Source organism: Schistocerca cancellata, chromosome 1 (assembly GCF_023864275.1).
Source record: "Schistocerca cancellata isolate TAMUIC-IGC-003103 chromosome 1, iqSchCanc2.1, whole genome shotgun sequence".
Lineage (NCBI taxonomy): Eukaryota > Metazoa > Arthropoda > Insecta > Orthoptera > Acrididae > Schistocerca > Schistocerca cancellata.
Genome location: NC_064626.1, coordinates 1037117504 through 1037405861, shown reverse-complemented (window position 1 = coordinate 1037405861; position 288358 = coordinate 1037117504). Strand labels below are relative to the sequence as shown.

The 288358-nt window shown below is 42.3% G+C and overlaps 1 protein-coding gene across 1 annotated transcript; it reads left to right on the top strand.

The window, feature by feature from the left end:
- The first annotated feature begins 110619 nt into the window (after nt 1-110619).
- Nucleotides 110620-272490, top strand: LOC126089962 (solute carrier organic anion transporter family member 74D). The gene is made up of 13 exons (XM_049906950.1): nt 110620-110782; nt 231851-232057; nt 237393-237626; nt 239780-239980; nt 248387-248527; nt 251590-251895; nt 256474-256638; nt 258396-258579; nt 258726-258855; nt 258937-259100; nt 259256-259359; nt 267787-267888; nt 271400-272490. The coding sequence occupies exons 2-13, from the start codon at nt 231856-231858 to the stop codon at nt 271513-271515; spliced, it is 2049 nt and encodes a 682-aa protein (XP_049762907.1). The 5' UTR covers nt 110620-110782; nt 231851-231855; the 3' UTR covers nt 271516-272490.
- The last annotated feature ends 15868 nt before the right edge of the window (nt 272491-288358 follow it).

Below are 288358 nucleotides of genomic sequence, written 5' to 3'. Positions count from 1 at the left end.
TTATCTTTAATTTGCCGTTTTTTCCTACAGAAAGTCTGTATTCCTTCGTGAAACGTCACGACTAATGTCAACAACTCAAAATTCCACTACGCCATTTTTACAGTCTGTATGAAAGCCGCTATCTCTTTAAGCTCATAGAGCGACATGGTTAGGACTGCCAAACCTAATAAATATTTTATGCCAGATCTACGTTTAGAAAATGCCAAAAATACGCTAAAGTTTACGGTAAATACTTAAAATGACAAAACAATTACCTTAATTACAAAAAAATAACTATACAATAAACAAATCTACCAAATATGTAATTGCTACCTACATTATCTACCATAAACATGTCTACAACTATTACACTTTACCAGTCGCAAGTCTACCATTAACAGGTGCACCAAATCGTAAACCTATCAAAATGAAACTTTTCCAGGGTCATTCTACACCAATAAGAATCTTCATTTAAAAAAAAAAAAAAAAAAAAAAAAAAAAAAAAAAAAAAAAAAAAAAAAAAACACTACTCTGAGGTAACTCTAGCATTTGCTAACACAACCGAAACTAAATTTTACCACAATTAAACCCTACCAGTAAAACTAAACGGTTTTATCGCGCAACTGTGTACCTTGCGTGAATTGAGCAGAAAACATCAATTAACTTGAGTCATTAGGAGAAATATTGTGATATCTTGAAAATTATCTGAAACAAAACTTAAAAATATTTTCTAGTTAAAAATAAGAATCAATAACATGTGTTTAATGGTTTGTAAAAAGTGAGTTATTTAAAATTAATTAAAAATAAAGAGAAACCGCACATGCTTAATGTCTTTAAGAGTTATTATATTTCTTTTGGTACAACTGGTTTATTGATTCTGAAATTTTTACTCTGCAGCGGAGTGTGCGCTGATGTGAAACTTCCTGGCAGATTAAAACTAAGTGACAGACCGAGACTCGAACTCGGGGTCTTTGCCTCACGCGGGAAAGTGCTCTACCGACTTCTTTTCCTTCGTTATTGTTCACTGCGGATGTCCCATAACATTCGTAGAAATTCATTGTTGATCCATTCACTCACCTTTTTTTATTGCAGAGGACAGCTAACTCTCTGTCCGAACACACTGAGCTACCGTCCCAGCACCGACTGAGCTACCCAAGGACCACTCAGGGCCCGTCCTCAGCTTTAATACCGTCAATGCCTCGTCTCCCACCTTCGAAACTTCACAGGAGCTCTCCTGCGAACGGGATTATTATTTATTACTGTTTTTGGATGTATACTTTCCTTTATTCCGTATTTCTCTTGTACGCATCATTTAGACAGTTGTGGAATATTGTACAACAGTACAGTTCTAATCCTTCAGCATATGTCTGTAAATAAAATTATTAGGTGACTCACAGCCTGACTTCATGTCTGGCTTGTCAACAGTACAAGCAGTTCCATTTATACCGTCATCGTTTGACTCTAGATTATCTGTTAATACTATGCTTATGGATCTCAGCAAGCTATTTTAATCTGTCAGTTACAGAATTCTACTATAAAAGCTCTACCGCTATGTTTTATAGCCTTAGAACGATGAGGGGCAGCCTAATGAAAATGAAACTGGAGGAGAAAAGTAAATAAACTGTATATAATTTCGAAAGTAATCGTCATAAGTGTTAAATGTATTAACCTAATGTGAGACAGTACGGCCAGAGTCTTGATGGAAAAAATGTTTTCAGTTGCCTACGGAAACTTGATTGTACTCAGGTGTGCACCTCTTCATTTAAAGCAAATTGATAGCCACGAATGCCTTTCTTCAGGGTTCCGAAACATGAAAATTGCATGGGGAGGGATAGCGACTGTATGGAGGTCGTGCAAGGGCTTCCTAGGGTAACTTCTACATTGTAGTCGAAACAGCCTCCCAACAAAATGCCCATCCAAGTTTTGCCAAGGTTATGTCGAGTACGTTGTGGAATCTTCGCTGCGAACCCCCTGCACATCCTCCAGATAGTCCGAATCCCTTCCTACGCGATTTTCATATTTTTGGAGCCCTGAAGAAAGACATTCGGGCTGTCGATTTGCCTCGGACAGAGAGATGCTTGCTTGGGTACAATCATGGTTCCGTAGGCAAAACCGAACATTTTTCTATCAAGGCACTGACTGTCTTATCTCACAGTGTGATAACTGATTAACAGTTATGGAGATTACTTGTCAAATAATAAACAATTTACTTACTTATTTCAGTCTTATATCTCTGATCAGATACTACATGAGTGGCAGAATACAAACTGTGCAGTTCAACAGCATCAGGTCGTCTTGGATACCGTGGAGGGTCTGCCACAGGGTCTGTCTTTCAATATTTTCTCTTCGTGATACACCGTCTAGTCATATTAATGTTACCATTTGTCAAAAACCTGAATAACCACCTTTAGCAGCGCGGATCACAGCGAGACGTTCAGGAAGATAGTCATTGAGGTTCTGGAAGGCATCGACAGGGATGTGGCGCCATGCCGACACCAGTACCTTGGCCAGCTGCTCTGGGTTTCCTGGTTGAGGACTATAGTAATAACAGTCCAGTCGAGGTGGTCCCAATAATCCTCAGCTGGATTTAAATTCTGGGAATTAGGTGGCCAGGGGAATACGGTAAACTGAGCCAGCTGCTCTTCAAGCTGTGTGGCGAGTTTCACTGTCTTGTTGGTAGATACCATCGTGCTGACGAGAAGATGTTGTCGGGGTGGAAATGGTTCCAAAGGATAGAAATATATTTTTGTTGATCCAGTGTGCCTTCAAGAATGACGAGATCACCCAGGGAATGCCACGAAAACATCTGCAGACCATTATGCTCCCTCCTCCGGCCTAGACTCCTTCCGACGATTGTTGCAGCGTGTTTGCTTTCAGACATTTCCTGCCGCTGGAGTATAAAACGTGATTCATTTTAAAAGCCCACCTGTCGCCATTCAGCGGACGTCCAGTTGCGGTACTGGCGTGCAAGCTCCAGCCATCGTCGTCGACGAACAACAGTCGTCAGCACGGTGCATGAACCAGGTGCCTGCTGCAGATGCCCAAAGGCAGCAACGGTCGTTGAGAAGACACTGTTGGCAGCCCTTCGTTTCATCTAGGTGGTCAGTTGCTCAACAGTTGAACATCTAACTTGCCCGTATAGGTTTCTGCAGCCACCAAAAAATTAAAATGGCTCTGAGCACTATGGGACTTAACATCTATGGTCATCAGTCCCCTAGAACTTAGAACTACTTAAACCTAACTAACCTAAGGACATCACACAACACCCAGTCATCACGAGGCAGAGAAAATCCCTGACCCCGCCGGGAATCGAACCCGGGAACCCGGGCGCGGAAAGCGAGAACGCTACCGCACGACCACGAGCTGCGGACCTGCAGCCCATCGTTCACCCCTGTCATCTATCGCCCGTGTTGCGCCACAGTTGCCTCGGTGCCACTTTTGGACAGCGCCATTTTTCCATGCACTGTATACTATAACCACGACAATTTGCAAACAATCTGCAAACTTTCGGAAATGCTGCCACTCTAGGCTCGAAAGCCAGTGATCATACCCTCCTGGACGCCAGATAAATCGCTCCGTCTTTTAGCATTACGACAACGACTAAACTTTTTTCCGCGTCCCGCACGACACGCTTTATAAACCATCCAGTGCTAATGCTACGACCAGCAGTCTGTGGGTACCAACTGCAGGTTGACGGCGAACAAAGTCGTTGGTCACATTAATGTGATTGGACCGTAAATATGTAGATGACTTCCCCAGTATTATGTTGCGTAAATCCACATTCTACGAAGAAGGTACCGCTTTTGTAACATCTGGGAAAGACGTAGTATGGTTCAAATGGCTCTGAGCACTGTGGGACTTAACATTTGAGATCATCAGTCCCCCAGAACTTAGAACTACTTAAACCTAACTAACCTAAGGACATCACACACATCCATGCCCGAGGCAGAATTCGAACCTGCGACCGTAGCGGTAGCGCGGTTCCGGACCGAAGCGCCTAGAACCGCTCGGCCACAACGGCCGCCACCTAAAAGTAGTAAAGCAGGGAAGTAGGGATCAGATGACCAACTTTCATCAGCGTAGGAGCGATATTTCGTTTCCTCAACCGCAGTTTCATGCGTTCCGTAATTTTTCTTTCACCTCCTCCATGTACATTTTATGTTCTTTTTTATCCTAAGCAATAGCAAAAAGTTATGAAGTTAGAGAAGGCATATCCGATGAGTAGGGAGGGTGGGGGGTATGTTCGAAAATGTGATATTGTTTATGGCCAAACACTGCCTGACACTCAACGGTGTGTGAAAGACAGAGTCGACACAGTGGAATAACCACAATGCGTAACTTATCTTTCCGCTGAGTCTCACGCAGCTAGTTTAACACTTGAATGTAGTAATGCTGCTGAAATGTGATGCCATAGGAAACACATTTACAGTGAACTGTTTCCTTCATGTCGAAACCACAGACTAATATTGCTTTGTTTGCTTTTCACCTGTTTTTCTTTCTTCAGTCATAGTTATGATGAAGTCATCCATTGGCTCGATTTCATACTTTTAACATCTTGGGTTATAATCTCTCCGATTTTCGACAGCATATTCATGCTCAAAGTTATTTTGTTATGTCTGTAACAGTACGATCTTCGAACACTTGGAACAACGCATCGTTAACCACGCCTCAGCGAGCAGGAAAAGATTACTGGTTACTTTACGTACCTACTCGTTTCTCTCCAATAACAGACTCAAAAGACATTAACTTAATACATTACTACATGTAATTTTCCAACGAGATGTTGTTGTTGACTTCGTAGAGATCTTGTTCTTGTTGATGATGTTTTGGTTCAAATAGCTCTGAGCACCATGGGACTTAACTGCTGAGGTCATCAGTCCCCAAGAACCTAGAACTACTTCAACCTAACGAGCCTAAGGAGATCACACACATCAATGCCCGAGGCAGGATTCGAACCTGCGACCGTAGCATTCACTCGATTCCAGACTGTAGCGCCTAGAACCGCACGGCCACTCCTTTCTTCTTACTACTCGACTTCTTTTGCAATACTTGGTTAGTGATGGTTGTATTTTTCTTTGTTTGAGCAAATCTCTTTGTTAAGTTTTTCCTAGCTTGTCCCATTTGCTTCATTTCTTTTTCTCTTTTTAAATTTACTTCTGCTTGTAAATCATTTTTGTAGGGTGATTCAGTCAAAACTGCTGGTTTACCATGCTTTCGGCTCTTCTTTTCTGAATGGAGGCCACTGCAAGAGGGAACCGGTACAATGTCTTCTGGTGTTGGACATTTTGGAATGGTTACAGCCTTTCTAGCAGTTGTAGTAACATTAATTTGACTTGAAACAGGCTTAATATTTTCAAATGGAGCAGCAACTTCAAGTATTTCATATGCAGCATCAGCCTGGAGAATATCGGAGGGAACAGCTGGAGTTGGCATATCCGATTTAGCAGCAGGCTGATGTGGGCTGGGGACACCAGAAAGTTGAGGTAGGCTTTAATAGGCGGAAGCAGCAGGCTGAGGTGAGTTGAAAGCAGCAGAAAGCTGTTTGGTGTTTGTAGCTACGTGGGTTGAGAGTTCATTATCTGGTGGCATCTGGCCTAGGCTTATCTGTATTCTCAGATGGGGCATAATCATGGTCACTGAAAACGCTTTGGTTGGTAGGCCAGAGTCCACTTTTGGGAAATCCATTAATTGCTGTGGACATAGTTGTTACCTATACAAAAGCCCTTCCATATGGCTTAGATATTTCGAACAAAGAGGCAACACGTCCTGGATTCGACCTGAACCAGCATGAAACTTCCTGGTCATAAAAAACACTCAAACGCTTCATGAAGCTTACATCGAGAGGCTGTAAGCGATGAGCGCAATGTGGTGGGAAGCGCAACAATATTACGCCATTTTCCCTTGCAAAGCCAATAACATCCATGTTTTCGGTGTGGGTAAAATGTCCATCGAGAATGAGGAGAACTGGCCTCTCCTTAGTAGCTCGGCTGCAGTCAACAAATTTCTTAAACCATTGAAACAAAATATTGGATTGCATCCAACCACTTGCGTGATATGCTGCCCAGGCTCCAGGAGGGCAGTCATTCATTAACTGATCGTTAGCTCGAACCCTTGGAAAAATAAAAGGAAGAGGCATGCATATATGAACCAGCTGCATTGCAACATACTTCTATTGTTACAGTGTTGCCTCTTTCAGCAGAAGATAACACACCAACTAGTTTTCTACCTTTTAGAGACAGAATTTTTGACCTATGCTTTGGTACTACAGTTAATCCAGTCTCATCACAATTATAGATTCTGTCAGAGATAAATTGATGTGTATCAATAAGTCGAGTTAACAAACCAAAAAATTTAGTTACGTTCGGTTTGTTGAATGCTGCAGCTCGTGCTGCACTTGTGTACTCTGGTTTTCTGAGAGTTATCTGAGGATGCCTGCGTTTGAAACCAATGAACCAATCTTTGCCAGCTACTTATTCTTCTTGATAGAATGTGTGCTTTTCACACAACTTCTCTGCCCATTGAAAGGCAAGTTTTCTGAGGTCATATGCTGTCAGACCAAATAACCTTTCCTCCATTTTTAGTACGTATTACACCAACATATACTCTTCCTCTGGAGTAAAATCTGTTTTAATTGGCCCTAGACTCTTGACCAAAATTGGAGTTGTTTTATTTGAATACACACGTCCACTTGATGACGCAGTAAACATATTTTCCGATTTTTTCTGTCTGATCACGAGGTACTTTAGCTCTCCTTTCTAAGAGTTGTTTGCGGAACACAAAAAGTGTCAGCTGCTCTTTTATAGCCCATTTCACCTGTGATAACAGCTTCAATAGCTAATTTCATTGCTTCTGGAGACCATCCACCTCGATCAGTCTTCCTCATGTATGTCCTTACCATCTTAGAAACCATGTACAAACAAAAGACGAAATTGTAAAATCTGTGGAGTAAGATGGGGTAGTTCCCCATGATGCCCCATAGAAAAAATCCCATCTTGCCCCACTGATTTTTTTTTCTTTATTGTAATTTTTATCACCTTACACAAGGCGGGCTGTCAGCAGCTGAGTACGCCACTCTTCAGCCTTGAGATTTACAATAAGTAAGAAATACAGGGGACACAGAGAATACAATCAAAAATGGTGGGCAAAACAATGTAGACACCAAAAAACAAAAAAAAACAAAAAACACGGAGCCATTCACGCCTGACGAGAAAACAGCACTGACACTAGTGGACACGGCGCACAAAACAGGGATGATGGCGATGGTACACGTGAACAGTGGCGGCGTTTCGGCGAACAAACACTAAACACAAACGAAGGCACACACACACGAGACACTAATGGCGATGACCTCCGGCGCGCGAATGTTCACTGAATGTGTGCGAGTCCGGGGACCTGCCAAGAGAGGAGGAGGAGGAAGGGGAGTAGGAGAGGGAGAGGGGAGAGCAGATATGCCATGGGCAGGGGAGAGTGGGGGAGGGAGGAAGGGGGAGGGGAAGCACGGGGGAAGAGGGGTGGAGGACGGGGGATGGGGGAAAAAGGAAAGAGAAGGGAGGGAGGGTGCCTAAAGGAAAGGAAACAGGGAGTGGGGGGGAGGATCAAAGTTGATAGGAGGGGTAAATGGAAGGGAGGAGGACATCATCAGGGAGGGGGAGCTGGCGGAAGCCACCTCGGGAGAGGGTAAGGAGGATGGAGAGATGGAGACCGGGTGGGACGTGGGAATACAGGCGCGGCAGCGGGCGGGGGTGGGAGAGGAGTGGGGAGACGAGTGGGTGAGGAGGATCGAGTTTGCGGGAGGTGTACAGGATCCGCATCCTTTCAAGGAAGAGGAGAAGGTGGGGGAAGGGGATGAGATCGTAGAGGATCCGCGTGGGGGAGGGGAGACGGATATGATAGGCGAGGCGGAGAGCATGGCGTTCAAGGATTTGGAGGGATTTGTAAAAGGTAGGGGGGGCGGAGATCCAAGCCGGATGGGCATAACAAAGGATAGGTGTGGAGGATGGTGGAGGGGTCCAGACCCCACGTACGGCCGGAGAGGAGCTTGAGGAGACTGAGGTGGGAGCGTGCCTTGGCTTGGATTGTCCGGAGATGGGGAGTCCAGGAGAGGCGACGGTCGAGGGTGATTGCCCCACTGATACATTGTGGAGTATTTATCGCTAGTTTTAGGTTAGGTTTAGACTAAAAGTATTTATAATATACGTAACATAACGTCCAAAAATAACAGTTTCCACCAATATATACAGTGCTTCAGTTAATGAATGTATTTTACCTGTATTCAGCATCAAACTTCAACTTCACTAACAAGGGAACCTCCCCATCGCACCCCCCTCAGATTTAGTTATAAGTTGGCACAGTGGATAGGCCTTGATAAACTGAACACGGATCAATTGAGAAAACAGGAGGAAGTTGTGTGGAACTGTGAAAAAATAAGCAAAATATACAAACTGAGTAGTTCATGGGCGACATAGGCAACATCATGGAGACTGTAATCTCAGGAGCGCCGTGGTCTCGTGGTAACGTGAGCAGCTGCAGAGGGAGAGGTCTTTGGTTCAAATCTTCCCTCAAGTGAAAATTTTACTTTCTTTATTTTTGCATAGTTACTATCTGTCCGTTCGTTCATTGACGTCTCTGTTCACTGTAATAAGTTTAGTGTGTGTTTTGCGACCGCATCGCAAAACCGTGCGATTAGCAGACGAAAGGACGTGCCTCTCCAATGGGAACCGACAAGATTTGATCGCAAGGTCATAGGTCAACCGATTCCTCCACAGGCAAACACATCTGATATATTCTATACGACACTGGTGACGGCATGTGCGTCACACGACAGGAATATGTTGTCGACCCACGTAACTTCTACACTTGGCGAATGGGTAAAATGATTCTTCTACCTTGCCCGATTTAGGTTTTCTTGTGAATGTGATAATCACTCCCAAAAAGTAATGAAAACATAAGAGTTTGTCACATAAACTGAAAATAAAAAATCAAACTTTTCACTCGATGGAAGATTTGAACCAAGGACCTTTCGTTCCGCAGCTGCTCACGTTACCACGAGACCACGGCGCTCCTGCGTTTTCGGTGTCCTTGATGTTGTCTATCTTCCCATGAACTACTCAGTTTGTATATTTTGCTTATTTTTTCATAGTTCCACACAACTTCTTCCTGTTTTCTCAATTGATCTGTGTTCAGTTTTTCAAGGCCTATCCACTGTGCCAACTTGTAACTAAATCTGAGGGGGGTGCGATGGGGAGGTTCCCTTGTAAGAAACTTTCCAGCAAAAATCGCGCCAGTCGAGGGAAACGGACTTACACAAGGCAGACTAACAGTTCAGAATGGCTGCCGCTCACACGCATTCTTTTCCTCCATCCCTGCTAGCAGTATGAACGTTTTCCGCTAGATTGCAGTACTAACTGAGCCGTAAAACCAAGTACCCCTTCTTACCCCGCTACTCCGTCTTACCCCACTTTCCGCTACCTTGTGCAAGCCTTTACACTTCTGCTTAACTATTGCACCATTCATCCATCTGAAACTGAATATTGTAGTCAAGCCTTGGGGTTGCTGTACTGCTCCTATCCCCTTCCCCCCACATTTTCTTTCATCACCAAACTGATTGTATCCTGATGCCTCTGTTGTGTCCCGTCACCCAATCCCTTCCTTTAGTCAAGTTGTGTCATAAATTTATTTTCTCCCCAGCAAGATTAAGTACCTCCTCACTAGTCATCCGATCAATCCATCTAATCCGCAGCATTCTTATTTAGCATAAAATTTCAAAAACATCTATTCCCTTATTGTTTAACCTGTTCATCGCACACCTTTCACTTCTGTACAGCGCTACGCTCAGATAAATGACTCCACAAAAAACTTGTTAACATTTAAATCTATTTTTAATGTTGATAAGTTTTTGTTTTTCGGAAATGCTTGTCTTGCCGTTGGCAGTCTGCATTTTATATTCTTTCTTCTTCGGTCGTCGACAGTTGTTTTGCTACCCAAACTCATGTGCTACTTTTGACATCTCGCTTCCTCATCTAATTTCCGCAGTAACACCTGATTTAATTCGATCACATCCCGTCACCCTTATTTGTTTACGTTAATATTCGTCTTATAGCCTCTTTTCATGATTAGCGTTCCGTACAACTGCTCTTCCAAGTCCTTTGCCCTCTCTGAGAGGATTACAGTGTCACCGGCAAACCTCAAACTTTTTATTGTTTTTTTATGAACTTTAATTGCCTTTCCGGATTTTTCTTTGGTTTCCTTCACATCTTGCACAACGTAAAGATGTAACAAATGAAATAATTTTGACTGCAGAGTAACATATCTCTACGCACACAAAGCAGTCAAGTTGAAAAAAACTCTTAATTTTTTCCCGGTGAAATGAATTCAGGTTCTTTCCTTTATTCACAAACGAAGTTGGAACAAAGAACAATTTAAATTAAACGAGCGTTTATGAAAGTAGCAGTTACAAAACGACAGGAAAAAAATCGCCTCTCTTATCAGTTCAGATTAATTTGATTACTTTTAAAAGCTTCTGATAGCGTTATAAAGTACACCATATTCTGAAGTATATACGACTTCAAACAGCGTAGCATTCAATTAAGTGATAACCTAATGTAACATTGTGCACAGACAGTTGGCTAATTGTCAGGTGGAGATTATGCAATTACGAAATTGCTCTCGAACAACAGTTAGAAATGGAATGCCAAAATATAACTGATATTATAAAACAGTGCCAAATGAGTTTTTCATGTAAACTGGAGCAGAACAAATTCATTTTTGAAAGCTTTTTTGCGTATTGTAAGCCTGCAGTGTAATAATGTAGATATAAACTGTTGTGAAAGGGCATTGTTAAAAATAATTAAGCCAAGAGCATTATAGATGTAGTCGCTAAAAGGTTGTAGAATAAAAGAGGAATATAAATTTACATATTTCTTTCGATCCCTCCATAACAGAAGTCACTTAGAATAAATAGCCAACAACTGTTGTGTATTCTGACAAAATAGCACGAGCTTTACGCTACAGCTAAATTAGTTTATAACGTTAGATATTGCTTGGAAAAGAAGGAAAGAAGGTGTTTAGTATTTCGTCGACTGCACGGTCATTAGAGATGGAGTACAAGTTCGGATTACGAAACAATGAGGAAGGAAATCGGCCAAGCCATTTTGAAGGGAATCAGACCTGCATTTTCAAGGAGTGAATTAGGAAAATCACGGAAAATCCAGATCTGCATGCCTGGACGGAGATTTGAACGGCCATCCTCCCGAATGTGAGACCAGTGTGCCACCTCGTTCCGCATACAGCCTGCAGAAATTCCCGGAATAGAAAATGCCCGAAATAGCTTTATTTAGAGACAGGTACCGACATCAGTCGCAAATGGGCACTGAAATAATTCAGTGGCGAAAGTTGAAAATTAGTGCCGGACTGGAACTCGAAACAGGATTTCCCGCTTTACACGACTGCTCGCCGTAGCCGCTTCGGCTATCCGAGAACGCTCTCTGTCCGATCGAAATTCTCAACTTATCGCGCACTACTACGTAACGTCCCTGACTATTTTCCTCATTTCTTCTCAGCGTTTCTTGTATTTTCTCAAGAGGTTCGGACCTTATTCTGCATCCACCCTCAAGATATGATTCGGGGTCAGTGGAATCCCCTTAGAGGGCGTCTGGCTCGGAGCTGTCCTTGCAATAGCCGATTTGTAACAGTTCTTTGTGTCACTGTGGTGCCAACTGCTGCTCAGACTGTTGCTGCAGATAGCCTTCCCTCCCGATAGTGCCAGTGGTCATCCGGAACAAGTTCTTCTAGCGACTGTAAATTCTCGTGACCACCGCTGACAGCATTCATGTTCAATGGCTAGATTCCTGCCAAGTCTTTCTGCAGTATCGCAGAAGTAACATCCATCTTCCTGTAGCTCTATTACCCGAACACGTTCAAACACAATGAGATGCCGATAATGCCGTCTTTGTCGCCTTAAAGGCATTCTTGACTAACATCAACTCACGACGTCCAATATCAAAGGTAACTAACACTCGTGACCATTGCAGCGCGTAGTTAAAGCAAACCTGATTTGCATCCTCATAGTGGCTCTACTATCGCCACTCTTATGCAACTTGCGTGAAATTTGAATAGACATCATTTTTCAGACTGAGAAACCGCCTACCACCTTTCGGTCATGTCGTTCAACTCCTTTTGCGATTTTTTTTCGTCAGTGCATATGCGGTGTCTGTTCTGTCGGACATGTCCGACAGAATAGACGCCAAAGTTTTTGACACAGCGGCCGCAAGTATCAACATTTCGCTCGTGTAAAGCGGGAAATCTGTGTTCGAGTCCCAGTCCATCACAAATTTCCAACTTTCGCCCTACAGTTATTTCAATGGCCAGTTGCGGTTGACGCCGATACCTCCTTCGAAATACTGATATTTGCAGCCGCTGTATCAAAAACAGTGGCATCTATTCTGTCGGACATTTCCCTCAGTACAGACACCACACTTGTATGTAGTACATCTGAAAGATTTTGTTTTAATTACGCCGCCAGCATTACAGATTTCAGACAGATTGCTAATCAGGGCTTCTTTCATCACTGATGTCGCCATACATGTAAAATATGCGTTGCTCAGCTGGCTGTCGTATGTGAAGTGCTTACTACTCTCATGCTCATAAATTAAGGATAATGCTGATACATGGTGAAACGGCGCTCTGGTGGACGGTTTTCGGGTTTAAATCACCTCGGGGTATGACCATGCAGTGCATTTGACCTGCAGTCGTCGCACGGTGGCGCTGGCAGCAGTCCACATACGCAGAAGTGTGTTGGTGCATGTCAGAGTACGGTGCAGCGAGTAAGTGTGCAGAAGTTTTCAGACGTGCTAATTGTGACTCTGTGTTGAAAATGGCTCAAAGAACACATGTTGATGACGTTATGAGGCGTAGAATAGTATGGCAACTGGAGGCTGGTCAAACACAGCAGGTCGTGTGCCACAAAGTGTGATCTCAAGATTATGGCAACGATTCCAGAGGAAAGAAAACGGGTCCAGGCGCTACGGTACGTGACGTCCACTGTGTACAACACCACAAGAAGACCGATATCTCACCATCAGTGCTCACAGACGGCCACGAACTACTGCTGGTAGCCTTGCTCGGGACCTTACTGAATCCACTGGAACAATTGTCTCCAGACACACAGTCTACAGACGACTGAACAGAAATGGTTTATTTACCCGGAGACCTACAAGGTGCATTCCACTGACCACTGCTCACAGGACAGTCCGTAAGGCCTGGTGTCAAAAACACGGTACATGATCATTGGAACAGTGATCCCAGCTTATGTTGACGGACGAGTCCAGGTCTAGTCTGAACAGTGATTCTCGCCGGGTTTTCCTCTGGCGTGAACCAGGAACCAGATACCAGCCCCTTACTGTCCTTAAAAGGGACCTGTATGGAGGTCGTGGTTTGATGGTGTGGGGTGGAATTATGATTCGTGCACGTACACCCCTGCATGTCTTTGACAGAGGAACTGTAGCAGGACAGGTGTATCGGGACGTCATTTTTCACCAGTATGTCCGCCTTTTCAGGGGTGCAGGGGTGATGGATGATAACGCACGGCCCCACCGAGCTACCATCGTGAAGGAGTACGTTGAAACAGAAGATATCAGGTGAATGGAGTGGCCTGCCTGTCCTCCAGACCTAAACCACATCGAGCACGTCTGGGATGCTCTCGGTGGACGTATCGCTGCACGTCTTCAAACCCCTACGGTACTTCAGGAGCTCCGACAGGCACTGGTACAAGAATGGGAGGCTATACCCCAGCAGCTGCTCGACCACTTGATCCAGAGTATGCCAACCCGTTGTGTGGCCTGTGTACGTGAGTGTGTGTGTGTGTGTGTGTGTGTGTGGTTTGAGGTTTTCGGGCGCTAAACTGTGTGTACGTGTGCATGGTGATCATATCCCATAGTGATGTCGGGGCACATGTGCAGGAAACAGTGGCGTTTTGTAGCACATGTGATTCAGGATGGTTTTCTCAACTTTTCACCAATACCGTGGACTTACAGATCTGTGTCATGTGTGTTCCCTATTTGCCTATGCTATTAGCGCCAGTTTTGTGTAGTGTCACGTTGTGTGGCACCACATTCTGCAGTTATCCTTAATTTATGAGGATGAGTGTAGAACGCTGAAATTGCTTTGTGTTGACTGCAAGCACCAGCTATAAAGAGAAGGGGGTGATGTGGATTCTTTTAATGTCTGAATCTGTAACGCCTACCCTAAAAAAATTTCGGATTGGATGGCGCCTTAAACAAAATGCTTATCAAAATTAGAGTCGAAATTCGAGGAAGTGTAGTAGGACGAGAGAAAATGTCCAGCAGTCACTTTCTTGGAGAAATCGTTAAGAAACTCTCCTGAAATATATAGAGATTGCGCAGACACTTTAAATCTTACTGACGAACGCAACGGGAGAAGTCTATGAGAAATAGTTCGTAACATTCTGAGTTTACCACACGTGAACAGTCCAATAAAATACTTTTTATTACTTCCGACGTACCTGACACTTATCTGAGACAACAGACACGAAAAATGAGAAAGAGGAATGCCTATGGCTGACGACAAAGATGACGCGCAACGGTAGGAATTTCGCCGCTTTCAATAGCTCTGACGGCAGTGGTAGGAGGAGAGGAAAATATCATACGCAGGTACCAGCCAGGGTCAGGGCCACGCAATGAATAGGTTTCATTTACGAGATGGAAACTGCAGCCGCACACAGAAGCCAAGGGCAGCTCTGCGTGATGCCCTACCAACATAAAATACAATACAGTACAATAAATGTGACGGCACTGCGGTGAGTCTCTTCTAAGCATTAACTGAAGGTATGCAAGCAAAACCCGATGTCAAATATCGACAGACGAACCCTCACGTCTAACATCGACATTTTATAAGGAGCATTCAGACATTTTCCGTTCGAAGATTGTACAGTCAAGAATCGATACGTCAATCAGGCAAAATCGCATCGGTCATTGAGGCAATCATTCCACCGGCGTACCACGCTGAACATACCTTTTTGGTAAAACACCTTGGTCTGCTGCTTGAAGAAGTCCATAAGTGGCTACTGCACATCCTTCAAGGTCTTTTTTAATGGACCGAAGGTGTGATAATCGCAAGGGGAGAGATAAGAAGTATAAGCCGGCTGCGCGATTGTCTCTCACTTGAGTTGGCGTAACTTCTGCGTGGTTTTCTACTGACATGCTGCGCTATACACAGTCTTCGTTCTTTGTCCTTCGGCAGCCAAGGAAAAAATATCAGCACCTTGGTACTGTTTGGACACATTTGGTAATAAAGTCACCAAAATTCACGTTTCTGCATTTACCGCGTGCCCGTCGGAAAGACATGAATGCTGCTCTGATCCCTTGCCTACGTGTCGGTGGTTATTTAGCCGCATCGGAGTCGCGTTATATCGCAGATAAGTTGAAGCAGTACCCTCAAACGGAAACTTATTAATTGCCCCTTATATGTTGTGGATACGTTTGTCGATCAAGCAGACAGCCTTCATTTTATAGATCACTAACAGAAACAAACATAAAAATTAATCTTGATAATAGGGACAAGCGATAATGAATAAATCTGCATCCCTCGAGGTATCTAACAGTTTCCATCATCCCATGACGCACGATAACAAAAATATTACTCCAGAATAGATAATTTATAAGGAATGACTTCACTTAACAAATGAATAAATTGTAGGCTGAAGTTTTGAAATATCGTTCCTTTATTTACGAAATCGATATCTAGTATATGTATAGAAAAACAGTTTTCGTCACTTTACGCTCTGTAAAAAAATTTGTTGCCTGTTAATTAATACTTCTAGACAAATGATAGCTTTTTGTGACATTTTAACAAGATTATACCTTCTACGAATAACTCGTTACATTTCAGATTTTTAGCCTGTGTAACCTGCGTAAAACGCAATATCTTATTAAGCAAATTACAATATTTTTGTGTAATATAAGCTGGGACGGAATGGTTCAAATTGTATATTTCTGACAGGAAACGAAGGAGTCAATAGCGATGAGTCCTGTATTAAGCTATCAGTAACCAGTAGGTAAAAAGACGAGGGCTAGTAGAAATCCTTGGGTAACAGAAGAAATATTGAATTTAATTGATAAAAGGAGAAAATATAAAAATTCAGTAAATGAAGCAGGCAAAAAGGAATACAAACGTCTCAAAAATGAGATCGATAGGAAGTGCAAAATGGCTAAGCAGGGTTGGTTAGAGGATAAATGTAAGGATGTAGAGGCTTATCTCACTAGGGGTAAGATAGATACTGCCTATAGGAAAATTAAAGAGACCTTTCGAGAAAAGAGAACCATTTGTATGAATATCAAGGGCTCAGATGGAAACCCAGTTCTAAACAAAGAAGGGAAAGCAGAAAGATGGAAGGAGTATATAGAGGGTCTATACAAGGGCGATGTACTTGAGGACAATATTATGGAAATGCATGAGGATGTAGATGAAGATGAAATGGGAGATATGATACTGCGTGAAGAGTTTGACAGGGCACTGATAGACCTGAGTCGAAACAAGGCCCCGGGAGTAGACAACATTCCATTAGAACTACTGACGGCCTTGGGAGAGCCAGTCCTGACAAAACTCTACCATCTGGTGAGCAAGATGTATGAAACAGGCGAAATACCCTCAGACTTCAAGAAGAACATAATAATTCCAATCCCAAGGAAAGCAGGTGCCGACAGATGTGAAAATTACCGAACTATCAGTTTAATAAGTCACAGCTGCAAAATACTAACGCGAATTCTTTACAGACGAATGGAAAAACTAGTAGAAGTCGACCTTGGAGAAGATCAGTTTGAATTCCGTAGAAATGTTGGAACACGTGAGGCAATACTGACTCTACGACTTATCTTAGAAGCTAGATTAATGAACGGCAAACCTACGTTTCTAGCATTTGTAGACTTAGAGAAAGCTTTTGATAATGTTGACTGGAATACTCTCTTTCAAATTCAGAAGGTGGCAGGGGTAAAATATAGGGAGCAAAAGACTATTTACAATTTGTATAGAAACCAAATGGCACTTATAAGAGTTGAGGGACATGAAAGGGAAGCAGTGGTTGGGAAGGGAGTGAGACAGGGTTGTAGCCTCTCCCCGATGTTATTCAATCTGTATATTGAGCAAGCAGTGAAGGAAACAAAAGAAAAATTCGGAGTAGGTATTAAAATCCATGGAGAAGAAATAAAAACTTTGAGGGTCGCCGATGACATTGTAATTCTGTCAGAGACAGCAAAGGACTTGGAAGAGTAGTTGAATGGAATAGATAGTGTCTTGAAAGGAGGGTATAAGATGAACATCAACAAAAGCAAAACGACGATAATGGAATGTAGTCGAATTAAGTCCGGTGATGCTGTGGGTATTAGATTAGGAAATGAGACACTTAAAGTAGTAGATGAGTTTTCCTATTTGGGGAGCAAAATAACTGATGATAGTCGAAGTAGAGAGGATATAAAATGTAGACTGGCAATGGGAAGGAAAACTTTTCTGAAGAAGAGAAATTTGTTAACGTAGAATATAGATTTAAGTGTCAGGAAGTGGTTTTTGAAAGTATTTGTATGGAGTGTAGCCATGTATGGAAGTGAAACATGGACGAGAAATAGTTTAGACAAGAAGAGAATAGAAGCTTTCGAAATGTGGTGCTACAGAAGAATGCTGAAGATTAGATGGGTAGATCACATAACTAATGAGGAGGCGTTGAATAGTATTGGGGAGAAGAGAAGTTTGTGGCACAACTTGACTAGAAGAAGGGATTGGTTGGTAGGAAATGTTCTGAGGCATCAAGGGATTACCACTTTAGTATTGGAGGGCAGCGTGGAGGGTAAAAATCGTAGAGGGAGACCAAGAGATGAATACACCAAGCAGATTCAGAAGGATGTAGGTTGCAGTAGGTACTGGGAGATGAAGAAGCTTGCACAGGATAGAGTAGCATGGAGAGCTGCATCAAACCAGTCTCGGGACTGAAGACCACAACAACAGCAACCAACAAACTGGGAAGTAATTATACGTGTTGCCCTACGAGGTTCCACCTTAGGACACTCACTTTTTCTATCAGTAAGACGTCTCCTACCTAGCTTTCACTTTTTCCAAAGAAACAGCTCAGTTCATTGAATCAATACTACAAATAAGAAAAATCTTCATAAAGAATAAGTCATTTTCTTTGGTCCAGAAAAGTGTCCATCATTCAGGAACACAAATTTTCACTAACTTGCCAGCAACCATAAAAAGTGTATCTACTAATAAAGTTCAATTTAAGAGGAGCTTAAAAGATTTATTATTGGCTAATTCCTACTCCACCCTTGTATTTCTTAGCAGATTGATGTATTATTAACAAACAAATCAAATTACGCGTTATGTAAAGTCTGACTTGTGCACATATTCAGTGCCTTAACGTGATCAATGTAAATAAGTGTCGTAAAGTAATTTCTCTTTGATGATGGGTGGCTACAATAGCCTAATTATCATACACACCTCAGCGTATTTTACGAGTACATTTACAACTTCTGTAACAAGTTTTTTATTGCCTCTTAACTTTTTTTTACTTCTCCCACGTACATCAGAACTATTTCCTTTTTTTAAGTAAATATGTATTATGTTTTTTGTGCTGTATTGGGACCTCCTTTCTATGGATCTATGAAACAAAAATTATATCGAAGCCAATTTAATTTTCCTTTCAACTGTCGCAAGGTTTTCACGTTATGTTTTTAAGCCAGTTATTCATGACAGTATTAGATGTATTTTTTTTAATAGGAACACTTTACATTTGCTGAATGAGCATTGCAAGAAAGTTCTAAATTGTATATGGCTTAACAATAAGATCAGATATAACCGCAGTGTTGTAGAGAGCACATAAAATGATTATGTCTTGTACTGGCAGGCAGCGTTCACAGCTGAGCATACAGTAGGCTTGGCGTGCGATACCATTGCATGCTGTTGGGCCCAGGTTGTGATAGCCCTTCTCAGGGGTAGTACCGGCATTGGGTATTTCGGTGTTATCACGTCAACGGTGTACCGTGGGCATCCCCATTAGAGGAACAACCAACCTTATCAGTCAAACGTCGAGGGCAACAATGATTTAAGGTCTGGTCTGCCGTCGACTACCGTGAAAGTTAACAACGGGTGAACTGGATGTAGAGCGCCAAATCACTCGCCAGTTCTACGTAGACGTCAAAAATCTGTGAGTAGCGGTTTCCTCCAGAACCACCTAGAGACTGTGAACTACTGAAGCCACCGCACCACACGTGTGGGTGACTCTCTAAATTTTGCAAAGTACAGATACCAATATGGAAGGAGGAGCATCGTTAGTGTATTCTCGGAGCACTAGGAAACCACCAGAGGCCGTGGTAGCGTTGATACGAACCGATAGAAGGGCTTGAATTGGCCGAAAACTACACAAGACAACGCATCCGAAATTAGACAGCTAGTGAAGGTATTCTAGAGTGGACTGTGACTAATGCTATTATGTGGGGATTCTGATATGTCTGTCACCGGTAAATGGTACAGGAACCTGCAGTCTGATCACATGCAACCGACAAGTCACGTACGGACGGTACAACAGCGAAGAATAGCAGCAAAGACTGTATAGCCTATGTCTACCGGTCCAGTCGAAATACGAAGCATCATTGAGAATACCATCAACATTTTTCACTAATAGTACAGGAACAACATATGTGACATCAGTGACACCAATGCCAGGGAGATGATATGTATTAATCTTCAGGAAGCACAGAAAGGATAACGGCGATTTACTTGATGATGGACTGCTACTGACAAGTAACTTATTTTGTCTTCAGGCTATCGCACACTTGTGACTTGCACAGCTGTAACAAAAGTCAACATTACTGATCATTACGATAAGTCAGCACACTCGAAACAATCGGGAACTTTTCCAGTTGATAATTACATCGCTATCTGCTTATGATAATCGCAGAAATTAAGCTCTGTAGCGGAAACACAGAACTGTAAAACTACAACTGGTCCATATAAGGTTCAAAAATGGTTCAAATGGCTTTGAGCACTATGGGACTTAACTTCTGAGGTCATCAGTCCCCAAGAACTTAGAACTGCTTAAACCTAACTAACCTAAGGACATTACACACATCCATGCCCGAGGCAAGACTCGAACCTGCAACCGTCGCGGTCACATGGTTCCAGACTGTAGCGCCTAGAACCGCACGGTCACTCCGGCCGGCTCCATATAAGGCATTGGTGAAAATTGTTGATATCACTGATGTGATAGAAGCTGTTTTTCTAAAATAATCGGTTTCTGTTACATTTGTACCTCACTGGTTGAGTTGCAATGGAAAGGTAGGAGCTACCAGCGTTAAATGAACTGACAAAGAAACGTGAAGCACCCAGAAGTGGAAGAGGAAACCAAATGAAACTTCGAGGGTTGAGAGAATATGTGATGTTATTTCAGTGATTACAAAATCGAGTCAGTTTTACAAAGAACTTGATAGTTCCAATTCACTTACAAGCATCACATTGCACCCGGTCTCGCCTGGATGCATGAGCTGGTTCTGTTGGGAAAGGTTTCATAAAGCCGTTGTACCCTCTTCTGAGGCAAGCTAGACCACAAATGTTTAAAATGATCTTTGATTTCCTGATTTCTGGCACTGTGACAGAGTTGACGTCCCAGCTCGTCCCACACAAATTCTGTCAGTGATAGATCTACATTTGCATCTACATACATACTCCGCATGCTTGGTGGAGGGCACCTTGTATCACTATTGGTCTTTCCCATTCCTGTTCCACTCGCAAATAGAGCGATGGAAAAACGATTGATTATATGCCTCTGTACGAGTCCTAATTCCTCTTATCTTCTCTTCTTGGTCCTTACGTGAAATGTAATTTGATCTGGGTATCTGGGTAGTACCTGAACATTACCGAGACAGTCCTTAGGGACACGTTCCATGAGTGTATGTGCATTGTCCTGTTGGAAAAAGGCATCACGATACTGACGCATGTGAGGTAACATATGAGGACGCAGAGCGTTCTTGACACGCCATTATGATGTCACAGTTCCCTTAATCACTGACAGCACCATAAATCGGAATATGTCACGATTCGGCCAGCTGGTAGAACGAAGAAACGCAATGGGGCCCTTTGTGAACGTCTCCACGTCCTTCACAGTGATCATTCGACATCTGACGCTGTTCACGCTACTTATGTACCCCATGAGGCCTGATAACAACATTTATAGGTTAAAGCTCTTCTCTCCGTAGCTGTTTACAAATTGATCTGTTTTTGGAGAGGGTCCACTTTGAGCAGAACACAATATTTTACATTTCTTTTTGTTACCCAGACTTCTTTCGCTGCAGTTTCAGCATCATCAGTGGGCTTTTTGCTGACTTCTATGAAACAGAAAAAGTTCTCTTTACTACTTTCACATTCATAAATTTGAGATTTTGAGACATCATTTACATATTTGAAAAACAGACAAAATTTTGTATATGTACCTTGGTACCAATGCTGTGGATTTCGTGGATTTTATGTAATTTAATGCAGATGTTTTATTTCACAGTTAGTCATCTGCAGTCAAATGGAACTTGTGTGTGTGTGTGTGTGTGTGTGTGTGTGTGTGTGTGTGTGTGTGTGTGTGTGTTTTCTTGCAGTATGTTCAACCTACTTTTGCTGGTTTCCCCATTATCTTCACTATGAAAGCCTACACGAAGTAACTTCTCATGTCACTGTTTGCATGCTACAGAAAAAAATGGCAGACAGCTGAACAGCTGAATGTTTTGTGGACGGGAGTTCAGAAATCTTTGTGGGGTGTGGCTGTCATTTTGTGTAAGTGTGTGTGTGTGTGTGTGTGTGTGTGTGTGTGTGTGTGTGTGTGTGTGTGTAGGTGAATGGGTGTGGGTATTATTTATTTCATAATTCCTCTTTTAATTGTTATTTGTTTATTTTTTTAAGAGAACTGTGTGCTCATTTATTCACCAGAGAAGTAGAAAATCGCAAAATGTTACATTTCCTTGACTTCACAAAATATAGAGACAACAACAAACACCAGCTCCCCTTATTCAGGAAAGTCACCACCACCACCAGCACAGCTATACACAGATACTTTAATCAACCGATTCTGCTGATATTGGCCAGTTTCCAGCATGTGCTGCACAGACAGAAAGATTCCACTCAATGAAGACAACTATGAAAATGAATTACAGACAACCAAACGAATAGCTATAGAGAGTGGATATGATACAAACATTATAAAGAAAAAGAATCACCCAATTAAAACAAAGATAAAGAGGACACCCAGCACACAGAAAAAATCCTGTCACCAGCTTACAACCGCAGACACACATAACACAAACACACAGAACACACACACAAGCACACAAGAACAAGAAACACCCATAACAACAATCAAATGGCACATTCTCACTTAGAATAGGTAACATATTCAAAAAAGAAGGACTAAAAATAGCTTACAGGACAGATAACTCAGTACTGAGAAAACTAAGAGCTACCAAAACAAACACAGAGAAACACAATACATCTAGTATTTACCAGCTGACATTCCAAGACTGCAAATCAATTTATGTAGGACAGACAATCAGAAACTTTAGTACCAGATACACAGAACACAGAAGAGCATTAAAAGGTAATAGCTGTCATTCTGCATTGCTGAACAACTTATGGACATGAAACACAGCCCAACCAACATCAAAAATGGCTTGAAAATTCTCAAGTGCAAGTGCAACAACAGTCCCCCAAAAAACTATTAACTGAAGAAAACTGTCTACTACAGAAAGCCATAATTAAAGGAAAACAAATAATAAATGAATATACAGTTATTTGCAATGAAACTCTATTCTCTGCCCTCAAACAACTGTCAGACAACACCAACTCATAAACTCCCAAAATCCCCTTTCCAATGTTAGGCACTCCGTGTGCGTAATGGGTGGAGCCATTCCAGAAGTGGAACAGGTCCTCCCGGATACCATGAAGAGCACAGGGTGCAGCCAACTGCAGGTGGTGGCTCACATTGGAACCAATAATGTGTGTCACTTTGTATCAGAAGAGATTCTCTCTGGTTTCGAGTGGCTAACAGAAGTGGTAACGGCTGCCAGTCTTGCTTGCAAGATGAAAGCAGAGCTGATCATTTGCTGCATAGTCGACAGGACTGATTGCGGACCTCTGGTACAGAGCCGAGTGGAGGGTCTGAATTAGAGGCTCAGACGGTTCTGCCACCGTGTAGGCTGCAGATTCCTCGACTTGCGCCAAACGGTGGTTGGGTTTCGGACTCCGCTGAACAGGTCAGGTGTCCACTATACGCAGGAGGCGGCTACTTGGGTAGCAGGCGCTGTGTGGCGTAGACTGGACGGTTTTTTAGGTTAAAGGGTCTCGGGAAAACAAAGGGCTTTAGTCACAAAGGGTGCAGGCCAAACACTGGAAGATTGCAGATACAGGAAGCATCAGTATTACAGTAGTAAATTGTAGTAGATGTGTTGGGAAAGAAACAGAGCTCCAAGCGCTAATAGAAAGCATTGATCTCAAATCGTTATAAGCACTGAAAGCTGGCTAAAACCGGAGATAAGCTCAGCTGAAATTTCGCTAAGAATCTAACGATGTTCCGAAAGGATATGCTAAACACGATTGGCGGTGGCGTGTTTGTTTCTGTTAGAAGTGGTTTATCTTGTCGCAAAATTGAAGTAGATTGTTCCCGTGAATTAGTATGGGTAGAGGCCACTGTTGACAACGGGAATAAAATAATACTTGGCTCCTTTTACCGACTCCCCAGATCAGATGATACAGTTACTGAAAGATTCAAAGAAAACTTGAGTTTGATTTCAATCATGTACCCGACTCATGAGATTACAGTTGGTGGTGACTTTAATTTACCCTCGATATGTTGGCAAAATACACGTTTAATTCAGGAGGTACGCATAAAACATCATCTAAAATTGTGCTAAACGCATTCCCTGAAAATTATTCCGAGCACTAGGTTCATGAACCCACGCGAATAGTAAACGGTTGTGAAAACACCCTTGACATCTTAGCAACAAATAACTCTGAGTTAACATCGAGCATCAAAACGGATACAGGGATTAGTGAACACAGGGTTGTCGTAGCGAGATTGAAAACTGTAACCCCCAAGTCCTCCAAAAAGAAACGAAAAATATACCTATTCAAAAAGGCAGAAAAAAATTCACTTGACGCGTTCCTGAAAGACTATCACCACTCCTTCCAAATTAACAATATAAGTGTAGCTTGAATACAAAGAAATAGTATCGTCAGCAATTGAGAGACTTATACCAAATAAATTAACAAACGATGGAGCTGGCCCTCCTTGGTACACTAAATGGGTCATAACAATGTTGCGGAACCAACGAAACAAACATGCCAAATTTAAACAGGCACAAAATCCCCAGGATTGGCGATCTTTTACAGAAGCTCGAAATTTAGCGCGAACTTCAATGCGAGATGCTTAAAATAGTTTCCACAACGAAGCTTTGTCTCGAAACCTGGCAGAAAGTCCAAAGAGATTCTGGTCGTATGTGAAGTATACTATAAGCAAGACACAATCAATGCCTTCTCTGCGCGATAGCAATGGAGATACTGTCGAAGACAGTGCCGCCAAAGCAGAGTTACGAAACACAGCCTTCCGAAATGCCCTCACAAAAGAAATCGAAGTAAATATTCCAGAATTCGAACCAAGAACAGCTGCCAAAATGAGTAAAGTAGAAGTAAATACCATCGGAATAGTGAAGCAACTTAAAACACTTAATGAAAGCAAGTCTTCTGGTCAGGACTGTATACCACTTAAGTTCCTTTTAGAGTATGCTGATGTAATTGCTTCATTTTTACCAACTGTATACAACCGCTCGCTCGACGAAAGATCCTTACCCAAAGACTGGAAAGTTACACAGGTCACACGAATATTCAAGAAAGATAGTAGGAGTAATCCACTTAATTACAGGCCTATATCATTAACGTCGATATGCAACAGGATCCTGGAACACACATTGTGTTTGAACATTATGAATGACCTCGAAGTAAATGGTTCATTGATACACAATCTACGTGTATTTAGAAAACATCGTTCTTGTGAAGCACAAGTAGCTCTTTTACTCGGATGAAGTGTGGAATGCTACTGACAAGAAATTTCAGATTGAATCCCTACTTCTGGATTTCCGGAAGGCTTTTGACACTGTACCACACAAGTGGCTCGTAGTGAAATTGCGTGCTTATGGAATATCGTCTCAGTTATATGACTGGATTCCTGATATCCTGTCAGAGAGGTCACAGTTCGTAGTAATTTACGGAAAGTCATCGAGGAAAACAAAAGTGACTTGTGGTGTTCCCAAAGGTAGTGTTATAGGCCCTTTGCTGTTCCTTATCTGCATAAAAGATTTAGGAGACAATCTGAGCAGCCGTGTTAGATTGTTTGCAGATGACGCTGTCGTTTATCGACTAATTTAGTCATCAGAAGATCGAAACAAATTATAAAAAGATTTAGAAAAGATATCCGTATGGTGAGAAAATTGGCAATTAACCCTAAATAACGAAAAGCGTGAGGTCATCCACAAGGAATCCGTTAAACTTCGGTTACACGATAAATCAGTCAGATCTAAAGGTTGTAAATTCAGCTAAATACCTAGGAATTACAGTTACAAACAACTTAAATTGGAAGGAACACACAGAAAGCGTTGTGGGGAAGGATAACCAAAGACTGCGTTTTATTGTCAGGACACTTAGAAAATATAACAGATCTACTAAGGAGACTGCCTACACTAGGCTTGTCCGTCCTTTTTTAGAATACTGCTGCGCGATATGGGATCCTTACCGGATAGAATTGGCGGAGTACATCGAAAAAGTTCAAAGAAGGCAGCACGTTTTGTACTATCGCGAAATAGGGGAGACAGTGTCACTAAAATAATACGGGGTTTGGGGTGGACATCATTAAAAAATGGCGTTTTTCGTTGCAGCGATATCTTCTCAAGAAATTCCAATCACGAGCTTTCTCCTCCGAATTCGAAAATATTTTGTTGACACCGACCATCATACGGAGAAACGATCACCTTGATAATATAAGGGAAATCAGAGCTCGTACGGAAAGATTCAGGTGTTCGTTCTTTCCGAGCGCTATACGAGATTGGAATAATAGAGAATTGTGAAGGTGGTTCGATGAACCCTCCGTCAGGCACTTAAATGTGATTTGCAAAGTATCCATGTAGATGTAGATTCACCCGTACAATTTCATGAAGAGGAGTTCGAATGGTAAACGTAATCCCAGCCCACACAAATAGGGATCCTCCTCGGTATCGGTCTCTTTCCACAATGCTTGGGTCACGAAATCGTGTTCCACTTCCTTTCCAGATGCGAATCCATCCAGAATCACTCTCCAGACTAAATCGCGACTCATCTGTGGAAACAACATTTGCCCACTGTTCAACGGTGCAGGTAGCATGTTGACGACTCCATTCTAGACGTTCCCTTCTTTGAAGACGCGTCAGAGGTAGACATATAGCAGGACTCTGACGATAAACACTAGTCTTGCCTAATCTTTACTACTGTGATGTAGTTCAACACGGCACAAATAGTGAAAATTCGAGCTAGTGATGAATGCTTGCGTTAGATACGTATGCAATATACGGTTGTATGATCATATCAGTCCTTCATACTCCCAGCTAGGTTGAATACGCCCACATAAGGCACGCGATCTCCACACGATGTGCTTACTTCATCGATTTCTTAGCCACTGGTGCCCCCAATACTTATCTTCTCACATTAAACACCTACCATCATTCCACAACCGCAATACCAGATCGGATACGTCTAGCATCTTGGCTGTACCTTTACATAACACAAAATCTTTCTCCGTGCCATTCTCCATCTCAGCCATACGACTATGGAACGCGCTCCCCTGTGATCTGCGTCTTTTCCAGAACCACTCAACATTCAAGAGGGAACTCAAGACTTACATATTAGGGACGGTATAGCCACCATTGTTGTGCCCCTCTCATCTCTTTCTTTCTCCTCTCCATCATAGCTTCGAATTTTACCATTCTATTTCTCTTCCTCTAACCTATCTACCTCTTCTATATCTCTTTCACCCCATTCTATCGTCTTATGTCTCTGCTCGATGAGAATAACTCACAAGCTGCAAGAATATAACGAGAAAATTCCCAGTTAGCAATAGGACTGACATTCATAAAAGAAAAATATGTTTACTTTCATATACATAGTCATTACTATTATTATTCTTGATTGTTATAATTATTTTTTGATTGTTATAATTATCATTGTACTACTTTTATAATCTCTATTTTTTCTTTAACATTAATACTGTATAACATGTTATATGTCCTTAATGTTCTGTAGAAACAGAAATTTGTTCAATCTGAGTATGCCTGGTTAGGTGTAAGAGAGGGCCTGAAGGCCCTAATCTTGCCAGGTAAAATAAATGCATAAATAAATAAATAAATAAACGCCGTTCTGACGAAGCCTTCTGCACACCATTTCCCTCGATACAACACATCCAGTAAATGCTGCGAGCTCACATGCTAGTTGCCGTGTAGTACTAAGACGGTACTATCGTGCCCTTGCAGCCAAATAACGGTCTTATCTTCTGTAGTCACAGGTGGTGGCCCTGCCCTAGTCTTCGGGCTACAGTTTCGGTCTCTACAAAGCGTCGCCACATCTGAGAAACAACAGAACGATTCACAATAACCATCGGGCCAAATCAGTTTCCGACTGTCCTGCTGCCTTTCTTTCTATGGCCTTCCACCGCAGGCAGTCAGGTAGGCACCTTCTCCGTTCCACACAGCACCGTCTGTGACTGTGTACGCAGCGTTTGTGGATGTGGGACTACCCGGCAAACACTACCTCGTTTCATAGTTGCCTTGATGACACCGTTGACATGGTTGCCGTTGACCGGAACGCCATCTTTCATGCAGAGCACGATCGTACGAACAACTGGTTGAAAGGTTGTATGATTACAATGGACAAAGGACAGGGAAATAGTCATTTGTTACTTTAATTTTGGACACTAGTGTATTTAAGGCTACGACGGCCAATGATCCTGTCATCCTTCCGTGCAGATGCATGCCATGCCCGAACTCTTCTGAGGAATCAGCGGGAAGGCACGAGTAATGAGGCTAATGAGCAGGGCACTACATCAGTAGTGTGTGGTGTAGCTTGAGAATTTGAGTCGGATGGGAGGTGTGCTAGGGTAGTCCATGCAGTTGGGGTGACCACTGTGGCCGGATAGTGTAGTGGTCAGCGCATCTGCCTATAAGCAAAAGATCTGGATTTGAATCCCAGTCTCGCACAAATTCTGAACTTACGCCACTGATATAAACCAATACCCATCGGCATTTAATGTTTTTTAATTCCCTTTTGTCTTGATTCATACTGGCTGCGGCATCAAAATGGTGTCTGTCCTTTCGGATACGTCCGAATGACCTGGTTTTCAGAGAGCATCCCCCATTTCATATGACGTTGAGGCATTTTCTATAACAGTTGGAGAGTGTCTGCGCTGCTGTTTGAGTTCAAAGGGACTACCACGTGGGCTGAGGGATGAATCGGAATTTGGATTGAGATGGGAGGCGTGCTAGGGTGGTCCGTGCAAAACCACTGCGCCAGGGTCTGCAGGAGACCCAGATTCGAATCGCAGCCTTCATATAAATTATCGTTTGTCGCTTCAGTCTGTATATATACATGATAGATGTTTGAAACTTGTAAAGGTCTGTGAAACCATATGGTTTCATTTGATATAAGTTTACATTCAACGTTAAACTTCTTTTGTTAAAAACACTTTCTTTTACTGTTGCCATTCTGCATTTTACATCCGTTCTACTTCAGCCACCATCTGTTATTTTTCTTCTCAACAAACTTTTTTTCTTACAGAACTCATCTATTACCTTTTAATGTCTCATTTGCTAACCTAATTTCTTTAGCACTCCCTGATTTAATTCGACTACATTCCAGTATCCTTGTATTATTACTATTCCTGTTCATCTTTACACTACTTTCCAAGACACTATCCATTCCTTTTAAGTGCTCTTCCAAGTCCTTTCCCGGCTGTCATAAAAGCACAATGTCATCGGCAAAATGCAATTTTTTTGCTTTCTCCATGAGCTATAATTGCCTTTCCTAATTTCCCCTTGGATCCCTTGCTCAATGTACAGATTGAAAAACATCGGGGCTAGGTTACAGCAGTACCCCACTTCCTTCTCTACTACCGCCTCCTTCTAATGCCCCTCGACTCAGCAAATACCGTCTGGTTTCTGTACAAGTTGTAGATAACCTTCATCCCTGTGTTTTATCATTTGTACTACAGAATTTGAAAGAGTATAATCTTGTCAAAACTGTCAAAAGCTTTCTCTAAATCTGCGAATGATACTTACAGAAAAACCCCTCAAATTAACCTTACGATGTGAATAATTCGTGATTCCTCGTCACTTTCAGTGTTTGCTTGTTTCGTTTTTCTGCCTTGTCGCAACTATATGACGACTCACATAATGCTACAAACATGGATTAAATTTATGTGATAAGTCGCTAGGCGACTTGCAAACGACCACAGTATGATAAAAAAATGACCCATAATAAAAGATGGCTGGTTGAAGTCATTCCTGAAAACCTTTCCTTCATTAGCTGCCTACTGTCATGCACAAAAGAACAAAATACCTGTCTTCTGACAATTTGATTGTAATATCGTTTATGTTGATCAGGAATATATGAAAATCCAAAACAGAAACCTGATTCTTCTGAATTCTGAGAGCTTATTTTTAAATCATCGGAGTGGAACTGAAACACTCTCCTTTCTCTTTTACTTAAACAGGTAATACATAAACTAAGAACCTGTAGTGGCTATTATTCCATAACATTTTAACTTTTGGTTAAGGGTATCAGGATTCATGGAATCAAAACACTTAGCCAAGTCATAAAATACTTCCAGGTGTAATAATTTCTGATTTATTCATTCTAGTATCTCATTTCTCAATATTACACACAGTCTTTGTAACTGGTAGTCTTGTGGATAATTTGGACTGTTTTCTGTGAGTACATCTTTCTGTCCTACGTGACCACACAGTCTGTTGTACATGATCTTTTCAAAAATTTCCGGTAACTCTGGAAACAATATTTATTTGTGCTTTCATTTCCCCTGGTAAGATTAGGGCCTTCAGGCAATCTCTTACATCTAAGTAGACATCCTTGGTGAATCAACATTACAATCTGTAAAAACATAATAATAAAAATTATTATTATTACAACGCGTCTGTTAATGAAAATATTTAAGAAATGTCAGTCTTATTAACACTGCATGAAGCAAATTTCCCTCTACGTTATTGGCCTATGTAGCCACCTCTAACAGAAATGTATCGCTACTTTAGAGTAGATGAGGTGACAATTCTTCACTAGTACTTTACCTCCTTTTTTCTGAAGTGATAAAATACTTCATGGAAACCTTCATTAATTAAGTAATTTGTTTTATATCAAAAATCAGTATAGCGACGTTTGATAATTTTACTACCTATTTCATCAGAACGATTTGAATATTTATTTTTAAGGGAAATGTTAAGAGAAATAACTTTTTTAAAGATGTAGGGTGGAATAAAATTTTATCAAAATTGTTTTTGAATGTATTTATTCGAAAGTATGGGCTATCTACTAACAGAGTGTTCATACCTAACACCTCAAAATTACCAAATGGAGCCCTGCATATTGTGATTATTCCATGAAATTCTACTTTTGTATAAAACTCTGATCGCTGCAAAATCTATATTTGAATCTCCTTTTAGTGCAAGTGGCATCTCCTCATTTCTCCACACCTGACCATCGGAAACTGGATGCCAAGTTGTGGTATCCATCCATTTTCAGCATTCGTATTTCACTGTTCAAGTGATTTTCAAGGTCATTCATTACATCTACATGGTTTGTAGTCTGCAGTTCGTCTCGTCAGATCAAAAGTACAATGATTTTATTCTTGAACCCTGTAATATTTTGATGCAATAAATTTATTTTACACTTTGTATATTTTCATATGTTTTAGGCTCAATATCTACATTTTCTGATTTTAATTCAGAGAGCCTGAAATCTTGATTTTACTCTAAAAACGGCACTACCACCACACCAATGATTACAAGGATTGTCCCATATCTGGCAGTGTGCTCCTTTAAGGATTCTGGTTTCGATCCAGACAATTTCCCTTTCCTATTGACATATAAATCGTGACTTTTAAATCCCCACCAAGCAGCAGAATCAACAGAAAGCAGGCACATGTTCGACCATATAACTGATAGAAGCAGCCGGTCTAACTGCTTATTGACGATACTCACAGTACTGTTTATCTGGAGTCGATCACATCTACCAAAAAAATAGCCTATTTTCTCAGTAAGTCATATTTCTGAGCACACTCTGCATTTCAGTTTCAATACATAGTTCCTATTCCATCGACAGTGCTATGCTTTGAACCAACAACTTTACTGCCACCTATCGGAGAGTCACGCAAATGCAGTGCTTCTGCTCCCATCTTTGGAAGTATTCATTCACATTTTACAGTAGAATAAATAGATATGTGTCTAAATTCCTTAAATAGGTTGAACTCGTCTTGGTTTTCTGTATTTAGTGAAATTATCAATGTTTTTATTCTTCTAGATTTGGCACAGAAAACAATATTAGTAACGTTTCTATTTTTTGAACCTGAGCAAGCACGCAACGAATTCGTTGAAGTTTTAGCATAAGCTGGGAACGACCCTTCTCACTTCCCCGTACGCTATTCTAAGCAATGCTGAGAATTTGAGAGCGTATTTTACCGTTTACTTCAAACAAAGGAGAAGCTATTTCCGTTCCACCAGATCAGCGGGAAAGCGAGCGCAACTTCTGCCACGAGGAACCCCGTTACCAGAATTGCAATCTAAGCTTCAGTACTTGCTTAGAGCTTACACGACTTTGCGAGGAGGCACCTTGAGAGAGGAGTCACATTAATACCACTATAAAAGGATCCCTAAGGTTAGCGAAAAGAGAATGAAAACAAAGAGGATATGAGATAGTTCTCTTGTATGTTCCGTTCAAAAGACAGAGAGAATAGCCATGAAAAGCGCCAGGACCAAATTGGATAAAAGAAGTACAATACAGAACATGAAGAAGGCCTTATTTCCTAGCTAACAAAGTTTTGGAAAGAAGCCTAATGCAAGGACGAATGCGGCGATTCTGTGAAGGAGCAGAAACTGCAACTCTAAAAAAATCGGACAACGAATGACCTGTACAGGCCATTGGGTTTTACTGAATCATTCTGTACAATGTATGGACCCTTGGTACAAGCTAGACAAGTAAGTAGACTTAAGATTAGAACGAATTCAGGAAGAAAGATCTTTAGAAAACACCATAAAAGTACCTTAGTCGTAGTAAACAAGTTACTCAAAATATGGTAAGTGCAATTATTGGTGTTAGAAGAGCATTTGTCAATTTGTAATGGCTTGTTAGAAACTGAACGCAGACATAAAATATCACACGAAGAAATAATACAAAGAACCGGTGAAGAAAGTAATCTATGGAATATTCGTACTGGAAGAAGGAAAAAGGCAATGGGACATCTACTACAGCTTCCAGAAACTATTAACTTAGCACTGAAATGAGCAGTAGAGAGGGAGGGGGTATAGTAGGGTCAGACAAAGAACAGAATGCCACAGGACAGGAACAGAATTAGGATGGTAACAAACCTTTTCAAACACTGATGACAGCAAAACGTTGCTTGCCCTCTTCTTGCAGTTCAACAAAAAGAAAATTCCAAAGCCGCCAAATTACAGTTTCATAACCTGCTGCCCCTGCAAACATCGGATAGTGAGGATGCGAACCATGGATGTAGGGCAGCAGGTGGATTCCATGTTTCTAAATTTCCGGAAAGTGCTCGACACAGTTATCCACTGCAGACTGTTAACGAAGGTCAGAGCATACGGAATAGTTTCCCACACATATGAGTGGCTCGAAGACTTCGTAATTAACAGAACCCAGTACTTCGTTCTGTGCGGCGATTGCTCATAAGAAACAAAGGTGTCGTCAGGAGTGCCCTACGAAAATGTGATAGGACTGCTCTTGTTTCTACAGAGGTTGTCCCATGAGGAATGATCAGTATTCTGAGATACGACAGGAATGCTCAATTGAAGCAAAAAACTGCACATGAACATGTGTCCTATTCCGAATGTTTTCCGAGATAGAACACATTTACTGAACAGTTGGTGTTGGACTAAGGGTGTGCACGTATGTATCTTACCCACCTAACCTCTTTGATGTTTCATTCTAGTCCAGTCTACTTCGTTACTTCCATGCTCTTTGCTCGGGATGTGTTTCTGCCATTAAACTAGCCCATAGAAAGAGCCGTTGTCCATGGCGTGTTGTGAATGAAACAATGCGAGGGTCTGAGAGCGTATCAGAGAGAAGCATCGGTTAACTGTGTGAGTACACGTGGTGCTAGCTAAAATGCCACACACCTACTCTAATGAAGAATATACATATGTTTACGGATTCCGCGATGGTAGCGCTTCTGTCGCTGTCGAAGAATACCGCCGGTCTGTTTCCGACACGTTGAATTCTTGATTGCAGAGCGTTTGCCAGGATTGTCAGCACAATACGCGAAACACATATTCTTCGAAGTTCTCATCTTTGCTCTAGACATTTCATTCAAAAACCTGTGCAGGTAGAGCAACACATTGTTGAAATCCTGCAGTGTAGGCACATTACCAGAACACGGCGACATTCTCCACGTACCAGTGTCCTACAAAGACACGGTTGGCAAACATTACATGCGAAAAACTTGTATCCATTTCATATACACCGTGTCCACAATCTTCATACTGGCAACAACGGCCCAAGTCTTGAATTTTGTCACTGGTTAAATGACCATCGCCATTTGCTTCCATTAATACTCTTCACTGATGAAACCACCTTTTCACAGAATGGAAGTAACACACGTAATAACCATCGATGGTCGCAGGAAAATCCACTTCAAACCAATATCCATGTTTCTTTTTTCGGTCAATGTTTGTGCGTCATGATCGATAACATGTTGACGGGCCAGTATATTTTAGAAGAGCGTATGACGGGACGGAACTACTTGCATTTTCTGGAAAATTCGTTTGTTGACACCATGTAGTTCCTTTGGCCATGCGGACTGCAGTGTGCTCCCAGCGTGACGGAGCCTGTCCATATTTTACTAGACGTGTGAGTTAACATCTCTACCGCACTTACCCTAATCGTTGGATTGGTCGTGGTAGTACGGTTAACTGGGCACCAAGATCGCCTGGCCTTCCAGCATTAGATTTTTGTTTATGGGGTCAGATGACGTCTGAGATGAGCAAACGAAAGGTGAATATGTGAGATGAACTCCTTGTTAGCCTCAGGGACGCTGCTGCCCTCATTAGGGAACGTGCAGAGGCACTATAAAAGTAACACAACATATTCCGGACTGAAGCGCCTAGAACCGTTCGGCCACCACGGCCGGCAGAGACGGTAGGATATCCGAACTTTTATTGAGAACTGTATATCAGCTGTAACGTGACATGGATGATAATGGTTAGAGCTGAATGTGTAAAAATACGTATTATTCAGTTGATACACTGTGATCAAAAGTATCCGGACACATGGCTGAAAATGACTTACAAGTTCGTGGCGCCCTCCATCAGTGACGCTGCAATTCAGTATGGTGTTGGCCCACCGTTAACCCTGATGACAGCTTCCACTCTCGCAGGCAAACGTTCAATCAAGTGCTGGAAGATTTCTTGGGGAATGGCAGCCCATTCTTCACGGAGTGCTGCACGGAGGAGAGGTATCGATGTTGGTCGGTGACGCCTGGAATGAAGTCGGCGTTCCAAAACATCCCCACAGGATTCAGGTCAGGACTCTGTGCAGGCAAGTCCATTACAGGGATGTTATTGTCGTGTAACCACTTCGCCATAGGCCGTGCATTATGAACAGATGTTCGGTCGTGTTGAAAGATGCAATCGTGATCCCCGAATTGCTCTTCAACTGTGGGAAGCAAGAAGGTGCTTAAAACATCGATGTAGGCCTGTGCCGTGATAGTGCCACGCAAAACAACAAAGGATGCAAGCCCTCTCCCTGAAAAACACGACCACACCGTAATACCACCGCCTCTGAATTTTACTATTTGCTCTACACACGCTGGCAGATGACGTTCACAGGCATTCGCCGTACCCACACCCTGCCATCGGATCGTCATATTTTGTACCGTGATTCGTCACTCCACACAACGTTTTTCCACTGTTCAATCGTCCAATGTTTATGCTTCTTACGCCTAGAGAGGCGTCGTTTGGCATTTACCGGCGTGTTGTGTCCCTTATGAGCAGCCGCTCTACTGTGAAATTCCAGTTTTCTCACCTCCCGCCTAACTGTCGTAATACTTGCAGTGGATCCTCATGCAGTTTGGAATTTCTGTGTGATGGTCTGGATAGATGTCTCTCTATTACACATTACGACCCTCTTCTACTGTCAGCGGTCTCTGTCAGTCAACAGACGAGGTCGGCCTGTACGATTTTGTGCTGTACGTGTCCCTTCACGTTTCCACTTCACTATCACATCGGAAACAGTGGACCTAAGGATGTTTAGGAGTGTTGAAATCTCGCGTACAGACGTATGACACAATTGACACCCAAGCACCTGACCACGCTCGAAGTCCGTGAGTTACGCGGAGCGCCCCATTCTGCTCTCTCACTGTGTCTAATGACTACTGAGGTCACTGATATGGAGTACCTGTCGGTAGGTGGCAGCACAATACACCTAATATGAAAAAGTATGTTCTTCGGGGCGTCCGGAAACTTTTGATCACATAGTGTACATTGTAAAATGTATGTTGTAACATTTACTAACTGTTGTACAAGTGTAAATGTGTAAACCTGACAAGGCGCCGAGTATTACAGAAAACGGAGAACAGTGTACATTAAATGTCTCGGAAACCATTCGGCATAGGGAATATGTCCATGTGAAGTTTTTTTGCTTCAAATGACCATTCCTGCCATATCCCTTAATACTGACCATCCCTCAGCAATCTGCAACTGCTTGCTGATTATATTGCACTACACGGGAAAAAGAGTCGTTGTTGAGTATACAGGATAACTTAGACAGAATTTCTGTTTGGTATGATGAATGGCAACATCATATAAATGTGGCAACATATGATTTAATGTAGATGAGAAGGAAAAATAATGCTTTTATTTTGGAGTACGGCATTATTTACGTGCTGCTTGCCACAGACGCGTCGATTATACATCTAGCGTAACGCTCTCGCCGATATGAAATGGAACGAGCACATAAGGTCTGTAGCAGCGAAAGCGAATGTTCAGCTTCTCTTTATTGGGAGCATCCTAGGAAAATGTAGCTCGTCTTTAAAAGAGACGGCATATAGAACGCTGGTGCGACCCATTATCGAATACTGCTCGAGCCTTTGGGATCTCCACCTTGTCGGATTAAAGAAACACATCCAAGCACTCCAGAGACGTGTTGCTAGATTTGTCACCGTGAGATTCGATCAACATGCGAGTTTTACGGAGGTGCATCGTGAATTAAAATGGGGATCCCCGGTATAAACACTATTGCGAAAATTTAAGAACCCACATTTGTAACTGCCTGCAGTATGATTCTACTGCCGCCAACGCACATTTCACTTAAGGGCCACTAAACCACATAATCAAAATAAGAGAAATTAGGGCTCGTGTAGAGGCCTCTGAGCTATGGTTTTTCCTTGCTGCATTTGCGAGTGGAACAGGAGAGCTAATGACTGTTAGCAGTACAAGGTACACTCCACCAGGAACCGTACGGTGGCCTGCGGAGAATGTACGTAGATATAGATAACAATTCCTAAAACCTACCTAAATAATCTAATATCGAAAGGGTTCCTATAGCATCTTCAAAGGCGCGGTCAAAAAGTTGCCTTTGATGGCGTTGCTGCAGCGTATACTCGTATGCAACGTAGCGCGACTCCGATGCGGGTGCTTAGGCACCGAAGTGTAGCCAACAGATTACTGTAGCATTCGTGCCTTTCTGACGTGCTTGCCGTAAATGCCGAAACGTGAACTATGGCAACATTATTACCAAATGCGTCCAAACATTACCAACGTGCTGTCATTCCTTTCTTGGCTGCCTATGAAAAAACACCCTACAACTTAGAACTACTTAAACCTAACTAACCTAAGGTCATCACACACATCCATGCCCGAGGCAGGATTCGAACCTACGACCGTAGCGGTCACGCGGTTCCAGACTGTAGCGCCTAGAACCGCTCGGCCACATCGATTATGGACAACAAGAAAAGGGAAACTTTAGAGTGCCCACAGTGCAGTCCTGATCCCTCCCCATGCGATTATCACGCATTTGGTTCCTTAAAAATGGCCTTAGTATTAACTTCACTGGAACAAAACCTATCGTCCTGAATAAATTTTTCACTCAGCAGAGGAGTGTACACTATCATGAAACTTACTGGCAGATCAAAAATGAGTGCAGCACCAGGAGTTGAAGCTGGGACCTCTGTATTTCGCCGCCAAGTGTTGTACCGCGTTAGCTACCCAAACCCGACTAAGGACTCTTCCTCACACCTTTACTTCAGGCAGTACCTAATCTCCCACCTTCACAGAAGCTCCTCTGCGAAACTTGCAGGACTAGCATTCCTGCAGGAAATCCTGTTGGGGGACATCCTCAATGGAGCATCGTAATAGATGTGGAAATCACGGCTTCAGTTATGAGGCTTTTATTTTTAGATTCACGACCGGTTTCGGGCTGACAAATGCCCATCATCACTTGCAATTAGTGGTATGCTGTGATTCTACGTGCCGGGAGACTGGGTGTGGCGGAGGCGACCACGCCAGACTCGGTGCTCTGCACTCGCTTGCAGTGATCATCTCGGCCGCACCCTGTCTTCCAGCAATTATTTTCGCAGCACACGGCTAACGGCAAGTGATGATGGGCATTTATCAGCCAGAAACCGGTCATGAATCTAAAACTAAAAGCCTTACGACTGAAGCGGTGTTGTGACCCAGCGAGGTGCGGCAGTTGTTAGCACACTTTATTTGAATTCGAGAGGCCATCCTGATTTGGGGTTTTTCGTGATTTCTCTAAATCGCTTCAGGCAAATGCCGGGATGTTTCCTTTCAAAGGACTGGTCGACTTTATCCCCCATCGTTCTCTAATACAATGGGACAATGACTTCGCTGTTTGGTCTCCTCCTCCAAATCAATCAACCAACCAGAACTTTGTGAAATTTTGGAAGTAGGAGTTGAGATACTGGGGGAAGTAAATCCGTATGGAGAGGGCGTGAGTAGTGCTTCGATAGCTCAGTCTGACGAGTACTTGGCCGCGAAAGGCAAAGGTTCTTGCTGGCACACAGTTTTAATGGGCAAGGAAGATTCATAAATTTTGTTGTTTATGTTACTTGTTGAAGAAAGCCAATAACTACTGTAAACGTCAACAAATGTAATAGAAGCGCGAACAGTTGTCTGTAGATGGTCCTTTTCATTCGATACTTCTAACGGCACTATTTGTGTAAATAAATAGGATTATTAACAATGGCTGGTTGGTGTTTATTTTATCGAAGAATCAGTTTGTGAAACCTCTCCTTTTTAGCTCTGAGAACCAGTCACTTTCAGGATATGGAACTTAATAAAATATTTATAAATATTTTAATAAAATATTTATTTCCTAATTTGTCTCATTATATTTATCGTCCAGAGATGAGCAGCTTAATTCTGCAGTATTCTCATTTTTCTGTCTGCAAATCAGTTATGTACAAACAGAGAAACATTGTTTGTTTCATTCTCCTGACAAATGTGACATGTCCCGCCCACATCAGACTGGATGATTTAACTATCCTTCTGATGGGTTGGTCTTTGTATATGATACACAACTCATGGTTGTATCTCCTCCTCCATCTTCCTCTTTCCATGTGGCTCGCATGAATGATACAGAAGTACCAAAAAGAATATTACAAGGAAAGCCAGGAGGGCAGAAAGGACGTGGTCTACCAAGAGCCAGATGGGAAGATGGAGTAATCGAAGATCTTAGGAAGAAGGGATATAGAAACTGGAGAGTATTGGCAAAGGACCGAGTGAAATGGAAGGAAATTGTAGAAGAGACCAAGGCTCATCATGAGCCAAGAAAGAAGAAGAAGAATGACAAATGTCACATTTGGCACTTGGACTGTTTTCCACTTCCAGTCTTCAAATATCGCAGATACAATGCAGAACTCAAACGAACTATTAACTAAGCCTTTAAGATACTCATGAAACAAATGAGAAGAAATTAATGACATGGTCAGAGAGATAGTAATTATAATCTGCTTCGAGGATGAACTAAACTTAGCTGTTCCAAAGAAAGTAAATATCTTCCTAGTGTATAATCTGCTCAAAATACAAAGATCCACTACACGACTCAACAGTGGAACTAGTACTAGAAAACACGTGCTTAAATAAATTAGCGTAATTGTGGACGTGAAACTAAATTATTGGGACCCAGGAATCAAAACATGAGCGAAAAGTAAAGAAAGTTATGATTAAAATTGTATAACTCAATGGAAACAACTCCCACCTAGCTCTAAAAACCTGTTAAAACGTCTTACTAGGCAACACTATCATCTTTTCTGAGTTTAGGAGGCAGCACATTGGCGCACAAGTTGGAACTAATGAAACCTGTCCAGCGACTGGATTCCTCTCAAGTAGTAAATGGTACACCAATGAGTTGTAATGATGATATTGCATATCTAGATTTCGTCCACCGTTTGTCCGTTTTCAGGGCTAAAAACATTTGAAGATCTATTTACAATAAGGTAACATACATGCCATATTAAATGTACAGCTCCATATGCTTTAAATGTAATTCAGTCATAAAATACATACCAGTAACCGTAAGTTAAAACATCAAAACACTTGTATATGCACATAGTCCCAAACAAGAGTATTCGTGTCGGATGTTGACTTCACACCGAGGTCACTGTTTACAGTTACGACCAGATGGCTTCAGTGTATATCTTGAGAGACTAGACTACTATACTATTTTAGATACGTTGGTAATACCTTGCTGTTAATTAGAAGTAATGATGAAGATGTTAAAACAATTGTAGGCAAGTTCCAGCCTACATACGAACATTGAATTCACGTGTGAGACGGAGTCAAATATATCAATTAACTTTTGAGATTTGAATATTACTATTTTAAACGAGAAGCATGGTTGCGGGATTTACAGAAAAAGTACAGTATCATAAAGCACGTCTCAAATCACCCCCTTCAAGGCAAGAAAGCATACTTCAATGTCGCCATCGATCGGTTGTTAAAAATTCCTCTTTGAAGTACAGGGCATCACGCTGAGCCGAATACAATAAAATATATTGCTAAGGTCAATACGTCGATGACATGTATAGCAACACAGTGAATAGAAGGGAGGAAGAAAATAGTTTGTGTAGATGATGATAGTAATAGTAAACACATTTGTTTATCATATTATGGTATAATTAGCGACAGGGTGGCCCCAGTTTTTAGAAAACAAAAAGTAAATGTGGCTTTTTCCACTATGGGTAACTTGGGTAGAATTTTAAAAAAATATCATTGAAAAAAGAAATATTTTCCATACTTCAGGTGTCTATAGAATTTAATGCCCAGACTGCAACGCTTGCTATGTGGGACAAACTGGTAGAGGGCTGGAAGCTAACTATGTCGCATTACTCAGTAAAAATGCGGCAGAAAAATCTAACATCGCTGCGCACCTTCGCGCAAGTGGACACAGTGCCCAGTTTTATCCCCACACATGAGGATGCTTCATCCATGCGAGAGGGAAGACATACGGACTTGTTGAACCTGTTTAAAATCTTCTGGGATCAGACGTCGCTTTCTGTGACACTGCTTATTAAACTGGTAGCCATGGCAGGCTCCAAGTTTTGGAATCTGTTTAAAAATCATTGGGATTCGCCTATTATGCGCCGATCCCAACAAACACACTGATCTGGTTTTTTTCTTTATTATCATTTCATTCACCCATGGGGAGGATGGGGAGGGGAGGGCTAGCAGCACCGATGTAGACGCTCTTCAGCTTCCACTTTTTAATATAATAGTTTTCTTAAAACACAGGGAAGTGAACAAAGTATGAGTATTGAAAATTTCCAGATGATGATGATGCGGTGCAGTTGGCGTTTCATGACGAGTTGCTCAGAAGCGACTAGTTGCAGGAGATGAAGCTAACGTGGCGTCTGCTTGATGACCAGTTCTAGGTAAAGGGTAGAGGGAAGAAACTGCGGTATCACAGTCAGAGTGAAACAAAAGGTGAGGATAGAGAGCTGGCACTGAAGTTGTGGAGAAAGAGAAAAAGTTGTTCATGTGGTTATGAGAGGGATGGTGATAGACGTGATCTAGATTGCTGTGGAGCTGAAAGGGCTGCTTAAATTTGGGGTAATATACGTTAGACAAGGCTGAAAACAGGAAGTGAGAGTTGTTTTGGGAATATTTGACAGTGACATTTAAATGAAAAGCATAACGGGCTCTCAGGCTGATCTGATAGAAGATATGTGAACGCTCGAATTGGTGGTTGTTTTGAAAGACAATGGTGATAAAACAGATGATGCCTTCAGCAGTAGAAGCAGGATGTGGGGAGTTGCCTGGGTGGAGTATTGTATCAACAGGACAGATTGGCATGGTCAGCTCAGGTCTGGTGTAAGAGGTTTGGTGTATACCTGAAGGAGTAAGCGCGACAGGATTGGTTGCAAGTGTTGGATGTTGGAACAATGTTGGTACAGGTGGTTGGCTTTGCAGTGGAAGAAGGTAGGAGGGTTTTTGCTGTCAGAAGTTAAATGATCATTGCAGATGAGACATTTGGGCAACGGTAGGCTTGGGCTTGGCGTTTAAAAGGTTCAGCTTCGTGTTTGCTGTTATAGATAAAGGCTCCATTCTGAAGGAGATGATCTGTGGTTGAGAGATCTTTGGAAAAGACGCAAATGAGGACAGTAGGACTAGAATGGTAGTGAATTCGAAATGCTTTTAGGATTTAGGAGTCAGTCTTGGAATTTAGCTGTGACTCATCTTCCCCCAATGTGATCTCTGGGTTGTGATATGTTGAAGTTTGGAAGGTACTTTTTTATTTCAAGGGAAAGTATTTTATAACTGAGGAATCTGACATCGTTGTGTGACAGGATGAAGGAATGTGTTCGACGAGCTGTGTGGAGTGAGATGGAAGTGGACTCCAAAGGTTCTGGTGTAGGGGGCTGCTGGGACAGCATTTGGGTGTCACCTGTACTTGGTGGATTGCAGTGATCATTTGTGGATGGGGGTCAAAGGATACTGACTGTGAAGTGGGTCGGGATTTTCACGACTTTTCGTATTTTTCTTACATGGTGCTGGTGGGGTGAAGCTAATGCAGATGTGGCTGGCCGGCCGCTGTGGCCGAGCGGTTCTAGGTGCTTCAGTCCGGAACCGCGCTGCTGCTACAGTCGCAGGTTCGAATCCTGCCTCGGATATGGATGCGTATGATGTCCTTAGGTTAGTTAGGTTTAAGTAGTTCTAAGTCTAGGGGACTGATGACCTCAGATGTTAAGTCCCGTAGTGCTTAGAGCCTTTTAGATGTGGCTGATACAGTCATAGCTGTGGCATATGTGTCCCACGGTAGTCTGGTTGTTACTGGAGTAGGTGTTGTTGAAGTTTCTGCTTCTAGATCCACATTGTGTGATTATGGCAGTGGCAATGGAGCAGGAGTAAGACCCTATGGCACTGCTGTCTAGTGCAGTTCTGATATTGGTGACAGGGTGGAGGTGGTAGCGGCAGCGCCAGTGGCAATAGAGCTGCACCACATGCTATGGTGATAATCCGCAAATGAGGAGTTAAGTAAGCCTGAGGAAGCCATATGTGAGAGGCAGATGGAGCCTTTTGAGTATTGGGGAAGGAGGGAAAGGAGGAAAAAGCAGGAGGGGACAGTTAGCAGGGGGTAAAGGAATAAGTGTGAGTGGAGTACAGGTGCAAGTAGATGACTGTAGATATCGTAGTTGTACGTTAATACAGCACTGAACGACGGTAGCGACGATGGTGACAAGCAGGCGATGAAATGGTAGTGACTAACTGATGGAGGTAAAGGGTGGCGGTGGAGACGTGGGCAGGTGATCAATGGCGATGACCAGCGGCGGATGTGGAGACTGGCAGCGAGGACTGGCAGCAAAGGCGATGACTGGCAGGAATGGCGATGATTGGCAGCGAGGACTGGCAGCAGTGGCGATGGCGGACAATGAGGACTGAAACCAAGGACGACGCCTGGCAGTGGAAGCGATGACGATGACGGGCAGCAAGCCTGCTGGCAACAATGAAGAAATGGGCGGCGTCAGATGGAAGCTTTTACCTATGGAATTTCAGCACTGAGAGCAGCCCAGGCAGTTGCTGTTCCCGAGGGGAGGAAGGGTTCCGACTCTCGGATGACTGATCGAACTATAATGACCTACTTATGATTACAATCCTCCTACATGGCATATGAATACAAAGTTTCTGGAGACAAAGGTAAAATATTTCCCACATTTTATCGTGATGTAATTTTAGCAGATGGTTCAGATGGCTCTGAGCACTATGGGACTTAACTTCTGAGGTCATCAGTCCCCTAGAACTTAGAACAACTTAAACCTAACTAACCTAAGGACATCACACACATCTATGCCCAAGGCTGGATTATAACCCGCGACCGTAGCGGTCTCGCAGTTCCAGACTGTAGCGCCTAGAACCGCTCGCCCACCACGGCCGGCTAATTTTAACACCAAGCTGTGTAAATTATAATTGATCTGAATATGAAACTAATAATAGAGGACATTTTGAAGCATAAATATTCCTGGCATTTCGACATACTGCTGATGGTGCGATGATTTATAGCATCACTCTTGTGTGTTCCACTTCTTGTAATTGTACTTAGTATGTAGCACAGTTTTAATAAAATTTTATTAATTTAGGTATCTGAGCAAGATGTTTTGTATTTTTTAAATTATATAGTTGTAAAATGAGCAGCAATAACTGAAGCCACTGGCTAGTTCACATAGTTACCTCCATGTACAACTGTAAAACATTAATTGCCATCCAGAAAATGGCGAGAAGTTCAAATTCCAATAGGATAATGCATCACACCTCTACTAACCTAAGAAACTGGTGCAAAAAAAAGTTCACTTGCGCTACCTCCAATAACAAAAATCATCCAACCACCACCTCTTCCTAGGAATTGGCACCGAGTTTGAATTGTAGCGGGAAGGTAGGTCACTTGGGGTTTCTCTACTAAGCTAAGAAAATGGTTTGAAAGAAGGGACACTTGGACTATTTCCACTAACTTAAGTCACCCGACTGCCACCTCATCCTAGTAACTGGCGCCAAGATTGAATTTTGGCGATGAAGAAAGGTCACTAGCGGTTTCTCTACTAAGAAAAGAAAATGGCATGAAAGAAGGGACACTTGGACTACCTCCATTAACCTAAGTCACCCGACCGCCACCTCTTCCTAGTGATTGGTGAGAAAAGGACTCAGCCTGCACTGGACTGGTGGAGTGAGGAAGGAGTGTACTTTAATATTTTTGGAACAGTTTATTGAGGGATGGAGTATATTTATTACACTGATACAAAACACATGCTCTGACATGCTTGGGGTCATGTCATCACGGAGCCTACACACATGCGAACTCTGCAAAGATGCCTGCTCATCGTCAACTGTCTAAATCATGCACCAGTCTTTATTTAAACAATTTGAGCCACTACCGCCATCCAGTGTGCTCGCCATGAGGTCTAGACCTAGTACACAGTACCACCACCAGAGGGCACTGTCATCCATTTCATACTGCTGAAAGTCTCATCTGCAGAAGGAAAAAAGGCAGACAGTGCTTCGATACCAGCGGCATCAGTAATTTGGTGGGTAAATTCGCTAAGAGCCAATCATAATGCTTGATTCATTCACATCCTTTGTGCTGGGATATAGGAGCCTCTATATAGAGGAGGGAACGTTTGTGTGTGTTGAAAACAGGAACAGTAACACATGATGGACTGGGTACCACGTTAGGTCCGAGAGGAAGACTGCATTCGGCGTTATTCCACGTTATTTTCGTAAACAGGTTCTGTTAGGGCAAGAATTTTCATGCAAGCAAGCTGAGACATCAAGAAAGCGAGTGTTAACTATTTCTGTGGCACTGTACAATTTCACAGCCCGTCTTCACAGCTTTAATTCCGCCAGTACCTCGTCACCTGCTTTCCAAACTTCACAGAAGCTCCCCTGCAACACTGGCACTCCTGGAAGAATGGATATTGCGGAGACATGGCTGAGCCACAGCCTGGGGGACGTTTCTAGAATGAAGTTTTCACTCTACAGCAGAGTGTGCGCTGATATGAAACTTCCTGGCAGATTAAAACTGCGTGCCAGACTGAGACTCGAACTCGCAACCTTTACCTTTCGCGGGCAAGTGCTCAAGTGGTAGAGCACTTGCCCCCGAAAGGCAAAGGTCCCGATTTCGAGTCTCGGTCCGGCACACAGTTTTAATCTGCCAGGAAGTTTCATATCAGCGCACACTCCGCTGTAGAGTGAAAATTTCATTCTAAGTACTCAGAGATCTATAACTTTTTCATTTCACTTTTTAATGACCGAGAGACGATACAGCGTATCAAAACAGGCCTTTTATTAGTGCCAAAGCAGCATTTACCAGCAGTTACTGCATCGATTTAAGACACGTACATTACTGGGCGATAAACAACCCCGTTAACATTCGTCGGGGAAAAAGACACCAGAGGCCGGCGTCTAAGGGCATTTGCTAACATAGTAGTGAGTTATGGATGAATTAAATAGGTAGTGCAGGGAAGCCAAGGCTTGCAGGATTGATCTGATAATCAGGAACTTTACGCCACCACTTCGTCTCTAATTGCCGGCCATATTCTGGATGTGAATATTTCTTCCACAAGGCATCTGTTAGCGTTTTTTTTTTTTTTTTTTTTTTTTTCTTCCCCGGTATAGGTGGGCTACAGACCTTCCACCTTGAAGTGTGTCAGTACGCTGTAACAAATTTCACCAAAATCGATTAATTCAGAGTGGCAGTAGACGAGTAGTTCACGTGGTAAGACGCAAAATAGGTACGTTATACGAATATCTTCAGGTAATGGCGGTCGCCTTCTAGACAGGATCAGTTTGTGTCCACTAAAGTTTGCAGGCACGCCTTCCACTTATCGTCCGTGAGAAACTCAGTTAGCTCTTTTCTCACACGATGTTCTGCGAACCACGGATGAAGGGCAACAGGCGGATTCCATACGCCTAGATTTCCGGAAAGCGTTTGACACAGTGCCCCCCTTGCAGACTGTTAACGAAGGTCCAAGCATATGGGATAGTTTCTCAGATATTTGAGTGGCTCGAGAAGTTCTTAAAGTAATGAAACTCAGTACGTCGTCAAAGACGACGAGTGTTCATCACACACACAGGGGTATCGTCAAGAATGCCCCAGGACCACTCTTATTCTCTGTACACATAAGTAATCTGACGGTCTGGGTGGGGAGCAATCAGAAACTGTTTGCTGATGACGCTGTATGATACAGCAAAGTATTTAGCGCGGACTTCAGTACGACCACACACAATAAATGCCTTCGCTGTCCGATAGCAGTGGAAATGCTATTGATGGCGTTACTGCCAAAGCAGAGTTACTAAACACAGGCTTCCGAAACTCCTTCACCAACCAAAGCAGACGAAACAAATATTCCAGAATTCGACACAAGAACAGCTGCAAACATGAGTAACATAAAACAGATACGCTCGGAGTAGTGAAGCAACTTAAATTACTTAACAAAAGCAAGTCTTCCGATCCAGTCTGTATACCAGATTCCTTACACAGTATGCCGATACAATAGCTCCATGCTTATCACATACAGCCGTTCGCTGGATGAAAGATCCGTACCCAAAGACTGGGAAGTTGCACAGATCACACTAATATTCACGAAAGGCCGTAGGAGTACCCCACTAAATTACAGGTCCATATCATTAACGTCAATATGCAGCAGGTTTTTGAAACATAAATTGTATTTGAACATTACGCATTATCTCTAAGAGAAGCGTCTATAGACAGACAGTCAACACGGATTTAGAAAAAATCGTTCTTGTGAAACACACGAAGTGTTGAGTGCTATTGATAAGGGATTTCAAATTGATTCTATATCTCTAGATTTCCAGAAGGCTTTTGACACTTCCACACACGCGGCTTGTAGTGAAACTGCTTGCTTATGGAATATCGTCTCAGTTATGTAACTCGATTCATTGTTTACTGTCGGAGAGGTCACAGTTTGTAGTAATTGGCGAAAACTCATCGAGTAAAACAGAACTGATGTATGACGTTCCCCAACTTAGTGTTATAAGATCTTTGCTGTTCCTTATCTATATAAACGATTTAGCAGACATTCTGAGCAGCCATCTTAGGTTGTTTGCAGGTGATGCTGTCGTTTATCGACTAGCAGTCATCAGAAGATCAAAACAAGTTGCAAAATTGGTAATTGACCCTAAATAACGAAAAGTGTGAGTTCATCCACATGAGTACTAAAAGGAATCCATTAAATTTCGATTATGCAATAAATCAATCAAATCTAAAGATCGTAAATCCAACTAAATACCTAGGAATTACAATTACGGACAACTCAAATTGAAAGGAACACATAAAAAAGTTCTAGGAAAGGCTAACCAAAGCCTGCGTTTTGTTGGCAGGACACTTGGAAAATGTAACAGATCTACTAAAGCGACTGCCTACACGACGCTTGTCCGTCCTCTTTTGAGAACTGCTGCGCGTTGAACGCTCGACTTCGGTTTATTGGGGTATTCTACGAAAATGTACCTCATCTCTATCACAGACGTCGTATAGAACATTGGTACGACGTATTCTTGGGTATTGCACGAAAAAGTTCAAAGAAGGGCAGCATGTTTTGTATTATCGCGAAATAGGGGAGAGAGTGTCACTGAAATGATACAGGATTTGGGATGGAAATCATTAAAATAACGGCGTTATTTGCTGCAGCGGAATCTTTTCACGAAATCTTTCTCCTCAGAATGCGAAAATATTTTGTTGATGCTGACCTACATAGGGAGAAACGAGCATCGTAATAAAATAAGGGAAATCAGAGTTCGCACGGAACTCATTGTTGCAGTCACTTTAATGTGATTTTTAGAGTATCCATGCAGATGTAGATGCAGTTATCGCCGTTTAGTGACTGTAGGAGGATACAGGATGGCTTAGTTAGAATTTCTATTTCATGTGATGATTGGCAACTTGCTCTAAACAGAGGAAAAAGTAAGTTAATGCGGATGAGTAGGAAAAACAATCCTGTAATATTCTAATACAGTATTAGTCACATCGATTAATCATCTAGGTGTCACGCTGCAAAGCGATCTGGAAGGCAGGTAGTTGGGAAGGTAAACGCTCGACTTCGGCTTATTGGAAGCATTCTAGGAAAATGTAGCTCATCTCTAACACAGACGTCGTATAGAAAATTGGTACGACCTGTTCTTGAGTACTGCTCGTGTGCATGGGATCCCCACTGGGTAGGACAAAAGCAGTTGCCTGGTGTGCTGCTACATTTGTTACCGGTAGATTCTATCAGCACGCGAGATTTACGGAGATGCTTCGTGAATTCAAATGGGAATTCCTGGAGGGAAGACGACATTCTTTTCGCGAAACACTACTGTGACAATTTAGAGAACCCGCATTTGTACCTGACTGCATAATCATTGCATCACCGCTTAGATTTCGCTTAAGGACCACGAAGACAACATAAGAGAACTATAGTCGACCTAATCGTGTTGAGAGAATTCAGCAGCTGTATATGAGTAGATATTTAGGATAATTCTCATTTATTGTTACGTCTCAGTTGCGCAGTTTTTTAATTCGAGTACATCTTTCAATCGCTGTGGATCATCTTCAGATCTAAGTAGTTACATCAGTAACCCGTCCAGAGTACTGTGATATGTTGTTCTGTGTAGACACGATGGGTTGCTGATGCAATTACTTAAATATGAACATGATCCAGGGTGATCTAAACAATTGATCGAATTAAATAAGCTTGCAGCTCAGACGGAATAATAAATAATAAATACCTAAAATAAGAGAAATTAGGGTTCGTACGGAAGCATATAGACAGTCGTTTCTACCTCGCCCCGTTTCCCCGTTTGCGAGCAGAATATGAAAGGGAATGACTACTAATGATACACGGTACCTTCTGTCATGCTTCGCTTGCGGGGTATGTACGTAGGTACTGATGTAGATCGAAATACACTTGTGATTTTTTTCCGCGAGGCTGCACAATGCCGACGGAATACCAGAGTTCTGGCAGTTGACAGATGTTTAGCATAGGAAGAATTTACGCAGGAAGTCATAAGAAGGAAAATCCACAACCTTCTGTATGAAAAATCATTTGCTAACAGTAATACCCGTATTGGAAAAGTTGAACACTGAAGTGGAAGGGCCGACCGGAGTGGCCGACGGGTTCTAGGCGCTTCAGTCTGGAACCGCGCGACCACTACGGTCCCAGGTTCGAATCCTGCCTCGGGCATGGATGTGTGTGATGTCCTTAGGTTAGTTAGGTTTAAGCAATTTTAAGTTCTAGGGGACTGATGACCTCAGAAGTTAAGTCCCATAGCGCTCAGCCCCATTTTTTTTTTTTTTAAGTGGGAGACTATTCTGATATGTATGAAATAACCTTTAGAGTACTATCGGCTGGAACAGCACACATTAGGAAGAGTCACCCAGATGCAACAATCAAAATAATCCTTTCAAATAAGGTTTCAAAACAAAGAGACTGTGTAGTGCCCTACAGGGTATGGAATCACACGGCTCGGTATCTTTCATAGATGCAGTAGGGCTGCCGTGCCTCGTGCGTGTGTACAACTGGAATGTGAGAAAATTGACTTTAGTGTAGAGTTTCAGCCCCTGCCTCGCATTTAATGAAGGAGCTCCGGCCCTGTTTTCTGTTAAAAAGATCGTAAAAAAGCTCTGCATAGCGTGAACAGCAGAATCCTTGAGGTCTTAGACACTGGACAGGCCCGCTACCGGGTAGATGGCTTCACAGACGTCAGGCGCCAGTGCTTCCCGTGAATCCGGCGGACGCGGCGCGCGCCTCTGCCGGCGTTTATTTGGACTGTGCTCTCCACACTCGGTGCCGCCTCCGTTCTGCGGAAGGCGTGACGTCAGCATAGCAGCCGGGGCGGCCGCCGCCGCATTCAGAGCAGAGCGCGCGGCCGGCGGTGCGCACGCATCGCACGCTGCTGTTTGTAAATCGCTCATAAGCCACAGTGGCTCTTGTTAGCTTTCCGCGGCCTGCTGACAGAATCGGTAGTCGGCATCCTCAAACGCGACGTGGTACATCTACTGAATGTAGAAAATGATCGTAGTGACCTCGCCTGTTGCTGAAGGACTCAAGGGGGAAAACAATTCGTTGCCACTATTGTCCCAGCAGTTCTTTTTTATCATATCACTCTCTGCTAAAATGGACTGCTGTAATCTCTCTGATCTTTCCAGCCATATTCCAATGAAATGGGAGTTTGGTAATGTGGAAATATTTGAGAAGGGGCGTGCAGTTACCACGAAATGGAAAATCCTGAAAACTTTGGTTGGAGCTATAGGATGCCATCTGTCTCAACTTATAAGTGGGGTACGACTATTCCTTTTAATGTGCACTTACGTAAACATACTTACAGGGTATAAATGAAGATATTTCAATTGGTTATCAAATGGCTCTGAGCACTATGGGACTTAACATCTATGGTCATCAGTCCCTAGAACTTAGAACTACTTAAACCTAACTAACCTAAGAACAGCACACAACACCCAGCCATCACGAGGCAGAGAAAATCCCTGACCCCCGCCGGGAATCGAACCCGGCAACCCGGGCGTGGGAAGCGAGAACGCTACCGCACGACCACGAGATGCGGGCAACCAATCGGTTATCTTAGAAGCTAGATTAAGAAAAGGCAAACTTACGTTTCTAGCACTTGTAGACGTATAGACAAACCTTTTGACAATGTTGACTGGAATACTCTCTTTCAAATTCTGAAAGTGGCAGGGGTAAAATGCAGGGAGCGAAAGGCTATTTACAATTTGTACAGAAACCAGATGGCAGTTATAAGAGTCGAGGGACATGAAAGGGAAGCAGTGGTTGGGAAGGGAGTGAGACAGGGTTGTAGCCTCTCCCCGATGTCTGTATATTGAGCAAGCAGTAAAGGAAACAAAAGAAAAAAAATCCATGGAGAAGAAATAAAAACTTTGAGGTTCGCCGATGACACTGTAATTCTGTCAGAGACAACAAAGGACTTGGAAGAGCAGTTGATCGGAATGGACAGTGTCTTGAAAGGAGGGTATAAGATGAACATCAACAAAAGCAAAACGAGGTTAATGGAATGTAGTCGAATTAAGTCGGGTGAAGCTGAGGGTATTAGATTAGGAAATGAGACACTTAAAGTAGTAAAGGAGTTTTGCTATTTGGGAAGCAAAATAACTGATAATGGTCGAAGTAGAGAGGATATAAAATGTAGACTGGCTATGGCAAGGAAAGCGTTTCTGAAGAAGAGAAACTTGTTAACATCGAGTATTGATTTAATCGTCAGGAAGTCGTTTCTGAAAGTATTTGTATGGAGTGTAGCCATGTATGGAAGTGAAACATGGACGCCAGCCGTGGTGGCCGTGCGGTTCTAGGCGCTCCAGTCCGGAGCCGCGCTGCTGCTACGGTAGCAGGTTCGAATCCTGCCTCGGGCATGGGTGTGTGTGATGTCCTTAGGTTAGTTAGGTGTAAGTAGTTCTAAGTTCTAGGGGACTGATGACCACAGCAGTTGAGTCCCATAGTGCTCAGAGCCATTTGAACCATTTTGAAACATGGACGATAAATAGTTTAGACAAGAAGAGAATAGAAGCTTTCGAAATGTGGTGCTACAGAAGAATGCTGAAGATTAGATGGGTAGATCACATAACTAATGAGGAGGAAGTGAATAGAATTGGGGAGAAGAGGAGTTTGTAGTACAACTTGACTAGAAGAAGGGATCGGTTGGTAGGTCATTCTCTGAGGAATCAAAGGATCACCAATTTAGTGTTGGAGGGCAGCGTTGAGGGTAAAAATCGTAGAGGGAGCCCAAGAGATGAATACACAAAGCAGATTCAGAAGTATGTAGGCTGCAGTAGGTACTGGGAGATGAAGAAGCTTGCACAGGATAGAGTAGCATGGAGAGCTGCATCAAACCAGTCTCAGGACTGAAGACCACAACAACAACAACAACAACATCTCGCTCTACCAATTAATTAGAAAGCAGTAGTAAATCTGAGTTACAAAAAAATGTGGAAAATTCTTCAATGTTGTTACATTACATAAATAAATGGTGTGAACATCTTAAAAGTGAAATGAAGATTCCAAATTCTACGTTTCCTCTAATTAAAATCATTGATGCAGTTTTACTACATGGAAGTTACATTAAATAGGTTTCGTCGTTGTTGATTTCAATTTACTACTTTGCAGACAGCCCGTGGCTGTCGAAGGTAACAAATATATCCGACCTACCTGAGCGCTGTGACTGAAGAATGCTATTTGGAGAATGCTATTTCGTTTTCTTGATGCTTCGCGCGTCCTCCGAGCCTAAAGTTTGAGAATGTAATTCTTTAACAAATACAGTTTTATTTTTCATATGAAGTTCAAGTCTGCCATTCTTGACTCATAGCTTCATTTGAACACCACAACGCACCAGTGGCTTCGGTCCATACACTTCTCTGGCATGTGAACTGACGTGCCATTCCAGGTGTTGAGCGCCCGCAGCTCCAACGTGAAGTGCGAAACACATTGCAAGCTGGCGTTTTTTCATACCTACAAAGGTGAAAGAAAGATAAGACAAAAATCTCTAGGATAGATTGGATATTGCCTTCCCATACCTTTTAATTTGTACTAGAACACTTGGTTAACACAACCACCAATCTTACACCTTACACCTAATATCAGTCATGGTATGTCACACATTATCGATGCTATCGTATACAAGAGACAGACGTCGCGAAGGAAAATCTATGCCTTCTATGTTTAATGAATAACATCGAAGAAGTCTGACATGCCAACCATTTTTTACTATTACAATCATTTAGTTTATTTAGCGCACAGGTACAGTGATGAAGCTTCTGATATTATGTAGCCACAGTTCGGGCTGTATACTTCTCAAAATATAACTACATTTCAACTAAGGACGTCATTCCTTGCTACTGGCTTAACTTCGTCTCTTCATCCGGAATACTTTCTCCGCGTTTCTCAGGAAACACAGTTCCTGAATTAGAGAGTTTCTAAGCATCATAATTAGTACACATCAATAAAATATGAACTATTATTTACTTATTTCTTGAATTGTAGCCTGTTACCTTTACTCGTTGTATTCGTACTCACTTGCACTATTACTATTTTCTACACAGCAACAACTGTTGAAATTACTTCTCTTCTGTAACTAACATACGTAACTCTACTCGCCAAAACCATAGTTATTTCCACCATTAGTAAACACTACTTTCGCCACAGCTATAATATCTGTTTCTATTATTGCAGTACAGCCAGTTTCATTGCTGTCTACCGCTACTGTTCTCTATATCTAACTGAAATCTGATGTAAACAGTGACACCATTTTCGCGTGCCAAGTTCCACAAAAGTCATTCCATTGCTGCAAGGTTTGTGTAACTGCACAGTCGTGCCGTGCCCTCACAGAACGCCTCATATGTACCGCTAGATAACGGCCGTTGGGGCTAAAACCGGACATGCACCTAATAAAAAGGAAAGTGCAGCTCTTGCCGGACATTTTCTCCAAAACTATGAAGTCGCCGAATTGTCATCTTCGCCAGTCCTTTGACTTCTGTCTCGAGCTATACCATATTCGTTTGTAACAACTGTATTCCAAACAAGTTGCTCTCATATCCTGTTGTCGCCAGCTTGTCAAACCAGGAGCTTAGTAGACAACACAATGAGCACCGAAAATGAGAAAATGTGCGCAATCAAAATCAAAGCCAATCAGTATTACCCGACAGAGAGAATTGTGAACGCAGAGGCGTGTTTTTACTTCCAACAATGAGACAGATAGAGACATCAATCATGCACGCTGCGGTACTGTTGCAACTGTAACACTACTAGACACTAAATAATTAGTCCAGTACCATCAGATTGTTACACGAAAACAAACAGAACTTGGTGTTTCACTCTTTTTTCACATTTCGCTTATAATACCTATGCATTAGATCTCTATTTCTGTGGCCGTAAAACTGTCTTCCACCACTTCAACCGCGAGTTACTACTATAACCGTTCGTTTGGGTATATGCCGGCTGCTACTATGATGTTTTAAGGATAATCACGTGTCAAAACCATGTTGTTCAACAATCATACTGCTTTTTAAACCTTAAAAGGGTAACGTTAGTCGTATTAGTCGTTTAGTTCGGTGTAAGCACTTTCGAAGATCAGCCTGATGTAAGTAGCAGCCTGACGGAGGAGGTTATTATTTTTAATGTCATGCGTTGGTGAAGCAGGAGGAAGCGGAAGAATTAAACGTTGACTGGCGTTGCTGACTGCCAATACGACTCCATTCTATCGCTTTGCCAGCACAGATCCATCATAGAATAGAAATAGGTGATTTAAAAAAACAGTTGTTTAGACAGATGAATCGTTGTATCACAAAACTCCCGAAAAAAATACTCAGTTTCCAACTACTTTCTATCGCGTTCTCTTAGTCAAATATCTATTTTGGTGCCTTTAAGACAGAATATCACTGGCAAAATAATCTTTTCCCTGTTTTTTTGCCCTCTTTGGTATTTCACTGATCAACAAACACTTAAGAAAGTTATGCAGGATAACTAACGAGTTTGGAAGATACGAGAGAAGTACTGACAGAACAGAAACTCTAAAACCATACCTCGTATACGCCTCGTAGAACATTAAATTAAGCTCGTTTTGTTTTCCGCTATGGAAGAGATATTAAAACTTCATTCACCACTTCGTTCACAAGATCCCCGCGTCAGTTAGTACCCCCTCTCAGAGGGTGGAGGATGTTAAACAAGTGCCAGTTATGACATGTCCGTTGATTAAATTTTCTGTTACAAAACTCATTATTACTAACAAAACGATGCAATTGCAGCATATGACTGTACCGTGCTGTATTGTCATTTCATCGCCCTTATTGTTTATATTCACTTCCTCATCAAGTGCCGGCCGGTGTGGCCGAGCGGTTCTAGGCGTTTTATTCTGGAACCGTGCGATCGCTGCATTCGCAGGTTCGAATCCTGCCTCGGGCATGGATGTGTGTGATGTCTTTAGGGTAGTTAAGTAGTTCTACGTTCTAGGGGACTGATGACCTCAGATGTTAAGTCCCATAGTGCTCAGAGCCATTTGAAGCATTTTGAACCGCATCAAGTTTGGTAGCTTCTTGCACTTTCCGCAGGAAACCGCCGCGCCGCGGGATTGTCGCTTTGTCGGCATAGCCGGCCTTTTAGCTGTCCGGATGCCGCTTTCGATTAACTCTTCCGGCGATTTCTACGTCGGATCATTCCTTACCCCTACGCCGTAATCATACAAGCGTTACAGTACTTTAACGCTTCGAAAACGCGTCCCATCGTTTTGTTGCTACTGTTTTCCCCACTCTCTTCCCTTCTAAAGCCACTAACAAGTGTCGCAGGTACCCCTGAACAAATTTTCTGAGTTCCTATTATCACTTAAAGAGAGCACCGCTTAGCACTTGAATTCATCTGTGTGTCCTCCAGTATCAAGCTTAGCGGCTTCAACGGGAGACTGCACTTTGTTTTGTAGAGTAAATATATTCTCATAAGATCCGGAAAGGTATCAGGTCCTAGACAGTGTGAGAAACAACAGATAATCTTCACTTTAAAGGTAACGCTGTCACCAACACGAAGGTTGGTCTGAAACTAGCAGTGCTTCATTAGGCATGGTCCTATTGCAAGTTGTATGACACCAACCTACTATCTTTGAACTGATTTGCCCACGCAGTTATAGGGGAAGGGGGTCTTATATTTAAAGCGGAACCTGAATCACCCCGTAACTTGTCGATTATTGGATTAACAAAGCACTGGCAAATGTAAAAGTAATAATGATAGCCGGCCGTTGTGGCCGTGCCGTTCTAGGCACTTCAGTCTGGAACCGCGTGACCGCTACTGTCGCAGGTTCGAATAATGCCTCGGGCATGGATGTGTGTGATGTCCGTAGGTTAGTTAGGTTTAAGTAGTTCTAAGTTCTAGGGGATTCTTGACCTCAGATGTTAAGTCCCATAGTGCTCAGAGCCATTTTTAATAATGATAAGTGACAGAATTATGTGACCTAGCACTTTTCAACTGAGCCACCAAGGAACGAAAGCCGTTTCGCTTACCAATGCACGTCAGAGACACAACTGGTACGTGGAACTTCGGGCAACCACTGGAGGTCCAAAGTCGTGGATGTTTCTTCTACTGAAGTTAACTGTGTCAAATGTCACAGCATCGTCATTTACTGGAAACCAACGGCATGGAAAGTCATTCATGGAATCATAGGTCGGGTACCACCGCTACTGGATTGTCTCAAATTTCGGTTTCACACCCGTCGATTTGTTTTCTCAAAACGGGTTGTATTCCAAAAATGTCAAGGGAAGGATTATAGGGGAGAGCATAAGCTCGGATTATACAACCATGGGAAGGCAACTGGCCCTGTTCTGTTACAAGGGAGCATCCCAGCATTCACCCTTATCGATTTAAAGTCAAACATGGAAAATCATTATGGTTGAATGAGGATTTCAACCCTGCTCCTCCAAACTGCAAGTCAAGTATGCTCACCATTGCGACATCTACCTCAACTTAAGAATATAACAAGGCACTTCGGTAATCTCGATACCCAGACACAATCGGTATTGCTTGTTAACAGCCGAACGGATTATGGAGCTAAATACACAGAATGTTAAACTGGCAACAGTTACCTTCGTGAAGGTGATCTCCATGCAAATAGGCCCATGATATACACACCTTAACACGATATCGCAATGGTGGAAGATAATCGTGAAGAAACATTGTGTTTCAGTTTCAGGCGAGTTGTGACTTAGTACAGAACCTAACAAGCCATGCAAATCAGTCTGTCATTTACTTCAGGGGTTGCCGCGCGGGATTAGCCGAGCGGTTTAAGGCGCTGCAGTCATGGACTGTGCGGCTGGTCCCGGCGGAGGTTCGAGTCCTCCCTCGGGCATGGGTGTGTGTGTGTTTGTCCTTAGGATAATTTAGGTTATGTAGTGTGTAAGCTTAGGGGCTGATGACCTTAGCAGTTAAGTCCCATAAGATTTCACACACATTTGAACATTTTTTTTAATTTCAGGGGCGGCCAAGATTTCGGTTTGCAGGCTGTGTCTCGGCACAAGTGCCATAGCGCTCAGCCTTAATGCACATTTCTCCCACCGCCACGCCACACTGAGCGCTTGGACGGGGGATGGGGGGAAACTGTGAATGCATCGTACGGGCTTTCAAATTAAATGATGAAAGGATGTGAGGTTGCCCTCAGCTACGCACCCTCCGACTCAACGTTTCAATATTAGAAATTTTGGCTGGTTTCGTTGTCTATGGGCTGGGATACGTAGTTGCCGCATTACAGGCAAATACTGCTCAGTCTACAGTATACGATAAGAATACACACATGTATCGAATGATCGAAGGTTTCTATCACTCGGAAATTGCGAATTATGAATGTAACATATAAATTTATAAATGAAAGATTGCAATTACATAAAATCTGCAGGTACTATCTTAACGACTTTAAATGATGAGTACGATAGTAGAAGTACTTTTGAGAATGCCTTATATTTCTGCAAAACACTTATTGGTGTCGATGGTCCAGCAATTAAATATAAGTTGAATTACAGGGAAAAAATAGATTTCTACTGCACGTAATTAGCTATGAACGACAACATAGCTCGTGAGAGATTCACTTCCAAACGCGTACTACGTCTTCACTGCAGAAGCCATGGAAATCTCACAAGTACACAAGTCAGCACTTAAAAGTATTTCTATCTCTCTCGATCACGCGCAAACTGCTCCACTCCAAGTCTTTCCCGCGATTGTACGTCGCGCCTTCTAGTCCAGCCTCTCCGTTTCCTGTGCCGTACTGTCTAGCGCCGCACTCTCCCGAACACCCTGTCCTCTCTCGAAACGATGCTCTTCTCCCGCTTCCATCCAGTCTCCCCATTCACGAGCGCTGTGACTGGCTAGAGCGCTAGCGCTATGTCTTCAAGCTAATTCACCCACACATTATTGAAACACATACGGAATACTGGATTTACATTTAAATAACTTGGAATTAAATAAATATTCCTACGGCTGGACCATAAACACGCTCTAACATACATTATTAAATACATAAACAAATTAGATAAACATACATCAAAGGAATAGCAACAGAAGTAGGCCAGTAGCCTAATGTCTCTGTGCCTTCTAAAACACAGTAAATATTTACCAAATTCTTCATGAATAGTATATCTTGGATATAAACAAAGACACAGATGAATAAATATATTTATAAGCATGCTGCTACCGTTTTTTCGTGTAACTGTGGAGTACTTATGGCCTGACGCGATCGATAGTAATCGGCCACTTTGACCTCCAATAACTCATGTACTATTTAAGTTACAAGCTTGTAATTCATATCCATTTAGGTTTACACTAATAGCTTTCTACAGACACGTCGATCGACGATATCGGATGAAGCGTTTAATTTTGGAAATTCGTTGCTGGGCGTTACTTGTCTAATTTACAATCAGATACTAATCTTTAAAATAATAAAGATATTGAAAATCTGATTACACCATCAGAATCGTCGTGCAAATAATGGTAATGTACATGTTTCTTTTTGAGGTATTATTACTCATCTAGCTACTATTAATTTCTACACGAACTGTGAAATGTCTGCCATTAAGGTTTCACAAAGTCCGCCACCTTTGGCCCGTCACCAAGGTATTCCTAGCCACGTGCTCGATGGACCACGCGCTGGGGCTAACCCTCTCGTCCGGCTAGCGTTCCGTGCGGCCACTGCTTCCTCCGAACTTAGAATATTTTCAGGGCGCGACGACTCGCCCGTTACCTCACAATCGCACTTGAATGGCGGTGCCGTCGCTCTGCATACGACTTGGTTTTATATTTCTCGTTCTCAATAACACACATCACAAACAAAACAAATTTTCGACATTATTTAATTATTTTTGGTGCCTGAGGATTGATTGTTTGGGGAGTAAAGAGACCAAACTACGGGGTCATCAGTCTGCGCTGAAGGCACAATATAATTTTTATCTGGTAATACTGTCGGAATATGGACAGATGGAGACGATTTCATATATTTTCGCCCTCAAATTGCCATATAACCATGATGTCTTTTACACAAATATGTAGCACTTCTGCAACCTCATCATATTGACGTGGAAGTTCTACCTGGGGAAACCAGTGTAGACGTCCTGGACAGTTTTAACGTAAAAAAATTGACATTAAAACGAGAATTACCTTGCAGATCAATCAGTTACATCTGCACATGCACAGGGGCGCTCTCAACTGAAACGGCAAACGGCCTTGAAAACAGATGTAAGACTGACAGTGTCCTCAAAACGTTTAGGAAACTATCCATGAAACTCTTTCAAGGCAGCAATGAATTCTTCAGATCTCACGGTTTCTTTAACTGAAGTCAGCTTAGAAAATTCGATCACGTTTGTCAGAAAGCGTCGCTTCTATAACGCGATTTGCTTTTTAAAAGCATCCGCATTGAATCAGAAAGAAGTTGTTTCTCACCTTGCAGTGTCTTACTGTGGGCTGTGTGCAGTCGAGTCCACTTGAAATACAAGGTCTGCAATGAATCGTGGATAGTAAAATTTTCGTTCCTGCACTCCCTTTTCCTTCATAAAATTGAATAACCGAGAGTTTTAAATCGAAAATGGTTGCAGGCATGCCCCTTGACTTACCAACGTACTTTGCAGTAATATTTAAGGTCCCCATCCTCTTCGTTCAGTTTCATAGAAAACTGTTGCAACTGACCGTGGAATAATGCGTGCGACTTCATAAATTTTACTATTCATACTGGCAGTTTCTTCACATGCTGCATGTCTGCAAATTTAGCACTTTGTGCTTCTTGATGTTCTGACCAACGAACCCAGTCTGTCAAGCATTTCATTTTTTTGCTCTTTCATTGTCAACTTAATCTTTAAATTCCTTCTGTATGATATTGTAATATCGTTTCATGGCAAATTTGCAGTACCTGTCGCTTATGCGATTGCTTAATAGCCTCGTGACGACAGATCGCTAGACTGTCTCTTTTTGTGCAAACATCCTCTAGACCTGTGGACATCCTTCATACTACGAACAAATAGTGAAGGGGCAAACAGTGTTGACACCACGATTCTGCCGAACTGGACAGAATCATGCCGATCCAAAACTGCCGCACCGCGATGCTAAGTGAAACGTCGCGCTGTACCAAATACCTTCCCTCGTGAAGTTCGGCACACAGTGACCGGCCTTGATTTACTTGGAATGTTAGCCCCAAACCATAGTGGCGGACTTTGTTAGTGGCGAACATACGTGTCTCTGTGTCATCCATAACATTTATTTAATGGTCTGAGGGCCTAAGATCAAAATATTGCGACCGTTTCTCTTCCTTGATGCTACAGTCAGTGAAAATTCCTTTCTATTTGGGTGCAATAACTCTCGGTATTGTACAGCTTTAAGCTACTAACTAGCATGTTGAAATCCGACTACATGCATATGTGTATACTGAAACAGACGTGCATAAGAACTTCCTCTTCTAAATAAAGTTGAGATACAAGAAATGATATTTTAACGCTATCTGACTACGATTTTTCTTTAAGGATTATAACGAGAGAAGGATAGGAATAGCTTACTTTGAAAAACGAAATAATGAAGTATATAAATAATGATTTGTCTGGATTCCATAGACATACTAGCGATAACCTCATTGTCTGTCTTCAACAACGTGTATGTAAAGCAGTTTTATAACCAAGATAGGTGCAGTGAGCATGCTTAGCTCAATCTGTTTATTTAACTTTTCTATTTAGAATGTGAAATTTAAAGAAACGGAGAAATCATGTCTTATGTAAAGTGATGAACCGCCAGTTATCTCCGCATCTCCGTCTGACGACTTACCTTATGGCATGAAAAACATGCAGAGAAATAGCCGAAGTGTACTCCTCACTGCACGTTCAATAAGTAATGCAATATAGTTTTTTTCTGAAAGTGGGTTAGATTTACTCAGGATTCCAATACAACATGTTATTTCCCACTCATTTGGCTACATAAGCTTATCTTTCAACAAAATTTCCGTTAAATGTGACGTCCTTACGCCACCTTACTGGGACAACCTGTATTCCCTCTTGGTAACACATTACTGGTAGTGGTCGGAGCCAACGTCTTGCTGCCTCAATAACTTCCCCATCATCCACGTAGTGCTTCTGGTGGGGAGCATCCTTCATTGGCCCAAAGGCCTGTATACCCGATTGGTACCAAACTACTGGTAGTGGTCGGAGCCAACATCTTGCTGCCTCAATAGCTTCCCTATCATCCACATAGTGCATCTTTCGGGGAGCATCCTTGATTGGGCAAAAGACCTGTATGCTTGCTTGGTACCACACTACTGGTAGTGGTCGGAGCCAATGTCATGCTGCATCAGTAACTTCCCCATCATCCACGTAGTGCATCTTGTGGGGAGCATCCTTCATTGGGCCTCCACTTGGTACCAGACTACTGGTAGTGGTCGGAGCCAACATCTTGCTGCATCAGTAACTTCGCTATCATCCATGTAGTGCATCTTTCGGGGAGCATCCTTGATTGGGCCAAAGGCCTGTATGCCCGCTTAGTACCACAATACTGGCAGTGGTCGGAGCCAACGTCTTGCTGCCTCAATAACTTCCCCATCATCCACCTAGTGCATCTTGCGGGGAGCATCCTTCGTTGGCCCAATGGCCTGTATACTTGCTTGGTACCACAATACTGGTAATGGTCGGAACCAACATATTGCTGCATCAATAACTTCTCTATCATCCACGTAGTGCATCTTGTGGGGGGCATCATTCATTGGGCCCCCACTTGGTACCAAACTACTGGTAGCATCAATAACTTCCTATCATCCACGTAGTGCATGTTTCGGGGAGCATCCTTGATTGGGCCCAAGGCCTGTATGCCCGCTTACTACCACACTACTGGTAGTGGTCGGAGCCAACATCTTGCTGCATCAATAACTTACCTATCATCCACGTAGTGCATCTTTTGGGGAGCATTCTTGATTGGGCCAAAGGCCTGCATGCCCACTTAGTACCACACTACTGGTAGTGGTCGGAGCCAACATATTGCTGCCTCAATAACTTCCCCATCATCCACCTAGTCCATCTTGCGGGGAGCATCCTTCAGTGACCCAAAGGCCTGTATACCTGCTTGGCACCACACTACTGGTAGTTGTCGGAGCCAACATCTTGCTCCATCAATAACTGCCCCATCATCCACGTAGTGCATCTTGTGGGGAGCATCCTTCGTTGGCCAAAGGCCTGTAAAGCTGCTTGGTACCACACTACTGGTAGTGGTCAGAGCCAACATCTTGCTGCATCAATAACTTCCCCATCATCCACATAGTGCATCTTGTGGAGAGCATCCTTCATTGGCCCAAAGGCCTGTATACTTGCTTGGTACCACACTACTAGTAATGGTCAGAGCCAACATATTTCTGCATCAATAACTTCTCTATCATCCATGTAGTACATCTTGTGGGGAGCATCCTTCGTTGGGCCCCCGCTTGGTACCAAACTTCTGGTAGTAGTCGGAGCCAACATCTTGCTGCATAAATAACTTCTCCATCATCCACCTAGGGCATCTTTTGGGGAGAATCCTTGATTGGGCCAAAGGGCTGTATGCCTGCTTAGTACCACACTACTGGTAGTGGTCAGAGCCAACGTCTTGCTGCCTCAATAACTTCCCCATCATCCACGTAGTGCTTCTTGTGGGGAGCATCCTTCATTGACCCAAAGGCCTGTATACCCACTTGGTACCACACTACTGGTAGTGGTCGGAGCCAACGTCTTGCTGCTTCAATAACTTCTCTATCATCCACGTAGAGCATCTTGTGGGGGGCATCCTTCATTGGGCCCCCGCTTGGTACCAAACTACTGGTAGTGGTCGGAGCCAACATCTTGCTGCATCAGTAACTTCGCTATCATCCATGTAGTGCATCTTTCGGGGAGCATCCTTGATTGGCCCAAAGGCCTGTATACTTGCTTGGTACCACACTACTAGTAATGGTCAGAGCCAACATATTTCTGCATCAATAACTTCTCTATCATCCACGTAGTACATCTCGTGGGGAGCATCCTTCGTTGGGCTCCCGCTTGGTACCAAACTTCTGGTAGTAGTCGGAGCCAACATCTTGCTGCATAAATAACTTCTCCATCATCCACCTAGGGCATCTTTTGGGGAGAATCCTTGATTGGGCCAAAGGCCTGTATGCCCGCTTAGTACCACACTACTGGTAGTGGTCAGAGCCAACGTCTTGCTGCCTCAATAACTTCCCCATCATCCACGTAGTGCTTCTTGTGGGGAGCATCCTTCATTGACCCAAAGGCCTGTATACCCACTTGGTACCACACTACTGGTAGTGGTCGGAGCCAACGTCTTGCTGTTTCAATAACTTCTCTATCATCCACGTAGAGCATCTTGTGGGGGGCATCCTTCATTGGGCCCCCGCTTGGTACCAAACTACTGGTAGTGGTTGGAGCCAACATCTTGCTGCATCAGTAAATTCGCTATCATCCATGTAGTGCATCTTCTGGGGAGCATCCTTGATTGGGCCAAAGGCCTGTATGCCCGCTTAGTACCACACTACTGGTAGTGGTCAGAGCCAACGTCTTGCTGCATCAATAACTTCCTCATCATCCACGTAGTGCATCTTGCGAGGAGCATCCTTCATTGACCCAAAGGCCTGTATATACGCTTGGCACCACACTACTGGTAGTGGTCGGAGCCAACGTCTTGCTGCATCAATAACTTCACCATCATCCATGTAGTGCATCTTGCAGGGAGCATCCTTCATTGGCCCAAAGGCCTGTATACCCACTTAGTACCACACTACTGGTAGCGGTCGGAGGCAACGTCTTGCTGCATCATTAACTTCCCTATCATACACGTAGTGCATCTTGCGGGGAGCATCCTCCATTGGGCCAAAAGGAAGTCGGAATGTGCGAGATTAGTGCAGTAGGGTTGATGAAGAAGAACAGTCCAATGGAGTATTATGAGCTCCTCTCAGGTGTGGAGACTTGTGTGAGGCCTTGCACTGCCAAGAGGAGGAGGAGATCGTCTGTATTTTTGCGTCGATGAACACGCTGTAGTAGTTTCTTAAGTTTTCTGAGGGTAGCATAATACATTTCAGAGGTGATCGTTACACTGTGAGTGAGTACATCAAAGAAACTAATTCGTTCAGAGTCCAAGAAGACCGTCGCCACGACTTTACCGGCTTAGCGTGCGGTTTTGAACTTTTTCTTCGGAGGAGAGGTGGTGTGCTGCCACTCCACCGATTGCCGTTTTGTTTCCAGTGCCAAATGATCAACCCATGTTTCGTCGCCTGTGACGATGTTCGACAAAAATTTGTAACGATTAAACTCGTAATGCGCAAGCATTTCCGCACAGATTGTCCTTCGTTGCTTTTTATGGTTTGTTAGACGGCGAGGAACCCATTTGGCGCACGCCTATCGAGTGTGGCATCACTACTAACAGAGACGTCCAGTTGAGCAGCGAGGTGGTTAACTGTGATCCGTTGATCACCTCGGATAAGAGTGTCTGCACGTCTAAACATTGCATGAGTCAAAGCTATGTGGGGTCCACCGGCACGTGGGACCACGCTTTTGTCACTGTCAGGTCTACATAGACATACTGCAAGTGCCTATGTATATCTGCGGTGCCCTAGTCTTCTGCAAAAAGAAACTGAATGACAGCTCTCTCGTTGGAACGCACCTTCGTTACAGATGCTATTTTGGAGATTACATTATCGCAGCTTCATGAAACTATAGAGGCTGAAGCAACGAATTCGCCATTTTTTCAACCGAAATTGGTCGAGAAAAATATCTTGCATTAGTTATTGAACGTCCCTCGAAATAATGATTCGAAGTGTTTTACTTGATATGACACTTTGAGAGATCACTTGGTCGGTTCAGAAACATTTTCGCAAGGGCCTCCGATTTAATACGCGCTAAAGAAAATTCAGTTCTGGAAATTGCGAATGTAGCAGACAACTTTCATCCTCAGGTTGGAGTCGACGCATTCGAATGCCACGGCCAGAAATTGCCCTGGACCTGAATCCTAGCGGAGAGTTCCAGGATCCTCTTTCAAGACTTATTGTAGCTCGGACAGCGGCCACAAAGTACACAGACGGAGACTGCGCTTCTTCACGAGTGGCTAACAGTCCCTGAAGCAATCATCAGCAGAGTCTTTGAGCTCTTGGAACAGAAGTGCAGAATCGCTTTGCTTGCTGGCGGAGATCACACATATCAAACGACTCTAAATTACTGTACGTGTTTATTGTGGTTCAGATGTGAAATAATTGTTATCTTTTCTTTTGCCACTTACTGTGCAGCTGTATCGGAACAGTTGAATATACTGAATTACATGTAGCTGTTCTTTTGTAAGAGGACACGCTCCTGCCGATATGACGAAAGTTCGACGAATCACGTGCCTGGGATGATTTAAAAATTATTACCGGCCATCTTTCTGCCAATGGAACACAGGAGAGGCAAGGCGGGCAATATCAACGCATTTGATCGTAGGAGACGTCTCTTCGTAAGAACTTGCAGGTTGTGGGCTTTTCACATACCCTTGTGTCAACAGTGCAGCGCGAGTACCTAGTTTCGGAGAGAACAAGTAAGACTAAACAGATTAATGGAACAAACGTAATTATACAAATTAAATTTTTAAGAGGGCAAAAGAAAATACAGTAACCGAAATAAAGGGGAAAAGAGGGGCATTTGAGGAGACTTTTGTTAAGTATGGAACCGTGGGTGCTGGGTCGACCAAAGGATAAGGAAGAGAAGAGGCCTGTTGGTTTTGTTTCTTTACCCTGTGCTCGACCCACCATCTCAAAAAATGGTTCAAATGGCTCTGAGCACTATGCGACTTAACTTCTGTGGTCATCAGTCGCCTAGAACTTAGAACTAATTAAACCTAACTAACCTAAGGACCGCTACGATCGCAGGTTCGAATCCTGCCTCGGGCATAGATGTGTGTGATGTCGTTAGGTTAGTTAGGTTTATTTAGTTCTGAGTTCTAGGCGACTGATGACCTCAGAAGTTAAGTCGCATAGTGCTCAGAGCCATTTTAATCTAAGGACAGCACACACATCCATGCCCGAGGCAGGATTCGAACCTGCGACCGTAGCGGTCACGCGGTTCCAGACTGAAGCGCCTAGAACCGCACGGCCACACCGGCCGGCCCACCATCTCAAGATCTTTATGATGTGCTGCTCCAAGTTTAGAGAAAGACTCTCCGAATGCAGCCAAAAAGCTTAAATCCAAACTTTCAAATACCATTTTATGCGCGCAACGCTGTTGATCACTTTTTCCCAATGGTAAAGACATCACTTCAGCTTTGGGAACACCGTGACATGCGAAATCACTTGTAAGTGAGACAAATTCTATACAGGTCAGTCTGGCAAAGCTACACAGACCCACTTGAAAGAACACATAGATGGTGGAGACTAAGAAAAGGAGGGATTCTTCTTTTGCAGACCATCTGCTTGGAAACAGTTACAAGGTGCAACATGAAGTCATACGTAACATCCATTGAAAAAGGAAGATGAAATACTTCGAAGTAATGGTTGTTAGTACACATATGCCCATTTCCCCAAGCTTAGTAACGAATGATCAGACGCAGTTCCCTCACTCGTAACTTCTAACTGCAAATCGTGCTAATAATTACATCCAGACCACTTTATAAATTTCGCCTCCTCCCCAAATGCCGCATTTTCCCCTTTATTTCAGGTAATATAGTTGCGCTTGCCCTTTTAATATTTTATTTTGTATAATAAATTTAGCTACTTAGTCCCACTTGTTGTATTGTACTTTCAACCGCTTATTAACGAAGGCCAATTTTTCTCATTATACGACCCGTTGAGCGACAGATTGATTTTCGTATCTGAGCTCATTGGGAGCAATCTATCTCTCGATCGGTCCAGCTCGGACAGGTTATTAAAACGGCCGAGAGGTTGGTTATCTCAAGTAGTATGAACCAAAAAAAGAAAAATCGTGTGTTGTAAACATCGGATCTAAAACACATACCTTCAGAGCTATGAGCGCTTGTTCATCTTCGCTATTGTGAAATTCTGCTGAACAGGTGCTCATAGCTTTTACGAATGTTTACTTGGCATGTCTTTCTTGTTTTGGTCCAAACTACTCCTCTTTCGGTGAGAACTCTGCTTCACACTATTTATTGTTCAATTTAGTTTTCCTCTCAGTACTATTGTTGTAATTTGTCATGTTATTCATTATTTATTGTGCCAAATATTTTATCTAACCTAAATACTTTTGCATTACGTTTTTAGTGAAATAATGCCTCTCGTTTTAGTCCTAACTAGTGATCTTTGGAAACCAACTGGGATACTCTGCAGCTGCACAATTTGAAAGTCTTCGATCCCAAGGAAATTTCGCAGCCACACGTATTCGTCTTTGTACCCGATGAAGGCATAACAACCAAAAACCGATATGGAAAACAATAAATATTATAGGATATTACACTACTGTCGTGTTATGAAGGAACAAGCAGTGTTAGACGCAGTGTTAAATTTTTTATTATTTCCCAAGGACGCGTTTTACATTTTTTTAGGCATCTTCGAGGTGGCTGATATTTAGTAGCGATGGATACATGAGATACCGCACATAAAAATATCCCAGCAGATAAATGTCCCTTGTTGTTGTGGTCTTCAGTCCTGAGACTGGTTTGATGCAGCTCTCCATGCTACTCTATCCTGTGCAAGCTTCTTCATATCCCAGTACCTACTGCAACCTACATCCTTCTGAATCTGCTTAGTGTATTCATCTCTTGGTCTCCCTCTACGATTTTTACCCTCCACGCTGCCCTCCAATACTAAATTGGTGATCCCTTGATGCCTCAGAACATGTCCTACCACACGATCCCTTCTTCTAGTCAAGTTGTGCCACAAACTCCTCTTCTCCCCAATTCTATTCAATACCTCCTCATTAGTTAAGTGGTCTACCCATCTAACTTCAGCATTCTTCTGTAGCACCACATTTCGAAAGCTTCTATTCTCTCCTTGTCCAAACTAGTTATCGTCCATGTTTCACTTCCATACATGGCTACACTCCATACAAATACTTTCAGAAACGACTTCCTTACACTTAAATCTATACTCGATGTTAACAAATTTCTCTTCTTCAGAAACACTTTCCTTGTCATAGCCAGTCTACATTTTATATCCTCTCTACTTCGACCATCATCAGTTATTTTGCTTCCCAAATAGCAAAACTCCTTTACTACTTTAAGCGTCTCATTTCCTAATCTAATTACCTCAGCATCACCCAACTTAATGCGACTACATTCCATTATCCTCGTTTTGCTTTTGTCCCTTGTCAAAGCTTTAAAAACACCACGCGGTGTCCTTGTTACTGCATGTGGCGCAATCTAAAGCAAACCAAAAGGGATGAGGTCTACAGTAAGTCTTATTGAAGTAAAATGTAGTGCATGTTCTAGCTGGCGTTCCGTCTATCATATTATTCGACTTTCCCGGTAATGCGACCAAGTCGCCTCAGTGAACTTCTACCAGATCCTTCTACTAGAAATTGCACTCACTGGTGTGCCTCATTTACAAATTTAAATCGTTTCGCGATATCCAGGACATTCTGTCAGAACCTGCGGGGCAGTGGTATCGCGTCTAGGCACTGGTTATCAGCGGCCTGCGGCGTGTTGTAGGCAGCTGTCCTGAGGTCGCGACTCGCGACCCACCAGCTGGCCAGGGCCTGGGCCGGCACCCAACAAGGCAGCACGTCGTGGCGCCTCGTAACGTCACGTGACGTGACGTAAGCAGCGGTGCCGGCGGGGCGTGCAGACATCCACGGTCAGCGCGCAAGGCTTGGTCGGCGTAGGCCCACTGCTCGCCTCTGTACCGATCGCGCACCGCACTCGCTGCAATCGCATGCCTATCGCTACAGGCCGGCTGCGTTTTTTGATTGGCTGGCATACATAAACAAGGACTGTGTTTAAACGGTGGGATCTTCACTTAGCATCACAAGTTAACCCATTTTCGCTGCGTTCGTATCACAGCAGTAGATTTTTGTGTTTTTGTTCCTTCTTAATCCAGAGGTTTGAAAAACCGCTAGAGTTGTAAGGTTCTTTTATTTAACGCACGACCGATTTCGGGGTCTTATACGCCCATCTACCGGTGTCGTAACTTGGTGCTGTGACCCCGAGCACCGCGGTGGATGTGTACAACACGCGGTGTGCTACCAACGAGCTCAGAGCCTTCTTACTGGTTATTTTATTGCTTGCTTTGTTATTGTGTTTACTGAGCTTTACTGCGCAGTTTCTCAAAACAGCCAACTTGTCCCTTAACATTTTCGAGGTTTTCAAATCTCAGCAAGTTGACGTGAGAATGACGGTAATGGACTCCAGGCTGGGAAGATTTGAGCGGGGATTCCCCGTTCCGATATTTATCTTACAACCAAGGGAAATCTCCAGATAATGTCAGTCAGATGCAGATCTTCGGAAAGTTCCAAACGTAAGCAAATATACGACTGGAATCAGTGATAGTCTTCAAATACCTAGAAGCTCCTCTCTGCAACAGTTTAGTAGGAACAGCAGATACCAGACTGAGCTTCATAGGAAGAATCTTGAAAAATGTAATTAACACACGAAAGAAGAAGCTTACAAAACACTTGTTCGACAGAAACTGGAAATTTGTGGTAAGGTCTTATGGGACTAAACTGATAGGGTCATCGGTCCCTAAGCTTACACACTATTTAATAAAACTTAAACTAACTTACGCTAAGGACGACAGACACACCCATGCCCGAGGGAGGACTCAAACCTCCGCCGGGGGGAGCCGCGTTGACCGTGACAAGACGCCTCAGACCGCGCGGCTATTTTGACAGATTCTTGAGGATTGTTCTTCAGAATAGCATCCTTGTTAGACTAGATTTGTAGAAGAGACAGACAAGGTCCAACGGACTGCGGCGCGTTTCGTCACTGGATCGTTTAATCGGCCGGAGAGTGTTGCCGAGACGCTCAACCAACTCCGGTGGCGCTATAAGGTAGGCGTTGTGTACCACGAGAGGATTACTATTCAAATTCCGAGAGAGCACGCCCCGGGAAGAGTCGGACAACATACTGTTCCCTTCCACCTAAGTCTCGCGAAATGACCACAACTAAATAGTTCGAGAATTTAGAGTTAATATGCAGATTTACCGATAATCATTCTTCCCACGAGCCATTCACGAATAGAACAGGGAAGACGTGATCAGATCATGGTACCACAAGTACCCTCCACCAGATGTCGTCGGACGGCTTGCGGAGTACAGATGCCTACGTCTATGTTTAAGATGTCTAAATGCTAGTAAATTGGTAGGAAATGCGGAAAGGCATGCAAAAGATCGACACTTGGTGTAGCGATTGGCAGTTGAACCTCAACATAAATTAATGTGCGTAAAAATAGGCCAAAAGAATCGTTATTGGGTAACTACATGATTGGCGAACAATCTCTGAAACCAGTCACATTCATTGAATTCATGGGAGTGCAAACACGGAGCGATTTTTAATGAAACGATCACAGAAAACTAATCCTAGGAAAGGCAGATGCCACGCTGAGATTCGTTGGAAGAATGCTCAGAAAGTGTAGTCCAACCTCGATGGAATAAGTTAACTACACCCTTGTTCGACTGTACTTGAATATTGCTCATCGGCCAACGACCCATACTAGATAGGGCTGATAGAAGAAGTAAAGCAGACCGAAAGGAGAGCAGGGCGTTTCATCACAGGTCACAGGTTCGTTTTGTACTGGAGGGGGGGGGGGGGACCCTGGGTTCGGTGTGGGGCGGTGGTTGGGTGGGTGAACTGCTGTAGCCTGTTGTGGGCTTGTGAACCACTGAGGGCTACGGTGGGACGAAGCCTCTCCGTCGTTTCTAGGTCCCCGGTTTAATACAATACAATGCAACTAACGTTCACAAAAGTTACAGTGCATATTTAAAGCAAACCTGATTTGCATCATCATAGTGGAGCTGCTAGAGCCACTGTTATGTGGCTGGCCCGAAATCTGAATAGACACCGTCTTTCAGATGTAGAAAAATGCTTACCAACTTTCGCTTATATCGCGCAACTCCTTCTTGGCGTTGTGATTTTTTTTCCGTCGGCGTATATTGACTTCTCCTACGTATATTTCGTGAAAAGAATATTGGATTCGAGCTCCAAAAGAGGCTTCTCAACAATCGTTCTTCCATCTAACCATTCGCGACTGGAACAAGGAGGGGGGTGGGGGGGGGGATGCCACAGTGATGCCTAAAGTACCCTCTGTCACACGCTGTAAGCTGTCTTACACAGTATACATGTAGGAGTAAATCTAGTTGTGGAAAAGGCCGACGCAAAACTCATATTTACTGAAGGAATCTTGAGAAACTGTAATTCAGGCACCAAAGATATTTCTTACAAAACCGTCGTTCGAGCTATTCTTGATTATTGGTCTCAGATGCTTGTTGTTGTTTTCTTCAGTCCGAAGACTGGTTTAATGCAGCTCTCCATGCTACTCTATCCTACACAAGCCTCTTCCTCTCCGAATAACTACTGCAGCCTAAATACATTTGAACCCGCTTACTAGGTTCGTCTCTTGGTCTCACTCTAAAATTTTTACCCCCTACACTTCCTTTCAATACTAAACCAATGATTTCTTGATGTCTCAGAATTTGTCCTGTCAACCGAAGCCTTCTCTTAGTAGTGTCCCACTTTTGTTCACTACAACATCATTAGTTACGCGCTCTGTCCATCTAATCTTCAACATTCTCCTCTAGTCTGAACTGCTCATCGTCCACGTTTCACCTCCAAACAAGGTAACTCTCCAGACAAATATCTCAAGAAAAAAAGAAAGAAAACGTTAAAGTTAAATTTCTACTCGATGTTAACAAATTCCGCTTCTTCAGACACTCTCTTCTTTCCATTGCCAGTCTACATTTTATATCTTCTCTATTTCGTCCATCGTAAGTTATTTTAGAGCCCAAAGAGCAAAATTAACCTACCACATTTAGTGTTTCATTTCCTAATCTAACTCCCTCAGTATCGTCTGCTTTAATTATACTACATTGAATTATCCCTGTTTTGCTTTTATTGATATGCATCTTATATCCTTTCAGGTCGCTACCCATTCCGTTCATCTGCTCTTAAAAGTCCTTTGTTGTCTCTGACAGAATTACTGTGTAGTCGGCAAAACCTCAAAGTTTTGATTTCTTCTCCCTGCACTTCAGTTCCTTCACCGCATATTTATTTGGTTTCCGTTACTGCTTGTTCAATGTTCAAATTAAATAACATTGGGGATACGCTACAAACCTGTCTCACCCCATTCTTAGCTAGTACCCCCCTTTCATGTGATTCGACTCTTATAACTTCCGTCTGGTTTCTGCACTAGTAGATAATAACCTTTTGGTAACTGAATAGTATTCATGTTTTCCCCAGAATTTCGAAGCGTGTATTCCAGTCGACATTGTCAACAGCTTTCTCTAAGTCCACAAAATGCTACAAACGTGGGTTTGCCTTTCCTTAATCTTCTAAGAGACGTCGTAGGATCAGTATTGCCTCAAGTGTTCCTACATTTTTCCAGAACCCAAATAGATCTTCCCTGAGGCCGGCTTTTATCAGTTTTTCCATTCTTCTGTCTATAATTGGTGTCCGTATTTTGGAACCACGACTTTTTAAACTGGTATTTCGGACTCAGCGCGATAATCTAATGGAAGAATCAGATTCAAAGAAGAGCTACACGATTCGTCACGATGTGGCATTTATGCCCCTTGTCGACTCATATTTTATTACATCTCATCACACAGTTTGGAAAGACTTACGCTGCACGCCAAGTAGTTAGGATAGGTAGCAATTCCCATTCCCTAAAACGACATGCTGTCACGGAGTGTGAGAATGGATGCACGATTAGGAGTCGTATTGAAACTTACAAAGAATGCAATGTTTCATAGTGCGAGGCTTGGCGGCAACCACGCCACTTTTTTCATTAATATTAACTGTTTAAATGTTCATAGACTGTCGACATTATCCGCACTGACAGCTTCGTAATCACGATTTTAGCAATTCCAAAGTCAAGGGCACTCTTTGATTAGAATGTAATTTAATGTTGCCAATCGCTGTCCGAGTAAACCCACCAATCAGAAACACGTCCTGTGCATCCAGGCTCGAAACACCAGTCTAGTCCCTAGGCACTCTGGGACGTGTTTCGAGAGACGCAGTATGTGTGCAGTGGACTGGATATGTTTCCAGCTAAAAGTGATTTGGTGAGTTCAAACTGCCTCGGAGAATGTTTATATGTGAATTCGAGAGCATGCAACTTCGAACAGTCATAAGTTAGTTAGTTAGTTACGTGTTCCATTGATCAATCTCCCGGTAACCGTTATGATGTGGAAGGTGTCAAGTGCATAAAAAATGCACGCAAGACTGAAAGTTTTTTTATAAAAAAGAGCTTAAAATTTTACATATATTATACCTATAGAATTATTTATTCCTATTCAAAAATTCATCTTTGGTATAGAAGGAGTTGTCAAAGAGATACGATTTCAATTTATTTTTAAAACTGTTAGTGCTGTCTGTCAGACATTTTATTTCATCTGGTAATTTATCGAAGAGTTTTACAGCAGCATATTTTATCCCTTTCTGTGTCAAAGATAGGTTAAGTAGAGGATAGTGTAAGTCTATCTTTCTTCTGGTTTCGTAATCATGAATGTCACTACTGGTTTAAACTGGTCCATGTTGTTGACAACAAATTTCATTATTGAGTAAATGTACTGTGAGGCTGTTGTAAGAATTCCTAATCTTTTAAAGAGATGCCTACAAGATGTGCGAGTATGAGCCCCACACATTATTCTAACTACTTTCTTTTGAGCAGTGAATACTTTTTCGCCTGTGTGTTGAGTTACCTCAAAATATTATTCCGTATGACACGGGAGAGTGAAAGTATGCAAAGTATGTTAGCTTGCTAACTTCTGTAGCCTCAAAATTAGCAATTATTCTGATTGGAGAAGTAGCTGAACCTAGTAGCTTTAAGAGATCCAAAATATTAATTTTCCAATTAAGATTTTCATCTATATGTACACTCAAAAACTGAGTACGCTCTACCATGGCTACTGACTTCCGTTGATTTGTTATATTTATTGAAGGAATTGTACTCCTTCCAATAGAAAATTGGATGTATTGTGTTTTTTCAAAGTTCAGAACAAGCACTTTCGCAGAAAACCAATCAATTACTTTTCCAAAGACATTATTTGTATCAGTTTCTATTGGAGTTTCTTGCACTTGATTAATAATGATACTTGTATCATCAGCAAACAGTGTCAGTTTAGCTTCTTGTTTCAGATAAGAAGGGAGATCATTCACATATATCAAGAACAGAAGGGGACCCATGATCGAGCCCTATGGAACACCTAAGACGTGTGCACACAAAGACGTGTGCAAATAATTTTATGGACTTGTAATGATGCTCGACAAGTGGATATTAGACTTTGTGAACGTATGTTTTTCCTTATTTTTATTTTAAGGAACTTGCACAAGTTACGGACCTTCTCTTTACGAGTTGCTCAACGTGACGTTTCACATGCAACAGTTCGCAAGGAACAACGTGGATTGTTAGTATGTCCGACGCATTAATGTGCCACGGTAGAGACCCTACATATTAAACACTAGGTAATTAATTTGTTAGGCAGTGGAATAAAATATAAGAGAAAAGCTACAACGGGTGTGAGAGAGTCACAGAAAGGTGAGTGCAAGATCTGGACATGTCTGAAGGCTTCTTAGAAGGATCGGTTCATCTGTAAAGGAAACTGCATACAAGTGACTAGAGCGACAAATTTCAGAGTACTGCTCCGATGTTTGCAGTGTTTACTGCACATGACAACAGACATCTTTCAATGCAGAAACGTGACATTTCTTATTAGGTCATTACAGGCCTTAAGAAAGTTTAACAGTTCATGAATCTTCGACGTCGTTGTCGTTAACCTCCTTGCGAAAATTTAGAGATCGCTCTCCGTGGAAGATTGAGCGAAAATATTGCTGTCTTCATCCTGCATCGGTAGTTGTGCCCACGAGAACAGGAGAAGAGAGGTTAGGGTGCACACCAAGGCTTATAGACAGTTGGCATTTCCTCGTCTCTTACGAGAATGGAATATGGCAGAAGGTTGGTAACACTACCACGAATGACTCTACAACATACACTGCACAGAAACTTGCGCAGTACATACGTCGATAATATAAATGCGGCAGTCGCTGTCCTTAAGTCGAAGCCACCATGATCGTCCATTATTTGCGTTGGCTGTCCAGATATTACATTAGTTGTTCAACCACTATGGGACTTAAATACGCTATGTGAAATGGCGTATACGTCTACTGAATGATAGGCGGATTCACGAATATGTGTAATGCAACTTGAAGTGAGCTCATTGTTAAAGAGAATTTGTTGCCAATTACCACACTAATGTCGATATGGTCGAGATAATTCAAATCATAGCCGTATTTGGTTTGGAGTCAACAGCACCTATCGCACAGAATCCTTGAATGGACAGAAAAGGTTAGAGCTCAGTATGGAATGGAGAGGGTAGCTGAGTTGCGGAAACGCACAGGCAGGAAATGCCAGCGGATTGTGAGGATGGGCAGCAGTTCACCTATAGCACGTTTCGTGATACACAGCCAGGCTTACGACTCGTCTCAATCTCTCCTACCTAAGTCTTCCATACGTGCATCACTGGGTTAGCATTGAGCACCGTCTGCACCAACAACGCGCCAAAGCCAAATTCCTCAACATTGTCCTTGGCAGGCAAGGGCGCACAACGTTAAACACAATACGGTCATACCGTGAGCGCTGCTCAGCTTACGCACACATAAACACTCAACAATTCCATTCCTTTCCATCTAGTAAAGTGCTTTCAGTGTCACGTAACTTTTGTATCGTTTACATACAATGTTCACCGAAAGTACTGTACCATCTAAAAGGAATAATGCAAAGAAAAACAATGACCAGAAGAACTGAGGAGAAAGGAACGCGTGCTGGAGAGCCGTTGGATCCTAATAGACACTTCCGTGACATAGAATACCAGTATTATTTCGGGTCGTGCGAAACACCTATCTGATCCTCGTAGGTGATACGAAACTGCTCAAATCCGGTTCTCTTGCCATCGGATACTCTGCGAAGTAAATTAAAAATCTTATATAACACGTAAGGCTGCGCCGTGATCAACGTCGGTACGACAGTGTCTGACGGTGCCTTTCTCCTTACACGTCAAGAGCAATAACAATATATTCCTTTTCTTCATACATGCCAAATGCAGTAACAATATATTCGGAATATTGCATGAATACAAATGACCTATTGAGAAACTTAATGATTTTCAAAGTTAATAAAATTGAGCAAGATCGACTTGAGTCATCTTGACGTGTTGCATCTCTTCAGCTCTGAAAAGTAATACAGGAGATGACTGGAAGATAGTGGCCGTAAGTTATCTGGTGCACTCTGACGCACAACTATTCTGTATTGGTTGAATACCACTCCGTCAGACCGAGCGAGGTGGTGCAGTGGTTGGCGCACTGGACTCGCATTCGGAAGGACGACGGTTCAATCCCGCGTCTGGCCATCCTGATTTAGGTTTTCCGTGATTTCCCTTATCGTTCCAGGCAAATGCCGGGATGGTTCCTTTGAAAGGGCACGGCCGACTTCCTTCCCCGTTCTTCCCTAAACCGATGAGACCGATGACCTCGCAGTTTTGTCTCTTCCCCCAAAACAACACAACACCCACTCCGCCAGAAGACAAATAGACTGCTCTCATTATTATTTATGAAAAAGATAGAGGTAGACGTCACTAACAAATTGGTACTTAAGAATAATAAGAAATAAAAGGAGCCAACTGCGGAAAGAATAAAGGTGATCATTATGTTGAATTAATGATCAGTCTCGTACAAGTAAGCGGACACTTTTAAGGCCCACGATGTTATATTAGCGTTACAGACGAATAATTTAGTGAGGTACAGCCAGGGACATGATGTCGGAAACAAAATGACTAAATATGGAGGGTGGGGAGTACACAAAATACAATGTGTTTCCTGTTATACAAAGTATGTTGGACAGGCGGAAAGAACATTTTAGGACAGATACAAGGAACAAAAAGACTCTTTCAGACTGAGAAATTACAAGAAGTTAGTATTAGCCAACCATGAGTACGATACAGGACATCCCTTGAAGGGAACATTATATGATTTAGGTATTCTAGACATGGAAAGGAAAAGAAGAAACTCTACGTGCAGTGAGCGTTAAAAATAACAATTGACGAAAAGAAATACTACAATGTTCATAACGTGCAGATGGAATACAATGGAACGAGACTTATTCACAGCTTTTTGAATTTATGTTCATGAGGTTGGCGATCGTAGACATTGACATCCAATTAGCGTCTTTGAAATTGAGGAATGGCATTGTGGTTCAGTCAGAAGCTACGCATACGGCGTTACTTATGCTTCGCAGCTCACAACTACTCCCGAATTCCAGCAGAACAGGGATGGGCCAAGCTGTGACTTTCCGATATTAGTGATTTCCGTTAACGTTACGTTTCAGTATCAGCAGTTTTTAACTGCGATTCCTCACAGTTTAAAATCTCAGTTCACGAATTCGTAACTTGTATCTCTTCACACTCTACCAACATTAAAATGCGATTTCTGCTACTTCTGAGATTTTTTACCGTAGTTGCGATTAGTCGCAAGTAATAAGAAGCAGGCACTGATAATTACTGTATAAAATGCTTGTTTGACCATCAGCTGCTTTTATTTTAAACCCAAATATCGACCGGTTTCGGTCATGGACCATCTTCATGGATAAGGATTAAAATGGTTTAAGACACAACATTACATTTGACATTACTTAAATAATATGTAGGTGAGCTATGTCATCTCACATTGAAGTGATATGTTCTCGTCTGTAATGTGTGCAAACTCAGTACGTCAACAGTGTGTCACTCGAGCCGTTATGCGATTTGAAAGGAATAGTAAATAAATGTGAAATATTCTGTAAGCGACTAAAAACGTTTCTTTTTCCCGTTCTGAAATCCGTCATATATTGATATTCATGACATGCTCTAAACATTATTTAAGTAATGACAAATGTAATGTTGTGGCTTAAACCAATTTAACCCTTATCCGTGAAGATGGTCCATAACTGAAACCGGTCAATACTTGGGTTTATAATAAAAGCATCTGACGATGGTCGAAAACTGATTTTATACATTGCTTTTATCGCTAAATATGGGAGAGAGTGTCACAGAAATGATACAGGATTTGGGCTGGACATCACTAAAAGAAAGGCGTTTTTCGTTGCGACGGAATCTTCTCACGAAATTCCAATCACCAACTTTCTCCTCCGAATGCTAAAATATTTTGTTGACACCAACCTACATAGGGAGAAACGATCACCACGATAAAATGAGGGAAATCAGAGCTCGAACGGAAAGATACAGGTGTTCGTTCTTTCCGCGCGCTATACGAGATTGTAATAATAGAGAATTGTGAAGGTGGTTCGATGAAACTCCGCCAGGCACTTAAATGTGATTTGCGGAGTATCCATGTAGATGTAGATTACTTCACGGCTGTTGATAGTCACGTTCAAAAATGTTGCTGGCTAGTACATCTGCTAACTAGTATTCCTGGCGAGGTGAGCTATGTCATCGCAACGGAAGTGATAAATTCTCTTCTGTAAAGTGTCCAAACTTGATACGTCACCAGTTTGTCTCTCGAGTCAGTATGCGATTTGAAAGGGTTGGTAAATAAATGTGAAATATACTGCGTGCGACTGATAAAGATTGCTTTTCCCCTTGTGCCAAGTAGTTACTAATAACAATTTGGTTATGTATTTTAAGGTTGGTGACATGCTAGTGAAAAGAATGGGGAGTACAGGTCTTTAAGTTGAAACTTGACATCGGGAATAATTTAAGTGCAATAATTGGAGATACACCAAAAGTTTACCTACGTCTTATAGTACTGGAAAAAATATCTGTCTTGTGAACACACTACTATTAAATATTTGGTAAAATTTACGTAGTGTGCCACCCTCGCATTATTTGTAGTTTATGTACCATATATGCGCACAATACGCATCAAAATAGACGACGGACCCTTGCCCATTACCTGTTTTCTGAATTTATCTTGCAGTTTTAGCTTTTATGACGAAAAGTGCATTCCTTGTGTTTAAATGTGATGCGAACATATACACTGGGCTATACAATAGATTAATCTGTTACCGCAACCTCCATTTAACATTTACATTCGTTGACTTCACCCACTCTCAACCTAACCTAGAGGGTGGCCTACTCCATAGAACCATGATTTCAGGGAGTTCCTATAGTATACCCTAGCCAAACATATCATAATTGATATCAGGTCAAACGCCGTATATAAAGTTTTTGGCGAAGTAAATTAGCTTCTTGGTTCATTTCTTCGACCATAGTTACATTATAAATGGATAGCTTGAGAAACGACGTTCGTATAACAAAGTACGAACCTCGGTCTACCGATGGCCCACGTCGAAATGTTAAATGCTATTTTTAGTTTCTTCTTGCGACTTTTAGTTGCAACTTCTCACTGAGATCGCAGCCAGGCGCGATAGCATGTCACAAAGTTCTTAGAAACAGGTACGGCGTTGAATGTGAAATGCTATTTTTGGTTACTACTTGTGACTTCAAGTTGTGACTAAAATCGCAGCCAGATACTATTAAGTTGCTATTGTGAAAACTGCCACTTCTCAGTCACTGTGATTTGCAACAGATACAAAATTTCTTGCCCATCCATGTAGCAGAAGCTTCATCTGAGCACTCTTCGTGCAGACAGCTGATGAAAACGACACGGCCTGGTGCGTGGCTGCGGTGTGACGGGATAGCCAACAACATATGTAGGCGATATTGAATACACTTTACGATGTGCGGCAGAGAGTACCACTGTCATTTCCCTGTTTCATTCTCGTACGTTACGTGGGAAGAATGACTGTCTATGAACAACCGGATGAGCTCTGATTCTCTGATTTTCTAGTCGTGATCGTTTCGTGAGACTTATATGAGAGGAATGAGAATGTTACGGACTGTTCTTCGAAAGTACAGTCTCGAAATCTCAAAAGTAAACACACCATGATAGGTAGAGCACTTGCCCGCGAAAGGCAAAGGTCCCGTGTTCGAGTCTCGGTCCGGCACACAGTTTTAATCTGCCAGGAAGTTTCATATCAGCGTACACTCCGCTGCAGAGTGAAAATCTCATTCTGGAAACATCCCCCAGACTGTGGCTAAGCCATGTCTCCGCAATATCCTTTTTCCAGGAGTGCTAGTTCAGCAAGGTTCGCAGAAGAGCTTCTGTGTAGTTTGGAAGGTAGGAGACGAGATGTTGGCACGTGTCAGGCTTGGAAAATAATATAACACAGCCCGCGTCTCAATACGATAGAACGAGAAAACCTTTTAACAACCAAGGCTATCTGTCACAAATGCAACGCCAAATGTCAAATACAGGGCAAACATTAAGGCAATCTGAGAAAACTTTGGAGTAATCACCATTCCACATGAAAGCCTTAGCAATAAAGGCTTAATGAAAATTACTTCCGTGGCGTAATCAAATATCAGAACAGATTTTGAATAAGGTGGTACAGTGCCTACTACTGAAATAACAGCCTAAAACAAGATATTATATCCTCAAGGTAATGCTATTTAAGGAACAAAATTTCTCGCCGGGTCAACAAGCTCATACATAAGCATCTTAATTACAGTTATCGATACCAGCGATGAGGGAACACGTCGTACTACAAGACAGAAAGGCGCGGTCGATACATAAATTTGAACTGAACCAACGAGCAATCGTCGCCTGGGCTCAACTGACACTTGTTAGCTTACAACTGTGCTTTTGCACGTAAACGGGAGCACACAGCAAATTAAATTAAGTAAAATACAAAGAACAGAATGCAATCACCTTAGCAAGAAGTATTGACATCATTAGATACAGTCCTGCGCTAATACAATCATTGCAAGTGCGTCTGAACATTAAAAGACTTCGTGCGTACAACAGGTGTATAAGTCTGATACAGAACAGCGACTCGTGCGCCTTCGGACCGAATTAAACAAATGCCCCTGAAACTTACGATAGTTAGGCACGACCACAAAATATTTTAACACTAAAGAGTAATTAAGAAACGCCTCCAAGGGTAAGATTCAATACAAGTTATTTAGATACTAGAAATGGCTGGTTCTGTACAAGAGATACGACTTCATTCATCTAGGTTATTGAGCACCAACTGCACATAATTCTCTCTCACAATATCTGACCATACACACTCAAGCAATAAAGGTGCAGTAACCACACTGGCAAACGCACTTACACAAGACAATTCTCACTATAGTGACACTGGTAGTGTACACAAAGGCCAGTGAAAGCCACGGGCTCGACATTTACGTATTTCCAAAAGTGAGCTTTTCGTAAGGCTTGCAATTCCGCAAGGGCAGTGGTGAGTAGCCCCAGGTTCTGTCAGTGCTAACAGAATTACGCGTGCCTGCACTCCATGCCGTCCAAACATCGACTGCCGCCGACTGCACTCATCAGCCCAAGTTCATTCCAACAGCCACAAGGGCACCTCCCAGCTCCACACTCTCGCTCTCCTCAAAACCCCTCTGTTCCCAGGCGGGCATCAAAGAACTTCGCAGCTTATAACCACGGATATATCGATACCCAACAAACCATCGACATGCCCGCTACACGGCACAACTGGTATGGCAGACACGTTCAATAAAGTTTAAAGCTGACGCATTTTTGGGACCAAGATATTATTAGGAATTACTCTCAAAACCACTGTAGCGAAACTGCTTTTTTGGAACGAATAGGTCTTCTCGCTGAAAATGCTACGTACGTCCTTTAAGAAATGTCACTACTTTGATGTAGTCCACAGCTCTGATGACTTCTGCAACAAGATAGCTGCAGGATGAATATTCTCCACAACATATTACTACCATCAGACTGTACCCGTTCTATGCTGCACATTTAGAGCACCTGTTCTACTGCAAGATGACGAACCGTGTCAAGACTACCATAGCGATGTTACAAAAGTGATCCAAAACAACTCGTTTCCATTGGTTAATGGTCCAGCGATGATGTTTTAATGAGACCTGAGAATAACATTAGCAAGGGCACACGTCTACTACGGTACCAGTGTACCATGAACAGCGTACTGCTGTTTTCCATACAGCCGTACTCAGCTGTTACGACACTCCAAACTGACGACTATATCATTTCATAGAATAGCTTTTCCTTCGACGTCTACTTCCCTTGGATGACGCATTGGTGTTGTGCTGTCGGTTAGCATTATCGCCATCGTTCATCGTGTTGGAAAGTTATGTGACAGCAGCACGTTTCGTAATGGTTGTTCCCAGGTGCTGCGGAGCTTCCTTTGGTCTAATTATTATCAGTGCACTTGTGCTTTTCGTACATCAACATCCCCTGTTAGCTGCCCTCACATTACCGATTACTTAGAATTACAGATGACGCTTGTCTTTGACGGCCACATTCTGTAGCTTACCCATTAGTATGCAATTCCAGGCGTCTATTGGCAGCCTCACTGATATTTGTCGACTCTTGGAAGGTACCAGTGATGGTAGTATGTTTCCGTTGTCGTTCTTGCCAAAAGCAGCGCCATAACACTCTCACCTCTGACAAAGTGTCTTATATCAGGAGCGTTTCCCATTCCGTGCACATGGAGTCCATGGAATAACTTCTCTGTATTCCTGGCGCCTATCGTGGCATCACATGGACACGTCTCTACTGGTGTGCACGTAAGAAGAGCGATGTGCAGTGACGTGGGGCAGTGTACCAAATGGCGCTCCAGCCAATAGCGTAATTCTGCCGCTGGTATCTATAGCATGCGCAACCGCGTGTTCCTACAACATTTAGTATTGATTTTAGTGGTATTTTAGGTACGATGATTGTTCACTGACCATATACAAGAAGTATGCATATTGACAGAGAAATATAAGGAGTACAATATCCCACTTCACATGATCTTCTCAGACTGCTAAAAGGCGTTCCGACGATGGATACCAAAGCAGTAACGGTCGTGATGGTAAGTTCATATGGGACCAAATTGCTGAGGTCATCTACCTTAGGCTTACACGCTACTTAATCTAACCTAAATTAACTTACGTTAAGGACAACACACGCCCATGCCCGAGGGAGGACTCGAACCTCCGGCTTCGGGAAGCAGCGTGAACCGTGGCAAGGCGCCCAGACCACGCGGCTACCCTGCGCGCAGAGCAGTAACGAGGGCGAATATAAGGGAGGCGGTCGCGTTCTCGCTTCCCGAGCACGGGGTCCCGGGTTCGATTCCCGGCGGGGTCAGGGATTTTTCACCTGCCTCGAGATGACTGGGCGTTTGTGTTGTCCTCATCATTTCATCATCATTCATGAAAGTGGCAATATTGGACTGAGCAAAGGTTGGGAATTTGTATGGGCGCTGATAACCGCGCAGTTAAGCGCCCCACAAAGCAAACATCATCATCGTCACTATAAGGGAGGACTGGATCACTTGTAAGTTTCCCTTGAGAAGACGCGTCAGACAAGGAGAAACAATCTGTTATTCACCGCGGCCCTATAGGATGCCTTCAGCTGTCTATCCCGGGGCACAAAGGTTTCGACATAGAAGGAAAACGACTTATCCACCTTCGTTTTGCACATGATATCATCCTCTTCAGCAGCGGCACAAACGGACTGTCAAAGATGATTCCCAAGATGTAGGCCGCAAATCAGCTTTCAAAAGAGCGAAGTCATGAGCCGCGTCAACATTACAGTCTCCAACTGAAACCAAACTCTCGAAGTAGATATAAATACATTTATCTCGGACACAAAATCCAACTAGGGAAAGATGACCAATGAGCAGAGCTCACCCGGCGAGTTGGTCTCACCTAGATGGTAATCTAATCAACTATCCCTATAAATCTAAAGAGCAAAGTTTATGACGCGTGTATCCTGTCAGGAAAACGTACAGGCTCGAAACAGTGACACAACAAACGGTGCAAATCTTCAACGGGACTGTCAAAGGGCAATAGAGAGAGCAACGCTTGGAGTGCGTGTGAAAGGTAGGATGAAGAACAAAGAGATGAGAAGAACTGGGATCCATGACGGTCTCGAGAGGTCAGCGAGACTGGAGTGGTGATGGACACAAACGCGGCAAGGAGAACTTCAAATTGGCCAAAATATTGATGCAGTGGTCCCCGAAGGAATCAAAGAGAAATGTCGACCTCCTCTGGCGATAAGGAGAGACGACATCCAGCGACATGCGACAAAAACTGCATCCAGACCGCCCAGCGAAGATCGACATGGAAGTCTGTAGAAGTCCAGGAGTGGATATCTAGAGACTCAAGAGGAAGTAAAAAATGGTAATTAGCCATTGTAATGTTCATTATGCGTGGCGTAAAGGAAGTACGACTACCGTGAGAGCTGCGTCAAGTAGTCTCCGGACTGAAGACCGCAACAACAACAAAACAAATACGACAAATATCAAGTTAAGAAACGATAGTTTTCCTAGTGGGATGTAGTGCTGGTCACTGAATGGCTTTTCCGGAGACGGAACTTCCCGTCATTTCAATTTCGAATGTGCTCTAGTGGATAGAAAGAACAGAAAGTTCAAATACGTGGATAGAACTGACTGTCTTCTGTTTCGACACATTTGGATACAAATATCTTCAGAAGTAATCGTATCTGTCTGTTCTTCACACCGGATTAAAAATACAGAGAAGAAGAAGGTTGTTACAATCTACTGCTCTCTTTTGAATGCATGTTAATAAAATGCCAAATATCATAATAGTAGATTATGTATAAAACTGGCTTTGCGTTTAACAGCGGATTTTCTTTTCGAAAAGGCTCAAATTATGAGAAGGGTCTGGAAAGATTCGAAGATCGCAGTTAAATTAAAATCTACAGGAATATTACTAGTTTTGACGTGGACAGAGGGCAAGTCAAATTAAGAACAGTTAAAAAGATATTTTTCTATGTAACAAGAAAAGAATATTAGTGATGGTCAATTATATTAAATGTTACCGACTACACACTTGACTTATTTTCCATAACATAAAGCGGCCAGTAGTGGTGAAGTTGTAACTAAATAATTTTTTTCTCACTTTGTCATTTTGACGACCTCTCATTCATTGATAATATTCCCCCATTATGAAGAAAACCATTCTTCTCGTTTTTCTATTTCCTTTTTCCTTGCCTCTTTGTTTCTTTTGCTACCACTCGAGACGGTGTATATTCTCCCTTAAGTTCAGACAAACAATACTGAAAATCATTAGCTCATTAAATATTTTCGTGAGGAACACTGAAATACAAAAACATTAATGTTTAACTTTCACTTAATAACAACGTAATTAATCCGGAATTCTTCTTGTATACTATCAGAGCTCGAAACTTCTAGAACATTGCATAGAGTATTTCCAGCTCACGATCATTCAAGAACTTTCGAGACCATTCTAAAATATCATCTTTCAAATTCTGGAACATTCAAGGACATTGTAGAAATTTTCAGATCATTCGAGAACTTATTAAACATTCCGTGAATTTTTAAAAAATTCAAGAAATATCTGTAGCATTCGAGAAGATTTCTGAATTTTCCACAACATTCACTCGAAACCATTTACAATGTATATTACAAGAATGAGATCGTTTCATTATGTTATACAGAGAAAATAAATTAACAGCAATAAAATCAAGTAGGTGCAAACGAGACAGCTGTGACCTCATCCACTTCTCATCCTCACAACTTGTACGTCATTCACTCAGACCCCAAACATGCACCACGCCACGACCACAGGACATTAGGGGCAATATTATGCTGTGAGGGACATTCACCTTTGCTTCCATGGGACCTGTGCTAGTATTCTAGGGCACCATGGCAGCTGTGAACTACGTCATCATCCACATCCGTCTATGCTTAATATCTTCACCGACGAGCAGTGGCATCTTCCATCGGGAGAATTGTCCGTGTCTCGAGGCTGCAATTGTACGATTGTGGTATCACGAAAAATCTGAGGAGCCTCCAGCACCAGCCATAGGGGGCCAAAAAAATGCTGAAAATGGCTTGTAGATAAGCCGAAACCGGTTAATAAAGGAATATTATTGCGATCTCGACTGCTCATATTTAAATATAGAATCAGGTCACTGCTCTCCGTGAACTACGTTGTCGAAATTTATGCAAGTCCCTCTGACCACGTGCCGCGTGTTCCTTGTGTGTTGCAGGCCCTGTGACTGACGCAGCGTTCTGTAAGCAGCATAATGGTCCGGTATTCACGTCGGGGACAAGCCGAGATGGTGTTTGTGTACGGCCAACAAGATGGATACGGTCGAGAGGCAGAATTCGGTTCTCCAATCCGCCGCCTACCTGCGATTTCATCTTTCTGAAAGGACTCATGATCTCACAAACGACCAAAAAGGGCTTCAAATGTTGGCGTGGTGGTTGATATCTTTGAGGGTACTTGTTTTGGTATAGCTGTGCTGCCTCTCGATCGTTTCCATCTGCTTGGCCGTACACAAACATCATCTCGGCTTGTTCCCGACGTGAATACCGAACCATTCTGGTGCTTACAGTACGCTGCGTCCGTCACACACACTGCAACACACAAGAAACACGCGGCACGTGGTCAGAGGAACTTTCATTCGTCAGCGCCATCTAACAAGGCGACGATGGATTTTCGTACACATGTTCATAGGATCTTGCTTCCTCCATTTCCAGTCAGGAATCCGTCCCTGCAGTTTGTCGGTTTTATTAACGTTCATACTGTACTACACTACTGGCCATTAAAATTGCTACACCAGGAAGAAATGCGGGTATTCATTGGACAAATATATTATACTAGAACTGACATGTGATTACAATTTCATGCAATTTGGGTGCATAGATCCTGAGAAAACAGTACCCAGAACAACCACCTCTGGCCGTAATAACGGCCCTGATACGCCTGGGCATTGAGTCACACAGAGCTTGGACGGCGTGTACGGGTACAGCTGCCCATGCAGCTTCAACACGATGCCACAGTTCATCAAGAGTAGTCACTGGCGTGACAAGCCAGTTACTCGGCTACCATTGACCAGACGTTTTCAATTTGTGAGGGATCTGGAGAATGTGCAGGCCAGGGCAGGAGTCGAACATTTTCTACATCCAGAAAGGCCCGTATAGGACCTGCAACATGCGGTCGTGCATTAACCTGCCGAAACGTAGGGTTTCGCAGGGACCGAATAAAGGGTAGAGCAACGGGTCGTAAGACATCTGCAATGTAACGTCCACTGTTCAAACTGCCGTCAATGCGAACAAGAGGTGACCGAGACGTGTAGCTGATGGCACCCCATACCATCACGCCGGGTGATACGCCAGTATGGCGATGGCGAGTACACGCTTCCAATGTGCGTTCACCGCGATGTCGCCAAACACGGATGCGACCATTGTGATGCTGTAAACAGAACCTGGATTCATCCGAAAAAATGATGTTTTGCCTTCGTGCACCCAGGTTCGTCGCTGAGTACACCATCGCAGGCGCTCCTATGTGTGATGCAGCGTCAAGGGTAACCGCAGCCATGGTCTCCGAGCTGATAGTCCATGTTGCTGCAAACGTCGTCGAACTGTTCGTGCAGATGGTTGTTGTCTTGCAAACGTCCCCATCTGTTGACTCAGGGAACGAGACGTGGCTGCACGATCCGTTACAGCCATGCGGATAAGATGCCTGTCATCTCGACTGCTAGTGATACGAGGCCGTTGGGATCCAGCACGGCGTTCCTTATTACCCTCCTGAACCCACCGATTCCATATTCTGCTAACAGTCATTGGATCTCGTCCAACACGAGCAGCAATGTCGCGATACGATAAACCGCAATCGCGATAGGCTACAATCCGACCTTTATCAAAGTGGGAAACGTGATGGTACTCACTTCTCCTCCTTACACGAGGCATCATAACAACGTTTCACAAGGCAACGCCGGTCAGCTGCTGTTTGTGTATGATAAATCGGTTGGACACTGTCCTCATGTCAGCACGTTGTAGGTATGGCCACCGGCACCAACCTTGTGTGAATGCTTTGAAAAGCTAATCATTTGGATATCACAGTATCTTCTTCCTGTCTGTTAAATTTCGCGTCTTTAGCACGTCTTCTTCGTGGTGTAGCAATTTTAATGGCCAGTAGTGTAGGATGTCTCTCTTACCGGGTGTCAGGTGCATTTTCTCTTTGATTAGGCAAATATTTGCAGTTTTGTTTTTGCAATGTGTGGCTGGAGTCAGCCCAAACAAATACTGCTCATCGTATGTTTCATGTGACGTACAGTGTCAACAGAAAGCGTCGTTTTGTTTCCTGTAACAAACAACACGATTTCTAAAGCGTAATTTTACGAGCGAGTTGATAGAATCGTTCTAGGATAGACTAGTACGATACTTCTTTTATGTATATGTATTAGCAGTAACAGTATACGGGAAGAATAACCAGCACTCTGGATTCGATTGAGTGGCACTGCTGCATGGCAGTGAAAGACAGTGCGGGAAAAGTGCGGCATGCGAGTCACTGCTGGAGTATTGCTATTCTCCTTTTTACTGTCTTTTTATGCATATCGATAAAATGAATATCGCACTAGAGTAATCTGAGAACGCTTTATTGAATTGGCATGTAAAATTTCGCTTTAAAAATAATTTTGTTAGTAATGGCAAACAAACCGACGTTTGACGTTGACAATGTGCGTCGCATGAGACATGCGATGAGCAGTACTTGTTTAGGCTGATTACAGCTACACATTGCAAAAAAATTGCATATATTTGCCGAAATACTAGAAAAAAGCGCCTGATGACTCTAAGAGGAGGCACGAGACTCGACTGTAAAAGCTGAAGTACTGGACGACGGCAAGGTAGGTATCAGCGCAATCAAATATAAATACGACAGAAATAGTTCTAGCGTAACATTTACTAATGACAGAAGGACGATAAAAACCAGAATATTATCATGGTAATTTTAAATTGAGATAGAATGAGTACGTAACTGTATAGACCTCGCAGTTTATGGAAACTGTACTCAAAAGTGACTGAAGCTCTCTTTGGTATCATCATAGCATTCGTCACCATTAGGAAAATAAAGATATTTCTTATACTCCATAATGAATATGATTATCTTGTTCTCCAATTAACCTTCTTTCTTCATCTTTCCTTCACACTTCATCATTTTCATGTAAATAAATGCATACAATGTTAATATTTTTCTTCCCTAGTCTAAACCTTCATGCATTATTCTGCGACTATAATTATTATTACTATTACTTTTTCAATAAAGTTTCTTAAACGCTAACGTCTTATGGTGACATTAGGTTAAACTCTGACTTTCATAATTTGTGTTAAGCAATATCTAATATCGTGCTTATTATTAGTGGAGAAAACTACTGACACTAGAACTTGCGAATATTGGCCAGCTGAATTTGACAAATTACTTCACGGTCGCAATCTCGATACGTAAAACAAATAAAGTAATCTGTGTAAAGTGGAAAACGTATCTGGGGAGCAGGGTAGGAAATGTGTTTGATAGCACAGGATGTATTGGAGTGAAAAATCGACTGCAGGAAATGCAGAATAATACGAGAGTTGGAACTTTAATAGTGATAACTATTTATTTACAGCTCGTACAAAATAGATATGTGTTTCAAAGTTTTACTAACCTTCAAAGTAGTCACCAGCATTGTGTACAACCCGCAGCCGGCGATGTGGAAGTCGTAGGATACTCTCAGCAGTATCAGTTGTGTTGACAGTTCAAGCCCACGTAAGCTCAACTCGATTTCTAAACTGAAGGAAACACTTCACGGTATTCGTCGGGCAATAGACCTCGCCGTTCGAACTGTCAACACAACTGGCACTGCTAAGAGTTTCCTACGACTTCCACATCGCCGGCAGCGGATTATACCCAATGCTGGTGACTACTTTGAAGGTTAGTGATTGAGAATTAAATCCCGCATTTCACCTGATGCTACAACCGGCCATCATCAGAATGTTGTCGACGCTTCGAATCACGTTCAGAAAGGCCAGAAGGCAACAGAAGTCAAAATGTTGGCGAGCTATACTGACGAAACCTGCCTGCGATGAGGCGGATGCCCGCATCTCGTGGTCGTGCGGTAGCGTTCTCGCTTCCCAAGCCCGGGTTTCCGGGTTCGATTCTCGGCGGGGTCAGGGATTTTCTCTGCCTCGTGATGGCTGGGTGTTGTGTGCTGTCCTTAGGTTAGTTAGGTTTAAGTAGTTCTAAGTTCTAGGGGACGTATGACCACAGCAGTTGAGTCCCATAGTGCTCAGAGCCATTTCGATGAGGCGGATGGACGTTGAGAGACTCTGATGAAGGCTGTCTGCAACGTTAGCTGAAACGTCGGTGGCGCCTTCTGATAAAGCATACCCGTTACGAACGATTAAAAGTCAGTGACTGGTCCTGCTTCTTGCAACAGTAACCGGTAAGTTTATCGGCCTCAGTAACTGGCACATCAGTCCTGATCGAACTACCTCCAGTATAGCCCAAATGCAGGACTTCATAACATGTTGTAACGAATCATTTTACTTAATCCAACGCAAAATTAACTCGAGAGGATGTACAGTCTTAGACATAAAAACTGGCCGCCGGCCGGCCGCAACAGAGAGTCGTTCACTTAAGGTGGCCAATAAAACTGACCGCCCCTGACAACTCTAAGTCCGGCTATCTGCACAATCTGGCAACACTGTAAGACGCGGAAGTGTTAGGAGGACGTGTTACCTACTTCTTAGGGATTCTCGGACTGGGTGAGCCCGTGGTCTAGTGGTAATCATCCTGCATTCTAAGCTTGTAGTCGCAGGTTCCCATACAGTGTATTTTTTTTTTAACCAATGGCGGTCTAGAGTTATGAGTCTGATTGAACATGGAAGATAATTCGCTTAACATTCTACCCACCAGCAATAACAAGTATTCCAGAAACAATTCCGCCGGACAGCTCGTGACTGCGTCGCGATCATAACAGCTTACGCTCGAGCGTTTCCTGGCGCTGCAGCGGCTACCGGCCACCGGCCAGACGCCACCCGCCGCCTGAAATCCGGTGCCGCCCAGGTGAAGGCAAGTGGAAAAAGGTGTAACATCTGTAACACAACGTTTACTTTTGGTATAACAGAAGGGTGAACATAGAGGAGGCAGCTAGAAAGATTTGAACTGTGTTTGGAGCGAGTGCTTTTGGGTAAAATACGCCAAAGACCGTCCTGGCATGAATGATTTTCCACATTAAGGAAGACTCGATAACTGATACATGTGATAGATTACCATTTTACCATCATGCGACATTTTCATACAACAGGCAAAGTTCAGAAGTCTGCTGTAGGAGTAGTGCATGCTCTAATTCGAAACAACAAAAATCAACGGAGTGGCTATTATTGAACGTCATCAGATCGCTCATTGAGCATTCCTATGCAGTAGTGTTACTGGTGACGTGTTATGATGCCTTTACCGTTAACTTTCTGAGAAGAAATGAAAGGCTGAGCCCCACCAAAAGACGTAAACTCGAGCAAAGAGCAGTGTGAACATAATATTTTACATCTGATAGCTCCAAAAGTGTGATTTGGGCTACGAATTCTGCCACAAGGGGTGTGTGCAACACAGCTGGAATTTGTTGCCAATAACATGCAGGAGACCGATAGGAAAGTCGTCTCTCAGGCACTTGAGTTGATAGGGAAGTCCTCTCTCAAGCACTTGTCCCTTTCGTCATATATTCGTAAAATTTTACCTTTCCCGATCCTGATCGATCAACCGTCGAGGCAATTTATTTCTAGACGAAAATAATCTTAAAACTACACTGGTTTAATGACACTGTTAGAACCAGTGGGTTTCTACGGGCGTAGAATTTGTAAACAACTTTAGGATTGTTAGATTGGTTTAGATATCGTGAAGGAAAATTCTGCTGCTGATTTATTTCTCTTTGATGATTACTGTTGCGTTTAGTAAACTAATGGAAAATGCAATTAAAACATTCACTGTGGTCCGCAGCTCGTGGTCGTGCGGTAGCGTTCTCGCTTCCCACGCCCGGGTTCCCGGCTTCGATTCCCAGCGGGGTCAGGGATTTTCTCTGCCTCGTGATGACTGGGTGTTGTGTGCTGTCCTTAGGTTAGTTAGGTTTAAGTGGTTCTAAGTTCTAGGGGACTGATGACCATAGTTGTTAAGTCCCATAGTGCTCCGAGCCATTTGAACCATTTATTCACTGTGCTAATACAAATTAATATCAGCTTACTACAGAAACTTCCCGACAGCAGTCTCTCTTAATAAAGCGTTAAGTGTCTGTAAAATGACTGAGCCTATTTTAACAGGAATTAGTAGGATATTATCGACTTTTGACTTCGTAAAGATTTGTATTTACTTCGTTTCCTGTATCATTCGCAAGTATTATGAAAATGTGGCATTTCATAGATAAATTATGTATTCACAACAACAACAAATATGTCGGCAGAAAACAAAAATGACATTATGAGCCGGCCGGAGCGGCCGAGCGGCTCTAGGCGCTACAGTCTGGAACCGCGCGACCACTACGGTCGCAGGTTTGAATCCTGCCTCGGGCTTCGATGTGTGTGATGTCCTTACGTTAGTTAGGTTTAAGTAGTTCTAAGTTCTAGGGGACTGATGACCTCAGAAGTTAAGTCCCATAGTGCTCAGAGCCATTTGAACCATTTTTTTTTTGACATTATGAATTTGGCAGTAGCGTACGGTTTTCGCTCTGACGCTAAGGGTTACTGAAAGTAGCAAGACGAATTTTGCTCGAGCGTTTTCTTATGATTCCCTTATTGAGTTTGTATCTGCTTGCCTGCAGCTCTGCTACAAAAGAATTAAAAATCTAGCCTTCAGCGAGTCTCGAAAGGCGAACGAAAGCAGCTTGTACCTGCCAGCCAAGCATGTTAGCTGGGAACTGGTTTTTTCCAAGTGGGAAGATATCCTTTTGTGGTTGTAATGCTGGCAGATGTCAGTCAGACGTGTGCCGTTGGACTAAGCGTCTCGGTGTGTTGAATTTGTACCAACGATTTTTCTATTGGTTTTTTCTGTCCCAAATACAGAGTTGAAGTCTCCCATTAGTATTATCACGTCATCTTGGTGAATTTTGCTCATAGTATTTTCGAGTGTGTTCCAGAATTTTTCGACATTTCCGGTGTTTTTCTTATTTTGGAAGTTGGTGGGGGCACGTGTATTGACGAGTGTATATTTTTTACTGCGGCTCTGAATGAGCATAGTCATAAGTCGATTGTTGATGGGTGTGATTTGTTTGACAGAGTAGATGATAGATCTGTTTTCGAGAAATGCAATACCGAACATTGGTCCGCTTTTCCCTACCTTTTGTTGTATTTTGCTCTTAAAGATACAATGGTTTCCGCAATGCAAGGTTTCATTGCCAGTTAGTCGTGGTTCTTGAAGAGCAAGGATGAGAATTTTTTGTCGGTCGATTTCTATTGTGAGATTATTTAATTTTCGTGTTTGGGTCAATCTATCGATGTTTAGTTTTCAAATGCATGTTTTCTGCTTGTAGGGAAATTTACCAGAGATCTTCGATATTCTCTGCCGTGCTGACCTGGACTCCCCAGAATCCGAAAATCCAACTGCCGCCTGTCGACAGCTGGGTTGTGTACCACCTAGGGTAAAGCTGCCTTTGCTTGCAATGCTGATGTTTACTTGAGTTTCATTGGTTTGGCTTCGGTGATACCAGGAGCGGACAGGACCAGAGGGTGTTGAAGCCTTTGGAAGCAAATATTTTATCAGCCTCGCTCATTGAGCTAACAGACGGTGACCAGAGTAGCGGTGATTTTCACTCTGACGTGTCTGGATTTTGGGTTCAACGGATTGAGTAGCCGTTCAGGATAGTGTTAGTATTGGGTTCGCCCCAAGTATTCGATTTCCTCGGTACCACCCATATGGTGGAGGGTTTCCCTATCCGCCACACGGGATTATTATTATTATTATTATTATTATTGTCGTTGTTGTCATTATGTCAGCAGCAAATCCGATATGGTGGATCATCCCACCACTGAAATAGATGTGTATTGTTCGATTCATTATTTCCATCACATACATAACAGTTGTAATTACGTTACATTGCTGCTAGTATACATATTTATCACTTTTTCTTAGACAGTTGCTACCTGTTAATCCATCATAGGAATTTATGTGCGCAGCATTGTTGCAATACAGACGTTTAAATTATCCGATTTCTGTAATTTCATTTTGATACCAGATCGTTGTAATCGGATTCAGCCAGTCAGTCTTAATGTGGATATCCGGCTACGACTCTCATCGTATCATAGGGTGGGTAAACCACAGTCTTAATCGGGCTGTTGAATATAGATCACTTATCTATGACAGGGCCTGAATTCTTAAACACTGTGGAAAATAATAATCCAATATGCTTATTACAAACACGTTATTTAAATATAAATATATGAACTAACGAGATAACAGATTATTTACAGGAGCAGAGCCCCATCCATCATAGCAGAGCAGTGCGAGATTGGTTTCAGGGCCACGAGAGGATAAAGCTGTTGCAGTTTCTTCCACGATCACCGAACATCAACCAGATAGAGAATATGTGGGCAGAGGTAACAAGGTCATTGTCATGTGGACCTACAAATGCAAGCGACCTTTGGACGAATATAGAAAATGTATTGTGGGAAGTTAACATCACGCTACACTGTCAACGACTTAATGAAATCAATGGCCCTACGACTTCGAGAAATCTTACGTAATGATCGTGGGTGGGGTGGTTACTAAAAGTATACTCGTCCATAAAACCCATGTGGATAATTATCTGATAATCGGTCAAGCTTCGCTTTGTTGCAGCTCTTTAGCATACAAGTCCACTTACTATCAGTCTCCTCCTTACAATTCTTGCAATTCAAGGTAATTGCAAAAACTCATCCACTCAACGCCATCTGAGGAATTGACTGGTGCATGTGTTGTTCAACACACAGTACTTGTCACCCTCACTGGAATCAATGACTGTTTGCGGGGGCGCGCGCGCGTGCGTGTGTGTGCGTGTGTGTGTGTGTGTGTGTGTGTGTGTGTGTGTGTGTGTGTGACTGTAAAGTATTTTAATGCGATGGGAAGTTACAAACTGAATTTTTACCCAACCCACGTCCTGCATATTACGTTAAGTAAGATGTATTAACTCCACAGTATCGTTAGCAGAGACAGTGCGCTCTTGCCGAGGCTCGCGACAAGCGCAGCAATTAGCAGTGCCCAATGCCACCGCGATTTGTTTATGTTGGCTGAGCGTGGACACAGCAGCAGACGCTTCGCCATAAACAGAAAGAAATCACCTTGGCTCTGACTGCAGTGAGCGGATATCACTGCCTGCGTGTCCTTATAGTAACCAACGTGAGACTCTACTCACAGGTGCCATGGAGCAATTGCAACGGGTACCATGGCATTAGTCATCAGAATATTAACCAGTGATGAAATGTCTACTTTATTTAAATCCCAAGAAAATAGAAATCTTCTCACAAAGGAATATGAGGTGATATCAAGATTTACCCAACATACAAAAATTAACTGCAGCGCTTTCATGTATGCAGTAGTAGGACACAAGGAAATATTATGTCTTGGAAGCGTATATTTCATTTCCTCTTCTCATATCATAACTTTTGTTTTAGTGTGAAGTAAAAAAACAAACAGTTTAGGGTTGTGAAGCATAATATGGCACCAGATTCTTATCGTAGGCGCTATCGGAAACTCATAAAGCAGGGATCTGTCTATTCTTCTGTCCAACAGTCTGTTTCCTTTCATGCATTACTCCCGCTAGGAGATTCTTAAAAAAATGGTTCAAATGGCTCTGAGCACTATGGGACTTAACTGCTAAGGTCATCAGTCCCCTAGAACTTAGAACTACTTAAACCTAACTAACCTAAGGACATCACACACATCCATGCCCGAGGCAGGATTCAAACCTGCGACCGGTAAGACTGCTGTGGCATGATATATATTTCTAAGTATGTATGTATTTATAAACTGAACTTTCTGCAGTCGGTCTAACGATCGCATGCCATGGTCCTTCAACAAGGTTCCGATGACACTAAGTTTCCGCTCCCAATTGTTCGTGGCCATGCGCTTGGGATTCGCCCTTAACCACAGTCCGCGTTGGAGTCTCTCATCAGTTACATCTAACCAGTGCGCACCTATTGCACTATTGTAAGAACCGAGATGCAGTATTTTGGATTTAATATTTTGTAAATTTTTAGTAAGAACTTATGAGACCAAGCTGCTTAGTTCCACCATCACAACACTAGAAACGACTATAATTATATTACCAGAAATCATCTTCACAAACCAATTCCGGTAAATTAACCTACATAAAAACTGGAGGAACGTCTGGAAAAATATCAACAATAAAATTCTACCAACTAGAGTCAGTGCCTTATGGTGCGGCGTTGTAAACGAAACCATACCCACAGCGGAACGATTATGGAAAATCAAATTGAGACCATCTACATACTGCGACAAATGTCGGCTTGTAGAAGCTGTAGCGCACATCCTCTTATGTGAAAATAGAATCAGAATTTGGAACTGGACTAGGAAGAAATTAGCTCTATCAACAGAACCGCAGAAAGTCATATACCGATAACTGAAGCTTTACAACCAAACTGGAACTGATACCAGTCCGCAAAGAATAACAGTTATTCGTGGCTTCTGGGACAGTTTCTGTTTTACGTCGTAACAAACAAAACTTAGAACTTAGAAGAGTACATGTTTTATATTGCAGAAGAACATTTTAAGCTGAAGAAGAATAACAAATATAAGGAATGGTTTCAAATTTTTTATCTATTGCCTTATGTGGGCTACAAAGACGTGGACAGTTTTAGTAATTAGAAGCAGAATACTATTCTTTCACTTTTTTATTCCTGCAATATTCTTAAGCAGAATACTATTCTTTCACTTTTTTTATCCCTGGAATATTCTTTTACGTTGATTCTAAAATCAGAACTGTTCTAATTTGGCAAAACGCCTCCGGCTCCGAAATTTCTTTCATTTGTTGAAAAATATAAGGCTTCGTTACAGACCTCATATTCATCCAGTGTATAATAACTGAAACTGTGAATATATTTCTGAATGAATGTTTACTATGTATTTCTCCGTCACGCTTTTCATTGTTATAAGTTATGTTCTACAAGGAACGCACGCCATTGGAGGCCTCAATCTGTAATTTATTTGACCTTAATAGCTACATCAGTTTTGTTCTACAATTTAAAGTAATATATGGGTGCAAATGTGGAATACATGGGAATTATGCAGCTGCTCAGTGATAGGTATGGGGGAGGCATTGTGGCTGGGCCTCGGATCTTCGACCCCTCCCTTCTTTGCCTCCGCCTACCTGGTGCTGAAAGTCTTCTCAAATTAAAAAAATAATAATAGTGCAGTGATCGACACGTGTTTCTAGTAAGTACGAGGTCCAGGTTCGAAGCCCGGTCGGTCACAAATTTTCATCCGCCGTCGTTGCTGTATTTCAACGCGCTGTGACAGTGTGGACGTCGGTTCTTCGATATTTAAGATGCAATTGTTTGTCTTGCCATCAATGTAACAGGAATTCAACGGCATCCAACCCTTAGGCATTGCTTTGTGCCAACGCTAGCCCATGTCATATATATGCGAATCAGACTGTAGTTCATATTTAGTCAAATAACGAATGGTCAGTATGCAAGTATGCCGGCCGGAGTGGCCGAGCGGTTCTAGGATCTACGGTCTGGAACCGCGCGACCGCTACGGTCGCAAGTTCGAATCCTGTCTCTGGCATGGATGTGTCTGATGTCCTAAGGTTTAAGTTTAAAAAAATGTGTATGAAATCTTATGCGACTTAACTGCTAAGGTCATCAGTCCCTAAGTTTACACACTACTTAACCTAAATAATCCTAAGGACAAACACACACACCCATGCCCGAGAGAGGACTCGAACCTCCGCCGGGACCAGCCGCACAGTCCACGAATGAAACGCCTCAGACCGCTCGGCTAATCCCGCGCGGCTAGGTTTGAGTAGTTCTAAGTTCTAGCGGATTGATGACCTTAGAAGTTAAGTCCCATAGTGCTCAGAGACATTTGAACCATTTTTGAAGTATACAAGTATTTACGAACAGTAGAAGCAGCATTGCAGCAAACTGATCACTTAACCAAGTGCAACATAGAGTACCCGTGTAATGAGTCATTCCAGCTGCATAGCTGAGGGTAATATTTGCAAAGTAATTCATTGCAGAATTAATGTAATACCCCCACGATGATCTCTGTCGTCATACTGTATCATTAGCAGCCCACGAATGGAGTACTATGTTCGTTAAATCGGATTACTCAAGCTGAGGCCAAATAAAGAGAAGCGACGACGCCACAGTACTATCTTTCCTTACGTAGGCAGTCGGTGCTAAATTATGTGCGCCACCATTAACGTTACTGACGCAGTTTGACAGCATAACACCACCACAACTACTGACAACCTGAACCATTATCATCACGCAGTTGTGACTCGCAGTGATTACAAGTTGCTGACGTTTGTCAACAATAGCGGAAGGCGCCTCTGAAGTTCCATTTACATTACGACTAGGACGGAGAGAATCCTAAATAATAGTAATAGGTCACCAGCGAAGAGAAGATACCACGCATTGTCTCAATTCTTGCAGTTTGATATTAATGCAGTTCCCGATGGTTTCACACAAGCGGGTTCTTTTGGCTATCGAAATACTCATATGGGAATTATAAAAGTGTAATTGCTAGAACGCTCAACTACCTTAATAACACCTCATTCCGGACTGAATACGACTCGGAAAACGACGTTAATTTGATGTTTCCATCCATCACCTCTCGTCATACTGAATGAAATCTGAAGGGCACGCACGGTTGTGTTGCCTGCCGCATGGGTTCTGTGAAGTGATGTGGCAGCTGGCAGTCATTGCTGAATACAGACATGTGCAAATACCCTCGATGCGCTAGGGGAACTAGTCTTTGTTGCATTTTTTCCATACCGTAAATAGCACAGTAAAACAAGGCTTATTCTGCTGAAGAACGTGATGCCCACAAGTCCTAAAAGAAGAATCTCCGCCGGCCGTGGTGGCCTAGCGGTTAAAGGCGCTACACTCTGGAACCGCGCGACCAATACGGTCGCAGGTTCGAATACTGCCTCGGGCATGGATGTGTGTGATGTCCTTAGTTTAGTTAGATTTAAGTAGTTCTAAGTTCTAGGGGACTGATGACCTCAGAAATTAAGTCCCATAGGGCTCAGAGCCATTTGAACCATTTTGAAATCAAATACTTGGGGTGAACCAAATACTAACACAATCCTGAACGGCTACTCAATCCGTTGAACCCAAAATCCAGATACGTCAGAGTGAAAATCACCGCTACTCTGGTCACCGTCTGTTAGCTCAATGAGCGAGGCTGATAAAATATTTGCTTCCAAAGGCTTCAACACCCTCTGGTCCTGTCCGGTCCTGGTATCACCGAAGCCAAACCAATGAAACTCAAGTAAACATCAACATTGCAAGCAAAGGCAGCTTTACCCTAGGTGGTACACAACCCGGCTGTCGACAGGCGGCAGTTGGATTTTCGGATTCTGGGGAGTCCAGGTCAGCACGGCAGAGAATATCGAAGATCTCTAGTAAATTTTCCTACAAGCAGAAAACATGCATTTGAAAACTAAACATCGATACATTGATCCAAATACGTAAACTAAATAATCTCAAATACGAATTCAATTGACAAAAAATTCTCATCCTTGCTCTTCAAGAACCACGACTAACTGACAATGAAACATCGCATTACGGAAACCATTGTATCTTCAAGAGCAAAATACAACAAAAGGTAGCCAAAGGCGTAACAATCTTCGGCATTGCATTTCTCGAAAACAGATCTATCATCATCTCTGTCAAAGAAATCACACTCATCAACAATCGACTTATGACTTTGCTCATTCAGAGCCCCAGTAAAAAATATACACTCATCAATGCACATGCCCCCACCAACATCGGAAATAAGAAAAACACCGAAAATGTCAAAAAATTCGGGATCACACTCGAAGGTACTATGAGCAAAATTCACCAATATGACGTGAAAATACTAATGGGAGACTTCAACTCTCTATTTGGCACAGAAAAAACCTATAGAAAAATCATTGGTACAAATTCAACACACCGAAACGCTTAGACCAACGGCACACGTCTGACTGACATTTGCCTCAAAAGGATATCTTCCCACTTTAGGAAAAAACCATTTCTCACGTAATATGCCTGGCTACCAGGTGCAAGCCGCTTTCGTTCGCCTTTCGATACTCGATGAAAGCCAGATTTTTAATTCTTTCTAGCAGACCTACAAGCAGGCAGATACTAATTCAATAAGGGAATCGTAAGACAACGCTCGAGTAAAATTCCTCTTGCTACTTTCAGAAATCCTTAGTGTCAGAGCGAAAACCATACGGTACTGCCAATTTCATAATGCCACTTTTCTTTTCTGCCGACATATTTTTTGTTGTAGTGAATACATAATTTTATCTATCAATTGCCACATTTTCATAATACTTGCGAATGATACAGGAAGTGAAGTAAATACAGATCTTTTCGAAGTCAAAAGTCGGTAATATCCTACAAATTCTTGTTAAAATATCCTCAATCGTCTTACAGACACTTTATGCATCGCTACAGTCTGGGACGCGCGACCACTACGGACGGTCGCAGGTTCGTATCCTGCTTCGGGCATGGATGTGTGTGATGTCCATAGGTTAGTTAGGTTTAACTAGTTCTACGTTCTACGGGACTGATGACCTCAGAAGTTAAGTGCCATAGTGGTCAGACCCATTTGAAACATTTTTGAACTTGAAACTTCCTGGCAGATTAAAACTGTGTGCCCGACCGAGACTCGAACTCGGGACCTTTGCCTTTCGCGGGCAAGTGCTCTACCAACTGAGCTACCGAAGCACGAATCACGCCCGGTCTCACAGCTTTACTTCTGCCAGTATCTGTTTCGTATTAGAGCATGCAGTACTCCTATACCAGACTTCTGAACTTTGCCTGTTGAATGAAAATGTCGCATGATGGTAAAATGGTAATCTATCACATTATATCAGTAGTCGAAACTTCCTTAATGTGGAAAATCAATCATGCCAGAACGGTCATTGGCGTATTTTACCCAAAAGCACTCGCTCCAAACACAGTTCAAATCTTTCTAGCTGCCTCCTCTATGTTCACCCTTCTGTTATACCAAAAGTAAACGTTGTGTTGCAGATGTTACACCTTTTTCCACTTGCCTTCACCTGGGCGGCACCGGATTTCAGGCGGCGGGTTGCGTCTGGCCGGTGGCCGGTAGCCGCTGCAGCGCCAGGAAACGCTCGAGCGTAAGCTGTTATGATCGCGACGCAGTCACGAGCTGTCCGGCGGAATTGTTTCTGGAATACTTGTTATTGCTGGTGGGTAGAATGTTAAGCGAATTATCTTCCATGTTCAATCAGACTCATAACTCTAGACCGCCATTGGTTAAAAAAAAAAATACACTGTACGGGAACCTGCGACTACAAGCTTAGAATGCACGACGATTACCACTAGACCATGGGCTCACCCAGTCCGAGAATCCCTAAGAAGTAGGTAACACGTCCTCCTAACACTTCCGCATCTTACAGTGTTGCCAGATTGTGCAGATAGCCGGACTTAGAGTTGTCAGGGGCGGTCAGTTTTATTGGCCACCTTAAGTGAACGACTCCCTGTGGCGGCCGGCCAGCGGCCAGTTTTTATGTCTAAGACTGTACATTGTTGATGGGATTTTAATAGCGAGTGTGGCGAAATCTCGGTCATGGGCATCGCGCAAGTTCCACATCTACATCTTCCTCTATACTCCACAAGCCATTTTACGGTGTGTAGCAGAGGACGCTTGGTGCACCAGTATCACTTCCCTCATTTTCCTGCTCCCGTCGAGCATGGTTTGCAGGTAGAATGATTTCTGGTTAACCTCCGCGTTGGCTCGAATTCCTATAATTTTCGTGAGATTACATTGAGGGGTTGATTCTCCTAGGAACGTACGCTCTCGGAACTTAAACAGCAGACCATTCCGCGATACAGAACGCCTTTCTTGCAGTGTCTGCCACTGGAGTTAGCTGAGCATCTCCGTGACGCTTTTGCGCTTACACAATAAACCTGTAATGAAACGTGCTGCTCTTCTTTGGATCTTCTCTGTTTTCTTTATTAGTCCTATCTGGTATACATCCCGTACTGAAGAGCACTATGCATGTATTGGTCGAAAGAGTGTTTTGTAAGCTACTTTCTTTATTGATGTACTATATTTCTTGAATTTTCTTCGAAGGAATCTGTCATCTGACTTACTCGCGATTAATTTTATGTGGTAGTTCCACTTCAAATCGCTCCTTACGCATACTCCAAGATATTTTACAGAATTAATTGCTTCCAGATATTGTTCTTCAATTTTGTACTCATAAGATAAACGGCCTTTCTATGTATTCTCAATACGTCTCATTTGTTTCCGTTGCATTTCACGTATTTCATAACGGTTGTAGTCGCCGCATTGGCTGTTCCTTTGCACATGCATGCATATTCGAAGGAACATGACATCATAATTCGGAATAACACAGACACTGCAATGTCGTATTTATTCACCGACACCAGGCAAGCTATTTTCAAGCAATATGTCTACCCTGTACGCAATATACATGATGGATGTACGAGTACAGGTTGTAGACACATGGTTGGCAACGTACAGAAGTTTGGGTCTGACCGTGTGTTGTGCTCGGAAAGGCAAATGGTAAGAAGGCCGCTCGCGGTATGTGGGAAATGCGGGCTTGAGTCCCGGTCCGGCACAATTTTCACTGTCGTCATTCCATTACACAGCTGATGGCTGTATATTTGCAACTGCAAATACATTTCATGTATTCTGGTATGCTGTTCTTGGCACTCCGTCTCTTCTCCCCCCGCCCCCTGCCCCGCCCCCCCCCCCCCCCCCACTACCACTGTACAAAAATTTCACACTACACTGCTTCATTCTTTGGACTATTACGGCACCAGCGTAATCGGCTATTTCGGTAACATTATCAATTTAAACATGGAAATGAGGGTAATGAGACAAAAATGACTTTTGCAAACGTTACGCTAAAACTAATTACGTTGACAATTCGCTCCAAACGTAACACTTACAAGCACAGTAGTTTCGTACTCTGAAAGCCTGAGAAATACAACGACGTGACTGTTTATTTTATGCTGTCAAAATTTACAAAATTATTAGGTAAAATTTACAAAAGAGCTAATTTTACAATTTGTAAGTGCTAGACTAAGCCGATGCCGTAATAAGCGCAGCCCATGAAGACCAGAAAAGGTCGAATGTGGGAAATAATTCGTGCAGTCGGAAAATTTTGTACAGTGGTAGGAAGGAGTGCCATTAACAAAATACTAGAAATCCTGATCGATGGGGTCAGACTGTGGGAGTAGGGATGCATTTGAAGGTCACTAATTTAGGTTTTCTTGAATAACTCAAAAACTACGGTCTCTAGCGAAAACGTATCACAGTATCAATCTTAATAAATATCCTATGAAAAGGCACTCTTCATTTTTTTTCTGTACGACTAATACACTGAGGTGCAAAAGTCGTACAGTACCTTCTAATTTCGTGTCGGACCTCCTTTTTTTGTATGGTTTTGGGGAGCAAAACTGCTACAGTCTTTAGCGCCTGTTCTGTGGCTTAGGAAAACGTAAAAAAAAAAAAGAAAAAATGAAAATCAGCAGCACTGAGAGCGAAACTCAAGAAATGGGGAACCTAAAAAACAGAAGAAAAGCTTAGAAAACCACAACAGAAGGAGAAGGGGGTGTTGTTTTCCCCAAAAAGAGCTTCAAATGACCAACATCATCTCACTGACACTGATAAACTCGAGGACGCGATCTGCTGAGCGCGTGTCATCTGCTAAAATGGAAGATATATCAGGCGACAGCTGTAAACTGGGGCTTAGCGGAATGAAATAGAGGCACTGATGTAAAAGGTGTCTCATCGTCCACAGTTGAGAGCAGTGGCGACAAAGCGGGGGAGGATCGCCACTTAAAAGATGTCGATGGCTAAAGAGACAGTGCCCTATCCGGAGTCTAGTTAAAATTACCTCTTCCCGACGACGAGTTCGGGACGAAGAGGTCCAAGCACAGGGAAGAGCTTTCACGTCCCGCAATTTATTATTGGGACGTGTAGACCGATGTGCGTGCCATAAAAGAGTAACATGACGACATAAAACACTCTGTAGATCGGCGAAGGGAACCATGCGAACAGCAGCCTGAGGAAGAGAGACTGCAGCCTCCACGGATACCAACGTGTCCTGGGATCCAGAAGAGTGCCACACAGACGCCTCCCAAGTGGAGCAAGCGGAGGCAGTCCTAAATCCGGTGGACCAGAGGGTGGAAAGGGTAAAGAGCTTGGAGACTGAGGAGAGGGCTGAGCGAATCTGAGTATATAATATACTGTATCCGCTGATGGCGACGGATGTATTGGACAGCCTGGAGAACAGCATAGGACCTCCTTTTGCCCGGTGTAGTAAAGCACCTCTACGTGCTGTGGACTCCACTGCAAAAATATTGGGCCTTGCTGCCTTATGGGCGTCCATAATTGTGAACGTGTTGCCAGTGCAGGACGTTGTGCCCGAACTGATCTATCGATTACGTTCCATGAATGTTCGATGGGATTCACGTCTGGTGAACTGAGTGGACAAATCATTGGCTCGAAGCGTCCAGAATGTTCTTTAAACCAAGCGCGAGCAATTGTGACGAGGTGATACAACATCGTTGTTTGAAAAGATGGAAGTCCGTGAATGGCTGTAAATTGTCTCCAAGTATCCGAACATAACCATTTCCAACCAACGATAGATAGACCCGAGGGACATTCCATGTAAATACGGCCCACACCACTGTGGAGCCACCACCAGCTTCCACAGTCCCTTGTTGACAACTTGGGTTCATGGCTTCGTGGGGTCTGTACCACACTTGGCCCCCACCATCTCCTCTTACCAGCAGAAATCGGGACTCATCTGAGCAAGCCACGGTTTTCCAGCAGTCCAGTGTCCAAACGCTATGGTCGCGAGCTCAGAGGAGGCACTGCAGGCAATGTAGTATTGTTGGCAAAGCCATTCGCGTCGGTCGTCTGCTGCCATAGCTCATTAACGCTACATTTAGTCGCTTTGTCCTAACGGATACGTTGGTTGCACGTCCCACATTGATTGCTGCGATGTAGTATTGTTAGCAAAGGGACTCGCGTCGGTCGTCTGCAGTCACAGCCCATTAACGCCACCTTTCGCCGCTTTGTCCTAACGGATACGTTCCTCGTACTTCCCACATTGAGTTCTGCGGTTATTCCAATTAGTGTTGCTTGTGTGTTAGCATTGCCAACTCTACGCAAACGCCGCTGCTCTCAGTCGTTAAGAGAAGGCTCGGCACACTCTTGACACTGTGGATCTCGGAATATCGAGTTCCCTGGCGATTTCCCAAATGAAATGTCCCATACGTCTAGCTCCGACTACCACTCGACGTTGAAAGTCAGTTAATTCCCGTGCGGCCACCATCCCGTCAGAAACCTTTTCACACGAATCACCTGTGTATAAATGACAGCTCCGCCAATGCACTAGCCTTTTGTACCTTGTGTTCGTGATACTACCGCAAACTGTATATGTGTACCTCGTTGCCTCACCACTTTTGTCACTTCAGTGTAGTTCACGTGTAGCAGTCGGGGGAATATGAAACTCTCGCGCGTTGTTTTTGAAGGACAGATATGCGGGTCGCATAAACCGATATCAGTAGAAGCAGCTGAATCTATCTGTACATACAGAGGGGTCCAAGAAAATGAATCCACTGTTTAAAAGTCCGTAACTGGCAAACTAATTGACGGAGTTGTCTCATCTTTGGTAGTGTAATAGTTTGTAGTTCCGGCAATCGCCACACAAGCGTTGTATTGCGTTGTTTTGTTTTGTCAGATGACAGTCGCCAGATAGTGTTTTGTTCTTAGTTGCATCTAGTTATTCGAGTAAACATGGCTGGCGCAAGGCTTACATTCGATGAAAGGAAGTCAGTTTTGAAGTGGTATTTTAAGTACGAAAACATTAATGAGGTTCAAGAGCAATGGAGAAATGAGTATCAAACAGAGCCACCGACACGTTTTACGATTCGTCGCATTCGAGACAAAATTGAAGCCGAAGGCTTTGTTAAAGATGTACACAAACAACGATCTGGACGACCTGTAACAGTAACAAGTCCAGCTAACTTCCGTCGTGTGTTAACAACAATTCATTCGCTCACCACAGAAGTCTGTGAGACAGTGTGCCCGTGAAACTGGAGTGAGTCGCTCAAGTGTTCGGCGAATTTTGAAGACAGCAAAGTGGAAGTGCTACATCCCACGATTGCTACACGCAATGAACAAGGACGACCCAGATCGTAAAATGTAGTACTGCGAGTGGTTTACTGACATGGTACGCAACGATGAAGAGTTTGCAGAGATGATTGTGTAGTCTGATGAGGCACAGTTCAAACTCAAAGGTACAGTAAATCGCCACAATTGCATCTACTGGGCCGCCGAAAATCTGAACGTCCTCGTAGACAAAGCCGTGAATTTTCCAGGAGTAAATGTGTGGTGTGGGTTGTCTTACCGGGGCTTGATTGGGCCATTCTTCTTTGACGACACAGTTACCGGTGAGGTGTACCTTCAAAAGCTTCAGACATCCATTTTACCGGCTATCCGAGACTTGTATGGAGACGGAAGAGTTTACTTTCAACAAGATGGTGCCCCATCCCACTACCAAAATCGTGTTAGGACGTATCTCGACGAAAATCTACCAGGAAAATGGATAGGCCGTAGAGGTGCTGTGGAGTATCCACCACGTTCCCCAGACCGAACTCCTCTGGACTTTTACCTGTGGGGAACACTAAAGGACGTCGTTTATCGACAAAAGACACGCACATTGGATGAACTTCGAGAATACATCGTACATTCATGTGCAAATATCCAACTGAACACGTTGCAGTAAGTAGTTCGTGCTGCAGTTCGACGGCATCGTTTTTGTGTGGATGTTAATGGTGACCATTTCGAACACCTACAGTGATATCTTTAGGTTTCTCTTTAAGCTACACTTTCACCAAAAATGAGACAACTCCGTCAATTAGTTTGCAAGTTATGGACTTTTAAACAGTAGATACATTTTTTGACCCCTCTGTATTGTGAAAAGTAATGGTCTTATAGCACTCACCTGTGATACAAGCGAAGTTACGTCTGAAGATTTCATCCTGTTCAGGATGACTTTCTGCTAGGAACTAGGGCTGCTGATAAAACATTGATATCTTGAGATATATACAGGGTGTTACAAAAAGGTACGGCCAAACTTTCAGGGAACATTCCTCACACACAAAGAAAGAAAATATGTTATGTGGACATGTGTACGGAAACGCTTACTTTCCATGTTAGAGCTCATTTTATTACGTCTTTTCAAATCGCATTAATCATGGAATGGAAACACACAGCAACAGAACGTACCAGCGTGACTTCAAACACTCTGTTACAGGAAATGTTCAAAATGTCCTCCGTTAGCGAGGATACATGCATCCACCCTCCGTCGCATGGAATCCCTGATGCGCTGATGCAGCCCTGGAGAATGGCGTATTGTATCACAGCCGTCCACAATACGAGCACGAAGAGTCTCTACATTTGGTACCGGGGTTGCGTAGACAAGAGCTTTCAAATGCCCCCATAAATGAAAGTCAAGAGGGTTGAGGTCAGTAGAGCGTGGAGCCCATGGAATTGGTCCGCCTCTAACAATCCATCGGTCACCGAATCTCTTGTTGAAAAGCATGCGAACACTTCGACTGAAATGTGCAGGAGCTCCATCGTGCATGAACCACATGTTGTGTCGTACTTGTAAAGGCACATGTTCTGGCAGCACAGGTAGAGTATCCCGTATGAAATCATGATAACGTGCTCCATTGGGCGTAGGTGGACGAAACTAAAATGAGCTCTAGCATGGAAATTAACCGTTTCCGGACACATGTCCACATAACATCTTTTCTTTATTTGTGTGTGAGGAATGTTTCCTGAAAGTTTGGCCGTACCTTTTTGTAACACCCGGTATAAATTTTCGATAAATATCGGCGATGCTCTCCACCGATGTAACGATATATTGATATCAAAATGAGAATATCACGTGCCGATATTTTTATTTTATATCATATTTGTTTCGCAATTTTTGATAAATATTTGAAGCTGTTCTTTTGAAATCGTAGTATAACAATTTTACTTTCACTGTGTGAAGAAGTCTTAATACCTTTTGAGTTTTCATCAGGTTCAGTCTTTCTCTTCGGCGGTGTGAAGCAAGTATGGATGGCAGAAAGAAGAAATCTGATTGCACCGCACGGTGGAGTTGTGAAGGGAATAAAACAATTTTTAACGCAGCTAGTGTGCTATATCTTTACATCGGCACCCTCAAAAACATTTTCTGAAACTGATGAACAAGAATCTAAACGATAGGACTGGTCTTCGCGATGGGTGGAGACATTTGAGGGGAAATGCTGATGTAATCTCGGCGCAATGTTTAACTTCACCACGCAATTTTGACACTACAACTGCTAGGTCGCTCGCGTTTGCAGAAGTAAAAAAAGTAAAAAACATAGGTAAGTCGATATGACGTGTTCCGGAAAAATCCGATATGTGACGATACCGAACGACGGGCCCATCGGACACTTTTTATTGTGCCACTTACCTGCAGTTAGCACTGTTAGCAAAGTGATTATCGCCAAGCGTGAAAGTGCATCGTTTTCCTTTCAGTTCTTGCTCTAAGGGGGATAAGCAGTCTGCTAGCTTGTTGAGGTACAGAATATCTAATAATAAGTCAATACTTGAATATACAGCTCTAGGTAGGGTATTTACACCGAGCTTGGAGGAGCAGTTGTAGCACACTGGACTCGCCTTCAGGGAGGACGACGGTTCAAATCTGCGTCCGGTCATCCTGATTTAGCTTTTCCGTGATTTCCCTAAAATTAAACTAAACTCCGCCCGAAACAGGCTACGAAGGCCCAACGGTACCGACGGCCGCCGTGTCATCCGCAGTCCACAGGCGTCACTGGATGGGGATATGGAGGGGCATGTGGTCAGCACTCCAGTCTCCCAGCCGTATGTCAATTTACGAGACCGGTACCGCTACTTCTCAATCAAGCAGATCCTCAGTTTGCCTCACAAAGACTGAATACACCACCAGCCGGGGTGGCCGAGCGGTTCTAGGCGCTACAGTCTGGAACCGCGCGACCGCTACGGTCGGAGGTCCGAATCGTGCCTCGACCATGTGGTGGTGGTGGTTAGTGTTTAACGTCCCGTCGACAACGAGGTCATTAGAGACGGAGCGCAAGCTTGGGTTAGGGAAGGATTGGGAAGGAAATCGGCCGTGCCCTTTCAAAGGAACCATCCCGGCATTTGCCTGAAACGAGTTAGGGAAATCACGGAAAACCTAAATCAGGATGGCCGGAGACGGGATTGAACCGTCGTCCTCGACCATAGATGTGTGTGATGTCCTTAGGTTAGTTAGGTTTAAGTAGTTCTAAGTTCTAGGGGACTGATGACCTCAGCAGTTAAGTCCCATAGTGCTCAGAGCCATTTTTTGAACTGAATGCACCCCGCTTGCCAACAGCGCTCGGCAGACCGTATGGTTAGCCATCCAAGTGCTAGCCCAGCCCGACAGCGCCTAACTTCGGTGATCTGACGGGAACCGGCGACACCACTGCGGCAAGGCCGTTGGAGTGATTTCCCTAAGTCGCTTCAGGCAAAGGCCGGGATGGTTCCTTTGAAAGGGCACGGCCGACTTCCTTCCCCACCCTTCCCTAATCCGATGGGATCGATGGCCTCGCTGTTTGGTCCCCTCCCTCAATCCACCAACCATTTACAATGTGCAGCCGACACTTTTTTTGGCCGGTAAGTCGATATTTTATCCGTCGATATTTCGATGTTCGACAATATTTTCCATTTATCTACGGCCCATAATGATATTTCTTTAAATATCGATACATCGGATTTCCGATACCTTTAAAAATATCAAACAGTCCTACTAGGAACTCGTCAATTCAATCACACAGTCGGTCTGATATTTCGTACGCTCGTATTGTGTTCATAAGGTGGGAGTGCGGAACTGTCTCGAACGCCTTCCGGACGTCAAGGAGCACGGCATCTACCTGGGCGCCTGTATTTATTGCGTTCTGAGTCTCGTGCATTGGCCTGCCCCACGGCGCCGCTTTTTGCCCAGGTGTCGCCGGCCGCGCGGGGGTGTGGAGGGGGCCAGATGAGCCGCGATAAGCGCTTCCTCTCGCAGGCGCGTGGCGGCGGCGTGTGCGTCAGTCGGCGCGACGCGGACCGAACGGTCCCCAGTCGTAGTAGCGGTCGGCCGGCAGCCCAGTGTGTGATCGCGCTTGCGGCCGGGCGGACGGTAGGTGCCTGCTGCAGCCGCGCCTCGCCGGGACACGAGACACGCCTTCTGTCTGCAAGCCGCCGCTCTTCCGCAGTCTACCTGCCGGTGAGTGACAGCCCGCGCGACGCCCCGAACGCATTTTCGCGGTTGAGCAAACGAGTGGGCAGATATCACCCAGCACAGCTGTGTCAGACTGAGCGAGGTGTCAGTGCTATACACTACGAGAAAGTCTGCAACGCTGGGAGGTACTGCATTCCAAACTATTAGTAGTGCGAGAGAGACACGACCGACGCTGATCGGTGGTCACTGCATCTGTGCAGGCATCTCCTTACGTAACTGCTGCCGCCCAGGTGTGAATTTATTTACTCTTCGCAAGTCGCTGCGAAGGCTAGTCCAGATACAGCAGCCTTCGGTTTTGCATGTACACTTATACTCCGCGGGTCACAGTACAGCGCACAGCGGAGGCTACTCCGTACAATATTATCGATTTTCTGTCCTATTCGAGTATTAAGCCAAGTGAAAATCACTGTCTATATTACTGTGCATGCGTCCTAATCGCTGTTATCTTACACTCGTGATCCCTAAGTGAAATATACGTTTACGAATGAAACACAACTCCTGCGTAACAGTCTGCAATACTGCCTACTGTAGGATATTACACAAGTGTGTAAGCGTCCGCAAGGTGGGGTGATGGACGGGGATAAGAGGGCATTTGTCTCCACCCCTATGGAATCTAGAATACAGAGTTTAACTCATTACGGAATTGTCATACACTTCGAAATGATTTCCTGTAATTCCAGTAAATCTCTCGTTCAATAGTTGTAGCATTAAGTGGCTGATCGTTATGAGTTTGGCAACTGCCGTATTAATTTAAGTTTTTAGCGTCTTCCCCTTCGTCTTACCCACCCCTTGTGGATAAGTTTCTGTGCTCGTCCATGCGTAAGCATCGCGCGTTTTCGATTCTAATGTGTAAAATATTCTGCCAAGCACCAACGGAAGTCAGTTAACGAAATATACTATGGTTGCAGATTAATGGACGCTGTCTCTTCTTCGAATACAGGTTCTCTAAATTCAGCCAACGAGGTTACCTTCTCCCAGCGATTCCCATTTTAATTCCTCGAACACTTTTGTTAGACTTTCGATGAGCCTATACCGAGCTGCTACGCTTCTAGCTGCCCGTCTCTGAATTCTATGTCTCTTCCAATGCCTTGATAAGTACTCCAAACAGAGTAGTCTAGAATTGATCATACTATCGTCTCCATTTACAGACCGATTGCATTTTCCGTTCCAATATATCTAAGGTTGCCTTTCGCTTCCCGTAACACTGATTTTACACGGTCCTCGCATTTCGTAATGCTAATTATTATTTTCTCTAAATACTTACGCAATGTGATGTGCTCAAGACGTTCACCACTAATCTTGCATTCGGCAACAATCGGGATCTTCCTCTTTGTCACACACAGTCTTACACTTATACACATTTAAAGAGAACTGATATTAACTGCACCTAGTGGAATTTTGTCCAACTCGCTGCTCGTCGAAAGAAACAAACTGAACAGAAGGAGCGTGCTGCGATTTCGAACCTACTACGCTAACACACGTGTGACTACATTGACGACATCCGAGAACGCAGTATGTCTTTCTTGGCACATTCATTCAATTTTCTACCGCAATTTCTCTCAGTAGTTGAGAACTTTTTTATTTAATGTGTTATTTATTCCTATACTCCGTTACAGTTTTTTCGTGTTTTATTAACTCTTTCGTTTACAAATTTTCTTATCGGCATTTTGTGAACTACGTACTGATTTGTTCCACGTCCAAGTTTTGTGGCTAGCATGGTCCCACGGAATTTGAAGATTAAATAAATAAATAAAAGTGGAGGCACCGTAAGAACCAAAGCTAGCATACTGCGTGCCTCAAGATAGTGTGACAGAGCGGCTGCTTTGGCATTGTATGTAAATCACCAGGCGGTGACGTCTGTAGTCCTATGAGGACCTACACGGTTCCTCACAGTGTTGTTTCGTCAGCGTAATGACAACGAGAAAACTACAAAAATATTTGTTCATAAAAAAGAGTTAGGACAACCCGTCTGTTTAACCAAGTGCATTATAGAGCCCGGTTCCGAGACACGAAGAGGCTCACCGGCCCTCAGTTAGAATTCGCGACGCGGTTTAATGACGGGGGCTGGGGTGCCAGACAGCCCGGATATGGTTTTTAGGCGGTTTTCCAGATCCACCTCGTCAAATACTGGGCTGGTTCCCACATCCCGTCCCAGCTGGTAGTAGCTCTAAAACAGGCCGGAGTGGCCGTGCGGATCTAGGCGCTACAGTCTGGAACCGAGCGACCGCTACGGTCGCAGGTTCGTATCCTGCCTCGGGCATGGATGTGTGTGATGTCCTTAGGTTAGTTAGGTTTAATTAGTTTTAAGTTCTAGGCGACTGATGACCTCAGAAGTTAAGTCGCATAGTGCTCAGAGCCATTTGAACCATTTAGTAGCTCTAAAATGCCTTTAGGAATGGCGACCCCACCGTAATAATAGCCGACATCCGGGTATGCTTGGTTCTCCGATAACTGAGAGAAATAACATACGAGTGTCGACCCTGCACTGACTGGATAAAGGGCACAGGACCGGACAGAAGGGTTACGAGAATCTTTCTTCCAGCGTACCGTGTGTGAATGAATACTTACAGGGGGACTGCAGTCATGGACTGTGCGGCTGGTTCCTGCGGAGGTTCGAGTCCTCCCTCGGGCATGGGTGTGTGTGTTTGTCCTTAGGATAATTTAGGTTAAGTAGTGTTAAGCTTAAGGACTGATGACCTTAGCAGTTAAGTCCCATAAGATTTCACACACATTTCAACATTTGAATTTACAGGGTTTGCGGTGGGAGGGAGGAGTCAGCCTGGTACACTATATTGTACCCTCCGCAACATATCGTATTGTGGTTGCGGTGTACACGTGTACATGTAGAATTCCGTTCGTCACCTTTTAGCAAAGTCCAGTACCACATTTCATTTATTTACTTATCCTGGCAAGATTAGTGCCAGCAGACTCCATCTTGCATATAAACAGGCCATCTGCATATGTTACAACATGTTTTCGTACCGACACAGATGTTACAGTAATATCTACATTTAACATGAGATACGAAAGTTACAAGTCAAGCAATAGCAATACGTCTAACAAGTTGCAAAGAAGAAATTAAGGATCAGCTTAGTGATAATAGCTTGTGCTCTTAACTATACTCCACCAATATTCTACATCTACATAAGTACTCCACAAGCTGTGTGCGGCGTAGGGTACTTTGTAAACCACTTTTACCTCCCCCTTTCCTAGTTCCAGCTGCGAATGATTCACGGGAAGAGCAATTGCAGGTAAGCCTCTGTGTGAGTTCGAATCTCTCTAATTTTACCTTCATGTCTTTTCTCGAGATACGGGAGGAGATGCAGGTGAATGGTATATGTTGGTTGACTCTTCTAGAAACATACACTGCGGGAACTTAAACAGTAACCAAATGCTGATGCAGAATGCTTGAACGCTTCTCTTGCAGCGTCTGTCGCTGGAGCTAGTTCAGCGTCTCCGTGGCGACGCTTTCACGCTTACTAAATGAATCTGTAAAGAAACGCGTTGCTCTTCGTCGGGTCTTCTGTATTACCTTTATCAATCCTATCTGCCACGAATCTCACACTTTGTGGGTGGACTACGCTACCTCACTGTCACATCTGTCTTAGCTGCGACTAGTTTTATGTGCCCGTTCCACTTGTAAACCTCTCCGTAAGCATACTCCTAGATATTTTACGGATGTGACTGCATTCAGTGATCGTTCTGCGTTCGTCTAATCTTACAATAATGGGTGTTACTGCCCATTTATTCAGCAACACTTACTATATGCAGTGTGGATATTATTCTGTATAGTAGTACATATACTTTCTCCAGCATTTCATGATCGACTTATTATGTGAACCATTGCTGTACGTACATCTTATCTAATCTGTTACTGCTCGCTGCATTGTCTCGAGTGTCCAGTTATCATCGGACTTTTATATCGAAAACGTTGCAACAGCATCACTCACATGTGGCGTCATCGACAAAATCGGCAAGCAGTAGAGTAGATTTCCGCACTTGCTATCATAAAAATCCTTAACGAATCTATCAAACTGTATGCGGTACGGTAAGAACTGAAAAGTTCTACACTGTCCAGTAATATTAATGTGAAAATCCATCAAAAGCCTGAATATGGTTCCGAAGGATAAATATATACTTGTGTTTTTATTTATTTTATTTTACACGTTTAGTGCTGTAGGACCAAATTGAGGAGCAAATCTCCAAGATCATGCAACGTGTCAGTACAGAAATTACAACATAAAATTAATACCATATAAAATAAAATGTTTATGAACCCAAAAAAGACAAACCATAAGTTCAAGTAAAGGCAATCAACATTATAACACAGGAATCAACTTAATTTTTCAAGGAACTCCTCGACAGAATACAACGAGTAACCCATGAGAAAACTCTTCAGCTTCGATTTGAAAGCACATGGCTTACTGCTGAGGTTTTTGTATTATTGCAGTAACTTACTGAAAATGGATGCAGCAGTGTACTGCACACCTTTCTGCGCAAGAGTCAAGCAAATGTGATCCAAAGGTAGACTGGATTTCTGCCAAGTATTAACTGAGTGAAAGCTGCTAATTCTTGGGAATAAGTGATATTGTTAACAAGAAATGACAGTAAAGAAGATATAAAGGGTGTAAGTTTTAAGTTGGCAAACCAGAATAACTCGAAAAATAAGCTTCACACGAAAAAATGTGTAGAATACAAAGTTGATTATTTTCGAGAAGAACATCTGCTGGTGCTAAAATTAGCCCGCCACTCCAGCCCCCTGGGGGTGGGGCGGGAGGCAACTTTAAAATTTCAAATGGGAACCCCCATTTTCTATTGCAGAATCAGATTCTACATAAAAAACTACGTACATTTTGTCTTAAACATTTGTTTTGATTCTTGGCAGTTGGCGCTGCAATTCAAGAAAATCCATGTTCTCATTTTTGCGTGGAAAATGGTTATGTTCGCTGAACGGTAGTTGAGAAGACATTGTTGGTAGCCCTTTGGTTCATCTGGGCGGTCAGTTGCTCAACAGCACGTCTATTGTCCCGTGCATATCTTCGCAGCCATAGTTCACCCTTGTTCGCCCGTGCTGCTCCAAAGTTGCCTCAGCGCCTGTTTTGGATAGCGCTCTTTTGCCTTGAATGGTGTATTTTAACAATGGTGCCACCCGAACAGTTTACAAACTTAGCCGTTTATCGGAAATGCTTCTCCCTTGGCCCGAAAGACAATGATTACGCCCTCTTGGAAATCAGAAAAATCACTCCGTTTCCGCACAACGAGTGCCGCGTCTCCCCCCCCCCCCCCCAATCAACTTTATATACCCTCCACTGCTAGTGCTGCCACCTGCCGTCTGCGAGTGGTAATTGCACGTTGATACCGAACATAGGCAGTGGTTACATTAACGTGATTGGACCTTGTATATGACTGCAATGATTCAATGATACAGCGTCATAGTTACACGTGGTCGGTGACAATGGAGTACTGAGACACATGGTTGAAACGAAGAAATTAGGGAACGTTTCAAAATAACAGTGCGACATAAAATTAATAAAAAGGAACTGAGTTCTACGTTTTATGCTAAACGAGCAGGTCAACATGAAATAATTACCTGCATAAAAACACAATCTTGATCATCACAGATGATTTTTTTCTGTTTTTTTTTTTCTTTTCGTTAACAGTGGAACCTGGACAGAAGGACATACAGTTCATCTGGATTACTAACATTTCTACTAAGAAAGAGGTTCATCTCAATCTTCTTAAACATCAAGGAATCCGATGTGGTCTTTCACAATGATTTAAATTAGACCGACAGAGCAGAGGAAAATTATAATCGGAAAGAGTGGATTTCGTATCCCTATCCAGTTGTCCTGTTTAAGACTCTCTTTTATTCCCTAAGTCACTTCGGACAGAGTTCCCTTGACAAGTCAGCCGCCAACTACTCTCCTCACGTCCTCCAAACTACAAGTAGCTTGTAGGCCTGATAACCCTGATGTCGACAAGACACGATATTTGTACGAGAGCGTCTCAGTGATCAGATCGCTGTACGCCGGCCGCTGTGGCCGAGCGCTTGTAGGAGCTTCAGTCCGGAACCACGCGGCTGCTACGGTCGCAGGTTCGAATCCTGCCTCGGGCATGTATGTGTGTGATGTCCTTAGGTTAGTTAGGTTTAAGTAGTTCTAAGTCTAGCGGACTGATGACGTTAGATTTTAAGTCCCATAGTGCTTGTAACCATTTTTTGAGATCGCTGTCCACCACGTAAATAAGCATCTTGCACATGGACAGCTGGAACATACGGGTAATGACGTCTATTAAACGCCTAAGAGGTATTCCTATGAGCGTCTTCATGATCACGGCAAGCACACACGAAAATCATTTCTCGTGTCGTAGCAAGCATAGTTTTTTCTTTCTCCCTTGCGCGCTCTATTTCGATAACATGTCTGTGGCTATCGACGTTTTCTAAGTAACTTGAGTCAGGCATTGGACACCTATCAGAAAAAAAGTCGCTTATGATAAACACACTGCTTCATTCAGCACACAAAGATTCCTTAATCAAGATATGGGATGCAGGAACTGACGGTGTTCCATAAATATTCTATCGTTTCAGCTTCTGGTAGTTGTACTGATTGTTACATGTGGAGGAGAGAAACCGGTGCTGACAGAAGAAAGACGTCGAAATTCAAGAAAACTGCTAGTGAATCCTGGGGATTCCTTGGGCAGATGGAGGGAATATTTTGAAGAGTTGCTCAATGTAGGTGAAAATACGATCAGTAATGTTTCAGATTTCGAGGTACAATGGAATAGGAATGATGATGGAAATAGGATCACATTTGAGGAAGTGGAGAAAATGGTCAATAGATTGCACTGCAATAAAGCAGCTGGGGTGGGTGAAATTAAGTCGGAACTCATCAAATACAGTGGAATCTCAGGTCTTAAATGGCTACACAGGATAATTGAAATGGCCTGGGAGTCGGGACAGGTTCCATCAGACTGGACAAAAGCAGTAATCACACCAATCTTTAAACATGGAAACAGAAAAGATTGTTAACAACTACAGAGGTATCTCTTTAATCAGCGTTGTGGGTAAAATCTTCTCAGGTATTGTTGAAAGGAAAGTGCGAGTATTAGTTGAGGACCAATTGGATGAAAATCAGTGTGGGTTTTGGCCTCTTAGAGGTTGTCAGGACCAGATCTTTAGCTTATGGCAAATAATGGAAAAGTGTTATGAGTGGAACAGGGAATTGTATCTATGCCTTATAGATCTAGAAAAGGCATATGACCGGGTTCCTAGGAGGAAGTTATTGTCAGTTCTACGAGATTATGGAATAGGAGGCAAACTTTTGCAAGCAATTAAAGGTCTTTATATGGATAGTCAGGCAGCAGTTAGAGTTGACGGTAAATTGAGTTCATGATTCAGAGTAGTTTCAGGGGTAAGACAAGGCTGCAACCTGTCTCCACTGTTGTTCATATTATTTATGGATCATATGTTGAAAACAATAAACTGGCTGGGCGAGATTAAGATATGTGAACACAAAATAAGCAGTCTTGCATATGCGGATGACTTAGTTGTGATGGCAGATTCGATTGAAAGTTTGCAAAGTAATATTTCAGAGCTAGATCAGAAATGTAAGGACTATGGTATGAAGATTAGCATATCCAAAACGGAAGTAATGTCGGTGGGAAAGAGATATAAACGGATTGAGTGCCAAATACACTCCTGGAAATTGAAATAAGAACACCGTGAATTCATTGTCCCAGGAAGGGGAAACTTTATTGACACATTCCTGGGGTCAGATACATCACATGATCACACTGACAGAACCACAGGCACATAGACACAGGCAACAGAGCATGCACAATGTCGGCACTAGTACAGTGTATATCCCCCTTTCGCAGCAATGCAGGCTGCTATTCTCCCATGGAGACGATCGTAGAGATGCTGGATGTAGTCCTGTGGAACGGCTTGCCATGCCATTTCCACCTGGCGCCTCAGTTGGACCAGCGTTCGTGCTGGACGTGCAGACCGCGTGAGACGACGCTTCATCCAGTCCCAAACATGCTCAATGGGGGACAGATCCGGAGATCTTGCTGGCCAGGGTAGTTGACTTACACCTTCTAGAGCACGTTGGGTGGCACGGGATACATGCGGACGTGCATTGTCCTGTTGGAACAGCAAGTTCCCTTGCCGGTCTAGGAATGGTAGAACGATGGGTTCGATGACGGTTTGGATGTACCGTGCACTATTCAGTGTCCCCTCGACGATCACCAGTGGTGTACGGCTAGTGTAGGAGATCGCTCCCCACACCATGATGCCGGGTGTTGGCCCTGTGTGCCTCAGTCGTATGCAGTCCTGATTGTGGCGCTCACCTGCACGGCGCCAAACACGCATACGACCATCATTGGCACCAAGGCAGAAGCGACTCTCATCGCTGAAGACAACACGTCTCCATTCGTCCCTCCATTCACGCCTGTCGCGACACCACTGGAGGCGGGCTGCACGATGTTGGGGCGTGAGCGGAAGACGGCCTAACGGTGTGCGGGACCGTAGCCCAGCTTCATGGAGACGGTTGCGAATGGTCCTCGCCGATACCCCAGGAGCAACAGTGTCCCTAATTTGCTGGGAAGTGGCGGTGCGGTTCCCTACGGCACTGCGTAGGATCCTACGGTCTTGGCGTGCATCCGTGCGTCGCTGCGGTCCGGTCCCAGGTCGACGGGCACGTGCACCTTCCGCCGACTACTGGCGACAACATCGATGTACTGTGGAGACCTCACGCCCCACGTGTTGAGCAATTCGGCGGTACGTCCACCCGGCCTCCCGCATGCCCACTATACGCCCTCGCTCAAAGTCCGTCAACTGCACATACGGTTCACGTCCACACTGTCGCGGCATGCTACCAGTGTTAAAGACTGCGATGGAGCTCCGTATGCCACGGCAAACTGGCTGACACTGACGGCGGCGGTGCACAAATGCTGCGCAGCTAGCGCCATTCGACGGCCAACACCGCGGTTCCTGGTGTGTCCACTGTGCCGTGCGTGTGATCATTGCTTGTACAGCCCTCTCGCAGTGTCCGGAGCAAGTATGGTGGGTCTGACACACCGGTGTCAATGTGTTCTTTTTTCCATTTCCAGGAGTGTAGGAGGAACAAAGTTAGAACAGGTGGACGGTTTCAAGTATTTAGGATGCATATTCTCACAGGATGGCAACATAGTGAAAGAACTGGAAGCGAGGTGTAGCAAAGCTAATGCAGTGAGCGCTCAGCTACGATCTACTCTCTTCTGCAAGAAGGAAGTCAGTACCAAGACTTAAGTTATCTGTGCACCGTTCAATCTTTCGACCAACTTTGTTGTATGGGAGGGAAAGCTGGGTGGAATCAGGTTACCTTATCAACAAGGTTGAGGTTACGGATATGAAAGTAGCTAGGATGATTGCAGGTACTAGTAGATGGGAACAATAGCAGGAGGGTGTCCACAATGAGGAAATCAAAGAAAAACTGGGAATGAACTCTGTAGATGTAGCAGTCAGGGCGAACAGGCTTAGATGGTGGGGTCATGTTACACGCATAGGAGAAGCAAGGTTACCCAAGAGACTCATGTGTTCAGCAGTAGAGGGTAGGAGGAGTCGGGGCAGACCAAGGAGAAGGTACCTGGATTCGGTTAAGAATGATTTTGAAGTAATAGGCACCAATGTTAGCACTGAATAGGGGATCATGGAGGAATTTTATAAGGGGGACTATGCTCCAGACTGAACGCTAAAAGGCATAATCAGTCTTAAATGATGATGATGATGATGATGGTTAGAGATTCAAACACGTGCCCCAATAGCCGTGCTTGTTAAAGCGTTGCTTTCAAGACTGGGAGGTGAGCCGGCTCCACATCGAATTCGACTGGCAGATTAATGACGAGTGTCAGAGTGCTTGGCAGCTTGAATGTGGTTTTCAGGCGGTTTTCCCCATCCCAGTAGAAGAATACCGAGCTGGTACCAAAATCCCGCCTCAGTTGCATGATTCGTAAACATTTAGAAATCTTTTCCTTATTTTCACATGTGTAACACTACACCCAGACGGTTGGGGTGCACATGTCCCCTCCATCGGGTAACGCCTTCACGACAGGAAGTGCATCAGGCAACCTATAAACCAAACATGCCAAATCCGTTAACAACCATACCGATCCAACTCCGATCCAGGATAAAGGCACAAGAAAAAGAAGAAGAACGATCGGGATTCAGATCGCCATTCGGCCATCCGAACAGCCTTCCCACTTCAGACAAATGTAAGGATGTTTCTCCTATATTATCACAGCTGATATCTATTCCAATTCCATATTCGTTCAGCTGAACTACTAATGCACTTGATTCCAATCGGACACTACGTCCAACCTTTCTACCCCGTGTTTTGATAGAATTTACACATATCAAAATCGTCCAAGGAAAGAACTATTTTTCTTTTAAATAAAATCTAGGAGGTGTATGGTATACGTAACAATATTCAACCATTTCATTACATATCGTAACTTCGTACAAATATTCAACCATTGAAGAGAATAAATAAGGGGCATAGAATTGTGAAGTAACAGACAGAATTGAGACTTCCATAAAACCTTATCACTCTCAGTTGTCAGTACTTTTTTTGCATCAGTAAGCGTTGGACCTCGTTTTGAGTTACGTACAGCTCTGCAACTCCTTTTCATTGACGAAGTATGATACAAGATCTCATCTTGAGGAATGTTCTGCGAGTTTATAGCTGATCCACACACTGGATGTTGTCCGCAGTCTCCGAAAGGTTTCTTTGAAGGCTTTCCAAGAGCTGCTCTGTGCGGATTAGATCTGGAGAGTGAGCGGCCCACTGTAGCACCTGAATATTGCGTCTTTCAAACCATTCAGACACAAGTCCGACAACATGTGGTCTGGTATCGTACATGTAAAGGAATTCAGGCTCACACACTTCAGCGATCGGAAGTACCAAAGGTTGCAAAATGTTTCGAATATAAAGATCTGCTCTCTGTGTTTCCTTACAAAAACGAGGTCCGTTTTGCTATTGGTCATCATTCCTCTCCAGACAATGCTCCTTGAAATTTGTTGATCTCCTGTAAGTTTCCATGCCTTTCTGCGTCACGTGGTCGCCACCGTATGAGAACTCTTCTTGAACCTGGGTGACAACTGAAGCGTGATTCGACTGTAAACACGCCTTGTCTCCATGATCCACTGCCCAATTTTGATGTTGTAGGCACATCAAAATACGACGTGCATGATTTCCATAACGCACACCTGAAAACTTTACAGGTCGACTGGCATTAAAGCCTATTTCATGCAACCTAGTTCTGATAGTTTTGGCTGAAACAATTGCGTTACTTACATGTTGTAAGGCACTTCTTAACATTCTGCATACGCACGTTACTAAATATGTAAGTGACTTATTTAGCCTCTGTAGGATCCGATGCCATGTTTTGTAATTGGTTCAAATGGCTCTGAGCACTATGGGACTTAACTTCTGAGGTCATCAGTCCCCTAGAACTTAGAACTACTTAAATCTAACTAATCTAAGGACATCACACACATCCATGCCCGAGGCAGGATTCGAACCTGCGACCGTAGTGGTCATGCGGTTCCAGACTGAAGCGCCTAGAACCGCACGGCCGCACCGACCGGCTTTTGTAATTAATGTCATATACGATATACAAATTTGTGAAGTGGCACACTACACGTTATTGGATCCAATGGCAAATGTGTGATATTTTAAGAAGTCTTAGACAAAGCCCTGCAGTAGAGATCGATTACTTTTAAATAATGTATTTTAAATGGTGATTAAGAGGATGACACGCACATGTTCTAGACAGAGTCAGCGACTCCCACATTAGATACAGATAATGTGATTCTACGTAAAATACTTTCTGAAGAAAACAGCTTTAAAACTGTCGAAACTATGTTCAGGATTTATTAGTGATAAGCTCCAAAGGGACCAAACCTCTGAGATCATCGGTCCTTAGACTTACACACTACTTAATCTAACTTAAACTAACTTATGCTAAGGTGCTAAGGACACACACATACCAACGACCGAGGGAGCAATCGAACCTCCGCGCGAACCGTGGCAAAGCGCCTCAGACCGCGCGGCTACCCCGCGCAGCTTCAAGGTTTAATAAACCTTTATTTTGAAGCTGGTTGGCTGTTATTTCCAATCCATTAAAGCTCTTGAACTTTCTAATATAGCGTAACAAATTGCATACCCAAAATTAAATTAATTTGGGGCACAACTATCGATAACACATATTTTTCAGAAGTTGGATATTAGACTGAAGCTCTTCAGTATAAAGCTTTTTATTTCGTGGCACCTTAGCTGATCATTCAATTTGAAAAAATGAAGTAGAGTGGTCCCTAAATGCATTTCTTTTTGTGTACCCGGATTGTTGCCACTCTCCTCCGCAGGGGAGATCCTTAACGCTTGTTTATGCAATCAATTCTAAGGTATTTGGTTCGAAACCTGACGGTGAAAGAAATTTATACCACCGGTATTTGACCGACAAGAGGAGAAGAAGTGGTAACTTGCACTTCCTCATCATCAGACTTTGCGCCAATGTTCTCCATTATATTCGAAACCACACAGTCTCTTTCTAGTTAGGGGAAGTGAAAATGTTGATCGTCCTCAATTCCACTCCCTCGTCACAGTCACTTACACTGCGAAATGAGATCTTCTTCTTTTATGAGAGTCTGCTTGCAATTGTACACTGAACTTTCATAAGTCATGGGATAGCGATATGCACATACACCGGTGGCCGTGTTGTCGTGTACACGAAATATAAAAGGGCAGTCCGTTGGCGGAGCTGTCATTTGTACTCAGGTGACTCATGTGAAAAGGTTCCCGACTTGTTTATGGCCGCACGACGGGAATTAACATATTTTGAACCGCGGCATGGTAGTTGGAGCTACACGCATGGGGGCATTCTATTTCACAAATCGTTAGGGAATTCAATATTCCGAGACCCACAGCTCAGATAATGTGCTGAGAATACCAAATTTCAGGCAGTACCTCTCACCACGGACATCGCAGTGACCAACAGCCTCCACTTGACGACAAACAGCAGCAGTGTTTGAGAAGAGTTGTCCGTGTTAACAGAGAAACAACGTGAAATAACCGCACAAATCAATGTAGAACGTACGACGAATGCATTCGTTAGGACAGTGCAGCGAAATACTGCGTTAAGGGTTGGGCTGATTTGGGGGGGAAGAGACCAAACAGCGAGGTCATCGGTCTCATTGAATTATGGAAGGAGGGGGAAGTCGGCCGTGCCCTGTCAAAGGAACCATACCGGCATTTGCCTGAAGTGGTTTACAGAAATCACGGAAAATCTAAATCAGGCTGGTCGGACGCGGGATTGAACCGTCGTCCTCCCGAATGCGAGTCCAGTGTGCTAACCACTGCGTCACCTCGCTCGGTAACGGCGTTAAGGGGCTATGGCAGCTGACGACCAACGCTAATGCCTTTGCCAACAGCGCGACATTGCTTGCAGCGCCTCTCCTGGGCTCGTGGCCATATCAGTTGGATCCTAGACGAAAACAGTGGCCTGGTCAGATGACTCCCGATTTCAGTTGCTAACATCTGATGGTAGGTTTAGAATGTGGAGCAAATCCCACAAAGCCATGGACCCAAGTTGTCAACACGGCACTGTACAAACCGGTGGTGGCTGCATTATAAGGTGGGCTGTGTTCACATGGAATGGACTGGGTCCCCTAGATCAGCTGAAACAATCACTGACTACAAATGGTTTTGTAAGAAAATGAAAAACCTACAGCCGTCCTTATCGTGTCATATATTGTATGGTTACCAGCTTCGGTGCTTCAGTGCATCACATTCGGGCACTCATGCAGAGGGCGTTAACACCATCTGTATACCTGATGCATCAGTGGCAGACATCTGTAACTGGTTTTCGCGATGTTGTCTCTCCAACCATCAACAAGTTATCATATTTTGCGCAGGACAGGTACCATTCTACGAGAATAAAAAAACATTTCCAGTAAGGTTACTGAACTACTTTTCGGGGAACTTGTGGTCAACACTGACTTAACTTCCCATGTGAGAACCAGAATGCTTGTAATAATTAGTTCAAATCAAACTTGTCAGTCATTCTTATATTTTTGCTTCAATTTATAAAACTATAGCATTTATAACTATTATGCTGTTACACACAATCACTTCTTGGGCTTGGACGTGTTAAACAAGTAAAAACCTTAACCGCCAAATTATTCGTGATTTACATCGAAAACCTTTCCTCTGCAATAGGAGAATTACATTTTCTGTAAGTAAAGACGTAATATCTAAGACAACTATTCATCCATTCCGAAAAAGGCTGCGACAATAAGTCAGTGAATACACCAAGACTAATCGCTTTGATCCACTGTGTCGCCTCCTACAGTGTATTCAGAGTCATCTTCCTTTAGTTCATTCTCTTTGCATTGTTTCTGCCGAATAAAAATCATAAATTTAATTTGTCTGTGTGATCTAAATTACAAAAACTCAGTTCAAACCAGTTTTCCACTATGGATGTGAGCTGTTTTACTTCTTGCATGGAGCTTCGAGGACTATGATTTTATTTGAAATCATTTTCTGTTCAGATGAGTAGTCGATTGTTGTTTAGTTCTCGAGACTAATAACGTCAGCGGTATCTCCATTAAAATCGTCTGCGTTCATTAAAAGCTTAACGAAAAATAATTATTTGGAAAAGATTTTAAAACACTGTTTATATAGTGTGGAATTTTGTTTTCATCTAATTGCACATCTTATTTTAAATCAGTGAGAATTCTAACTGTAAATAGCTACGACAAGAATAATCCCAGTTACACGTCTACGTAGCAGTTTAATAATTACATCAGCATTGACAGACGAAAGCGGCAATGTAGCTGACGTTTCAGTAGTGCCAGAGGTGATGTGCTGATAATATAGCCAAACTGTGCTTCTGGTATGTTCCGTAGACATCTTGAGTAATTTTATTTCTCAGATAGGAGTATCTTTTCACTTCCCCAGTTTACTGCAGCAAGACTGGAACGTTCTGCGCGAGTGACTTCGGCATTTCTACCAGACAAATGCCAGAAATTGAAGCTGACATTCCTCGGAAACCCTACGAGAAATGACTTCGGGTATAACATCAGCTACACTTGGAATTCTTTGCGGACACTTCTACACCGCGCTTCCGTGAACTCCGTAGTCAGAGACTCAGCTGAAAGAGCGGATGCCATTCCGTCAACCAAAACAAACGCTCCGCGCAACTCGTAAGCCGGCACATGTGTCGGTGGTCATGACCTTGGCTCGCCGCTCAGCGGAGATCCGTGACTTACGACGCACCAAGGCCCAGTCGTCCACGCGCAAGCGTAGCATCTTGGCGTTCATCGCCTTGAAAACTCTCCACTTAATGATAGCGCCTCACTTGTCGAACTGTTCTCTGGGCCGCGATAAGGGGCGGTTGCTTATCGTAACCTGAGCTATCTTTATTGCGACGCGAGCTACTAAAGATGACCGACTTCCCGTTGCGAATGCCGCGTAAGGAATCTGTCGCATGCGCTTTATCTTATTTCCCATTTCACACAAGATTTAAACGTTTCATGAAAAGAAAACATGAGAAGAAACGAGATGCATTCGGGCCTCGTCTTTCTCCTTTGCTCTATTCCAGCCAAGGTTTGTATCCACATGACCACTTTCTCAGTGACTCAGAGTACAGGCGTATTTGCCGCACAATAACTCGACGACTGTATGTACAGGAATGAAGAGTTCTGTTGGCTAAAAACGCACTATTGATGTCCCTGGTTTCTCTATGTCGAAGTCTGAGAACACGTCTTATATCACCTTTTTTTCTTTTTCTTCATCACAATTTTGACTGGTTTGATGCCACCCACCACGTCTTCCTCTCCAGTGCCAACTTCTTCACCAAGAAAAAACTTATTGGATTTCGAACAGCGAAACTCTATTCACAGACGTTTGATACTAGCAGCAGAAATTAATGTAGTCCTTTTGGGGAAATTGCTAAGTTGATGCAGATAATTCTGCAACTAATATTCCTGTGACAAAAGACTATACGTCTTCTAGTGAAGACATCCTTACAGTTAACCTGATTGCAAACAGAATTATGATATCATAAAATGTTTCGGTAATTATATAGGTATGGTATCCGTTTTTCGGACATGCATATCGAAAAAAAACAGACACCTTACCTACATAATAAATGAACGTGATAGCATATTGATATTTAAGTGCATATGCACAATACTGTTCGATTGCTCGCAGGAATACAGTAGGGTCGCGAGTGAAGAGGAATAATGGGCAGGGGACACTACCCTATAGTGTGCGACATTTGGGGATTTAGGTTCGACGTGAAACGTGCTCGGATAGCCGAAGCGGTTAAGGCGACCGCTCGCCTAAAGCGTGAAATCCGGGTACGAATCCTGGTCCGGAAATTTCTTTCGTCAAGTACGTTCTGGTATTATTTCACATTAATATCTCGGGCGCCCGATCTTGAATAAAATCACTTAGAATATTGAAATTTATTAAAATTTACACTGATAAACGGAAGCTCTCGAACAGCTATTTCAGTCCCTATTGGAAAGTCAGTGTTTATGAATGATTACATAGTGGAAGTAAGGAAGAATTAGAGGACCTCTTAAACGGAATGAACAATCTAATGACCATGGGATATGAACTGCGAGTCAACCGAAGGAAGACGAGAGTGACGAAGAGCAGCAGGAATTGCATTAGCGACAATTTTATCATCAAAATTAGAAAACATTTGGTAAACGATGTGATGGAGTTGTACTACCTTGGAAACAAAACTAGGCATGACTGCAAAGGGGATATCAGAACCAGACGAGTGCAGGCAAAGAGGGCATTCCCAAATGAAATAAATCTACTGGTATCAAATTTAGGTGTTATACTGAGGAGACAAAAGTCACGGGATACCTCCTAATAGCGGATCGGAATACTTTTGCCCGGCGTAGTGCAGCAACTCGATGTGGCATGGACTCAACAAGTCGCCGGAAGCCCCCTGCAGAAAATTGAGCCGCACATCTATATCCATACGTAACTGCGAAACTGTTGCCGGTGCAGGATTTTATTGACCCTTCGATTATGTGTCCCTCAAACGTTTGATGGGATTCATGTCGGGCGATATGGGTGACCAAATAATTCGCTCGAATTGTCCAGAATTTTCTTCAGACCAGTAATTAACAACTATGGCCCGGTGACATGACATCGTTGTTTGGAAAAATGAGTACATGAAAAGGTGCAGAGGTCTCCAAGTAGCCTAACATAACCATTTCTAGTCAATGATAGGTTCAGTTGGGCCAGACGACCCAGCCCATTCCACGTAAACACAGTCCACACCGTTATAGACCCAACACAGTGCCTTTTTGACAACTTGAGTCCATGGCTTCGTGGGGTCTGATTCGAACCCTATCATCTGCACTTCCAACTGACATCAGGACTCATCTGACCAGGCCACTATTTTCCAGTCATCTTTGGTCCAGCAGATACGGACACGACCCCAGGAGAGGCACTGCAGGCGATGCTATCCAAAAGCACTCGCGTCGGGCGCCTGCTGCCATAGCCCATTAATGCCAAATTTCGCCTCAACTGTCTTAACAGAGGTGTTAATCGTATGTCCCACACTGATTTCTGCAAGAATTTCACGCAGTGTTGCTTGTCTGTTAGCACTGACAACTATACGCGAAAGCTGCTGCTCTAGGTCATTAAGTGAAGGCCGTCGTTCACTGCGTTGACCGCGGTGAGAGGTAATGCCTGATATTTGGTATTCTCGGCACACCTTCGACACTGTGGATCTCAGAATATTGAATTGCGTTGCGATTTCTGGAATGGAATGTCCCATGCATCTAGCTCCATTTACCAGCGGATGCCCTTGAGTAGCTTCCGGAGTTGGAGGAGGAGGAGCTTCATTTCATACATACTTGTAGCAGTCTGTGATGGTGCGGGAGCAGCTCGTGGGCTTTGATCGAGGTAGCCACAACGTCGTCCTGCCAGAGCACTCCCGTTTTATACCTTGTGTACGCAATACTGCCGCCATATGTATGTAGCCTACGTATGTATGTATGTATGCATAATGCTATCGCATGACTTTTATCACCTGACTGTAAAACTACGGACTCATTTGAACCAGCAGATATACTTTACATATAATTGTGAATCGCTTGGAAGAACCAATTTGTCATTGTACAATGTTCTTGAACTATCTCACAGTTGCATTTATGGATGGAGAATAAGAATGTTTACGTTATTTTCAATACGGCGTTGTTTGCCGTTTATTACTGGAGATAAATGTAGTTCCAGATCTTGCAAATTAAAATCGAGTTTTATTTTTATAATTTTGTAACTTAATCTTTAGGAAACATTCAGATTGTCTCCTCGAGCGTCATTTTCTTAAGATTGTTCAACATTTTTCCAGCACTCTCTTCCAATTTAACAAGCACGAGGCTAATCCTACACTCTTGATTAAAACTGCAGGATATTGCCGTGAGAATTCAAGTGAAGCGCTAACGATTCCTTGCACAGGCTGACTTGTATTTTCAGCAGTCAGCTAAGAAACCGCAGTCTATCACAACTGATCATTATTTGACTGAACCGATTCCCGTCCTAAGTCATTCCTATTTTCGAGCAGTTATATGACGTTACTGATTCCAAAAGGCGCTAAGTCTTCCGATAATCAAGGGCTACTAAAAATGTAGACACAGGGTGTTCAAAAAAAAGTATCGAATACTTCGAGAGGTTGTAGTACTCATCGACACAAGAAAAATAAGTTCAGTGAAAATGGTTCCGGAAACATATATTTTGCTAGATAGACGCGTGTTTATAGGAAGGGCTGCGCGACGCTTGGTTGCGGATATTATCACAGTTGTTGCATTGGCGCTCCGTCAACTGTATCGGCAGGGTATTGTGACATCTTACTCACAATATTTACCTACCATTAGGTTGTCTGCAGTCAGTTGTGCGGTTCGAGTGTTGTTGCAAGCTACGTTAGTTTTCGTCGTGTTTATGTGCTTTATTGTACAGTGCTGTCAATCCTGGCTACGTATTATGATGTTTTATTCACTTATGTTTCTACTGTCATTGCACTGTTTGCACGTACAAATGGTGTAGTACATTTACATTTTCTCCCTTCCGCCATTTGTTAACAATGGAGTCCTGCTACTCGACAAGTGAAATGGCGGATATGAAACTATGCTATGGTTTAGTAATTAGATGTAGCCTGCAAGCCCGTGCCCACTACGCTGAAAAATATCCACAACGCAGAGTGCCCTCCGATAAGCTGTTCGTTAGACTTTTCCAGCGTCTGAGGCAGCCTTGCACGTTAGGAGAGTGCCAGTGGAAAGCCCTGCACGGTCCGCACGCCAGACATGGAGGAGCGTGTGCTACGTTCGGTGGAAGAAACCCCTGGGACCAGTGTGCGACGATTAGGAGCGGCAGAAGGCGTGTCTCATTCATTTAACTGTGGACGTACTTCATGAACAAATGCTGTACCCATATCATCTACAGCGCTTTCAGGCCCTTAGAGCACAGGATCTAGCCGAGCGGTCTAGGGCGCTTGCAGTCATGGGCTGTGCGGCTGGTCCCGGCTATACTTCAAAGGGTACGCCATTCCTTACGCCGGTGGGCAGAGGGGTGCACCGCCATGAATGCACGCCACGTTGAACACCTCCTGTAAACACGTGTTTGTCGCAGAAAGTAAGCATTTCCGAACCCATGTTTATTGGACTTATTTTTCTGTTTCGACGAGTACTACCACCTCTCAAAGTATTCGAGACTTTTTTTTCTTTTTTGAACACTCTGTATTTAGACTGCCAGACGTTCAGAGCAATGCTGAAAACTCGCGATTAACACGATGAAGATTTACTATAGGTTTTCTCATGCCACCGGCATAGTCATTACGAGGCAGTGATGTAACGTAAACTCATTAATGTTATCCTTGTAAAATTTTTCTGCCATATCGTTCATGATAATTGCAAATGCCTGATAATTTCATCGTAGACGCTCACATAAATTGGTATAGAATAATAGTCTTTCATGTCAGAATTGTGTCAAGTAGTCTATAAGAAAAAAGAATAGTAGGTACTTGGTAGTCGGGTGAACAAATATTACGACAAAGGTTCGGATTTCGATAACGATTTCTCCCTCTTTACTTTCACTTTCTCATTTGTAACTGCCTTGTATATGTAAAAAATGTCAAGTTACACGTTGATTAGGGTACGACACCAAGCTTTAGGTCGTTCACTTATATGGAAGGAAAGACGAAATATGGGAGTTCAACGTCACGTCGAAGTGAGGTCATTAGAGACAGAGAACAAGCTCGGACTACGAAAGGATGGGGAAGGAAATCGGCTGTGCCTTTTTCAAAGGAACCACCCCGGATTTTCCTTGGAGCGATTTACGGAAATCACAGAAAACCTAAATCTCGATGACTGGACGCGGATTTGAAACATCGTCCTTCCGAATGTAAGACCACTGTGCTAACTACTACGCCATCACGCTCGGCCATTCACTTCTAGTCGGAGGAAAACAAGGGCGTTCATTCTGTGTTACATGGAATCGGGTGATCCAGACTGCGCGCAGACCGAGATCTTTACGTGCTGTTGAAGTGTTCAATAGCGCGCGCGGTCACTTTGGAAATAGGTCAACTGAACGTGGTGGTCAATTTTTGAGACAAGTCAACTGGGCGCGAAGGGAAACAACAGTCAAGTTGGTACTGCAGCATTTTCCCTCCCATTTTCAGAGGGTCAGAACTAAATGTGTCGTAGTTATGGTTAAAGATGCTCGATAAAATACTATTTTCATTCAACATGAGCAAGAACCAAGAGGGAACAGTAAAACAGGAAGACCAAGAACGGATTAAAAAGGGTGTAAGACAAAAAATGGCTCTGAGCACTATGGGACACAACTTCTGAGGTCATTAGTCCCCTAGAACTTAGAACTAGTTAAACCTAACTAGCCTAAGGACATCACACACATCCATGCCCGAGGCAGGATTCGAACCTGCGACCGTAGTGGTCTTGCGGTTCCAGACTGCAGCGCCTAGAACCGCACGGCCACTTTTTTTTTTTTTAATCTGATTTTGTTCGTTTTCGTTCGTTGTATCTGCTCGGGGCGGACGTCGCAAGACACCCGTTTCAGTTCGTCGTTGTTCCATTAACTCAGTTTTTTTATTACAGAGGGCAGCTAACTCTCTGACCGAACGAGCTGAGCTACCGTGCCGGCACCACTTAGGCCGGCCGGTGTAAGACAGAGATGTAGGCTTTCGCCCCTAACGTTCAATCTTTACTACGAAGAAGTAAAGACAGATAAAAAAAAAGGTTCAAAAGCAGGATTAAAATTCATGGTGAAAGGACATCAATGATAAGATTCGCTGATGACATGGCTATCCTTAGTGAAAGGGAAGAGGAATTACAGGATCTGTTGAATGGAGTGAACAGTCTAATGAATATAGAATACGGATTGAGAGTAAGTAGAAAAATAGACGAAAGTAATGAGAAGTGGCAGAAATGAGTGCAGCGAGAAACTTAACATCAGAATTGGGGATCGAGAAGTGGACGAAGTTAAGGAATTCACACATAGCAAGGCATTCTGAGAAAGTGACTAAGGATGGCAATGCTGCCAACAGTTCAGAGCAAACATCACCATGCAGCAAATAAAACACTCACGCGCAGACGACCTGTTTATAATGTGCCTCACCCGCGCGCAGTCGACCTGTTTGCTGAGGTAATGCTGAAATTGGCCAGGCGCATTTTCGGACGCAATCGGTGCCCGGTGCCCATCCAATGGAACTATGTATAGCAACGCAACCACCGTCGTCACATTCCACTGACCTGCCTCCTCCCCCCCCTCTTCCCCCTAACAAAATTATATGTTATGAAAAAGTGAACCAAAGGATTGAAATAATATTTCGGATAAATCTTACAAACTGAAAACATTCGGATTATGAAATCCGTTGTAGAGAAAGCAGCGATGGTCGACATAGGTTTCTGCAACCGCCGGCCGCGGTGGCCGAGCGGTACTAGGCGCTTCAGTCCGGAAACGCGCGACTGCTACGTTCACAGGTTCGAATCCTGCCTCGAGCGTGGATGTGCGTGATGTCCTTCGGTTACTTAGGTTGTTTCAAGTGGGTCCATCGTTTTACAGTGAGGTGACAAAAGTCATGTGATTCTAAGTTCTGGGGGACTGATGACCTCAGATGTAAAGTCCCATAGTGATCAGAACCATTTGAACCATTTTCTGCAACCCATTCCTTCTTTTCCTTTTTGGATGTCGGGTAGTAGAGCTCATTTTACCCACCATCTCGTGGTCTCTCATTATCGGACATGACTTACGTCTTTCCTTTCACAGCGCTAAAAGTCACGAATGAATTCCGAAGCGCTTTGCGCCGTAGTCGCCACACACACAAGTAAAAGGAATCGACGTTCAAGAACACTTGCGTGCCCTCCATATCGTGGAACAGCATTTCATCTGATACGTGAACAGAACTCTAATTCCACCGTTCTTAATTTTCAAATGTATACAGCCTGTCGGATAAATCACTGTCCAAGCTTCAGGATATCGTTTCTACGATGGAGAAGAGTACTGTACACAAAAGCCTAATATCCCTCTACTTCGAGATAATAGTTCTTAATGTGACTGACAATGCTATTCCCATACTTTTTTCAGGTTCAGCGTTCCCCAAGGATCAGAAATAACTTTTTATGTTTACTCAAGTTAACATAGATTTCTCAGCGGCGATGTAATGTCTGTCTTGCTTTTACTAAGATTTCAGGCGCATAACAAATTCTGTCGAACATATAGGCAACCAAAGTTCGAAATCATACATTACATTTAACTGAGTAGCATGAAGTAAACATCCGGTATGACCCTATATGAAGAAAATACTTTGAATAGATGTCTGATGATTAAGTTGGTCACAACATTGTCCCACTGCAACTTCATGCATCAGACAAGTTACACCATTTCCGCCGTATCGGAATTTGTAATGTCACGGCTGGCTGTATGAATCATGTCCGTTTATCACACTAGCTGGATTCTCGCAAAGGGTGCATCTGACTCATTCTGCCGCAGTCTGACGCAGCAGTAATGGTCAAACTGCGCACTACGACGTCGCTTTCAGTAGAGAACCTCAATAAGTGACTGACACACGCAGGCACACGTATGGCAAAATGCCTGGTACGTCTGCCAACTCCAGACACAGTTGTGTAAATGCCTATTACCTCAAAAGAAAGGGGTTTGGTCCTTATTTTTATATGGAATTTTCTTCTCTACTTTGTCCCAGGACGTTCCCTCCACTGCTTTTAACAAAAGCTTAACATCCTTGTTCAAAAGGTTAAAAATATGTTGGTAGGACTTGTGTTTACGTTCGCGTTAGGGCTCTAGTGATGATGATGTTTGGTTTGTGGGGCGCTCAACTGCGCGGTAATAGCACCCGTACAAAGTTCCAATCGTTACGAAGTCCGATTTTTACACAATCCAATCTAGGGCTATAGTGAAACCGTACGTTTCGGGGCCGTTTCTAGCAAAGAAGGCGCACTGCTGAACCAAAGGTAGTGTGAAGCGACGGAACAGCGAAACACAAGTAGGAGATTCTGAACAAAAACTAGTACTTTTCATCATGATAACTTAATTTTTTCAGCTAGTTTGAAAAATTCTGGTACTACTGACTGATAATTTAGACACTAACAGCCAAACAATGGCAGCGCGATTCTCAAAACTTCTTGTGCAAGGTGACCCAGGTTTTAAATGAATTGTAAGCCTGGCAGGCGTTGCAAAAATTTTAGGGTGCCCTCCAAAATAATGAATGGGAAATTTATGACTCAGGTGAAGTAGACGTTCAAGATGGAATTAGTGAAGAAGTGATCACAAAAAATGGTTCAAATGGCTCTAAGCACCATGGGACTAAACATCTGAGGTCATCAGTCCCCTAAACTTAGAACTACTTAAACCTGACTAACCTAAGGATATCACACACATCCATGCCCGAGGCAGGATTCGAACCTGCGACCGTAGAAGCAGCACGGTTCCAGACTGAAGCGCCTAGAACCGCTCGGCCACATCGGACGGCGAAGAAGTGATCTCTGCTCGAATGTTTACTTCAAGGAAACCTTCCATTACCGTTTTTTCCATCTGTCACTGAGTTCAGGCTGGCTGGGCTCCTTAGAACGTGCTAGTCCCTTTCCCTCGGATCTCCTCTATTTAGTTAATTAATACCGATTGTTCCACTATCTTACACATGAAAAAGTCGCTTCTCTCTCTCTCTCTCTCTCTCTCTCTCTCTCTCTCTCTGTGTGTGTGTGTGTGTGTGTGTGTGTGTATCTTTCTGAGAACAGAAGTGGTCATCATCGGCACAGGCGAGCTTCTCTGCCTACCCTATAGTTTATTTAAGTGAGCCAAGCCCTGCGATTCTTATGTGCGTAAAAATTTGTTTTTGGTGGAGTCAATACATCCAGCGGTCATTCACATTTTCTAAAGCCTAGAACTGCAGATCTCAATACCACTTTCGAGATGTATATCGGTAGCATTCGGTGCTGTCCAGGGAAAAGGCCTGCTTTCTACATTTTAGCGCAATATTGCATTCTGCTACGAAGCTTTGCTTCACACTCCACTCCCAGGTTGTAAAATGTTTTCGAAAGTGGTTTGCGTCCGCAGCCCGTGCTCTAGTGGGTAGCGTTGCTGCCTCTGGATCACGGAGTCCCGGGTTCGATCGGTCGCGTTGGAGATTTTCTGTGCCCGGGGACTGGGTGTTCGTGTTGCCTTCATCATTTCATCATCATCATCATTCGTGACAGTGTCTAGATTGAACTGTGTCAAAAAACTGGACTGAGAAAAAATTGGGACTTTGTATGGGCGCTGATGACCGCGTAGTTGAGCGCCCACAAACAAAACTTCTTCATCGAAAGAGGCTTGCACCACTGGAGATCCTACTGATGTTTATGTAAGAAGTTATTTGTCCCAGGTGGCATTACAGAAGGCTGGGATGGCCAGTGAGCTGTCGACCCTCACATCTCCCTCAGGAGGCCTTCTATACAATGGATCTAAGGGTGGCGGCCAGCTCTTAAGCCGCTCATTCACAGCCTGATCGGTGCGTCGACTTGCTATCCGAACCGTCTGACTGTGTGGGGGCAATGGTTGGCAGACCCCACGTGCCTTCACTGTCGGAGTGTGAGCTGATAGGCAGCGGTCTGGACTTGTAGGTGCGCCGTCAAATCGATGCACCAGGATGGGTCATCCACTATAAAATCGCCCACACGCAGGCAAACTGGTCAGGTTAGACCCGCTCGGCAGAAAGAGTCGGCCAACTTATCGGTGTGTGTGTGTGGGGGGGGGGGGGGGGGCTTTATTGTCCATGTGCCACTCAGAATGTTTTCAACATTCTCTCACTTTAGAAGACACGCAAATCTGAATTAAGAGTAAATGAAAATTAAGGTTACATTACTCACTTATCGACAATCACTATTACTATTGTTTATCATATCCTCACCATCAGTTCAGTATTCTGTTCAAAAGGGTCTTCCACTATCAATTTGCATACGTTACGTGACTGTTTCAGGAAAAACAGCTTCAAACAGTTGCTGTGTATAAATGTTGATTTCAGCCTGCTGTGTGTTCAATGGTGTATAAATGTAACAAATATGATACTCGCCTTGCCGATAGAAAAGGTCTCTAACATAGTAAGTGTGTCCAGTCCGACTACTCGTGGCTGTACATATTATGTGACCTCTCAGCTTTCCTTTTTTGTGATGTTTCAAGGTTATTCAGTTCGATATATAGAGTGTGAAAGAAAAGCGGTCCATGTTTTGAGAGGTGGTAGTATGGACCAAAACAAGAAGAAAATGTCCAGTACACGTGGGCTCTGAATTGCATACATAAGAGCTATGAACAAAGCACTTTCCTGTCACAAACGACCTACGGAACTGCGTAATCTTCTTGCAATACTCACTCCACCACAATAGTGGTAAGATCCGCCGTTATGGGAGCAGTAGAGCCATAGTCTGAAATGACGGCTGTATAGTTGTGCAGATGGCACCCTGCGTTCTGCATATTTTTCAATAAGCAGGATACGAACTTCACAGTTGCTTCCATTTGCAAGACCACAACAGACCATGTCTGCTATTTGCATGTGGAATAGGAGTCTCCCACTATGCCGGTAAGCGCAAAGATAAAACTACAATGTAAGTGAATTTCACATACTTATCAAAACAAAAACTTGTTCCATTAGAAATAATGTATATGTTGCATTAACCCAGAACTGTAAATACTGTTCACAGTAACAACACTAAAAGAAGTTTACTGCATGCTGTATCCACGAACACTAACAGAGGAATGTGTCCTAATCAATTAACTGCATTCTATAGGTCGTTCGTAATAGCAAAGGGTTTGCAGTAGAAGAGATGTGTTTCACAGTAACGAAGATGAACAAGTGTTCGTAGCTCTTAAGGTACGTATTTTAGAGCCCATGTTTTCTGGACGTTATTGTCTTGTTTTGATCCATACCATCACCTCTCAAAATATCGAAAACCTTGTTTCTGCTACCCTGTATAACTGTAAACTTTGCTTCTATACCGTTAGTCAGACATTTTCTAATGAATTTTCTAATAAGGCTTTAATATTTCGCCTGATCTTTGGCTAGCTTGCACTGAACTTTAAAGTTTAACGTAATTAAGTAGCATTCACTAGGATGTACAGGTCATAAATGATACTTCTGGCATTACATGCTGTGCCGACTCTGTAAATGATTCTTTACATACATAGGAATAAAAAAACTTCTTATTCTCTTTTATGGCAAAGCCTTTCCACATGCCCTTCGTGTTTGCATTTCCGATTACTGCCTTCGTAACACACTTCGTTCATAAACAGAGCTCTGCTCTGTGTAAATATGTTGTTTCTTACTTCATTATTTCCGGAGGCTGATAAACTTAGGGTCAAGTCTGATATAACGCAACATCCCATCCACAGTAGCAGTTCGTTATCCAATTTGCAGCGCAAAAGTCAAAGAGGTCGCAGTCGCGTTCGAATGTTTTACGACCATATCGTTTTTCCTTTAGAAACGAGAAAACACTTTCTGATGCTTTATTTTTAACTGTTCTTCTGACGTCATATAACACAAGCTCACATACGATACCAATTAACTAAGAGCAAATTGCGTCGATACCTGATACGATGTTACGTGACGTGAAGATTTTTCAGTGTGATGAGACGTCTGCACCGTACGTCTCTCTCTAATCAACATACACTAAGTCAGAGATATGGAGGCAACGACGAAACCAAACCACTATTAGCAATATACAGTCTGTAGAATTTTTTTTTTTCACTGTGAAGCAAAATTTCCAAGGAATATTTACAGGAGAACTGTGTGCAATAACGGTAGTTTGAACGTGAAGAGGTGACGAGAAAGCTTCAAACAGATGACGTCATTGTGTAATAAAGTGCTCGTTTCACAGCCGTGACATAGAGACGTGCCCTCCTTACTGGACTTATCGGCGAATAGGGATATTTCTGTGGCGATTCTAGAAAGTAAGATTACTGTCTGAGGCTTTGTTATTACATCAACTAGAGACTGTGGAGACAACTGAATGCTGGAAAATGTGTTGCAGTATTTTATAGTCACAATTTACGTAGAAATACAAGGAGAAAATCTCGCTCTATTACTGTGATCCAAAATGTCAAAGATAACACAAGGCGTAATGACTCATATTCCCTCCTAAAGGCGGCCTCATGGGGAGAATTTTTATGAGGGAGGAAAATGGAGATCCCTTGGCCTTGTGTTGTGGGCTGTCAAACCTGTTACATCATTTGTTTTATGCCAAGCGTCTGTAAAGATAAAAGTGATACACAGAGTTAACCAACGCTTTAATACAAATACTAGTACAAATACTGATGTGGATGTCCTCTGAATGAGGGTGTTTTAAAACTCCATAACAATTACGAGCAGACTATGCAGATCGTTCCCAAAAAAGTTTACTAGCTCTTACCTAATGAACTACCCTATAACTACGCCTTATGGTGTTTTTATTTAGGAGAATCGCCGACAAGTTACATAAAGTTTATGACAGAAATTAAATTTTCCAGGATAAGTGATAAAAAATTTCGGTTGCACCACTTTTTGTGCTATAGACAACCTTAATGGGGAGCAATGAATGTCATTTTTTCTTCTAGTATTATCGTTATGTACATCATTGTTTTCTTTGAACTGCAGTGGATGATTTACAACAAACTTCACGAGGGAATAAATACAATGTGAAGCAATAGTCAAAATGCCTAAATCCTTAAACAAAGATGATCGTGAGTAAGCACCACATATTGTTCTTACATCACGTTTTCGAGCAATGAAGACTTTCCTTCTTAAAAATGAAGTAACCCAATATATCATTTCATATAACATTATTGAATGAAAATATGCAAATATGTCATGTTACTGATTTGCCCAGCCCCAAGTTTTGCATTTTTCGAAGTGAAAATGTGGCTAAACCACGCTGTTTTAGGAATTCCAAAACGTGTTTTTTTCGTTTTTTATTTTCTCACACACAAAATACAAAAATTTTCAAGTTTCCAACCTAGATATTATTTCCTCACCATGTGTACACACTTATCACTGGTGTAGCACCTCAAGATGAACGACATTGAATATCTTATGTCTTTTTTAAATTGAGAGTGAGACCATTCGCAAAAAAACAATCATTAATATTTTTAAGAACGTTACTTACCATTTCTTCTGTTGCTGGATTTCCGTCTGGACTGATTACAGTACTAGTGTCATCTCCGAAAAGAAATAATTCTGCTTGTTGTGTGTTAAACGGGAGCCCCGAACATGATTTCCCACTCAGTCAGAAGAATGTGCCCTGCTTACATTGGCTGAATTCTGAAGTATAACATTCTGTATTCTCTTGCTTAGGTACAGTATCCACTGGTTGACTGTACCATCAGTTGTACAAAACCTGAATGTATCTAGAAATCAGCTGCCGTAGACAGGTCCAGCTCCGCTTGAGCATGACATAGCATGAGATCTACAAGACCTTGAAAATACCGCGAAGCCATCGCAATCTATGACTGCTCAACCGTCATCCACAACTCAGGCGTGTTGGTCAGAGCAAGGTCAAAGGCGCACATACATCGCTTGCTTGCATCCTATGTATGCTCAGTAGTACTGAGGGTAGGTAACTTGAGGTCACGCGAACACCATTACGTCTCTCCAGTGTTCCTCGAAGCTAAGTAGCAAAATTCAGGGCGATGAGATGAACATTATTTACGAGGTTCAGTACAAATGGACGCACATAAAACTGGAAGATAGATTTCTGTAGGCCGCCGGAGAGATAATATGCCACACGTATCAGGGGGCCATTTCGTCCGATAGAAACACCTTCCAGACGAGAACCTCCACCACCAGCCTGAAGGATACCGCTTTGACAAGCACGATGTACTGCCACATGTGGTTTCCGAAGTGCGTCCTAGGATCTATCTGTATCTGTGTATATCAATTTGTAACTCACCGGTCCAGCCGGCCGCGGTGGTCTCGCGGTTCTAGGCGCGCAGTCCGGAACCGCGCGACTGCTACGGTCGCAGGTTCGAATCCTGCCTCGGGCATGGATGTGTGTGATGTCCTTAGGTTAGTTAGGTTTAAGTAGTTCTAAGTTCTAGGGGACTGATGACCACAGCTGTTAAGTCCCATAGTGCTCAGAGCCATTTGAACCATTTTTCATCGGTCTAGGCGAAATTGTTGCACGGTTTCGGCATCTAATGGTGGTGTTCCCGTTCCCACGTTAATCTATGTTCCCTGTTAGAAGCCATGAAAAGTTATACATGTTTGGGCGGTGGCCTTGTCTCTCCTACCGAGCAGGTAGTTCTGGGTGGTGTGACTACTTCCTAGCTGTTGTCCAGTATTGAAATGGCAACCGTTGGGGTGTATTGTGGCTCACCCACCTGCTGGTACAAACATGACAGTCGAGGTCACCCATGTCATCAACACATTGTTGATCATGGCACAACATTCTGGCCCCAGTAATTTGCCGGATGCAGGTACTCGGAATAAACCCTTGAAAGAACAAGAAAAGCCGAATGTATCACGACCTCGAAAATGGTATCTACCAAGCGCTGAGTGCCCGTGGTATGGCCGTGATGAAATCGGTTGATATCGAGCCTCTTGCCCTTATTTCGCTTGTATGCCAGCACAGTGTCTGACGGCATTCCACTTTCGTAACACACCGAACAATTCCACTGGTCGCGGCGACAAGAACGCTCATCACTGCTCAACATCGCAGGTATCTCTAATTCATTTGCACATGAAGTACCCCGTCAGTACAAAAATTTTCGACACTTGATTAATAAGAAATGGAGAGTCAGTAGCACGTAGTCTTGTGGTTAGCGTTGCTGACTCTCGATTACAGGGCTCTGAATTCCATTCCCGCCGGGTTGGGGACTTACTCCACTAAGGACTGGGTGTGTGTGATGTCTTCATCGTCATTTCATCATCACGAAGCGCAAGTTCCCGAAGTGGCCTCAAATAAAAAGACTTGTACCAGGCGGCCGAACATTCCAGAGTCAGTCTCCCGGCCAAAAACGCCATACGCACATTTCATTTCATTTCAAAAATGGAGAAAAGCCTAGGTGGTGGTTTTAATGCTTCATGTTTTCTACATAGCCCCCACGTACATCCCCTCAACCTCCCAACTTGAGTAAAACGCAGAGAAATGTTCATACACTCATGTGGACCTGTCACAGAAGTCCATTTTTGGGACGTTGTTCAACTCGAGCGTTACATTCGCATCTTCGGTCTTAGCGGTCCAACAGAGACCCGATTTTCTCTTTGTTGTTTTGTGGTGGGTTCGTGTCGATAACACAAAATCTCCATTCTGATTATTTTTTTCCAGAAAAGAACTGTCTGCGTTTTTAATTTCAATCAAGTCGCTGCAGGCGCCCATACCGCGTTGTTTTTGTTCGGAAGTGATGCTGTGCTAGACGAACTTTACACTTCTCTTCTTCAAAACACTGTCATGAGCAGCTGATTTGGAAATTTTCAGCCGGCCGCTGTGACCGAGCGGTTCTAGGCGCTTCAGTCCGGAACCGCGCTGCTGCTACGGTCGCAGGTTCGCATCCTGCCTCGGGCATGGATGTGTCTGATGTCATTAGGTCAGTTAGGTTTAAGTAGTTCTAAGTTCTAGGGGACTGATGACCTCAGATGTTAAGTCCCATAGTGCTCAGAGCCATTTGAACCATTTTTTGGAGATGTTCAGTTCGTTGCTCCACTGCAATTTGTGGCACAACAATGCTGACACACTATGGCCCGAACGACCAGTACTAAACACTTACTACGACATTTAAGTGGGCGGATGCGTATTTCTTGTTTCCATTCTTAGTTCCGCTACCCCTATTACTGCACTGATTTCGCTTGTAGGCCATGGATGAAATCGATCTCGTAACTTTTTGACAGACAGTGTAGAATGATTATAACGAGGTGGTGGAAACAGCAGTGACAATGAACGTTTGAGTCATGTCTGGAGGCATGGTGAGATAGGCTAATGGTTAAAGTGACTGCTGGCGACTGTCAGGAAATCTGGATTCGTGTCCTGAACTGGTGAAACATTTTGTTAGTCGCGAATTCCTGATATAATAAAGCGGCTTTTTGGATATTACTCACTGGCAACATACTTTTCTACCTACGTTGTTTAATTACACGAAACGGGATGTGCCGAGCCGAACTTACATTTTTAACACGTCGCCGCGAAATTACTGATAAATATAATAGCACTTATGTAAGTTTCTTACATCAAAACACTTATCCAATATCACTATATGATTTCTCCATTTTTGTCTTTAGATTGCTCATCTATAGCGGCTGCTTCACATCTACCACAATGGCACTTTTTTATCCGAAACAGCGCATCCGATCTTTATCGTGTAAAATCCAAACTGATAAGGGCGAATAGAACGGTGTACCTTACTTTGTCTGGAAGCTATCCGAAACTGAGATAACGAACTCAACTTCAGAATTTCAAAAGAGAATATAGGCAAAATTAATACAATTGAAGAATGCTCTCAGAACTTAATATTTTGTATGAAAAGCTTTTTTTATATTTTACGCTATTTCAGTGATGTCATCAAAAACTTCATTCTGATGATAACGATTAGAACAAGCCTTAAGAAAAGAAAATGGAAGTTTGTAGCATAATGTATGTGTTTCTTAATGCTGCAGTGAGGGAAAAACTTTTCTCACACTTTTAACTTTGGATAAACTTTTTAAATTTACTAGTATACATTCTAATTTGAACACTTTCTTTGATTCCAGAATCTCGTCAAGACAAAGCATGATATCTCCATGTCTTAAAAGAACATATTATGTCCTTCTGTAAGGCTCTGTTCTAAGTATTTTCTTAACGTTCGAGAGAGTCACATTCAGCTGTTACCACGTCTGTCATCGTGTGACATCCAATGATCCTTCCTTAGAACGTTGCAGCGATATTCTTGAGACACGCATCACCACCAGTGTATACAGGGTGAGTCACCTAACATTACCGCTGGATATATTTCGTAAACCACATCAAATACTGACGAATCGATTCCACAGACCGAACGTGAGGAGAGGGGCTAGTGTAACTGGTTACTACAAACCGTAAAAAAATGCACGGAAGTATGTTTTTTAAAACAAACCTACGTTTTTTTTAAATGTAACCACGTTACTTTTGTTAGCACATCTGAACATATAAACAAATACGTAATCAGTGCCATTTGTTGCATTGTAAAATGTTAATTACATCCGGAGATATTGTAACCTAAAGTTGACGCTTGAGTACCACTCCTCCGCTGTTCGATCGTGTGTATCGGAGAGCACCGAATTACGTAGGGATCCAAAGGGAACGGTGATAGTCCTTAGGTACAGAAGAGACTGGAACAGCACATTACGTCCACATGCTACCACCTTTTTATTGGTCTTTTTCACTGACGCACATTTACATTACCATGACGGGTGAGGTACACGTACACTCGTGGTTTCCGTTTTCAATTACGGAGTGGAATAGAGTGTGTCCCGACATGTCAGGCCAATAGATGTTTAATGTGGTGGCCATCATTTGCTGCACACAATTGCAATCTCTGGCGTAATGAATGTCGTACACGCCGCAGTACATCTGGTGTAATGTCGCCGCAGGCTGCCAAAATACGTTGTTTCATATCCTCTGGGGTTGTAGGCACATCACGGTACACATTCTCCTTTAACGTACCCCACAGAAAGATGTCCAGAAGTGTAAGATCAGGAGAACGGGCTGACCAATTTATGCGTCCTCCACGTCCTATGAAACGCCCGTCGAACATACTGTCAAGGGTCAGCCTAGTGTTAATTGCGGAATGTGCAGGTGCACCCTCATGCTGATACCACATACGTCGACGCGTTTCCAGTGGGATATTTTCGAGCAACGTTGGCAGATCATTCTGTAGAAACGCGATGTATGTTGCAGCTGTTTGGGCCCCTGCAATGAAGTGAGGACAATGTTTCAAGCGTCAACTTTAGGTTACAGTATCTCCGGATGTAATTAACATTTTACAATGCGACAAACGGCACTGATTACGTATTTGTTTATATGTTCAGATGTGCTAACAAAACTAACGTGGTTCCATTTAAAAAACGTAGGTTTGTGTTAAAAAACATACTTCCGTGCATTTTTGTATGGTTTGTATTAAACAGTTACACTAGGCCCTCTCCTCACGTTCGGTCTGTGGAATCGGTTCGTCAGTATTTGATGTGGTTTACGAAATATATCCAGCGGTAACGTTAGGTGACTCACCCTGTATATATTGTCAGTCAAATTCCAAATGCGTAGCTCCGTACGCGAGTACCCATTCCCATCTACATACTCCCTGACATGAATGACGCAGGTTTTGCATCTGATATGACCTGAAGTTGGCAGTATTTAATGTATGACTCAAACATAAAGAAACCGTTTCATTCGATCCGTTAGCTTCCATTGTTATTCGTAATGTCTATGACGCTGTTGGCCCAGTTGTTGAAAAGCTAAAATACAATCGCAAATTGGGTATTTCTATAGGGCCCCTCAAGGCAAGTAATCTGCAATTTGCTCCAATCAAAGACGTTTTCAATTAATGCCCTTGAAGAACATTCGTGAAAATAGTAATATGGAACATACGGTTACGACACACAGCACGGCATCTTGAACGCAATGTGATACATGTTTCGAAAGAAAAAGAAATAAAAGTTTAACGTCCCGTCAACAATGAGATTGTTAGAGACTGAGCAGAATGTCGAACTGAGGAAGAAGAATTGTCCACGTTCTTTTCAAAGGAACCACCTCGCATTTGCCTTAAGCGATGTACTAAACCCAAAGCTAGCTGGCGAAACGGGGATTTGAACCCTCGTCTTTCCGCAGGCGACTCTAGTGACTTGCCTGTCGACTGCACTTCCTCGATTCTTGATACGTTTTTGGTAAACATATAACTTAAGTTCCAGTTTCGGGTTCAGTGGTCATGTTTGTGTGAGCGCTAAACGCACCTGTTGTGCCGCGTACAACTAATACCATATTTATATTAGATTAGTGCGTGAATTCGTAGCGTTCCTGTTTTGCATGTTGGAGTTCTTGTTGCTATTGGTTTATTTATCGACTGTCATTTCTTATTTGTACTTCACTGTTGCTATTTCATTTTGTCATTTGAAGATAATGAGTGGAGCTGTGGACGCTAGAACATGGAGTGCCCAGTGGAGAAATCGGATCATTTCCGGCATATTTTTCTGTTTGAGTTCAGTAGAGGGGTGTCAGCAGCGGAAACAGCCAGAAACATTGGCGTCGTTTGTTGGGATAATACCATCGGACAGAGCACGGCAAGACAAGCTTTTCTCTCCTTAAGGAGGATCGTTTTGACATTAATGACTCTCCATGTTCAGGAAGACCTTCAGTGTTTGATGAAGACCGTTTAAATGCATTAATCCACAATGATCCAAGTCAGAGTACTCGAGAAATGGCAAATGTGGTGATCTGTAAATCATTCCACTGTTGTGCGACATTTGCACGCAACGGGAAACGTTCAAAAATCGGGTTATGGATACCACATGGTCCAAGCCAAAATCAGAAAAATCAGCACGTGGCCATCTGTGCGTCTCTGCTTGCTCACCATCAATCGGCTCGTCAACAAAACCGATCTTCCTGACCTGTGTCGTTACTGGTGACGACAAATTTGTCTTTATGCCAATGGTAACGAAAAGAAAGAGATGACTGCGCCCAAACAAAGACCTGCACACATCCACAAGAGATAATGTCATGCATCTGCTGGAACAGTGACGGTGTGGTGTACTTCGAATTGCTTCCCCGAGGTGTAATAATCACTGCTGATATTTATTATCAACAACTGAGAACAACGACCTGAAACACCGCATGAAGTGATGCTGCTCCACTATAATGCCAGCCCGCAATCTGCTAGAGAGACAGAAAACATTATACAGGTGTTGCTTTGGGAAGGAAGGAAGTCATTCCCTACTCACCTCATTCACCTGATCTTGCGCGCTCAGATTTTCACCTTTCCCGCTCTGTATTGAAAATCCCTCAAGGAACTTCCTTTCCGGATGAAAATGCGCACCCAACATTGCTCCACGAGTTCTTCGCCTCAGACCCACGTGATTTCTACAGTCGCGGAATCGGAAAGTTATCCCAACGTTGGCAGACTGTTGTAAATAGTGAAGGAGAATATATTATTGATGACTAAAGTCATCGTTATGTGTATTTGTTTTGATCATCAAGTCAATAATTCCATAAGTGTGGTCCTATGCTGTGCTGGATGACGAAGTCTGCTGGTGTGACTCTGTGTAACTCTATGACAGAAGGGTATCATATATAGTTACTTTTACATGATCTGATGATGCCCCCAAAATTGTGAAACGTCGTGCTATTAAAATAAATAACTTCCCAACCCGGACTATTTTCAATATGAAATATTTATTATACGTTAGGTCTTCCCTTCCATCTTTACGTAGTTAAAGCTATGCTTCACTGGCATGAAATCTCATGGATCATTTAGTTCTTCACAGTTTCCTGTTGTACTTCTAACAAGGAAAACTCACAATCGCAGCCGGCCGTTCTGCCCGAGCGGTTATAGGGGCTTACGTCGGGAACAGCGCTGCAGTTACGGTCGCAGGTTCGAATCCTGCCTCGGGCTTGGATATGTGTTGTGTCCTTAGGTTAGTTAGGTTTAAGTAGTTCTATGTCTAGGGGATTGATGACCTCAGATGTTAAGTCCCATAGTGCTCAGAGCCATTTGAACCATTTTCGCCATTGCACCCCCTCAGATTTAGTGGTAAAGTGACCCAGTAGATAGCCCGTCAAAAACTGAACGCAGATCAAGTATGGAAATAGGAAAAAGGTGTACTAAACTGTGAAAAAAGAAGCAAAATATAAACAGCGAACGGTCCAAGATTAACACGTGCCACACTGAGTGATTCGTAAGAACCACCGTGTCATGGCTCTGTGGTCACTGTGTTGAACTTCAAAGCAGTAGATCCGTGTTCAAACTTCCCTTGTGCCCTATTTTTTTCACAAACTTATGAACTGCGCGTCCGGTCATTGATGTGTCTGTCCTCCTTCTGTAGTTTTGGCAACTGTCATTTTCATATATATATATATATAGACATTCCTCACACACAAATAAAGAAAAGATGTTATGTGGACATGTGTCCGGAAACGCTTATTTTCCATGTTAGAGCTCAGTTTAGTTTCCAACGTGATCAAATTGTAAATTTTCACAATCAACATGTGTGGGCTGACGAGAATCCCCACGCAATTGTGCAATCACGTCATCACCACAGATTTTCTGTGAACGTTTGGGCAGGCATTGTTGGTGATGTCTTGTTTGGGCCCCATGTGCTTCCACCTACGCTCAATGGAGCACGTTATCATGATTTCATACGGGATACCCTACCTGTGCTGCTAGAGCATGTGCCTTTACAAGTACGACACAACATGTGGTTCATGCACGATGGAGCTCCTGCACATTTCAGTCGAAGTGTCCGTACACTTCTCAACAACAGATTCGGTGACCGATGGAGCGGTAGAGGCGGACCAATTCCATGGCCTCCACGCTCTCCTGACCTCAACCTTCTTGACTTTCATTTATGGGGACATTTGAAAGCTCTTGTCTACGTAACCCCGGTACCAAATGTAGAGAGTCTTCGTGCTCGTATTGTGGACGGCTGTGATACAATACGCCATTCTCCAGGGCTGCATCAGCGCATCAGGAATTCCATGGGACTGAGTGTGGATGCATGTATCCTCGCTAACGGAGGACATTTTGACCATTTCCTGTAACAAAGTGTTTGAAGTCACGCTGGTACGTTCTGTTGCTGTGTGTTTCCATTCCATGATCAATGTGATTTGAAGAGAAGTAATAAAATGAGCTCTAACATGGAAAGTAAGCGTTTCCGGACACATGTCCACATAACATATTTTCTTTCTTTGTGTGTGAGGAATGTTTCCTGAAAGTTTGGCCGTCTGTTTTTGTAACACCCTGTATATACAGGGTGTCCCAGCTATCTTGTCCACCCAAAATATCTCTGGAACAATAACAGCTACTGAAAAACGACTTTCACCGGTAGCAATGTAGGGCTGGGGTCCATGAATGTACATATTTGGAAACATTCTAAAACGAAAGCATATGTGTTTTTTAACACAAACTTATTTTTTTTTAAGTGGACCTCCTATATTTTTTCTTCAGCAAACCATAGCATGACAAAGCACATACACAATGGCGTTGATTGCATCGCAATATTCCCATTACATCCCGAGATATTAAGACGCGAAATTGACGCTTGAAACACCCGACATGCGCTGCTAGCGCACGTCCTGAGGCTCAGGCGTGAACCCCATGCTGCCCGTAATCGCGATGTGATTGACATGCGTAATCACACTTCCATACTTATCAAGAAGTCCGAAACGAATAATACGGTCTGCTGCCATCCTGCATTAACGTCGTACATTCCAGCAGGTATTTATCCCATAGGCTAGGGGTGATGTGGTTCTGTAACATATCTGTGTACCGCAACATTAGTCACAAAGTTAACTTCGCTTATCGTTAATCCGTTACTAAAAAGGTAATGCCGTTCAACATTAAAACTTTACTTTACTGTAGATCTAGCGCAAGTGACAGTTAAATCATTCACTCGTAATAGTAAAATTCATTTTGATGGTTTTAGTGAAACGAGCAAGTGGACTAAAAAGTTTTACCGTTGTTTCGGACTTCTTGATACGTATGGAGGTGTGATTACACATGTCAATCACATCGCGATTACGGGAAGCATAGGGTTCACGCCTGAGCCTCAGGACGTGCGCTAGCAGCGCATGTCGGGTGTTTCAAGCGTCAACTTCGCGTCTCAATATCTCGGGATGTAATGGGAATATTGCGATGCAATCAACGCCATTGTGTATATGCTTTGTCATGCTGTGGATTGCTGAAGAAAAAATATAGGAGGTCCTTTTAAAAAACATATAAGTTTGTGTTAAAAAACACATATGCTTATATGCTTTCGTTTTAGAATGTTTCCAAATATGTACATTCATGGGCTCCAGCCCTACATTGATACCGGTGAAAGTCGTTTTCCAATAGCTGTTATTGTTCCAGAGATATTTTGGGGCGGTGGTCTCGCGGTTCTAGGCGCGCAGTCCAGAACCGCGCGACTGCTACGGTCGCAGGTTCGAATCCTGCCTCGGGCATGGATGTGTGTGCTGTCCTTAGGTTAGTTAGGTTTAAGTAGTTCTAAGTTCCAGGGGACTGATGACCACAGCTGTTAAGTCCCATAGTGCTCAGAGCCATTTGAACCATTTTTTTTTATATTTTGGGTGGACAAGATAGCTGGGACACCCTATATAGAATCTGAGTCACGTGGTAAGAATACATTACCGTCGCAAATAAGTGTGATGAATATTGAGAGCAGACGAGGTGCCACGTAGACCTCTTGCAGAACTTAAAACAACAAAATAGTTAGTTTATGTTACAACAAAGAAATTCAAGAGTCAATATTTCCGGAACGCCACACAAGAGTGGCTTGTCTAGAACAAATAGGAGATTCGTACGTCTGGAAGTACCTTCGTTACACGTTGCTGTTGCAAACGGACGTTGCACCACGATACAGATACAAATTTGAATACAGCGAACAGACACGTCATGACCGTCGGACAGTTCATAATTTTGTGAAAAAAGTAGTAAGGCAGGAGGTAGATTTGAACCCAGATCTCCCCCTTCATGGTCCAACACCGTGACCAGATGATCACGACGCTACACTCAGTCTATGTCTCTCGATGTTGCACGTTTTGATCTTGGACCTGTTCACTGCTTCCATTCCCGAGGGAGGACTCGAACCTCCGACGGGGGGAGCCGCGCGGACCGTGACAAGGCGCCTTGCACCGCGCGGCTACCCCGCGCGGCCATGGTTGATCTGTGTTCAGTAATGGACCGGCTATCCGATGGGCTTCCCATTAAATCTGAGGGGCGGGGGGGGGGGTTACGATGGTGAGTTTCCTTTGTAAGAAAACTCCAGAGAATATTTCATACGAGACTCCATCTAGCTCTGTAAACTAGAAAAAATACTGCACCTGTAACTGGTGAAATAAGTGATTCCAAACAAAACAATTTTAAGAGGTGTAGCAATAGAGATTTAGTTACCATTCCGAAAAGGTAGTCGTGTAATTACTATTTTATTTTTCCACTCGTACATGCCTGTAGTCCAGGGACATAGTGAAGTCCCCGCGTCAGAGTACCGTAGCGCCGCTAGAGTAGCCACAACAAAATGGCACATGGAGTAGAGTATCGTGCTGTGATTCATTTGTTTTCGTCAGTAGCGGAAATGTTGCAGCTGTGTCAGGCCAATCCAAATGACTTCTCTAGTCCACTGTTATTTCTGTGTGTACCAGGACTGCAGACATGTACCTCCAAACAAACAAAATTAATTAAGTAATTTATTTTTTCGATAAGAAAATGATTACCCCTGGTAATTTACACTGGTTGCCGCAGTCTCATTCACCACAGGCAATCAAAACTGTCCCTGGGTGGTGCATCCCCCGGTATGGTCGCAAATTTACTGCTGACCCCAATAGGGAAAACGCTGGCAGTCGACATTGTACGGGAAGGCCGGCGCTTCCCAGAAGCAGCCAGTGAATTACCACCTGACCGTGACGTTGGCCTCTATCAGTACCACTCACAGACCGAGTAGAATACTTTCGAAACTTTACGACTGACGACTAAGAGTTCCTCGTGTGAATTTCCAAGAAGGTCGTCTAAAGATGACTTGGCATTAAATGTACTACTGAGAATGACATCAGTCAATTCAGTATGCGTCCTATAGTTAAATAGTAGTTGACGCCTCGCAGCTTACGTAGTGTAGACGTCGGTCTGTCAAACTTCTGTTGTTGGAAACAGTTAGGGGAACTCGGGGCGGAACGGGATGCTTAGTGTTTTAATGTTTTTTTGCAAAAGAAAGGGACACAAGAAAACACTACTTACTCGTATAAAATATCGCCTTGTGGCATGACCTAATGTACCTTATTTGAAAATCACTTAAAACTGTATGCTATGTAATTTTTACACTTTTTGAAAGAAATGCTTGCATGAAACTTCCTGGCAGATTAAAACTGTGTGCCCGACCGAGACTCGAACTTGGGACCTTTGCCTTTCGCGGGCAAGTGCTCTACCATCTGAGCTACCGAAGCACAACTCACGTCCGGAACTCACAGCTTCACTTCTGCCAGTACCTCGTCTCCTACCTTCCAAACTTTACAGAAGCTCTCCTGCGAATCATGCAGAACTAGCACTCCTGAAAGAAAGGATATTGCGGAGACATGGCTTAGCCACAGCCTGGGGGATGTTTCCAGAATGAGATTCTCACTCTGCAGCGGAGTGTGCGCTGATATGAAACTTCCTGGCAGATTAAAACTGTGTGCCCGACCGAGACTCGAACTCGGGACCTTTGCCTTTCGCGGGCAAGTGCTCTACCATCTGAGCTACCGAAGCACGACTCACGTCCGGAACTCACAGCTTCACTTCTGCCAGTACCTCGTCTCCTACCTGCGATTCGCAGGAGAGCTTCTGTAAAGTTTGGAAGGTAGGAGACGAGGTACTGGCAGAAGTGAAGCTGTGAGTTCCGGACGTGAGTCGTGCTTCGGTGGCTCAGATGGTAGAGCACTTGCCCGCGAAAGGCAAAGGTCCCGAGTTCGAGTCTCGGTCGGGCACACAGTTTTAATCTGCCAGGAAGTTTCATATCAGCGCACACTCCGCTGCAGAGTGAAACTCTCATTCTGGAAATGCTTGCATATTTCGCGTTCCTCATCACCAATGGGACAGAATGGACTAAGACAATTTTTTGTGAAACTATTGCATAAACATTTCAAGTGTTAGGAAAATCATCTTAAAACATAAAGTTGTTTAATGAACAATTTAGAGTGAGGAATATGCAATCTTCATAAATTGTTAAGAAGAAGGGAAAATGTTTATATCCTTCTGTAATATGTACCGTTATTTTTAATGCGTAATACCAAGTTATTGCTACTGTTACTTTATTGACTCTCATTGCTCGTGCACCAGATGTATTTTGTAATTTGCGAATAGGCAAAGCCTAGTAGTAAATCGTGTAAACCAGTCCCGCCTAGCTACAAAAGTATGCTAGCAGTTCATCTTCTGGCTCTTTAGTGAACACATTTGTTAAATTCCCCATCTGATTTGTCAACTCTATAGCAAGATAATTCTTAGCTATACAGACGCATCATTTCAATTTTGGCTTGGGTATGTTAGCCGCCTTAGATGCTTTTAAAACCCCCATCACTGTCTATAAGTCTTTCGAATGTAAATTTACATCATCTCAAAAGCTAGACCAAAAGAGAATTATATAGTTTGAAATCTACTAGCATGACTGGGCAGAACGGTTCACTTCCCATTCTGCCGCTTCCCGTTCCGGCTCAAGGTTCAGGTTAGAACCTTTTATGGAGCATAATAACTGAAGAATTTAAACGTATTACATAATTTACGTATAGCGAATGGCTTGTACTTTAAGATTAAGTGTCATTTAAGGACGTGCCATTAACAAAAATAATGAAATGATCGAATGGGAATTGCTGGCCGGGAGGCCCCATCCGGGGAAGTTCGGCCGTCAAGTGCGAGTCTTATTTCAGTTGACGTCAAACTGGGCGACTCGCGTGCCGGTGATGATAAAATAACGATGAGGACAACATAACACCCAGCCCACGAGCGGAGAAAATCTCCAACCCGGCCCGGAATCGAACCCGGGCCCGCTGCATGGGAGGCAAGGACGGTACCACTTTTTTTTATGATCTCATTTTGTTCTATATTGTTCGTTGAATTTTGTTTAGGGCGGACTTCCGATGACACCCGTTTAGGTTCTTCGTTGATCCATTTACTCTGTTTTTTAGTACAGAAACTAGCTAACCCTCTGACCGAACACGAACACGCTGAGCTACCGTGCCGGCTGTTTAGAGGAGGCCAATGGAAATGAGCGTATGGCATCGTTGGCCGGGAGGCCAATGAAATGATGATGAGGACAACACAAAACCCAGTCCCCGAGCCGAGACAATCTCCAACCCGGCCGGGATGACGTGCAGTTAACAATAAACTCTTTATTCAAGTTGAAACTCACCAAAAGTTTTAAAACACAATTGGAAACGTCAGCGACAACCGTTCATTTACAAGCTGCACTCCAAACCAACTCAAAATGGCTGTCGCACCCTCCCTTCCATTCAGATACATAGTTACATGTCACTACAGTAGGTTGCAACGTTTTCCAGTCTGGAAAACAGCACAATTCCATTGTGCTTGGCTATCCCATTGTGCCCTGAATTCTCCTACAGAACGAATGGACTCAGTAACGTGAACAACCTTGTAAGAACACTTAATTCCGAAATACGTTGCTTTATTTTCTGTAACACACAAATAGTCGTCCTATTTTCTGTAACGCACGAATCCTGACTTCTGCTGCCTCTTTGCGAAACAGGTCTAAAGTGTTCTGATATTCTAGTTTGTACTTGTACGGATTAACCTTTACGCTGCGTGTAACTAAGTTCCGGGGAAAAAATCATCCGTGTCTGCTGAAATGGTGCAGCCAGGTCGGTGATAAGGAATCTGCTAGCGATACATAAAACCACTATATCTAGTGTCATGACAGCAGAGTAAATTCGAAAACGTCTTCTAAACTTAAGAGCAGAAGGAGGAACATTGGCAGGAGGACATAATACAGGATTTGTTACCTAATAATGCAAGCTCAATTCAATGTGTGTCTAGAAAACACAGCGTCAACGACAATAGTGACGAGAGTTGTATTCATGATAGACATTCAAGGGAACATTAAAATCAAATAGATAAATCGACTAAAGCAGCCATCGCAAACCCACGCGTCTGCCGTGACAAATGAAAGGTGAAATCGATTCAAACCCGAATCTCCTGACTATCGCGTGCAGTCCTCTTAAACAGTCAGATCATGCAAGTAGACCTTCAGGAGTGCGCCAAACATATCTGCCTCTTCAACAACTGCAACTACATCTACATCCATATGAACACTCCACAAGAGACCAGACGGTATGTGGCGGAGGGTACCTCTGGTACCACTGACTGATCCCCTCTTCACTGTTCCATTCGCGAAGGGATCGTGGAAGAGTGAGTGTCGATAAGCCTCTGTATTGTTTCTAATTTCTCTAATTTTCGCCTTATGGTCATTTCGCGAGACGTCTGTGGGGGGATGTAATACCTTCGAGTCTTCCCGGAAAGTTTTTTGTCGAAATTTTGACAGTAAACCTCACTGATGCAGAATGCCTGTCTTGTATCGTCTGCCACCGGAGTCTGTTGAGCATCTCTGTAATGCTCTCGCGCTGACCAAACAATCCCATGCCGAAAAGCTCCGCTCTTCGTTGGATCTTCACTATCTCTTCTATCAGTCCTAGCTGGTAAGAATCCCAGATTGATGAACAGTACTCAAGAATCGGTAGAGCAAGCGCCTTGTAAGCGTCACTTCTTTCGCGGGTGACTTACATTTCCTTAAGATTCTTGCTATGAATCTCATTCTGACGTCTGCTTTTTCTACTCTTTGTTTTATGTGGTCATCCAATTAAGGTCGCTCCGAATAGATACTCCTCGATATTTTACGGGGTTGCTATTTCCAGCAATTAGTCTTCCACACGCCTTACCAAATTCGTTCTCACAGCGGGTCTGTTCTCGGGTAGCTGAAGTTACGCAGAATTGAGATCAACGCCACTTTGTATGCCTTGTAAAGTTTTGGACACATTAGCTCGTGCTCTTGTTTACCGGAACCACCGTATGGAAACTAAAAAACAAGAAAATGGCTGTTATAAATAGACCAGCAGAAATCTACAGAAAACCACAAATAGCTCAGCCCAACTGACAACCCCAGCTTCGAAGCACAAAAGCTACATCTGCCTCGTTGGTCACTTTCATTGCGCATACATCTGCACCTCACATCTTATTATCATACTTTCGTACAAAGAGTGATGGGTCTATTTCTTTTTGGTGCCATATCTTTCTAATGATCTTATTTTTGCTTTTATTTAAGGAACACAACTCTTTAAACGGAAAAGCTCTCATGCTAATGAAGGAGAAAAATCTTGTTCCAAAAATTACTCTTCTTTCTTTCATTTTTGCTGAAAGAATGAAGGCTGATTCTTGTGAAAGTTTTATTTTTCTCAAGAAGATTTATTTTCACCCTTCTGAGGAACACGGTGTGACTAAAGAGTTCAAAGTCACTGACGGAAAGAATTTTTGTCTTGCCATCTAAATGCAGGTACAGAGAAAAACCACGTCGACTGCTTATGATAAGCAGGACAATCTCGGTCTGATACAAATTTACAGTTGTCACGATCGATTTATGGTAGAGATCGTACCAACAAATCTTCCTTAAACCATGGAAGTACAGAGAAGGGGTGTCAGCGTCCACAGAGCACAAATCCTATGCTACGGCCCATTAGTAACATGAAATGTTAACTGCACGTCTAGTTTTATATTGTTTCCCACAACAGTCTGGACGTGTGGCGAACGCAAACGGTGCCTGCCTGCAACTGTGAAGAATGGTGGTCATCTCGTGTGTTTTCAGTGTGTGTTACAGTCACAATGAAAGGAAAATTGAATAGTGAGGTCTGTTAAACCTTTAGCGTTATCGTACTCATTCAGCAGCTCAGGCTTTGTATCCAGCGAAGGACCTTATCTTCCAAGACGATAATTCTCAATGCCATGCTGCTATATCTGTCCAAAACCTAATTGACAGTGTGAGGAAGATAATAACATGCCTTCGCCAGCTTCAGAAACGGATGAGTTTTAGTATTACCAGCCTTTGTAACTCATATTATAAAAAACAATGAAGGGTCCTATGCTCTCCTATGGTATGTTCCAATAAATGGCAAAAATATATTTGCTACGAATTGCATAAAATTACATTGACTACGGTTAGGGATTTACAGACCCTTATTTCGATCCAAAAGAGGATCGTCGTTGTTTTTGAACATTTATTTACTTACTAGCTCACTAAATCCTAATTGCACTGGTAGTCCTTTTGCCAATTTTCTATTAGAAACGAGACCAAAAAATTACTTGTGTTTGTAATGAACTGTCGAAAAAATTCCATTTATATGTATTCGTAAAACACCTTTGACACTGCAATGCGCAATCTATTAGCTCTAAAAAAATGAATAAGACCTTTTTGTAGGCAATTTTATGTAGTTTAATTTCATGTCGAGAAATATTTTCGCTGGAAGCCGCGAATTTCGAGTTGTTCGAGGAAATATAAAAAAAAGTTACCTTTAAACGCCCCCTCACCCCAACGCTTACACCCCATCGGTCAGGATTTTGGCACCTTGTTCCGAACACTCGCTCCTACGACTGTTCAAATATTTGCGACTACACGATTTTTTTCCCAAATTTCCATTCGAAGAGCGGACCATATAAGCTTAGTTGCATCCTAAATGATCCATTTAAATTTACAGCCGAAGATTTTTTTGGCGTCTCCCTCGTTTGCTTTCCCTTTTTCCACTCAGCTGTACTTGTGGACATAAAATGTACTTGCTCTCGATTTCAGAGTCAAAGAGTTCTCTGTATCACCACAAACTGAAGAAACGTTAGTTAGGAAAATGTGACAATGATGCAGCGATTCCCTACATTGAACGACACAACCGAATGTATTTATGTACAATGGATTCTTGGAACCCGTCAGCAAAGAAGAACCGTTGGATTTTGTACATTTGAAGGTAACAGAGACATTCTTTTTCTTGCAATACAGTTAGTAGTATATCTGACCAAATACTAATAGGAAGAATCACTAAGTCATACCTCACGAGAGGACAACAGTGAAAAATTTCGAATTTTCTCGTGTGGAGAAATTAGGAGGAGAGTTTTTTTTTTTCCTTAGTAAAAAACTTGCAGTAAACAAGATCGCATTAATTTGTCTTTATTTTCGACGACCAGTTTCTACAGATACAACTGTCATATACTGGTTTTCAAAAAAATTTTGTTACTAACGTGTTCATTGTGAATTAGAACCTCGTGTCACATTGTCATTATGGTGCATAAAATATAGCATACAAATGTAATGCTTCGTTTGTGTCAAACCTTTGGATGAAATGCTATACTTTATCCAACATAAGGACAACAAGGCATGAGGCTGTAACTCACAATAAAAACAATTAGTAACAAAAATTTAATGAAGACTAAAAAATGACTTTTATATCTGTCGAAACTGGTTGTCAAAAATAAGACGAACTTATGCGATCTTGACTCCTGAAAGCTTTTCACCAAGAAAAACTTTGTAAAATATCTTGCTAACGGCAATATTCCTCAACTAACGTACCTATATCATCGATACTTTTCTCTCGATTCATTTTATGCTTGCGTCAGTATCGGTCCAAATTCTTTGTGATTTCTAGTATCATCCACTATTAACAAAATCCTATTATCTTCTAAACACAATGCAAAGTATATGCTCACATACGAGCTGTACTTTGGATCCAAAAAGTTATGTATTTAAGTAGCTTAAGGCGAATTACAGTGAGTTCTTCAGCTGTACTTTTGTTGCAAATACGAGTATTTCCAAAGTCATTCAAGTTACGTCTTACAGCCTTACAGACAGTATTATTTCTCAGTCATATGTGCCAAAGCGAATAAATGACGTGTGACATCTCTAGCAGTCAGAATTTCCCACTTTGTAACTAGCAGTATCTGGTTGTGTCACGAGCAGTAGCTATCTATTTCAGCGATACTGCAGCTGTTTGAAGATAAATTATGCGGCGTCACTGCGTGTCAGCTGGTAGAAGTTGATGGTTCTAGAGTTTACCACACACTTAGCTGAGACACGAACCATTGTTGCAAGTTCCCTGGCTTATACATTAAATTATTCCTTCACATACTTCACTTCTCTCTTTTTCAGATTCCACAGAGAATCGTTTGCGAAAATATTCTATCGCGATTTTTTATCGGAGCTACGGCCAAAGGTAGCCTGTGGCATTCGATCGACGAATAATTTACCCTTTGGTTTAAATAGTGTCGTCAAAGGTAACAGACAAGCTTTTGTTACGGACCAGACACTAAGTGCGCAATTCATTCTCTAAGACTACATTTACGTAGACACTCCGCAAGCCACTGCGTGGCGGAAGGTATCCTGCACCACCACTTGTCATTTCCCCTGTGTTCCACTTGCAAATAAAAAAAAAAGCACTGTCTGTATACCTCCGTATGAGCGCCAAATTTCTCGTATCTTATCTTCGTGGTCTTTAAGAGCGATGGCCGGCCTGAGTGGCCGAGCGGTTCTGGGCGCTACAGTCTGGAACCGCGCGACCCTCACGGTCGTAGGTTCGAATCCTGCCTCTGGCATGGATGTGTGTGATGTCCTTAGGTCAATTATGTTTAAGTAGTTCTAAGTTCTAGGGGACTGATGACCTCAGATATTAAGTCCCATAGTGCTCAGAGCCATTTGAACCCTTTTTTTAAGCGCGATGTATGTTGGCGGTAGTAGAATCGTTCGGCAGTCAGCTTCAAATGACAGGTCTCTAAATTTTCTCAATAGTGTTTCTCGAAAAGAACGTCACCTTCCCTCCAGGGATTCCCATTTGAGTTCCGAAGCACCTCCGTAACACTTACGTGTTGTTCGAACCTGCTGGTAACAAATCTAGCAGCCCGCCTCTGAATTGCTTCGATATCTTCCTTCAAACCGACCTGGTACGGATCCCTAACACTCGAGCAGTAATCAAGAACAGGTCGTACTAGAGTCCAGTGTGCGGTCTCCTTTACCACTCTTTCCGAAAATTCTCCCGGTAAACCGAAGTCGACCATTCGCCTGCCCTACCATAGCTTTCCACCTCATGTCGCTTTGCAACGTTACGCCCAGATATTTAAACGACTTGACTATGTCAAGCAGGATCTAGTAATACCGTATCCGAACATATCACAAGTTTGTTCTTCCTACTCATCCGCATTTACATACATTATCCCATATTTAGGACTAGCTGTCATTCATACATTAACTGGAAACTTTGTCGAAGTGTTTTGTATCTTCCTACAGTCACTGAACTTCGACACCTTAACGTACACCACGGCATCATCAGCAAACAACTGCATACTGCAACCCACCCTGTCCTCCAAATCCTTTATGTATATGGAGAACAACAGCGGTGCTATCACACTTCCCTGGGGCACTCCTGGCGATACACTTGTCTCTGATGAAAACTCGCCGTCGAATACAACATAATGGCTTCTATTATTTAAAAGTCTTCGAGCCACTCACGTATCTGTGAACTTATTTCATATGCAGCCTGCAATGGGGCACCGTGTCAAATGCTTTCCGGAAATCTAGGAATATGGAATCTGCCTGTTGCCCTTCATCCACGTTTCTCAGTATATCACGTGGGAAAACAGCAAGCTGAGTTTCACATGACCGATGCTTCCTAAAACCACGCACATTCGTGGACATAAGCTTCTCAGTCTCAAGAAAGTTTTGTTATATTCGAACTGAGAATATGTTCAGGGATTCTGCAGCAAACAGAAGTTAGACACATTGGTCTGTAATTTTGCGAGTCCGTTCTTTTACCTTTCTTATGTACTGGAGTCACATGCGCTTTTATCCATTCCCTTGGGACTTTGTGCTGGGCGTGAGATTCACGATAAATGCAAGCTAGGTAAGGGGCCGATGCCGTGGAGCACTGTTTGTAAAATCGAAATGGGATACTAGTGGTATTAACAGACCAATCAGCAAGTCGGGAAGCTCGTAACGTCTGCATCCAGATTTTGAAAGATCTGAGGTAATTTACTCAGTATCTGAGTAATTTGTGATAATCAAAACATGAGATTTGTCTGCATTTAATTGTTGTTTTTTGTCATAAATCTGCATATTAGTTTGATGTGTTTCTCCATCCCTGCTTGCCCTCTGTCTTCGTCATTTCAGCACAATTGCTGCATCACTCATCGACGATTTGGTATACCTACTCAAATAGAGACCTGGCTCTGCGATGCTTTTCTTCTAGCAATCTTGCGACTACAGTTTTCAGCGATGATTATGTCGTATTATTCATCCAACCATTCCGTCATTGTTGAATACTCCACCTGATTTGAGTACAACGGGGTTGCCGTTGTACCCCTGCAGCTGAACCACGCTAAGAATCGAAAACATTTTACTCCTTGCCGTATTATCGAATCTTATTTTTCCTGATTCCCTCCTCCATTATTAGTTGCAGTTGTCAAATGGCTTTTCGCGTTCATTCTCCTCCTAGAACCAAACTGACACCTACACAAGATTATATATATGCTGTAATGCTGATATTTTGTTGGTACTGTTAGTGCTGCTACTGCTGGTACTCCAGATCATGATAAAGATGATAATCCTGCAGTGGTACTCTGTTTGATGCTGTGAAAGTACTGCTGCAGGTACTCTGGCTGATACTGTTGGGTGGGGGGCATCAGTGGCTCCAGATGAACAGCTCGTGATTGCTATGGATGCTTGAAATAAGAAAAAGGAGGCCGAGGATAGAGGAGTCTGGCAAGAGAGAGCCGTATACTGTATGTTGCAGCGCTCAGTGGGAGGATGTACGATGTGGAGGGTTGGAGTTTTGGAAAAAGAGGTGGTCATAGATAATAATTAGAAAGGAGTGGGACTGATAAGCTTCATCATCAAGCTGATTGAAGTGTGGGAGGAGGGAACCATCTAAATAAATGTGTGGAACAGACTGTAAACAAAATGTGATTGGTTATAGACATACGTTGTCTACTTACAATGGGACCGTGAATTGGTTTGTGGGACACTATGTCGGATGTTCTGCAGGACAGCATATGTATCTTCACCCGCAGGCAGAGGGCACAGGGAATTGTTTGGCTGCAGAGGAGCATCATCTGATCGTATAGATATTGTGAGATCTGGTTTTGTTGGGATGGTTTTGAGTAATCTTGTAATGTACCTTCAGTTTTATTTTCCAGTCTTCGATTAAATACTCTTATGAGTATTTTTGGTACATGTGAAACTAGATTTACTGTACACTAATTTTCAAATCCATCCGCTCCATCTTACTTTTTTAAATTTTAGTTTTAACCGTAAAAACGACTAAGTCACATTTGTTAATCAGCACCACAAATACTGCATTTTTACACTGAGGTGACAAAAGTCATGGCATACCTCATAATATCGTGTCGGACCTCCTTTTGCCCGGCGGAGAGCAGTAACTCTACGTGGCGTGGATTCAACAAGTAGTTGGAAGTCCCCTGCAGAAATATTTGGCATGCTGCCTCTATAGCCGACCATAATTGCCAACGTTGCCGGTCAAGGATTTTGTGCACTAACTGACCTCTCGATTAAGTCCTATAAATGTTCGATGCGATTCATGTCGGGCCATCTGGATGGCTATATCTTTCGCCCGAATCGTCCAGAATGTTCTTCAAACCAATCGCGAACAATGGTTGCCCCGTGACATAGCGCATTGTCATCCACAAAAATTCCATCGTTGTTTGGGAACATGTAGTCCATGAGTAGCCGCAAAAGGTCGCCATGTAGCCGAATATAATCATTTCAAGCCAATGATCGGTTCAGTTGGACCAATGGACCCAGCCCATTACATGTAAACAAAGTCCACTTGCACAGTGCCTTGTTGACAATTTGGGTCCTTGGCTTTGTGAGGCCTGCGCCATCGTTGAATTCTACTATTAACTCTTACCGATAGAAATCTGGACGCATCTGACGCATCCAGTCTAGGGATCAACGGATGTCGTCACGAGACAAGGAGAGGCGCAGCAGGCGTTGTCGTGCTGATACCAAAGGCACTTGCGTTGGTCGTCTGCTGTCATAGCCCATTAACCCTAAATTTCACCTCACTGTCCTAACGCCGATGTTAATCGCACGTCCCACATAGATTTCTGAGGCTAGTTCACGCAGTGTTGCTTGTCTGTTAGCAGTCACAACTATACGCAAACGCCTCTGCTCTCGGTCGCTAAGTGGAGGCCATTGATCACTGCGTTGTCCTTGGTGATAGGTGCGCCTGAAATTCGCTATGATGGACACTGTGGGTCTAGGAACATTGAATTCCTTAACGATTTTCGAAATGGAATGTCCCATGCGTCTATTTCCAATTACCATTCGCGTTAATTTCCGTCGTGCGGCCACAATCACGATCGAAAGCTTTTCAAAGGGATCACCTGAGTACAAATTACAGCTCCTCCAATCCACTGACCTTTTATACCTTGTGTACGCGATACTACCGCCATCTGTATATGTGCATATTGCTATCCCATGACTTTTGTCACTTCAGTGTATAACTTAAGAAAAACAAAGCCTCGTGGCTGTCAGGTGCGCAACAAGTGCTGAAGTAGCCGCGAAAGAGCTCAACGACTGTCAGAAAGCCAAAGTTCGAGGCCCGCTTATCGATGGAGAGTTCCTCTCGACTCGCCGGCGATACGGCGCTGCTCTACGTCAAGTGTTTGTCTGGTTGGCTCGCGGCAATAACCTGCGACGGTATCGCGAGTTGGAAGGGCGCCAGCGAAACACGGTCACTTGTCACCAGTCACTTACCTCACAGAGTGCAACTCGACACCAAAAGTGGGTCTCTCTCTGCAATGTGCCCACAGTGGCGTGATATACACTAGGTCTATAGCGTCGATTTTACAGTAACGTAACCCGTTTGTTCCCTTGTGAGAAACAGGGTCTGCATTCGTTGACTATAGTATTGGGTAACTGCGACTAATTTGTCTGTTTCTTAAGGGTGATCTCTTTCAGCAAGAAACCTAATCACGCAGTCTACGAGTAATATTGTCCAGTCGCAGCGATGTAAATAAGCTGTGCTACTGTATTCGTACATGCCTGGTTGTATTCCTTCACTAATGACCACATATATTTGTTGACCCACAAATGTACTTTTTCTTTTTAATGTGTCTCTGCAACAACTTTCGGTAAGTGACATTTTCACTTCCAGAAGCCGCACTGCTGTGAAAGGCTATTTCCTAGCGGACGATCTTTCTTGAGATGCTCTTCTGTTCCACGGTGAACGCAAACCTATTTCGTTCGCTTTGTAAACTTTTTTTTTTGTTTCCGAACAGCAACACTGTAGAGAACCATCCAGAATGAACAAGCGGAGGACGACATTAGTCGTTCACAGATATCGCACAGATATCTGTCACTGAAAACAAGCTCCTCTTATGCTGACTTTGATCTCAATATACTGCACTTCTTTTCGAACATTAACATAGTTTCAGTGTGTCTTAGCTTCTAATAGCTATTACTATCTAGCAAATGTACGCAGTGGGTGGTAGTACGGACCAGTCACACATCCTATTTGGACTCGTGTTCAGTTACTCATCCCGAATTCGACAAACTTTCTCCCTGTTGTAAAAAGAAAACTTACGTTTTTCACTTAATAACCAGTATTTCAAAGTTAAACAGCTATATTCGTTTCGTGAGGGAAGAGTCGTGAACATTAACAAAATTTGCATTTTTTTTTACTACTAGGAAACATTTATTTCATATAGAGTCGATAGCGTCTTGAAATGAGGTTATAGTATGGATATGGACAAAACAAGGGGCGATTAAATGTAGTCAAATTAAATCAGTTAGATAATTACTATTAAAAACAGTCTTGATCACGATTTATTTAACAAGGTGACCGGTTTCGACCACTACTGTGGTCATCTTCAGACCATTGAGTAGGAACCTCTTTCTGTTGGAGAATCACTACTGAAACCAACAGAAAGAGGTTCCTACTCGATGGTCTGAAGATGACCACAGTAGTGGTCGAAACCGGTCACCTTGTTAAATAAATCGTGATCAAGACTGTTTTTAATAGTAATTATTTATAAGACATTGATCACTGCTGTTCCCGTAATGCATTCAAAAGTAAATCAGTTAGAGCTGAAGAGATTAGGTTCAAATGGCTCGAAGGACTATGGGACTTAACTGCTGAGGTCATCAGTCCCCTAGAACTTAGAACTACTTAAACCTAACTAACCTAAGGACATCACATACATCCATGCCCGAGGCAGTATTCGAACCTGCGACCATAGCGTGAAGAGATTAGATCAGGACACTAAAATCAGTAGATTATTGAGGCAGCAAAATAACTGATGACGGCCAATGCAAAAAGGGTATAAATTCCAGACTGACAATGGCAATAAAACGGTTTTTGCAAAGGACAAGACTATTGACATCGAATATGAATTTAAGGTTAGCTAGTTCTTTCAGATGGTGTTTGTCTGAAGTGTCGCCTTGTACGGAAGTGAAATATATACGATAAACAATTCAAAGAAGATAGAATCTTTTAGAATGGTGTTATACAAGAATGCTGAAGATTAGCTGGGTAGACTGAATAACTAATGGAGAGGCACCGAATCAAAATGGAAGAAAAGACATCGATGGCACAACTTGACTAAAACAAGGGATCGGCGGACAGAACACTTCCTGAGGCATGAAGAATTATCAGTTTGCCAATGGTTGTACAGTAGCACTCAAAAATACTTTGTTGTTGCGGTGGTATTTTGCCGGTACCATTTAGATGCAGTCACAACAAAGCAACGTATATAACCGTTCACTCTATCAAGAGCTTACCCCCCTGTGGTTACATATCTAGAAAACGAGCAAGACTATACAGCAACAATGTAAGTATCTATTCCTTTAGTTCAAAAGTATTTCGTAACGTACTTTGGTGGTAAGGTATTCATTAACTATTGTTATTTAGGCATCCACAGAGTGTTTGATTATTTGTAGAGACAACTAGAAGTATGCCAAATACAAAGAATACTCGATTCATGTGAGACTAGGTGTTGCGTGCTTTGAGGAAGGGAAATTCGCGGTCTAGCGTTGCTCGAGAGTATGGCATATCACAATAAGTACGTCGAGTCGACGGCGAAAACAGGAAGTAACAGCAGCCAAAAAGCCAAGGTCAGGTCGTCCTCGGTGGTGGTGGGTAGTGTTTAACGTCCCGTCGACAACGGGGTCATTAGAGACGGAGCGCAAGCTCGGGTTAGGGAAGGATTGGGAAGGAAATCGGCCGTGCCCTTTCAAAGGGACCATCCCGGCATTTGCCTGAAACGATTTAGGGAAATCACGGAAAACCTAAATCAGGATGGCTGGAGACGGGATTGAACCGTCGTCCTCCCGAATGCGAGTCCAGTGTGCTAACCACTGCGCCACCCCGCTCGGTGGTCGTCCTCGAAAAAGAACAAGCAAGGAGGATAGAATGATTTGTTAGCAGTCAGCTGCTTATCCAAGAAAATCTCCACCTGGCGTCCAAATTCAAGTTTTTCGTGATTCTCTTAAATTACTGTAGCCGTACGCTGGGATGGTTCCTTCGAAAGCGCGCGACCACTCGATTCTGATCTATTCTGCCCTGTGACGTAATTCTGTTATTCGATAGAATGTCCCATGATATCCACTCTGGAGATGAAGTGTTAGGCAAAAAAAAAAAAAAAGTTTTAGTGTTACTTGGGACGCGGACTTAGCTACGATTCCACTAATTTGGTGTCTTCAGCGCTCATTCAACGGACTGACTTGATGGCGCGTTTTAGTCAAGACTTCAGTGACAATGGAAACTTCTTTAATGATGTTCTAAAAGTGTCGCACTAAAAGTAAAAAGTTTTGTTGCGTTTTCTTTAGTAACATGCGTGGGAGATCTCTAGTTCACAATTGGTGACTTCCACTTGTAAGTAGTCCTCAGTGGCAAGACCCTTACAATTAAGTTTTCTGCGTGTTTATGGTTACCTTTCCTACATTTGAGCTCACCGCAGTAGCGTGATGGGTACCGTATTTGTTTCTTGGATAGATTTTTTTTTCGCCGTTTATTCTTCTGAAACGATCCGCCGTCTCCACAAGGGCTCCGCGATTTTTTCTTCGCATACTGAACGTATCAGTCGGTTTCGTTGGTTCTTGTGAGGCCATCGCAAATTGTTATTTATGGACTTCTTTTTTTTGGTTCACGTGGTACTATCTCTTGCCACTTTATTCCAAGAACTCGAAATTTGAATGAAAAACACTCTTATTTGCAACCTATTCCCTTGTTAACAACGCGTTTCGCTTTCGTGGGGCTTTTTCAGATAATCTTCAAATTTTCCTTTTACAACATTTTAAAAAACCGTTAAACGGCTCTGTGCTAGACTGATGCGCGCATCGAATTAAATGAACCCGCAGAGGGGTCTCCTGGATATCTTCGCCCAAATTTCGTTCTTCTGTAAAATTAATAGCGACATGAATATTTCATACTTTTTATTGACGATATTAGTGAACTGTTTCTTAATCACTGTGGCATTTTTCCTCATCATCAGACCAAATGAAAACTGTGTTCGTATGTTTGGCTACTGCCTTTTCGATTTTTTTAGTGGTTGGGCTTTTGTTTCTTGCGGGGATAACCCACCAATACTGCATTTTCAGTGCCGAGTGCTTAACTTTCATTGTCCAGTACAGATTTTCTACTCACTAATTCGATGTGATTCATTTCCCAGTGTAAGAGGTTACACTTAAGATCACTGGACGCAGGAACGGTTAGGTCTTTTGACCATATTCGTTTCTTCCACATACATCATGTCTTTGTCAGAGAAAGAATTGCATCACTGATGTTTACTTGCGGTTGGACGTAAACTAGTGCTTGCATTACTGCATGTGCTTCCACCTGAGATTCTAAAAATCTTTCCCACGTCCTGCTCTCGTGTGAAGAGAATCCATTTTCATTTCAGTTTTCTGTAAACATTTTAAAAAATTGAAAAAAAAACGGTCTAATGTTTTGTGAAATGATTTGTCTACAAGTAAGTAATAAAACTTATTAGAGAAATATTTGATGGATTTGTAAATGATGCTCGAAATCATATAGATCAAATGAGGTTTGATTTGAGAAATAAAAATTCAATGCTTAACTTAGAATTTTACAGTAGTGAAGGATATTCTTCTGGCGGATTATGCAAATCATGCAATACGCTGTGGCCTTCAGATAGTGTGACTATGTGAAGACAAGCAGTAAAGTGTTTAATCAGTTGAGATACTACTGTTTTGGGAAGTGAAGCGGTTAAATCTTTTATCAATAGAGTTATTATTGCTATGTAAATCATTAATCGTAACAGCTGAGATGTTCATACATTAGTGACGTAAGGAGACATCTGAGTTAAATTCGGCAATCGATTCGAAGTACTGATCGATTAACCCTTTTGTATTGAAAATCCTTAGTGAGCGAGAACATTGTCTACGGCAATGGGAAGAGATACACTTCTTATTTCACCACATCCAACCTTTCCTGTAATATTCTTACAGTTCTCTAGTGAATAATTTTTCATGTTGTAAAGTTGTTGAAGGTTTTTCACATCTATTGCTACAGATCAGAAAAATATGTCATATCAACTCTGAGTAATGTGAGCAATATCCATCAAGCACATATGAGTGACGATAAAATAAAAGTCCGTTCGAGGGTGTTACTGCAACGTAGCGCGATTCCTATGCGGGTATATAAGCACCGACATGTGGGCAAGGGATTAGTGAGATATTGAGGACTCTCTGATGTGCGTGAGGTAAAAGCGGAAAAGTGACCTATAGTGACGTTATTACCAAATGCGTCCAAATAGGAGCAATGTGTTGTTATTCTTTTCTTGGCTGCCGAAGGACACACATTGGTAGAAATCCATCGCAGAATGAAAAACGCGTGTGGGGCAGCATGTCTGTAAGATACCACCGTCGTAGAATGGTGCGCCAAATTCCATGTGGTCGCGATTCGTCCCCATATTGCAAATGTAGCAGAACAGGAGCTGCTCCATCTCAAGTTGGAGGCACTCGAGCACCAACCCTGATCTCTCCCCACGCTATTATCACACATTCGTTTCCTTAAGAAAGGCCATGAATGGTCGACGGTTCCTACCGGAAGACGGTGTTGCGTACTTCTTCACACAGCAAGACACAGTGTTGTAGCAAACGGATATCTTCGACATGGTGCGTCGGTGGCATGATTGCCTCGGTGCTCACAGCAGTTTTGCCTGATTGGCATACTGATTCTGGACTGTACAACCTTCGAACGTGAGCTTTTTGATCGCCACTTATATTTCCTAGAAGCCTTGAAAATTTCAATTCGATCATTGAAAAAAATGTTGTTGACGTTGCTATGCAAAATCATTGATTTATGGTTGCAGTTTCATTCTACTTCTATGTTCACTTTTTTATCTGGAGAAGTAAGTGAGCAAGAACAGTGACGTCGAGTTTACTTGTAATGGACACATTAAATTTTACGCCACACACATTCTCTTTTCTTATATTTGAACAATTATCTCCTGAAAAAAAATTTAACACTGAAAAATTGTTGGAATTTTATTACATCTTCAAGATATACGACAGAAGTATATCAGGACCACACGACAAGAGATTTTCTATCCTCGTTGTAAAGTGGAACGTCTACATCGTCAAAGAATACTATCTGCCCTCTCGACTTGCGAATCGCACTTGCATCCTCTTCGCACGAAGTGAAATAGACATAAAAGAACATGATCGTTTACTTGCATCTATATGTACCAAATTAATCTGGCAACACAAATCTCTAAATGGATTACTTCATATATATATTTAACGTAAGAAGAATTTATTTTACCTTTTTGGTTTATTATGGCTTCAAGCAAATAATGAAACAAAAATCCAAGCATTCACTTATGTTACAATTTGAAATACAGTATATTTGACTTTCGTTTTCCACAATGGTGTTCAGATACTTCTGCTTCGTGTAATGGCGACTAATTCTATGTGGCAGAACTCGTCACAAAAGCGTGTAATTCAACGAGCTGATGAACAAAAACAGCTCTCTCTAGTGTCGTCCTCGTCTTCGTGAAGAGACAGACAGCTGAATATCCAAAGTGCAAAAACACGTCACGGGAGGTAGTGCTTCGAATAGCCATGTTAGTAGCCCCTAAACATTAGCACACTACTGATTACAATGTCTTCTTGTTCTTAATTCCCGTTGTGTCCTCGCAACAGTTGTTTTAAGTAGTAAATATTGGCCGGCCGCGGTGGTCTAGCGGTTCTAGGCGCGCAGTCCGGAACCGCGCGACTGCTACGGTCGCAGGTTCGAATCCTGCCTCGGGCATGGATGTGTGTGATGTCCTTAGGTTAGTTAGGTTTAAGTAGTTCTAAGTTCTAGGGGACTGATGACCTCAGATGTTAAGTCCCATAGTGCTCAGAGCCATTTGAACCATTTTTTTAGTAAATATTACAGTGGCTTCGTAAATAACACAGTGACAAGAAGGTATTTTCAGAAAATCAGCTGGTCCTAAATGCCTGTGTGATCCAGTAATACGACGCATTTAGCTTCGTTAATGGTACCGGTAATCTCTTTGTTACACGTTTCGAATAACCAAGAAGCGAAGTATGTGATGTAGAAAGGTGGATTCGTAATCCACCATTTTCCTTAATATGGAATGACGAAACTGATGTTCCGTCTATGTCTTCTTCCAGAAAATTCTGAAAACACATTTTGTTATGTTCACAATGATATATCCAGGCTGTGGCGCCACTGCTACAAAATCTGCTGCAAATTTCGCTATGTCTGGGTGGTTTGCAATATTTCCTTCTCACAGCGTACAACTAGAGTGCTCTTCGATTTATACTGACAGGAAATCTGAAGTCGAATTACAGAAATAAAACCACTATAGTTAAATAACCACCACAACTAAAATTCGTGTATATGAAATAAAATATCACCAGTTACAAATGAAATGTGATTCATGTTCACTGTAGGCCATAATCAGAACGACTAGTATAAATGTAAACGATGCAAGCTGATGTTTTTAGCAAAACACTTCCACCAGAAGCTAATATTTGACCCTACAATCACTGAGGACGCCAGTTTCAAGTCTGTGACGTCATGACACCTACCCTTATTATACATCCATGGTTGCCTCACTATGAATCACAGAGGACAATATCTTTAAAGTAGTAAAAATTTGAAACTTGGTACATTGGAGGCGTAAAAATGAAACTCAGATACCATAAGAGTCCACAGTGTTCATAATCCACGAGATAAATATTCTCTAATACCGTTCAAAATTCTAAGATTTTCGGTTAAACACTGAACTTCACATTCTCAATCGGCACCATTTTTTCTACACAATGATTCGAGCAGTGTTAAGAGGAACGTCAAACGTTTCTTTAATCTGTTGTATTTCTTACTTTTAGGCAAATCATTTCGCAAAAAAATTGACCATTTTTCAATTTTTTGTTTTCAAGATTTTTTTTATATTTGACCAGTTAAAACAAATGTTTACAGTGTCGCGTTGCAGTTGAATCATGTCTCAACCGGTCTGAAACAGTCATGTGTCAGGAGCTGATGAAGTTTATTACGAAACTCCGGAAAATCTGGAGAAATATGTTTTGTGGAAGTTGTTTACATCATTCATTTCTCGCATATGCGTGAAGATGGAGTCATATGACCTCGAAATAAATATCATTGTGAACTGAAGAGAATAATAAATAATACAGCAGCAACGAAAATTGGTTTTCATAATGGCATTTATAACTATGAACCTAATACAAATAAACGTAACATACTGTAAACCTGCACTTTTAGAAATTGTGAAACTAGAAGGAGAACGTGAAATGGACATAGTCTGCATTGAGGTAGCAACTATCAGACATGCGTATTGTATCGGCGAAATTTCAAACACAACTGAGGGGACTAGTGAATGCGAATACAAACACACGCATACAGACAATATTAATACAGAATCGAACCATTTTTAGACAAAACAAGATCAGCTGTAGAATACGGTGATGCAGAGGGAAACAGTATACTGATGGCAGCGCAAAGCCCTTTTATAACATAGGCGAAGGACAGACGGATGCAGAACATTACTGCAAAATCTAATTGATGAGCTAAATTTATTAGTTTTGTATCCTTCACAGTGTCAAAGACTATTGTAAGTAGGACTGATGTGAAAACAAATATAGATGTGTCTTTAGCAAGCAGGTCACCTACAAACAAGATAAAGTCATAGTAAGTTTTTAACGTGGCCATGTGACATAAAAATGGTACCTTCCTCTTAAAGGAACGGCCCTAGAACGTAGTAAATAAATCACATCACTGTAACTAAAAATTAAATAAGACAGGGTGGGAACTCTTGAACGCAATAATTAAGTCACCATTAGCAGATCATAGCGCAGACCATACATACCCAGAACTGATAACTATGCAGCTAAACGCATTGGACGACACCCTGTCAAAGTATTGGTCGTTCTTACACTTAGGTACCTAATGTGAATACAAGTACGTGATATATTCGGAAACTACACTCCTGGAAATGGAAAAAAGAACACATTGACAACGGTGTGTCAGACCCACCATACTTGCTCCGGACACTGCGAGAGGGCTGTACAAGCAATGATCACACGCACGGCACAGCGGACACACCAGGAACCGCGGTGTTGGCCGTCGAATGGCGCTAGCTGCGCAGCATTTGTGCACCGCCGCCGTCAGTGTCAGCCAGTTTGCCGTGGCATACGGAGCTCCATCGCAGTCTTTAACACTGGTAGCATGCCGCGACAGCGTGGACGTGAACCGTATGTGCAGTTGACGGACTTTGAGCGAGGGCGTATAGTGGGCATGCGGGAGGCCGGGTGGACGTACCGCCGAATTGCTCAACACGTGGGGCGTGAGGTCTCCACAGTACATCGATGTTGTCGCCAGTGGTCGGCGGAAGGTGCACGTGCCCGTCGACCTGGGACCGGACCGCAGCGACGCACGAAATGAAATGGCTCTGAGCACTATGGGACTCAACATCTTAGGTCATAAGTCCCCTAGAACTTAGAACTACTTAAACCTAACTAACCTAAGGACATCACACACACCCATGCCCGAGGCAGGATTCGAACCTGCGACCGTAGCAGTCCCGCGGTTCCGGACTGCAGCGCCAGAACCGCTAGACCACCGCGGCCGGCAGCGACGCACGGATGCACGCCAAGACCGTAGGATCCTACGCAGTGCCGTAGGGGACCGCACCGCCACTTCCCAGCAAATTAGGGACACTGTTGCTCCTGGGGTATCGGCGAGGACCATTCGCAACCGTCTCCATGAAGCTGGGCTACGGTCCCGCACACCGTTAGGCCGTCTTCCGCTCACGCCCCAACATCGTGCAGCCCGCCTCCAGTGGTGTCGCGACAGGCGTGAATGGAGGGACGAATGGAGACGTGTCGTCTTCAGCGATGAGAGTCGCTTCTGCCTTGGTGCCAATGGTGGTCGTATGCGTGTTTGGCGCCGTGCAGGTGAGCGCCACAATCAGGACTGCATACGACCGAGGCGCACAGGGCCAACACCCGGCATCATGGTGTGGGGAGCGATCTCCTACACTGGCCGTACACCACTGGTGATCGTCGAGGGACACTGAATAGTGCACGGTACATCCAAACCGTCATCGAACCCATCGTTCTACCATTCCTAGACCGGCAAGGGAACTTGCTGTTCCAACAGGACAATGCACGTCCGCATGTATCCCGTGCCACCCAACGTGCTCTAGAAGGTGTAAGTCAACTACCCTGGCCAGCAAGATCTCCGGATCTGTCCCCCATTGAGCATGTTTGGGACTGGATGAAGCGTCGTCTCACGCGGTCTGCACGTCCAGCACGAACGCTGGTCCAACTGAGGCGCCAGGTGGAAATGGCATGGCAAGCCGTTCCACAGGACTACATCCAGCATCTCTACGATCGTCTCCATGGGAGAATAGCAGCCTGCATTGCTGCGAAAGGTGGATAAACACTGTACTAGTGCCGACATTGTGCATGCTCTGTTGCCTGTGTCTATGTGCCTGTGGTTCTGTCAGTGTGATCATGTGATGTATCTGACCCCAGGAATGTGTCAATAAAGTTTCCCCTTCCTGGGACAATGAATTCACGGTGTTCTTATTTCAATTTCCAGGAGTGTATATCAAAGATCACTGGGAGCAGAGGGAAGGCAACTATACTATCGGCATGTACAAGTGCTATAGTTACTAGCACAAGCAATGAAAATAAGAATTGGGAAGCATATGTTCGAAATCAGAGTGAAGCAAATCCATGAGGTTTCTCATCCAATGCATGGTGCTTCAAAACCACTCATTGACAAGTTGACAAAGATGAACACGCGAGAAACTGGGTTTTGTCAACGCTTAAGATTTAAGCCAAGTACAGAAACGGGTACATGGCGCAAAATCATTTCGATTATATCGATCAGTATAATACAACCCCCTAATCACGCAGAGTATTGTAGACGATGCTGTCAGTCAGACCAAGCGTATGCGATTTGGTTCAAGTACTTGTTGATGAGTTCTGCACATCACCAAGAAGAGAGGACTCTTCAGATGCGTCTGTAGGTTCCCTGCTGAGAGAATTACACTTTATATCATCATCATGGTATCGATCTGTTCATTTATAGTCAAATTGTAATTTTTCCATATGTTATTCAAAAATCAGTAATGAGTTAATTAATTCGTTTTGTGGCCTTGAAAAGTTTGCAATAGTACATTCCTCTTCTTCTTCTTTTGCTGGTGCCTTGTCCCACGGTTTTGCAGGGTCGGCACGGTTAGGAACGGTTTTGGCAAGGTTAGTTTTTAAGGGATGGCTGGATGCTCTTCCTGCCGCCACTCCGTACCCCCGGCACGAAATTAGTGCACCCCAGCTGTCTGCGTCTAGAGTTATCCATGGAAGAGTGCGAACATGTTCAAATGCCTGCGAGTCGTGTAACTGAGGCGGAACGTGGGACCAGCCCGGTATTCACCTAGCGAGATGTGGAAAACAGCCTAAAAGCCATATCCAGGCTGGCCGGCACACCAGCCGACGTCGGTAATCCGCCAGGAGGAATCGATCCGGGGCCGACGCGCCTATCCGACTCTCAGGAAGCAGTGCATTAGCGCTCTCGGATAACCTGGCGGGTCATTTGCAATAGTAAATCATATTCAAAAGATATTTTGAAAATCTGTTTCCCTGTAAAACATTTTGTTGGATACTATATAACTGTTTCTGTAACTATCTTTATTTGGCACGCTCTGGCAAATTAGGAGTCTTCATGTAGAGTTCGTAGTGAAGCTTCGAATATTAGAGCTCACAACGGAGCTGGAAGACGTTGATAGAGAGAACAATTAACGCATGATGGAATCGTCTAATTCATACCCTATTCCATCTGAGCAAGGCTCATGAAGCTGAATCTGCTATATAACAATCAATTACGACAATGAATATGGGGCTGCATCCAGAAAACATATAACTTCAAATTAATTTTAATACTTTTATCGAACATTTTGTTATAAGTGCAGAAAAAGTTTCGTATTATTTGGAAGTTACACATAGCAATTTTAACTTTCATTGTTAGGACACACCAACTAAGTTACGAATCGGACATATTTCCGGTAAAATAAATCTATTCCTTACAGGCAGTGACTGTGAGGTAAACGTTTAAAATTACACCAAGTTATTTAGTAAACTGACCTGATACAATTGATGAGCACTTCTCTATTTAAATCTAGCTTCTCTGTACAGAACCAGCAAGTTTCTGTGTTTGAGCATTAGTCACGGAACAGGAAATACCGCCTGATTCAACAGTCACATCATTCCACAAGAAGCAGTATTGTACACGAGTTAATCACAACTCCAAGTAGGAAGAGTACAGCATGTGTGTCACCGACAGGGTATCTCCGTATGTCTTCTCTACTCTGACCCTAATCTTGTTGCAAAATGCGCCCAGAAGCAAACATCTATCAGCTTTGTAATTCTGCAGAAGTGGACTTTTTTGCACTTTATTTAAGCTAGTTCTGCTAATTCCATACAGACAGCACGTTATCTATTTCGTTGCCCGCTGAATTTCTTAAAAGCACATAACGAAAACTTCGCATCATCCTGTTAATGACCAACACTTCCCGTTGGCTGTGCAGCTGATATCTCAATCGGCAGTCATCGGAGATTTGCCTGAAATCTGCTCCATAATCTTATCAGCTGCGCTGCTCGACGACCACTGGATAGAACGACACATTTAATCGGTTAATTATACACAGGAAGCATTTTCACGATATTTTTCCCGGTACTTTATTTCATGCAATGAAGACAAAGAAATTTCTCTGGCAAAAACATTCGCAGTGATGCCTCATACGACAGCAATAGTGACACTTTTCTGCTCTCCGTAAGTGCTGCAGGACAGACGCTATTTTGTTCCACGACAGGTCTATAGTTTAACAAGAAAGAGATTTTAAGGTATCTGTAACTGCCGTCGAGTATTCTCATTTTCTCAAATGGGTCCTAAACCCGTCTTCTACGCTAGTTTTTATGCAGTTTTGTTGTGTAATTGATTAAGTGAGCATATATACAGGGCTATTACAAATGATTGAAGCGATTTCACAGCTCTACAATAACTTTATTATTTGAGATATTTTCACAATGCTTTGCACACACATACAAAAACTCAAAAAGTTTTTTTAGGCATTCACAAATGTTCGATATGTGCCCCTTTAGTGATTCGGCAGACATCAAGCCGATAATCAAGTTCCTCCCACACTCGGCGCAGCATGTCCCCATCAATGAGTTCGAAAGCATCGTTGATGCGAGCTCGCAGTTCTGGCACGTTTCTTGGTAGAGGAGGTTTAAACACTGAATCTTTCACATAACCCCACAGAAAGAAATCGCATGGGGTTAAGTCGGGAGAGCGTGGAGGCCATAACATGAATTGCTGATCATGATCTCCACCACGATCGATCCATCGGTTTTCCTATCTTCTGTTTAAGAAATGCCGAACATCATGATGGAAGTGCGGTGGAGCACCATCCTGTTGAAAGATGAAGTCGGCGCTGTCGGTCTCCAGTTGTGGCATGAGCCAATTTTCCAGCATGTCCAGATACACGTATCCTGTAACGTTTTTTTCGCGGAAGAAAAAGGGGCCGTAAACTTTAAACCGTGAGATTGCACAAAACACGTTCACTTTTGGTGAATTGCGAATTTGCTGCACGAATGCGTGAGGATTCTCTACCGCCCAGATTCGCACATTGTGTCTGTTCACTTCACCATTAAGAAAAAATGCTGCTTCATCACTGAAAACAAGTTTCGCACTGAACGCATCCTCTTCCATGAGCTGTTGCAACCGCGCCGAAAATTCAAAGCGTTTGACTTTGTCATTGGGTGTCAGGGTTTGTAGCAATTGTAAACGGTAAGGCTTCTGCTTTAGCCTTTTCCGTAAGATTTTCCAAACCGTCGGCTGTGGTACGTTTAGCTCCCTGCTTGCTTTATTCGTCGACTTCCGCGGGCTACGCGTGAAACTTGCCCGCACGCGTTCAATCGTTTCTTCGCTCACTGCAGGCCGACCCGTTGATTTCCCCTTACAGAGGCATCCAGAAGCTTTAAACTGCGCATACCATCGCCGAATGGAGTTAGCAGTTGGTGGATCTTTGTTGAACTTCGTCCTGAAGTGTCGTTGCATAGTTATGACTGATGTGAGTGCATTTCAAGCACGACATACGCTTTCTCGGCTCCTGTCGCCATTTTGCCTCACTGCGCTCTCGAGCGCTCTGGCGGCAGAAACCTGAAGTGCGGCTTCAGCCGAACAAAACTTTATGAGTTTTTCTACGTATCTGTAGCGTGTCGTGACCATATGTCAATGAATGGAGCTACAGTGAATTTATGAAATCGGTTCAATCATTTGTAATAGCCCTGTACATATATATCGGTCTTAGAACACCTTCTGGTATTGTCCAAAGCCTAGTTTCAGTGATTCTCTATCGTCCCATTGATCTTCCCTTCAATCTCTTGATTTCAGTGCGTATTTGCAAATTTTCATCGGCGTTCCACGTCATCTGTGATCAGTTAGTATTCACAGCATAGTCTTCTTAGGTAAGCTAGATTCATCCATCCGTTGGACATGACCGTATCGTACTAACTGTTTTCGTTCCATGTCAGCTATTAACGACCCTTTTACAACAGTTGGTAATTTAACCTATTCGTTGTGTATTTTCCCTCTTCTGGATATCCCCAATGGCCGTCTGAACACATCCACTTCAGTGGCCTCCAACTATCTTTTCTTATTCTCCATAACTCAATATGTCTCTTCCCCACACAGTAAGGAACTTTTAATCAGAATAAGTGAACACCCCGCAAATATAAATCTCAAGAAATTTCTCGTGGAAACCACAGCTGATTTTAGAGGTCCTCCAGCTGATTTCATCATGAAATGCGTAAGAAGATCAAGTGATAAATACGACAGAGAAGTCACGAATGCTGTAGCTGTTGTTCCACAGGGCTTAGTAGGCTGCTTACTCCGTAAGCCCTAAAGAAATACTGTATTAAGTTTGCGGGACTGGAGTTCTCTCATTCGAGTAAGACACGGCTGCACTTAAACAGCTGTAACTTTATTGTTACTGCTACAAAGTTATAGAAATAAGCAGACTCAATTTTTTCAAGCGTTTGGAAAAAAACTTCTATAAACATGTTTCTTACAGTTTAGTTCTTTACGTAAATCGAATATGAATTTTTTATAAACAGTTTAACTGAACCCTCGAAAAAGATTGTACTACAGTTCAACAAAAGTGTTGATACAAAAATGAGAGTAGAAACTTAAAATGTGGCGCTACGAACGAATGTTGAAATTTGGATGGGTAGATCGAATATAAATAATCAGGAGGTACTAAATTACAATAATGAATTAAGAAATTTGTGGCACAACTTGACTAAAAGAAGGGATTTGTTGATAAGATACACCTCCAGGCATCAAGGAATTGGCAGTCTCATAATGAAGGTGTGTGTGGGGGGGGGGGGCGGTATAACTGTAGCGGGAGACCAAGGTTTGTATACAGAAAGCAGGTTCAAACGGATCTTGATTTCAGTAGCTATGAAGAACTGACAAGACTTGCACTGGATAAAATAGCTTGGACAGCCGTATCGAAACATCTTCGAAAAGCAGGCAGCAACAGCAACATACATTTCTTAATGCCGTGAACTAGTGTTGGGTATTGAGCTCAAATGCAGGCAAATAATCCTACCAATGACATTGTTCAGACTCCAGATATTGTCCATAACACCACACAAACATATTAAGAAGCTACAGTCATTAAAGAGTAAATTACTCGTTAAATCACTAGTTTCACACTACCCCTGGCTTCGTTTCAAAAACTAGTCTTCACACTAATGTGAGACTTTAGTATATAAAGCACTTCCAAGCAGAAATCGGATGGCTACAGAATCTTTTACATCATTAAAGTTTATCACACCACTACTATATGTCTTACACAAACTGCTTACAACGCAGAGCAGAAACACGAGACAATTTAACGTCTTGCAACGTATAATGTTCTATCCATGCGTTTTCTTTGACATTTATAGCGGTAACAGCTTATTGTCAGCTCTTTCTTCATACTTACTACGTTGTTATTACTCTTGACTGCTGGTGTTTTCCGCTTCATTTTTGGTACTCTTTCACCTTGTGTTGAGCTCAAGGTGATCGGAGATGGGGCTAAAGTTGCGTTTTCATAGAGGTCACAGAAGTATGGGAAAGCGTCTTGTTCTAGAGACGACCTCTTCATTAAACTCTAACTGTATGGAAAAAATAAAAAAACATGTGGATTAAGAGTTCAATACAACTCTGTTTGAATTCGAATCCATCATTTTATTTTGTAGTCAGTGTCTTCTTTCTTCTTACAGTTCAAAAGTGTTTTGTGAAAGGTGACATGCGATCTAAACTCAACATGATATTCACATTAGCGTCTTATCAGTAATATATGTTTACCTTCTGGGCGGTGCAATCCAGAGCATCATCCGATCAACCATTGCTTTTTGCCTCGGCGAATAATCACAATTCCAGATAACGCAATACAACTGCATACGGCGTTAGCATCTACTGGGCTTCACAAAAAAGTACGCAATGCAATCAACTATTGCAACAGTTCCGTCGTGTATTCGCTTCAGATTACGAGGTTGGAGTACTTACATCGCAGCAGCATCCGAAGAGAGAAATTTGATCGGTAGCAGAATGTTAAATACGTCCTTAACAATTAGTCTTATTTTATTTTATTTCCGGTACGTGGGTCAGAGCTACTGAAAAGATCCCTGTAGAGAGGTTCAAGCCTGATAGAGATTACACTCTATCTTGGTTTTACGTCACATCCGTTCTTTACTGGTATCAGAAAACCTCAAGTGATCAGACTTCTCGTTCTGGATCCGAGAAAGCGAAACTTTTCCAAAGAATTGCGAGGAATGTTGTAAACGTCAAGAAGACGGCTACTGGTACAGGGCAGTTGCCATCAATTTGTGCAATTTTTACGTTAACACTAGTTACTCTCATTTAGAGTATTATCCAGTGTTTTAACACGAGTTTTAGTTGTATTTATACAAATACAGTAAACCTGCACAACTATTGTTTAAGTGCTGGGAGAATCACGAGCCGGCAGCGGTGGCCGAGCGGTTCTAGGTGCTTCAGTCCGGAACCGAGCGACCGCTACGGTCGCGGGTTCGAATCCTGCCTCGGGAATGGATGTGTGTGGTGTCCTTAGGTTAGTCAGGTTTAAGTAGTTCTAAGTTCTAGGGGACTGATGACCTCAGAAGTTAAGTCCCATAGCGCTTAGAGCCAATTTTGAGAACCACGACCATCACTCACAATAACAAAGGAAAATGATCTCCCGAGCAACGATCAAGGTGGTGGCTGAAGAACAGGATATCAGACGCCTCCCAGTATTAAACTTCACTATTTTTATAACTACCACAAACGACTTCCACACAGTACTAAATAATGTGGGGGTCTTTTTTTTAAGTACGTGACAACTATAATGCGCAGTTGATCGTTGCCTCATTCAGTACAAAGATAATAAAGAATATTAGCTTCTGTGCTGAACATGTGGAAACGTAGCCTTGTTACCTGCATTTAATACTTTTATTTGTTAGTTATTTATTGCTTATTTAGCCTGACCAGATCATGGCCTTATGGCCCTCTCTTACATCTGCCCAAGAACAGCACATACAAAAACTGTTGCATAGATATCAAAATAATAATAATTGCATTATTAATAAAATAATGATTGGCAATAATAAAAATAGTAATAATGATGGCAAAATAATGGAGAAATTAAAAATGATATTGATTAGTTTAGTGCTATTGAGGGCTTGTTTGGTATTAGAAGAAGTAGAAAAGATAATTAAAGAGGAGAGTATTGAAATGTGACAAAGGCTGCTAGGAAAGAAGAGAATTGTAATAGAGAACTCTGTAGACTAGGCGCGTAAACAGTGGTGGGGAAAGGAGGGTTAATGAGAGTGACCTGCAAGAAGAGATAGCCATTGTGATAGAAGGTGGGACATTAGCTGTCTTTTGAAGTTTGGGAGGATTTTAATTTCTCTAATATTTTGAGGAAAATTGTTCCAAAGTCAGGTTACTGACACAAATAATTATTTAGAGGACATGGCAGTGCTGTGTCATGGTGCAGAGAGGATTTTAGTCTGTTGATAACGAATATTCCAGCTGAGTTGTTCAGGTAGTAGCTAAGTAACTGATAGTTGGTCCGCTCAACTACCAATACATACTTTGAATATTAACGTACACAATTATAGTAATATAAACTGACGATAATTAAGCTTTTTATTGGAATATGGACAGTCGAAATGCTGTTATGCTTTAAGGCTGATATTACTTGGTCTTCGGCTTAGCACAACTTCGTGAAACACGGCGAAGTTCAGTTCATTATTTTGTTAGCAGTAAAAATAAAAATCTTAAGTTTTTAGTTTGACACGAAGGCTGTCTTATCAGGTGGCTACAACAAAATGGCGCTACATGTCATTATCACGATTTGAATAGAGCGACCATCTGTTTTACTTATAAATGGTAGAAGGGTTATTTATGCATTACTAGCGTCCATAGAATTTCAGTGATCTTTGAATTTACTACATCATATTGCAAGACTGCAAATTCTGCAGCCCACTTGAGTTACTTGTGGTTTTTCCCCCAAATCACCATCCACAGCTCGTGTTCAAATGCCAGAGTCCGTTAAACCGTCGTGGCACGCAAGAAAGAAATTTTAACCACTCAAACTCCGAGGTTGTTAGCGACAGACGGCAAGCTCGGATTCCGTAACCAATAAGAAGGTAAATGACTTTGACCATATCTAAGGAACCATCCAGACATCCTCCCCAAATGCTTCAGGGAAGCCTCGGAAGAACTGAATCGAAATAACCAGACAGATATCTGAAACAAGGTCATTCCGCCCAGTGCAGTTACTGCACACGAGCCTAACTGCGCCTCCCGGTTTATGAGAACGCTGATCTGCTTAAACTGCATCATGTCTGCGTCTAGATCTACATTCGTGGTCCGCAAGCCACATCACTGTGTTCGGTCAAGGGTACTCCATCACCAACTAACATTTCCCCCTCACCTCTTTTATTCAACAACAGTGGCTAGGAAGAATGTCTGTCTGCAAACTTCAGTTTGAGATCGAATTTCTCAGATTTCACATCATGACATTTCAAAGAGTTATTTGTGGTGTGAAATAGTATGTTGCTTGTGGCTTACTGGAACGTACATACCTCTCCATGCTTCACGAAACTTTAAAATTTATTCTGATACATCAACAATATCTTGGGGATGAGCTTTAAAATAAAATCTGCAACCTTACTGTGAGATGCTATGCAAACCGATACTGGACCCATAAATCAATATCGCCACGTGTGGAAGCATTTTCAACGATAAGCAAGTACAAGAACCTAGTTCTACCAGGTGCTGGATGTACCGGTACGTGTTACTATGACTATTCTGAGAACCCAGTAATTAATAACATCAATTTAGAACGCCTTCTCCAAAAGTGACCAAGTGCTGTCTGTTTTGACCCCCCGGAATCAAAAGTAAAGTCTCTTCCAGGCGTAGCGAAATGGCACCAACAATTTGATCAAAGTCGCACAGACGGGGGCATGCTGATCGGGAGGAGAGGTCACCGTCATCGCTCACAGAAGACCATATCGAGGCAGTCGATGAAGAACATCTGGGGAGGGAGGAAGAGATTGAAGACGTTAACACAGCGATTCTCGAATGACTCCGTGACGAAGGAGAGTGCTGCTATCGTCGAGGAACTGAACGATTGGTGGAACGTTCCGTCCATTGTCCAGAGAGACTTGGTGTTGAAAAATACTGCCACGTATCTGTGTCACTATGTATTCTAGTGCAGTAATCAATAAAAGTAATTTGGCTTGCCAAAATGACATGTGACTCACTTTTTTTAAAAATCCCTTCACAGATATTAGAGTGAACTATACGGTCTACTCACATCAATGTGGCCATCTCTCAAAAGCCTGAATATCCACCTTTCGCGCGAAAGGTGCAGAAAGGGAGTAGATGAGGTTCTGGAAGGTACCAACAGGGGTGTGGAGCTACGCCGACTCAAGTGAGGATGTGTTTTTCCAACTGGATAACCCTCGCCCACATACAGCTGTTGTAACCCAATATGCTCTACAGAGTGTCGACATGTTGCCTTGGCCTGCTCGATCACCAGATCTGTCCCTAGTCGAGCTCATATGAGACATCATCGGGCGACAGCTCAAGCGTCAGCCACAGCCAGCATTAACCATCTCTGTGTTAACCGACCGAGTACTACAGGCGTGGAACTCCATCCCACAAAGTGACATCCAGCACGTTTACAACATAGTGCATGAACGTTTGCATGTTTGCATTCAACATTCTGGCGGTTATATCGGTTACTTATGTACAAGCACATCACATTTGCAATGGGTTATCTCTCACTTACATTATACTGTGATCTTATAATGTTAATCACTTAAGTATGTCACCTAGACAAATGCATTGTCGAAATTTACAACTCTACGTGTTCAATCCTGCCTACTCGTCAAATAGGGGGTATCTAGGAAACCTGCTTCCTCAGATCGCTAGACAAATAATTCAAACAAATCGTATTAATGAGTTTTCTTACGAAAGGAGAAAATACAATACTTAACTTTGTGTTAAACGGATGTATCACAAGCAAACGGCGACAGACAAAATAAGAAATCTCTTCAGTATAACAATTCCAAGTTTGAGCTACATACAATGTGCAAGGTAACGAGTGTTGATGCTTCTGTCCTAGTTACTACCGAGCGAGGTGGCGCAGTGGTTAGCACACTGGACTCGCATTCGGGAGGACGACGGTTCAATCTCGGGTCCGGCCATCCTGATTTAGCTTTCCCGTGATTTCCCTAAATCCCTCCAGGCAAATGACGGGATGGTTCCTTTGAAAGGGCTCGGCCGACTTCCTTCCCCATCCTTCCCTAATCCGATGACCTCGCTGTTTGGTCTCTTCCCCCAAACCCAACCCAACTCGTGGAGCCATATTCCTAGTTACTAGTCTTGACGCTGCTGTAGAACTGGGTCGCGGCCAGTCGGGCGCGGCGCTGCTGTCGCGTTGTCGTCCTGGAGAGGGGTCGATCAGCATGCAATTGGCTGAAGTCTTCTTCATAGCCCTCTCTGCTCTCTCGTTCCCCACTGGCGTCCCGGCGCTTGACTTTACGCCATAACACTACATTAGCTATTTTTTGATGTTGCGGTTTTTTTACGTCTGTATAAATGGCGTTACTCAATCGACTTTGTACGGTTGCTCTGAAATGCTAATCTTTTATATATCCAAGTAGCGGGTGGTTATAATTAAAGTGCAGCTACTCACAGAGGTCGAGCGTGAGCGGTGATTATCGTATGGCAGCGAAACTTGGTAGATATGCTCGTACAACGATGCGGAACCCATTTACGCTGGAAAAAATATTAATTCCATCTTTGGCCACCGGGTGCAAATCTGACTCTGTAAATGCAAGAAAGACAAATAAATATGTTTCTATATGTAATGGGTTGGGAACGGGACATGGGCACAAAAGGTCAAACAAGTGAGAAAGGCATAATGTTGATTTTAATGTTAACCGCCACATAAACAAATCGTTCAATACGAGCACCGGAGACGTCGACGAGGTGCTGCTGCTGTCAAATGACGTGATCAGCAGTTGCTCGCAGGAATTCCGGCGGAATCTAAGCAACGTGTTACTGCGTACTGTCCTTCAGGTCAGGTACAGCCCGAACATGACCCTGATAAGCACATTCTTTTAGGTATCTCCAAAGCCAAAAGTCACATGGATTCAGATCAGGTGGTGTTATATGCATCTGCAAAACCTCTGGAGACAAGACGTTCGTGGAAGGTTACATTAAGCACATCTTTCACTGGGCGACCAACACGAGGTGTTGCCCCATCTTGCATGAAAACAGTCGTGTACAAGGAAGCTCGATAAAATTCAGACGTCAAGGTACACCTGACAGGCCATCTGGGTGCATTCACAGCAAAGAAGAATGGGCTGAAGATAACCGTGTTTAGGACTGCACACCGCACAGTCACGTACGGCGAGCGCAGGAGCTCTTTGTGCACAACACACGGTCTAACAGTACCCAGAAATAGAGAGTTCTGTGTATTCACTACACCTTGTAGTGTAGAATATGCTTCTTCGCAGCGTAGAATATTACCCGGCCACATGTCATCAACTTCGATCCGTGCCTGAAACCCAAGAGCAAGAATGTTGCTACCGTTACAGTTGCTGCACCGTCTTGATCCTGTATAAGCATCAGTGCAAAATAAACCGCAAAACTCTCCGAACTGTTGACCATGGGATAGGCCTAAACAATTATCGTGACACTGCACGAGCACTAGCACTACGCGGGACACGTGCTGCATTGTCACTTACAGCGACAGCATTCTTCTCGATAATTTCCACCGGGACAGGACGCGTTTCTCTTATATGTGCCACTCCAAGCTCACCCGTGTTTTCGAATTTCATTAACGTCATCTTTAAACCAATTAATGTCATCGGGCCTCTCCTCAGACCTAATTTGTTTTCCGGTGTAAATCGGTTCCATATTAACGTGTTAGGATATCTACCAAGTCTCGCTTCCATACGATAATTACGTCCCACAACAGACATCCGTGAGTAGCTGCGCTTTAATCATAACCACCCAGTATATGGTACACTTCATGCCAGTCTGACGTTTGTAGGCAACAAGGCAATGCATGACCTACACTTCACCCCAAGATAACGCTTAGGAAACTCGTCGAAACGTTGCGACAACATGACGCTATGACTCGACTGACAACACGAGATGATTTCATCAACAAGAGAACAGATCATGTAATTCGATAGCGTCGGGATTCGATCTTGAGCGTAAGTGACTCGTGTCGCTAGAACCAGTTCAAGTTTCGCACTTACTCTACCCTGAAAAGGAAATTGACCTGTCAAGGTTAGACGATAACGAAAGGTGGAGGGCTTGAGCCTTGCGGCTCGCTGAGTTTCGCTACTCGGCGGCGCCAGCAACCAGCTCAGGCCGGCTTCCGCTCGTTAACTCCTCCGTGACAGGGCTGTAATTGCTGGCGATCATGCTAGCTCCTCCCGTTGTCAACACGAGCAATTGTCCAATTGGAGCTACTCGGTGCGGTGCAGCTCTCTGTGCGAGGTCGCGCCCCACAGCAGCAAACAAAATATTATCCTTCCAGTCTGCGACCTTGACTAAACAGTCGTCGTCAAATGTTGACTCGGCGCCGTGCAAACACTTGCCGCTCCGTGTCCAGCCATGCCAGCCAGTCGAGACGTCTTATGACTAATGGGCTGCGAGGCCCTGCTGTGTGGTAGTCTGCATTCTGGCAGGCATATTAGGCGTTTGCGATCTGCGCTTAGCCACATAGCACGCGTACTTTGTAGAAATTAACTTCTCGCCGTTTGAGATGGGAAGGTATATGTCAACCTACAGATCTAACAGTTCGTGATTCCAATCACCGTCGGCAGTACAGTTTGTCGCTAGCTTCAATTCTGCCAGTCTTCATGCATGTGACAAGTTATTAGTTATAATTCTACTAAACTGCCGATCAACCCAAAACTGCTTGGGCGAGCAGTTCCCAAGCCAAGTGAAGGTATGGCGAAATACCTCCAATAGGACTTGCCCTTGAGGCACTGTGTTCTTCAGACCCCCCTTCGGCTCCATAATACTTTTACTTCGGTGTTCAACACAAAGAATGCAGTCATAGATAAGAAGAATAAAATTATCACTCCTTTAATTTGTACAGTATGTGGTCTTATGTGTAGTGGTTCCTGAGGGCAAACAATTTTAAATGCTTCAAATGGCTCTGAGCACTATGGGATTTAACTTCTGAGATCATCAGTCCCCTAGAACTTAGAACTACTTAAACCTAACTAACCTAAGGACATCACACACATCCATGCCCGAGGCAGGATTCGAACCTGCGACCGTAGCGGTCGCGCGGTTCCAGACTATAGCGCCTAGAACCGCTCGGCCTACCGGCCAGCAAATAATTTTATTCTACTGTTTTAACTGTAGATGACGTCTCTACATCAATTCCTTGCTCTTTTGCTCAAAAGCAATATTGAGCAATTATTGTTTCAATAAGCCTTTTATCTATATATTTTGTCCTTTATTAAGATCATTTACTGGATACTCGTATTTCATTTGCAAACTGTTTGAACAACAAATTATTTATTCAGTAAGGCAGATCCTTGACGATCAATTTGAGTTTTCATTTTTTTTAAGTGGGCAAGGGCCAGATAATGTTTTCTTCAATCATAATGGAAGGACAGTAAAAGTAAATGTTAATCTCTCACTACTTACTTTTCGTAATTAGCCTCAAATTTGTCTGATGTTCTGCTCACCGGAAGTGCTCGAATCAATAAATAAACGCAATTCAGACTTCTCTACAATCAGTATACAGCAATCGCTGCAGACATTGTGTCTAAGACTAGCGTCAAGTAATTTATGTTTTTTTTTATTTGCTATTTATCTGAATTTGGAGTTCTTATGTGCACAATGAAAATACTCAATTTACCCAAATGCTACATGCAGCATGTAGCGTCCTGTGGTATTACTGTTTCAAAAGACATTACATGAGTACAGTTTACATTTCTTATAATAGTATTTGATAATATTCAGCAATACTGTTAATCAGATTCTAGCAGCTGAGAATTTATATTTAAATCACCGAAGACTGCGTTCGTGGTTCTCTCGACAGAAACTAGAAAGTAACAATGACTTCTTAGAGGTGAGCATTTTATGGTAACACACCTTCGTTGGTGTCTACACCTCTGACTGTGCGGCTGCTCCCGGCGGAGGTTCGAGTCCTCCCTCGGGCATGGGTGTGTGTGTTTGTCCTTAGGATAATTTAGGTTAAGTAGTGTGTAAGCTTAGGGACTGATGACCTTGGCAGTTAAGTCCCATAAAATTTCACACACATTTGAACATTTTTCTACACCTCTACACGAACAGCCACAACATATTCACAACAACTTACCTTCAACAGATTAAAAACAGGTATAAAACTGTGAGTGCATTCAACATGGTGAATAAATAATAACCCGGAAGAAATGTTATTACCTTTTATTTTCTCAGTGTCTATCAGTAACTGCGTTCAACAAAATTAGTATATCAGCGCCTGTGCTCCTAGCCTATCAATATAGCAGTTAAAATCCAAAAGCGCACTAACTGTTTCTTATTTTCGCACATGAGTGTCTAGACACTGAGGAATGTTTTAACTCATTTGTGCTTTGACGTTACAAGCAATTACATTAGTTTAAAATCAGCTTATATGACACATTGCACAGTGGTCTGCCTACCTGTCACAATGAAGACCTGTTTCGATCATCATGATATTCATCTTGAGAGAAGAACAGGACTACGTACACTCACCCTCACAAGCGCATTTCCTCACTTGCATCATGCAACGGCTAAATTAGGTTAAAGCCGTCATACATGATTACATTTCACTTTCGTAGCAGCCTGCATATGAATCACAGTCAAGATGTGGATTCGAGCATCATGTAATTCATCTTGAGAAAACAACAGGAATCGTGCACACTCAATCCCATAAGCACAACTGAGATTCTAAGAGGAAAGAAGATTAGGATTTAACGTCCCATCGACAATGAGGTCATTAGAAACGCAGCACAAGCTCTGAATGGGTAAGTTTGGTGAAGGAAGTACACCACGCCCTTTCGAAGAACCATACCGGCATTTGCCTTCAGCAATTTATGGAAATTATGGAAAACCTAAATCTCAATGCTGGACACGTATTTGCATCGTCGTCGTCCCGAATGCCTGTGTGCTAACCATAGCACCAACTCCCTTGGAAATTGAGATTCTGTTCTAAGGAGAAGTAGAGCCTTCAGTTTTGAAAGCCGAAAATTAACTGACGGGAAAGTGGTGTTCTGACCGTGCATACCACTCCTATAGCAGGCCAGTGCTACGTAATTTGGTGTTAACGGTAACAACCACTGGCACTAAACGGCGTGAAACATTCGCTCACTTATAGCTACAGTTATCAACGTTTTGGTGTCCAGCTGTCTGCAGGATAAAAAAATTATTCTCTAGGGGCAATGGTTTCATAACACGTCATCATGTACCTGACCTGTCCATAACCTGTAATGTATTAATTCTTAAAAGATCTTATCCAATTACTTACTGGATGTCAAGTTGTTTAAAAGTGTTTTGACAATGTTATCATAAAATAAGTTAAATGCAACATTCATGTAATACGAATATCGAGCTACATATTATTATTTTCGTCATTGCTTGCTATCCATCAGAGACCCTATACGCTTTGCTTTAAATTGAATGGAAGAATATAATTTTTAGGGAAGTTGTGTTTAATAATGTTATTGTTCAATAAATATAGTGTAGCACGTAGACAACAAGCTAAGTGTTACACTTCTCGCAATTGGTTGTAATCTGTCTGAATCTTACACGCTCTGCCTGCCAATACAAAGTAAAGGAGACAGTCTGTTGCTGTATTGACGTAATGTCCTCTGCATATGGCCGATACAGATATGTATCCTGAAGTAAACATAAGGTTCTCTGTTGTTGTGTATTATAATACTGAATGTAGGTCGCGGTGGCCAAGCGGTTCTAAGTGCTTCAGTCTGGAACCGCGCTGCTGCTACGGTCGCAGGTTCGAATCCTGCCTCGGGCATGGATGTGTGTGATGTCCTCAGGTTAGTTAGGTTTAAGTAGTTCTAAGTTCTAGGGGACTGATGACCTCAGATGTTAAGTCCCATAGTGCTCAGAGCCATTTGAACCTTTTTTTTATAATGTCTGTTGCCTTATCCGGTACATGCCCGGCAGGGACAGGTATTCTAGAAATATATTTCTAGGTTCGTGATAGTCTCATGTACCTATTCTGCTCATGAATCTAAACGTAGTGGTTGTCAAAAGTTGCTATCCATGTAATTACTGGATGTCAGGTTGTATATATGAACTTATTGCACTGCCACTGCTCTGTCTCATGGCATTTTCATGTAGCAAATTTGATAAAACGAGCCTGAATCTTGTACCTTAAATATCTGTGCAACTTATGTTTTAAGTATTTAAAGGTACGTAACAAGTCCATAATGTTCTATTGCATACTGTTATGCTTGACGTATAGTTTGAAGGCTACTAAGAGATTTTAGGTAGCTGGTGTATTTTATTATATGCAGTGGTATAAATTCACATGTTAGTTGTATCAGATTGTACTGCCACCTGGTGACGATAGCTACAACTTAAGCTCTAAATGATGTGCGGCAGTTACTTTGCCTGTTTCCGTCAGAGAGACAAATTCAACTGGTTCCCACATCATGGAGGCTGGCGTGTTATTTTGCTCATGGTCATTATCTCAGGAAGTGTAAGAGCATCGTATACATGGAATTCTGCGCCGTTTTTCCTCACTACGTGCGAGTGCTCAGCACTCTATACAATATCTAACATGTTGCGACTTCTGTGATTATGGGTAGGTAGCACAGTGGCGTAATGTTAATTACGACTTCGGACCAATTCCGTAAATTATTATTTTTTTGCTTGTTGTACATAAACATGCGATCAGTTTCTTAACAGCATGGATATTATCGTATAGATTATTTACTATACTTAATTGTATTACATTCTTGTTTGGACAAGATGTATTGACCTGTAATTCTCTGTAAACCTTCACAGAACTGAAGATGCCATTGAACTGGCTAAAATGGTCATCTACGTAACAAAACTAGCGATCTAGATAATAAAGTGTTCTTAAAGGATATTATACTCTCAGAGCCAAAGATTAATGGGTGTACATGAAAACGGGGACTCGTCGTATTTTAAGTCCCTTTCACTCTCTTTTACAGACAGATTTTAAAGCATAGCATTTCGTTCACCTCGCTTTTGGAACAGAGATTATTTTAGATTGCCAATATTGGCTGACAAAAGATAAGAGATCATTACAGACGAAGACTAACCGTGGATGAAAAAAATATGGGGCAGGAACTAAACTGTTGCCTAACATCTGAATGAAACGATTTATGGAAATCGTAGAAAATGTAACTTTGCTAGATATAGTTAAGCTTTAGAATCAGCCATGCCCTTGTTTTGTTTTGTTTCTTTTAAAAAAAAAGTCCTGATAATCTTGATATTTTCTAGGAGTGTCACTTTTTTGCGCAAAATTTACTGTTAACTAGAGGCAAGTACGCAAATAGTTAGAGTCTCCGTTCCTTCTTGCATAGTACGCTGTCATAGTCTGTAAATTAACATTTTCACGTACACTGCAGGTCGGTCTTTAGAACTGCAACATCTGGAGGGATAAATAATAAATAAATTTTATTTATCGTGCATACACAGAATAGTAGGAAGAATACATGAATTCATTTGTATGTGATTTAGTGGTTTACAGATTGCGAAATTTAGTATACAGATCTGCCAATTCTGGCAGCATCATTGGGTCTAACCCTACTGGGCATCGAGTCGCACTGAGCTTGACTGACAGATAGGGAAACGTTATTTCATGTTTCTTCAACCCTTTGCCAGAGTTCATCAGTCGTAGAAGCTGGCAACAGGTGGCGTGCCAGTCTCCTGGCAACCCACGAGCAGATGTTTTCAGTGCGTGAGAGATCTGGATAACATGCTAGCCAGGGCAACAAATGAACATTCTCTGTATCGAGGTAGGTCGGGACAGCACGGCGAACATGCGGTCTAGTGTTCTCTTATTCAAAAGTAACACCACGCAGATCCTAAAAATAGGATACAGCGACCGTTATTAACACGAGTCTAAGGTAAGGGCTGCCATTCAGATAGCCAGCCATGTGAACCAGAGGTTGTGTGCCCAGTGGCACCTCGTAGATCGCGCTAGATGGTGGTTGTGTTTGACAATGGCGAATGCAGTGTGGTAATGTTCGGTCTCGTCGGATCCTCCATACTAGGGTGGTCCACAGTGAGTGTTTCAGCCTATCCAGACCATGTGTGTTGCGCCAGCGTGTAGGCTACAGGCTAGCCTACCTGAACCGCTTTGCTGGCGTGTTGATTGTAGCCGGCCACGTAACAAACAGCGAGTTAGCAGGCTGGTCTTCACCAGTTCACTGCACTGTGCGTTCCAACCCACTGCCTGTGCTGTGACACGCCTTGTGTCCGTCTGCAACGTAAGAAAACTTAAAGAGGAAAAAATATGACATAGCGTCATGTACTACTTGACTCCAACTAGGTGTCAATGTCTACTAGGGTATTGTGCCGCTAATTTATTCAATGCGTGCTTCAATTGCACTATTTAGAGAGAGCAAAGACACTCAGTAATTTATTGCTGTCACATACATTCTTCTAATCATTTGGAAAACCTGCCTTGGTACTGTAACTGGCCGCATGCAGAAAAAAAAGTTCAAGTATTTACTGGTACTATAGTGAAGCATCCAAGCTGAAACAATTCTTGAAACTGGTACCCATATGTCCCCGAAAATTTCATCGGAATAATAATACAGGCGGATTTTGATGTTTTCTAACTAGTGCAGAACAAAACATAGCAGACGCAACAGGTTGACCTGACGAATAAATTCAGTGCACAACTTGGTAGGCAGTGGATGCAACGACTGTGTACATTCGGTTGGAGTCCCGTAAGCCACACAGGAAGGCCCATGTTCCAGATATGCTGAAACCTGCACTGTATGTGACTCTACTCCACACCTGGGTATGTCCACTATGATGCTTTATGAAGAACTGGGATTCATCTGAGATGGCAATCTACTGCCTCTCTGTCCAATGTTGTCCTTGGGAGAACAACTCTCAGCATCCCTCTCTCTGCTGCCATATCAGGACAAGCCAGCACAATGGCCGCCATGTTGACAGTCTGCGGTCGTCTATACGTCGCTGACCTGTCCGTGCAGACACTACTCTACCTGCAAACAAGCCCATATCCTGACTCAGGGTCCGTGATGTGGCTGTACAATCCTGCACGCCATAGCGAGCAATAGCGTCATTTCAGGTGCTAGTTGCATGGGACCGATGAGATGCTGTATGGAGTTGAGTACGGCCCTCCGGAACCCATAGATTCCAAATTAACATGACAGCTGTGAGATTCCAACCACTGCAAGCAGCAATATCGTGACCTGTCGAATCCCGACATGTGCTGCTGGACGTTTCTGCTTCTTACTTGAGGCATAACTCGCAACGTGCAAACGTAATTTCTGAATGGCAAATCTGTTTCATAATCTTTCATTATACACAGAATATCTCTCGAGGAATTTCAAACTGCAGCTGTACAAAAAACTGACCGAACTTGTAGGGCTGTATGGTTTGGAGCCTCCGGAAAACAGATTTAAATAATCTTCGCGATTTCGAGCGGAAGTTATCAAGGAAGATATTCAGTTCTGTACAAGATGAGATCACTGGGAATGGAGGATCCAGTATAACTGTGAGCTGGATGAAACCAACAACAGCCCAAATATTGTAGGCCTGATGAGAACCAAACAGCTTTTATCAGCACATAGGGTGATTAGCGTTTCACTAGTGCTTCATTCGAATACTTGATGCAGTTGTTATCAAGTCTTCGAATGAAGCACCAGTGAAACGATTGAATTCACAACATCCAGGGATTTATGGCATTATATGACATTGTCGTTTGTTTGGAGAGATAGCATAGTGGAATGTCAAAACCGGTAGCCTTCAAAATGAAATAAAAAAACATCTCAGTTACACGGCTGTTAGAAAGTTTACATTGATATTGACAATTACTTAACCAGCCGGTGTCCCCTGTCCATGATGGATCGACAGAGATTGATTCCACTTTGCGATGACTGTCCTGTTTTCTGCATCGCCCCCCCACCCCACCCCCCCGCCCCTCCGCCCACACTCCCGACCGGCTTTATACCCTCCACTGCAAGTGCTGCCACCTGCTGTTAGGTGCTTATTAGACACTGACATCGAATATAGGCTGTGGCAACATTAATATGTCAAATGTGTGTGAAATCTTATGGGACTTAACTGCTAAGGTCATCATTCCCTAAGCTTACACACTACTTAATCTAAATTATCCTAAGGACAAACACACACACACACACACACACACACACACACACACACACATGCCCGAGGGAGGACTCGAACCTCCGCCGAGACCAGCCGCACAGTCCATGACTGCAGCGCCCCAGACCGCTCGGTTAATCCCGCGCGGCCAACATTAATATGACTGCACCGAGTAGAAACCAGTGGAAGAGGAGCCTTGTAGCTTGACGCAATCCTCTGGGCTTGATCATGTAAAGTATGAACTAAATACAGAATGAAGCTAAATCTACTCCTACCTAATTTACGCAGTTAGCATATACAAGGATGTAGTGCACTTCATGTCGATTAGACGGTTGTTACATTTCGACTTCATGATGTTGCAATGTTAATGGGGAACAGTGTATTATATTGGCACCGCCTGCACTCTTTCAAAGTAGTGCAAGAAAATTATCAAACACTTGACTATACCTGCAGAGTCCAAGTAGTCTGTGATTTTCTTCTTCATATACTGAGTGAATCTTTTATTTTCCGGGCAGGAACCGTCTTGCAGATTTCTCAATATATTACGCCAAGGCTTCCTGTTCACACGAGGAGTGACTAGTAGAAACATGCGTCGTTTGCATCAGCATGGTTCTGTCGTTTATGCTTTATTACAGTTTCGCTATTGTCCAGAGCTTGGAGGATAAGGAAAAGTCCTTGCGCCGTCATCTACCACCTGCGTTTCTTCTGTCCCACACCAGTCACAATCACACACACACACACACACACACACACACACACACACACACACACCTCTGTATACCGAGTAATTCGAAGCCTAACAGGGAAGGTGTGAATATTTCCATGGGTGTAGTGCAGACTAGCATTACTCCTATTCGACGCACTCTATATGGAAAACAAAAGAATGGACACCATGAACGTGACAAAAATAAACAATTTCAAAAGTTTCAACATTTCTTTTACTTCTTTCTGTGCAGTTAAGAAACACTAACATCATTATGCAATTTCAAGTACCTCCAGCATTTCAACACTTAGCACTTCCATGTTTAATATTCTATAGTCTAGGAGATATTACCGGTCATAATGGACGCGAAAGTTAATATTAACATCCAGTCTACCCCAACGGTTGTCAAAACTGACCACCCACTTCATTTGCTGAACGAAACCTTTGTAATACTGTAACGTAAAAGATCTTTCACATGAAGCTGTAAAACTGATTTCCATCTTCTGCAGCATACAAGATTAAGCACGTTGTTGGCAAGGTAAGATAGCCCTGTCAAGCAAAATGAAAATGAGGTTCTACATCTAGTTACGGGGCGGTCAGAAACAGTCTGAAAAGCTTGTAAGGGTGTTGCAGGGTGGGTTGCGCTGATAAATAATAGTTAAGAAACATATTCAATACCTTGTGCCGTTTCCAAGTAAATTAATTTTGAAGTTAGCCAATCAGGCCGTCGCTCGCGCAAATTCAAGCGGCACGCCAGATACAATTAGTTGTTCTCGTAGCGTAGATGATAGCGCACGAGACTGCCCAGGCTTTGGCTCGGGTTAAGTGCTAACTACAATCCATGTCCACGTTTTTTTATCGATCTCTTGTTTGGTTTTAGGAAACCAATTGAAGAACAGCTATTGCGACACCGTCTCTGGTGGGCAGCTTGAATTTACACGCGCAGCAGCCTGAGTGGCTGACTTCAAAAGCTAATTAACTCGCAAACGGCGTAACGTATCGAAACTTTTTCTAGAAAACTCTGTCATCCTGCAGAACGCCATCCGGCTGCTTCTGACAACAGTGTATGCTTCGTAAGACATAGGTCGGGGGGGGGGGGGGGAGTATTAACAAGGAGACTTCCCATCGCAGCCCCTCCACCCCCAGATTTAGTGGCAAAACGGACCACTGGACAGCCCGTCAAAAACTGAACACGAATCAAGCATGAAAAGAGAAAGATTTCTTTTTTTACAAAATTATGAACGTTCCGTCAGGTCATTGACGTGTCTCATCTCCTTTTGTAGTCTTGACAATTCTCGTACTATACTTTGGGTATAGAGTATGAATCATGTGGTATGAATATATTACCTTCGCTAGTAAATGTGATTAACAGTGGGAGCAGGCGAGATGCCGTATAGATCTCTTACAGAAACTAAAACACAAATAAACGGGTGTGAACTATGTTACAACAAAGGAATGCAAGAGACAAAGGTTCCAAAGCGGAATGCAAGAGTCATAATATGTGGCACATGTGTAGAACAAATAGGATGCAAGTACATCTGGAGAACGGACGTTACACCACGGCACACACACAAATTTAAACCCAGCGAATAGGCACATCAATGACCGGACGGACAGTTCATAATTTTGTGCCAAAAAAAAAAGACCCGCAGGGCACAAGGCATATTTGAACACGGATCTATCCCTTCCCAGTCCAACAACGTGACCACATAACTAGGACGTGGTGGTTATTCAAGTTCGTCCGATGTTGTACTGTTGAGCTTGGACAGTTCACTGTCTCGACATTGAAGAGCGAAAGAAACGGGTATAGGCATGCGTATTCAAATACAAAGATATGTAAACAGGCATGATACGGCACTGCGGTCGGCAACGCCTACCTAAGACGACAAGTGTCTGGCGCAGTTGTTAGATCGGTTACTGCTTTTACAGTCGCAGATTATCAAGATTTAAGTGGGTTTGGAAGTGGTATTATAGTCGGCGCACGAGCTATTGGACACAGTATCTCTGACGTAGCGACCATTTCACGACCATGCCGTGAATATCAGGAATCCGGTAAAACATCAAATCTCCGACATTGCTGCGGCCGGAAAAAAGATCCTGCAAGAATGGAACCAACGACGACTGAAGAGAATCGTCCAACGTGACAGAAGTGCAATGCTTCCGCAAATGGCTGCAGATTTCAATGCTGGGCCATCCACAAGTGTCAGCGTGCGAACCATCATCGATATGGGCTTTCGGAGCCGAAGTCCCACTCGTGTAATCTTGATGACTGCACGACATAAAGCTTTACGCCTCGCCTCGGCCCGTCAACACCGACATTGGGCTGTTGATGACTGGAAACTTGTTGCCTGGTCGGACGAGTCTCGTTTCAGATTCTATCGAGCGGATGGACATGTACGGTTATGGAGACAGCCTCATGAATCCATGGACCCTGCATGTCAGCATGGGACTGGAGGCTCTGTGATGGTGTAGGCCGCGTGCAGTTGCAGTGATATGGGACCCCTGATACGTCTAGATATGACTGACAGGTGACACGTACGTAAGCATCCTGACTGATCACCTGCATCCATTCATGTACACTGCGCATTCCGGCGGACTTGGGCAATTCGAGCAGGACAATGCGACACCCCACACGTCCAGAATTGCTGCAGAGTGGCTCTAGGAACACTCTTCTGAGTTTAAACATTTCCGCTGGCCGCCAAACTCCGCAGATATCAACACCATTGAGTACATCTGGGATGCCTTGCAACGTGCTGTTTAGAAGAGATCTCCACCCCATTGTACTCTTACAGATTTATGGTCAGCCCTACAGTATTCATGGTGTCAGTTCCCTCCAGTACTATTTCAGACATTAGTCGAGTCCATGCCACATCGTGTTACGGCATTTCTGCGTGCTCGCGGTATTAGACAGGTGTACCAGTTTCTTTGGCTCTTCAGTGTATTTTCCTTCTTTTTTCTCAGGTCAATACACCTTACTATTTACATGCTTGCTCTACGTTCAGTTTTTGATGGGCTAGCCATTGGGCCACCTTCCTACTACATCAGAGGCGGGTGCGATGGGGAGTTTCCCACGTCAGAACAAATATTATACACTTTCCGTCCAGTTACATTAGTGTGTGGATTGAGGGACAAATGACTCTACACTTATTTGTAGGCGCCCTCGTCTATTTTATTCTCAAGACACCCGTGCAAGATGTACGACAGCAACATAGTATTCGCACAGTCTTCCTCGAATATATCACCAAATCTGCAAAAACGAGTCTCAGGCGAGAAATGTCACCTTCCTTCCAGAGTTTTCCATTTAAATTCCAAATACATTTCTACTATACATTCCTGTGGGCTACGAAGGGCCGTAACGATTCCAGCAGCGCGTCTCTGAATTAGTTCTAAATCAGCTCTGCTGACAGTGAGTCTCAAACTGACTCCACATTTCTGGATTTCCAGAAGGCTTTTGACACGGTTCCTCACAAGGGGCTTCAAATTGCGTGCCTATGGAGTACTGTCTCAGTTGTCGCTATTTCCTGTCGGATAGGCCAACATTCGTAGTAATTGACAGAAAGCCATCGAGTAAAATAGAAATGATATCTGGAGTTCGGCAAGGAAGTGTTACTGGCACTCTACCTTTCCTAATCTATATGAACGATTTAGTTGACAATATGAGCAGGCCCCTCAAACTGTTTGCAAATGAAGCTGTCGTTTATGGTCTAGTAAAGTCATTAGAAGATCAAAACCAACTGCAAAATGATTTAGACGAAGAATCTATAGGGTGCGAAAACTGGCAGTTTACTTTAAATAATAAAGGAATCCGTTAAATTTCTGTTGCACGTAAGTCACACAAATCTAAAAACTGTCAGTTCAACTAAATACCCAGGGATTACAATTACAAACAACTATAATTATAACGGTCACAGGCAATGTTCTGGGGAAGGCGAACCAAACACTGCGTTATATTGGCAGAACACTTAACAAGATTTAACAGGAAAAATCAGAGCTACCATGGAAACATTTAAATGTTCCTTTTCCCGTGCGCTATTCGAGAGTGGAAAGGTAGAGAAATATTCTGAATATAAAATGCATTCTAACCATCAGCTGTTAATTGTCCCATTAGTCATCAATGGTTGTACAGTTGTGGATAATTTCGATATGGTTCAGCTTCAAAAGAATATGGGACGTTTTTAACTAATCTGTTGAACCCTACAACCTGGATGATGGATAATAACCGAAACAGAAATAGTCTGAATATAAAATGCATTCTAACCATCAGCTGTTAATTGTCCCATTAGTCATCAATGGTTGTACAGTTGTGGATAATTTCGATATGGTTCAGCTTCAAAAGAATATGGGACGTTTTTAACTAATCTGTTGAACCCTACATCCTGGATGATGGATAATAACCGAAACAGAAATAGTCTGAATATAAAATGCATTCTAGCCATCAGCTGTTAATTGTCCCATTAGTCATCAATGGTTGTACAGTTGTGGATAATTTCGATATGTTTCAGCTTCAAAAGAATATGGGACGCTTTTAACTAATCTGTTGAACACTCCATCCTGGATGATGGTTAATAAACGAAAGCGGTAGATGACTAATGGGACAAGAAACAGTTGACGGTTGAAATGCATTTCATAAAATACTTTACGGCTGTTGAACCTCATCTTATGGAAACATTACAAATAGTCTCCTGGTATTTAAGTGTGAGTTCCATTGCTGTCATTTATATATAGATGTAGAATAATGGTGTAGTACATGAATTAAATCTACACGCATCACTGCAAAATGGAAAGGCCTTACTACCATGTTCTGCACATATTATTGCTTGTAAATACACATTACAAAAATATACGTTATAAAAACGTGCCACAGCAAAACTCCGTCCCGTCGTCATCGACGAAACCTATCTTTTTCAATCTGAAAATTATAGATGCAGAAAGCGGGATATTTATTACTAGTCCGTGGGAGAAACTATATATGACGAATTGGTTGACTATTTGTATGTACATGATCATACAGTTGACAAAATGGAATATCAGCAACAGAAGTGATCAAGATGGCGTCGTGTTAAATGTGCATCAAGATGACGTACGAAAATTAAATAAATGACTGAGGAGTAACTACAATAATTAACTGACACTATGTATTAACCTCAAAATAATCAAACAGTAATTATACACCACGTGCTACTTACAATACAAGTGAAATATGAATAGAACTTTTAGTAATAACAGAAACATAAATTTTCTAAGCTTGTATAAACTGAAGTGAAGGAGAGAATGACGAAACTGAGTGCATAATGTACTACATTGAATAACTACGACGCGGTGCTAGAATCAACTTACAACTTACGAAAAGTAATCGATCTCTGAATCTCTGATTCATCAGAACTCCAACTGAAATCGCCACCTCCGGAGCGGCCGAGCGGTTCTAGGCGCTGCAGTCTGGAACCGCGCGACCGCTACGGTCGCAAGTTCGAATCCTGCCTCGGGCATGGATGTGTGTGATGTCCTTAGGTTAGTTAGGTTTAAGTAGTTCTAAGTTCTAGGGGACTGATGACCTCAGAAGTTAAGCCCCATGGTGCTCAGAGCCATTTGAACCAATCGCCACCTCGGACTACCTTCCAAATCAGGGCTCTCAGCCGGCCGAAGTGGCCGTGCGGTTCTAGGCGCTGCAGTCTGGAACCGCGAGACCGCTACGGTCGCAGGTTCGAATCCTGCCTCGGGCATGGATGTGTGTGATGTCCTTAGGTTAGTTAGGTTTCACTAGTTCTGAGTTCTAGGGGACTAATGACCTCAGCAGTTGAGTCTCATAGTGCTCAGAGCCATTTGAACCATTTGAATCAGGGCTCTCATATCCAGAACGAAACGTGATTTCAAACTCAGTCGGCCACTTGAGCAGCTCAATCGCCTTACGCTGATTGGCTGGCTCCGAGCAGAACTCGACGAAGGTAAAAAATACTGCTACCACACTGCCTCTCAAAGAGAATTAAAGAATTAGCACTACCCATCGACACTGGTTGCAATACAACTTTTCGAGAAGTCTGAGAGATTATTTCGTGGTCTAAAGAAAACAAAATTGAGAATAAAAGGAAAATGCTGTTTAACACGCATCTTTCAATCTTTTTGTTTTAGTCGCCTTTCCTACTACTGATTTCACAGTTTCAACCAGCTTCATGGCGCTTCATTAATAATCAAGGTATTTCACAGTCTCCTGTATTTTACCAATGAGATTATAATTCGATCTGTCGGATCCTTTACCTTTTTTATGGATATTATGTTGTATTTATCTATATTTAAAGACAGGCTGCTAATCAGAACGTCAATTGCAAATACTAAGTCTTTCTGAATTTCATTGCAATCATGCAGCAATGATATTGTACTATACAGATAATAGTATCGTCAGGTAACATTTTGACAGCTTTGCTGACCATATCTGATACATCATCAAAAATTCTTCTAACCCGACACGTATTTGTGTAGCTGATATGATCGTTGCTTGGTTACCATTCGACTATATGGTACAGTAGCGAACCGCTTTCAGCTATCTATAGAGATGGAATCTACCTGCTCACCTCCATTTACGTGTTATTGCAAAATATAATGCATGAAAGAAACAAGATGTGATTGACTCGAATGATTTTCTATGAGGCCTCGCCGATCCTTTGAGGCAAATTTCTTTGACACATAGAAGGTTTGAGTCGTAACAAGAGACGTTCTCTAAAAACTGAGTTGGTAAAAGCAATCCCTTCTGAATACTAGGTCCGTATATGAATGCCAGACCTGCACGCAGACCACTGCCCGAGCTCTCGCCGGCGGAGCAACGCATGAGCTTTCCCAACATACCAGCGTCGCAAACCCAAAACCAGAGACGAACACTGGAGATCCTTGGGCTGACATTGAGACACCACATTAATCGTTGTTTTTCATAGGATGACACTTCGTTAATTTCCTGACGAATTAAAACTATGCCCCCTCCAGGACTCAGTTTTCAAGTTGTACGCGCAAAAGGCACAAATTAGGTCTGAAGCTCTTCACGGTACAAACAAAAGTTTAATAACAGAAAACGCAAAGATTCGTTCTGGAACCTACGTAACCGTACAAGGGAGTGACTAATAGCATGCTCTATTTCCTTCCCTATCCTTCCTTATTGCGAACGTCTGCACCGTCTCTCATTTCGACGTCGACAGAACTTTAAACACTAATCTTCCTTCCTTACTTTACCCCGTGACGCGGTTAGAAGCACTGCGCCCCAACTCAGTACGTTGTGCAGAAAAAAACCTGAGAATCGCGGAAACTTGCGCTGAGCCATCTTGAGTCGCCTGCTTCTCTAGTGCATGTTGCGACGTTTTATACCTAAAATATGAGAGTTGTCCAGAAAGTAAGTTCCGATCGGTCGCGAAATAGAAACCATAGTGAAAACCAGAAACGTTTTATTTGCAACAGTTAGGTACACCTTCCACCTACTTCTCTACAAAGTCGCCGCTCCAACTTCGAGTTTTGTCGTAGTGTTCATCAACTTTCCAATATACTCGTCATAGAAACCAGCCTCCTGTGCTTTCGGCCAGTTATCTGTACTGGTCTGCAGCTCGTTGTCTGTGAAAAAATTTTCTCTTCATAGCCAGCGGTTCTTGCGAGTAGAGATGAGACGCAGGGGAAGCCAATTACGGACTGTACTGCGGGTGATCAAACACTTCTCATCGGAAATGCTGCAGGAGCGTCTTCAGTGTCCCTGCAGTCTGCGGCCGAGATTTGGCATGAAGAAGGAACTGCTCGACAGTTGTGTTATGTGGGCTGCATGACACAGGCGAAATCTCCAACCAGTCACTCAGACTTGGCGGGAGACGCTACTCCCTACGCATCTTTACGTGTTCACTGGTCACTCAAACCTGATAAGAGCGACGCGACACGATCGACGGGTATACTAGAGACACTGCCAAACACATTTGTGCAAAGCTTTATCGGACTTCCCCAGTGGTTTCCATTTCGCGACCGATCGGAACTTACTTTCTGGGCAACCCTCGTATATAAGAGATTTACACCGCCTGAAAAAAGGAAGCATCCAGAAGCTATGATACAGTACACTAACGGAAAAAAATCGTAACAGCAAGAAGCAGTTGTGCGACATAAACGAAATCTGGTAGACGAGTTTCTATATCTGAAAGACGATATCTATTCAGATTTCGTGCCAGTCACCAAAGAGTTGCGCTAGTAGCGCCGCTATGAGGATGCAAATGAGGTTTGCTTTAAATACCTGAGGTAACGATCGTGAGCGTTAGTTACCTTTGAGATTGAACGTGGTGAGGTGATGTTAGTCAAGAATGCCTTTAAGGCGAAAAGGTGCTATCATCAACACCTCACTGAGTTTGAACGAGGTCGTGTAATAGCGCTACGAGAAGCTGGATGTGGATGTTACTTGTGCGACACTGCAGAAAGACATGGCCGGAATGCAGCCACTGTACATGACTGTTGGCAGCTGTGGCCACGAGAATGTATGGCCACGTGGCACTACCGAAAGGGAAGACCATCGTGTTCAGCGTATGGCTCTGGCGCATCGTACTGCGTCTCCAGCTGCAATGTGAGCAGCAGTTGTCATGACAGTTACACAACTGTTACTTCATGGGTAACTGCGAGCTAGACGCTCTGTGCATTCCACTGACCCCAAACCAGCGCCATTTGTGACTTCAGTGGTATCAAGCGAGAGCTCATTGGAGGGCACGGTGAAGGTTTGTTCTGCTTCGGTGTCAGCGATGGACATGTGTTGGTTAGAAGGAGGCCATTTGAGAGACTGAAACCAATTTGTATGCATGCAAGACATGCTGTAGCTATACCTGGAGGAATGGTGCGAGATGCGATTTCGTGTGGCAGCAGGAGCGTCCTCGTGGTTATCACACGGACCCTGACTGCAAATCGGTACGTCAGGGTGGTGATTCCACCTGTTCTGCCGCCATTCAAGAACAGCATTCCAGAGGGTGTTAACCAACAGGATAACGCTCGCCCACGTATCGCTGTTGTAGCCCAACTTGCTGTACAGAGTGTCGACATATTGCCTTGGCCTGCTCGATCACCTGATCTGTCTCCAATCGAGCACAAACGGGACATCATCGGACGACAACTCAAGCACAATCCTCAAAGAGGATTAACCGTCCAAGTATTGACCGACCAAGTGCAACAGGCATGAAACTGCATCCGGCCCCTGTATAAAAAAATGCATGCACGTTTGCATGCTTGCATTCAACGTTCTGGCCGTTACACCGGTTATTAATGTACCAGCATTTCGCATTTGCAGTGGCCTCTTTCGCACTTAATAAACCTGTGATCTTGCAATGTTTATAAGTCAAACATGTTACCCAGACAAATGTATTCCAGAAATTTCATTAGCCTACATTGATTTTTTTTGTGTTGCGATTTTTTCTCATTAGTGTATATTCTCTACACAGACACACCATCGGCGGGTATGTAAATGATTAGAATTGTAATTCACTGTGACTTGAGTGTTGCTCGTTTTTAGTTTGTTAGTAGGCCTAATAGTGTAGACAAGGGGCGTGAAAAGCGTTAAGTATCGAGTGATCCCTGTCAAACGGGCGCTAAAGACCTTGCTGCCGTCCGTCCAGTACAAACATCTCCATCATCCATCCATCCCTGTGAAAGATATGGAGATGCCGCGTACCCGTGTAAGACAGCGTTGGCAGCACCTCACAGAGTCTGGAAAGAGTCTCATTGTGGGTCACCATTTGGCCGGCTGGTCGAATCATGCGATATTTAGATTTGAGGGGCATTCTGATGTGACAGTGGCACGACGTTGGACTGCTTGGTAACATGAGGAGAAGCAGCCTCGTCGCTAAAGACACAGTCGATCACGTCTCGCCACCGCAAGAGAGGATCGCTATACTGTGCACCACAGACATCGTAGCCCCTGCACATCTGCGCCTGCCGTCCGAGAACAAGTAATGAACTCCCTTCACCATTCTGTGTCATTGCACATCACTGCTTCGAGACTAGCACCATCCGGACTAGTGAATTACCATCCCATGCGTAGCTTTCCATTAAGACCACAACACAAACGGCTGCGTCTGTAGCGGTGCCATGACCGGGATGTATGAGCTGTTGATGAGTAGTGTCGCGTTGTGTTTAACCATGAACCGCGGTCTGCACTACCACGGATGACCTTCGTCGGCGAGTATGGTGGCGACCTGGGGAGACGTCCCATCTTCCAATGTTTTGGAGAGGCACAGCTGCATTACCCCTGGCGGCGTGGTGTGGAGTGCCATCGGTTATGCCTTCAGGTCACGGTTGGTAGTGATTGAGGAAGCTCTGACCGCACGACAGCATGTGACGAAATTCTGAGACCTCATGTGATACCTCTCACGCGACAATATCTCTGGGTCATTTTTCAACTGACCAATGCTCGTACACACGTGGCACGTTTCTATATGAATTGTTTGCGAGATGATGAAGTACCCCTGCAGCCCGCATAACACCCAGCCTTGTCTCCGATAGAACATGTGTTCTCGGACGTCAGCTCCATCTTAGTGCCAGGATCCGGGATATCAAGGACCAGTTACAACAGTCGTGCGCCAAGTTGCTTCATGTGAGGATGCAACGGCTTTGTGACATCCTTCCCAATCGATTCAGCGCATGCATCCAGGCCAGAGACGGTGCAAAGTCGTACTGCTTATGGAGCTCACACTGTCAACTCCTCTGTAAATCTGACGTAAACGTAAATATAAAACCACCCACGTATTAGGCATTAGGCATTAGGCGTGTGACGAGTGGCCAATTGCTGCACAGAAGGCAATACGAGGGGCGATCTGTGATCGTGGGACATGAGATCAGCACGTCATCAGTCATTCCAGCCGCTATTTCCCGTAGATGAGTACAGGTGAGGCTGTTGCTTCTTTATTCAAGCAGCTCATCTGTCCTCAAGAGACTGAACTGGCCCCGTTCCCCACTTTCCCGCCTCAGAAAAATCGGAGGAGGAACCTCAAATCACACCCGAGTCTTTCCGCACCGAAGGCAGCGACGGTAGCCTTTCGGCTACGGTGGCTGTAAATTTGACTCAGTTTTGTAATAACTGAAATAACATCACATAACACTGTTCAATGCAGAATGAGAGAGAGTATAGGTGAAAATAGTACACTGAAGAACTCTACGAGGAGGAAGACTTGGCTAATGACGAGATAGAAGAAAAAACAGACATCGATTTAGAAAAGAAAGGGGATCCAGTATTAGAATCAGAATTTAAAAGAGCTTTGGAAGACTTAGGATCAAATAAGGCATAAGAGATAGATAACATTCTATCAGAATTTCTGAAATCATTGGGGGACGTGGCAACCAAACGACTATTCACGTTGATGTGTAGAATGTATGAGTCTGGCGATGTATCATCTGACTTTTGGAGAAACATCATCCACACAATTCCAAAGCTAGCGAAAACCGGCAAGAGCGACAATTACCGCACAATCGGCTAACAGCTCATTCACCCAAGTTCCTACCAAGAATAACATACAGAAGAAGTGAAAAGAAATTGAAAATCTGTTGGGTGACGATCGGTTTGGATTTAGAAAAGGAAAAGGCATCAGAGAGGCAATTCTGACGTTGCGGTTGATAATGGAAGCAAGACTGAAGAAAAGTCAAGGATCTGTCAACATGGAGAAATCGTTCGGCAAAGTGAAATGGTGCAAGATGTTCGAAATTCTGAGAAAAATAGGGGTAAGCTGTACGGAATGACGGGTAATATACATTATGCACAAGAGCCAAGGAGGAACAATAGGAGTGGAAGCCCAAGCACAAAGTACTCGAATTAAAAAGGATGTAAAACAGAATGCAGTCTTTCGCCCCTACTGTTAAGTCTATACATCGTAGAATCAATGACGCAAACAAAGGTTCAAGGGTGGAATTAAAATTGAAGGTGGAAGGAATCGATGGTAAAATGACGTTGCTATCCTCAGTGTAAGTGAAGAAGAGTTACAGGATCTGCCGAATGGAATGAACGGGCTAATGAGTAGAAAATATGAACTGAGAGTAAATCCAAGAAAGTCGAAAGTAATAAAAACTAGCAGAAATGAAAACAGCAAGAAAGTTAACATCAGGATTGATGGTCACGAAGTAGATGAAGTTCTGCTACCTAGGCAGCAAAATAACCCATATTGGACTGAGCAAGGAGGACATAAAAAGAGGACCAGCACTGGCGGAAAGGGCATTCCTGGCCAAAAGAATTCTACTAGTATCAAATCATATACTATAATTAATTTGAGGAAGAAATTTCTGAGAATATACGTTTGGAGAACAGCATTGTATGATAGTGACACATGAACTGTGGAAATACCGGAACAGAAGAGCATTAAAGCATTTGAGTTGTGGTGCTGCAGAAGAATGTTGAAAATTAGATGTACTGATATGGTAAGGAATCACGAGGTGCTGCGGAGAATCGGCGAGTAAAGGAACTTATGAAAAACACTGACAAGGAGAAGGGACAGGACGATAGGACATCTGTTAAGACATGAGGGAATGACTTCCATGGTACTAGAGAGAGCTGTAGAGGACAAAAACTCTAGAGAAAGACAGAGAGTGGAGTACATCCAGCAAGTAACTGAGAACGTAGGTTGCAAGTGCCACTCTGGGATGAAAAGGTTGGTACAGGAGAGGAATTAGTGGCGGGCCACATCAAATAAGTCAGAATACTGATGACTCAACAAAAAATAACTCTCTCAACCAGTGAAGTTCATTTCGCTTCCTCCTCCTCTTCTGGGTGCTTCACGTTTCTTTGTCAGCCATCGTATTCAACGTTGATAGCCCCTACCTCTGAACTGCAACTCAATCAGCGAGGTACTAATGAAGCAGAAAACGACAATTTTGCGTAAATAAATGTTCCTTGTGCCACATCAAGGCAGATCATATGATTAAGTTGAAGGTTTTCGATTCTACCTTTCCGCAACAGCGTCTAATGTATGTGGTTATCATCAGGAGATAGCAATATTATCGTCAAGTAGAAAAGCTCTCGATTGCTTCAAGTGTGCTGACTTATCGTGACGATCGCCAAGTCTTGGCCCTTATGACACCTGTGCAAGTCGCAGCTGTGTGGTAGCCTGAAGACAAAAGTTAGTTGTCAGCAGCATTACTCAGTTAAGTAACTAATATGTGCAATACAAACTACAGATGGTTGTAAAATGACGAGTAACGAGGAGATCTACGAAAATGTAGAGAAAATATCTGAAGTAATGACAAAACGAAGATTAATCTTCTTTTGACACCGAATGAATGATAACAGGCTAACGCAACAAATATTCCTTCAGTTCTGGGGAAAAAATCGACTGTTATATGAATTAAATGGCTCAAATGGCTCTGAGCACTATGGGACTTAACAGCTATGGTCATCAGTCCCCTAGAACTTAGAACTACTTAAACCTAACTAACCTGAGGACAGCACACAACACCCAGCCATCACGAGGCAGAGAAAATCCCTGACCCCGCCGGGAATCGAACCCGGGAACCTGGGCGTGGGAAGCGAGAACGCTACCGCACGACCACGAGATGCGGGCGTTACATGAATTACAGAAGTAAGAAAAGAAATAGAAAGAAACATAAAAGAATCGGAAATGACTAAACGAAATCTGTTTAAGAATATAATAGTCAATTTAGGCGAGTTTCATGGTATAAGAAATGATAAATTGGAAACAATATGGACAGAAGAAAGGAAAAAAAGTTACATTAAAAATTTAGAAAGAACCGACCAAAAAACTTCTAAAAAGAAAAAAAAATTAAGTAAACAAAAAAATAAGAAATTAACGGAAGCTATCTTTTCTAGAACAGCATACTTCCATTATTGCTGGGTATAATCTCTTCTGTTTGGCGTCATCTCTTCCAGGCCTGCCCTTCCCGCATCCAAGCCTCAAAATAGCTAGTGAAGTTACATTAGTTATTATATAAAATATGAAAACCAATCCGTCTTTAATTAGCCTAGCATTGTTAAAGAGTAGAGTACCTATTTATTTTATATCGAAAATAGTCAGCACAAGAAACTTGTTATTTTATATCATATTTTTACATAATTACGTACGAATTTAGCTTCATGCATTAATCTGTCTCACGAGACTTACGTCCTGCAGTGGTTTGATGATAGCCTACTAACTGACAAACTGCCTATTGGCTTCTGTCTCGGGTTCTTCGGTCGACGTTCATCTAATGATTTTACTGACATTTCGCCAGCACGAGTGGCTGGCATTGTCAAAGCTTCACCCTCCATTGCCGGTGGTGAGCAGCAGCCGAGCTCCCGGCCGCAGACTATATGTACCTGGCGCGCCAACGTCCGAGGGCTTCTCCGCGGTCATTTCCGGTGCGGTTCTCCTCTTGCTACCTACTAACTCATTCTTCACTAAGCAGTGAGCGTGAATCTCGTGGTGTGCGGCGTGCGGAGCATGTCCAAATGCGGCGAACCGAACGTGCAGTTGCGTAAGGGCAGGCGTCGTTGACTGCTGTGTCTCTATTGCGAATGTTTCGGAGTAAATTAATTAAGAGTTATACTCAACGATTTGACGCTGTTGTTTTGATATTTACTTATGTTGCTTAAGTATCTTCCTTGTGTTTGAATTTCACACTTTATCATTTTTACATGTATTCTGTTTTTATTTTATTTACCACGCTTGGATCAAAATATTACTACTATATAAAACTCGAAAGGGCCAATACATTTTTTTTACTTTTCAGAGTTTTTTAAATTTTTAATTTAAGTTTTATTTCATGTTTTTTAAACTTTATATTTTACTAGTAGACACGGTACGATTACGATCGACACGCAGTGCGCTTACTGAAACAAAATACCTTCCTGGAGAAAACGCGAAATTGCAACGCGAGATCAGGCCGCCTCAAAATCTGCGTATTCTAGCAGTAGATTATTTTATAAATATTATTACATTTGCAAGATTCTAGCAATGCAATATCGCACGTGCAGTTTTGAACTGCTATTAGTAATTAAAATGCGTTAAACACTATCATCGTATTTTACCATTGTCACTTAAGTGATTTAAGTACTTCTTTTTGTAATTCACACATATAATCATTGCCTATGTTTTAGTATATATCTAGCTAATTTAAGTAACATAAGCAGTAAGCAATGGCGACAATTATAAATCAAGTCGGAAGAAAGTCGGCTGCCACTGTGCTCTCTTGCAGTAGGCTGCCTAAACTATTATGGAAAAACCATTTGATTTAGAACTGAGTTGTACACCTCAAAAAGAACTACAAAAATTTCTGCGAGAATATACGCTGAGTCACAATCACACTTTTTCTCCTTTGAAGGCGCTGAAACTGCTGACTTCAAAACACAAAAATCATCATTATTGGCCAACCGTAAAAGATAAATATAGTTTAAGTGAGTAGCCTTTACTTGTGTTGTGTTATCGTAAGCACAAACCTGTGAATGTGAGCTGACATCTTAAAAGTGCTACTGAGCTCAAAGCCACATCACTTACATTAAATAGAAAAGAATCCTGTTCGTGTGTGGAAACCGATCTCATTCACAAGCAAATAAATAGGCAAACCAATAATTTCACGCTCAGTAGACTTGGTCCGTGCGAACTGTTTGAAAAAAAAACGTAACTATATAACAAAAACTGTGATGTCTGCCTGTATAAGAATGTAAGCTAAAACAAAGAAAAACTTTTGCACTGACGTACGGCCCTAGTAAAATAAAGAAACTGACAGAACCTACGTTACACAAAGGAAACGAAACAATCATTTATTCTGAATCTCACCTGCCTGCAATATGAAGTATTAGCAGAAACAGCAACACAGCAGGACTCCGCAAAAGCTAAAAAATACTGCTACAAGCTCAACACAGCAGGACTCCGCAACAGCTAAAGAAATACTAACTACAGTTGGTCCTGGGAAACTGGGTTCATAATCTTGACACTGAACACCAACGAAACACATGATTGAACTTTTAAGTACTGAAATTTCAGTTAGGAAGGAACTTATCAAAGAAAAGAATTATAGACTCTAATTTAAAAATTCATTTAATGTAATAACGTCAATGATACAGTAGATTAACTAAGAGGCTCAATCAACAGAATACGTAACTATCAATAATATAAGTCCACAAAAATAAACTTTTTACCTCATCAAATAATACTTTGTTCTTCATTTCAAAACCTTTTTTATGTCCGTATGTTATCCAACCATTGTTTTGACTCATCATTCCTCCTCACCTAGTTCCCAAAAGTGCGTCTGTACATTACACTGTACACTCAGCGAACCCCTGCCTGCTGCACGTCGCAGCTATCCACCACACTGACTGTCAAAGATTCTACGACTAAACAGTGCTATCATCGCAGACACAGATACTGTTGCCTAACAACTAGTGTCCCTGACAAAGACATTGTAAAAATAACTAGACTCACTGATGGCGCTGTAGTCGCGGGATAATTTGAACCTTCAGCTGGGCGCCATTATAGTGGTTGTAGTCTGATGTGTTGTGTAGTATTGTTGTTTATGAATACCCTGATTCAACGTTGTATATTTGTTGGGGCGTACATACAGTATTTGTTACTCGTAATTCTACTGTCTGTACATTCCAGTCAAAAGAAGTACAATGGTGAAGAGTTGTGCAGCGATTAATTGTACAAATACATTCGAGAAAGGAACGAATATTACATTTCACAGGTATGTGAATATTTAAGTTGTTTTGTATGTCAGTTCACTTGCTTAATAAATGTTTTTGTAACACGGTATTAGCATAATCTCTGTGCATCTATTTGCAGGTTTCCTTTCTCAAAACCACAGCTGTTACAAAAATGGTTACACGCTGTCACGAGGCAAGATTTCCGACCGACAGAATACCATTTTATATGTTCTGATCATTTTGAAGAAAGTTGGCTGATCGGTAGTGTTTTCATGGTCTAGGTTAGGTTGAAACTTGATAATTTGGTCGTAAGTTGCCAAAGCACTATGCCATATATAACGCACTTCTCGTCATAAAATCTAAAGCAAGGTAGAGTCAGAAAATATCTATTAATATAGTGGGCAAATCTTCGAGTATTTTGATGCATTTTGCGTACATCTATTGAAAATGAACTACGAAAAATGCTAGTGGTCCAGTACATAACTTTTAGCTACGGCAGATTCCATGTAGTACGTAAGATAAATTCATAAACAGTGACTAGTTGCTGTTTGTTCACAAATTAAAAAGTATATTGTAGTAACGTAATTAAATGAGGCATTATGTTTGCGACCTAACTCAAGGGAAGGCATTTTATAACCAAAAGCGATGTATAAACATTCGAACTCCGCGCGTCAGTTTACCACTCTAATGGCCGCCGCCCAGCTATTCAATTTGTCCGCTCTTCACAGTCGACCACTCGTGCGGTTGTGGGAGCCTGGTCCCTGACAACGATTCTTAAAATATATCACTTTCCTTTACAAATATTAACACATCCAATAACCTCATCAAAAAATAGCCATCTTAAAAACTGTTTCTCTTATCACAAATCTTCAAATATGTCATTTTCCTTTACAAATATTAATACATTTAATAACATCATCAAAAAATAGCCGTTTTACAATATGTTCTCACGCACCATATTTAGATCTTTTTGAGCTCTACAATCAAGTACTACGTAATTTGATGTAGCCATTATGCATTATTTAGCGTATATCAAGAGATTGCGGTGGCGGATAACGTTTTTACTTAATTTATCCGATTAAATTTAAACGGATGGACAGATTTTCATGGAACATAGCTAGGAATCATCCCGATTAAACCAGCTTCCAAATAAAAGAAATTAAAAGCAGACATTTCGTTTGGCAGTTACGATGCCACAGACAGAGAGATACACTCGTTAAATTTATAGCACCCCTCTGTTTGCGTCGGGGGTTTAAAAGACAGCATGGGGAGAGAATGGAAGAGTACTGACAAAGAAATACAAACGACAAAGAAAGAAGGCGATATGAAGTTGTTACATGATCTAAATATGTCAATACAAAGATAAAAAAAGACAAATGTTGGTGCGGGAGGCTATCACACGAATAACGTAAATTCTTTAGTGGGAATAGCATTTATTCGACATCGCGTCCCAAGCGAGTAGCCGTACATTTCTCTGTCGTTAACATTTCGCCTATGACAAGTAAAACAACAATATGGGAATTGTGAATCCGCCTTGAGGCAAAACACATTTTTTTTTATTCCTCAAACTAGCTTCAGCGACAAATATCGCCATCAGCAGTGGGTTCTTTAAATCTAAAACTTGCAGAAAATAGCATTATTAAATTTTTACAGTCCGTTTTTTGAAATATAGTTTTCTGTATAATTTCATACAACGTTATTTATTGTATGTATGGTATGTTTTTCAGAACTATTGTCGCTGTTTGCTGCATATTTTCCATGCTTTTTCTGTTGCCGTTTTCCTCGGCGTACAAAATGTCATCTGCAACTGTGTGAGCGGCTGTCAGTAAAGAAATACTAAAAGGACAACTTGCGTATGTCAGCGTTATACACTTGGAATTGTGGTCGAGTTGTGGATATAGTTTTGGTGTGTACTGGGCTGTTATTTAGTTTGTCGTGTACTCACATTCGTTGGACGGCATGCAGCTGATTCTATACACAGAAAAATAAAACTTTCGCACTTTGTTTATGATCCAGAACATTACGCCATCTTGCTGTTCGCCATGTCGCGAGAGATGTATTGGATGTTGCGAGAAGGCTATGGAAACTGTAGCGGGAATTCTGGCGACTCCTGTTCCTTATTTATGTCTCTGTGTGTGATGGGGATGTGGTTCTTTTGTTTGTCTGTGCTTTCTGTTCTGTGTCCTGGGTCAGTTCTCTCAGAGCGGTAAAGAGTGTGGTGTTACAATGCGTTGTGTTTTAGTTTATTACATTTCTCCCTTCCACTATAGCCTTTTGTATGTAGTAATTCTCTTCGACTGTTAGTAGTCGATATAGACTGTTGCTGTGTTTTAGAATCTGTAGATCGCTTTCGATATGAGCGGGGTTATGGTTTTTATTCGTTAAGTGTTCTGCGAAAGCTGAATGTGTACTGTCACTCTTTAGAGCTCTCACGTGATCTGTGTATCTCGTTCAGAAATTCCTGCTTGTTTGTCCTACGTATTGGGCCTCACAGGAGTAACACGTGAGTTGATATATTCTGGCGTTGCTGAATTTGTCTGAGGTTTTTTTTGTCTGGTCTTAGACTTTTTTTTAACTGTGTTGTTTGTTCTCAATGTTCTTGGGATCCCCTGCTTTTTGAAAATGTTTCCAATTCTATGTGATACTTTGTTATTGTATGTTAATGTGTACCATCTGTCTTTTTTTCTGATGTGGTGTGGTCTGCTGTGTTGCCTGTGTTTTCTACGTCTGAGTTTTCAGGTCCTTTGGTTGTGCTCTTAAGTGGATGGCCGCTATTTTTATGTTTCATTTTTTCCTTATTGTTGAGTCTGTTTATGATGTCTGTTTTGTAGTCGTTTTCAAAAGCAATTTGTTTGATTATGTCTAGTTCCTGTGTATAGTTTTCTGGTTTAAGAGGTTTTATGTTTATCCTGTGGAGCATGTGTGTGAAATTGGCATATTTATGCACTGTCGGGTGGTTGGATGATCTATGGACAACAGCGCTTGTAGGTGTGGGTTTTCTGTAGATGGAGAATTCATGTTGGTGGTTGTTTCTTGTTACTGTAAGATGCAAGAAGTTTAGTTTCTTGTTTTTTTCTGTTTACATTGTGAAGTGGAATTAAAAAGTGTACAATGGTCGAGCAGCTACTCATTTACCCACATTCCGTATTTCTGTAGTCTGTACTAAGCGACATGGAGGTGGTGTAATGGGCGACGCCACTGAACAATGGATGACTGGAAACGAGTAATTTTAAGTGATGGATCACGCTTTACCTGCGGTAATCCCGATGGGGGGTTTTGGGTTTGGTGAGTGTATGGAGAACCTTACCTGCAATCTTGTTTATTGCCAGTAGTGAAGTATGGAGGAGGAGTGTTCCGGTAAGGGCTTTTTTTCGTATTTAGGGTATGACTCCTTACTATGTCGAAGAAAACGCTAAGTACGCTATATAAGCTGTATACGAATACATTTAACAGCATTGTGTACTATGTACATCAGAGTAACAGTTTGGAGACAATGATGACAATGCACATTGTCGTAAAGCAGCATCTATGAGGCAATGATTTGTGGACAATAACATTCCTGAAATTGACTAGCCTGACAGAATCCATGGGCAGAAGGTCTCGTGATATTGTTTGTTATTCAGTAATCCCGGCTGAACGTCACGATCGCCAGTGGAGAAAATACAGCTAGCTGCTGCGTAGTCAGGTTCCAAGACAAAAATAAACTGTGGACGCAAACCTTCCCACGCAGCAGCAAACTCTATCTTCTCCACTGGCGATCGTGGCAATCAGTTGTGATTACTGAATAACAAATAATGTTGCGAGGCGTTCCGCCTGTGGTCTGTCAGCGTACAAAATCACGTTTGCTGCTGAACGGGTAGCCTAGTGCCAGGCGCCGGCGCCTATAAGTTCGACGCTGTGTAGCGTCGTTGGATGACCTTTCCAGACACAAGTTCTTATTTTCGACTTGTTCCTCAAGACATCCTGTACAACTCTTCGAAGTTTGTCGCAACATTTCTAGGGATACCCTGTGCAATGAATGTCATCAAGTAAGGAAAACACGTTCCATAAAAACACTGGAGAACTGCCGGATATCAGTAACGTCCTGCCAAGAAAACATGTTGTTATAATGGAGATATCACACAAGGTAATCTATAAGAACAATTTCTTTTGCATCCTAGAAAGACACACCTTTAGCATTTCCGCAAACAAAATAGACTTCGCCTCATTTGCATGGATTACGGTACACACTAGGCTGTCATAGATCTCTACATGAGGGGACGTAGTTTCCATATTTGGGACATACGGGTTTCAAATTCACTTCTGACTATCCATATTTAGGCTTCCCTAGGTCATTTTACATGAACGCTGCAGCGTATGCCTCATTGGAGTGATGGCTGATTCTTTCCGGCATCTTTATCCAAATTGACTTACATGACGTTGGCATTGTAAACTTTCACCGTATGCCTTCAACATCCGAACATAAAGTGCTTGCGACCAAAACTACTGTGTCGGAACGAGATGGACGTGTTCACCAGAGGTGGCCGACGCAGGTGAATCATGAGCGGCCGCTCGGGAGGCGCAGCGCGTCTCGGTCAGTGATGGCTGAAGACTCGCAGGCGTCACGCGCTAGCGGCCGGGCATTCTGATCGGCCAGTCTCGGCCACCCATACTGAACGCTCGCGGTGCTCGGAATGCGAAGGGATCTCTACATGGCCTTACGGATAGCAGAGCCGAGCCCTGCATGACAACAAACTGCGTAACCAGCGGAGGCGGCAGCTCTCTTAAAAGACAAACAATCCGCGCCGATTTCCATTTATAACGCAAATACTTGTGTTGCGTAAGGTCGAACCCGCACAGCAAGCAGCAAGGACCACACACAGCGCCACCTCGACTGTACATTCGTCCCCGAACACTTCACATACTTCATAAAATACACTGAGGTGACAAAAGTCACCTACTAATATCGTGTCGGATCCTCTTTTGCCCGACGTAGCGCAGCAACTTGATGTGACATGGACCCAACAAGACGTCTGAAGCCTTCTGCAGAAATACTGAGCGATGCTACCTCTATAGCCGTCCATAACTGCGAAATTGTTGCCTGTGCAGAATTTTTTGCACGAACTGAAATGTCGATTATGTCCCATAAATGTTCGATGGGTGGCCAAATCATTTGTTCGAAATGCCCAGAATATTCTTCAAAGCATTCACGAAGAGTTGTGGCCATGTGAGATGGCGCATTGTCATCCACAGGAATTGCATCGTTATTTAGGAACATGAAGTCCTTGAACGGCTGGAAAATAAACATTTTCAGTCAATGATCGCTTCAGTTGGACCAGAAGAACCAGTCCATTCTATGTAAACACAGTCCATACCATTATGGAGCCATCACCAGCCTGCACAGCGCTTTGTTGACAACCTAGGTCCATGACTTCTTGGAGTCTGCGCCACACTTGAACCCTACCAACAGCTCTTACCAACTAAAATCGGGGCTCATCTGACAAGGCCACGGTTATCCATTCGTCTAGGGTCAAATAGATATGGTCACAAGCCCAGGGCCGGCCGATGTGGCCGAGCAATTCTAGGCGCTTCAGTCCGGAACCGCGCGGCTGCTACGGTCGCAGGTTCTAATCCTGCCTCGGGCATGAATATGTGTGATGTCCTTAGGTTAGGTAGGTTTAAGTAGTTCTATATCTAGGGGACTGATGACCTCAGATGTTAAGTCCCATAGTGCTCAGAGCTATTTGAACCATTTGAACAAGCCCAGGAGAGACGTTGCAGGCAATGTTGTGGTGTTAGCAAAGGCACTCGCGTCGGTCATGTACTGCTAGAGCCCATTAACGCCAAATCTTGCAGCACTGTCCTAATGGACACGTTCGTCGTACGTCCCACATTGATTTCCGCGGTTATTTCACGCAGTGTTGTTCGTCTGTTGGCACTAACAATTCTACGCAAACGCCGCTGCTCTCGTCGTCAAGTGATAGCTGTCGGCTACTGCGTTGTCCGTGGTGAGAGGTGATGTCTGAAATTTGGCATTCTCGGCACACTCTTGCATCGTGGATCTCGAAATATTAAGTGCCCTAACGATTTCTGAAATGGAATGTCCCAAGCGTCTCGCTCCAACTTTCATCCCGCGTTCAAAGTCTGTTAATTCCGGTCGTACGACCATAACCACGTCGGAAATCTATTCATATGAATCACCTGAGTATAAATGACACCTTCACTAATGGACTGCCTTTTTATACGTTGTGTACGGGATACTAAAACAATCTGTGCATGTGCATATCACTATCCCATGACTTTTGTCGACTCAGTGTAGGCGTGTTCTTGAATTACCAGCCAGGAGAGCCGCGCGCATTAGCACGCCGCTGCGGGATTCGGGGAGGCGGTCCAGACCAGATCAGATCCGTCCGGTGGATTAACGGCGAGGGTCGGTGTGCCGACCATCCTGGATGTGATTTTCAGGTGTTTTCCCACATCCGAATATGTGAATTCTGGGCTAGTACCCACTTCCCGCCCCAGACACACTGTTCACAAGCATTTAGGAAACGTTCGCATACTTTCACAGGGGTTAACAATAGACGCAGACAGATGGGGTACAAAAATTGCGTCTCGGAGTGGTGACGGGGGGGTTGGACATCTGACCAACCTCAACCATTAACGCTGCCAAATCCAATAATTAATAAGTCTCCCGGTGAAGATACGGGATAAAAGGCAGGAAAAAAAGAAAAAAAAAGATGATATATGCCATTGAATTTCGACAGTGTAAACGGATTGTTTCCTTAAACTGTTTTGCCCATCAGTGAGGGGGATGGAGGTGGGGGGAGGGGAGGCGGGATGAGAAAGAGCAATTGAAAACCCTGTCCAGCCGTCTAGATTTACATTTTCCCTGATTTCCCCAAATCTCAGTGGCACGCCCAACTAACTGCACCAATCCGAGCTTTTGTTCTGTCTAAAATGGCTCCCCGTCGACAGAAAGTTAAATGCTAATCTTCTGTCTTTCCTCCAGAGGTGGCTGGATTCGGCAGTTTCTGGTCGCTTCAAGCTCAATTAGAGACGTTGGAACACCAAAATCTCTTACGGAAACGACATAAATCAAGACCTCCCGTCTCTTCAATTGCTGCCTATTCCAACTGTATTTGGGTTCTTAACGAATTTTCTCCTTCACAAAGTTCATGACAAACATACTATCTACAGAAAATTGAACACAAAACTTACAACCGTGCTGGGCACAACACATTGCAGTTTCAATAGTTTGGCTCGAGCCCCCATGTGCTATGACACGAAAATATATACATTTGTTACACTCAGCTTAATTGAGCGTCCCAGAGATGTGGCTGGTCTCAATGTTTGGCTACGTTTTTCGTCATAGGGTGCTAGCTCACACCTGTCGTAAACTCAATTTTTAAAGCTGAAATAAAATATAAAAAAACAATGCAGGCAGGTATTGCGGTGAAATCTAAAAAATATTGAATCATTCACGTTGACTTATAATTCGAAAATTTGAACAAGTAGTTTTTTTCTATTTTTCCACGAATAGTCTTCAGTATATTGAGTAAACACTTAAAATGCAATCTGATGGGCTTTTACCTAACAACTGATACTACAACACTTCACTATGAAATTCATATGTCGCGATCACGGCACTCGATGTCTGATCACAATTCGCAAAATACACTCTTGTCTGCTGTCCTAAACCACTATATTGCGCTCCACTCGATAGCTTTCGAACGTGGTAACCAGCCCACTACTACCCCCAGATGGACGCATGTCCGGCTCTTAGCGACACTCAGAACCAACTGTCCTCAAAGATGGACACCCTCTCCACCCTCGAAACGACTGCCTAACTCAAAAACAAAGTTCGACAAAAATCACGAACATTCTAAAACTAAGCACAAAAACATATATGATATATTGAAAAATATGGAAATTTTCCGGGCAATAACTATTTAAAGTCCAATTTTTTGTATTTGCCACCGTTTTTTCACAAATAATGTTCCTGTGGCGTGATTTTGCCTTTACCAGATTTCTGATACTAAACATAAATAAACAAATAAAAATACATACTTAATTTTCATCTAACTCTTTAAACATTTAGAATGCTGCCGCTAGTTTCGTTTCTTTAAATTTATTTATTACCAAAAACACAGTTTCTGTCAGTCGAATCCCATATTCCGACCTCTCATTCGAAAATGGTACACACTACACTAAATCGGCTATGATTGCTCGATGCAGTTCTACTAGCCGCATCCAGACACACTTTGTTCATATTAAGCGGCCAAAGCATTGCTGAGATACTAGCTTTTGAACTTTCATAAATTTACAATTTTTAAGACAACAATAACTTTTAAACTATTATATATTTTTATGTCGCGTCTAGACAATTTAGCTTTACATATTTTTCTGTCCATGAGTGCCAACTCGCACCTTCGTGTCACTCTTAGTTTTGTTTTTATCAACTTTTCTCTGCCAAATAAATTTCTCCAAGCGTACAGACACGGCCATATGCGCCCCTGCCAAACGTCCCCTCGGGTTGTTCAAAGGCTGCGTAAACGCTAGCCGCTCGCCAGGGCCCCGTAGCAACCGCCAGCCACGTGCTCTGCTGCGGGAAACTACCGCACTAATCTCCCGCCACAGCTTGTACGCTCACAAACTGCATTTATCTCTCTCTTACTATTCGACTTTCACAAGAAGCAGTACAGAATCCAAACTACTGACAGAAGATCTTATTGTGGCTAAGCAGACCATACGATGACTATAGTCTCAATCCATAATGCGCTCAGTCAAAAATGTTGACTGACACTGAAACAACTCTAGTTGTGTACATTTTTGTAGTTTTACTAAGGGATTTGAGTGAATTGTCTTATCAGTACCTATTCTACGTATACTTAATCGTTTCAGGTAACTTGTCTGTGAACGTCTTTTAAAATACCAAGAATTTCCATGAAGTTTGCCGGCCGGGGTGGCTGAGCGGTTCTAGGCGCTTCAATCCGGAACAGCGCGACTGCTACGGTCGCAGGTTTGAATCCTGCCTCGGGCATGGATGTGTGTGATGTCCTTAGGTTAGTTAGGTTTAAGTAGTTCTAAGTTCTAGGGGATTGATGACCTCCGATGTTAAGTCCCATAGTGCTCAGAGCCATTTGGACCATTTTTGACCCATACAGTTTACACTGCTCTAAGTAAAAAACGTTAACTCTTAGTAGAAAGAAAATTGCAAGACTATAGGAGTGTTTCTTGCTGAACATTTTGATACAGAATTAATCACATTAGTTCTCACGTTGACTTTACTGCAACTTTTTGTCGAGATCAATAAATTACTTTTTTATATGTCGGTCCATATTTGAAATCTATGCACAGACTATCTTACTTATGTACGTGAAACTTCAAGTACACATGAACAACATGTCTATCTAAAAAGCAGACTACAATCATTTCACTTCAGGGACAAGTTTTTATTCTAGAAATGTTTACATCCGATAATCAAAATTAAGATTACTTTTTTATAATTAGTCAGTATGTATTTTCCTCCCTGTGACTAGTAGGTTAGAGTCTGTAGTCTACTTTCTTCCAAATAGTACCCTGGAACATCTGTAAAAATTTCAAACCGCTATTTCAAATAGATTTTTTGTGCATCAAATAAACGTCAGAAAATTTAATTGTCCAGAAATTCAATGTTGATGTTGTTGTGGTCTTCCGTCCAGAGATTGGTTTGATGCAGCTCTCCGTACTACGGAAATTCAATACAAAGTTATATTTTATCTATGACTCACCTCTGTTGTTCCTAATAGAACTCTCGTGGAATCAATTGCTAACAGTAACTGTCTTATATGAAACCCAAAATATATTTCTAGCAACTCCAGAACTTCACAGCTGCTAACTGCCGCACAGTAAAACAAACAACTGACACAATAACTTTCGAGAACGACAAAATAGCTGCAACTCAAACGACAGCAAAGTTTTGTAAGGAAAAAAACGCTCGATATCCAAAGTTATACAAGGGAAACACAAGAGCTGAGTAAAACGTATCTTCTAACAGGGCTGTCAACCTGAAAACCTGTTATATAGTATGTATTTCTCGAACAGGAGTCTAATGAAAATAATGGCGTTTGAAAGTAGCGGGAACATGTGTGTGGACACCGAGAGATTTTTAAGTTGATTCAAACAACTTCCTGATGTTTTGCTCAGTTCTTTTAACTATCATCTTAATCAAAAAAGTCTAAAATCGATTTATGATCAAAAAAGAATCGAGTTTTTGAAGAATATTCACAGGCATGTTACTTTAAAGATAAAATTTTATGTACAGATCTGACAAAAAGAAGCTTAAGAAGTTTTGATCTCAGTAAACGGATGAAAACCATGCTAGTACAGTTACGGTGGATGACAGAGAGGAAGCCGAAATACTGAATGCCGTTTTACGAAAGTGTTCACTGAAGAATACTGAATGTCGGGTCCTCTTTTCATCGTCGTACGAACACCAAAATGATATACATAGAGATAAGTGAAGGTGAGATAGTATATCAACTAAAGTGGGACAACAGAGGAAAGATGGCTGATTCTGAAACGCACCTATACAATTCTGCAAAGAATACATGGAAAAAACTTGCTCCTCTTCTGGCAGTAATGTACCATAGGTTTCTGAAGGAAAGAAGCGTTCCAAATGATTGGAAAAATGCTCACGCCACTCCCGTTTTCAACAAGAGTTATCGAGCAGGTGCAAGCGTAACTATTGGCCTTTATCAATGCCGTCAATCTATTGTATAATTTTTCGAGATATCCCTTTCTTCAGCCCGAACAAAATACGAGCGCATGGAATGACAGACCAGCTCTGTCACTGCAATGAAAAGTTTCTAACAAATAGAACACAGCACGTCGTTCTTAACGAAAAGAAATTTTCGATAGCAAAATTGGCTACGATCTTATCCCAAGGAGCTGTTCGCAGTATACAGAGTGGTTCAGAGCCTTCGCATTAAACGTCTACTGATAGATCACATCATGGGGAACAACTTTTGGTAGAGACAAAATGTTCACTGACTCTTCCCTGCAACACCAGGCATTGGTTAAGATATTTCGTGGTTCTGAGGCTGAGGCGACAGTGCGTAGGCACTGTGTGGCGTTCATATGCATTGCGTGTTGCCTGTCATTCAGTCATCTGCTGCACTTGAAAGGTGGTAGGCCGGGAAAATTAAACTTCCTGATTCGCTTGTGAAATATCTTTCTCCGCTTAGAGAAACTCATGGTTTTCTTGTTGAAAATCACTTTATCAGGTTACTGCCGAGGTTGTACACTGCACATCTGGTTAGTAGACCTTGCTAGTTTGGTGAAATCTCGTCGCCCCAGGGTCGGCGAATATTAAAGGACTCCTAGCGTCGCCGGGAAGATCCAGCAAACATTTTGTGTTTAACAAAACTTGTTCCCCATGACAATCTATCACCCCTAGTCGTTTGTAGCAAAGCAAACATCCTGTATATGAATGACCGAGAGGATGACATGGAAAGCTACTTGAGGCTTTTGGCGGGATGATTCTTATTAACGTTTAAAAAACCCCGGAGTAACATAGATGAGACAAGTAATTTAATGTAAGACACACGGGGCCGCAAATATCGAGAAATACCCTAAAAGTGCCGTACCTCGCCGCACGTACAGCCATTGAGCTTATCGGTCTGTCGCACCTCAACATCCCAACCCAAGTCAAGCATCTGATGTGGCTCGGGGCCTACTCGCAAGTACGCGACTTTAGCGCGTGGGGCTCAGGGCTCGAGTCTTCCGTGTTGGCACGCTATTTTTTTCTTTTCTTTTTCCTTGTGATAGACAGCAAGGCCAATAATTTTGTAACTGCTACATTTACAACAGATCTCATTTACAAAGGGTGTTCGAAAAAAAGAGTAGCCTAGCGCAGCGATGTGCAGCTCTGCTCCCAACGGTAAGGGTGGGATCGAGAAGCCGAATCACTGTGCGTGTGGCGAGGTATGACATCTGGTGACGTCACATGTTCAACATTTGTCATCCACTTCTCGGGTATTTCCCGACATTTACAGCGCCATGTGTTTTACATTAAATTACTTGTTTCAGCGTCATTTACGTCGCTTCGGGGGAATCACTCTGTTTGTAGGAAAGTCGTAATGCTGAAAAAGTGCCGCAGGGACTATACTCTGTTCATCATACCGGGTGATCAAAAAGTCAGTATAAATTTGAAAACTTAATAAACCACGGAATAATGTAGCTAGAGAGGTAAAAATTGACACACATCCTTGGAATGACATGGGGTTTTATTAGAACCACAAAAAAACAAAATATTGCTAGACGCGTGAAAGATCTCTTGCACGCGTCGTTTCGTGATGATCGTGTGCTCAGCCGCCACTTTCGTCATGCTTGGTTGGCCTCCCAGGTCCCCAGACCTCAGTCCGTGCGACTATTGGCTTTGGGGTTACCTGAAGTCGCGAGTGTATCGTGACCGACCGATATCTCTAGGGATGCTGAAAGACAACATCCGACGCCAGTGCCTCGCCATAACTCCGGACATGCTTTACAGTGCTATTGACAACATTATTCCTCGACTACAGCTATTGTTGAGGAATGATGGTGGACATGTTGAGCATTTCCTGTAAAGAACATCATCTTTGCTTTGTCTTTCTTTGTTATGCTAATTATTCCTATTCTGATCAGATGAAACACCATCTGTCGGACATTTTTTGAACGTTTGTATTTTTTTTTGTTCTAATAAAACCCTATGTCTTTCCAAGCATGTGTGTCAATTTGTACCTCTCTATCTACATTATTCGGTGATTTATTCAGTTTTCAAATTTATACTGACTATTTGATCACCCGGTAAGAATAAATCTGATGTAAACATTACGCCATGTATTCTTCCGCGTTTGCTTGAATCTCATTGGACTTCGCTTCACGTTGAGCGGAAGCTAAGTTGTGACCAATACAGTCAAGTACGATCATAAGGATACGTTTTATGAAGCGCTATAAGCGCATAGGCTGAGCGATAATGTGCGGGACAACAGCTTCACCGGCGCATTAAACTTGGACAGCACAGGCCAACCAGCGGTCCAACTAGCCTGTAATGATGTAAGCAATTGCAGTTCAGACGTAAAAAGAGATGGGCAAAGAAACAATATAGCTACGAATGTCATTTAATTTTGAAAGAGACTGAAATAATATTCGGCAAAACTCCAGCACTATCGAGCGCTTCTTTGGTGTCCAGACGGAAAGAATAAAATGCTCACGTTCTCCCTGAAGTCGTATTCCAGTTACAAACAAGAATTATGAAAATTCCTAACTTACACACAGGGTAATTTTTCTCAGCGAGCTACGTGTGATGCAAAAGCATACTACAAGAATTTCACCGTACTGTTGAATACGGAAGCCAGTGAAGGTATTAAATACAGTCCGTGGTCTGATAATCTCTTTCCTCTTTCCTTATCCGAAACCGTTTAATATTTTTCAGTACTGCAACTGCCATCTGCTACGTTGATAACGAGTCGATCAACAACAGAATTCACGAAGCCACCCAGCCGCCGCATTCTCTGCTCTTATTTTATGACGTGTCATTCTGTATCCCGCCAACGTTCGACAGTGACATGTAAAAAAGCTGCGTGCGCTTAGTTTGGTTCCAGTACGTCTGGCAGCTGCGTGCGTTTAGTTCCAGTACGTCTGGCAGCTTAACAGTCTCTCGGGCCAAATCTCTTAACCCGGCTCCAGATCAATTCTGTTGGGTTCATATTGTAATGGTACAGTGGCAAATGTAAAAATGCAGGATTTCTACGGTGTGCTCGATACTGTGAAAATGATTGTTTCTAATGTTTCAACGATACTTCATTTTTGCCTTAAATAATTATATTGTTATGTTTCCTTAATTTAAGCAATCTTTATTAACAGTCTTTCATAAAATATCGATAGTTGGGAATTTATATTTGAAATGAAAACAGGAATTTCACGTGCAATATGTAATTAAAAACAAGAAGACGTGCATTATTCCTAAAAAATGATGATGAATTTTACAATTATGAGATTTAGGTATTACAAATTGAACGAGAAAAAATTGACTAAGGCGAGACTTGAACCAGTGTACCATGTAATTGACATTTCAAGCTACTATGCTAGCGACTTCGCTATAAACGAATGTTTAATTCTATAGCAACTGTATGTAACAGAGTCCCTAGGAAAACTTCAAAGCCGATTATTTCGGTAAATTTAATGGCAAACATTAAGAACAACCCTTTTCCCGGAACTTTTTTACCGTGTTCCAAACGTGTGTTTCACTACAAAACAGAAAGCAGCCAGAGCCATTTTCATACTGCGTATTAACAGCGCGATAATCAGAGCACAAACAGCGCAGAGGCTGTGATTATACACGATTTTTGAAATAAAAAATACATAACTAAAGCGTGATTAAGAAAAACGTTGATGACTTAATACATTAGAATATCATAAAGTTTCATTTAACTAACTTAGTCATAATACAGCTAATACATAAATAGGATCTACTTCAAAGAGCATAACAACACCAGTGTACGTGTGCTACGGCTTCTGACCAATGATTGCGTTTGTGTTTGTTTACGTCATTTTTATTCCTATGGTGAACGGAGTATACGCATTAACTGCCGGAAAATCCGAAATTGGCTGATTATAAAATTGACAAATAATTACTGGAAATAGTCACATCCGTTGAGGAATGATTTAAAGTGGAACGACCTCGTAAAACTGTTTGTTGGAAAGGCAGACGATAGATAGAGCTTCATCTAAAGAATTCTCAGGAAGTGTACTTGTACTCAGAGTTCAGCGACTAAGGGGGTAGCTTATGAAACCTCCATTCGATCAATACTTGAGTATTGGTCCTCAGTCTGGGCCCTTGATAATGTAATGTAAATGGAGGAGATCCCTCAGACGTATCATTACATTTATTCTTCTTCAGGGAAATATTATCAGTGACGAGTTTTGAGTAATGCGTGCTACGGTCGCAGGTTCGAACCCTGTCTTCGGCATGGATGTGTGTGATGTCCTTAGGTTAGTTAGGTTTAAGTAGTTCTAAGTGTAGGGGACTGATGACCTCAGATGTTAAGTCCCATAGTGCTTAAAGCCATTTGAACCATTTGAGTAACACGTTAAGTCGCCTTGTTGCCATGTTAAAATGTGTTTCTTTTGCCAAAAATCGGCAGAGTATATGAATAAATATTTCACTAACATTCTGACACGGTTGAAATTGTGACAGAAGCATGAAACAGCGTATTATTAAACTAACAGTTGATGGAAAGATAAGTCAATAGTTTATGAAAATGCTCATTCTCGATTTAAAAGTAAACTGTAATTTCTTCAAATATATTGCTCCAAAGCCACAGCAATGCTTGTTTCACCAGCTATCGATTGTGCTTAAATAATACATTATTTCACTGAAAAATCTGTAGTCGTTTGAATATCGAGCTAGATACAGAAGTTGCGCATATTAATCATATGGCGAAATACTCTCCTCTTTGCGTACTATCATTTGCCAAAAATCTTGTTTCGTCATGCCCAGCAACATATGACCTAACATGCACCAAACGCAAATTCATAGCGACCTCTATTTTTCACTGCAAACTTTCCGAAATTCTTGCAGTAGTTTACTTAATAGTGAAACATCAAAATAAATATGACCCACTGCAAACTTTTCGAAATTCTTGTAATAATTTTCTTAATCCTGAAATATCACAATAAATATGACCATTAACGAAATGATGGGCAGTTCGTCATGAGGTTGACAAATTAAGCTATCAGATGTGCAAACAGTTTCTTTACAATTGTTTGAGAAAGACTGCAGCTCGCCTGGCGCCTTGCCGTTCATGGGGCCAAGCCAACCAGCTAGCTTCCGCTCCGAATCAAACACCGTGTGAGAGGATCAGTATACGAGGTAGCCGTCACCCCATCTGTTAGCAGTCACGTGCACCATCTAGGAAAGTTATAGCGAACCTTACTTCGTGTAAGACGGGCTTTACTGTACTGTTTCTGTAACGGTAAATTTGAAGAAGAGTTAACAAAAATAGCTTGTTCTACACAATTTCTTGCAAAAATATGAACGTAAACTGAGAGATATTCGAGCTCACTAGTTCGTAACGCACACTACTCGCTACAGAAACAGAAAAGGGGGTGGGTGGGTGGGGGGGGGACTGACACAAGCACACGACGTACCCTACGCTACCCACCGTAAGATGGATGCGGAGTATAGATGTAGATAAGGAGACAGATGTGAAGGGGGGGGGGGGGGAGAGAGGAAGAGAGAGAGACAGAGAGAGAGAGAGAGAGAGAGAGAGAGAGAGAAGACTGTACGAATCTGTCACTTCGTAATGACTCACGTCAACACCGCCGAAAGTTGTAAACACATTCAGCCAAACTGCGTCTTGCTGAATCATGATACGTTGAATACGGGAGCTCACGATTATACAAGATGATTTGTGTGTATATAACGAACCGTTGATGGAAGGCTGAGACACTCCCGCACAACATTCAATGGAGAAAATATCATATCCAGTACTGCCAGTCATTTCATTGCTGTCATCAAAATGCGCAGTGTATCCATCTAGAAAGAAAGCAGCAAAAGAACAGTTAGGTAACAGTGATTTCAGCAGACAACTTACGACGTTACGAAGTGCGTGGCCTTCACGTTGATTTAAATGCTTCATCGGCAGCGAAGTCCTCTTGATATTAATATAGATATTATCACTGCCAGGTGAATGTGGCTCGTGGCCCGAGCAGATCCTGTCCGATAAACCGAATCAGAAAACTGAGGCAGGAAGCAAATACACTAAAACAAAATTAAACTCCTCCCTAACAGACCATGAAGGCCCAACGGTACTGACCGGCCGCCGTGTCATCCTCAGCCGACAGGCGTCACTGGATGGGGATATGGAGGGGCATGTCGTCAGCACACCGCTCTCCCGGCCGTATGTCAGTTTCTGAGACCGGTGTCGCTACTTCTCGGTCAAGGAGCTTCTCAGTTTGCCTCAGAAGGGCTGAGTGCACCCCGTTTGCCTAACAGCGCTCGGCACACCGGATGGAAGCAAATGCACTGCAAGTGAAAAAAACAAAAATTAAATGAATTAACGAACTGATGAAGAAAAACGAGATATTAAAAGTAGTTAAGTCTTCTAATTTGGGATAATGTAATCCATTTTTCCTAAGAAAAGAGACGGAACGCATGTCTGACGCGGATAACAATCTCCTGTAGTTTTCATAAATTCACTGTTTCCAGCGAAAGGACGCTTACTGAGTTTATTGATACCCAAATGGAAAGAAAGAAATGATCTGAAGTACTGAATGCCTGTTCTGAGTGTACATCGAGCTAGTTAGCATGATGATTCAGACGACGGACTCGTATTCATCAGAGCACAGTTCAGATCCTAGTGTAACCATCCCAGTACATACTTAACATGCTTTTCTCAAATCAACTTAGGCGAATAGTAGTGATCGCTGTTCACTTTTTCTGCCATTCTTTTTTAATAGTTACTCCTCGATATTGACTGGGTGTTAAGAAATAACATCTCCTCCTTCTTGGGTTCGATAAGAACAACTTTCCAAGAAGCAAGTGTGCAAATAGAATGGACTAGCATGCCACCGACTTATAGGAAATGGAATTTCCATGATTTTCTACGTAATTGTCAATAAAGGGAGCCGACATTTCCTCGTAATGTGTGCACTATGAACGTCTTTATCCGCAAGCTGATAAACACCACATGAAGAGCGCAGCCCAGCATCCTCCGCACACTCTGTGTTTCTCTACGGTGGAATACGTCGCATCAGGTTGGAAGAACTTTTAACGTGCTAACCAAGTTGATGTGGTTTTCTTGACACATACTCACAGAGTGCCTAAGACCAACCCGAGTCAACAAGATATTTCCACTCATGGTAGTAGCACCTCCAAATGTAAGAAGACAGGTAGCAGCAGAGAACGAAAAAAAGAAGCAACAAAAAGATCCAAGGCATCCATTGTTCGGACCTCACACCAAACCATCACAGGTGAATACCAGAAGAGGCTTCATATTTACTAATGCACCAATTCCAAATTCAGCAGAAGCTTGCCGAGCTCAGCTGAGGATAACAAAGTCTCTTGCAGGATTATGGACAGAAAAAGAGAAGCTGCCATCAGGCTGCCATCTTCCATACCGGACCTGGTTAAGAAAAGGGGTGACAAGGTGGAAGGCTAAATTGAAGAAGTTTGATATCAATGATGATGAATATTGTGAATGTGGAACAGGGCAAGACTCTGAACACTTGGTCTGCAGTAACCTGAGCGAGCCCTGTGGCATGGAAGGCTTGTTTGCAGCGAATAACCATGCCATTCTGGTTGCTTTGGCTCATAAAATTTGGTAATTAATATTGGATATAATTTTATTTATGCTATATTTTAGTGTTCTTTAAACTCAGGTAAATAAATGAGAGAGAGAGAGAGAGAGAGAGTAGACGCTTCCACAACAGAAAAAATAGTAGAAAAGATATCGCATTCCGCAACATAAAAAAAAAGGGTACTCGAAGTGTAAGTGGCTCTACCACAACATGAAAACGAAAATATATTCCACATCAATGAATTGCAGTGTGCTACAATCGAACACTTATGTATACATTCAACGTTAGGAATGAACTAAGAACAAAATATTAGTAATTTAAAACATGGGAACTGTTTACAATCTTGGCAAGCAGGTTTGTAAGAAAAACCGCATTGTTACAGTGACCCCTGTGGATGGACTGGAATGGTAGAATTTACGATGGTTTATTAACAATGTAACATATTTCTCCCGTTAGTGTTCTAGGGTTGAAATAAAGCAAAACACGTATGGTCTACATAACACTTTAACTGCACTCGCAAAGAACGGTACCCATTTTATCTGTTAAACAAAAAGCTACTTACATAACTTATTTTTTTCGAGGTGAAATTAAAACTTCATGACTATCCCTCATAACATGTCTCAGAACTCAAGATGGCTGAACTGATGATACGAGCGCAGGCCAAAATACTCTGCCGGAAAAAATATTAGTACACCTGGGAAGAGCCCGCCCGGCTAGCCGTGCGGTCTAACACGCTGCTTCATAGGTGGGAAGTCGTGCCGGTCCCCGGCGGATTAGTGTCGAGGTCTGCTGTGCCGGCCAGCCTGTGGATGGTTTTTAAAAGGTGGTTTTCTATCTGCCTCGGCAATGCAGGCTGGCTCCCCTTATTCCACCTCAGTTACATTATGTCGGCGATTGCTGCGCAAACACTGTCTCCAAGTGCGCGTACATCATAATTACTCTACCACGCAAACATTGGGGGTTACACTCCTCTGGTATGAGACGTCCCCGGTGGGGGGTGGCGGGGGGGGGGGGGGGGGGGGAGTCCTCTGGGGGCCGAAACGCACAATAACCCTGGGTTCGGTGTGGGGTGGCTGTGGGGCGAGTGGACTGCTGAAGCCTGTTGTGGGGTTGTGCACCACTGAGGGACGAAGCCTATCCGTCGTTTCTAGGTCCCCGGTTCAATACACAATACACACCTGAGAAGACGACATCGATTTTGATCCTGATGATGGCATATGCCACCTAGTGGATAGGAGATTTACTGATAATGATTTCAACGTCGTCCGCCAACGGATAGGGTAGTGGCATAGCCACCAGTCCACCAATTGTGTTTACCCTTTAATAGGGAATGGTCACAGTCAGAAGGCTCAGTGTGGTGCAAATGCCAGAAGCAAGCCGGCACCATGCCACGGAGACGCACTCGTGCCTCCTACAGCCAACTGAGCGAGTCTGAAAGGGGTCAAATTGTGGCCTTCGCAATGGCGGGATGGACCTTTCAGAGAATTGGCAGCCAGTACAGGCGTGCTGTGTCGATTTTGCAACGATGCTGGTATCAGTGGTCACATGAACATTCTCATACCGCTACACGGGATTCAGGATGTCGACGCAACACAGACGACCGCCAGATCGGCGTATTGTGCGGGCAGCAGTAGTAGATCGAACAGCTGCCACAGCACAGGTAAGAGGGCCTGTGAGCCCAGATGTGTCAATACGAACTGTTGCGAACCGGTTATTAGTGGGACTACAGGGACGCATACCTCTAGGCCGTCTTGCACTCACGCCACAGAATCGTCGTGATCGGCTTGACTGGTGCCGTGAGAGGATCACTTGGAAGATGGAATGCCGCGCCTTAGTCTTCGGTAATGAAAGCAGATTCTGCCTGCACGCAAGTGATGGTCGTTTGCACGTACGATGTAGAACTGGTGGGTGCTATCTCGTAGAATGTATTCATCCAAGATGCACTGGCCCCACCTGAGGCCTAGACCATAAAGGTCTGGCGTGCGATAAGCTGCAATTCCCATTGAACTTTGTATTTCTGGAGGGGACGATAACCAGTGCAGGGCGTGTGTAGATTGTTATTAGATCCGTTCTGTTGTCGTTCTTGCAACAGGATAATGCTCAGGAACACACAGCAAGACGTGCAGCAACTTCCCTGGCCAGCACCATCTCTACACTTGTCTCCAATCGAGCACGTGTGGGGTATAATGGGACAAGAAGTGACTGTGTGACTCATCAACCAACAACTCTTACAGAACTACGTGAACAGGTATATCAGGCGTAGCACAGCGTATCCCAGGACAGTATTGGCCATCTATACGATCGACTGGATGCCAGAGTCAGCAGTATCGGTGTTTCAGCATTGGCCAATTCTGGGTATTTCAGAACCGCTTGTTCTATTGATCTGTAAATGTTATCATTTCATGTACTCCATATGGACTGTTGCAACAATAAATATTGAGTTGGAAACGTCTAAAAGGGTGTACTAATCTTTTTCCGGCAGTATAGTTGTTCGAATCGCGGTGGCGCTGCGGTTCTTCAGTGTCTCTTGCAATAGATATTTTTGTTTAAGTTTTGTAAGTAGTCTAGGATAGTCTAGGAGGAGAAAAAAACAGTTCTTGACGTGCTCTCCTCGGTATGGTTTCTTCATTTACGGCTCAGCCTGAATGTGTAGATGCAGTATGTAGACAAGATAAGGTGAGGAAGCACGGCGTTTGTTCGCAGCGGCTATGTCGCGGAGCGCCGAGATGAGCAGCGAGTGCGGGCTGGGCACGTGGCTGCGGCCCGCGTGGCTGTCGCGTTTCGCCACGTCGCGCGCCTTCCTCGCCGTCTACGGGCTGCTGGGCACCACGCAGGCAATGGCCGTCATGTACTTCGTCGCCACGCTCACCACGCTCGAGAAGCGCTTCAAGATCCCCAGCAAGACCACAGGTGAGGCTCCAATGACACTACCACATAGCGACGACAGTTTCAAGACCGCATGTCCTTGAGTTTACGAAAGGATCAAGAATGGTATATGAGGTTTTCTGTTATTATATTTGGTTGGTGCATAAGTTCGTAGCGTTTTTGCATAAGCTGAATAAACACAACAGAGACTTTCGTTATCAATAATATATTCTGCTTCACTATTTACAACAGTCTGCCAACGCTGGGGTAACTTTTCTATTTCGCAACTGTAGAAATCACGTGGTTTTGAGGCAAAGAACTCTTCAAGGTATATTCGGAGCGCAGTTTCAGACAGAAAGGAAGTTCTTGAAGTTTGTGCGATAGAGAGGAGAAAACGTGAAAATCTGAGGGCGCAATATCAGATGAATAAGGTGGGTGCGGAATGATTTCCCAGCCCAGTCCCTGTATACTGTTTTTTGTCACTGTAGTAGAAAGAGGGCGGACGTTATCGTGGAGTAGCATAACGTCACGCAATCTTCCTGGTAGTTGTTCTAAAACTGCGTATGCAAGACGTCTCAGTTGTTGACAATGAATGTCAGCATGATGTTTCTCTGCCTCGTGATGACTGGGTGTTGTGTGCTGTCCTTCGGTTAGTTAGGTTTAAGTAGTTCGAAATTATATGGGACTGATGACCATAGATGTTAAGTCCCATAGTGCTCAGAGCCATTTGAACCATTTTTTTTTTGTCAGCATGATGGCTATTCCTCGGGGAAGCAATTCGTGGTACACCACATCGCCACTGTTTCACGGGACGCGTAGCATTATATTTTGTGGATGCGTGCAGGTATTTGTACGGGGAGTTTCTGCTTTGTTTGGGCTCAACCATTCCTTTCTTTTCCTGCTGTTAGCAGAAATACACTATTTCTCGTCACCAGCAGCGATATGAATGGTCGGTGCTGTACACGAGCTAAGTGCTGACGGGCAAACAGAGAAGCACATATAGCCACCCGCTGATTTTAGGGATTTTGGATTAGAGCACGCGGTACCCATATACCCAATATCTGAACCTTCCCCACTGCATGCAAATATCGCACGATGGTGTAATGATCACATTTCATCATATTTGCCAGTTCTCGCGTACACTGACGTGGACCATTGTGAATTAACGCGTTTGAACGATCTTAATCAAACCCCGAATGTCTTCCTGAACGTGGAAAATCACTAAATTCAAAACGATCCTCCTTAAAACGATAAAACCATTTTCTTACCGTGCTCTGTCCAAAGGTGTTATCCCGATACGCGGCGCAAAGGTTTCTGGCTCTCTCCGCTGCTGTTACAGATCTATTCAACTCAAACAGAAGAATATGTCGGAAATATTCCGATTTCTCCACTTGGCACTCCACTTTCCAGCGTCCAAAGCTCTAATCATAGTCTCCAAATGGCAAAACGTAAATTCCAGTGGCAACAGTGAACTACAAATAAAAAATGAGAATCGATAAAAGAACCCATAGCAACCGGAATACCAATGCAAAAGAAAAACGTTTCTAACTTATACACCAACGTAATAGGTACAAAAGAACGGAGTAAGCAGAGGACAATGAAAGATGCAAATAATCCTGGTAAATACAGGTACGGAAGCAAACGGTTGCCCCAATACGGCTATATTTCCTACCTGACCGACTTACCTTCATTTCCTGCAACACAAGCTAATTGACTATTTTCATGATGTTCCTTATGGTGAAAGGATGGTATGTGGTACATGTATGATGATGCACCAGAACATTATCACATGGGTATTCGGGAGAACGTAGCACGAATCTTCGACAAGTGTATCGCTTGTGGCTCGCCAATACCATAGCTTCCCTGGTCGCCCGACTTGAGCCCGTTGGTGTATCTTTTTTTCTTTTTTTTTTTTCGGGGATACTTAAAAGCTTTCGTATATTTCAACCCTGTTGAAAGTGTCGATTAAATCTAAAACGCATTGTGGATGGTCGTCAGTGTATGAGGAGGATGCCTCGGATTTTTAAACGTGAACCGGGGTAGATGGAGAAACGTGCTGAAGTCTGCCTTTACACTTGCAGTGGCCATGTGGAACACTTGTGGTACTGCATTTGTCCTCAAGTTCCCATCTGCAGTTTGGATCTTCGTGGATCAGTTGTCATACCTCATACTGGGCAAAGAATTGCTTTCCAAACCTAGGCTTATTAGGATGATTTGCTTGTCTGATTGCCCTCTATTTATTCCTTTCATTTTGAGTCCTCTTATATCATTAAACAGTATCGCAATGACTCTGTGGTACATCCTGTATCTCACTGTTAGGGGCTTTTCACCTTTGTTGCGCTATTTTCAACTAGAAGACATTTTCCACAGTTCACTTTTTGTTAAACTGGTCTAATTTGTTAGTGATAGCGCACCATCAGTTTAAATGTTATTTAAATGTAGTGCACAATACATCCTTCTTTGCCTTTCTTTCACTGTCTTCACGGCACTCATGCAAGATACAGTTTGTATTTTGTGGTTTTTTTATTCTTCTTTACCTTACAGTAAAGTGACGAGAAGTATCAGCGTATTCTTTAAGGGGCCACAAATATAATGTTCAGCAAAAGCGAGAAGTGTAAGAGTGCCAAGATGAGGAAAAAAACTTTTGTTGGAAGGTGCAGCGAAACCTATGGTTCTAATCATGAAGGAGGACCATCGTTTTAGGCCACGTAAAAGTGTATTTTGAGAGACAGATGACATCTACCTATTCTACTTTTTATTAGTCCATTAAAGCAGGTGTATCTTCAACCTAAAGGTTCATTTTTGCGTATTAGACTGCGTTATTTTGAAATATTAAAAAGAACTATGAAAGCAATGCTTCAATACTCTTTGCAGCGGCCGTCTTCAGGGCGACTAAAATGATTAGTCACTCAGAGGAAAACTGCTGCAAATCGAAACGTAGGTTTAATAGCTGTACTTAGTGTTTTATAATAACGCAACGCGGCGTAAAACTCAAAAGAATTTTATTGAAATTGGTACTGGCCGTGGAAGACTAAGCACTTAAAACCCCTAAAGTTAGCTCGAAACTCGCAATCCTTTCCAAGACAAGATCCTTTCGGGCATGTTAGGACGTGTCCTTCCACCGATGAACGTATTGATTCTGTTACTGCGGGATCTACACAATAATGTAGAATTCCAGCAGATGGTAACTTCGTTTTTCAGATACACAGAGGATTTCCAGAGATGAAATCATGTCGACCTACATAAAAACAGCAGTCCCGACCAGGGAATGAAATCCCGAACGTGTGTTGTTATTTATACAGTCAACCTGGAAGGTAGAAAATGTCTAATTACACTTTCGGGAGAACTTACTAATAGAATATGATTAACTGTTAGTGGTCATAATTTGCACTCTTACACAGGTCTAGCGAACCCCAGATGGCCAACACATTGCAGTTCTTGTGAGAAGCCACGTAATACGTAACTATCTGTTGAAAGTGAACACACGTTTACTTTATAATGTAAGATTATACAGTAGCTGTAATCATAGATCTAGACAAAGTGCAGCTCCCGTCTAGATTAAATGAAAGTATTAACTAGATAGTGATTGTGTGCTGTGTATTAATGCATGATTCATTAGTGAACCAAGACGTCACAAGGTTCCCTGCACATACAGGTCCCCTGGTATACAGATTTTTGATAACGTTAAGACAGTCTTAACAATTCCTTTCCTTAGAAGTGTAGTCGAGAGGCAAATGGTTGTTTTCCTACGTAAAACTGAACGCATTTTCAACGGATATAGATACAAATGTGCGCCGTACATGTACCTTACGTTCTTGCTTTTTAAAACAAAAACAGGACATTTCCAACGACTAGATATTTGGCAGAGAATACGTCCTCGCTGAACAATTTAGGTGGCCCCTTTGGATGTGTAGCAGATCTGTGATGGTTCCTCATTTACTCTCAATTTCAAAACTTACTGATAGGATTTTACGACTACCGTAATTTCATATTTGAGTGATTCGCTCCGAGATAGAGGCAGGCTTTTTTTTTTTTTCTTACTACATTGCAGCTGGAAAGATCTCATTACAGCCTCCAAACTCCAAGCTCTTCGGTCTAGACATTGTAGCAGCACGGAATATATTCCTGTGACTCCTTTCCTCAGAGCTACAGTTGCGCTCTACCGCAATTACGGTTCGGTAGTTTTGGTACAGCACATAAATGACGCAGTAAAAGGTAGGATTATCGGTAGTACAGGTAGCATTGGTAGAAAAAGAAATGTCAGTGGACATGTACGAGAGGAATTGGGAGTCGATGACCAGAAAATCATTCAGTGTTAGTCCTCTGTGTATTTTATACCCTTACAGAATATAAACAAACATAAATGACGCAGTAAATGGTAGTATTACCGGTAGTATTGGCAGCATTGGTAGAGAAAGAAACGTCAGTAAACGTGTACGAGAGGAATTCGGAGCTAATGATTTCTTTGTTTTTTTGTTTGTTTCTTTTACACATAATTAGAACTGCTAATCGTTCATTGTTAGTCCACTGTGTATTTTATATCCTTACAGAACATAAATTACATTTTACAAGTAATAAAAATTATTTTATCGAGAAACTCCTGCGCTTTTATGTAACCAAAGAAATTACTTTTGGTGCAAGTGCATTTTACACGTACAAACACAAAAAAAATCTGTATTATTATTGTTGTTACTTTGTACTCAGTAGAACGTTCCTCATCATGATCAAAGGCAAGATTTTCCTGACATTATTGATAAATACGAAAGTTATTTATGAGTAACAGAAACATGTACATGTACAGGAAGTATGTTTTTGTTTTGCGATTTTTTAAATTTTATCTTTGTTTTAGGAATTGCATTTTGTAGCACTGTGTGATAAATATGTATTTTTTAATTTTTGTTCCAACGTCTCTCTTTTTCACATTATAAATCAACAAATTTCGAATAAAGTCTGAACTAAACAATGACAGCTTCAGTTTTGCTACAAATACTGTTTATTTTTAAGTAACAGACAGGAGGACACTATGAAGAACAAAAATGTTCTGTAGGTTACACGACCCCTTCTATTGCCACACTCAGTATCTAGACAGTTCACCGTTTCCGGTTTCTAGGGATCTAGTAATACACTGATACGTACACACTGCGATCGATGTGAGGTAACGCCCGATACGTATGCAACACACCTAACGTACAGGTGAAGCGCATACAATCTTAACTGACGAAGGTTACTACCGTAATCTGCGCTCACTTATGACAATCTACAGTAGCCTACGGTAGTTTTACAGCTCTACTCATAGCAAATATCCAGTGAGAGGCTAGAAGGAAGCCATGTAAAAGTCAGCAGACGTTCACTTCTCCACTCGCTGCATCTCTGGTGGCAGGTCTGATGATGACGGGGAACGAGCTGAGCCAGATCCTGCTGTCGCTGTTCCTGGCATACTACGGCGGCCGCGGCAACCGGCCGGTGTGGATCGCGTGGGGCGTGGCGCTGTCGGGCATCTCGTGCTTCATGCTGGCGCTGCCGCACGTCATCTACGGCGCCGGAGGCGACGCCTTGGCACTCACGCTCGAATATCAAGAGGGCGGCGCGCTCTACAACACGTCTGCGCTCAGTGGTAAGCAAGGCCTGTAGCTGACCACAGCCATATTTGTTTGAACCACGTGAAACTGGCAGTGAAAGATAGCCTGTTTCAACGTCTACTGTGATATCAACTTGCCAGTAAAAGTACAGCAGAAGCCTCGTTCTTTTCTCAGTGACCTAGAATATAAAGTGCGTGGGAAACGTAATGAGACTGATTTTTTTTATCTATCAAAGATTTTTATTCAAACAGCAATATAGTCCCATTCAAAGCAGTTCCCTTCAGCAGCGATGCACCAGCAGAATCACCCAGTCTTGGTAGCAGCGTTGAGAGGCTTCAACTGGTAGTGCTTGTAATTGTCGGTCTTCTGGATATTTTACAGAGCCCCAAAATTACATCCCCTTAATACATTTTCCAATTTCGGGAAAAGAAAAAATTCACAAGGACTCAGATCAGCTGAATAGGGGGGCTGTGGAACAACATGAATGCCTTTTCAGGTCAAAAAGGCCATGTGACATGGGGCGTTGTCATGATGCAGCATCCACTTGTCTGAAGGGTCCGGTCTCACTCGATTCACCCTTTTCCTGAACCTTTCAAGGACATCTTTGTAAAAAGCTTGATTGACAGTTTGTCCTGGAGGAAAAAATTCTTACCCCTACTATCAAAAACAGCAAATCAGCGTTGCTTTCATCTTTGATCTGCTCGTTCGAGCTTTTTTTCGGTCGAGGAGGATCTGCTCGTTCGAGCTTTTTTTCGGTCAAGGAGATATCTCAGTACGTCACACCACACTTTGCCAATTTGTCTCAGGATCATATTCAGAAATTCAGGATTCATCACCTGTGATCACACGTCTGAACCATTCGTGGTCATCGCCAATCCTCTTACGAAGATCAACATACACGTCTTTCAGATTCTCCTTCTGCTCAGTTGTGAAGTTTTTCGGCACCATTTTGGCACAAATCTTTCGCATGTGCAAATCTTCTTTCACAATTTGATATACGGTGGAAGGTTTCAAGTTTAACATTTCACCCACAATCTTTGTTGTTAAACGTACATATGATCTCACGCGTTAGACGTTTTCGTCCGTTTTTGAAGTTGAAGGTCTCCCTGAGTGAGATTCATCTTCAGCGCGTTCTCGGCCTTTCAAAAATGATTTGTACCAGCGAAAAACTTGAGCTATTGATAAAGGATACGCCTGTTTCAACTTTTCAAAGGTCACCCTCGCGAAGTTTAACACAAAACTTGATAGCATAACATTGCTCTGAATTCCATTTTAGTAACACACAACAAAATCACAACTTCCTTGATGGCACTTTCGAACAGCATGTGATGGTTGCACAGAGCTGAAACTCGGACTGAGCATCTGAAAAGGATGAACACAGCGGTCTACACAAGCAGAACAACACGGCGTTGCCACATCGCTCGCAGTGTTGGTCTCGATACTTTTCTCACATACCTCGTAATACAGTTTCCTGACAGGCCAACAGAAATGCGGCATGAAACAACGCAGCAATCTGAGATTAGGCTAACACATCCAGGAATTAGACTTACTGCACGTTTATTGTGACATGGAATATAGCAGCTAGTCACAAGACTATCATTATACTACGCATTTTCAAACGAAATCAAAAGACTTACTGCTATCTAAAAATTGTCCCTTGGCGGGAGGGATGGGAAAGAAGTGCGAGATGGTAAAAAGAGGAAACGAGAAAAGCAGAAGAACTATAGGGAGGAGAAAAGAGTTTAAGGGGATAGACACAGACAAAGGCATGGAAAGATTCAGAAAAACTCATTGAAAGAAGAGGGATGAACTAGAAAAGGATGAAGGTAGGTGGTGAAATAAACCGGAGAGAGAAGAGAAAAAAGAAAATAAGCCTTAGAGAGAGCAATACGATCACAGATGGAAGAGACAAAGAAGAAGAAGAAGAAGACAGAGAGAGACAGAGCTTTGGGAGATGAAGGGAATGATAGAGTGCACTGAATGGGGAGGCAGAAAAAAGGAAAAGAGAGAGCATAACTGGAAGGAAACGCGAAAGGGTGGCATGAAGGTGGTAAAAGAGAAATTCCATTAACTCCACTGTATTTAGTCATAAAATATTTGAGATCAGTCAGTCCGTGAAAACATATTTCGCGCGATTATACCAAATGTCACGGTTGCATAAAAGATGAAATTTTATAAAATCTTACAGGAGTGAACACATACACAGAGCCACTGTGCAACGCAACGCACACTGAGGCTGACGAGTGCACGTCGGACTTCAGCATCATGCCGCTGGTGCTGGTCTTCCTGTCGCAGTTCGTGTTGGGCATCGGCACCACGTTGTACTACGCGCTCGGCCAGACCTACCTCGACGACAACGCCAAAACGACGAGGACGCCTCTGTTACTCGGTAAGAACGAATCATATGCCAGTAAAACGTATTATTTGAGACCTGAATACAGTGAGTGACACCTTGACTTTTAAATCACAAGTTAATCCTGACGTTCCAGTTTTAATACTTGCTCATATTCCCACATCAACCTATCAAGGAATCGCGAGACTACTCGCCAGCGGCACAGGTTGAAACCCAAATCTTTCCGCTACCCTTTACGGATTAATGACATCTGACACGGTAACAAACGATCGAAGGGGAACCTCCTTACTGTTATTCCACAGATGTAACAGGAGAGATGGCTCGTCTTTAAGATATTGGACTCGTATTCGCGATAGTTAGTATTCCAATCCCCGCCCAGTTAGCCATATTTAACTTTTCTGTGATTTCCCTAAATCGTATCGTGTGAATTCTGGAATATTTTCTTTAAATAGACCCCGATTCTTCCCTTTCTCATCCCTGTGCAACCAACGTTGGAGTCCTTTTCTACGGACGCCGATAAGACATAGATATCTACCTTTTCTCACTGTGACTGCTTCCGTTGTGGCCAGTTCACCCTGTCCTTCCGTTCATTCCATGCTCAACATTATCAGTACCAACAGAACACTAAACTGCACAAGCGCTCATTACAGTCATCCACACAATATAGATACACGCCTGACACTTCATAATAGTTAAGAGAAAAGGCAACGTCGGTGAATCTCTCACACTGATTCTTAGCATCACACTGAAGTCTGAAACTGAATATTTCACAGCAGTGAATGGTTTATAAAATCATTATTATAGGAAACAAACATTGCAATTTCTCATACGATGCTAAACAGATTTATCAATGATAAATAGGTCTGAGTTTCTCCCATTACTCGCGCATAGGTAATGAGCGCGACAAACAATCTGTAAATGAAAATCCTAAGATTTCTAAACCACATTAAGTCGAGAATGAATTTTTTTTATTTAGCATAAATGGCGAACAGTGTCTCTTATTTTCAATTTCTACAATTTTTATCGGGTGAAACTTCCACAAAGATAATAAAGTAATTTTCTAAAATTTTGAGATCGGAGTCGACACTACCTTCTAAGACATTAACATATAAAATATAATGGTCCTATTGCACTTCCATACTATAAGAGGCGATCAAAAAGTTTCCGTTCGAGGGCCACAGTAACACCCTGCCTGCACCTCGGTGCTTATACATAGTATTCCCGCATCGGAGTCGCACTGGGTTGCACACACGTTGCAGCAACGCCGTCATAAGGAAACTTTTTGATCGCCCTTTGTACAATCCAGATGCTCTATCCAGAATAACGTACTGCATTCAGCCCATTAATAAATTCTCTGTTCAGGTTCAAACCTGATTTAATGTCTCGTCATACATATTTGGTCTAAATAACGTCATTGTAGTACTGAATAAAAACCTTGACGTAAGTCTAGAAACCGAGTCCACCTAGTTACATTATTGATGGCGCTTAGTACATCGAGTGCAAATAGAGCGCGTTGCGTTTCGCATGAACAATGTCTCCGGAATCCAAGCTGGTATGTCATTTTGTCTGAACTCATAGCTATCCCAAATGGGGCCTATCTCGTTCTGTCGATAGAATTGCAAGCAATGCTGTACCATGCGAGTTTAAAAGATTATTATATACATGCAGTATCTCGAGCAGAGGACTTGAAGGACCAGCATTTAACAGACAAGATTGTTGCCCATCTTAACAGTTGATGTGGTGCTTCAAACATAAATTGAAAGACAAACCAAGTTGAGGGTAAGTTTTACATCATCAGAAATCAGTTTTCATGCTCGGCCGAGCATGTACACGTGGCTTACAAGGGAAAATGAGAGCATTGCGCTGCAACTACTTGCAGATTTTACCTATAGTCTTTGCTGAAACTATGTCTAGACCCAGGATGTATGCCCGTCACCATTCATACTTGTAATTTCTTCGTTCTTTTACACATCTTTCATTCACTCCCGAAATGGAGAGAGTAGGCCCTTGTAGAACTTAGTTCTTTTGAGCTCTGTCTAGTTGGCATTGGGGCAGAAGGATCCCACGTCGTAATAATTTATCCCACGGCATTTTTGAAGTTACAGCTCTTACGTAGTCACACTAAGGGTTTGGCAAATATGTACACCCCTGCTCTAAACAATGCAGTACACTTCAAAGAGGATTTAGACAGTAATTCGCTTAGCTATAGAGCAATACACGTTCCAGAGAGGACCTATCGTAAGGCTGCGGAAGCTGGATGGTCACTCAGCTGTATTGTGTGTGGTAGAGATTGTTCCAACACTACCATCGCCCACTGTCAGTACGGCACACGGAGGCGATACACAGGACGGAACGAGCGCCGAAAACAACTAGGAGAGATGATAGACAAGCACAAACAACCCCAACACCAAAGACTGCTGTCATTCTGCGAGCGGTGTAGGGTCCTCTCTGCGTCATCTTGCATCTTGTTCCAGAACCGGTGACAGAAAGTAGGCGCGAAGCAGGGCTAGCTGCACTTCATTCGTAACAAACGTTTTCAAAAAAAACAACCGCAGGAGCTACTGATTTCTGTGGTGTAGTGAACAACGTAAATAAAGGTACATGGAATCGAAGCGGGTCGTATTTAGTAATGAGCCCTCCTTTTGCAGTGGTGGCAACGATCGCGTGTCCGTCCATGCGGGCAACGTGGGCAGCGCCACTGTGACCAGTTTGCTGTGAACAGGTCCCGACAACCAGTGTCAGCGTGAGACGTGCTTCAGTGTCACACTTTGTCACTGTAGGGTTCCTCTTGGTCATCGTAACAGCTGAACGGTCCTGTGAGCAGTGACACTGTCATTCACTACTGTATTTAAACACGAAGAGCTACAGTACAACATGGACTCTGAGCCACGGAGAAACTCAGCATTTTTCACATTGACAAACATTGCTAGAGGTAAAACACATGGAAAGTGACAAGCAAAAATCCTAGGACTGACAAGAAATAGTATTTCTATAAATTGAAAATCATTTTCTGTTCTTCGTTACTTTACCTGCCTATCAAACCTCCCCGCTACCTGCCTCGTATTTCCTGCAACATCTTGTATCACTGAGTGCTTGTAAATGCACAAAAACTGATTCAAATGGCTCTGAGCACTATGGGACTTAACTTCTGAGGTCATCAGTACCCTAGAACTTAGAACTACTTAAACCTACCTAACCTAAGGACATCACACACACCCATGCCCGAGGCAGGATTCGAACCTGCGACCGTAGCGGTCGCACGGTTCCAGACTGTAGTGCCTAGAACCGCTCGGTCACTCCAACCGACTGCAAACGCAAAGTTTTTCATTTTAGGAACGTCAATAGTTTATCAGTTTTATACAAAATAAAAACGAAACAGTCACTACAACAACTCATGTATCTTGACTGAGACAAGGAGGATTCTTGAAGCAGATCCAATATCACATGATTTTATAATCATCCTTTGATCTAGTTGCTGTGGTTTCGATTCGTTGTATGTATTTCGACTAGCTGTAGTTCACCTGCAAGTGGGAATATCGACGAGGCAGCACTGAAAGACCCAAATAAACGGAGTTACATTGAGAAACGCCTTGGAACCGTGAGATTTAACAAGTATGACAAAACCCTACTAATCGATCTAGTCATGTGAAAAGTCATTTGTAATATTCTCGACACCAATGTTATGCAAAAAAAGACTGATTACAATATACACAGAAGTAAATGTAAAGTGGAAATGTCAAACATTCTAGGTGCCAAATTTCACATTTTTCAGGAGACTCAAAATGCAACGTATCTCTTTTTGCACACAACTTATTTCTATCTACATCTACATCTACATACATACTCCGCAATCCACCATACGATGCGTGGCGGAGGGTACCTCGTACCACAAGTAGCATCTTCTCTCCCTGTTCCACTCCCAAACAGAACGAGGGAAAAATGACTGCCTATATGCCTCTGTACGAGCCCTAATCTCTCTTATCTTATCTTCGTGGTCCTTCCGCGAAATGTGCGAGGTGCATTCAAGTTCTAAGGCCTCCGATTTTTTTTCTAATTAACTACTCACCCGAAATCGATGAAACTGGCGTTACTTCTCGACGTAATCGCCCTGCAGACGCACACATTTTTAACAACGCTGACGCCATGATTCCATGGCAGCGGCGAAGGCTTCTTTAGAAGTGTGTTTTGACCACTGGAAAATCGCTGAGGCAATAGCAGCACGGCTGGTGAATGTGCGGCCACGGAGAGTGTCTTTCATTGTTGGAAAAAGCCAAAAGTCACTAGGAGCCAGGTCAGGTGAGTAGGGAGCATGAGGAATCACTTCAAAGTTGTTATCACGAAGAAACTGTTGCGTAACGTTAGCTCGATGTGCGGGTGCGTTGTCTTGGTGAAACAGCACACGCGCAGCCCTTCCCGGACGTTTTTGTTGCAGTGCAGGAAGGAATTTGTTCTTCAAAACATTTTCGTAGGATGCACCTGTTACCGTAGTGCCCTTTGGAACGCAATGGGTAAGGATTACGCCCTCGCTGTCTCAGAACATGGACACCATCATTTTTTCAGCACTGGCAGTTATCCGAAATTTTTTTGGTGGCGGTGAATCTGTGTGCTTCCATTGAGCTGACTGGCGCTTTGTTTCTGGATTGAAAAATGGCATCCACGTCTCATCCATTGTCACAACCGACGAAAAGAAAGTCCCATTCATGCTGTCGTTGCGCGTCAACAATGCTTGGCGACATGCCACACGGGCAGCCATGTGGTCGTCCGTCAGCATTCGTGGCACCCACCTGGATGACACTTTTGGCATTTTCAGGTCGTCATGCAGGATTGTGTGCACAGAACCCACAGAAATGCCAACTCTGGAGGCGGTCTGTTCAACAGCCATTCGGCGATCCCCCAAAACAATTCTCTCCACTTTCTCAATCATGTCGTCAGACCGGCTTGTGCGAGCCCAAGGTTGTTTCAGTTTGTTGTCACATGATGTTCTGCCTTCATTAAACTGTCGCACCCACGAACGCACTTTCGACACATCCATAACTCCATCACCACATGTCTCCTTCAACTGTTGATGAATTTCAATTGGTTTCACACCACGCAAATTCAGAAAACGAATGATTGCACGCTGTTCAAGTAAGGAAAACGTCGCCATTTTAAGTATTTAAAACAGTTCTCATTCTCGCCGCTGGCGGTAAAATTCCATCTGCCATATGGTACTGCCATCTCTGGGACGTATTGACAATGAATGCGGCCTCATTTTAAAACAATGCGCATGTTTCTATCTCTTTCCAGTCCGGAGAAAAAAATCGGAGGCCTTAGAACTTGAATGCACCTCGTAAGTTGGTGGCAGTAAAATTGTACTGCAGTCAGCCTCAAATGCTGGTTCTCTAAATTTCCTCAGTAGCGATTCACGAAAAGAAATGCCTCCTTTCCTCTAGAGACTCCCACCCGAGTTCCTGAAGCATTTCCGTAACACTCGCGTGATGATCAAACCTACCAGTAACAAATCTAGCAGCCCGCCTCTGAATTGCTTCTATGTCCTCCCTCAATCCGACCTGATAGGGATCCCAAACGCTCGAGCAGTACTCAAGAATAGATCGTACTAGTGTTTTATAAGCGGTCTCCTTTACAGATGAACCACATCTTCCCAAAATTCTACCAACGAACCGAAGGCGACTATCCGCCTTCCCCACAACTGCCATTACATGCTTGTCCCACTTCATATCGCTCTGCAAATGTTATGCTCAAATATTTAATCGACGTGAATGTGTCAAGCACTACACTACTAATGGAGTATTCAAACATTACAGGATTCTTTTCCCTATTCATCTGCATTAATTTACATTTATCTATATTTAGAGTTAGCTGCCATTCTTTGCACCAATCACAAATCCTGTCCAAGTCATCTTGTATCCTCCTACAGTCACTCAACGACGACACCTTCCCGTACACCACAGTATCATCAGCAAACAGCCGCACATTGCTATCCACCCTATCCAAAAGATCATTTATGTAGATAGAAAACAACAGCGGACCTACCACACTTCCCTGGGGCACTCCAGATGATACCCACACCCCCGATGAACACTCACCATCGAGGACAACGTACTGGGTTCTATTACTTAAGAAGTCTTCCAGCCACTCACATACTTGGGAACCAATCCCATATGCTCGTACCTTATTTAGGAGTCTGCAGTGGGGCACCGAGTCAAACGCTTTCCGGAAGTCAAGGAATATGGCATCCGTCTGATACCCTTCATCCATGGTTCGCAAGATATCATGTGAAAAAGGGGCGAGTTGCGTTTCGCAGGAGCGATACTTTCTAAAGCCGTGCTGATGCATGGTCAGCAACTTCTCTGTCTCAAGGAAATTCATTATATTCGAACTGAGAATATGTTCGAGAATCCTGCAACAATCCAATGTTAAGTATATTGGTCTGTAATTTTGAGGATCCGTCCTTCTATTCTTCTTATATACAGGCGTCACCTGCGCTTTTTTCCAGTCGCTCGAGACTTTACGTTGGGCAAGAGATTCGCGATAAATGCAACTAAGTAAGGAGCCAATGCAGTAGAGTACTCTCTGTAAAACCGAATTGTAATCCCATCAGGACCTGGCGATTTATTTATTTTCAACACATTCAGCTGCTTCACAACCCCAGGGATGTCTATCACTATGTCCTCCATTCGGGAATCTGTACGAGACTCAAACGGCGTTATGTTTGTACGATCCTCCTGTGTGAAAGATTTCTCGAATGCTAAATTTTAAATTTCAGCTTTCGTTTTGCTGTCTTCCGTTGCCAGGCCAGAGTGATCAGTGAGTGACTGGATGGAAGCCTTCGACCCGCTTACCGATTTTACGTAAGACCAGAATTTCCTTGGGTTTTCGCAAGATCTTTTGCTAAGGTATGACGGTGGTAGTGGTTGAATGCTTCGCGCATCGCTCTTTTTACAGCAGCACGAATCTCTACTAACTTTTGCCTGTCCTCATTCTCCCGATCTTTCTTGTACCGCGAGTGCAACTGCCTTTGCTTCCTGAGCAACTATCCACCAAAACTGAAAAGTTGTCTTGATACCGCAGAGTTAAGCTGCTCATTTCATCACTGTAAAAAATAATGAGACAGAGTAGAAAATAAATAATGTATAAAGAATGTTCTACAAGTCATACTTGCGAACCGACTGCTTCTCAAAAAGAAAGTTTTAATACTGGGGCACTCGTAATATTTATCATAATACAACTACAGTAATTCAGCCATGATGTTTCAACTAAAAAAAACTTCAGTCAACAAAAAGCGGTTTTCATATCTTTTAAATTTTTTACTAGAGAATAGCAAAATTAAATTCAAGAAAAAAATCTTTCAGTATTGGCCTCTGTGTCTTACACAACTCCTTTCTCGGGATCAGATGTAGTGAAATTTAATGTAGAACTCCCTGTGTGTTGAGGAAGAAATGACAAATTGCCAACGGGTCTTTGTTTTGCAATTGATAAACATGGTTTGTCTTTCAGATGAAGTACGGCATGGTCTGCATCAGATATGGACTTTACTCTTTTGAAGATTTTTCATTCTTCTGTTTCAGAATAACAGTTTTTAATAGCTGGTTGAAATGGATAAGTATGAGGCATTTTGATCGTACTACTTTTGGAAATCCCACACGCTGGCATTGCCAAAAATGTTTCAGTAGCATCTTTTAAATAAAAGAAGTCAGTTGTATGCATTGGAATAACATGGAACGAGTCCATAGCTTTATCTAGCTCAACAATCTTATGTAAATCTTGCGGAACAAAGGCATTACTTACCTTTGTTCTACCATGCACCATGGTTTTCTCCATCATTTGTCTCTTGCGAAAAGTCTACAAACATGCAAAAGAGTACCGACAACAATAGCACTGAAAACGCGTTTTGTGAAAATATGACACTTAGAACGTTTGTCATTTCCACTCTTCAATTATTCTCTCTTTTCTTCACTGATCTGAAACAACCAAGCAGTTAAAGAACAAGGTATCCTCTGCTATAAAATACAGTGTAGCAACAGACGACATCGTATGGGAAACAAGACAGATTTTGTTTTAAATTTAGTTTCAACACTCCGTTACTGATACAATACATCTGCGGCAAAAACTGCCTTAATAGAAAAGTATTTTTCATGCGTCAATGAAGTTAGCGAACGATTTGGTGACTTTGTGCATTACTTAACTATCATTTAGCTACAAAAGACTACAAATGTTTGCACACACACACACACACACACACACACACACAGACAGAGAGAGAGGGAGAGAGAGAGAGAGAGAAAGTGTGTGTGTGTGTGTGATATATCGTTGAACAACGGACATGACTGGGATGTCAACACTGTAAAAGTGTCACATTTATTCAACCGCACCTCACGATGTAACATGTGCATATTACGTGCATTATTGATCCAGTGACCTTCGTGTGGATTGTTTTTCCAGGAGCCGTTCTTGCACTGAGAACAACAGGACCGGCATTGGGATTTATTATGGGTTACCTTTGTCTCAACCTGTATATAGAGCCTGGGCTGACTCCAATCATCAGCAAGAGAGACCCCAGGTGGCTCGGTGCTTGGTGGTTAGGTAAGCAATGTGAATGAATTTAGCTCGATTTTCTCTCATGCATTAAAATCATCATCGATGACAACATGTTCTGTCTTGTTGATTTTGTTCATTTCTTTCTGAAGATCATCGTCAAAAGTATCAGTATCATCCGTTCTCCCCCCGCCCCCCCACCCCTTCTGGGCACCAGACAAGTAAAACTTTTAGATGATATCTTGGAATTTGAAATCTGTCATTATTCTTTCATTTATGATTGATTGACTTCATTCCTTACAAATGGAAAAACAAAGGAATTCAGATAACGAATTAGTAATACATGAACGCATTTTTATTTGCTGATGACACCATTGTTATTAAAAAAATTAAGATGACCTCCAAAGATCAGTATACCAGCTGAACGAAATTTGCAAGAAGTACAGCTATAAAATTTCTATCAACAAATCAAAAATAATGTCATTCCGAGGAAAATATCCAGTTTTTGATAATTAAGTTTTAGAACTGTCTCAAATCTCTTATTTAAGCTGTACTTAAGTTTTGATTTGGACTCTGATATTGAAAATAAAATACACAAATTCCGAATTGTCTGTGGTACCATTAGCAGAACATTGGGCCATGAAGTACAAAAATAACCATCATAAAATGGCTCTAACTACTATGGGACTTAACATATGAGGTCATCAGTCCCCTAGACTTAGAACTACTTAAACCTAACTAACCAAAGGACATCATACATATCCATGCCCGAGGCAGGATTCGAACCTACGACCGTAACAGCAGCGCGGTTCCGGACTGAAGCGCCTAGAACCGCTCGGCCACAACGGCCGGCAATAACCATCCTGAAGTTCATTAAGTAATAACGCTGCCTGTGCTATCCTACGGAAGCTAAACCCGTGTAAAAAAAAAAAAAAAAAAAAAAAAAAAAAAAAAAAAAAAAAAAAAAAAAAAAAACGATAACATTAAACTCAAACAGCGGAGATGAGGTTTGAGGTTCCTAAGAAAGACAAAGGGCAGTACAAGAAGAGATATGATTAGAAACGAAGACATTGGAACAGAGTTAAATATTTTCAGCACGAATAAAAAATTCAAAAATATCGTGAAGACTGGAAACAACACCTGACGAGAATGCCAGATCATAGAATTCGTCAGAAGATCCTGAACTACAAGCCGAATAGGAAAAAGAGATATTGAAAGACCTAGAAAAAGATGGGAATGATTTGTTTGTGAGTTCGAAACTGCAACAGACTTATCCTTGAAAGGAAGTGGTGGTGGTGATGATGATGATGATGATGATGATGATGACGATGATAATGATAATAATCTTCTCTCATGTCGCCTTTGCAATGAAAGAAATCTGTATCTTACTGAACTTTCGACTGCAATCAAGGACATTAGGTACTACATTCATAGCTGTTGCACGAGAATCAGAACAATCAAGGCTTGCTAGGTAATAAAGCGAAGATCAGAAATACAATCCAAGCCCGGAATGGCTTTTAGATGGTTTTGCACATCCAGTGAGACAACATCGATTACCAGGATGCGGATTATCCGGGTTTCGGGCAACAGAAATTGTCCTACTGCTTGGTGCTTGTTTCGGATGACAGAATGATTTTGGTGAGCCACCGTTCTCCTTTTATTTCGTTACTCATAAAGCCAATGGACAAGGTGTGATTGCAGCCGTGAAACTGATACCGCCAGAATCTCATGGAACTGCTTGCGCAAGTAGGCTCACACATCCTCAGTTTCTGGAAACCCCTGAACGTGCTCGATGCAATCCACAGCATTTCTAAGTTTTGAGACGACATAGAAATAACAAAAATAGCAGTCTCGGGGAAGTGGCTTTGTAAGTTAAATTATGAGGAATGTGATACTGCTACTCATCTGACCGATTTTGTCAAACAAATCTGCGGTAATGAAGATGTAGATGACGAAAACATCTGCGAGTGTTTAAATAGCATTGCCAATGAACCAGACCTGGAGCCAAGAACTGAAGCGGATTTGGTAGGCAAACTGTGCTTGGTAGAGCACGGACGAGATGATGCAGGAACTCGTTATTACGCACGCCGAAGAACTGAAATGGACTGATATGTTATTAGGTGATGGAGGACAAAATTGAGTATTTGAGTATATCGAAGTTTTGCGTCCCCAGAAAATGAGAAAAAAGTTGATGAAAACAGATAATGTTCGATGATTATTTCCCGAGAGTGACCTGAAAACAAGTGATACGAAGTACAGTGAGATTTAATCGTAGTTTTTCAAATAAGTTGTCCGTTTCTGACGAGTAATGCGTAAATAATGCAGTGGGCTTTCAAGCTTGACATGTGACAATTTTTGTAAATACAGTAAACAGCAGTTTTTGGTGAAATATGTGTATTTTGGATTATCTGGGTTTTTTTATTATGTAGTCTCACATCCGTATTAACCTGCATTATCCTGTGCTCGTTGCAATTAATGTTGAGTTGCTTTATTGGTGCCCAATCCATTCCATTCAACCACCCTTCAGTGATTTGTTTGAGAGTTTTTATCACTGCATTCAAACAGTTTGATATTTGCCTTCAGGAGAATGACTAGGCCACCTAACAGACACTTCCATTAAGAGAAACCTGATACGGTCATCACTGCATTCAAACAGTTTGATATTTGCCTTCAGGAGAATGATTAGGCCACCTAACAGACACTTCCATTAAGAGAAACCTGATAGTGTCATCAGAAAGCAACGCTAACCATTATACCACCGATGCTGAACGAAATTACACGATATTTTACTGCTCTGTTAGACAGTCGCCACAAACAGGGGACAAAATTTCTTTAAAGCGTGTTAACGATATGGACATAGGGCTCATGGTAGAAGAAATGTATTGTTTCTGCTATTTCGGCTGCGTTTAACGAGTTCAACGTTGCGTATACCTAGTAATACCGAACTAGTCTTTTGGAATAAACGAATGACTGACTGATTGTGTACATGAATGAATAGGTATTTGTACATAGAGTACTATTAAGTGTAATCTGTTACAACAGCCTGTACTAATGCTTAAATATCTACAGTAAAAACGTATGTAAATACTGGGGATGAATTTGTGTTGCAGGTTGGATCATCCTGGGATTTGTCATGCTGCTGTTTTCTCTGCTGATTGCCATGTTCCCAAAACAGCTTCCAAAGGCGGCAGCCAGGGACAGAGCACGAACCAGCAGCTTTGCAAGACGGAGTTCGAAGACGCACCGGCTGAATTCTAGCAGTTCCGTGCGCTCTCTCTCCTCTCCAGAGCAGGAACCGCTAACCAAGAAACATACCCTGGATGACTTCATTCCCGATGATCCAGTTCCAGTCAGTAAAACCAAGGAGGCAAATCCTTTTGGACCGACACTACATGAGACAAGACCTTCACTGTCCGGTAAGTTGGGCGTTACACTTTGATTAATTATAGAATGAAACCGATACATACACAATGAAGTTGACAACGACAAACATAGTTTAAGATGACAACTACCTATTTCCTTGAAAATATGTACCAAGTAAAAATGCACATAAGAGACAATAAGCAGCCCAAAGCCTATGGAGCAGGATTAATACCTATTTTTTGTTTCTTGCTTTTCTCAATTACTTTCTGTCTTTCATTACGCGATTGCAAACGTGTGGCACAAACAGCAACAGGCTCACTATCCTTCTCTTTGTCCATATACAAAAGAGACTGAAATAACCTTGATTATTTTACTGCTTCATAAACACAAATACCAACAGCAAGTAAGATAAATACTTCTTATACAAGAAAAGTTTATCAGTCAAAGGCTACACGTCTGGCACAGTTTACTCAGAGCTTTATATCCACCTGAAGAAATAAGGACGAAAATTCTCATACACAGTCAGGGGCCCAGTGCACAGTGGTTTATGGTTTTTAATATTAATTCGTACGGGATATGTGATGTCAATGGAAGTGCAACTCAGCAGTATATTAAATTTGAGATTTCTTCGACGTAATTGGAATTATAATGTGTTAATTTCTATTTAAATTTGGTCAATAATTATTTGTTTTGCAGCATATATGTTAATTTATATTTACATTTGATCAGTACGTATTTGTTTGTCAGCATTTTGTTTGTATCCCCACAAGGATATTCGAACACTCGAGTAGTGTTTAAATATGTAACAGCTGGAGGATAGTAAGTAGACTGAATATACAGGGTGTCCCACATAAAACCGGTACGCTTCATGCCCGAGATTCAAGCAAGAGTGAACTAACTAAAAACAGTTAATAGAGACGTTAAAAAACATCTTGTCACCTGTTTGTAAGAGATGCTGTAAATGGTGGTCATAGGCATCCAGGCATTGCTGACTTCGTGTGATGAGTTTACCAGCAACAGGAAGTAATTCTGAAGGCACCATGTTGTTAATTTCTCTACTAACGTTCCGTTTAAGATCGTCTATTTTGCGAGGATTGTCAGCATGCCCTTTGCTTTTTAGTGTGCCCCATAAATGAAAATCACACAATGTTAAACCTAGGGACCTTGGGGGCCAGAGGTTCTACTGACAAGTCCGTCTTTAGGGAACACGTCGGTGATGTACTTTGTACTTCGGTTGGATGTGTGAGCGGGCGCGCCATCTTGTTAGACAATTGCACACAGCTTCTTTGTGTCTGCTAATTGTGCATAGAAAGAGTCAAAGATCTCTAGATATCTGGCACAGTTTAAGCAGCAACTGAAAAATTTGGAACCAATACGCGCATACCGGACAACGCACACCGAACATCTGTCTTCTCTGAGTCGAGAGGTTCTGCTTGCAGAATATGTGGATTGTCCTGCGACCAGTATCTGCAATTCTGTGAGTTTACATAACCATAGAAACGAAAGCAGGCTTCATCTGACACGAAGTAAAGCAAGAGGTCCAACTAACTAACTGTTAACAACTGAGTACGAGGTGCACCAATCTGCTGCGTTAACCTCCTTACCGACTTGCGAGGACTTCTAGTAAAGTCCACGCGGATTCTGTCTATAGTTCTCACTGTCGCTCGCCTATTCCTCTGTACATTCTGAATGGAACGTAAAGCTCTCAATTTCTTGTACATATCTTGTACAGTGCTAGTCGTGGGGAGTTCCCTAGCAGGATATTTCACTTGAAACATTTCTTTACATATCTTGATGGAGCCTGTGTTTGTGTAACACTCTACAATGTCAATTCGCTGTTGTAATGCGAACTGCCCCTTTTCTGTAAGAGCTCAACAACACAAGTTTCTCACAACAACTGACGCAAGAACATACAACTGCACTCAATTTTCCGATAAAATGAAGTGTAGGCAACTTTCGAGACAGTGTTACCACTTCAAAAGCAACTTGACTAGAGACGCTTAACCGATACGTGAGGCTTAACGGTTTTATGTATGACACCATGTAGTTACTAAGGTTAGGATGCACAAGGGACTGACAAGATGAAATCTGAAACATGCCCAGAATATAAATAAGTTTGTGGTGCATAACTGAGGTTTAATTTTCTTTCTTTAGCTAATGGTGGATTTATAATAATTCTGTTTTATTTTCTTTTTTCTTAAATATTATGTTAGATTACAAATTTTATTTTGATTAAAACTCTGAAAGTAATTTGTATAACAACGCATTGTGATTAAGTTTTACTTTGAGCACTAAACGACCTGCAGCAGCGACTCAAGTGAGCAGCAACAAACAAATCTGTTACAGACATCCAAATATTCATTAGACAGTCAGAAATATTATTATATATATTAAATTATTATGACGGACCGTGTTGCCAGTATATTTCGCATTCGTCGTAAAAAACCGCTTCGCTATGGGGTAGGCTTGGTGTAGGACATCCTTCTGATCCTTTTCCGAGTAAATCTTGCAGAGTGAATCCATTGCATGGTCATTTACTCACAAGTCATTGTCTAATCACACCTGCACAACATGTCCGGTTACAGTGGACAGTGCGACCTCAAGAGAAGATAGGGAATTGTGGAAATATATTATCGATCAGCTGAATCACATTTTCGCACTTACGTTAATAGTGGACGGTGCTGCGTTCGTAGACGCAAGAAAATGCGTGTGAGCTGTTCTAAAGATAATTTAATTACTTGGAAATCTATCCTTTAGTTTGCGTGACTGGTACTTTCAATAAGAACGGTGTTTTTCTGCTAGACAACTATCAGCCCAGCCATCTAACATGGTAATTCTCGTGTTCACAGTGCTACACCTATAGCTATCCCGAACATTCAGGAGCACCGCAAATCTAGACCGTGCAGCGATGTCCCTGCGTGTGAAACGCAATGAACAACTTCAAGACACATAGCAGAACGAGCAAAATGTCTGCTACGGAGTCCATGTAACACGGAAAAACTTCTCCCACATTCCTCCTTATTGAGTTCTTGTCACAAATGTCGCACCTGTTATCAAGGCTAGAAGAGGCGATGCCCGCAATTGGGATAAAAGTGAACGTCCTTAATAATTTATGACACGGAAGAAATGAGCAGCGAATATAACATATGCAAAAAAATCGTGCTTTTTTCTAATAACAAGCACAACGCTCACTTCGAGGCACTGCATGATTTGGCATGAAAAAGTATTCTTTTATGACTAGCTTCGCCCATTTGTCTAGTTTCTGTTTTACATCATCCAACAATTTCATATTATATGTCCCTGGTATTATTAAATGCTTTTGCGAATATTAGCGCAGTTTTATTGAGCAGACGCTGCGACGGACGGTTGTCATCATCTTGCTCAGCGAAGAAAACTTTATTTCGCTAATAATAATAATAATAATAATTTTGTTAGTTTTCCTTTCACGAAATGCTCCGCAAACTTGCGTTATATTATTGATGTAAAACGCTGTTGAGTCTACAAGAGCAGCTGACACCAAATCGTTCGCAGAACAGCAGCCAATTCTGGACTGTTCGTAGGTGAAAGACCTATGACATGGAGCCAGTGTTCCATGACAACCCATGTATTGTCGACGGGATTCAAATCTGGGGCCTGTGATGGCCATCTCAGTCTTTGTATCTCCTCCGCATGAGCTTGGAAGCGACGTGGGAGCAATGTCGCACCGCTTGAAACTCTGCCGAACCGTCAGGATGTTGGAAGGCCAAAAATGGGTGAAGATGGTCCCTCTGCAGCTCGCGGACCATACAAAGTTCCCTCCAGAACAACTTGGGGGACCATTCCATGCCAGAAAAATGCGCCCCAGATCATAATAGACCCACCACCACCACCGCCTTGGACCACACCTTCTTGGCAGGCGGGATCCATCGATTTATGTTGTCTGCGCCATACTCGGCGCCTCCAATCGGCATAGTACAGTTGAAATCGTGATTCGTCCGACCATATAACACTAGGCCGTTATTCTAGTGGCCATCCCCGGTGACTGGCGAAAAATGCGAGTTCTTGTGCCCGATGACGTTAACAGTAGTACCTGAGTGCGGCGCTGGCTCCCATACCCCATGGAACCCATGTTCCACACATATTGTCCCCTGGGAGACTAATGTAGCACGTCCTGTGTTGAACTGAGCCGTGATTTGTTGTACAGTTGCCCTTCTGCCACTATTGGCGATCCGTCTGAGGTATCACAGGTCATAGTCATCGAGAGTGGTTGGATGGCTGGTAATTCGTCTGTTGTGGACTGTGAAATCCTCATTGAACCATTCTCGATATACCCTGGACAAGGCTGAACGTGTGAAGCCGAATTCCTGCATCATTGCCGAATCGAAATTCCCATCCAGCAGGCACACAGCAACAAACCTGTTCGGACGGACGTCTCCTCACGTAGACGTTGCATGTTACACAAATCGTACGCACAACCACTTCTCAGAAGATCCCCTATATAACTGCAGCTGGCACAGAGGGTGTGTGGTGCGCATACAGCGCATCTGCGCCATCTGTGCTCCACTATTCCATGACATTAATGAACATAGCTGATTATAGCTGTTAACACAAAATTAAATATATCTAATGACAAATGGCTTCATTGTTCACAGATTTTAAGGAATCGCTAAAAAGGATGCTTAAAAACAAACTTCTAATGGTTAACATTTTTGCTTCGGTATTCTACGTCTTGGGAGCCTCTGGATACGTTAACTTCATAGTCAAGTATATGGAAACACAGTTTCAACAATCTGCAGCGAAAGCTAATGGCGTTGCTGGTAAGTAAAACATACGGTTGGAGTACATAAACGACATGTAAGCTTAGTTTTATTATAGCGTATATGTTAGCAAGGTACTTCAACGTGTTAACTGACGTGTGGCTGCCGACGGTCATAGCAGAGCTTCCAGGCCAGACACTGAAACATCCATTACTAAGAGCACGGCAGTCAATGCGTTAATTATTTTTTATGAGGACTGGATCCACTGTCTTTATGTAATTACGGCCATAAGCGGAATCACTAGACTCAATTTTAAATACTACTCCGCATGAAATATCTTTAAGCTGGCAACATTCTGCGGCTCACATTTCTTAGAGGCAGAAGGGTCATCATCCCTTCATAGTTCCTTGGGAACTGTAACAAGAAAACGTGTTCGAGATTGATTCATGACTTCGTTGTTTTGTGTAGTCATCTGAGCAGAGAAAAGTTGGCTTTTGGTTACTGCGCAAAACCACAACAAAGATAATATCATTACGAAAGAGCAAGCCATTCAGTTCTATCATTTCAGCAAGATAATGCCAACCTGCACACCGCAAGAATTCCTACTGCTTGTCTTCATGCTTGCCAAATTATATCTTGGCCAGCCTCATATCTCCCCAACTGAGAACGCTTGGAACATCATGGGCAGGGGACTCCAACTAGCTCGGGGTTTTGATAGTCTAACGCGCCAGTTGGGCAGAATTTGGCGCGATATCTGTCAATCAACGCCAAGCTGAATAACTGTTTGCATATAGACCAGAGGTGGACCAACGAATTATTGGTTTGCTCAATTTGTGAAGGCCTCTCTCTTAAATAAATAATCCACTTTTTCTGAAATTGTAGTCATTTGTTTGTCTGTTCATTTACATCACATCTACTGATTTCTGTCCCATTGGAACAATTCTGTCGTGGTTTGTTTCTTTTTCATTTAAAGTTTATTTTTAATGGGCTAACATCAAAACAAAAGCATTAAGAAAACTGAATTGTTATAATTATTTCATGGGCTATTACAAACACAGTGTAGAAAAAATGAGAGTTAATTTTGTGAAGTGGTAATCCACTTTTACACAAGGTACTTCTAGTATACCTCTAGACAATACTAGACACTTGGGTCATATAATGCTTTATTTTGTCATCATTACCCTTATTTCCCACCACAAAGCACTCACAAGAGAACAAATGAACACTACACACAGACCTGCCAACCAGCTACTGTGCTATCACATCCATTGAGAGTCTTCTTAAAATCACTACTTCCTTATTCAATAAACTCCACAATTGGCCTCACGAGGCTGAGAGCGCTTCATTCCAACCCTCCCTATTAAGGAACATTTTCTGACAGTGCCAGGAACTGAACCAAGGATTGTGTGTGGCAGTCAGGCAGGTGGTGGTGGTGATGATGATTGGTTTGTGGGGAGCTCAACTACACAGTCATCAGTGCCCATACACATTCCCAATCTCTACACAGTCCAATCTAGCCACTTCCATGAATGATGATGGAAAGATGAGAAAAGTTAAAGAGTTTAGCATCCTATCAACATTGTAAGATGAATGTAAGATGTATTTCATAACAGGGCATCACAAAGACAAAAAATTGAACAATAAAAATTCATACCAACCCCTATAGTACACCCCAACACCATCCCCACACCCCACAATCCCATAAACACTCTTCTGACATTCTGACTCTACTTTTCTGTTTTAAGCATACTACTGTTTCATTAATCTAATGGTGTCATAAGGTCATGTATTCATTTTTTTTTTCAATGTTATAATAGGAGTTCTCGGGATAATAGCAATGGCTTCTGGATTTATTGTCTCTGGCTATGTTATTTCTAAATTCCAACCACGAGCAGTCTTGCTCCTTGGGTGGAATGTCATTGTTGGGTTTGGATACATAGCAGCAGAAATTATCATGATGTTTGTACGTTGCCCTGGCAACATACCACACAAGATTGGCAGGTGAGTTATTTCATCACATATTTACAGAATGGCGTGTGAGTTATTTCATCATATATTTACAGAATAACTTTATACATACACACTTCTTGCACTTTATTATATATCAGCATCCAGAACTAAATTCCTATTCACTTTTTCTTTTACAGTGAGTGCAGTAATTTTTGTGACTGCACAGGTTTCAAGTACGCACCTCTATGCCACGAAGAGACAAAAGAGGTTTTCTATTCAGCTTGTCAGGCAGGGTGCACATCATTCATTGGCAATGAAACTCACAAGGTAAAAAGATGCATGTAAAATTAGCTATTATCCATGTTTATATCACGACTCTGTACTAAAATGTCATTTACTTTTCATCAGATATACAGCAATTGCCATTGCATTGAGGAAGAGCAGGTTGTGCTTGTATCTGGGCTCTGCAGTGTCGACTGTAGCCACATGCTTGGGATTTTTATTGCATTATTGTTCACAATGCACTTCATTGGAAGCACAGGGAAAGTTGGAAATGTGCTTGTTAACTATAGGTAATACAATCCAAAAGTATGGTAATGTTCAAGAGAATAAATTTTTTAAAAACAAATTTTAGTACCAACTTATTTTCATGATAATTGTATAGTCAACACTTCATTGTACAGTAATGTAACATATTTTATAGTTGATGCCATAATAAATTTTTCAGGTGTGTTGATGCCAAAGACAAACCACTTGCTTCTGCTCTCACTCTTCTGTTAGTTAGCCTTCTAGCATTTATACCTGGGCCAATTCTTTTTGGAGCAATCATAGGTAAGTTTGACAAAATATAATTTTACAATTTTTATACCCATTACTCTATCTCATTTCACAAATTTTGTCTAAAAAGATGATTTATTTTTTATAATTTTAAACTGCATTGTACAGAAAAATTATCCATCATTAACTAAAGCAATTGCCAATAGCTGCTCATTTAATAGTTGCACAAAATTACTACTGAGACTGAATTGCAAATAAATGTAGAATATGTTACAGCTATAGTTCTAAGTAAAGATAGGCTACGGCAACACTGTTTATGAAATACAAAATATGACAGACAAACTCAAACAATGGAAAGCCCTCAGTCCTGGATGGAATGACAACATTATGGAAAGGATAGACTGCTACTCACCACATAGAGGAGATGGTGCATCACAGAGAGGCACAATGAAAAAGACTGCTAAAATATTAAGCTTTTGGACAAAGTCCTTCTTCGAAAATAGAAAAAACACACATATTTTAATATATTGCTGCTCACATCAGACACAGCAGCAATCAGGCTCAAGTTCCAGAGGAACAGCCTTATAATTATGCTATTGTCATGCAAATAACAGTGCATAATGTGTTGGCAATATTGAAATAAAGGCAAAAGTAAATGTCAAAACTGTGTGAAAATATTCCTCAGTACTAATTAATTTGTTAATTACATGTTCCATAATGCATTTCAACAGTGCACTGACTGATATGGAATAAGTTAACACATAGGCTATTACTTCATATTTAATTATGCCTCCAGAATAGACAATTACAGATGAGTTCGCAAAATTGAAAAAAGTAATACATTAAGAAATTATATACGTATTTTTCACTCTTAAAGATGCAGTCTTTTATATACAAGTTGTAGTTCAAGGTAGAAAGAGCAGCCCAGAAGAAGCTTTCTTTGCTTATTTTAAAATTTAGTTTTCTTATCTTCAGGTAAGTATACAAAATTTTTGTGACAACATTATTCACCCCTTTACATAATGAAGTCAATTTTAATTAAAATAATGCAGGTCATTTTCTGATAATACTGTAATTAGGGAGATAATTTTTCTTTCTGAAATCACATAGGTTTATTTACAATGTATTTCATGAGAGCACATATGTACTGTGATTCTGTAGTTAAAATACCAGACACCTTCAACTATTGTACATATGATGATTATGAGTGAGCATCGTTTATTATTGTGACACTATGTTTTGCGCAATGAATTTTTAATTCTTAAATATGAGATATTGCAGAATACAACTGCACTGGACATCACTAACTTAAAGTATGCAAAATATGTCAACATACTGATTTGTTTCTCTTTGAGACTTGCAGTGATACAAAAGTGCAAAAGTTTCTGATATTAGCTGTTTAAGAAACTACAGAACATTGTCATATTGACCCATATGTTTAAATTTTTATCAAAGTGAACACCTAAAATTTTTCAAAATTCTGCCTTAGTCACTAACACTTATCCAAGCTTATTAATATTTTGCCCTTTTAATATTCAACTTTCTTTATGAAACTTTCGGCAAATTACAACTGTGTGCCGGACCAGGACTTGTAACTGGGACATGTGAAGCTTGGAAAGTGGGAGAGAAGTACTGCCAAAAGTGAAGCTGTAAGGGCTGGTCAAGTCGTGCTTCAATAACTGAGTCTGTAGAGCACTCGCTTACAAAAGACAAGGTTCCAGGTTTGAGTCCAGCACACCGTTTTAATGTGCCAGGAAGTTTCAAATCAGTGTTCAGCCTGCTGCAGAGTGAAAATTCATCATGTGTGGTGCTTTATTATAACTATTATTGTTACTTTATTACAACTTCTGTCATTAATGAAATATTCCATTTGCATAAAACTAGTTATTAATTGTTTTACACACACTATTTACAATTTTCTCTGCTGATAGAGGCATTTCAAAACCATTCATTAATTGGATAAATTATCATGAAGCACTTTTTGACTGACATTTCTTTTCTACTGTCTCCAAACAGACAAAATTAAAATCCTGACTTAACTAAATATTATGTAAGTTTTCATGCTAGGCTAATGTTTCACTAACAGTTTAGCAGAGAATGTATCTCTCATCAATTTCCTATGTTAAGACACTGTATTTTCATGATCAGCGTGTTATGATCAAGGGGGTCAGAAAGGAACCAAAAATATTTAAAGTAAAAAAGTACTATCAAACCTTAGATGTAGCAAAGAGCCATGTAGTGAAAGCGTCATTGTTAAAACTGAATGGGTACAGTGGCTAACTACCCTTGAAATTTAGAAATGACAAAGCAGTGAATGTGTAGCAATTGAAGCTCCATGCAAAAAATAGAAAAAAATGGACGCAGGCAAATTTCTTCCAGGAAAACTTTCATCTATGATATTAAATATTTTGCATATATAATATATATGACAGAGGACAACTGTATCAAATAAAACACACAGCTGAAAGTAAAGGCAATGATAAAAGCTCAGTGTCTAGCAGATACCGTACAGAACAAAAATAGATCTTGTAATACATAATTTGCTATCCCAACAAGTCAGATAGCTTGGGCAATGAAGTACAAAGTACTGCTTCTTGAAATCTTTTCTCTAGTTGGAAATACTTGTTGCCAAAAATTCATGCAGTGTCGGTGATTATATCCAACTGAACATCTGACAAGAAATGCAGATCATCATTTTGTTTTTTAAAGGCGGCAATCTGTATCACAGTACTGAGTTTCACCATATACATTCACTTGTAATTACAGCAAGAATAACCAAAAAATATAACATGACACTTAAGCTGCTATTATCTCACCCAAATAATGGCTATATAAACACATTCTCTGTTTTAATTTCATAACAAGCTTCAGACATTTCTAAGCTTGTGCATACCAATAATAAGTAATCTGAAAGCTGCACTGTCTGATATTTTAATGCTCATCAGTCTGTGCACTTTACCTTGTTGAATTAATAGAACAGATGAAGAGTCACACATTTAATCACAGGATCATTTAGGAGGAGGAGGATAATAGTGTTGAACAACTTGTCGACAACAAAGTCATTAAAGATTGAAGCACAAGCTTGGATTATGGTGTAATGGAGAAGGAAAGAGGCAGTGCCCTTTCAAAGGACAAATCCCGGCATTTACCTTAAGTTATTTAGGGAAAACATAGAAAACTTAAATCAGGATGTCAGGACACAGGATCGTTTAGTAGTCATGAGAGAGTTACGGATATGATCAACAGAACCTACCAGCAGACACTACAAAAGAGTTGTAGAGTATCATAAAGTGGTTGCTGTTGAAATTCTAAGAGCATGCATTCCAATAAGAGACAAGCAACATTTTACTCTCTAACAGATACATCTCACAAAATGACCACAGTGACAAAATCAGAGAAATTAGTGAGGCTTACCAACAATTATTCTTCACATGGACCATTCATGAATGGAACAAGTATTGAAGAGGTAGGGGGTAGGATGGTAGTGGTACCAAAAGTAAGGTAACTTGCAGAGTATTGATACAGATAATTGCGAAAATTCTCAATTAAATAATCACTCCATTCATTATAAAGGTAGCACATTTTATTACTGCAACTTCATGCAATCCTTCAGTTGCAAGATTTTTCATGCATACACCATATTTGACTGAAAACATAGGAAGCAACGATTCTAAGAACCAATAAAACATTGTGTTTTGCCTCACACTGAAGCTCTCACCTTGGATATTTATGAAACTCATGTTTGTAATTACATCAGTCATTTTCATACTGTATACAGCAGAATTTAAAAAAGGATTCAGATGACAACAACAAAAAATTTGAAAGTGAAAATCTACATGATACACACTGTGTATCACAGTAACACCACATTTCATTCAACATTAATTAAGAATGGAAGCACACTGCTGAAGGGTGTGTGTGTGTGTGTGTGTGTGTGTGTGTGTGTGTGTGTGTGTGTCCAAGAAAGGACATTGAACAAAAGCACAGTGATAATTTCAATTTTGTTTCTGAGCCTATCAACCTAATTAAGTAATTAGCATATAATCTTCACTTAATTAATAGGCTTTTTTGGCATAGGCTCTTTTGGGTATTTTCTGTAACTGTATTCATTTCTGCTACTTTCTTGCACTGTCACTCCTAGTACAAAACATTTTGTCATTGTTGCCATCCAATTTTTTATAAGGTATACAGGGTGAACATTAATAAAACAGACAAAGTGCAGGGACAAATTCTTGACTGAAAATTGAGGAAGAAAGCTCCAATGAAAATGTGTCGAGAAGTGGACAGCATGCATGCAACGACAACAAATCATACTGGAAAGAAGTACAGAGCTGCATTGCGTCCACATCACAACAGATGTTCAAAGTGGCAGTTGTCATGCAGGATACACATAATCATACTTTGGCTTACATCATGTTGGTGGGCCAGTTGCCTAGAGAGTGTAAGAGGATTCATCTCAATATCATGTAGAACACGGTCCTCTAAAACTAGTGTACGCACAGTCCACCGCTTTCCTGCATGTTCGTCTATCTCAAAGGACCCATGGTCACATTAATGCCCATAAAGGGCTTGAAATGTTGTGTGAAGTAGTTGGTGACTGCAAGGGAACCCGATTTGGTGTAGCCGTGCTCCCTCTCAACCACTTTCATCTGCTTGGCCGTCACAACACCATCTTGTCATGTCTCTGGCAGGAATATTGGATCATTCTGCTGCTGATAGTACACTGCATCAATCACACAGCCTACAACACACAAGGAATACCCGGCACATGGTCAGAGGAACTTTCATTCGTCAGCATGCTCTACCATGGCAATAAAGAATTTCCAGACACATGTTCATGGGACCTTTTTTCCTCAATTTCCAGTCAGGAAGCTTTCCCCTGCAGTTTGACAGTTTTGTTAATGTTCACCTTGTATTTGTGCTGTTCCACTCATTTTTGTTTGCTTTTGATTCCTAAGATAATGCATCCTTAAACAAGCTAAACCACATCCAGAGTATATATAGTTGCACAGTGTTCACAACAACGTAGATGTTAATGAATGAGAATTTTCACTAATCATCATCATCATCATCATCATCATTTAAGACTGATTATGCCTTTCAGCGTTCAGTCTGGAGCATAGCCCCCCTTATACAGTTCCTCCATGATCCCCTATTTAGTGCTAACATTGATGCCTCTTCTGATGTTAAACCTATTACTTCAAAATCATTCTTAACCGAATCCAGGTACCTTCTCCTCGGTCTGTCCCGACTCCTCCTACCCTCTACTGCTGAATCCATGAGTTTCTTGGGTAACCTTGCTTCTCCCATGCGTGTAACATGACCCCACCATCTAAGCCTGTTTGCCCTGACTGCTACATCTATATAGTTCATTCCCAGTTTTTCTTTGATTTCCTCATTGTGGACACCCTCCTGCCATTGTTCCCATCTACTAGTACCTGCAATCATCCTAGCTACTTTCATATCCGTAACCTCAACCTTGTTGATAAGGTAACGGTAACCTGAATCCACCCAGCTTTCACTCCCATACAACAAAGTTGGTCGAAAGATTGAACGGTGCACAGATAACTTAGTCTTGGTACTGACTTCCTTCTTACAGAAGAGAGTAGATCGTAGCTGAGCGCTCACTGCATTTGCTTTGTTACACCTCGCTTCCAGTTCTTTCACTATGTTGCCATCCTGTGAGAATATGCATCCTAAGTACTTGAAACCGTCCACCTGTTCTAACTGTGTTCCTCCTATTTGGCACTCAATCCATTTATATTTCTTTCCCACTGACATTACTTTCGTTTTGGAGATGCTAATCTTCATACCATAGCCCTTACATTTCTGATCTAGCTCTGAAATATTACTTTGCAAACTTTCAATCGAATCTGCCATCACAACTAAGTCATCCGCATATGCAAGACTGCTTATTTTGTGTTCACATATCTTAATCTCACCCAGTCAGTCTATTGTTTTCAACATATGATCCACAAATAATATGAACAACAGTGGAGACAGGTTGCAGCCTTGTCTTACCCCTGAAACTACTCTGAACCATGAACTCAATTTACCGTCAACTCTAACTGCTGCCTGACTATCCATGTAAAGACCTTAAATTGCTTGCAAAAGTTTGCCTCCTATTCCATAATCTTGTAGAACAGACAATAGCTTCCTCCTAGGAACCAGGTCATATGCCTTTTCTAGATCTATAAAGCATAGATACAATTCCCTGTTCCACTCATAACACTTCTCCATTATTTGCCGTAAGCTAAAGATCTGGTCCTGACAACCTCTAAGAGGCCTAAACCCACACTGATTTTCATCCAATTGGTCCTCAACTAATACTCGCACTTTCCTTTCAACAATACCTGAGAAGATTTTACCCACAACGCTGATTAAAGAGATACCTCAGTAGTTGTTACAATCTTTTCTGTTTCCATGTTTAAAGATTGGTGTGATTACTGCTTTTGTCCAGTTTGATGGAACCTGTCCCGACTCCCAGGCCATTTCAATTATCCTGTGTAGCCATTTAAGACCTGACATTCCACTGTATTTGATGAGTTCCGACTTAATTTCATCCACCCCAGCCGCTTTATTGCACTGCAATCTATTGACCATTTTTTCCACTTCCTCAAATGTGATCCTATTTCCATCATCATTCCTATCCCATTCTACTTCAAAATCTGAAACATTACTGATCCCATTTTCGCCTACATTGAGCAACTCTTCAAAATATTCCCTCCATCTACCCAAGGCATCCACAGGATTCACCAGCAGTTTTCCTGACCTGTCCAAAATACTTGTCATTTTCTTCTTACCTCCCTTTCGAAGACTGCTAATTACACTCCAGAATGGTTTTCCAGCAGCTTGACCCATAGTCTCCAACCTGTTTCCAAAGTCTTCCCACGATTTCTTCTTGGATGCTGCAATTATCTGTTTGGCTTTGTTTCTTTCTTCAACATAACTTTCTCTGTCTACCTGGGTTCTGGTATGTAGCCATTTTTGATACGCCTTCTTTTTCCTTTTACAGGCTGCCTTGACTGTATCATTCCACCAAGCTGTTTGCTTCATCCTACTTTTACACACTACTGTTCCAAGACATTCTTTAGCCACTTCTAGTACTGTGTCCCTGTACCTTGTCCATTCCTTTTCCAATGACTGTAATTGACTACATCCAACTAACTGGTACCTTTCTGAGATCATTGTTATGTACTTGTGCCTGATTTCCTTATCCTGAAGTTTCTCCACTCTTATCCTCCTACATATGGACCTGACCTCCTGCACTTTCGGCCTCACAATCCCAATTTCACTGCAGATTAAATAATGATCAGTGTCATCAAAGAGTCCCCTGAATACACGTGTGTCCCTCACTGCCTTCCTGAATTCCTGATCTGTTATTATATAGTCAATGACAGATCTGGTTCCCCTGCCTTCCCAAGTATACCGGTGAATGTTCTTATGTTTAAAAAAGGAGTTTGTGATTACTAAGCCCATACTGGCACAGAAATCCAAGAGTTGTTTCCTGTTCCTGTTGGCCTCCATATCCTCTCCAAATTTACCCATAACCTTTTCATACCCTTCTGTTCGATTTCCAATCCTGGCGTTAAAATCACCCATGAGCAGAACACTGTCCTTGTCCTTTACTCTAACAACTACATCACTGAGTGCCTCATAAAAACTATCCATCTTATCTTGATCTGTCCCTTCACAATGCGAATATACTGACACAATCCTAATTTTCTTGCTAGACACTGTCAAATCTATCCACATCAGTCGTTCGTTTACATACCTTATTGCAACTACGCCGGGTTCCATTTCTTTCCTGATGTAAAGCCCTACACCCCATTGTGCTATCCCTGCTTTGACTCCTGACAGGTAGACCTTGTATTCTCCCACTTCCTCTTCTTTCTCACCCCTTACCCGAATGTCACTAACAGCTAAAACGTCCAGCCCCATCTTACTTGCAGCCTCTGCCAGCTCTACCTTCTTCCCAGAGTAGCCCCCATTGATATTAATAGCTCCCCATCTCATTACCATTTGTTTGCCAAGTCGTATCTTAGGAGTCCCTGGTTTGTCAGTTAGAGGTGGGACTCCGTCACCTCCAAAGGTCCGAGGCATTTTGCTCTGATTGTTGCCAGCATCATATTTAAAGTACCAGGGAAGCAGGTTGCTAGCCTTACTTGCCCCGAGTCCCATTGGGTTTTACCCCTAACGGCTGAGGGACTAACCGGTGGATTTGGTAGTCTTTGCCATATGAGCACAAAGGTGACCATGACAGAATATGTCCGAGATGCCCAGCCTTATTCCAAAGTAACTGGTATCCCGACTGTCGGGACCACTTACTTGGCCACTCATACATTGCCCATGGTTCATGAACTAGGACATGACAACAGGAACCCACACCATGAACCACATTTCCACTAATGGCTACATATTATCATAGAATAATCTTATAATCACAGAATCACTTGATACCAGTATATTTGAATTTTACAGATTCTTCCTGCCTTGAATGGGACATAAGCTGTGGGAAAAGAGGAAATTGCTGGCTCTATGATCAAGACAAGTTCAGACATTACATAAATGGAACTGCTGCAGGTATGTACAAAACTTCATTCTCTTATTTATATAATTGCTTTGGTGCAATGTCACGGATTATGTTACTTTCCCTCAAATTAATCTAACAAAGAGCCAAAATTAAGTGGATATATTCAGGAAAACAATTTAGTGCACTTCTGCATTTAAAAGAACCAGAAGTAGAATAAGAGGCAGGGAAAACTAAACAGCAAGTTATTGGGAGGGGGGAGGGGACGGGGAAGAGAATAAAAGCAGGAGAAAAGGACTGGGAAAGGGATAGAGGCAGTTGAAGGACAGAATGAAACAGATGTTCATAAGGCTTGTACAACTAAAAGATATGCCGAACAACATATAACTATGGAATTAGTGTCAACAAAAGTTGCAGCAACTCTGATATATCATAATACTTCATCCATAAATGGTCTTGCCTGTAATTGAAGGGGATGTGCCAACATATTTGATAGATAATTACCAATACACTCCACTTTATGGGAATGATGTCTTCTCAATCCTTCTTGTGAAAGATAACTGCATCTGTCTCATCATCATCATCATCATCATCATTTAAGACTGATTATGCCTTTCAGCGTTCAGTCTGGAGCATAGCCCCCCTTATACAGTTCCTCCATGATCCCCTGTTCAGTGCTAACATTGGTGCCTCTTCTGATGTTAAACCTATTACTTCAAAATAATTCTTCACCGAATCCAGGTACCTTCTCCTCGGTTTGCCCCAACTCCTCCTACCCTCTACTGCTGAATCCATGAGTCTCTTAGGTAACCTTGCTTCTCCCATGCGTGTAACATGACCCCACCATCTAAGCCTGTTCGCCCTGACTGCTACATCTATAGAGATCATTCCCAGTTTTTCTTTGATTTCCTCATTGTGGACACCCTCCTGCCATTGTTCCCATCTACTAGTACTGCATCTGTCTAATAACTAATATTTTTTCCCTCTAAAGGATAGGTACAATCATCATATAGATTTTTCCTGTTTTCATAAATAATTCTACAACTTCAAAGCACAATTATATTTCACAGCTGCAGGACCTTTTGAAGCATATAAAATGATCCTTTTGTATGGTATTTTTCTTAACATTACCGTAAGTGATAAGGTCAATGGAATGAGGCACTAAGGACTGAAACTGAAACGAAGTCTGTCCTAGCTTTCTGTCTCTTGCCTTTGAATCTGTTCATGAGTACCCTTTAAAAAGCCTCATACATTTCTATTTTATGAATCTACACCTTATACTGTTAAATAAAACATTAATAATAAAGTGGTTTACTGTTCAGTTAATGTTTTCTACATTTCTCTAATAATGTGACTTTGGCCCCTGGAAAGTTTTATATCTACGTCTATACCCTGCAAACCACTGTGGCATGCATGGAAGAGGGTACATCCCACTGTACTAGTTATCAGGGTTCTTGCTGGTCCATTCACATATGGAGTGTGGGAAGAGTGATTGTTTGAATGCCTCTTATCATCATGATCCCTAAGTGAGCAATTTGTAGAAAGTCGTAGTAGATTCCTGGAGTAATCATTTGAAGCTGGTTCTTGAAATTTTGTTGACAGACTTTCTCAGGATAGTTTACACCTATCTTCAAGAGTCTTCCGCTCAAGTTCCTTTAGCACCCCTGTGACACTCTCCCATGGATTAAACAAAGCTACTACCACTTGTGCTGCCCTTCTCTGCATATGTTCAATACCCCCTGTTAGTCCTATCTGGTACGGGCCGCACACACTTGAGAAATATTCTAGAGCCAGTCAATATGTTAAAAAGCTAAGTTTAATTTGGAATCCAATACATGATTTCACCCCTTATACAACTCTATGGCCAAGCTGTTCCTCAGATCAGAAAGAAGGTAAGGACATATTACTCCCTTAGCAACACACGTAATGAAAACCTTACACTGTTTCAAAAATGCTCTAAGTACCTGACAGCTTAATGTACATGCAAAACACTACAGACAATCTGTTTATCAAGGTGCACTGCTTCAAGGAGTGTGTAACTATTTCTCAGCTGCCAAGTGCCAACAGTGCACGAAATTCCAAGAATAGCACAGTTAGTTAAAAGTAGTGATAAAACACAATAAACTGAAAAAATGAAATATTTTGAGTGATATTTTTTTAGAGAATTGTTCAGAGTTTGAGAGAACACAGTATTTCAAAAACGTAACATCAGCATTTCTTCAGTGGGCAGCATGGCAAATACTGCACTTTTTTGTGAAACATACATATGAAAAGTGTTTGTGCCGTGATTATAATTAAGAAAATCAGAACAACAACAAGCAGAGTAGAAAGCCACCTGCAACATCCAAATTACTGTTGGTGTTTTAATAACATTCTAACTGAAGATTGAAATACGTATTACACCAACTGAAGATGGGTGAAAGCCTAAAATGTGCAGTGGCATAAACAAAAGTACATTAAAAAAGTAGCTGGTTGCTGTATTTCTCAAAATTATACAATCCACAGCCTCGGAGGACAACAAACAATGGAATGGATAAATCTTCAGTGACATCCTAGGAATTCCAAGCATACATTACGTGCTCTGTTTTCTCATACTTTTCCTTACCAATTACTTCCAGCCTATATCATCAGAATGTGAAATGCAGAACCTGCTTTCTTACATTTTTCCTCTATTTTATTAACACAATTTATGCAGCTCATATATTTCTAAATTAAAAAGGCACTGACTGAATAACAAGTAATGAGTTATTTGCTCACAAATCCTCTTCTACAATAAAAAAGATCTTTCAAGTGGAAATAGCTTGCTACTTGGTTGGAAAAAATGTTTATGGAATATTTTGGAACTATTGAGACCCAGCTACTAAGCATTCAGATTTAACAGGCTTGAGTGAATAACCTTGCAAGATACATTTTTTTTTTAATTACAATACAGTCAAGACTAAAATCAGAGATTTTATTAACAATGTAAGTAACAGTGCCTTCTCAGTTTGTTATCCATCTGGATACCACTTCACGTTAGTGTGTACCCATTGATCTCTGCTTCTGGTACCTGTAAGTCATTTTTAGTTGTTTGGAATTGCAAAATGTGAGTTTCTGTATGTTGTTCACTGTCAAGCAATTTTGAACTGTTCCACTGTTCTCCTGATTGTGACTAGTATGGATGCATTTGGGTCTTTATCAGTATACTTTTATCACAAAGCATCACAGTTTCTGGAATGTTTCCTATGTTCTGCAACAGTTGGTGGTTTCTGTAACCAGCAGCAGTGTGAAGTAATTGTGTATTTTGGCCAAGACAATTTCATTACAGGTTTCAATGAAAACAATTATTGCTTTACACAACAGAATATTTTTTAAAAAGTGAATTTCACTTCTGATTTCAGGCCTCATTAGATATTCTAGTTGCAATAACGTCTGCCATACAACATAAGCTACAAACACTAATGTGCTTTCAACATCAATACCTTTTGCTGTATTTTTGTTAAAGAGATTTAATGTTAAAAATTTATTTCAATTTATCCTCAAGTAATGAATGCATAATATATGTAAAAATTTCTTTCTTTTCAGTAATAACCATTATGGGTGTCATTCTGGATGCTGTGGTGTGTTACCTTGGTCGTAATATGGAGTTCTATGATCCTGAAGAAATACAGGAGACAAAGAAGCAACAGCTTAAAAGTTAACCAGTCAGTGAGTGACAGTGATAAAGTGATATGCTCAGCACAGAGAGGACATTTGCTTGAACTAAAGGATACAGTAAGAATGTGATTTTCACACAACAGTACAAAGAGCTTTGAGGTGGCAGTGTGAAATAAGCTTATTTCATATATTTAATGTCTTATCAAGACAAGTCAGTATTATCATAAGGAGAGTGACTATGGAATAGGATCAGTTTGTGGACTTCTCAAACAACTTTCTTGTACAGTATTGTAAAATGTTGTTTATAAGCACTTAGCATATTTATTTCCTTGTAAAATATCTTTGTTTACATAAAAATTGTTTTTGTGTTGTGTAAATGATGACAACACGCAAATGCCTATAGTAACATTATGAACTGTATCAGTACAAAAAAATCAGTAATAAGGAAAGCATAAAACTAGCAGAGTTTTCCTATCAGATAAAATGCCAAGTACTGACAGCACTCTGGACAGTTCCAGTATTGTAACTGTGTTCCAGATGTGCCTTTTACATTGTTTACTTCACAATATTATGAAACTGTCTCATCTTCAGTTACAGAAGATGAGATTCTTCGAGCTCTGCCATGCGTATGAGAAAACTTAAATAAATATCTCAAAGTGAAAATATTCTTTTTAACAATTAGGTATCACAGGCTGATTCAATTTACAATTCAGACTTAATAAAGCAGCCATAAATGCTTTAGTCAACAATGGTCACAACAATCACAGAGTTACATGAGACTGTGTTTAAAAAAGTGAAAGTACACACAAGCAGACATGTGATATATACACGTATGAGCAATACATTACAATGAAATAATCAACACTACCTCAACTCTTTAACAGAGTAAAAGGAATGTACGACTTAGATTTCAAAATCTGATTATAATACTCCCATTTTTCAATTATGCTGGAAAACAATTGATTGACTCATTGATTTTTTATTCTCCCTGTGACAGTTTACATGGTATGGTTTTCATATTGTAGATGCAACCAGTTTTAGTACAGTTGTTATTCAAATATTATCTAAATGTTTTTTGTTTTTTATCTAGTTTCACTGAGTGAATATTAAAGTTCTTTTTGAATGAGTGATTTAATTAAACACAAATCTGATGAGAGACTGTATGTACAAAGGCGGTCGAGCTAGATATCAGTGAAACGATAATGACAGACAACATAAATTTCAACTGACACTGCAAATAATTCTGATCACCCTTTTCTAGACTACAAATAGCCTTTGTGACAACAGCAGTGCTCTGCATCTTTGTGAAAATAATGTATGTGATATTTCCTACGAATTTTGAATGTTCCAACCTCTGCTTGTGTGAATCATTTTGTAATCATAAAATATCACTTTCAACATAGGTCTTTGTGTAAAACTACATGCACCGCACTTTCTTGCAATGAAATGAATCTGTCAATCTGTTCTCCATGAGGCATACATTAATGTCATCTACAACTCTATTCGCTACTTTATTTAATTTACATTTCACATATCTCTGAGCTACACTTGTGTTTCCTGCAAACTGAAAATTTTTTATTCAGCTGCAACAACTTGTGGTAAACCATTGACACAAACTAACAATATTGTGGGAAGTGCTAAACCAAGACATACACATATGACTGAAATAAATATTACAACACAAATTAGGTAGATGACAGTACTCATACGATTAAGATTACAGATTTGTATGTGAGCTTTGTCTTTTGGGAATCTGGTATGTTGCAGAGACACTATACACCGTGGCATGAAATTAAAGAGGACCTGGGTACGTTCCGAGAGAAACTTCCTTCACATTATTTGTATGCAAATCCTCAAAGCATCAACGGGTGTTGCTGAAGGCTCATCGTGAAATAGTAACAACCATGCCTGAGACACATTTGATGAGAGAAACGTTACGCAAAATGTAAACAATGGAAATAATGCTCCTGACAGATTAACACTGTGTGCCAGACCATGATTCAAACTCAGGACCTTCGCCTTTGGTAAACAGGAGATTTATTTCGGAAGGTAGGAGATGAGGTACCGGTGGAAGTAAAGCCATGAGGACTGGTCATGAGACATGGTTCAATAGCTCAGATGGCAGAGAACCTGCCCATGAACGGCAAAGGTCCCAAGTTAGAGTCTCAGTCTGGCACACAGTTTTAGTCTGTCAGGACAGTTTCAGATCAGTGCACACCCCATTGCAGAGTGAAAAACTCATTCTCTAATGGTAGCACCTGCTTCCATTAAGGCTTGCACATTCCTCACCATGTGGGACTGGGTGCTGCTCTGCTGAAATTTGTTATGTTAAGTTGTCTGAAAAGGCAAAAGTGTCACAAGTTGTAAAACCTCAGAGTTACAACAGGTGCTGTTCAGACTATCCTCAGTATTTAGTGGTCTAGATCGCATGCTGTAACCGATGGTACTTCCATGCATCACCCTCAACATATGTCTACTAAGCATCACTACAATGCAGACTTGCTGTCATCATGATAGCATCTCACATGTACATAGCTGTCACTGTAAAATAGACTGAAGAGGGACTATCTCAAAACATTACAGTTTGCAAACTCGGCATGCTGATAATGGTGTTCTCACTACAGATTTTTACTCCACAAATAAATAAACTGGTGGAGCTGTCATCTGTACTCTGGTGATTCATGTGAAAGGGTTTTCAACGTGATTATAACCACACAACAGGAATAAATAGACTTTGAATGTGGAAAGTTAGTTGAAACTAGATGCACAGGACATTTCATTTCAAAAATCGTCAGGGAATTCAATATTTTGAGATCCACAATGTCAAGAGTGTACCAAGAATACCAAATTTCAGGCATTACCTCTCACCATGGACAAAACAGTGGCCAACAGCCTTTGCTTCATGACCAAGAGCAGCACTATTTGTATTGGGTTGTCAGTGCTAACAGACAAGCAACACTATGTGAACTAACCACAAAAATCAATGTGGGACTTACGACGAATTTATCCGTAAGGGCATGTGGCAAAATCTGGCATTATTGGGCTATGGTAGCAGACAACCAAAGGAAGTGTCTTTGCTAATAGCACAACATCACTTGCAGCAACTCTCCTGGGCTTGTGACCATATCGGTTGTATGCTAGACGTCTTGAAAACGGTGGCCTGCTCAGATGAGTCCCAGTTTCAGTTGGTAACAGCTGATGGTAGGGTTCGAGTGTGGTGCAGACCCCACAAAGCTATGAACCCAAATGGTCAGCAGGGCACTGTAAAAGCTAATGGTGATTCCATAACAGTGTGGGCTAGATTTACATGGAATGGACTAAGTCCTCTGGTCCAACTGAACCAAACACTGTCTGGAAAAGATTATGTTAGGCTACCCATTCATGGACTTCATGTTCCCAAACAATGATGGAATTTTTATGGGTGACAATACGTGTCGCCAAGCCACAATTGTTTGCAGTTCATTTGAAGAAATTTCTGGACAATTTGACTGAATGATTTGTCCATGCATCAAACATTTATGGGATATAATCATGAGGTCAGTTTATGCACAGGATCCTGCACCAGCAACACCTTCGCAATTATGTACAGCTATAGAAAGTATTATGCCTCAATATTTTTACAGGAGACTTGTTGAACCCCTGCCATGTTAAGTTGCTGCACTATGCCTGGCAAAAGGAAGTCCGACATGATATCACATGATATCAGGAGGTGTCTCATGACTTTTGTCACCTCAGTGTACTAAAAGCTTTCTATAATTGTCACACTCTTGAATCATAGTTCTTCGTTTCATTCTGCATAAAGTTTCATCTTGATGTGATAGGGAATCAGTAATACACCTGGTTAGTCATATACCAGGTGATCAAAAAGTCAGTATAAATTTAAAAACTTAATAAACCATGGAATAATGTAGATACAGAGGTAAAAATTGACACACATGCTTGGAATGACATGGGGTTTTATTAGAACCAAAAAACAAAAAACAAAGTTCATAAAATGTCCGACAGATGGCACTGGACAGCAAAACATCAGTGACTGCGCATGACAATCGTGTATAAAAGGAGCTGTAATGAGAAAGAGAATCAGATGCACCAGCAGTCGCAGCATGTTGACGTTACCTGAAAAGGTGCTTTTAGTGAAGCTGTATTATCAGAATGGGGAATATGCTAGTTCAGCATTACGATCCTATCACCATAGGAAGGGTATTCGAAAGGGTACAGGTCCGTTGACAAATGCAGCTGTGGCGAGAATGATTTCGAAGTTCGAAGCCATGGGTTGTTTAGACGATAGACCCCGTAGTGGCCGACTGAGCACAAGGTGTAGTGCTGCTGAGACAGTTCAGGAAGAAATGGAGACTGTAGCAGGTTCATCTATGCACGGGGAAGTCAGTGCTCGTGCCGTCACATGTTGCACTGGCATTCCATACACTACAGTTTGGTTGGCACTTAGGCGTACCCTCCGATGCTATCTGTACAAAATCCATCAGCATCATGAACTGTTACCTGGCGATTTAGTGAAGCGGAGGGCATCTGCGGTGTGGGCGTTTTAAAAGACGGCGGAAGATGACGATTGGTTGAGTAACATGTTGAGGACCGACGAAGCTCATTTCACGCTCCGAGGGTCTGTCAACGCCCACAACTGCAGAGTTTGGGATACTGAAAATCCTAGAGCTGTCGTGGAATCTCCATTGCACGATAAGAAAGTCACGGTATGGGTTGGATTTACGACATCTACCATTATCGAGCCTTTTTTCCTTGAGGAAATGCGTGATTCTGGTTTTGTAACTGCTACCGTGACAGGTGAGAGGTACACCGATATGTTACAGAATCGCATCATCTCCAGCCTGGCTGATAAACACCTGCTGGAATGTACGATGTTTACGCAGGATGGCGCTCCACCCCATATTGCTAGATGCGTGAAAGATCTCTTGGGCGTCGTTTGGTGATAATCGTGTGCTCAGCCCCCACTTTCATCAAGCTTGGCCTCCCAGGTCCCCAGACCTCAGTCCGTGCGATTATTGGCTTTGGGGTTACCTGAAGTTGCAAGTGTATCGTGATCGACCGACATCTCTAGGGATGCTGAAAGACAACATCCGATGCCAATGCCTCACCATAACTCCGGACATGCTTTACAGTGCTGTTCACATTATTCCTCGACTACAGCAATTGTTGAGTAATGATGGTGGACATATTGAGCATTTCCTGAAAAAACATCATCTTTGCTTTGTCTTACTTTGTTATGCTAATTAATGCTATTTTGATCAGATGAAGCGCCATCTGTCGAACATTTTTTGAACTTTTGTATTTTTTTGGTTCTAATAAAACCCCATGTCATTTCAAGGATGTGTGTCAATTTGTACCTCTCTAACTACATTATTCCGTGATTTATTCAGTTTTCAAATTTATACTGACTTTTTGATCACCCGGTATTTTGTTCTGCTTTCAATTAGTGAGTTACGTGCAATGTGTAAATCTTTATCTTGTTGTTATGATGTTGTCTATGGAAACTGCTGAGAACCTAAACAAGGAAACTGCCAGATAGGAATCTGAAACCCATCCCTCCTAAATACAAGTCCAGTGTCTCAACCATTGCACCACCTTGTTCAGCAGGCAAACCATCATTAAAGTCCTACTGCTTATCTGTAGCAAATTTAAGTTAGACTCAATTAAAATACTGTTTTTAATAATATTTCAACTTACTTTATGTAACAAACATAAAGCTATGCTGATCACAGAATAAAAAGGAAGATTACTGTTTAATCTCCTGATGATTACAAGGTCATTGGAGATCAAGTGCAAGCTCTGATTGGTTGAGGATAGGGAAGGAAATGAGATGTGTCTTTTAAAGTTGAACTGCCTCAGCATTTGCCTTAAATGTATTAGGGAAGCAAGTGAAAACCTAAAACTGAATTGCCAGGCTGGAATTCAAACCACCATTCTCCCACATACGAATCCAGTGTTTTACTACTGAGCCACCACACCTGGTACTGACTACAGAATAAAAAGTATCTGGTATGATAAACAAACACAGTCACACTACTTAACTGATCTTGAGAAAATATTTGTGAAATAAATAGACAAGGTCTACCTATCAAATGGCAGAAGATAGAGAGATATCGAGACATACAAAATTGCAAGCTTTTGAAACCCATGGCGACTGCTTGGTGAGGAGAGGAAAATTTTGGAAGAAGAGAGACTGATAAAAATTAAGAATACAGGAGAATTCATTTGGGATCTCAAGTCAAGGAAGACTTACTGTGTAGGGTGAGAAGAAAAAAAGATGATTGGCAGTACTTGACAAGCATTTGAAAATGTAAAGTGATGCAAAATGTTTGAAATTATCAGAAAATAGGTGGTATATGCTCTAGAGAAAGATGGGTAATATAAAACATTTGCTAAAACCATAGGGAACAATAAGAACAGAAGGCCAAAAGAGCAATTATCAGATTAAAAAGAGTATAAGGTGTAAATGTAGTTTTCTCCCTCTATATTTCCATCTATGTAGTCTTTGTCCTGTATATTTGAATATTTATACTGAAGAAGATTAAGGAAATAAAGAAAAGGTTCAGGAGTGGGATTAAAATTCAGTTTGTAAGGGCATAAATCATTAGATTCACAGGTGCCAATGCTATCCTATGAGAAATTCAGAAAGGACCTACTGAATGCAATGAACAATCTACCAAGCTCAGAATATGGATTGAGAGTAAACCAAAATTACGATGAAAATACTGAGAAATAGTAGAAATGAGATAACTGATAAACTTAACATCTATTTTAGGGACCATAAGGTAGACAAACTGAAGGAATTCTGCTACTTTAGAAGCAAAGTAACACACAACAGATACAGCACGGAGGATATGATAAGCAGACTACCACAGACAAAGAGCATATTCATCACAGAAGACATCTACTAGTATAAAACATAGGCCGTAATCTGAAGAAGAAACTTCTTAGAATCTAGGTATGGAGCACAGTGTTGTACATAAGTGAGTCATGAGCTCTATAGAAACCAGAAAAGAAAAGAACTGAAGCATCTGAAGTACAGAGTAACAGAAGGTGCTGAAAATTATGTGAACTGATAAGATAATACATTGAAGAGTTTGTCTGTGGAACTATGAAGAAAAGGTTTGTGTGGGAAACGCTGATTAGAAGATGGGACAAAATGACAGAATCTCAGGAAACAATGCCTCTAAAGAGAGCCGAAGAGGACAAGAATTATAGGGGAACAAAGATATTGGAATATGAGGAGTAAATAATTGAGGGCATTGATGTAGGCACTTCTTTAAGATGAAGAGACTGACGCAAGTAGAAAATCGTTATGGGTTTCATCAAACTACTCAGAAGACCCATGTTCCCCCCCCCCCCTTCCTCCTCCTCTCAAAAGAACTACAAATTTGAAAACCATGAAAAACAGAGAACACAGAAGCAAGAGAGAATATTTGGTCAGTCAGACATAAAAGCAAATGTGTTATGCATGCCCCTAAAAAAAGTGTGTAGTTTAATGCTAGAAAAATTGTGAGGAGGAAAAAATTAATGAAACAAAAATTAATGACAAATAAAAGGAACTGGACCAGAAAAATTATCAACTGTGGCCTCATGGAAGATGAGAGGCAAATACAGGTAGAGCAGTTTACTATCCATTAAATTCTGAGGAACTAGTATCAGCGAGGAGAATCCTGATGGTACACATACAATATGCACCAAAAATCAAGATTATTATGTTACATACCATGCTCTGCAACAGACTACTGTTGCCAAGCATACACACACTGTACGTGTTTCATCATCCTTCTTCACAACTTGGTGGTTGTAATACTAACATAAATGACTGGACTGTGGTTGCGCTTCAGTTGGTAAATTAAGCGAACTGTTCCACACCAGGTTTTCCCTTTGTAAGATAAGGTCTCACCAGCAACAGGACGAATGTCACTAGTCCACTGCGATTCTGAGTGATGAAGAGTTTGGAATTCTACAATGGTTAGAACAGTCCTGTTATGGGGACTTGAGGAAAGATGGCTAAGCAATGTCAGGAACTCTTCGGATACTTGTACAGGGTGGTTTTGTGGGAATTGTGGTGGATCAATCTGGGATCACAGGCAGAACTATTTGAAACAAGATTTGTTAGGTTTGTTATGTGAAGGTTTTTGAAACTGAATAGTGAAATAACACTGCCACTTGGTATTGTGTGAAAAGAAAGTGGATATTTCACTGGGGCAGCATAACTAAATTTTGACTTAAGCCTGAATGTAAACCCAACACGACAGGTATGTCAGGAGCTGCAAAGATCTTAAAGAGATTCTGGACAGTGTATTGTGGCTGGTTTTCATGGTGACCAGCCATTGCTCTAGGAAGCAGTGGGTTTGTTTGTGTATGGTTAAAGAGCTGGGATAAACTGTGTTCATTACAGAAGTGTGGTGGCTGCTGGAGACGGACAGAGGGAGAGATAACTCTATTGAGGTGGCTAAAGAGAAAGAAGGATCACTTTCTGAGGTAACATTTAGCCTGTAGCTGATACCCTTCAGGAGAATGTGTGTGCAGACATATGTTGTGTAAACTTTAGTCACTGGGTCACTAGTGCCCACACCTAGTACTCAAATTTCAGGTAAATTGAAATACTGAGGTGCTCTGCCCACTTTTTCTATCACCTAACAATAAGTAATGTTCTTATAGATAGGAAGATGGGTGGAAGACAAAGTGCAATATGGAATTTGGTTAAAAAGAATGTAGTCATAACACACTTAAAATGAGTCTCTTAACATTGCCACTCTATTTTTCGAACAGGGAAAGGCATTTCTTGTCCAGTATTAAGAAAGTTTTGCAAGTAAATATTCTATAACATAACAACATAGCCTACAAAACCATTCATAAAGCTGTTTGAGAATACTATACCTCTTAATAGTACCAGAGATGAAAAGTTGCTTGCTTAGGGAATCTAATGATAAAGTTTCCCATAGAGGATCAGCAGGAGGGTTATTGAAACAAAGGATATGTTGTAGAGAAAGTTCCCACCTTTTCAATTCAGAAAAGGTGGTGGTGGTGGGAAGAATCCTGATGGCACAGGCTGTGAAGCAATCATTAAAGAGAAGGACATCATGTTGGGCAGCAAGTTCCCACAGGCAGCACTAGCAACTTCTACCTCCCCTACCCTGCTATCCCTTCCCCCTCCCACTCCATGCCATGTCATTACACTCACCACTCTCCCCAGCAGTTTGCTGACCACATCAAATGCAGTCACAGTCAGAACCTAGCAGCCGGAGACAATAACCATGCCTATATGAGTAGTAGTAGTAGTAGTAGTAGTAGTAGTAGTATGAAGTAGTACCAGCAGCAGTAGTAATTGTTGTTGTTGTCGTCATCGTCATCTGAATTTGTGGATGTTTTCTGTGGAAGAACTTTGTCTGAAAACTTATACATTTCCAGTATTCTTTTCACTGTGCTTGTCTGCAAGTAATGCCTCTTTTTCGGGTAACAACATAAAGTACCAATGTATCAACAAAAGCTGGTTACAGGCTATCTCCTCAAGATTTTCTACTACTGTCTTCTTCACAAGCCTTTGGGTCACAAGCTTAAAGTCAGAAGAATACAAGAGGAAGTGGAAGGAGCAGCTGCAAAGAATGGGTCTCGAAATACGCTCAATAATAATAAGGAAATACAAACCAAAAGGGAAACCAGGTCCTTTACATTTGTGGGAAATATAGTAACTGTAAGAGAACAAGATGGAGGAAAAATAATTCTTCAATCAACTAAGCAATTTCAGCTTCCAAGTGAGACCCACTAGTCTCTTTGTACATACAAAAACACAATCCTTACACATCCCAACCATTTTAAATTATCATAAAAACATATAATGAGAAGTTATTATGGTATCCTGCTGCCATTTCCTAATTCAATTCACTCCAAAGACTTTCTAAAGATTAGTCTCAGGTTCATTATTACATTATTGTTTCCAGTGTTAGTTTAATTCTTCCCTGTCTCATTGATCTACCTTGTTTCCTTTCATTGGGAGTCCATTCTGAAACATCTACCACTGACAACAACCAACCGAATAAAAATAAAATAAACAGGTAACTATAAGAAAATCATTTATTTTGAACTCTCTCTACGAAAACCTCTCTCCTTTCCCCTTGTTTGGCTGTGTTGTTATGTTTACCCAAACACAAAAATAATAATAACTCACTTCAAATGATATTATTGTATTGCTCAGTATGACCATTTGCATGAAAAAGCTTCAGTTAATTGTTTATGCACTAACAATAGTCTACAATTTGCAAGTAACAGGTGCACTTTCTTAATTTTTTTATACCAATGTATTAGTAGTAGTAGCTGGTATATTTATCTGTGGATCATTTTGACAGTGGAACTGGACAAGCCATGGTATCACCAGTTAAGATGAATAAACAGAACATGCCGTTATTTACACACAGGTCTATTTTCACAAGGGTGAGACAGATCAATGCCTTTTATACAGAACATCTCAGCATTTGACTGAAGTAATTTAAGGAATCAAGAGAACACCTCAAGGGGTCAGCCAAAAGGAGACTAGTATTAACAATGCTGCAACCTCATTCTTTTTACCCCTACTGCACAATGATGTTTTGATTATACAATTCTGCAAAGAAAATATTAATCATACAATCGAATAAAAGTTTACTCACCAAGCAGCAACAGAACAGGAGGAGGAGAAAACACACATAAAAGATACAAAAATATGCAAGCTTTCACAACCATTGGCTCCTTCTTCTGGCAGAAGAGTTGAAGTGAAAGAAAGAGGGAAGGAAAAGAACGGGTGTGGTTTAGGAAATGGGAAGAGCTCTATGAATGTTGTTCAGAGTTCCAGGTCAGGGAATTACTGTAGGGGGTGGGACCCCCATGCAGGAGACAAGAGTAGAAAAGCTAAGTGCAATATACATACATGATAGATAGGTGAGGCAGGGAGAGGGGAGAGAGTAGGGGTATAGATAAGTTGGAAAAATAAAATACATAGAAAAATAAAAGTGAGCAAAAAATAGGAATAGTTACTGAAAAGAAATTCTGAGACAGTAGAAATTAACATAAATTTTAAAATGTGACTGGTGAGAACTGAGCACATGTAATAGCTGTTCACACCTGTGGAGTTTCTGTGAAACTTGTGTTGGAAGGGAGAATCCAAATGCCACATGTACTGAAACAGGCATCAAGGTCAGGACCATCGCATTGTAGAGTGTGTTCTGCAAGATGATATTGTGTATTGGCAATATAAACCATCTATCTATGTTTGTTCATACTAACTGGTAACATGGTAGTAGCCATACAAATGCAGAAGGCTGAACAGTGTTTACATAGCAGGTGGTACATGACATGTCACTTCACAGGAGGCTTACGTTTTGGTAGCATGCATTCTGTCAGTTACAGGGTTGGTACAGATGACAGTAGGAGAGTGCATTAAGTAAGTCTTACAGCAGGGACAGTCACAGGGGCAGGAGCCATAGGGTAGGAAAATTGACTCAGAAGGAATATCTGACAACAATATTGTGGTTGTTGTTGCTGTTGTTGTGGTCTTCAGTCCTGAGACTGGTTTGATGCAGCTCTCCATGCTACTCTATCCTGTGCAAGCTTCTTCATCTCCCAGTACCTACTGCAACCTACATCCTTCTGAATCTGCTTAGTGTATTCATCTCTTGGTCTCCCTCTACGGTTTTTACCCTCCACGCTGCCCTCCAATACTAAATTGGTGATCCCTTGATGCCTCAGAATATGTCCTACCAACCGATTCCTTCTTCTGGTCAAGTTGTGCCACAAACTTCTCTTCTCCCCAATCCTATTCAATACTTCCTCATTAGTTATGTGATCTACCCATCTAATCTTCAGCATTCTTCTGTAGCACCACATTTCGAAAGCTTCTATTCTCTTCTTGTCCAAACTATTTATCGTCCATGTTTCACTTCCATATGGCTACACTCCATACAAATACTTTCAGAAATGACTGCCTGACACTTAAATCTATACTCGATATTAACAAATTTCTCTTCTTCAGAAACGTTTTCCTTGCCACTGCCAGTCTACATTTTATATCCTCTCTACTTCGACCATCATCAGTTATTTTGCTCCCCAAATAGCAAAACTCATTTACTACTTTAATTGTCTCATTTCCTAATCTAATTCCCTCAGCATCACCCGACTGAATTCGACTACATTCCATTATCCTCGTTTTGCTTTTGTTGATGTTCATCTTATATCCTCCTTTCAAGACACTGTCCATTCCATTCAACTGCCCTTCCAAGTCCTTTGCTGTCTCTGACAGAATTACAAATATTGTGGTGACAAGAAGCTATTATACATTTGGTGGGCAAAAAGTCAGACAGAACTGACCTCTTTCAGGGCATGATTTTAGGGACACACAGTCTTGTCAAAGAGGCTGATTAATACATGGAAGACCAGGGCAATACATTTGAATTAAGCTGGTGGGGTAATTATGAACAGTGAAGGCTGAGGTGAGAGTGGTGGTGCACTGCTATAAAGAACATTTGACATGGAGATAATGACCACTGTCACAGTTTAAATACTAAACAATTGCAACTAAAGGTGTGCTTACTTCTATGTGAATGTGTATGTATGTGTTTCCCCTTCCTTTTCTGGTAAAAAAACTGTGGCCAAAAGCTAATGTATAAGTGTCCTGTCTGCAACTTAACACGTCATCTTTATGATAAGTAGCAATCATCTTTTCCTTACCACAGTTAAAATTTAAGTAGAGTTGTTCATGTGTATCTTTAATGTAAACAGAACTGTGCAGCTGACCCTCAGTCAGTATGAGGTCAACATCAAGGAAAGCAGCCTGGGATTCGGAATAGCACCATATGAAATTGGGGGATGTATTTAGTGATTACAAACATTTTAACAGGTCGTCCTCATGATAGTCCATATGGCAAAGATGTCACCAATGTATGTAAAAACAATCCAGAGGCTGGAGGCTTATGGATCCCAAGTTAACCCCTCCAAGCACCCCATGAAAAGGTTGGCATAGGAAGAGGAGCCATCCTGGTTCCCACGACCATCATCTAATATGTCTGTATACCTGTCCCTCAAAGGTAAAGTAGTTGTTCATAAGTTGTTTATATTATACCACTTTTAAAGACTTATTTTGCCTTTAAAAGTTTATTCTGTACTATTTCATGTACTAAAGCCTTCCACATTTTACACTCCCTTATCAGTATTTTTTCTCTCTTCAGCTGTACCCTTGCCCCAAGCTACAAAAACAGCCAACTCCACCTCCTCCTCCTCCTTTTAACCTAGGTAGCTTCCCTGCCACTATGCAAATCACATACTCACACTGTCTGAGGGTAACAGTATTGTTCTGCACTACTTCATCAAATACATTTGAACCCACTTTTTGGTATAGCCACCTGCCATTGCTTCTACTTATTAGTACCAACTATCATGCTTACAACTTTCATGTCCATTACATTTCTTTAGGACATTATGTTACCAACAGGGCTAATAATCCACTTCATCATCATGAAATAATTAATTATATCTTTCAGCTTTCAGTCTACTACTACTACTACTACTACTACTACTGTTGTTTCTAGCTGTTCCGAGCCATGTGATGCTGTGCCTCAGTCTGTTTAAATGTAAAAAAGAAAAGAGAAAGCACACATTTCTAAAATGTATAGGAGTTGTATATACATCCTAGCCTCCTCCCTCTGTCTCTGTCCATCTCCTGCTCCCCTTCTCTTTCTCCATCTCTTCCTCCTTCCCCAGATCTCTGTCCATCAGCCCCCCCCCCCCCCCAACCCATCCATCTTCTCCCCATCTTGCTTTGAAATTTTGACCAAACATTGCATTTGAATATGCATGTGAATTTATACCTACAGAAATGCCATATGTTGTGTAAATACACCATAAAACAGAACAAAACAAAAATATACACCAAGAAGAAATTATCCGAATGGGGCAGAAAACAGTCGATTTAATGTATGTATGCAGACAAACAAATAGTTACAATTTTAGAAAAATTAGATTTTATTCAAGAGAAAGAGCTCCACAAATTGAGCAAGTCAATAATGCACTGGACCACCTCTGGCCCTTATGCACACAGTTATTCACCTTGGGACTGATTGACAAAATTGTTGCATGTCTTCCTGAGGGATTTCATGCCAAATTCTGTCCAACTGGTGCATCAGAGCGTCAAAAGCCCAAGATGATTGGAGGGCCCTGCCCATAATGCTCCAAATGTCTGCAATTGAGGAGAGATCCAGCAACATTGCTGGCCAAGGTAGGGTTTGGCAAGCAAGTCGACAAGCAGTAGAAACTCTCGCCGTGTGCAGATGGACCCTGTCTCGCATAAATGCGAACCCAGGATGGCTGGCCATGAAGGGCAAAAAGACGGGGTGTAAAATATGATCAACATACCGCTTTGCTGCAAGGGTGCTGCAGATGACAACCAAAGGGGTCCTGCTCTGAGAAGAAATGGCACCCCAGATCATCACTCCTGATTGCCAGGCTGTACAGCAGGCGACAGTTGTGTTGGTGTTCCACTGCTGTCTGGGGCATCTCCACGCAGACCTTCAGCCTATAATCTTATTGACTGGAGTAGAATTGTCCTCAGTCATACGCCCCACTTCAAATTACACCCGGCAACCAGCAAAAAAGTTTCTGGAGATGCCCTGGACAGTGTTGGGATACACAACTGACTGTCACCCACTGTATGGCTCGACAGCCAGGAATGATGGTCTGGGATGCCATTTCATTTCAAAGCCAGACCTCTTTGGTTGTCATCCACAACACCCTTACAGCATAGCAGTATGTCAATGATATTCTATGCCCCGTTTTGTTGCCCATCAGGCAAACCATCCAGGGCTTACACAGCACCAAGATAATTCCTGCATGCACATAATTAGAGTTCCTACCGCTTGTCTTAATGCTTGCCAAACCTGTCCTCCATCAGCAAGGTTGCTGGATCTCTCCCCAATTGTGAAAACTTGGAACAATAGGTATGATCCTCCAACCAGCTCAGGATTTTGAGATTTAATGTGCTAGTTGGACAGAATGTGGCACGATTTCCCTCAGCAGGACATCCAACAATTCTGTCAATCAATGCCATGCTGAACAACTGCTTGCAAAAGGGACAGAAGTGGACCAACATGGTATTGATTTGCTCAATCTGTGATGCTGTTTCTCTTGAACAGATCACCCATTTTCTCTGAAACTGTAATCATTTATTTGTTTGTAGTTGTACATCACATCTAGAATCTTACATCTTTCATGAGTGGTAGACACAGCTAAATGATGCGGAACAAAAGCTTCAACAACTCCTGAATCAAACATACAGCCAACTACTTGCTGACATCTTGACCGAGATCATAATAGTGTAGTAGTATTAGTAACAGTAGCAGTGGCAGCAGTAATTTTATTCATCCATAGATCGCTTTTACAAGGATACTCGACATGTCATATGATACGTTATGCCTTTTGTGAACTGCTACTCACTCATCAATATTCTGTTTCTCTGTACTCCCCAGCTATTCTGGAAATCTTTAAGCCATTAATTTAGTTGGGGAGTGTGGTGCTACTTAAATTTCAATTGCAAAATCTCAAAATTGATCTATGTAACTCCATATACAACAACCCATATGAGGTTAGTGACATACAACCACTTTGACAAATGAAGTGTTTACATGCCATTTTCCACAAATAACGTACAGTTAAAGTACACTAGTACACTATTGTATAGGCATACATGTATCGCACTTTCTTCCTGTGCTTCTCGTAAATAGCAGGGACAATAATATGGCACACACAAATGCCAGATACATTGACATGCTTTCTGCCCTTGGTGCATCTAATAACACAAATGGAGTTGCTACTCTTGAATATGTTGCTAAGTATTCTGGTCAATGTCATTCAGAAGATATTTGTTGCATTGTCTGGAACTTCCATCTTTGGGAGACAGGTTCTCCCCTTGCACCATCATTACAGAGAGGTTGTCCTAGGATTAGCTACACACCAAAAATTCCAGAGCAGTACATGGGAAGTATCTACACACCTGCATGTCTTGCAACGCATGGATTATGACATGTTACACAATGAAGGGCTACACCACTATCATTAACTGTTAAGAGCAACATTCTGAAGACAGGTTTCTACAGATGCAGTTCTATGAATGGTTCCAACAACAGGAAGCTAATGATGATTCCATAAAAATAATAACATGGTCTGCTGAAGCTGCATTCACACATTTTGGTATCTTGCAATATGCACAACATCCACTATTGGTGTGAAGTTAACATGTGTGTCATGCACAACCATGGATATCAGTCACACTTAAGCACCAATGAATGAGCCGGAATGTTGGATGTATCTTACTTCCCTGTATTTTAGCAAACCAGTTGACTGAAGGAAGGTATCATGCAATCTCTCAAACAATTGGCCTGAAGCACTCTATAGGCTTCATGTTCAGCAGAGTTCATGGTTCCAACATGATGGTGCAATTACACACTTTGGAAGTGATGTGCGTGATGGCATTTAAGCCAAGCCTTACCCAAGAAATGTTCACCTGACAAAACTTCTCAGATTTCTATATGTGGAGGCGCTTGAAGCACCACATTTATGCATATTTCATCCATAAAGAACATCATCATGAGTGCTGTGATTATTAATAAATACAAATAAAACAATTTCCTGTGTCAGTCACATGTTTATTATCCCACTACACATTTTCATAGTTCACACCATCGTCTTCAGGGTAAGTACTGTGTTGCTACATTCCTTGTGTTTGCGTAGAGCGCATACTTCTTTTCACAGTAGCAGACCAAGTGCAAGGCAGGTTATGTTTCATCTTTTGAAGGGAAACAGAATCAAAACGTTGCTGCATGTTGCAACTTGCACATGTGCTTTTCAGTGTAAGTTTCGTCT

Excerpts from the sequence above, each read along its gene's own strand:
- LOC126089962 (XM_049906950.1), top strand. The coding sequence starts at position 231,856 with ATGTCGCGGAGCGCCGAGATGAGCAGCGAGTGCGGGCTGGGCACGTGG. Across the intron at positions 237,627-239,779 it reads CAACACGTCTGCGCTCAGTG|GAGTGAACACATACACAGAG; the intron begins GTAAGCAAGGCC and ends AAAATCTTACAG. Across the intron at positions 248,528-251,589 it reads GCTCGGTGCTTGGTGGTTAG|GTTGGATCATCCTGGGATTT; the intron begins GTAAGCAATGTG and ends TTTGTGTTGCAG.